At 36.9% G+C, this 246,041-nt stretch overlaps 6 protein-coding genes across 12 annotated transcripts; 4 read left to right on the top strand and 2 right to left on the bottom strand.

Annotated features, from left to right (window-relative positions):
• Nucleotides 1-41,449: 41,449 nt before the first annotated feature.
• On the bottom strand, nucleotides 41,450-161,875 carry SNX29 (sorting nexin 29). Of its 5 annotated transcripts, none has more exons than XM_086759799.1 (21): nucleotides 161,806-161,871; nucleotides 156,357-156,421; nucleotides 155,451-155,503; nucleotides 151,820-151,944; nucleotides 147,441-147,621; nucleotides 146,141-146,211; nucleotides 145,036-145,284; nucleotides 142,683-143,052; nucleotides 141,880-141,998; nucleotides 138,040-138,118; nucleotides 137,447-137,529; nucleotides 133,254-133,317; nucleotides 131,810-131,938; nucleotides 122,973-123,055; nucleotides 118,657-118,763; nucleotides 107,555-107,671; nucleotides 106,466-106,521; nucleotides 105,436-105,517; nucleotides 92,086-92,226; nucleotides 75,285-75,424; nucleotides 41,450-46,304 (listed from the first exon to the last, which is right to left on the bottom strand). In XM_086759799.1, the coding sequence occupies exons 1-21, from the start codon at nucleotides 161,810-161,812 to the stop codon at nucleotides 46,175-46,177; spliced, it is 2,451 nt and encodes an 816-aa protein (XP_086615925.1). In that variant the 5' UTR covers nucleotides 161,813-161,871; the 3' UTR covers nucleotides 41,450-46,174. The 5 variants fall into 5 exon arrangements, 4 of the variants coding, with proteins under 4 accessions (XP_086615925.1, XP_086615922.1, XP_086615924.1 ...); XM_086759796.1 differs by lacking the exon at nucleotides 41,450-46,304 and adding an exon at nucleotides 69,578-70,211 and having other exon boundaries at nucleotides 161,806-161,875; XR_015260206.1 differs by lacking the exon at nucleotides 41,450-46,304 and adding an exon at nucleotides 77,372-77,488 and having other exon boundaries at nucleotides 75,349-75,424; nucleotides 161,806-161,875.
• A 1,250-nt stretch (nucleotides 161,876-163,125) lies between these two features.
• TNFRSF17 (TNF receptor superfamily member 17) lies at nucleotides 163,126-180,777 on the bottom strand. Of its 2 annotated transcripts, XM_086759964.1 has the most exons (9): nucleotides 180,326-180,777; nucleotides 174,482-174,571; nucleotides 173,956-174,004; nucleotides 172,810-172,871; nucleotides 171,001-171,067; nucleotides 165,536-165,685; nucleotides 164,954-165,088; nucleotides 164,481-164,612; nucleotides 163,126-163,697 (listed from the first exon to the last, which is right to left on the bottom strand). In XM_086759964.1, exons 7-9 carry the CDS (start codon nucleotides 165,066-165,068, stop codon nucleotides 163,441-163,443), a joined length of 504 nt encoding a protein of 167 aa, XP_086616090.1. In that variant the 5' UTR covers nucleotides 165,069-165,088; nucleotides 165,536-165,685; nucleotides 171,001-171,067; nucleotides 172,810-172,871; nucleotides 173,956-174,004; nucleotides 174,482-174,571; nucleotides 180,326-180,777; the 3' UTR covers nucleotides 163,126-163,440. The 2 variants fall into 2 exon arrangements, with proteins under 2 accessions (XP_086616090.1, XP_086616091.1); XM_086759965.1 differs by lacking the exon at nucleotides 165,536-165,685.
• Nucleotides 180,778-181,105: 328 nt separating this feature from the next.
• Nucleotides 181,106-208,122, top strand: GSPT1 (G1 to S phase transition 1). 2 transcript variants are annotated; one of them, XM_086759564.1, is made up of 15 exons: nucleotides 181,106-181,562; nucleotides 192,719-192,766; nucleotides 193,188-193,229; nucleotides 193,982-194,209; nucleotides 195,290-195,323; nucleotides 196,853-196,930; nucleotides 199,160-199,340; nucleotides 200,228-200,382; nucleotides 201,818-201,958; nucleotides 202,686-202,779; nucleotides 203,120-203,200; nucleotides 204,423-204,596; nucleotides 205,054-205,143; nucleotides 205,463-205,631; nucleotides 206,356-208,122. In XM_086759564.1, the coding sequence occupies exons 1-15, from the start codon at nucleotides 181,259-181,261 to the stop codon at nucleotides 206,406-206,408; spliced, it is 1,872 nt and encodes a 623-aa protein (XP_086615690.1). In that variant the 5' UTR covers nucleotides 181,106-181,258; the 3' UTR covers nucleotides 206,409-208,122. The 2 variants fall into 2 exon arrangements, with proteins under 2 accessions (XP_086615690.1, XP_086615691.1); XM_086759565.1 differs by lacking the exon at nucleotides 181,106-181,562 and adding an exon at nucleotides 182,242-182,374.
• Nucleotides 208,123-214,321: 6,199 nt separating this feature from the next.
• RSL1D1 (ribosomal L1 domain containing 1) lies at nucleotides 214,322-221,287 on the top strand. Its single transcript, XM_086760178.1, has 9 exons — nucleotides 214,322-214,366; nucleotides 214,455-214,594; nucleotides 215,223-215,361; nucleotides 215,830-215,978; nucleotides 216,157-216,258; nucleotides 216,845-216,938; nucleotides 217,026-217,154; nucleotides 217,833-218,045; nucleotides 219,414-221,287. Exons 1-9 carry the CDS (start codon nucleotides 214,331-214,333, stop codon nucleotides 219,756-219,758), a joined length of 1,347 nt encoding a protein of 448 aa, XP_086616304.1. The 5' UTR covers nucleotides 214,322-214,330; the 3' UTR covers nucleotides 219,759-221,287.
• A 2,547-nt stretch (nucleotides 221,288-223,834) lies between these two features.
• Nucleotides 223,835-227,273, top strand: LOC147598844 (transmembrane protein 238-like). The gene is made up of 2 exons (XM_086760154.1): nucleotides 223,835-224,255; nucleotides 227,119-227,273. Exons 1-2 carry the CDS (start codon nucleotides 223,849-223,851, stop codon nucleotides 227,126-227,128), a joined length of 417 nt encoding a protein of 138 aa, XP_086616280.1. The 5' UTR covers nucleotides 223,835-223,848; the 3' UTR covers nucleotides 227,129-227,273.
• A 3,638-nt stretch (nucleotides 227,274-230,911) lies between these two features.
• Nucleotides 230,912-245,828, top strand: RRN3 (RNA polymerase I transcription factor RRN3). The gene is made up of 18 exons (XM_086760008.1): nucleotides 230,912-231,034; nucleotides 231,213-231,321; nucleotides 231,796-231,852; nucleotides 232,912-233,001; nucleotides 233,083-233,212; nucleotides 233,646-233,705; nucleotides 234,530-234,593; nucleotides 235,119-235,188; nucleotides 236,937-237,035; nucleotides 237,645-237,740; nucleotides 238,213-238,348; nucleotides 239,259-239,389; nucleotides 240,476-240,606; nucleotides 241,500-241,684; nucleotides 242,241-242,349; nucleotides 242,784-242,936; nucleotides 243,934-244,021; nucleotides 244,725-245,828. Exons 2-18 carry the CDS (start codon nucleotides 231,229-231,231, stop codon nucleotides 244,881-244,883), a joined length of 1,851 nt encoding a protein of 616 aa, XP_086616134.1. The 5' UTR covers nucleotides 230,912-231,034; nucleotides 231,213-231,228; the 3' UTR covers nucleotides 244,884-245,828.
• Nucleotides 245,829-246,041: the final 213 nt, after the last annotated feature.

Here is a 246,041-nt window from a genome sequence, read left to right as displayed (position 1 = left end):
TGTGAACAGGAGGCAAATTACTAAAAAAAAGGTCTTTGAGATCAATCTCAATTTGCCAGTTTCAGTGTAAGCAACAAATTTAAGAGCACGGTCCTTCCAAATTTAGGAAAAAAAAAAAGAAAAATGAAAAAAAAAAAAAAAAAGGTCATTAACCCTTGAGTACACTCTGTTTGCATGCTCCTTGCCTTTAGTTCATTTCGGTCCAGCATCTAAGCTTGCAAGTTATAATAAAGGCAATATTTTGATAGGACTATAGTATTCAACTTCTGGAGATAGATAGATTACAGACAGAAAATAAATGCTTGAAGTCTTGTTAAACATTCATCACATTTTATATTGGGACTGGGCAGTGGCAGAAGTCTCTCCATCCTGCCATCCCTGTTTGCAGCCTGAACATCCTGTGTCCATGCTGCGTCAACGACCGATTTCTTACCTCAGCACAGCAACTTGTTTGCTAGGGTCTGGTTTTATCCAGACATTATCCTCAAGTAGTTCGGATTCTTCTGCTCCAAGAACAAATAATTAGAGACACAGCTAACATAAGCAAATATACAAAGCATTAAAACTAAACATTTCACCGCTTAAAAATGCAGCGTTCCTCAGTCTCTGTATGTCGGTGTACAAGCCACTGAAGGCCAACACGTAATTGTTTCAGCTAACGTTAATGCTGTGAATAAGCTGCTGTCCTTAATGCTCTCATTAAGCCTTTGCAACTAGACTTCGAACACAGCAATACCCTTTAAAGCACAGGAAACATTTACACATACATTAGTTATCAGGAAGCTGGCCTGCCAAGCAAACTCTAACATTACCTACTGCATCATGATACACAGCCGCCAAGAAGACATGTCAGCGTGCATTAGGGAATTGTAAAGAGGGAATTTGCACTTCAGTAACATTATATAGTCACTAGGAATGTCTTTCTCTCCCTAGTCTATGCTGATATATGCGGTGTGACACCACTGGCAGGTAAGGAAACATGAGGCCAGGTGGTTTAGGCTGCCAGTGCACCAGTCAGTTGCCACAAACCACTACCAAAGGAACAGCCAGCAGAGGGGCAAATGTCTACTCAAGCTACCTAAAAGAGAGGTAATATAAGAAATCTGTTTATGGCCAGGCATAAGGCCCAAGGTGTGCATCTGCTGCTACAGCTCCATTCACCATCCACCATGTTTAAGTTTATTCCAATGGCAGCTTGAAAGGGCAGTGGATGCTGGCAGCTCCACACAACTAACAACAGCCCTACGACAAGGACAGCTTGAACAATGAGAGATTTGTAGGGCATTTCTGGAAAAGGTTTTTAGATTTTCTGTTTTATTAGGGAGTAAGGACTCATGAGTTGTTTGCGCCCATTCTAATCCCATTCTCCCCAAAGTAAAGGGGTTTTACTAATTGTTTGTTACTCAGTCATCTGAAGATCAGGCATTTCAAAGCTGATAAATGCAGGCACTGTGCTACTGGACACATTTTCCTTGGGAGATCTCCTCTGTAAAAAAATTGGAAAAATACAACATATAATAGAGAAAAAGCACTAGGCAAGGATGTTAAATTAGCCTCCACTCTAAATGAAATCCAACTCTGATGCAGCAGCTACAGAAGAGGGATAAAGAAAAAAAACACAACACCACACCCATAGAACTAAGGCAATAGAGACAAACCAAAAGCTTTTCAAGCAATACAAAATACATACTCAACAGTTTGCTTTTCTTAAGAAGAAAGCAAACAAAAAAAAAAAACCCACAACTTAGAGAGCCATTGCTTTTTTTTTTTTTTAATTAACATTTTCATTTGTTTCTCTAGCAGTAATTTCCTCCATTAGCACTTTGTCAAATGCAGGTAGTTTAGTGCATTTCTACTAATAAACAGCTTTTTTCCCTCTAGGAGACCCATTAAAGCCTCATCCTATTTAAAATTATAGTGCTGTTATGTAACTTTTGAGTGGCCAGCAATTGAAACACCCAGCTTCTAAATCTATCGCTATCTTACTCAAACATTGTTTAGAAAGGTATTGTGTTGTTAAAAAAAAAACCACAATGTGGCCTTTTAAATGAACTGGTAATGGCATTATTTCTGTATACTCAACTCTGTCTCTCCTGTTTCCATACGAAAAAGGCACAGAAGTGTAGGAAGGTGTCTCATACTGCGCTAAAGAACCGAGCTCAGCAGGCCTACAGATGGCAACTGGCCTGCTCAGACATTTTCTAAATAATGTGTCAACAGCAAAAAAGCAAGGAAACCAATGACCTGTACTTGGATCCAGGTGAGACAAAGGTGATATTGCCACAGAAAAGCACGGTTCTTCCAGCACACTGCAAGCACTGAAGCCAACAGGGTGCTAACAGGACACAGAGCACAAAGACAATGAATCTTCTGTCTGTCTCTTTTTTTTTTTTTTTTACAAAGCCTGAACTGAACTTACACTTAGCTTTCTATTAATCCCAACTCTTGGGCTGTCATAACCAATGAGGAGGAGATGGAGTCACCTCACTTTACTTCAGCTTTGTAAAAGCTGGTGTTCCAGTCTGGTCAACTAGTCCTTCCTAAACATGGAGCTAAGCAACTCCAGAAGGTAATTCCTCCTATCCTGCAACTGACGTGTAAGCTAGCTGGCCTGAACTCCACCTGAGGATGTCTCTGCTGACTACTGCGATAATCTAGGTGATTAAGTGAATCACCTTTACTTAAGGTTAGCCTAACCATGGAGGAGGCAATGTCCACCTCTGTCCCTACTCCCCTACTCTGCAAAGGTGGAACACTATGGTGGGGCCTCTTCCGTTGGGCACCGGAGGAGGTTGCACCTGACTTTTCCAAATCACCAAAAATCCTTTTATTGCAAGAAGGCTACCTACTGTAAACATAGGGACTAGCCATGCTCTGGGTGTCCAGAAAAAAAACATTTAATAAAAACCCAAAACAACTGGTTGCATGCCAATGTGCAGCTGCTTAGGATTTGTGAAGGTCTGTGGGACAATCTGTAATTTAGGCTTATGCAGCTATAACCTACTTGAGTTCAAACCTTACCCATTTTATTTGTCGGTAACATTTACTTTAATCTCCTCCTCTGCTCATTGCTCCCAATACTAACCATAGCTTGTATTACCATTCTCAGCACCTGCTACCTTTCAGGAAACATCTACTTTTGCCAAGACAACAACATAAACTCATCTTAAAAAAAGAGTCAATATACCAGAAAAGGTAAAATAAACCAAAATAAGACAAAACTTAAGCTCACAACAAGTTATAATCTCTCTAAACAATGTGGCTGTCAAAGTTGCTTAGATGATTGGGGGGAGGGGGGATGTGGAATCATGGGAATCTTAAACTGTTCTAAAGAAGGTCATGTTCCTTGGCATCCAACATCCCTGGGCTATCCCAGGTCTGCTAAATGCAAAAGAGTGCTCTAAACTTGAGCTTTGAGACCAGCTATGCTCACTCCAAAGAGGCCGAAGTGTCCTTTGGCAGCAGGGCTGCTGCTTACAGAAATTCACCTCAGAAATTGCCTAATATGAACATGCTAAGATAGGCGTTTTACTTCAAAAATATTGGTTAACATTCTTACTCATATTTTTTCACATTTAGTATTTTAATTTCTCATTCTGAGAAACACCCTAAATACACAGCAACACAAAGGTCTTCTCAGCCATTCAGCCCTGCACTGTCACGACAGAAGATGCTGTTATGTGCAAAGACAACGCTTCAAGCTGAAAGGCAGTCACAGCTCTGGTTCTATGCAGCGTGATAATCTAATAAGCATCCAAACACTGACAATGGAGCCTGGGATCTTTTATATCTTTGGAGTCTAAACAATGTCAGCACTACTACTTCATCTGGGATGTCTTTGGGATGAAAGCACTTCCTCCCTCCTTTTCCCAGATCATCAATCAGCAACAGCTCCATGCGTAAGAAGTGTGCAGCAGGAGTAGCACAGCATGCACTAAACCCATTCCAGGCAGCAGAACTTTAATCCAGGCACTAATTAAAGATGGTAACGCCCCAGGTTCCTCACTTATGAGCACTCTCTGATTTGGGTTTACCAAGATACGTACTCTCACAACTCTAATTCCACTCAAGTACAGTTCATTCAGGTTAACCAACATCTTCTGCCCTCCATTGGTCTAGCAATTCATTTACACCACCCTTGCACAGAGAAACAGAGATGGGACAGGAAGACTTCCCTTCTATAGCCACTCCCTTTGCCGCTCTCTCCTTCACTTTTCCAAGCTGCAGAAAGGAGTCACCATTCCCACAGGGTCTCATTCTCTCACCACAGCATGAGCTGGACAGGAGCTGATAAAACCATCATACATAGACACTGTCTGTTTCTCACTCTGTTTTCTTGGCGACCTTCTCCCTTCAAGCTCTCCCACACCTGTGGCCTCATCTCACGGTTATACATTAAATCTAAGATAGGATGGGTGCCAGTAGCGCTAGGGAGATGTCAACAGGTCAAGGCCTGAGCTTTCACCCCATGATGTCACCTTCCATCCAGCAGGATGTGACCTGGAAGACATGTCAAAGAACATGAAGACACGGGGAAGAAATGAAACAGAATTGGGAAGCAACCTGTTACATGCTACTGGCTACCCTCCTCAGCTGGAAGTTGGCACCATCCCCTCCCTGAGACTCTGTAGGTGCATGGGGTGCTCCTGCAGGCTGTTTGACTAGCTCTCTGCTGGCAAGTGGCCCAGTCTGGTCTGTGGCATTTGTCAAATGTGGATACTCGCAGCAACTCAACATCAAGAAGTGTTCACTGTTAACAACAAAGCAAATGCCGGTTAGTATTATGCATTACATATACCACACAGGCAGGCTCCCCAATTACCCTGATGTTCACCGTGCTCAAAGCAGGGCAGAGTATCTCTTTACAGTTCCACAGATCCCACCATACCCTTTACAGTGTGCACATACTTCAGAAAAAGGCAGGCTGATCCAAAACGTTCCTGCTTTGACTCACAAGGTAACAGCTACGCCCTTCTACAAAACTCTACCCAACCTATGTAATTGTCAGAGCAATCTGAGATGTAATAGAGAGAGGTCATGTAGCACATGGGCTTTCACACCAGGACTGTCATCTCCCCATCCCCTGCTCTGCCTTGCTTTACTAAAACACATGTTTAGGAATATGACGACTGTAAGATTAATCATTCTAATTTATTTCATTTTAGCACAGTCCCATATAGAAGGTGAAGTGTTCATTATCAAAAATAATTTCCAGCAATAACTGGGATTGCTGAAAGCATTCAGTGCATTTCAGCATATTTTGTTCAGACTGCAAATTTCTACATTCTTCTTCAAAGTATTTTACAATACAATACTATCAAAAAAAGGGGTAAGGAAGAGGATCCGTCCTTCATGAAAAATACTATTTTTATGAGAACACTGCCTCAATGCAGTAATGATTGGAGTTTCCATCACTTTTTCAAGAAAGCAAGGAAAAAGGGGCGGGGGGAAGAATGGAGAATGCTGTCTGTTACTGTGACCCAATTTGAGAGCTGAAACAGACCAATTATTGTTTAAAGAACAGCATTCTTCCTTTTCACTGTGTAGCAATACAACCCAGACAATAAATGCATATTTAAAATTCAATTGGTTTAAAAACAGAAATGCTGCCAATCTTCCCAATCAAAGGACTTTTTTTTTATTCCCTTCATTTGGTACACTGCCACAATGGGATAACGGAGAAGTATTTCCTAAAGTGTATTTCTGAGCCCTGCTTTTAATAGAATTTTGTTTACGGTGAGTAAATACAGGAGGCAATATTTCATATGTGGGTCAGTCAAAATTAATTCTAAATATTACAGCCTGCACTTTTTATATAAACTAGTTTGCATTAAAATCAGTCTTCAAGACAAACTAACGATATGACAAAAATAGAGAAACATGGATACTTATCAAAGGGATGAGTCTAAACAGATCAAAAGAGTGATGGGACCATGTTGAAATTCACTTTGCAATAAGCTTTTTAGTGAAAGGACTTTCAGAAATTTATTTGTCTCACTGCTTCTCTTATCTGTGCATTAGGCTATATATAAGTTCGCTATTTTTTTCTAGAAAAGCAGCTCATAGTGTTAGATTATTTCTAAGCCCCCTATTATCACTGCCGATATCTAATGCCTCTCCTTATCCTCCTAAGAAATAATGCAATCCTAATTTATTTCTCATTATAGACGCATTGTGCCACTAATCAGCTAAAGGTATTTCACTTGAAGCTTCTGAAGTTTATTTTTAAGTCTTCAACATTTTAATTGCTTTGCTTTACCCTTGGGTTCCTAGAAATTAAATATAAACACAAAACTTCCTGTGCAAGTAAAATATAACCCATGAAGTTTCCATACTCTTAGACAACATTATAGCACTGCAAATTTAAGCATTTACATTTATTGCTTACTATTTCCACCAGATTCTTCCTCACTCCTCTCCTCTTTCTTTAAAGCAGCAAAGTAAATAATTCTTCCCCTTGTTGACTATTAGTTGCAACTGCTACACTTCAGGACGTTAACCTACTTCCTAGCTTTTGAGCATTTCTACTTCTCTCTGTCCTCCAACAATGCACCCTCTGGGGAGAACATCCAGTTGCCCAGGCCGTAAGGGCCACAGAGATGCCCTGCCTAGGGCACCCTGCCCAGCCAAGGTCTCCAGGCCTTCAAACAGGTATGTGCTATCACGCACAGATGGGACCTAACTCATTGCAAAGAAGGGTATTAAATTATTGAAGGTCATTTTTAGCTTTCTTACACATATTAATCAGTAAAAAGTCTTGCTGTTATTTTATGTTTTGCAAATGTAGGAAAGGCATTTGTCATAGAATTAAATTATGCAACCCTTATCTGAGGTCTCTGAAGACCTACTATCCCCAAATGACCTTGCTGCTGATCAGACGTCTCAGCTGTAAGGAACACTGGCACTGCAGACTCCAGGATCTGTGATCCAGGTGCACGAATTCAATGTTTTCCACAACGTCAGAAGGCAAAAGCCACTTAACTTCGGGACAGTGACTGCAGTCAAGGTCTCAGAAAGCTCAGAGTTACAGGAAGACATGCTGATTAGCATTCCCAGTTTTAATTAAATCTGGTGTAGATACTGCCCTTGGGGACTGAAACATAGTGAAGATATTGTTCTGAAACTAGGGCAGAGCCTGACAGAGCCTTAGCAGAAAAACTGTAGTTGGCTGTAAACCAGAAAACATAGTCAAGACAGACTCACAGATCTGACTGAGGTTCAGACTCCAGGTCTACAAAAAAAAAAAAAAAAAGCCTGCAGTTAACCATGGCTCCAGTGTGAAACACAGAGGTTGACCTCATTTTTTTTAAGTAAAGTTACTAGCCAATATTGGAATTAGTTGGCTCCTTTAGCTGGAGCAATTGATTGTTCAAGTCAAGTATTTATTTGCTCTAAAACTGTCTATTTACAATGGAAAGATCCCCATTTCTCCTGGGGAGACAATCCTTTGCATTCCTACTAATGACTTCTCTCATTCTCTTCTGGCTGTCTTCCCTTCCTGATGAGCCTGACGTACACATTCTGTACTGATTACGTACAGAGTAATTCTAACTGGTCTTCCTGCACAGATCACCGACGGCTTCTTACCATTTCAACTACCACTACACAAAGGATATTTAATTATTCCTCCCATTAACCCCGAATGAGTAACATCTTAAGTAAGGGTAATGAGATGGAGATCAAACTGATGCTTGATGGTAGCATGCAAAGTTTTTCAGCGTAACATTAAAAATGGCATGTCATAGTTCACTGGCAGAAGTAGTGTTAGCGTTACACATTCATGATGTACTTCTATCACACCACAGACTAACTGGTGAATATTACTGCTTATTACAAAATAATATGCATATTTAAAGGGAATGATTTGGCAAATATGATCAATTTTTAATTTTAATGAATCTTTAATGTATTCTAAGAAAAATAAATCTCTTTTTACCCTGAAACCTACAGAAGACAGCTAGAACCGTATCTCAGTGAGGAAAAACACAGTTCCGGAAGTGTCCTTGAGTATACAAACCCTTAATGTAATACTTAATCAATTATAAGGTTTATTTCTTACCTTCTGAACTTACAGCCTTACGGGCTGAGAGAAGAGTCTACAATTTTCTTTTAAAGCTCTTTATATACATCTAACAAGCAGAAGATGAATTGCTGCAATTTACTTTCATCTCATGTACCTGTTTCTGGGGTCTATCAAGACACTGGCTTATAACTTTCTTCTCAGATGTTTATCTCCTTTTCCTGTTTATATCAATGCTAATGGCAACCTGTAGAACTATCCCATTGCAGGCAGTTTCTGTATCAGTACAGTGAGGATTGCATTTGTAGAAATTACTCTGAACGTTTAGGCAAAATACTTGTAAATGCTATTAGTAAAACAAAAAACAACCAAAAAAATCCAATACTTAGGGCTTTTTAAAAATTATTATTTTGACTGCATGGATGAATGCCATTTACATCTTTATTATTCTGCACTGAGCAGTCAGCCCATCTATGGCTTTACACATGAGCTGTCTTCTCTGTAGGAAAATACTGGCGGTATTACACACATTACAAAGCCAGAGGAAAATCTTCGCCTAAACAAATCATAAGCACTTGTTTTCTTAAAAAAAATACACGTCAGTGTTTGCCAGGTAAGGGGGGAAAAAAGGCTTCATTGTGAAGTCTCTCAGTTAGCAAGAACAGTCAAGGTAAAAGGAAAAAAAAAATCTGAAATCTGCATTCTTTAACAATAAAAATACAGAGCACATCTATCAGTACCATTTATTTCTCAACTGGGGAACTCTGACAACCTTTTCTTCAATGTTTATGCTCATCTCTGACTCATTACTTTAATGCTACCAGAAAATGAAATTATGTGCAGTATTTTCACTGCAGGAACTTTACAGGGATGCCAACATCCAATTTCCTACACTATGAGCACTGAAGCATTGCAGAGGACACAAGATAACCTTAGTTTCCAGGAGGCTCTCGTGAATTCAGACACTGATGGTGTCAATTAGATTCAATAAAATTATTTTAAATTAACACCTATGCCCAGAAACAGACAGGGGAATTGTCCAGCCAGGTCTCCACGTTCAGAAGCTTAATACACAAGAAAGAAGCAGAAAGGATAGACTGGTAGATTTTTTTTCACAGACTGAACTTTCCTTGACTGATCTCTCCCTGAAAACTGGTACCATGACAGCAAGTAATGTACTATTGAGCATTCAAGTGCACTGCACCTTTTTATCACCTCAGCCCTGAGTAGCTAATATTTCAGCGATGAGTACTGAACGAGACATGTGACTAACACACTTTAATGCACTTAGAAGTCTTGATAAAAAGAACCATTTATCAAAGAAAGCTTTTTAGTAAAAAACCAACCTTATGAGTTTGCATAGTCTTACAACCTTTGCAAATTGGAACCAAATTTCACTCAAATTAAGACTCTAAAAGCCTTCAGAAACATTATTCAGAAACATTTTGATGTGCTGGAATTGTTAGCCACTTTCTAAGTGGCATCAAAGGAGGAGGAAATTAAAATCTTAGTAATCCTCTGAAACATCCTAATTTGATTACCTGAACTGGTATCAAACTGTTTGGAAGTGCTGTATTCAGAAATGTCAGGCTGTCATCATCCCTGCTCCTGGACATTACATTTCACTAAGCACAGTGTAAAAGCAGTAAAGGTACTGCGAAAATTTAATACCTAATATTAAATACCTAATATTAAATACATCGACCAAAACATGTGGAAGTTATTTTCTTTCCTTACCCTACTTGTAAATTAGGACATTACTGCTCTAAATTAAGGCCAATCAAATGCTATGTGAATATTTTATTGAACACATTTGATAATATGCTTTGAACAGATTGCTGAATAAATTATTTGCATTGCCTTGCATACAGAGTAATACTACGTCACTTCATTCTCCAGATAATCATATTGTGAATTTTCTGGTGTCAACTAATTCATTCGAGCATTTTCACCTAGAATCGGTCTAAACCCATGACTGCTTCCTTTACCCCATAGTTATGTCACTAGGTACCACTACCGCCCCAAATCTTCCAAGATACGTTGTCTGGCTGACAAGCAGCTAAGGTACTCACTTTTCTTAGCAGCAGGAGCCATTCAACACCAAAAACGTTCTTGTTCTAAGCTGAAAGTAGTGTGTCCAGGGCTTGGAAGTTTGTTCCTCAGTCTTTGTATACTTCTTCTGAAGTTTTCACCTACAGCACTATTCAGTGACAGTTGTGAAAATAAGGAACGGCCACCTCAAAACCCAGAACTAGAGTAAGACAGCAAGGCGATCTTATGTGAGCTACAGAACAGTGATCAAAGGATAACAACTTTATCCTTCATAAAGGAGATATATATGCTTTTATAGCCTTTCCTATATATCCTTTATATGCTTCCTGTATACTTTTCTAAATGATATCGACATTTTTTTTATATATTTATGTATAAATGTCTGACTAGTAATTAAAATGTTGTGCTTACTCTAAGGGAATTCGTGCAAGAGGAAACTAGTCAACGTCTTGAATCTTCTAAAGTTCTGATGTGTTTCTTATTAAGGGTCACTGAAAACTGAATCTACATAAGGTTAGATACAAACACATATATTTGAAATTTATACTTGATTACAAAAGGTCTTTGAATGCTGAACAAGTTTGGAAGTTCCTAACTAGCTGTCAGTGATCTTATAACATGTCATATTCAGTAAATGCATAATTACAATTCCCCCTCATCTTTACGCACAAATTACACTGTGTGTTAACAGAGAGAAACTCCCGGTGAGGTATGCTTCAGATTGTAGAGATGAACTCAACAGCATCCAGTTTCCACTGGATGATATTGTTTAAAGAAAATTGAGAGCAAGGCGGCAAAATATTGCTTTGAGATATCGAACACACTACAGATCACCGTACCTTCTTCTGCTTAAGCTAGAGCAGATGATCAGTTTGGTTCACAGGCTTACAATCCTTCTCCTGAAAGACAAAGAAGTCCCTGCCTTTCCAGAGTGCTCCACAGCTGGTGAGTTGCTAAGGCACGGTGATCATCTGGCTGGATTGTTCAGCGTGAGACTGATCGCTGCTCCTCTTTACCACTGCCACGCAACACAGAGCACTCTCTGTCCTAGGAGTAATGGAGATTTCTTTTGAAAATGTATACATGTGGAGGAAGAACACATGAGAAAAAGTCCTTTTCATACTTATGTTCAACACATGCATTTTTTTTTAACATCCCAGTGTCTGCTTTAAGACAGAGATCCTCTTCAGCATTGCCATCTAGCACAGCATACACCAGAGGCATCTCTACCAGCTATCACACTTTGAATGATCTTCACAGAACAGCCCAGCTGAAAGCCTCCAAACCGGTATTGATTAAACTTGTCAATGAGCTACAAATTGTAAAAATCTTTATGAAGCTCTTTTCAATAGTTGTCTCAAGAAAAGTACGTCTGATAATTCACCTCCAGCAGATAGCAATTTTCAGTAAACATTTCCTTTTCCTTCCATTCCAGGTGGTATAATACAACTAAAGAAATCTGGATGATTGAGTGAGTTGCAGAACAGAAGTATTTGTTCAAAAGACTGAAACCCACAGTCAAAACAAGGCACAGATTTTAAAAGCAACAGGAAGCACGAATATTTCTCTGTGGCAGAGTACATCCCAATCATATAGAGGAATTGTACCCGCTTTGTTCCTATTTAAGGAAACATATTTTTCACCACAATTGTGGATGTAAGAATTTGCAGCATGACACATTTATTTTTATGCCAAAAGCCAATGTACCCTCAGTCTCTCTGCAATTCCATCCAGCTGAAGAGAGAAAAGAAGGCAGCACACCTCTGGAGGACAGTGGTTTATATATGGTTTCAGAAAGGACAGCAGAACAATTTGGCTGGTTCAGAACATTTGCACAAAATTTTTTCAAGTTCTCTGTCTGTCAGAGTATTTATCAAACATACAAGCATACCACCCTCACTTTTAGTCCTCTACATTGGTTACCTAGCGGAAGATTTTGGGAAGACCAATGGAAGAAGATGGTTTCCTATCTTAGGAAAAATGAGATTTGTCAAATATTTTTACAACAATTTTTTAAATTCCCATTACAAACACTTGATTTTTTTTTCATTCTGTTCCAGTAAATAACTGACCAGGGTTTCAGTGAGCTGAGCACCAGCTATCCCTACTAGTTCTGTGATTCTATCGCATTTAAGTGCTTCAGTCAAAGCAGGACTCTTTGGGAAAAAGTCTCATCAAACAATTATGATGTTATGCAAGACGAAAAACCGAGCTATTGAACTACATATCCTCACCTGAAAAGCTACTGCAGGCTCAATGCTCTACTTTAATACCAGGAGAGCTGCACAGTGTCAGAAGAATGCCTTGGTCATTAACTACAACAACCACATTGTGCTACAGAGCAAAGGAACCGGAGTGAAAGTGATTAACTGCAGGTTATTTTGTCTGCTGATTACAGCTTACTTAAGTCCTACAATATAGTGTCTGCAATTCTTTGAGATTGATTATTTTTACACTGCAAGGAGAGAGATGAAAAATGGATCTGCGTATGAAAGGTGGCATGTCTGAAAGCAAGTGCTGGCATAGAGACTTCAATGTTTCAGAAACGTCGACACATTTCTGCTTTCAAATGCCCATCTTCAGACACCGTGGTTTGCATTTTGAACAGAGACTGATCTGCAGCATCACTGAGTTCACTGAGAATTACACGGCAAGAACTCAGAGAAAAGTAATTTTGGCAGCCATCCATTAGGATGAATCTAATCACTGCTCTCCAAATAGCTTTCTCCTTTGTACGTACGAGAACTGTCAGTAAGTAGTGCTATCAGAACCGAATATGGAAAAAAGCAGCAGCCTGCAAAATGACACAATAATCTGGAACTTCACTTCTAATACAATTTAAAGACTGCTTATGATCACAACTAAACTACAATATTCCTGGGAATTTTTACTACCTTGGATCCTGGAAAAATGAGGCTAAAATAATATTGCAAGGCCCTGTTTTGGTATTATGTCACTGATTTGAGCTATTTTTAATTTTAAATAATGACAATTTCTCTTGGCTTCTTGGACACTAAAATCAAACTGGGTTACTTCCTTTGTCATAACAATTACATGAAGCGTAGATTAAGGAGGCCAAATTAACTTGCTTCAGACACACTAACAGATTTGTTAGATTCTACCTGGATATGCTAGATCATCATCTGACTAATTCTGATTCTACAATGTTCCTCATTGACTGTGAAACCTCTTTCATGACAATCAATGAACACTTTTTTCTTTTGTAAAATACGAATGAGATGCATGTTAGAGTCAGCTCAAGTTTTCACACCAACAGTGGTTGGAAATACAGTAAGCAAGAGCATAATACATGTTAAACTTTCTGTGCAACACATTAAATCCTCGTATCCTGTGGAGACATAATCACATTAGAGCTCTAAGCACATGTAATACTTCTATTTATTGAAGCGTTGGAGAAAAAGTAACCTCCGTTCACTGACATAATTTCATATTCATATACCAACTAGAGAACTATGTCACACGGGTACTGTCCTTCGCACTGCTATTCAATGAAATATTAACATGCATACAAGTCTCAAGTAAGTAAAGAGTTGCCAGTCACTTCATTTTACTGAATTTCATTAGAAACAAACCAAAACCCCATCCTAAAACTTTCAGGCTCCAAGATGCACACTCCTGTCTTAGATAAATGATGATAAAACTTTCATTCCAGACTCCCACACTCTGTGCCAACTCCTTCAGTAAGCAAGGAGCTGTAAGGGACACCAACTACCAAGGGAAGGTTTTACCAAAACCCATCAGCAGGCTGAGCAGAAGAGCCTAGGGTCGTGACTTTCTACGGGTTTGGAGTACGGGATGATGAAGGAGATGAATGTCAATAATATGCTTTGTTAAACAGATACTAACCTGGGAAGGCCCTGAAAAGGCCAAACTAACAAATGAATGAAAGCCAGCAGAACCTACTGCAATTGTTGGGAACTTTATGAAGGAGTGTGGCCTTTGTGTATCCTCTCTGGACCTCCATGAGCTGTTCTGATAGGTTAATGAGTTTTGATATGCTAACGTGCAAGTACAGAAGTATTCCAGATGCAACACAACATTCCCTAATATTCCTACAATATTCCTACTTGTGCATATTGTCTGCAAGGATATGAGAAACATATTGTTTCATACATACAAACACGCTTTGTTGATACATCAAGCACCAAAACAGAGAAAATTTTGCTTTGAAAGGGACCTCTGGAGGTCATCCCTCCAAACCCTGCTAAAGCACGTAGATAAGCTGGAATAAGCGCATAACCTCTTCTTCAATTGACACTCAGCATAAAATATTTAGGAAAAATAAAATCTTATCTTATTATGTTTCTTTGTAATAATTCAATTAAAATCACAGCTTTTTTTTTTTTAAGTCTCTGATCCCTACATTGACTGAAAACAACCTAAAATAGCCTACAAAGACAACCTGTCTGCAGTGCATTAGCTCATATTCCTCAAAAGAAGAGGAAAAAAACCACCAAGAACATTATTTAAAATGTTGATCACAATTTGACTCATTTTTACATGTTTGGGTCTGGCAATATCAAGTAATTTGCCTTCAAACACTCTGGCACACCATGTCAAATGTAATAGAAGCAGGAAGGATATTCTCCTGCTCCGTAATTTTCTAGTTCAATAAACACTTCTCACCTGCTGGATTTGCTGTCAAGGCATATCATACGCTTATTCTCTTTAGATACTACTAATTGTAGTATCCCACTTATTTCTGAATTCCAGCATGACGGATAAACACTCCATAGCTGTTTTACTCAAGTCTCAACTTCAGAGATGCTTTCAAGATGCTCTGATAAGACTAACAGGTTTCCCTTGGAAAATAAGCATGAATCAAATATTGGCTAAGATTTATCTGCCTAATCAAATTCAGTATCCCGAGATCTTCACGGAGAGGAACACATTCCTGGTTGTGGCAGGTACAGCCATGTGGAACCATGTGGCTAGGAAGCTTCCAAGATCATGTGGCTCTTGTAAAGTGGGCTCTCCAGCCAAGGAGAACCAACATGACTACAGATCAGACCCAACTTAGGGTATAAATGAGCCCCCTGGGAAATCCCTTTGAGCCAGTCTTGCTCGGAGCAGTGGGTTTGTAGTTGGAGACTCTCCCCTTGGATCAGAACGCCACTGAAGGAAATTCCGCAGTGTTGAGTGTCTTTCCTTATAGGTGACGGGTTGCACATCTTCAGTCACGATTCTAAGCTTAGATTTGACTACTTATTGTGCCAGACTGACATCCTGAACCTAGAAGTAAGCTGTGTCCAGTGAAGTGTTCACAATATAACATTCCTGTTCAATTTGTCCCTTATATTCTGATACCATTAAAAATTGGCTTTTGGAATACACTGCTGTCTCTTACACTTCTGCGACACTACTTTATAATGCAGTGCTATCCATACATTTAAAAAGTTTCTTTTGTTGTGTCAACTCAGCCTATTTCTAATGCAGCACTTGTGCTACATCTGTTCTTAGAAGCTGTGTGCTCAGAAATCAAAGACCTTGAGATATTTATTCAAATGAAGTATAATTAATATAGGAGTACTACCTCAACAAAAATTCGTTGCTGTGCAAATGTACAGAGTTAAAAAATACAAAAGCTGTAGCACTGACAGCATAACCGACTTGATGTACAAGTATGAACAGACATAAAGTTCCAAAATGTATATAAAAACTTTTTTACTGAGCTGTAACACAAGTACATGATTTCACAGTACTACATTTCAAAAGCCTGAATTTATCATCCCATTAAAGATAAAACGTGTCCAATAGAATATCTGAGATCGTTACTTTTAGATCTGAATTTCACCCTTTCCTATCTTTTCCATTTTACTCTGTTTCATTAACAACGATCCTAAAGTCAATGCTGTCTTTTTAAAACCGGGAATTCAAACAGAGCAAACTAGAAACCTTCAGAGTAATCTCAATATAGATCCTTCTTGTCTTACCTCCGCTATCCTCATTAAACTCTTGTAACAATCAATAAGCCACTTACCATTATAAGGTAATATATTCCTTAATGCTCTCCCAGCTAAATTCTGGCCTCAGGTGGTAAACAAAGAGCTACGGTCCATATATTCATTCATACCGTTCACCAATGGTTCCTAGTGCCCGACTGCACGCGCTGGCAATACCAAGGCAGGCTCTGCACAGCACGCCATGGATCTCACTCTGCATTGGCAGAGGCCCCTCTGTATCTGTTAAGAGCTATGTTTGTTTTCTGGTATTTATTAGTCATGGTGAATGCTGAGTATTTCACATAACAAAAGCATATTTATATTTCATGTAGAATAAATATATTTCTCCAAGTTAAAAACTTCTGGTAAACAACAGGGAAATGTCCTGGATTTTCTCAGAACATTGCCTATTTCACAATTTCATTACTTTAGACTTTTTTTTCCCCAGTTATAAGTGAGAATTTATTTTGGGGAATTTACATAGTGATATTCAGCACTAACCAAAAACTTATCTGTCTGGAGAGTGCACACACATACAGACACATGAAGGCTCCTGTAAATAACAGCATTGTTTTCAAGTGCCTCAGACTGGGACGGTGGTCCTGAAGATGACTATGAAGATCACATCAGGTATGTATGTATGCTTTGGAGCTAGTAGTGCTCCTAAGTACCAGTAACTATCAACTGTAGCATCGGGCAAGGACTTCACTGCTCCCTTCTCGTAAGACAGCGATGGCACTACAGGTGATACAAGCTCTGAAGCAGGTGTCCGTCAGACTGCAGTATGAATATGCCGATAACACTAGAGTGGTGTTTCTCTCAACACACAAGTCATGAAAAAAAGTTGCTGTTACTTTTCTCACACCACATGGATAACACAACAATCTAATGTGTAGCAATGAGGACAGGGAGATGTCCTCTTAGTGCTGGCCTTTGAAAATTACATCACTACAAACGGGTGACCAAAGCATCCATGTTCTTTGGTAGGCCTCTCCCAGCAGCATAAATATCAATACTGGGAATTACTGAAATCTGTAGCAAATCTATCACTGCAGTTCTTGCTCCATTTCAACTCACATCATAAAAATCCCAGTTATGATATATTTATTACTTTTTCCTCTTCTCTCTGCCCTGGACTTCACTAGATTTCATTTCAAGCCTTGCCACTGGCAACGCAACTTCAGTGCTGCTACAAAATTATTACAAGTCAAGGACTTCTGTCTGTTTAAAAGGCTCTTACCACTTTCTCAAGATCACAAGCTGCAGGGGACAGGGGACAACTGTCAGGATTAGGTTTAATAATTTACAGTACACCAGATTCTGATGACTATATATTTATGTTAAATCTGATTTCAGCTGCACTAGAGTGCTGTCACTGTACTTTATCTGTCTTCATGCTTTCTGGACATAGAAAGCACTTTTTTTAAAGATTGTATTGGGTTGACACCGACTTCCGCCCCCCCCCCCCCCCCGATACTTCTCTTTCAACACAGAAATACTTTACATCTGGAATACATATGCATCACAAGTTTGCAAGGTCATCTTAGCAAATAATAGGTTGGAGGAAGGACAGTCTATACACATTTTCTGGACTTTTTGTTGACTGTTTCTCTGTTTCATCCATTTACTTTGGATACTGTTTTCTAATACAAAAAGCACCGAGTAGAAATGGAGGCAAAAACTGTAACTTGTGTTACGGCAGGAGCTATCAAATCTCAAGGGAATTATCTGAGGATGCTTCCCTGGAAGAAGCCATTTGAAAATGCAACATTTGGGAAGGCATCAAACCAGCAATTGTCACAGCAACAAGATTCCACATCAGGCAGCAGCCAGAAAACATCCTTTGTCATTTATAACGTGAGTTTATTCACAGTCCTGATCTTCATTGGCATAATACAATAAATATGGAAATTTAGTAGCTGTTAATGACAGCAGTTATTTTGCACATTTTCTTTAAAACCCAATGGAAAAGAGTTACTGCTATATATGTATCTGTTGTTTAGCAGGCACATAAGACCTACCACATTACAAATACTCTGATTTTCCTGAACTACTTCATCTGGTTATGAATTTGTTTCTTATAAGTGAGTACCAGATCAGTGTCAGGGGATTCTTAACATAAGCACAGCAACAGCAGCAAAAATCAGGATCTACTTCTCTTTCTGCAGGACTCCCTGAGGAACTGTATCTGATGACTCAGACACTTTACTCCTTATTTATAGTGTTTGTATGCACGGAGCTGTGGGAAATGATAAAAGCTGGTACCTGGGGGTAAGGAAGAAGAAAATAGAAAGATAACTGATCAAAGCAATTGTTTCTGGCTGCCTGATCATAAAAGGGACAAAAACAAAATAAATAAGTTCTAGGTCACTTGCAGTAACACTTATCAAGAGTGACTGGCTGAATGTTCATCACATGGTAAAGCGGTTTTCCCAAACAACAGGCACTAACTAGACTGCATCACCTTCCACACACAGGCTCCTAGGTCAAAAACCCGTTCAGTCCATCTGCAGCAGTCAAAACTTGTCATCAAATTAACAGATGCAGGTGGTCCCTTTCCACCTCAAAAGAGAAAAACGTTACTGTGAAGTCCGCAGGTAATGCAAAGACCAGCACGGAACGATTCTCTCCCTACTCTCACACAGAGGCAGAGCTCACTTAGCTGTTATAGGCATGCTCTGCTGTACGTCAAAGATGCTCTCCAGAAAAATATAACAGAGATTCAAGGAATAGTGAAGCCATTTTCCCCATAAGGACTCATGTAACAGAGGGAGACTGCATGCAGATGCTGAAGAAAAACACAAGGACAGTACAGCATAGGAGTCTCCCATTTAAATCCTAACACAACTGGCAGGAGAAATGAGATCTCAGTGGCACAAACGGAAAACAAAGACTGCAGGGTTGCTACTGCATAGTCACCCAACAAGATCCTCCGTGCATTTTTACTACTATTGAGGCTATAATCAGCCACAGAACTCCCAAGGAACGGACAGAGAAATGACGAACAGCAGAGCGTTACTGTCTCTCTTCCGCGCTGCAGGCTTCATTATCCCCAGGTGGTGGATCTATGCAACCACATTAATTTAGCATACTCACCAGTATGAGGTGTACTGAAGTTGCATTAAAAAAAAAAAAAAAAAAAAAAAAAAAAAAAAACTATCTTGTAGGAATATTTTCCCAGTACACTTCACCACAAAAATGTTACAAGATGCAAAGTCTGAACGGTCTGTCACAAGCAGTAAGCCATTTGGAAAGTGTAAGACATGAAACACAATCCTCACAGGATAACCAGACCTACTCAGATTTCTGTACAGCTAACAAGCCCTGGGGAAATGCCTATCAAAAAGTAATTACTGTAAGATTTTTTTTTTTAACTGAAAGGAAGTTCTTTGAGGGAGACACCTGATTTTTGTTACTTCATCTTAAAATAAATTTGTAAGAGAACACGAAGTTTCTTGACGATGAGATCTTTTTTTTAAACCAGTAAAACCCAAGTAAGACTTACATAAACTCGCAATGCATTTAAACAATATGGAAATAATGTTAAGAACACATCAAGTCTCCTTGACCCTACACCATTCTGAGAACAACAGGAACTGCAAGACAGTCTGCCTTGTAGTATTAAACATACCAACATTTTTTTCTTACTAATGGGTCTGTGAAATGCATGAAAACATTTTGCAGTATAACTGCTACACAGATGAATAAGCATATCTGATCTGATATCTTAGTAGACTACAGTACAAAGCAAGACAGCCCATTTTTGTCACAAGGGAAGCTTATGACAAAAGGGAGGCTTATTTCTTTTAATCCCTAGTATGCAATCTCTAGAAACACTACTCAGCTGACTACAATTTTGAATTAATATCTATAATGATAAATAGCTGTTTCAATAAAATGTTTTACAGCAAACTGTAAATCCATTTTCCATTTTTCTTAAATGTCTTAATACTAATTATGACATAGCTGCAATATCTGCATTCCTTTTGGGGCTACATACTTACTGTTTATATGCAAATACGAAATAAAAGATTAGAGGAGTCACAAAGCTTACTCTTAATTTGAACCCAGCATGTATCATAAAAAGTAAGGCAGCTAGAAAGGCAAAGAATATGAGGTAATACACATTTACATTCTACAATACATTCAAACAGACAAGAAGGGGATTAAATGTACATTTGGGAAATACGGGTATTTTATTTTCTTCCTTTTTTTCCTTCCATCTCCCCAGAAGCCAGAGTTTGCATCACATATTCTCCCTTTACAATGTTTGCCATTACCAGTTTAATATTTAGTTTGCTATTTACTGTTGAAAAATAAGCAAACAGAGCTATTGACAAGCCTGCTATCCTGTACAGTTCATAGTTTGTAAAACCTAACATTTGGAAGTGTGCACACCTGGTAAAAAAAAAAAAAAAAAAAAAAAAAGAACCCTATAAAGACCTGTACTTCTTTTATAATAAATTTGTGAATATTTCTGTTCAGTAGCTTTACGATCAAGTAATCTATCTAAACAAGGCGTCCATTATCAACAGTGTCAGTATCAGCTATCAGAAATCAGTATTAGCTATTCCATAACTGCTTGGAAAAAAATTCCTAACTGTAAAAAAAGACCACAGTGAGAAAGCACTGCAGAAACGGTACATCAAAGTTCTACAGAAGAGACAGCAAAGAGGAAGGAGAATCAAATCTCCACTACAACTAACCACAGCAAGAATGAGAAGTCTGAGAAATGTGGCATCCAAAGGCTAACAACAGACCTAACTGTGAAATCCCACTCACACTGACTCCAAACACATGGAAGGTAAACCCCACAGGAGGATGAAAGTCTAGAGACTTATTCAATAAGAATAATCTCAGTAATTGTAAAAGCTGAAGAACCTGGAAAAAAAACCATCAAGTTTAATTGCAGTTCCTAGTTTCCATGGTCTATTTACACCTTTTTTTTTCTGACAGCAACAGAGATGGGACAGCAAGTCTGCTTCTGTTTATGGCCTATCTTTTTAAAATTCATCCTACGTAACTTTTGAACCAATTTGAAAACTCACTCTGAAGGTATGAAATCATGCAAACCTGTGGTCCAGGCAGTGATCCTTGACTCAAAAACTTGGGAAACATCTATCAAGAAGCTACGATGCCTGCCCTGAATGTTTTACAGTATTGCTCTCCTTCCTTCCCGCTGCAGCCAAAAGATCAAGTTGAGTCCTCTCATGAGGAAAAGAAAACGGCGCGCCATTTTCAAACACTACAGAAACCTCCCCAAGCTTCCAGAGAAACAGAAAAGTGGATTTTCTATGTATAAAAAGTGTGGAAATAAGAGGTGGAGCTGTGTCTTCTACAGAGGAGTCATTCCAGTGTCTCTAATTTAGCGGTACAGAAGGAAAACCAGAGGGAAAAATTACCCTTTTCACGATGTTTATAGGAAGGGCACAACCGTTATCTTTACACAGGAGAATGAGGAAGAAAACAAACATACGTTTCTGGGTTATTGTGGAGGAGGAGAGAGGACACAGCACTTCAGAGGTAGCAGTGATGTACCAAAATTGCCCATGATAAATATGCACAGAATGCAATGATTAATGCTTGAATCTCTGAACTTCCCTATAAACAAACTTCAAGAAACATGCACCAATCTACCTTCCTTCTTCTATTTTCACCTTTGTATCTTTTACTTTCATCAAACTCACTCATTACCGAAGAGCTTGGCACAGGTTCCTGGTTCTGCTAACAAAAGCCGTACACACGCACATTCAACACAAGCCAGCTCGGAGACTGTTTCTCCCAAGTCCTCACAGCTCTGCGAAAGTCAGGAATGCAAACACCTACACTTCACAAGAGGCACAGCTATAATGATGCAAAACACTCACAACCAATGTATACAAGTACATCCCATCAACACTCAAAGAGAAAATATGGCCTGTGACTGCCTCTGCTCCCTGAATCATAACAGAGGAATTATCCTCCCACATCTGTACACATCTGCACACATCTGCAATATTTAGTTCCGTGTGAGGGTTATCTCCCTATCCGACTTTTCAGCATGCTTATCACACTTTTTTCTTCACTAAAACAGCCATACTTGTCTTGCTGGTTTGCAGTATGCCACTCACTAGTTCACACAGCAATGGGGGATTCTTGTTTGTTTTGGTGTGGTGCTTTTTTTAAATCACCACTATTAACAGACACCAGGAACCTGAACCACACAGGATCATCTTGCTCCACAGCTACTATGCTGCAGATCACCAGAAAATAACAAGATATGAAAAGATGTTCTAGGCCATTTTACTGCAGACACCGGAGAGTTCTGCTCTCTGACATGTTTGAGAATTAAGTAACTCCTCACAGTCTGAACAGAAATTATTTTTCATTCCCTTCACATTCAGAGGAATTCTGTATTCCATTTTTAAAGACAGAAGCTGTCCCGAACCCTCCACAATGAAAGGAGGTCAGGGTCAAACTTCTCCCAGTATTTCTCCTATAGAAATTTACAGATCAAGCATACTTTTACCTGTATCTGATGCATATTTCACTTGTCCCAATAAAGAAACAGGTGTACAAAACTGACAACAGCGGGCAAATTTGCTTCCAGGGCTGTGTAAAAAATGATGTGCTTACATAGTTACAGAGTTTCCTATTACCAGATAGCACTTTCCTTGTGTATGATTAGGAAGCTAGAGACTTGGTTTATTTGTAGCCTTTCCACTTATAACTTCCAACAAGTGACGGTGTCATCAGTCCACTGAGTCACAGACATCGTAAATAAAGCAGGCTTCACATGACAGGTTGTCATTCCTTTAGGAAATTCTGCTTTGTCAACATCTTCCACAATACATTACAATATGTGATGTAAACCTTGAATAAAAATACACTATCACAGTTTAGGAATAACAATATGCTCTATTTTTGAGATCTTAATGACAACAGGGTTTAGTGGTTAAAGTGAAGGATTAGGAAATGGTATTCATAAATTCTCTTCCTCGCCCTGCCAATGACTTCCTCGTTATCCACAGTGTTAGGGGGCCTTTTTTGTAATGCTGATCCATATCATATTAATGCAACTGAAACATAAAGAGCATATGTCATATCAGGAAAGTTATTCATATCTGTTTGTCTTTCTCTGTTCTATCAAAAGTTGAGAACAATTGTATTTACCAGCTTGATAGGGTGCTACACAATTAAATGAAACCACATGACAGGCAGTCTGCAAGCAGGTAAGATATAATAGGCTAAAGAATTACGAAGAGCTGTTACCTAAACTTGTATTAAAAATAACTGAATTTAATTCTGTCCCATACCACAAATCAAGTACTTTCTGTGGGCTAGAAACTTCAGATATGTGGTTGAAAACTTAATTTTAGATTAATTTGGCAGGTGAGTGCTGCTGATGTAAACTACCAAGGGAGAAATTAATACACTCGAAGACAAAAGAGCATCCAGTCTATAACATGGGATAGATAGAAAGGACAAAGGTTTCTAGCTTAATTTTGAAGACCTAAGAGGTTTGGATGGTTTCCAAGCTTTTTGAGGGTTCCCATCAATAGCACAAATACATATTTAGAAATGAGCAGTGACTCTAAGTTTCAAAAATTAATTATGACATTAATTCAAGTATTTTGCAATGGACTTTTGTGAAGAGAAGTGAACTCTTTCCAAGCGAGCTAATGACACTGACTGTGAAAGCAGAGGACTCACCACAACTCAGGTACAAAGGGTAACTTCGTTGATCTTCCCGAGGTGGTGAAAATCGCAGGTTTGCTCCAGAACTTTCTGCCTCACTAATTCTCACATTAAAAGTCCCAGAATTTCTCTTCCGTGAGTAACTATATTACTTCCCTCAGTGACAAGTGTTGCAGATTGAGTAAATACTAGCCAAAAAAAATCATTTAAATTTTGACACCTCCTCTCTATTAATTCACGAGTTCCTTCCTCGTTTAGTTTGCAAAGGAAGAACAAAGGAAGCAAGGCAACCGTAAGGGAAGTGCTGTAAAGGGCTGAGCAGTGAAGAGCCTCCTGGCATTCCCCGTTGAACAGACAGGCGTCAAACATCTGGCGCATTTTTCGGAAGCCAAACAGCTGTCCACCCTGGCCAGCAGCCGCTCACTGGGGACAGGACATGCCACGCACTGATCAGCACCGCTTCACTGCTTCCCAAAATGTGTTTTCACATGTATGGCTCAGTACCCCACAGTGGGGTCACCCTAGGGCAACACAAGTTTTGGGGCTAAAAGCTCTTTTTACAAAAAAAAAAAAAAAAAAAAAAAAAGAAAAAAATCACCTCAATGTCCTGCGGGCTGAGGTCAGGCAGGGAGGGCAGCGCCGGCAGCAGCCACGGGCGAAGGCGCCGCTGAGGCGCACAGAGCAGCGCTGGGCCCTCGGCGAGGCCCACAGACGGTTCGAGAAGCCGCCGGGCCGACCCCCCGGGTCTCGGGTGCAGCTGGCGGGCACCGGGTGCTGGGAACAGCCGTTTGTGAGAGAAACCCGGGCACCCCGGGACCGGCATCCCGGGACCGCACCCGGGACCGTTTGTGAGAGAAACCTGGGCACCGCTGGGATGACACCAGGCCAGCTGGGAGGGAAATGCGGACACCCCCCATCTGCGAGGAGGGAAGCCTCGGAATCTGCTTTAAGCCCCCTTTTCCGAAGGTACTTACACAGCAGACGCCCCAGCCCCTTAGCAGGCCTCCTGCTCCCCCCGGCCGGCACTTCCGGCCCTGCCGCCATTTGCAGTTAAAGCGGCCGCGCCGGCGTGGGCCGGGCGGGGGCTCAGCGCGGAAAATGGTGGCTGTGAACTGCTGCGGGGTGGGGCAGGTACTCAACGACGAGAAAACGAAAAGAAAGAAAAAAAAAAAAAATCCTCAAGTTTTCATTTAGAGAAGGTTGCTAGAGAAGGGCACCCCATGGGAAGAAAGTATGGGAAGGCTTCAGATTGATGAATAAGGAAAAGTTTCCACAGAAACCCTGATCGGCAGCCAGCTGTGGTGGCTGGGAGCTGAGGTGACCTTTCCGAGGAGAAAATCCCTCTGCTGCGAAGAAGGTGGCAGATGCTTTGTGCGGAGAGGAAAGATTGTCAATAAAGCCTGAAACTTTGATTTCAGCTGGAAAAGAGAGCGGGTGAAGGGCACATGAGTCTCCTTCAGACACCTGAGGGAGGGCTCGGCTGCCAGGGAGCAGGGCTGGAAGGAGCTCACCCATCTGTGCAGGCCTCCGACCTCCACGAGCCAAATGCCACCTGCATCCAGGCAGAAATGCACCAGAGCATCCAAAATGACTGCACGAACCACAGGACTGACAGATCTGTGTTGCTGTTGCAGTATTCAGATTTCAGCCCTGCGTAATACCTATCTCCAATGGGGCTGGGGTGGTTGACAGGTATCCAGGAGGAGATGAAATTCGAGAGGATGACAGAAAACAGAAAATGTGTCAGGGAAACTGGCATTACTGATCACCTCTTATCATAATGGCCTTTCCTCCTGCGCCACGGAGATAACGCACGCGCCTGCTCTTCAGAGAGAACACCACTCACTGTGTCTGTAATATTACATAGGTAACTTCCTTGACTACAGTCAAAAGATTTTTCAGGTACTGATATCCTTGATCCAAAATACCTGTCAAAGAAGATGACAAGAAAAATGTTACCATGAGTAACACTTTTAACACTGTCCTGTTGCAAATTGGAGGGGGAAAAGAACCACAAACACTATGTTTTTTTCTTGTTTGACCAGACAGCTAACAAAGTTCATCCTTTAATGCTGACTCCTGGACACTGCAGATATCCAGGATGGTGAGATAATTTGCAGATCTATTTTTGTTCATGAACTTTCAATTTGCCTTTCACAGGCAAAACCAATAATTGATTGCAACAAAACCCGAGGGCATGTGATATAAAAGGATATGATTTGTCACAGTTGTCTGACATTCCAGATTGATCTGCAGAAAGCTGCATAAAATTAAAAACCAAGCAAATATATACATTTTAATCATGTTTTGACAGTACGTCATCTCACCAACCTGTTAAAACTGGGAAGGTACAATACTGTGTGCTGGCTCTCAATATTGTCTTACAAGTGTCGTGCACAGATTTACACCTACAGTAAATATGTCAGTGTTATACTCTCATCAGTGTTTGTTTACCTGTGGACATGACGATGGTTTGGGAAAAAAATCAACCACTCATAAAAATGCAAAATTTGTATGCAAGGTGTGGTGACTGGCTCAGGTTATCTACAATGCTGCAGGGTTTTTTGCTTGTCAAATCATACCTGTTTGTCTAAATTATGCAACATTTAAAAAACTTTATGCTATTTGGGAATTCTCAGAAGAGATTCTAATTCTCAGAATTTGCCCCTTGCGAAGTTGCGCTGTCTGTGTGAACCTTGACTGCTTGTTAACAGCAATATTCATAGACTGTTATTTTGTTGTTGTTTCCAAGACAACCACTCCAGGTTCCCCTCAGAGCTCTTGCTTTTGTGTTCCTCGATTAAGATGTCCATTGCTGCCTCTGGCTGATGTTATTTATGGGAATAGTATTAATTTTCATAGGTGCGCTATTGATTAACTTTTTATTTTCTCAAACAATATTAATTCCAGTATTTTATAAAGGATGATAGGGTTACATGAATTTTAACTTTGCTAAATTATAGCTTAAGCTCCCTAGTGTGGAAGTTATTCAAGGTTTTTTGCTCAAAGCAATTTTTGGTTTACACAACAGACTGATTGAATTCTACAGTTCAGTTTTTCTCAATTTTTATGCAGACCAGCTATAACTGTAACATGCTCCTCCTGTCCTGTGCACTCCTCGAGCTCTCTTTTGAATCATTCAGCTATGGCATTTTCTGAGTTTGTAACTCAAGTTGTAACTCAAATATAAATGGCAGGGATGTGGGTCCTCCACTGTGGCTGCTGCTGCTGCTACTTCCAGTCCCTTGCAGAAGTTTTCCTGACATTACAAAGGCCATCAAATCTACCATCTTGTCTTGCCTTGGTCTTAGCCTTGCCTTAGTATTAGTCTTGTGTTGGTCTTTGGGTAGATGATTAAATTTCAGCTGTGGCAAAATTTCACTCTACTCAGTGTAAAATCAAATTAGAGGTGAGGAAAACAGATGTAGAGCTGCACTAACCTGGGTCTAGGGGAACCTGGCTCATCAGCTCCTCGTTTGCTGCCTGCAACAGATACATTTCTTCACCAGCCAGATAGTCCCATACTGAAATGACTCAGAAATTTGGAAGAGGAACTATGCTTGGAAGAAGCATGCAAGTGTTATCTTAAAGTTCAAGTGGAGTTTAAGTACCATTCTCCATAGGAAGAAAAACTTGAGAATGTGCTTAATGGGCTACAAACTCAGGGCCTCAAGGGGAGCTAAGATCTGTCCAGCAAGTGTAGTATCTCTGTATCTTTGCCTACCAAAATTACATTCCTTTGTCTTTCTGAGCACTTACTATATTAAAATATTAATATACACATTATGTTGCTTTACTAAAAATTAATTATAGATTTAGTCTTTATTGTCATGAAGCTAGAGTTCTTAATATGATTACAAAATCTTACATATTGGACAATATAGATCTGATTTGTCTTTCATAATACATTAAAAACTAAACACTAAAGCTATACTTTTTCTAGTATATCAGTATTTTGTATTTTTACATGGACTTTTATTTTTGTGAGATGTTTGAACCTTACAGAATTTATACAGCTATTGAAAGCATCTATTTTACTTGCTGAAAACTTATCTCAGAATTAAGTAGGGCATTTTGCTTAATATGAAAAGCAAAAAATACGGTTTCATTAAGATGAAAATGCAAGAATCTTAAGCAGAAACCATTATATGTGCTTTTCACCAACACCATAAGAAATTAATAATGGAGCTCATTTTTATAAATCGCCATCAACAACTAGTACTGTGTTAATTGCATTTATAAGGTGACTTGGGGAATACAAAAAATGGATGAAACATGAGTGGAACTTTCTGATTTTATTTTTATAAAGTTCTTGGGGGAAAGCATCCATTTCTCATGCTGAAAGAAAGTCCATTTTGCTTCATGCAGTTTATGGAATGCTTTTGAGTATAACTCATTATCTGAATAATATTGAATTCACCACCTGAATAAGGTTTTTGGATTGGTTTAATGTATCTTAAATTAGAATGATTACTTCTTTAAGAATAGTGGGAGACAATGAAGTCCCACAGTTTTACTGCTTGAATGTAATTCTGCAGCATAAGGCCTTTTGCAAATATTGGACTAAATATACAACAGGTTTTCTGTTAGTATACTGCTTTAATATTTTTTTACAATACCCTTTACTGATGCCTTGTTTTCTTGTGTGGCTCTTTTTGAGGGAGCATTATACACAATCAGACAGCTTTATATGTTTCAGAATTGCTTCTTACACCTTTCTTTCACACTAAAAAGCTCTGTAGTACATTACACCACTTTACAAATGTAAAAGGATGTAGGTAACCACTCAAAGTGAGGTGTGCTTAACCTCGAAATATGAGTTGGTTCCTAAAACTCCTTGGAAATACGTTGGAAATCCTTTTCACCAACTGCCTACTAGAGGAGAAAAATGTTTGCAGATATTTCACCAGTGAAAGCCTCAGTGCCTCTTTTTTTTCAGGCACAACTTAGTTACAGAGAACAATAGTGAAAGATGTTTGCTTTTATTTCCTTCCTTCTACTAATCAACTATTATGAGCTCCCTGATCTGCAAGCAAGGGGAACATCACATAGGAAACAACTGTGGCTCTCCATAGACTCCCCTCTTGCCATTTCCAATTAAATGTTCCTGGAATGTTCAAGCTTACTCTCAATTGTATTTCCATTTTAATTAGGTCAAAACTAAAGCTCTTCTCTCCATCCGAACCAGAAAATTTGCAGTTTCCTTGAGAATAAGAGAAGGAAAACTGGCATATAGGTTCACAATGAACATACTCTTGGAGAGGTGGGGTTTGAGTGACCTTATTTTATTAACTTTGGGCTCTGTGTCATCTGTTCTTTGACTTACCCATCCAATGTCCTTTCCCTCTTCCCTCCAAAACAGTGCCTCCCCAACTGCCTATGTCCAGTTGTAATATCTCTCCTACTCACTCTCCATGTGTAAGCACATTTTTGCTTTCTTGCACTAGCACAAAAAGATAGCACCACACAAACACTTGTTTGATACCAGCCTTCCTCTCAAAGGATACAATAACAACAACCTTTTCTGTTTCCTTCCAGAACAGATATCCTTGAGATGACTTGCCAACTGCTAGACAGCAAGTATGCTCTACTACTCAGCCAATGAGCAGGCCAGACAAATTGCCTTCCAAGCTGTGTAATGCAAGTCTGAAATAGAGGAAAATATGAATAAGGTAAGCACAAACCAGACACCAGAGAGAAAAGAGCATCAGACAGTAGCCAGTTCCAAAATGATCCATTGGCACCTATGTTTGCCACACATAGAGAAACATGTCTAGAACACATGTGGAAATATGAAAATAAATTTTGACTCTGGGAAAGCTTTTGACATCAGAATAAAGGTAATCAATTGCATGAGGTTTGTTTTGTTTTTTGTTTTTTCTTTAATTGAAAATCCTTGTAAAGCTCTAATGTATAGGCAAATGGAAGATAGGAGACAAAGAGAACTCAGAGAGCAAGAGTCACAGCAGCCAAAAAGTCACCTTGGGCTATGCCTTAGACAAAGCTATTCTGGCTTTTTTTCCTGTGAGGTAGCCTGTGGGGAGGAGCTGTAGGCTCAGCCCATGGATAGCCCTTCCTGTGTACTTGTCATCAGAATGTGGCACATCTGGAGAAACCAAGTGCTGTGAATCCTTCTCATTGTCGTTCCATATATAGTGCAGTTAATCTATGGTGGCATTGATCTTAAAATACTGTACTGTACTGTACTCCATTACAGCCTCCGCTAACCCACCTTAATGGGAAAATGATCACTGTTTATCCCTTGTTTATATCTAATAGAACATAATAACGTTAACTGTTAAAAGGATTACCATTTGTTATAACGTCAAACTCAACACCATTTACTTTACTAAAATCTAACAACAGATGTACAGCCACGAAGAAGTGATTTTTTTTCTCTGTTCTCTAGTGCATTGGCAAAACATTGTAATTTAGATTAATTTAAAACTGCATCCTCCAGCGCAATGCAAAGAACTCCATAAATGCTAAGTGCCATTATTGTTATCAATGTAAATCAAAATGTGCAGTTCTGAGTAACAGAAGCTACAATGCCCAGTACATAATGTTATTACCAGCTAAGATCTTATATTAACCATGTTGGAAGAGATGCTTTTCTACAGTGTGAAATCTTTTGGTCAAGGAAAATCTTTGTATTTAGCAAATGCGTCTCATATAGATGATGCTTTGTGAGTAATGTGTAATGATAGAGGCAAAGGACAGAAAGAGTCATTCCAACAATTGCTAGAAGTTGAAGAGCCCTAAATTTTTAAAACAAATTGTACTGTAATCTAATACATGTAAGAGAGAGACTTATTTTTTTAAAAACACAAGCAGGTGTGAAAAATTTCTTTAAAAAGAGAGACTTGCCTCCTACCATCCATTTCCATCATAGGTATTTATAGGAAACTGTAAACCAGTTCTATCACCCCCAAATGTTTTAGCAAAGGCAGGTAAGGCACGTGAGAGATATTATACATGTAAACACGTAGCCTCAAGTAACTTCTTCTTTAACACTTCTTCAGGAGGAGGAGAAGAATGAAAGAGTCTATAGAATTCATGCCTTCCATTTCTACATGAGGGAACTGATGGCAGATTTGATTCAGAGGGAAAACGTGCTAGTTATCCTTAGCACTGGAAACAAAAGAGCTGTGACAGGATGTCCCTGAGCTGTACTGCTTTAGGGATCAAATTCAGATCTCTTGACTGGTATTGTACTGGGCCATGTAGGGACACTTGATTATATCACTGACTCCCCTTGTAACCTGGGACAATTCATACCCAAACTCCCCAAATATAGAAAGAATCAATAACATTTATTTTCTTTCATCTAGAACATTTAATTTATAAACTCTCTATTCTTACATGTATGATTTTGCATTAGCAGTAAGGATAGATTTTTTTTGTGTATGTGTGTCTATATATATATATATATACAGACACACACACATCCAGTCACACAAATTGTTTCAGTTTTCCAGTTTCAATATTGTTTCAGATATTCAGTTCTTTGATATGGATGTAGAAGATATGTCTATATGAAAGGGAACCTTCTTGTCAGTTGAATATAATACTGACAATGGGTCAGTACTGGATTTGGATGTCATTTGGTATGTGTGTGTTACCTGATTTGTACTTTTCCTTTCTATTCTAGTTTATACTTTGCTTAAAATAAACAACATTAATGTTCACTAAAGAGTGTTTTTATGTATCTGCACTAAGGAGGCATCTAAATCTCATGGAAGTAAAAGGAAAGCCTCACAGACTTCACAGCATCTCTGACCTTTCCTTCACATCTGCTCTCCTCTTCCCACGCATGCATGTACACAGAGTCAAAAGATTTACAAAGCAGGAAAACAAATGGAGTCATACAAGTCATTCGTACTGGGTCACATCCCTGCTTTGACAAGGTACAATTTAACCTCAGACTGAACCTGATTTTCGTAGACCATGGGGAACAGTTATGTAACAATGAACAGCTGAATAGAAAAGGATTTTACAAATAGATTTTACAAATCAAAGCAAAGGTAAATTATTAACAGTTATTTTTTAAAATTACTTTTCACACTACCTTATCTTGAACTACACACTATAAAACTACAACCTTAGCATTACCATTTATGCATTAGTTCTCATCTTGAGCAGGTAACTGATATTTTATTGATGATCCTTATACTCTAAATAATTTAAAAAGAATGAGTCTTGAGGAAAAGCTTCAGCCTTAAGAATATATCTCTGTAGTATGGCTTTATACTGCTTTAGAATTGGATCCGTATGTGGTCAGCCCTCGCACAGCCAGAGGATTCTCATGTTTGACACTTCTCTGTGGGACACTGTTGCTATTTCTTTTTCTGAATGTTTCGATTACGGATTTTTCCAGCTGTCCCTGTGACAGCTATAGTCAAATGTACTGCACAGTTTTTTACCTCTCTGAGTAAGAAACTTCTGTATGCCAATTGTAGGATGCTATACATTGAAGACAATTTAAAAAACTAAAAATGTTAGATGTGCTCCCTCCTCCTCTTTCACCCTTCTCTTCCCTTATTCAAATGCTTAAAATTCACTCACATTCCAGTGCAGTTACATATAAATGGTAAATTACATTCCTGTTTAGCAATATGTGCAATAAGATGATAATTCATAATGCAAAATCCAATACCAACTTAATGTGGTGGTAATAGAAAACTGCTTTTATCCCTTTCATTAGGTAGACATGCTATATGCCTTTACAGTGTTACATGTGATACAATTTTGCAGTAACAGATTAATACAAATTCAATAGAGAAGGGTAATCAGAAAGGAGAAAGACTGTTACAGTCTACACAGTACTGAAAACTCCTCCCTATAGGAGAAATCCAATGGCAGGAGGGATCTGATGTGAAATTCAGAGTCAATAAAGAGCACAGAGAAGTTCAATAATCATTCTTGTCTATAACAGTGTTGGATGTTACGCAGCCTGCGGACTTTTTTCCCTCTAATTTGACTCTCTTACTCATCTTATTCTATTTCAGTACATTAAGAGATGACTCATAGAAAATCAGAATCCAGGCACAACAGAGATACTGTATAACGAGTCATTTGTTTTATACTGGGAATGTTGGCAAACTTATGTGTACAGAAGCTGACTGCTCTCCTTAGTACTCAGTTAAGCTTTTGACTGCTGGATAATCTCTTTTTACCTTAATCAATTGCACACTGACATTAGATTTTAAAATAGGCTGGTTGTCTTATGGTAATAATGCTGTACAGCTGACTCAAGAACAATGGTTAAGGCTAAAATTGCAATTAAAGATACATGCTTATTGCCCGATTTACTTGTGTTTCTTAAGAACTATCTGTTACTTGTTTAAGGAATGTTTTCAGACAGATTAAATTAAAAACACCATTTCTGTCTAAGGCCAGGCTTGTTCAGAAAAAGTAACAATTGCATTTCGGTTCTGAAGCCCGTATCTGAGTTTAAGTACCAGATTTAAGCTTGAACTAGGAGAAGCATTAAATAAAAAAATAAAAGTAAAGTTGAGAGAGCTCAGCTATCACCTGGCAGACATCTCCTAACCTCTGTAAAGTGACCACAAAGTTGAAATTGGTTTTAATTTCTTTTGCTGCTGTTTGTCTGGTACTGCTCCTATGTAACGGTGGCATTTGTGAGCAGTAACCAAAAATGTATATTAAACGAGAATCTGGAGACACAGTGCAATCTACTGTATGGTAAAAGGTAAGATTACTCTTGCTTCTGCTATCCAGCATGATAGATATTAATAAGATATGATATTAGCATTTATATGAGCTTCATAGCATACAGTAAGAGAAAATTCTTCCACATGGCATTACCCTTGAACTTAGCGGACTAATTTACATAAATTCTAAAGCTAGCCTCTCTCAGTGTATGTCGTGACGTACAAGAGATCTTTGTGAAAGACAGCAGATGGGGTAATGTTTTGTTTTAAACTGTTTCACATTCTCTCTCTCAATCCTCTCATATCTTATGTCAAATAAATTTTCAAAGTGCAATCCTGAACCTCTTGCAGCCCCAGAACTTATTAAAGACTGAAGGACTAGACTCTTTGAATGTTGTAAGTGGATCAAAAGTTCAAAAGCAGTCTCTCTGGACTTTGTAATGCATGAATTCACTCTGGTTTGTTCTGTACTTTTCTATTCTATTCTACTAAGCAAGTTCTTGTATTTGCTTTATCAATGTAGTATCTGAGTACATTTCTGAATTCTGTTCTATTCTTGTCCTGTACCCTCAAAAGTAATTATCTGTGCTGTAGCATTTTGTTTGGGGAGGGATTGTTTTATCTTAGAAAGAGGTGTTTGTACTTTGAGATTCTACACTTAGATCAGAAACCATTGAGATTTGTGCATCCACAGTCTGGGACTGGACTCCAAGAATTACAAGTCTCTGTTCTCAGAATTACAGGGAGGAGTGCTTAGGATCATAACCTTTGCTTTCAAGCTTGTGCCCCACACATTGATCTGATTTAGATCTGATTTTTAGCACTTTTAGAATTGACTTCAACATTGCAGGTAACGTGTTCTCATCCCCGTCATCTTATTTTCCTAAGATCAAGAACAAATCCCTTATCTCTGTCATCAAAGCACCCCGTGGTGGGTTTACAAATACATCCAACTTCATACATTACCAAATACTTTTTCATGAGTAGAGACTCCTTTTTTTGAAATTGTTATCAAAACAATTTGAGCCTGAATGCAGGCTGAAGGTTTCACAACGAGTCCTTCTGTGAGCACCTCAGAGTAGCAGTAAGAGAGCTGCCTCCACCCTACTGATCATATTATTACACATCTTGACGCCTCCAACAGCACTGCCTTCTCTCTTGGTGTGGCCTGCCCCGTTAGACACAGACTGAAAGTGGGTCAAGGACACATGGAAGAATTTTACAAGTCCAATCCACGTTTGAGTGAAAGAAACAGTACTACTGCATAAAGAAGTCATTTGACAGAGTAAGTGAACAGTCAATATATCAATAAATAAATAAAGTGCCTAAGTGTGTAGCTTTAGCATAAACAGGCCATGAGCAGAGGGTGAGTTTCTAATTAAGAGAGAATTGCTATGGTAACCAAAGGTGGTCACACATAATTGGGTGTGAAACCACATGAGGCTTCATGACAGAGGTGTCTGCATATATTATCCAGCACATTTTCTGTTTCTTAAATAGAATTACATTGTCAGGTCAGACAATATTTTCCGTATTTAATGTCCCTCCTTTTTGAGCAACCAAAAATGCATCTCTGTGGGCTTCAGTGACAATTTCAGCTCTTCAGCACCCTTCTTACAGCCAAGGCAGCAGAAGTCTAGATGCAACTCCCTCATGAGCTAACAACAACAAGAGAGAATTATGTTTACAATGTATGTATATGAAACTCAGGAAGGTGTCTCTGCTCTTTAAGTGGTAATCAGAACAGTCTATGTGCAAAGGCAAACTTGAAGCGAGGATTCTCAGCCGTAACTTACTCTTGATCATGGGTCAAGTACAGACAGAGGTATTTGACTACGTTTCCTAACCAAATTCAATGGCACAGAAGTAAGATAATTCCCTGTGTCGGCAAAGCAGCAATCAGGGACGAAGGTAACACTGTCCCTCAAAATGGGACTGTGCACACTCTCTAGCTCCTCGATATCATAGACTTGATACTATAGTGTCGTAGTTAAAACAGTCATTGTTTAAAGTTGGTGTTTTGTTATCACGATTAGTGGGAGAGAGAAAAGTGATAATCTTGGGGACGGAATTATTCTGTGCAACCAAGACCAGTCTGGTAAGAGCAGAGGGGAGGCTTAAAACTCACACTGCATCAGCACAGTGACATCTGCAGCAGCAACCAATTGTGATTAAACAAATTTACTTAAATTTGTTAAAATTATTTACCAACTTAAGCACCTCCTACTAGAGAGTTTTGAGCATTATCTTAACTAATTAGATTATGCATTATTTATGTAACAAATCGTGTATTATCTGTGTAACGAATCCTAATGAAGATTAAAGGAAAATCTCATTACTTCAAATTGTTGTTCTGGAACAAGATTTCTAAGATTTCTGTTAAAAACCTTTCTTGAACACGTGGATATAAATGAAAGGTCAGACCTTTGACTTACAAATCCCCATTTCTCTGTACCAGCTGCACTTAAAGGGCACAGGGCTACTTCAGCGAATCGTATATTCCTCTAGTCTGGAGGAACTCTCAGGACAGGACAGATTCAGAAATGGGTAGGATAAATAGATCCGCTCCTGCAGACTCCCACTACTACTGCAACTGAGGGAAGCTTTGAGACTCGATTCTGTTAAGAACTTCTTCAGGATCTTAAATTGCCCTTTTTCAGTTTACTTTATATTGGTGGTGATTCTCAAGGTGTATAATCTCTGACAGTTTCTCTGTATCCAAGGAATCAATTAACAAGTTCTGACTTAACACATTTTTGTGTTCCTGTTGTCTACAAAACAAGAACGTATCTGTTCTGCATCTTTAAATGAGGTGGTGGGCTATTGTTAGTCTCTGCATATCTGAAAAGGCTGCTCATCCACTCTGAAAGTGCAGTCTGTATACACAGTAGGGCATTAAGGCAGTCAGGAAAAGCCTATCTGACTGAAAAAATAGTCAAAGGTAAAGTCAAAACTCTCACTCAGCACTGTGCTGACAGTCTGGCTGTGTTCTGCTGTTTCTGCACATCCAGATTTCCCATTAATTACATCTCAGCAGGAGTTCTGCATAAAGCGATGTGGTCAAAGAAATTTTCAGTCACTAAGGGAAAGCAGAGTATCATCTACCTCTGTCACGCAGGGAGGAGAACCTTGCCCATGCTGATTAAGTACAGCAGTTGACAACAGATGCTATTTGTTAATTATTGACATATCCAAAGGGTCCTATGGCTTGACAGAGGAACAGATACATTATCATCTTTGTTGTATTTCATCATGGAACATACGGTGGCAGTTTGATGAGTACAAATTTTAATATTTTTAAAAATGTGTTTCTACATTGAATTCCTCACTCTTTTTTTTCTGTTGCTTCTTGATGCGTCAGAATGTGTGCTTTCTTTTGTTTTCCTTTTTTTCCTAGTATCCAATTACCCTTTATTTTCTGATACAGTAGAACTAGTCAGAAGTACTGATGTATCTTGTTTGCCAATTCACACTTTTTTTTTTAGTCTTAAAAAATACCAACCAGATGGTTTCCAAAAATGCCAGTTATATCTAATATATTGTTTGAAATTAAAGTATCACCGCAAAATGCCTCTCATCTTATTAACTGCTTGAAGCTATACGTACCACTTCAGATGCACAAAGAACTGTGTGTTCCACCACTGCATTAAACAAAAGCCTACTGAAAGTTTGAGCTGCTTCAGGATAAATCTGAGTGAATAGCTAAATTGTATGCTGCAAAGTATTAATGTGTATCTAAAGCTCAGATCTGAAAAGCAGATCCATCAAACCATTCAGCAGCTTAAATAGCACAGTATAAAGGTCATACCGATTTTTTTTTATTTGGTCTTACAGTTAAGAAATAGACTTGCTTGTGTACATCAATGGAGACAAGACAAATATTTCTCATGACAAATGTCTGAGGTGTTATCTGCTTTGGCCTGTAGCTGGAAAGTTACTTTACTATATTAAATGATATTTCATTTCCTACTTCTCTATAAGCCTACATTCCCACTTTGGAAGGCACCTGGGGATCTCCATTGCTGAAAATTCATTTTCTTACAACATACAAAATTTGCAATGTTAATAATTATAATTTAGTTTCTTACCAGAAATTGAGATGTAGAAACTGTCACTGAACTTGATACACATGCAAACAACTTAATTCATGGATTAAGTACTTCAAAAAAATAGGGAATCAAGTGAGGAAAAAGGGAAAAAAAAAGTCAGGTATTTAAAAATTAGTATTAACCTGATTTTTTTTTCTTGCTATATAAGCTTAACTTGTAAATATTTTTCACAGAGTGAAGCGATGTAATATGAAAGTGAGATCTATTTTACAATAACAATAATTTCTAAAGAAAGGCCTTGTATTTGACAGCTCTGACAGCTGCTAGTTGGAATCGTTATAAAGAGGCTTATGTCATGCAAAGTTGATGACTTAGAATTCAGACACTGAGTAAAGCAAACCATTGATGTACCTCAGCTGTTTCTCAACAACATGTAGCACCAGGAATAAACTTAATTATGAAAATATTCTTAATAGGAAAATGAACTAGTTAGAGCTGAAGCAGTATGTAAGGATGAATCTGCCAGACACATGAATTTTAGGAAACTGAGGGAGGGCCGGTCTTTGTGATCCAACAGACTCCAAAAATATCACAAGCTCAACACAAGAAGGTGTAAAGAGCAGAAGTCCAAGTGTATTCTAAAAAGAGAGTATATAAAGCTTCACATACAATGAACAAGCACAAACTGCTGCATGCCTGGCATTTGGAACAAAACACAAAAAGTGCAGATGCTCACCCTATTCTGTAAGGTGCACTGCATGCGCAAAGCCAGGGCAGGGCACAACAGTTTGCTCAGAAGAAAGCTCTACAGGATGGACATCTAATGGTGCAATTAATTAACGGCCTAAATGACTGAAACAGTTGTAAGCTGCGTGTGGGTAGGGATGCTCATTTAAAAATGAAGACATACTTATTTAGCAGTGACACATACTGTGTATTGGATGAGGTATGTGCACTTGCTGAGCAACCTTAAAATATTGGGAAATTTTAAAATGTTGACAATACATACACACACACTATAGTCTGCACAGTGGTTTTCTAGAACAAAATCAAGCATGACTTACAATATGTCAAAATATCAGTTATCTATTATTTTAATTCTGGGAATGTTAAGTTTACTTACAGTTTTTAAAAGGTCATTCAGAAAGACTGAAGTGCAGTAGCAAAAATCTTATTTTAAATATGATCTTAAAAATATCTTTGCTGTTTCTTCTGGCTTTGTTTGTACAAAGTTTTCTCCTTATTCCTTAAAATTTCTGGGGGAAAAACAAAACAAAACAAACCAGTAAATCCTGCACAGGTTTTTTCCTGAAAAGAGAAAAACTATAAACTCCGTAGGCCCACGTAGAAATGACAAGCCACTACAACTCCCCAAATGCAGCCTGAATCTTCTCCTGTATTCATAGAAAAATCAGTAGTCCCTTCAAATTATCTTGTTCTTCCTAGGATTTTGCAAGTAGTAACTAAGCAGCAGCATCTCAGTATCTGGACAAGGCAGTGCAATATGGTTAAATTCAGCCAGCCACTGGTTTTACCACATGCTTTTAAGGGTTCTTGCACAAACTCTTTTCTTTCCAGCCTTCTCCGGCCCAGGTTTTTTAATCTAGTTGTCTTTCCCCTAATGATCAGATTTTACTCTTCCCACAGAAGTTCAAAGGCTCAGACGTGCTGGTGGACCAGGAAATAAAGCTCAAGTGGCCAATAAACACCCATTCAGAACAGACGCTTGTTCTGCAGTGTTGAAACTCGGTACATGTGGTGCAGTGAGATCTTGGGCTTCATACAGGCCAAAGACAAGCCCCCATCAGTAACCTGGGACTATTTGTCGTCTAGTACCTCAAGCAGACAGAAATGGGAAAAAAACTATGGCTTGAAACTATTAATTAAAACTTTGTAAGCACAATTTTGCTTAAGATCTTAAATAACTGAGATATGAAAAGCTTATGCTCTGTAACTATTAGTTGCTCTTATCAGTATTGGAATTGTTCAAAAAGTCTCATCCCCATTTGCTTAGAAACAACAAAATAATATGGATTGTCCAGACAAAATAAAAGTTCTGTCTTCTAACTCCTATAAGGATACCTAACCTACCACAGGATTTAAAAGAGGTGGATACCTAAATGTCAATATGAATTTTACAGTAAGTGCCTTTCTGTACAAACCTTTGTTTTTTTTTTTTTTAACATGAGCAGTTCAACTAATTAGATCCTTGTATAATGGTAGTGGCTTGAAAATTTTTAATTGAATTAATCATCAGACTGTTCTGTGAGTACAAGGAATCTACTAACACTATTTTTTAAATTACAGCTTTGTTTGGTGGAAATTGATTAAATGTATACCATGCTTCCAATTTAAAACTTTCCTTTTCAATGAAGCATCCAAATCTAGCAGCTTGTTTTCACTTGATATGGAAGCATCCAGTAATGAACTGGATATGAAAGTGTCAGTCTGAATATCCAAATGTGTCATATTTTGGTAAAAGGAAATCAAACGTACATTATGTGGCCTCTGAATGTAAGAAAGCCAAACACCACAAAATAATATAAGCATGGTAAATCAATCCTTGCAAAAAACCCTCACTTACCATTCAAGATTTTTTTAGTGTCTTTTCCTATAAGATTCTGTCTTGCAGCATGGAGTGTGGCTCGTTGTACACGGGCACAAACAACAGAGATAAGGCACCCCCTGCTCTGCTCCAGCAATGAATAGAAAGGAAGGGGAAAGTTATCCTCATAACTTTTTCCTAGTGAACACAGTGGTCATAAAAGTCACCACTCTTGAAGGGGTTACCAGCTTGTACACATATCACAGACCTTCAGACAGACTTTAAAACAGCTTTGGAATTCTTGCTTTCTAAAAAAGGCAATAAAATCAGAGGGAGAGTGAAATTTCCAGAGCAAATCAGCATCACAGACATGAAAAAAGTACAGATCTCAGTCTCCTCCTCTCTTTCATCCTCATTGAAACACCAGTTATAGTGAAATTAAATATATGCCAATTAATTCCCAATAGACGCCATATAACTTCGGTGCAGCAATGTAATAGCAACATGCAAGATGAAAAATTACATGGCATTGTTTTCCTTCTTGTTTGTATGAGTGCTTTATCAAATATGTGGTGATTATAAACTGAAATGTCCAAGATTTCTTTGAATAAATACCACTTCTCATACAATGAAATAATAAGACTTTAACAAATTAAAGTGTGATACCTACCATACATCATTCGACAATCACATTGAAAAAATGAACATTAATCACAGAAACAACTACAAAACAGCTGAAAAGAACAAACAAGGTGCAAGTATGCTCTATTTCAAACAAGAAAAGATGTTATATTTATTTTCTTCTTGGTAAAGTGGCATATTTAAACCAGATTACAACAAAATTACCACAGGATATTTAAAAAAAAATTACAAGAAAGTATTTAGAAAATTATATATATACACATTTGCTTTAAAATTCTATAATGTAAACATTAGCGTAACAAGTTAAAATAATATTATAAACAGTTTATTAATACTTATGTGAATACTGTACATATATATGCTTCAGAATTAATACTGTCTTTCCTACAGTTTAACAGGAACAATTAAAGCCCCTCCTCCCCCCGGATCAAAAGGGAAATCCAGCTTCTTCAGTTGCCAACAGTCTTGGTCCCACATACAAGATACTTAGTTATTGATCTCAGTGTTAAGTAAGAAAGAAAGTGCAGCCTTTCAGAATTAGATTTTCAATGACATTTACATTTCTATAATTTTTAGCATCTTAAATGATTAATACTCAACTCAAAACAACCACTACCACAGTTTAACTTCTGTTATAGCATGGACATAATTTCTGAAATCTCGTTAAAGAAACTGATTCCCCCTACGTGGAAGTGCAATACATTTGTTTTGATACAACAACATTTTTTTCTTTTTTAAAGTCCAGATATTTGCAGCAATTTGTAAATCTGGAAAATTCACTCCTCTCTAAACATTCACTGCTGTTTTCCAGTATAAAGTCACACCATTATTAACCAAAATCTAGGCCATTATTATTAACCAGAAGTATGCTCTAATTATTTTTTTAAGACATTTTATAAATAATCTAAGTTATCTGTAATTGGACCATAAAAGCACAGTCAGTGCAGAATAAGAAATAAATGAAATGTACAGTGTCAGACCACTGCATAGAAACAGTGGTTTATCTTCCACTCAATATGTGAAATACAAAGCAGGTTAACTGATATTTTAAACATATTCTATATTTCATATATATAATTTCATAAATTAAAGTGATTCTTTCAATACATAATACTAAGAAACTACTGAAATGACTAAATAATCATCAAATTAATGTTCCATGTGATACAGGGTGCTGACTGAGATATCCTAGCCTACAGAAAATGGAGAGAAATTCTTTACTTTCTTGAGTTGTTTAACCACTTTTCCAGAAGCGACTCAAGCTCCAATACAGAAGTATTACTATTGTTTCCAAGGAGAAAATTGTGTTCTCAGGTTAAACATGTTTATTTTTGTATATACTAGAGTTCCAGCTGGAAGAGCACAGTGTTCTTATCTGGATTTGCAAGGGCATATAGGAGGAGAGTTTGGTGAAACAGTATTTTTCTTTCTTTTAAATAGCTGTCCACAGGTTTCTTATCGTAATTTCAAGCAGGTAACAGTATTTCTATCCACAGGTATATATTACCTGTCCTCAGAATTACAAGATGTTAGATGAAAAATGTTTTGGGGTGGGGGGTTTGAACCTCTGAAATGGCATGAAACTTACAGGAGAACTGAGATCCCTGTGTGCTTTGAAGCAAAAAGAATGACATCCATATCTGAAAGTACTAATAACTGATTCCGTTAACAAAGTACCATATTCTTAAATCATTAATATGTCCTGACGGACAGTATCATTAGTTCACTTGTGGTTCACCAAGTCTCATTTATCATTAGCTTGCTGCTCTGAGTCAGTCAGCCCCATTTGTTAGTAGGTTCTTATTAAGTAATTTGACAGCTACCATGCAGATATTGTTCTGTACAATAAAACATTACTTTGTAATAAAAAAAACCCGCACCTTAGCAATAGGTCACCATTTTGAGCCAGTGAACTTTAATACCACTGTGCCATTTCTCTAAATACTCATATTAATCCAATCACAACGGCTTATGACTTGCAGTGGATTTTGTAAGATAGTATAATTTGATTACAACTACCACATCAACAATATATCTGATGAAAAAAACTGGCTTGTAAGTTATTAAATTAATCTTCCTAACTGTGTGTGACTTAATGGACGTATCAATTTAAGCCTGTATAACTATGTCAATATCCTGCCTCATATAAACCTTAGAAATTTTTTATTTTTATTATTGAGAAACTTGATTTAATGCGAAAGCCAAGTCAATACAATGCATTCTCTATAATGAATGACAAAATCTCTAAATAAATGAGATACTGAAAAACCATAGTCGGTATGTAATGAATACTGATAGACAATCACATCTGCAAAAGATGGAAGAGTCCTGGAAGTGTTTCTTAGGAAATTGTTCATTTTGCATGTGATTGGAGAAGAGCATTAAAATAAAAGCAGTGCCACCCATTTTTACCATTTATTTTGAATAGTCACTAAAGGTTCCAGATGAGCAGCCCTAGAAACCTAATGCATCTGAAGATAAAACAGGAATGAAATGGAAATGATATTAGAAATTTCTCTACACTGCCTCACATGAGGCCGTAGCCCGAGGTTTGCAGGAACAACTCCAGGGACCAGCCTGTCCCCCGTCCTCTATTCTGTGATTACAGTGCTGTTCAAATGAGCCAAGAGGAACTGGATGAACCCATCAACTCATTGTGCACCAGCCACTGATCACATATAAGGGTTTAAGAGCTATCAGTCAGTACCAGAGGAATTTTGATTTGTACAAAAATTCTAACTACATGCATGGAATTAAGTGACACAGGATAAATTGATAAATTCATTCAATTGATAAAAACATTGTTATGCTTACAGGTATTTTATAAGAACAATGTAACTATTTGGGATTCTTCATACCAGCTGGTCAACCTTCTTCAACAGTCTTTGTTGATTCTGGTAAATAAACAAAAGCAGTGGGATTTGTGACAGATATGTACAATTCTCTCAAAGACAGGACATTTTAAAATGTCTTGAGGTGCTAAAAATGTGGGCATTCATATCACTAGGTATCTACTGGCAGTCATGCAGGTACCTCACTGCTCTTCAAAACAACCAGGTGTATAAAGTGGGAAAGCTATCTTGTGCAGAAAGGCTTTCATTTAATTATTTTCTCAGATTTTAGAGAATTCACAGATGAACTTTTAAATGGATTAGTAATGCACCCATTATGGTATCTTGTATCACAAACTGAACATTGTTTGCAGACTGTAATCTCAGAAGCTGACACACAAATCAGCTAAAGTTAACAAAGAACAATTTGTACACTGTAAACAAGTTTAGTATTTTTATGTGATCTACATACGTACATTAAAAATTACAAGAAGCAAGATAATCAGGAATTAAATAATTTTAAGAGTCAAATGTAGAAACAAAAAAAAATCCCTTCTAAACAACGAAAAAATATTCACATTTAGCCTGCATTAAATGAGATTTCTTACCATTTGCAACCTTCCGAATAAGGACTTCAATTGGTGAATTATTTCCTGAAAATGAACAGCTTCATGTCACAGGTACATCACAAAGTTTTCCACACAGTGTTTTCTTTCAGACTGACTTGCAATTCAGTGTTAATACATGTGTGTCATATTTCTACTAACCAAGCCTCCACTTTCTGAAAAATGAATTTAGAATTGTTTCAAAGTAAGACCATCATTATAGCTACTTTTCTTTCCAACAAAGACAAACTAAACTATCAGCAGTGCATCAGACTGAAGAGTTTGGGGACGCATTAAGTGACAAGCTACTCACTTTCCTTTCTTCTCCTGCTGCAGTTTACACAAAACACCAACAGTAATTAATCTTTTAATATAAACAAATCAGCTCACTCCCAGGCTTGCCTTTTGGATTTTCTATTTATCTATCTATTTTGTAAATGAGATCTCTTACTGACTGAAAAATATTATTTCATTTCTGTGACATGCTTTTATTTCATCCATTGAAATGTCTGACCCAAAGAGTGAATTCCACTCTTCTCTGCCACATTTTGCTATTCAGTGCAATCCATAAGCTACGTATTTCAGTGGTAGGAATCCAGCACTTGGGGCTCTTACTGAGGCACCAGCCCACTGATGCTACTCACTGTGTGTAAGAAACCCCTGCTCACTCGAGACGTGCCACATAAAATGACTGGACCACTTACCTGACTAAACAATACACAAGGGTCACAGGTTTGCAGAACAGAAGTTCCAGTTTGCTAGAACTTTGGTAAAGTACTGAGGTAAAAAAATCTGTCATTAATCGTCAGCTTGTTTTTTCTGCAGGGTAATATTAGATTTCAGTATCTACTGACGTGAGAATTTAATATAATGAATGGGTAATAAAATGACAAGATACATCAATTTAAGTAACATTATCCAAAAAAAAACTTCTGAGAAGAAAGATGTTCTTACACAAAGGAAAACCAGAATACAATTAATAGAAAATTTGAATGTACACTGCTTAAACTTAATGAAGAGAAGAAGCTCGCTAACATCTAATTAACTGCCTACGGCAGTGCAGCTAATGGATACTGAACTGGATTCCAGTTAATCCATGTCAAGACTTCCATCACTTGTAATAATTCTTGTAAATTTTTTTAGTTACTCTTACAGTAGTACCATTACAAATTACTTTTCAATAAGAGGTGATGGGTAACAGGCACTTTCATTACAGGCAATTTTTAAGTATCACCATGTGAAGAGTTTTACAAAATCAGAGTAAGAATTCCACACTGCCCTGTTAGTGATGGACTGTTCTGTAACATCAGCAACAAATTAATAACAAAATATAACCCACGACTTGAAAACACTATTTTGTACCATGCTAATTTTGGGTATCCTTGTGGTGGTTTGCAGAAATAAATAATATTGCACCCAGCCTTGCAGCAAGACTGAAATTTCACTAAAAAATTATTACAGTCTCTGATTTTAAAGAATTAATTCCCACAAATGAAAACTATTGAGAATATCTAACTAGAAATGTACAAAAGCTAATTTTTCACCTGTAACATTTCTCCCTTGTCATCTACTTTGTCAAGTTTTTTAAAAACCTTTGTGTGTGTCAGAGGTTTACAATTAAAAAACCCCAGTCTTTCTATTTACAAAAGGTAATAAATTAGTGAGGTTCTTTTAAGCACATCCATCTGACATGTTAAGTAGTGATAATCATAACTGTTCTTCTAAGGAAAAAAAAAAAAGTCTTGACATGACACCCATGTCTCTCTGGAACAGAAAAATGTACATGTAGAAAGGGAGACAACAGAATACAAACAAGGAATTCATAGTAACAGAAGAACAAAGGAGAGTTTGTGCAATGCAGCTTTACAAAACAAAGAAAATGCCTATCAGTTTGCTGAGCCCTGGTGAAGAGCCCTCGTATTCTTTTGAGAAAGTGATTACTGCCTTCCAAAGTAGTTAATCAGGATATGACCCTTAGTAATGAATGTCTCTTTTCAGGATTTAAGTTGATGCAGCTGTGGTCTCTTCAGGAGCTTAAATTATAAATATAGGCTAGGAAGGAATCGCGTAACAACTTAAAGTACGTGGTGCCAGTATTCACAATTATGAAGAAGGGTCAAAGATCACCACTCTGAGGTTCCAGGCTTCGTGGCTCTCTTTGATGGCTGCGAGATAGTTTGGGGAAGCGTGTAGTCACTCTTGAGCGATTGCTTTTGCTTACTGGTTCTCCAGAAGGTGGAATATCACTAGGAAGACAAGAAATAATGACAGAAGTAGCTAGTTTATGTTATACGTAAATTATTCTGTAGTTATTCCAGACATGAAAAAAGCAGATGTTATGAGAGCCTGGCACATGACTGCAAAGTACAGCACACATCTTCAGCTACACAGAACTGCATTCTTTCTACTGGTATCTCTAGTGTGTATTACAAAAATGGGCTCTTTCAAAAATGAGAACTAGTAGAACTTTCAATACTTTATGGAAGATTACAAATTACAGGATAAAAGCATATCTCTATGAGTTGCAGTTCAGAAATGGTGGGAAAAGCATTTTGAAGTGATAAAAGTACACGCAAAATAGACAAGAGCTTGGATGATGCTCTACTTAACAATCCTCTAGTTATGGATGGATGTATCATTACATGATGAAGTACATTAGTAATACATCCCTGTTGGGAATTCTTCAGTCTCTTCTGACCCACAACACACTATAGTCTTACACGAATGAGCCTTTTGGAAAAGACTCTGAGAAGTACATTAAGTTCAACAACAAACAGTAACAGAAAATTCCAGCTTACCTAGGTGATATTCAGAGGCTATAGACTCCTCGGAAAACTACAGTATAAAGGGATAGCATTGTACTTTTGCCATTCTTTTAGAGAACTCCACATGGTTTTTAATTATACTGCTTACATACAGATCAATAAATAAAACTAAATTTTGCATTTTGCAACTCAGCTAGGCAATAAAAATCACACAACATACAAAGCCAAGCTTATTTTTATAAGTTAAAAAAAAATCCCTTATAATACCTATCTTCAGAGTGTGTTAACAAGTCCATAAGGGAGGAATTGCTCATCTGCAGTTCTTGCCAGATTAAACAAATACAGACATATTTTAAAACAATCACTGAATTTACTCCATGTAGCTCTCTTTTTCCTGCAGAGTGACCTTTTTCACAGGTCAGACACCCTGCAAAAGCCATGGGCACACATGGGCTCCACTCCAGCATTTTGAGCACCCACATGGGAGAGATCTCAGTAAAGCAAAAGCCTTTAACAAGTCCTGGGACTCGGTGGAAAGTTCACTTGCAGGAAGCAGAGCACGTCTGCAAAATAAGGCAGCTGTATCACTGGTAGCCATTAGCTTTGTAACTACAATGCACACATTGGCTGTTACTCACTAGAATAATAATAAAAAACCAGTTTAGAAAAAATGTGTTCAATTCAGATGGTAAATATTGACAGAAAATAAAAATATGTTTTTTAATGGCAGTGTATTTCACTTGTCTAAATTTTTGAGCAGAACAGTCTAAAATAACCTTAGTTAAAATAATAAAGGATTTTTCTAAATTAAGATTCACCGCATTCCTATTATTTAGTTTTCCTAGGTAACTAGGAAGTCATTCTCATGAAAAAAATTGCATAAAATGCCTGTGGTATACATCCTCCTCTTCTTTAATAACAAGATTAACAAGTTAGATATTTAATTCCTTATTTTTCTTGTCACTAAAATAAAAACTCTAAAAATTAATTTAGCATATGTTATTAATTCTTGGGAGCCAAGGATAATTGGACTTCCAACCATGGTCCTGTGATTTCTTATTTTGAAACTCAGTAATTCTATCTAAGTTGCTGTAGAGAATTCTGATCATGTGAATCCAATTTCAGCTGTGCTCATTAGCATGGATTTCTTTTAGTAACATGAATATTATTATTCATTTTTATACTATTTATAAAATTGCAGCAGAGTTGATACTGTAATGCCTGTAAAGTAGAGCATGGGACACTGGCTTCAGAGGGTTGAGATTTTGTGTTAAAATACATATTTTTCATAACGTAAACATAAAAGCATCTAAATATCAAAAATACAATGGAATAAAATGAAATTTTCACCTCATTGGACTTTTCTCAATCTAAAATAGGTTAATTTACAAGCATGATGGCCAGTGCTGATAGTACTTTAGCTTTATCAGGCAGATAGACAGCTACTTTACAGATACATGGTAGCTTATGTTGCAGAAGAAAGCAGTGTTATGTGCAATTACTCTAATTTGGTGATTGCTTTATTGAAATTACATTTTAATACACAAGCTCCTCCTGCTGGCATGTCCACAAAATGACATTAGTGTCAGCCCAATGGGAAGTCACTTTTCCCTTCTGGAGAAAAAAATGCCATTCAAAGAAAAATGTGCAAAAGGTGCAAAATTAATTCCTCTAAAATGAAGAGATATAAATTAGTATCAGTCTGCCCTGATAGGCACGGCTGAGGTAACAAGATCATCTTAGGATAATTACATGAAGACCCATGTCTGTGAATGAAGGACAAAAATTCCAAGTAATTCTGCTAATTTAAATGATGCTACTCCAGAACAGGATATATGTAATAACCAAATTAGAGATAATTTGTTTTAAATCTCTTAGCTAATTTTTATAATGACAATCCAAGTTCTAAGATAAATTATTATGTTATGTACGTTTACAGAAACCTATTTATATCTAAGGAATTAGATCTTCATGCATCCAGCACAAAAAATAGAAAACTGGAGCTGAAATTGAATTGATCAACTTCCATAGAAACAGATGTTATGTGGTGAAAAAAGTTTGGAGTATTAAAAAAAGCCCAGGTATTTTAAAGTACATATGTTAATCCCCTTTCCATCCTCCCTCCTCCAAAACCTGATGAGAAAACTTGCCATCTCAGTTGTCTGTTTCAGCTCTAGCTTTTTACTCTACAATTAAAATGCTGACTTTCAAATAACACTCAGAAAGCTTAACTACTTAATTTGTGAAAAATTTACCAACTACCCCAAAATGCATAGTAATCAAGTGGGAGGAAAAGATTAACGTCCCATCTCTTCTGTCTCCTGTTACTAGATTTAATAATTTAATTCTGGCCTTGAGGCCAAATGATATAGAGTCTCTGGCACTAAACAAGACACCTTCTAAACCTACTGACATTTCAACAGGTCGGATATTCCTTAACCTCTTGGGCAGAGGTATGAAGACCTTAAAATGATCCCGTCAGTATTTCTGGCAAATGCACATGAAGGTGAAATTGAGACACTTGTTCTGAATCTATTTTTGCCAGGCTTTGGGACTGAGGAGGAAGGAATAAGCATACCTACATGCAATGTTTGCAAATCCTCTCATTGGTCTCACTCAGCAAAAACAGTCTCTAGTCTAGTTTTCTGGGGTTGAGTTAGGGTTCACCTACAGTTGATAGTTTTACTCAGATTAAAATACAAATTTAAAATATGTAAATCTAAACCAAGGAGTAGCTATTCTAGATTAACTCTTCCAAAACAGCTACCCCAAGTCCCCGTGGTAAGCGCTTACTCTTTAAGTCTATATCTGTCTTAGTTACACCTGTTCAGTTTTAATATAACATTCCATTACCTTCTGAGCCACTGAAGTCTTAAGAGGGTTTAATTTTCTAGGCTGAGTCTGGCAGGCAGCCGGGTGCTTGCCAGGCATTGCCCTGCTCAGCAGTGAAATGTCCAAGTATTAAAGGCTCAAATTCTTGTCTACATTCTCACCTTGTCCCATTCTGAAGAAAAAAGCAACCTGCTGAGGCAATCAATTCCTCTTCCCACCACGTCATTGCTTAGCTTTTAAACATTCCAGATTGATCTGCCCAGGGTTTGTTTGGATACCAGTTCAGTTTCATTGATTTTGCCTTGGTGTCAAGTTCTGCCTGAAGTGCATCTATAGAAAAGAGCTTAAAATAACTGGTCTTTTAATCTGCTTCAGTTTATTCATACCTTTCAGTTATTGCTCCCTGTGTATCAAAATGTAAACTGCATTTTGTGTGTTTTTCTTATATTATTATTATTTTCTTACATATTTAGCATATGGAACTGCAGTATTCTCTTAGCTGATGGGAACATTTACATGAAGAAATGTATTTCCTATCTTCTATCTACTCTTCAGGATAAAATTAGAGAGAGAAGTTTCTTATAAAAACTATATAACATGTCTGCAATTGGAAATACTTTTGTACCAGCCAGAGACTGGGGAACAGAAGTAATAAGCACAGCTTGGGAGTGCAGCAAAGCTCAGGATCGGGTATTTCATCTCTCTCTCTCTCCTGTAAATACATCTCTGGAGACATTCATGATTCTAGTTTGGCTTGAATTGCATTAAACATACCTCATGAAAAAAGGTATTAGCTGGCAGATAGCTTTCCATCTAGAAATCCCAACATTCTACTCTGTTGGGGGTTGGTGGAATTTATGTAAGCCGTATAATCTACCACTTCTCAGTGATAGGTAATTTAATGAACAAAGGGCTCAGAAGCAGAACATGTTGCAAGGTTGCTTACATAATAACAAAACGCAGGATTTGCTTTCAGAAGAACAGTGTTCAGTGAATACCTGGATTTATTTTTTCCTGCTAGTACTGTAATTATCATCTTTATGGAAAGCAGAGAAAGATCTAGGATGTATTTTCATTGAAATTATTGAGGTAACTAAAAACAGAAGACGTGCATCAGGATTCACAATGCATCATATATGTGAAAATAAAAGGAGTAAAACTCTTGTTTGACAAGTAGCAATTTCACTGTGCTGAGACAGCCGTGCATTACAGTGACTAGCCAGGCACTTCCGCCTCCATATTCACAAGTTGTTTGCACGCAAAAATGACATAGAATGGAGACACCTTTAATTACCAAATTAGCTTTTAAACAGCCCATAATCAATACGATTGGCATTGGAAGTAACAACAGAAAGAATTTACAGACACCAGTGTATGAGAAGTCAGTAAAAGGAGTTATAGATCAACACTTGTGAGCTACTCATCTCTAGTTTACATAGAACAAAAAATGCAAAAAGGCAACCACCTTTCATGCTAAGCAGTGCAAAAAAGATTTACCATCTCCTCTAGTTTGCCTAATTTTGCTAGTATCACAGAGAAGAAAAATCTGAACGCTTAAAACATTTCTGTTCAAACCTGTTCATCCCTATCATTTACCTGACACTGAGCTCACTAATGTACTTAGTCAGACTAATTTAAATTAAAAACTTGGTGTATATTTCTGCCTTACTTCACCATGTCTGACTTTAACCTTCCACACCACGTAATTCAGTTTCATGAGTAACGCAGCACAGTTATCAGTCTCCTATTCTGGAAATGTGCCACCTACATTTCCAGTTGCTCAGGGAGCAAACAGCTGTTGGTGCTTTAGTTCTGAGCTGGGGGTACTGGCCCTGCTCTAGCTGCTCGGCTGCTGTTTCCCTGTTGAGAGGCTTTGTCCTCTCCATGCTCCTTGACTCTTCTTTGCTCCAAATTCAGCCAGGCAAGAATATTTGCCCACAAGCCCTAGCATTTACACTTTTCAACATAGTTTAAATAGCATCCATGGGAATAAGGGAACTTAGCTGTCTTTGCTTTGAGTTTTGCAAGTAAACTGTCCGTCATAAAAAAAAACAACCTGCAGAAGCAATTACCATTATTATTTTATTTTTAAGAACAAATTCCTTCTTTTAAAATTACCATAAAAGCAAATGGAATGATAAAGAAAAGTTGTGATCAAAACATGTTTTGATCTTCCAAGCAAGTGCTTGAGTTTTAATTGCTCCATCAAGTTAAGAGGTATCAGCTGCTTCTCTCAAGTATCTTCATTTCTCATGAAGATTACAGAATGATATTAACATGCGCAACAAGGCAGAAGAGAGCTGACACGACCCTTGTCAGTGACAGTTCCAGATCTGAACGGATGTCATGTTAACAATAATGGCTATGAATGTGAAAAATAAACAAACTTAACTGCTCCTAGAATCCTACAGAATCGTAACTCTCTTCTGGAAAATATCAATAACAGGAACAGTGCTTTATAGCAATCACTCTTTCCGGTTTTTGTTTTTATTTTGTAAATACTAAAGACACCTTACTGCAGTCCGACTATAAGCTCAATACTGATAGTAATCCAAGACTTAAAAACTCAAAACCAGAGGTCTTAATTTCAACCTTTGGGAGCTTTTAAATTGTTCTCAATTTTAGCTTATTATTTGTAGTTTCCCTAAGCTAAAAGAAAATTCGCACAGAGTTGGATAGCACATAGAAACTAGTGCACCTGCACCTGGAAACAGAGAAAGAGCTGAGACTTGGCATAGTGGAATTAAACCTGTACTGTCTAAATAAACAAAAGTAATCAAGATGGCAAAATATGTAAATAAAGTACAGAACTGAGTACTGTCAACAGAGTAACGGGAAATGCTGACTTTGTTCTTGGTAATAAAGACAAGGAGTAATGTTTACATTTAATCCAACACAGAAAGGAAAGCTAATCACAGAAGGTATGTCATTGCCCACTAACTGGCTAAAGGAGCCAGCCTGGGATGCAACATACTTGATGGATTAGACAGAAACTAAACAAGTATCAGGCAGGCCAGCAAAAAGAACACCACGGTAATCGGCAACCCAAATCACATTTTCTGTTTAGTCAGATTTCAATTATTTTCCCTGTAAGAAAGAAAATGGCAATGATAAATATAGGCTCATTCTTTTCTTAACTACACCTCCAAATTAGGCTAACAGGAAGCAAAATTTGCTGTTGACTCCAGTGGCAGTTAAATGCACAGTACACTGCTAGCCACGAGCTCCTGAAAATTGGGGTCAATTCTTCTCATCAGATTCAGAATCTTTAAAAAGTATATAATCTTGGTTCCTCTCTAATGCAGATGCAACTTTGCCAATGAGCTAAAAAAACCCAAAAAACAATTAAAACAATTTGCAATGAGCTTGCGCCTTGCTAGAATATTAAAGAAAAATCAATTTAAGACAATGGTGATCAGCTGTGACTCTCATATTGCTGGCAGCCCTGTAAGTGCAACTCCAGCACTGGAGCTGCATGCCTGGCAACTGGGCAGTAGCTGAATATTCTCAGTTCTCGGTTACATAGAGAACCCTGTAAATGGCTGCTGCTACCCCAAGTATCTGCTTCTGTAGCCCAGCTGAGTTTTATCCCATAAGGAAGTTACGGGATCAAAAGAAAGGCACTTTCATCTTTTACCTATGAACTCCTCAGGAAGCTGGAAGTCCCCCTCTCCTTGTCTGAGTTTTGTGGCTTTTGGCCACATGAAGATTTTGCTGTTAGGAAGACGAGGCAACCTTGATATAGGACATTTTATGACCCTGAATAAATTTTGAACTAAATGGTAACTGAAAAAGCTGCCGAGGTACCTCTGATTTAGAAGTAGATCAATGAAGCATCTGTATGTAGATGTCAATAGTACACATGAATGTATACAGTACCAGAAGGCAATAAGATGATGCAGAATTTTATCTTTGTTAGGGTAGTTTTGCTTTGCAAGCAGCAGGAGAAAAGCCTTAGAAGACGCCATATACAGCATGTACCTACAGTTCCTCCTTGCAGTATTACATTTGCCTGAAAAGCAAAAGCCTATGCTGAAGCAATATGAAGACCATTTATGCCTGACATACGTGCAAAGGTGACGTACATCAACTTGACTGCAGCAACAACAGCTCTACAGTTAGACATGAAGCATTTTTAATCTTACACCTACAGCTGCCCTGTGCTTAGAAAAAGCTAGGCACTGGATTTTGTTGGACTCTTCAGGATTTAGATGCATTTGATTCAGCTGTAGCACTAACAGTAAAAATATGATAAAATATTCAGTGCAAAACAGCCCCATTTTATTTCCCTTTGGTCATACCTAGCTATTCTCAATAGCTACTGCTTTGGGATTTCTCTCTTTTAATATGTAGGAGTCTTCTACTGAAAGACTTTTAAAGGATCCAGAGATTCAGAGCTGTTCAGGATATTTATGATTTACCCAGAAACTGTATTAAGACTAATAAATTAAATCTCTTATAAAGAATTAATTTATGAGTTCTTAAAGGTTAGAACAAAATCTCAGAAACAAGGTTTCAGAGCTAAAATAGACAGAGAATAGTAAGAAACAGGCTCTTTGGCTCATTTGCAGTTGCGAAATTAAGCAATTTTATGCAAGCTGTTTACAAGACACAGATTTCTAACACTTTCTACAACGAACAGCAATCCCTGCAGACCCACATATTAATGGTTCTCCTTCTTACTAGATACCATGTGTTTTACTAAACTCTTAACATCAAGTGTAACTGGGTTACACTTTTAAAACCTTAATCTAAAAATAAACCTCCATACTGCTTTTGGTAAAATCAAACTCTGGGGGACTATGTAAATAACACGTGAAGGTTTGAAGAAAAATTACTCTGGTCTGCTCTTGGAGATAGTGATATCAGCCATCCCAGTACAAATCCTTTCTGTAATTTCTATTTAAAATTGGGTTATTTTAGCAAGACTAAAGTGAAGAAGCCTATTTCACTATAAAGCAGATCTGCATTAGGAAATCTGCAGCTATTCTGACTACATCATCAAAGACAAGAATAGCCTGATGTTATACTTAGACTGATGTTGTAAATAAGCAAAGTACTCCAGTCATGTTGCCCCTAGGTTAGGGCCATACTGAAACAGTAAGTGGAACAAGCGTGGAGAGGGTATCTGTGCAATCTCTGCATGCTGCAGATGAACCAGAACTGTGTGATGAAGCTACCTCGATTATTTCTGCATAGTCCTCAACAGTTGAGGTAATTTTGCATTTCTGAACTGACATTTCACCTGATTTATACCTACAGAGAATGTATTTGGAGACCTCTGAAGTAGTTTAAACACTATTCCTAAAAAACTAGCAACAGTCACTTTCCTTACTCATTTGTTAATGACATGAAGTGATACAGCAGGGAGTATGCATGCATACCATTAATTTTTGTTATTAATAGATGAGTGCCTATAATTACACCAAGTTATTCTAGAATCCTTCAGCTAACTGCTCATGGATTCTGCTATCACCACAGAAATGCCAAACATATTAAAAATACACCAGAAAAATAGCATCTGAAATACAACAGAATTGAATGGACTATGTTTATAGCTGGCAGATTAACAAAACCAAGGAACAAAGCTTCTGTAGGATGTTTGGAATTTCAGTGATGGCCCGTAGCTAATTTATGCTGTTTTCACATGAGAAACTGATGGCTGCTGAAATATTTTTCAATACAAGTTCAAATGAGGAAAAGAAATAACCCAGCTCCTTTTGAAAAACTGTGCAGTTAGGCATAAACAAAGTTGTTATGGTCTGGATTAAAGCCAAGTACACGCACAAGTACAAAGATACCTTCCTTATGAAGATTATTTGCTTCATGTATTTGAATGGATGCATCCATTTATCCATTACTGTCAGTGCTGCACAGGAAGCAGTATGAACAAGCACTGAAAGATCATATAAGATGAATAAACAGATTTTTCTAAATCACATTTTCATGAGTATTCCTTACTGTTCCATATGCTAAGAGAAAGGAACAAATCTTCTCATCTCTCAGCAAAGCCTCTTTCACTCCTCAAAATCTTTTCCACTTTGGAAAAGTAATTAAACTTAATCTTTGGTTTTATTCCCAGTGAAATAAGCATTACAGAATAGTTCTTCTTGCAATACTCCAAACCTAACAATTACAGGAGGATAAAAATGCTCAAGTCGTGTTTTTTCATTAACAAATTCTTTTTTTTTTTTTTTTTAAATCTGCCATTCTAGTAAGTATGTACAATTTACATATGGGAAAATATTTACATGCACATGTTCTGATTTAAGGAACAGTGTATTGTCAATACTTATTCCTTCTTCCCTGCCCTCCCCCCCCCCCCCCCCCCCCCCGCAACAGATTTCTCAAGGGCAATTGAACTGAGACACTGACATTTCAGGAGATCTGTAGTAAACATCATAAACTCACGTTTGAGAGCTTAGCTTGCAGTATTTCTAACAATGGATAACATAAATACACTACGCCAAAACTGTTTGCAAATGCCATCCTCTGACAAAAAGGTTTGCAAATTTCAGAGAGAATAACCCAATATGAAAAGGGCCCCTTTCCTGGATCTAGAGTGATTACTTCTGCACAAAGGCTTCATCTGCACACTACAGAACACAACCAGTGCTTGACTGATGCTTGCTGTGCCACGCTGTGACTCTCGCATCAGTAGGAAATGAAAGCATGTAGTGTCTTACAGGAATCGTTCGTTGTTTTTCTGCATCAGATATGTTAAAAAAAATATCACTTTCAATTCACGAGTATCAGAAAGACAATTTGGTGATAAGACAATGGGTGTTCAGGAACAGAAGAGAGAACACAGGTCCATTGCCCTGACCAAAAGGAGCTACAGCTAAACTGTTAGGTCATGTTACTCAGACCCCGGTTCCTAAACAATAAATCCACTAAATCATGCTCTCACTGGACAGCGCTGCCTTTGTATATCAAATACACCCTTACTGGTCTGTGATTTCTTCCATTCTTCCATTTTACAAGGTCTTGGAATAAAAGTGATTTTTCAGATGGTCTGTGCTGTTGGCAAGTGTCTTAATCAAGCTTCCCTTTTAACAGAATTCAAGCTGAAAATGGCAAGTCAGAAACTCTCTCTTGAACATGCAGTCTGAATTTAAGCCACTGTTGTTTGTACCTGGAGTTACCAGTTACAAACTGTGTCTATCAATTTTATGACTGTATATAATATTTTTCTAAGTAGAGATTTGAACTTCTTATGGATGTCCAGGCTGAGTTTTGTCTAGGTCATGTCACCCAGGCCAGGCTAGTGTACTTGTAAGTGATATGTTTTTCCATGCAGACTGGTTAAAGTAAGACAGAAGCCCTTAAGTTCCTTTCAACATATCAAAGAAAGTTAGGAGTAGAAATAACCACACTCTTTCTTAGAATAGTATGGTTTCAAAAACCTCTTAAAGTGCCACAGTTGCATGGTTTGCAACTTCCAAATATATTATGAATACAATAAAATATATTATAAATAAGAGATTATTTGGTTTGTTTTTTTTCAGTTCCATTAATCAGTTTCTATTCATTCTGTGAACATATATTTAAATAAATATTTTCCTTCTCAGTTGTATATTTCAAATTCTAATTAAAAAAAAAAATCACTAAAAGTTATTTGGGGTATGAGAACTTGTAAATAAAGAAAATACACAATCTTATCTACTCAAAGCCCTCATGCTACACTACCTACCTGAAATCTGCTTTCAGGTATGGAGAATGTAATCTTTAAAATTTCTCTTCCTGTAAATGTCATGAGCTTTTCCAGTACTCTGCCATTCCAAAAAAGATACCAGATTTTTGAGCATTTGAGCTGTTTCTGTACATGGTGGAATAACACTTCATCAAAAGGGATCTGCTCTAAGGCACTGTTTTGAAGATCAAGAATGGTTACTAAGGGTTATGGATCCCAGAGCTCTCATATCCATCTGCATTTACACATAGATTGCTCTGACTGACCAGATGGCTTCTTACAAAACAACTTGTTTATATGAATAGTTTCCAAAACACTTTCTGGTGGTAGAGTTATTTTCTGTAAAGAGACCTGCAGATGGTTCCCTTCCCCTACCTATAAAGTTCTCCAAAATAAAGCTCCTGAACTAGCTATTACGCAATCTTCAGCTACATATGCTGATATTTGACTGTGAATATCTAAAGCTGGCAATTTTCTTAAAATAATCTCCATAAAGAGAAACGTAACAAGCAATTATAGATCAGCTAGTTTAAGTGCAGCTGTAGAATAAATATTACAAACTATTTTGCAGGATTTAGTAGGCCAAAAAATAAGCTTTGAAAGCTACAGCTTCATTACAGGGAATTCATGTAGATTTGGGCAAGGGTGGTCTAGTTTAACTTCTGTTCTTTGACAATATTACTGCCATGGCAAACAAGGGTAATTAAGTGGGTATCAATGCTTTAGGTTTATAATTGTCATGAAGTCTGATATCAGATTCTACTAACCAGGAGGTAATGTAACTTAGTGGGCAGGAAACTGGCTCAAGAAGGGCAAATTTTGTGAAAATAACATTATTCATATGTATCAGAGGTATCTGTAGGGTGTACAGGTGACACATGAAACAGTGAAGTACCTGAACAACCATGCAATAAATTGTTCTTATCATCCACATTTACTATTATGTATTCATTCGAGTAACTGTCACTATAGAGAAAATCTAGTGTATTCTCACCTGCTGAATAGTTAGAAAAATTATACCAAGGAAAAAAGTTACCTTCAAATCAAATAAAAACATTCAGTTTGACTTAATTGGGCCAGTCTGGTGCTCACTGATGACTTGGATGCTACATAAAAATACATACTAGGATGTAACATAATATGCTATATGTTTGTGGACCTTTACATTGAAAATTCTGTGCGCATTTTAAAACATTATATTAATATTTAAGACTTTGATTGCAAAGGGACAGAACAATACAGCTTTGGTAGTTTAAAGCATGAGAGCTCTCACACGTTGGAAGCTAGGCACCACTGTACAGTAGGGACAGCAAAAACATTTAGGCTTCCGCACTTGCTTACAATCCCAGTGTTTTAGCACATTCTCAACTGTTGACTATTTGAGTTGCAAACTCCTCTGTGCTCTCCTCCTCTGGGAAAGTCAGCTCCAGCAGAATAATGGGGCAAATTGTTAGGGACAGAGAGGATAACTAGCAAATAAAGCGCCCATGCACGTCTAGTCTCATTTACTAGAGAATTTAGGAAAATACATAGAAAATAAAACCATTTTAAATTAAATTAGGTATACTATTGGAACATTTTTTTTTTAAAAAGAATCCTACTCAAGTAATCATACCAGAAACTGGTTTATATTGTAAAAAGAAATAACTAGACAATTACAAACAAGATTATTAGACTTCGCTTCCTTTACAAATCATGTATACTTATTAATGAGCACAACAAAATCTGAAACTCTGATAATTGCTGTTATTTGTAAGGAAGGAAGGAAATCCCCTGTAAGATCTCTTAGCTGTTCAAGTAGAAATACAATCTACGTGCTTACAAGAAAAGTTTTTATCAATCCTGTACAGATGTCAATCTCTTTCAAATGTAAAAATTTCAAGTGCCATTATTTTACAACTGTTAGTAATCAGATGCAGACTAGGAGGTTAATGGAAAGCAGTCATCTACATAGTTATGTACTTTACTATTTTCATGCTTCTGTTTTGCAACTCTTGATTATCATTTTAAATGAAAACTAAAACATGCCTTTGTTTTATCCAAGATTGAAATATAACACTATGGCGTTTATCTGGACACAAACAGAATACAAATAGCATATTAACCCACTGCAGAGGCTGCTGAACTGAGAATACACCCATCTCAAGCTCTCACTGAGACTTAACTTAACAAAGAGAGACTGGTAAATTGAGCTGACAGGCAGATTTTGAGGCTCTGGGCAAGCCTGGCTGAGCTACGCAACATGCATAGACTGAGCAGGGCACACAACTAGAAGGTTAACAGAATGCCACAGTGAATCAGAGAAACAAATAACGTCAGAATCAACCATGATATCGCATCTGGAAGAGCTGCTGGTTAGGTTGCCCAGGCAAGTGTTTCAGTCTCCTATATTTTTCCATAGAGTTCATACCTTAGGCCTAGGGAATGAGCACAGAAGCCTAATACAGATGATATCACAAAGGTCTGTATTTTAAATAATATTTAAATGGCTATCTAGATCTAATTTTGTGAAGATGCACATATGTCCCACACATGCACATTTCATAATTTTATATATCCATTTACAGTATACTGATACCAATAAACAGAGACAAAATAATGTTAGAACTGTACAAGGAAAGTGTTTCTTACAGAGGAAAATTGATATGGATTCTAAGGTTTCAGGATGAGTAGTGTGTATATATACCGCTGCATGGGAAAAAAAAAAAATCAATATATAAATTACCTTAGAATCTACTGAATGCTTACATGAGCAAAAAAATATTTAAAAGTATGCAGAGGATGAAGTTACAGAAGAAGACATTTGCTTGTGCATTTTCCAAGTTTCTAGTACTATTAAAAAAAAAAAAAAAAAGTAATTTTACATCTAGACATCCTGAATTATGCTGAAAGATTCCTCAGAAGCCTAAAATATGAATGGTAAATGAAAGTTAAATGTAACTTAAGCCATGTTAGCTGCAATTGGTGAATATCATTTGGCCTGCCCATAACAAGGCCAATATTCTGAAAAAAACAAGGATCATCCTTATAAAATTGTCAACTTAAAAACCTGTCATTCCTTATTTAAAAGGAAGTTAAATTATTTGCTATTGAAGAAAAATGGCACTTCGCAAAAATATATTCAGGGTATAAGAAGGAGAGAATGGGAGTTTATAGGTCTGAGGATTAAAGGAAGAAAGATAAAGTTTTGTCCCAGTACCCAGAGAACAGATTCACGGAATGACCACGAAGCTGGTCACACTTGCAAAGCAGAAGAATCTCTTCCTGCCAGTCATTTACTTTGCTCTGTACATGGGGCAACAACTGAATGCAGAATATTCATTGCACCAGACCTTCTCAAACCAAGATCCCAGGTGGAGTTGAATTTTTATACCCAACAAGAATCTTTTAAAATACCAGAATCGCCTATATATGTTGGGTTTTTTTCAAGTCTTATTTTCAAAGGAAAGACAAAATACCTTCTGTATAGTGTTTAAGTAAAAATCCTATGCCTGTGGTGAACCTCTTCTTTTGTTGCTATTAAAGCTACCATTGCCATTTCAGTAAATTAAAGCAAATTCCAATTACTTCTAATGAAATGGCTTCTTTTCTGTGTGCACAAAATCTAGTAAAGGAAAATAAATCCTATAAGAGTGTGTTTTGGTGTTTCCTTCTTTTCATTCTTTCCCATCATCTTCCTTTTTTCACCTCATTTTCACATACATTCGCTTCATTCAGTCCAAACTGTCTCAGTCTCCTGCTTCTGTTACTTTTTTAGCACTCCTCTACTCTTACTCTATTCATTTATCCTCCTATTTCCCATGTTCTCTAGTTTTTTTTTTTCCTTTATTAATTCACATCAACAGCCACAACAGTTTATTACCCAGTCCCTTCCCACCTACTATTTACTTTCTTCTCTTTACGCCTAATTCTTCTCTCAACAGACTCCTGTGCTGAGTTGATTCTATGTAGCTGAGTAAAATTTTTGTTGCCCAGAAGTCATTCTCACAGCTCCCCATCTAAACCAATTCTCTCCTGCAGAACAACCTACACATCAAGTTCTCTCTTTCAAATCAATTCACCTATTTCATGTTTCAGTGTGCCCTCATTTCGCATTTTCTTTATTACAAAATAGACTTCAACTCCCTGTTGACTCTCAGGTTTTCAGCCACCCAGACCTCAATCAGAGCGTGACACTGGACTGCCTGAGCTTTGTGAGGAAATCCTACTGAGTCTTTGACACCTCCTTATTCTACTGTTCTACCTTCCAAGATATATTTTGGGAAAACTACCAGCTTAAGGCATTTTTTAGTACATTTCTCCAGGCTGAAAACTTCATTTGAAAGTTCTTATTGGACAAGTCACTTCAGTTAAAAGAACTACTTCAGTGAGCAACCACCTACTGTTGCAACCTGGACTTCTCCGTTTTTATGCACTGTTGTTAAATCAATTTAAACTAGAACCTAGACACTGTGCTGTGCACCCTAACATATTACAATAATGGCACCTTCTTGGGTTAAATTCTATTCCCATATGACATTGATTAAATATATTAACCAGTGCCGATAGACAGTAAAAAGAGGGTAACGTGACTATATTGGTATAAAACCACAATGCTTACAGGAAACACATGAATTCTCTATTTGAATAGCAGGTAAAGCTACCACATGGCTAGCTTGAGGAGAACAACTTGATTCTTTTATTCACTTATGAAAATAATGTCACATTACAAAGAAAAGGTTTCAAGATGGCTGTCAACATTGCTGAAAGGAAAAAAAAAAAAAAAAAAAGGTAAACTGATTGTTTGATACCTTAATCCATAGTAAAATCATAGCATCACAGAATGGTTTGGGTTGGAAGGGACCTTCAAAGGCCATCCAGTCCAACCCCCCTGCAAGGAGCAGGGACATCTCCAACCAGACCAGGTTGTTCAGAGCCCCGGCCAACCTGGCCTGGAATGTTTCTGGGGACGGGGCATCCACCGCCTCTCTGGGCAACCTGGGCCAGTGCTGCACCACCCTCATTGTAAATGCTTTCACATTATCAATAATGACAATGGTACTTTGAAGTACTGCACACTTAATTATATTAGCATTTCTAGTATTCCACTTTTCATAGCTAGGATGCAAAAATTTGTTCCAGATTCAAAACTGGCATAAGGAGCCTTAAAGAGTGTTGAATCTATTGTTTGTGAATTAGGTATGGACAAAATAGAAGTAGGAAATTTCTTGTGTGTTTACAATTAGAAATAGCTTATGATTTAGCTAACTGAACTACGACACTAACCAAATCCACTTGCCAGTTAGGGGAATATGCAATAAGTATACCGAGAGGAATGATGTGGTTTTCTTCATAGGCAATAGAAAACAAGTTTACTCACATTTAGACCCAAAGCTAAAGAACTTTGTAAATGGTTTTATATATATTCTCTCAGTGCAATGGCTGTATATGTGAAAACTTACTAGTTACCTCTTTCTACTAAAATAACAAGTGATCTCCACATTTATTTTGAATATATCTCTTGCTCTACAAATTGACTTCATATCTGTGTAAGATATATTTGGGCATGGAGGGTAGTTATATCTTACATTCTACAATTTATAGTCTTAAGCAGCATTATTCTCTGTGTTACCAGACTAATGTTTGCTGTAAAAATCCCAGCAGGGAAAATGAACAGTTAATTGAGTTTTTTACAACTAGACTTCAAAGGAGTGAGGCTCCTTTGTCACTGCTGCCATTAAAACTGAGGAAAATAAAAACCAACCTGACCTTCAAGGAAGGACTAAACTTTCCAACCACAGGAAGCAGAAAGAAATCTCATTCTCAAAAAAAGATACAAGGCACAGAAGCACAAGGAAGGTAATGGCTAGTCTTACAAGTTACAGTCACTTGTAGAAATGAGACACAAACAACTCCTTGCCTATTCTGCAACATTTTTTCTATCTGTGACTACTCATTGCTGTATATCAAGAACTGGTGCTCGAATGCATCTTCCAACTATCTTGTTTTTATTGAAGATAATTTACAATCTCAGCTGGTTTGATTTAATTTTGAAACACCTTAAAGATTTTACTTTATTGGTGTATGTTAACCTGTATTTTTGAGTACTTAGCATTGCAACTTGTTGTTATATTCCTATCTCATTGACAGAAATGTGAATTTAAAATAATAATTGAGAACTGTAAGACAGAAAAACTGGGATTGCAAAGATAAAAATTATATTTTCTGATTTTATTTTATTTATTTTATTTACTGGCTCTGGAGCCCATTCTTTGCTACCAATTTCAGAAACACCTGCTGCAGTACAGAAATGCCTGAATATATAGAGAGTTCACTTTTTAACAGGGAAGTGCATGTGACTTGCTTGTTACCAAGGAAACAGAATCACTGCTGTAATGACACAAACCTTCAACTGGCTCTGGGTTCTTTTATGAGAAAAATCTTAACCTCTTCTTGCACTGCTACAAGTTAAGCATGTTAGGGACATAAACGGCACAGTTCAGAAAACCTGTCTCTTGCTAAAGACTTCCTGAGTTTATTATCAAGCAATAAAAGAGCAAGGTGAAAAGGAAAAAGCAAATGCTCTTGAGAACAACTCCTCTCAGAATGATCTTTCATTACTAGCCTGTTGTTAACTGGGAGGGAAAATGATAGAAAGTGATGATACAATTCCTGAGGCCCAATCAAAAAAACATTGAAAAGTATCTTGATCCAACTAATTCGTTAGTTAAACTGACCACCATCCCATCTCCAACTAAGTTGCCTAAACTAAGAAAAACGGTTAGGCAAAATAATTGCCTTGTATAAACTGGGAACCAGGTGTAATCAAGAGTAATAAAAGAGACTCAAAGTGACATTAAACTATTTCTGCATTTTATAAAGGTGTTAAATGAAAAAATATTGAGTAAATTGAGGATTTCATATTTTCATGGTAGGCAACTTGGCATTTTCACTAATTCTTAGAGTCATTTTTATTATTTGCAAAGGACAGATGGAAATAGGCCCATTGGAAAATGCACAGCACAGTTAAAAGCTCATTTTGTACAGCGCTGAAGTTTGCTGTAACAGTGAACATGGCCTTGTTCAACATAATTTCCATTTGCTTCAGAGCTTTGTAAGTTGTGTGTTTATAAAGGAAATCGATACATACCGACTAGCTACCAACTGCCACATGCAAGTGCTTTTAGACTGTTATTGTCTTGCTTTAAAATTTTTGCCCGATTCTTTTAAACCATGCAATTTCTACATATATAAAAGAAATACTGTACCACATCCTCTCCCTAATTTGTTTCAACAATTTTAGACACAAAATATCAGTATTGCCTGTTTTAACATTCTTATTTTCTCAGGCAGCAATAAACAAGAGTTTATACTGAGGCAACTGTAAAAGATCACAAGCCCTCAAATGCTTCCAATAGTGACTGGAGAGTATTCAATTCCAGTGCAGTATACACTAAATTATTCTTCTGCTAAGTACTGTAAAGGTCACTTTGAATACAAAGAAGTATGACAAAAATCTACTAGATGGAAATATTCTCAAAAATACCTATTTGTGAGGCCTGTTGAACAGTTCATAGCAATTAACTTTGCAGAGCAAGTCTCACTGTCTTTACTGAGACGGTAATGGGTGTAGGAGTCAAACTATTTGAAAGTGAAGTTGATTTTTTTTTTTTTTTAATGGCAAGACTCAATAATGAGGCAATAAATGCAATACATAAAACTCCTCAGTATTATGGAGCTGCTGTATGACATACCAGTTTTATTAAGTATCACACCAAGGCAAAGAAATAACAAACACCTTTTCACTGAGGTGTCTTAGTCCTGGAACAATACAACACTGAGGTGTTTCATCAGGGTGAGTTTAGAAGGATGTATTTCTGTAATACTTTCACTATTACCCATGATCTGCAGGAGAAAATGTTTTCAATTGTCCTTATACTGAAACACTTCTGGGTCAGTACTGCATTAAAAGTGAAAGACTGAGAAAATGCAAGGAAGAGCAAGAAAGTGTGAGCAAAAGCAAGAAAACAGGCAGGCAGGAGTCAGAGACATACACATAAACAGATTATTTCATCTGAATAAAACCTATTTACATTGAGCACTGCTGGCAGATTTCTCTTAATAAGACCAAGTGCTGTAAAAATAAATATAACCTGTAGAAATGCAGCAGAGAGGAATAAAGAACTAAGAAAACTGTACAGTTTCTAGTACTTTTTACTTTAACAATTGAGAAAAAGATCAACAACTACAACAATTTTTTAAAATATCAAAATATATGGACTCCAAATTTTCACTTTGCTTAAATTTTGATCTGAAATGTAAAGGATTACAACATTTGTATGTAAAGCAGATCTCATTGCTAATTTTATGTGCCTTTTGTAATTCATTAGGAACTACACATAATATTCTTCCTGATTAAAAGTTGTCATTTAAGCTCTAGTGAGTAGTTACTTGACTGCTAACTTCTGTAAAACCAGTAACAGCAGAACCAAGTTGACATCAGCAGCTATCTTGAGTGCTGGTGGGTATTTGGAATATATCTCCATCCACAGCAACTGTCTGAAGACTATGAAGGCTGCTAATAGTATTGTATGATAACTATCCTAAATTAGGACATAATGGACTGAAAACACTTTGGCTGAAACGTGTACATATTAACTCAGAAGGGTTATCAGAAGCAAATCACACATTGAAAAAACATGGATGGGGAAGATGTAAATTCATGAAATAGATAGAGAATGGCACACTGTAGGCAGAGCAGAGGAGGAGGGGGGAACACAGGGAACGTGAAAACAAATTTGGATATCATTGCTCTGATTATAAATCAGATTAAGGAGCTTTTCTCTCTACAGTGCTTTTAATGGCATCTCTGTACTGCAGACTGCCCCTTGGGATCAAAAGGGAGAAGAGTAAATAAAATTTCTTGCTAGTACAGATACATTATTCTTCCCAGCATAGGCGGCATCTCCCATAAGTATTTCAAAGGAGTGTTTTTCCATACACACACTCTTAACTGACGTAAGTGTGCTGGAAGAATTCTCAAAGACAAACTAAGATTTGGTCAGTTATGTACTCAAGTTAAAACAGAGCTTCCTTAACTCTCCTGCAATGCCTTTGACATAGAATAAATCATAGAATAAAACTATGCTATAGTTTGCATTATGGAGGCAATCATCTTCCATAGATAATTGTCTTTCCCTAGCTCAATTTACAGATTTAGAATTTTTTACTGGTAATAAAGTAAGAAATAATTTTGCAAACCTTAGGTCTGAACAAACTAGGAGGATACAGGGCAGCTCTTTACCACATAGAAAGGAGTCGCAGAGTTACAACAAATGCCATCAGACATACCTGCCACACTTTTCCAATGACTATTCAAGTTTTTAGTGTCTTGTACTTTAAAGCTAGGATCCAAGTTTTAATTATTTCACAAATAACCTGTCAAATCCTAGATAGATCACTTGTAAAATAAAAACCTGCAACCATAACATCATCATCAATTGCCTGGATAAAACTAGCTTTATAAAGACAAATGCTCCTAGTAAGCCTCAAGTACCACTATTTCTCCGTATTTCCTTGCTATATTCAACCAATCTTTGTTTTAACATTAAGCATCTTGTGTCTCCCTCTCCTTGCTTATTCTTCCACACTTCATGTCTGTTTCTACTCCTCTTGATATTTTTTTCCTTCCTCATTTTCCTCTAACATTAATAACCCTCTCAACTAATCAGAGTAAGGAAAGGAAAATTTAATACATTTCTAGAATGCCACGTAATACATGTCTTCAATGTTGATATGTGCCAAAAACAAAATAAAAGACAATGTGACATCATAATACAATTCTTACAGAACGAAAATAGATGAAAGAATGAATTCTCATATACTTTGACCAAACAATTTTTGCCCCGCTACTTCACATTTCATTTAGATCAAAACACGTATGATGCTTTTTTATGTCAGGCCTCGTAGGTTATGAGAAACTAAAAACAAAACTGTCAGTTACAAAGTGAGAAATGCAGAAACCAAGAATAACAGTGAGACAACTTATGTTTGTTAAGAACAATCCACTCCAATTCAAGTAATTTAATTTTATCATCATCAATCATTCCAGAGAAGACTAGTACATTTTTGCAATGGAACTTCCTGTATTATCCGAACATGCTCATCAAATTTTACATATCGAAGGTATTTTTACTTCAACAATCATCAGTGCTTGGCAACACAGTTCTATTGAAAGATAAATATTGTGTAATGTCTCTACATAGTTTTATAAGTAGATCAATCAATTAACATAGCAATAAATTAGTTTCATTAGCATGTTTCAGGCATTAGGAGATGCTTTACTAATTAAAAGCCAGATATTTAAGCAAATGCTGTTCCCAGTTTGTTCATGTAAATTATATTCCTCTTTATCACAGTGCTTAGTTACTGTTATAGAACATAACTGAGACCTGTTAAAGAGATACTGAAGTCATTCAGTGCCAAGTTGATAACAGATGCAATCAGGTAAAAATCTGGCCACTAACCACAATACTTGAGGATGCATTAGCTGAATACTGTCATATATTCTATTAGAAGTTACAGATATGTACATGAATAGCTTTAAGAAGTATGCCATCACCAACTCATTCTTTGAGAAATTAACCTATTCAAAATTGCATTTAAGACTTCCTTACTTTGCATCGATAGTTTTGCAGTATTTCAGGGATTGCTTGTTTGCTTGCTTTTACTCTTACTGTTTATCTTACTGTTTTTATCTGACAGTGCACAGAATAATACAGCAGAATACTGGCATCACATACACTGCAAACTGAATGGAGAGGATAATTTTGCTGTCTCATTTTCAGCTGGCCCAAGAACTTCCAGGCTGCAACTGCAGACCCAGCATGAGTTATAGAATATGCAAAAAAAAAAAATTCAGTATAAAACCCATGTTACTAATACTAAACACCACATATCCGATATGCATAACTGATGCAATGCCTAACTAACTAAGTATATAACCATACCCTAACTAGAGGGATATCAAAGGAATCATTTCAATGAGTATTCAGTACTCGCGTATAAATAGTAATATCAATATCTGAAAATATTCCAAGCTAACTTGGAATATTAGTAAAATAAAACTTTCATTGCTGAGTTGATACAGATGGATGTATGTGTACAGGCTTTTACTTATTTATGTTATATAGAGAGAGTGTGGAATTAAAATAGGAAGGATTCCCATTCATTCAACGCATAAATTCTGTATTAACTATCATTTCCTGTATTTGTTTACACGCTAGAGAAGCATACTCTACAGTTATTTTGCTTTTTCATAGAATCATCTTTTGTAGCTTTTCGTCCAGAAAGGCTAGTTAAATAGGAGCTGTAGTGCTGCTACAAATACAGTACTCTCAGTCCAGCTAAGCAAGTCCTAAAGGGAGGAAATAATTACAGTATTTTACAAACCTCTCTGTAGCTATCAAACTGATTTGTTATAAGTCATTAAATTAGGCAGACAACATTAGAACATAACATGAGCAGAATAAGATTACAAACACAATTTCACCTTATTTGAGATCGAGATTTAAAGTCCTGCAGAGAAATTCATAAAACTAAAATTCCTTTAAAATTTTTATTTTACTTCATTAAAACCTCATCTCAATACTGTCACTGGCCAAGAACACAGTAAAAGCACCGTTTTAAAGAGTTTTTCTCCTCTACCTTTAAACATATATAAATTATTGTCTATATATTCAAATATCTTATTTAAAATAATATTCCACAAATATTTCTGTGAAGAGGCTTTAGTTTATTCTTTATTCTAAAACAGTGCCTATATGTGCTGCAAACTATCCCTTGTTGAGAGATGAAGCTATTGAACGAAATACAACCGATAGACTAGTTTGTAGCTAACTTTAAGTCTGAGCAAATGTTTTTATCCCTCTAAAATATTTTGAAAGTAACTTAGGAATGGGTTAATTGTCAATGTCTTCAAAATGAACTCAGATACAACATCCATAGGAACCTCACAGTAATTTTCTTTCAAGATATATTTCATTTATGCCTGAAAGCAACATTTTAATACTAGCAATGGTACTGTATAGAAATCAACATTATTTTTATCTCTCATACCTTTAATGTACACATTTAAATGTTCTCAATGACATACTGACAATTGCAACTGAAATAGAGATAAGAAAAACCCCCAAATCCAAACCAAACCAAACTTCTTCAACTCCCCAAGAACAAACATCTATTCTACCATATTATTTTAACTTTGTGGTCTGCAAGACCAAAAGAAGATACTTGGCTTTACATACTGTTTAGTGCCAAATAAATCCTAGAGGAATATTTCCAGGGCAACTTTTTTTTTTTATATTATTTTTGGAGTGGCTGATTGGTTGATATTGAAATTTCCCTGTCAGTTGGTACCTGTGTCTCTCTACTGCACTTCTCATAACTTTACCTTCCAGGAGGGAGAAAGCATTTACAAATGCGAAAGAGAGGTAGAAATAGTTAATTTTTTTACTACCATTTTACTCGGTGACTCAAAGACAATGGGCACAAAACACCTAAGAACACAACTTTTGCTATCAAACATGTTGCCAGTGATGAAATCCAGTGAAATTAAGATAATATATTTTTTCATTCAATTTTTTTACAATCCTCTAATCATCACGGAGATCTGATGACTCCTCTGGTGTTCAAATACATTCTGCAGACAAGTTTCTCAGAATCTGCTCTAGCCTCTTTTCTGGTGATTTACTGAGCAGAATCTCTGCTTCCTTTCAATCGTATGTTTGAGCAGTTACCACAAGAGAACAAATGTCCAGCTCTGCAGCTCAGCAGAACATATTATTAATAGTTATCTAGAAACTGTTGGAACATGTAGCTGTGGCCTAGAAAATGAGATAAAAAAATACTCAGCACAGTAATCTGTGAAAATATGCACACAATTCTGTTTATACAATTCTTGCATATATTTTAATCCAAACATTTGCATTGCCAAAGCAAAAGAGTCAATAAAGTGGCAGTATTCTTATTTGAGCAGCATTGCATTCTGGAGTGGTGTATACGTTTTAGTAGTTTCACACTGTTCAGGCTTTTTTTTTGTTCACATATAATATCTGTTTGACCAGTTGTATATTTAGCTAACACTACGGGCATTGTTTATGTAAAACATAACTCAAATTAAAATTGCAGGTTGAGATTTTGGGGAGTCATAGACTGATAAACTGTTTGAGGTTGGGAAGCACCTCTAGAGATCAATCCCCCTGCACAAGGTTGGCCAGGACTGTGTCCTGTCAAGTCTTTAATATCTCCAAAGAGGGAGTGTCAACAACTTCTGGGGAACCTGTTGAAGTGTTCAATCACCCTTACAGTTAAAAAAAGGTTTTTATTTTTCTTCTATTTCAGTTTGTGCCCATTATGAGGATGATGGGAAGATTATCTTCTAAAAATTGAGGATATTCAATACAGAAACCACAGAGATAAAAAAATGGACATCACAACATTTTAGTGTTTCTTTTCACAACTTTTTACAGCTTCCAGCTTTTTACCTACTTGAAATCATATAACCTATCATGATGATTTATGTTCAAAGACTCAGTTACATGGTCCAAAGAATTGTGATGCTTGTTGCCAAAGATACATCCTGTTCTTATATATGTATTTACCAAGAGCTAATGTGTGCGGGGGTTTTTTGATAGATTGATAAAAATGTGATTAAAACACAAGTGTGCTTGTTATAACAAGTTTTATTTATCTGTAATGTACCAATCATGAGTGTAAATAAATGTTAATTCAAGTATTAACAGACAGGCCTTCCCCAGCTAGCAGACGTAGCAATCTAATTCAGCAGTGCCAATTCTTGATTTAGGTTTTGCTCTGCATGGACTGAAAAATTTAACTTGTGATGGCAATTTTACTATTACAAAGAATTTGCTATTCAGCATGTAAACAGACAAATTAGCAGAGTCAGGATCTCTTTTTTACATTAAGACATTAAAGTGGACTATAAAGGAAACTATTTGACCAAACCTGTGACTGAGCTAATGCAGCATTAAAATTGAATTGAAATTAAAAATTATAAAGACTGACAACAGAAAGAATACGTTGATGAGAGTTCACAGCATAGGGAATCAAAACAAATTACATTCCATGATTAACCACTAACATTTGATACAACAATGAAGAGAAATGCTAGCAAACTGATTCATATTATTTTACTGCAAACTTTTAGCTGTATCTGAGTTTCAAAACAGAATTAATTTCTTTCTTTATAACAGTTGCAGGCTATTTCATACAGATCAACTAAAATGCTTTGCCTCATTAGATCTGTGCCTGATTGTATGAAATCACTGCACTTGGAAGGGAGAAATTCCCAAAGGAACAACATCACAACAAAAATTTTAGACAACATTCCTTACAGCATTTATTATAAACAGTGGATTCAGTCTTAGGGACATTAATCTTGTTTTCAGTTCATCATAAATGTACTCTAGGATCGAAATCAGATCTTAAAAGTGATTAATTAAAACCGACCCTGTAATTTCTGTCTATAGGATCCCTACTCAGACATAACCTTTATGGGATTTTTCATTTTCGCACTGAAGTGTGGTCATTTAATTTTGCAGTGAGAAGAAACTCTGTAACACTAGATAATTTTTTTTAAGTTTTATATTTCTTTGCTTTCTAATACAGGCCTAAGGCGCTAGAGACTTTTTACGCTTATCAAGACTGTAATTTTTTTCTCCTAGACTGAAGTATCACTACTATCTACAGCACAGTCCTATGACTAATATCTCAGTGTTTTGCAACTGCTAACTATTTCATTGATAAATATGTAATCAGCATCTATACACACGTTTGTGCTATAAAGGACAAATTAAATATATCAAAACTATTGTATGTCTTTACAGTGTTTTATCTTAAAATATTACTAAACCAAAATATTATTAAATCTAACAGAATATAAGAATTGCATTTAGAGTACAAAGGTTACAACTGAATAATGTAATAAACACTTCCTACGGTCCAGTATGTTCGAGATCTGCTGTTGACAAAGCTCAAAATCCTCTAAGGACGGACAATACTGGAGGAAGCTGGTAATATGAAGTGGGATTGAAATGCATTTTCTTCTAGATGCTTTTTCTTACTCACCAGCAGCGCCAGGTCATGACTCTAGACACTGAGAATTCAAATGATAGCCTAGAAATGATGATACTTTCTAAAAATTTCTTCCTTCTATCATTGTCTGAAAGTTCTTTAATTTAATACTGCTGCTCTAGCTGCAGAGGAAGAGTCTGATACCTCAGTAGAAAAACGCATTAAAACCCACTTTGTCTGCTGTAGATGAGGTATACAGTTATTTTGCTCAACAGTTAAGCTTTTCCAGAATCCCACTAATATTTCCATTAAGAACTGTCTACTCTAACTAAGAAACTATGCCAATACATCTGTTTTTGAGAAAAAGCTCCAAGGAAATAATTCACAGATACACATGGGAACAGAACCTTTTAGCCATAATGTCCAGATATGAAAGAATATTCTTGAATCCACTGTAGTCCATTGCTTCATGCAATGTGTTGAGAATTATGAAACAGACAAATGCAAAAAATTCCTCTAAAACTAAATTTTTTTGCAACCTATCTTATAGCTGTACCCAAAAAAGGTTAGCATCAATGCAGTGCATCATATTGGTGTTTACAAATTGTTGACAAATGGTTTTGGCAAATTTCCATGAGCAAATCTCCTTGAACAAATTCCTTTGCTTAGATATAATTGCTTTATTTTGTATTAAAATGCTTAACATACTAAATTGTACCCATATTGACAAAATAGATTACTTAAATATGCTGCCTTCTCAATGAAACTTTGCTCTTTCTGTGAAATTAATTGTATTTATCTCACTCAGTTCTCAAAGTAGAATGAAAAGATACTGTAATAAAATATTTATGTAACAACAGTGTATTAAGACGAAAAAACCACCTGAAAAGTAATGTCATTGCTTTTACATGCGTACTGTATTATTTCATACTTATAATCTCACAGTACGGTCATTGGTGAATTGTACAATTAATGATATATTTTTAAAAAATATGTGAAATCCTAATAATTGAAATTAAACAACAATTCAAAACCAAAACAAATTTTGTTAAAGCATGTAAATAATCCATCACAGTTCAAATACTGAACTGCTACTATGAGTATGTTTTCCATTGATTAAGGCCGAAGCTTCAAATTAATATTTCTAACTACAGTATCCACAGCATTTCCTAATCTAATAGCTTCTGGTTGAAACTGTTGCCCACTTTTGTCATAGTTTAATATTAGTTGTGTTGCTATCTTTATGACTGCTTGTACTGTTGAGGTAATGATAATTACTACAGCAACTAAATGTACACCTGAAACCATAATCATCATTTATTAAAATATCTTAGACCCCACAAAACTTGAATATTAATTTCTTTCATAAGCAAACTAGTTGAGGAGCAAAAACTAGCTAGCCTCAACTTAGAGATGTTATTCTGCATTACCGCTTGTCTGTGTGTAACTCAGGATGATAAATTATAACGCGCCAATGAAAAATGGGACCTTAAACAGCACACTGTTGGGAATGCTGCTCTACGTTTAAAGCAGCAAGTTATGAAGTTGACAAGAAATTATCAGTTCACTACTTCACATAGCTATACGTAACCATCTTAAAATAAAATATAATTGGACAGAAGAGAAAATTTAGTTGAAAATTCAATTGGAAATGTATTTTGTATTTGCCCTACTTTTTAAAAAACAAAATAAAGTACAACATGAAGGACAAGTCTCTTGAGATGCTTGTTCCAAGAAACATCATTTTGCCATTTATAACACCACCACCAAGACGTCTCATCAAATTGATTTTTGCTTCTTCAAATCCAGAAAAAACTGAAAAAACACAAATGCCACAAAATACATCTTGGCATACTTCCATTTATCTATTACATCTTCCAATACATACAGCTTTCTTGAAATAAAGTTTCAACTTGAAAAGGCCATGCAAACAGTACAGCTAAGTACGTATGCTTCTGCTGAAACACGCTAATTTTAAATTGGTTTTGATTCTGCAAATTGATCTATCTATAGCTTCCCAGACATGGATGCACAATCCCTGTGCAGAGCCTTGAGGACAGCAAATTTAATATGATGACTTACTATGAATGCGTGTTCAATCTATACATAACCTCTAAAGGTGTAGTTCTGAAAAATCATTCTACTGAAAAATTATTAGCGAAAGAAATAAGTTAACATCACTTTAGAAAAAAAAAAATCATTAATATTATTTCTTAAATAGCTCTAAGTATCATTTACAAAAAATGTAAAGAACAATGTTTACAGCAAAATGGAAATATTTTAACAGATTATATCTCTTCTATGATTCCATATCAAAGGGTTTGTTTTGAAATTCTTAACAGATGACTGTGTTAAACTATTTCTGGACATATTCAATACTGACATTAATTAAATCAGAACATGGGTAAACAGATTGCAAGATTCAACTAGGAAGAATTTAACAGCTTGACTCTTTAATTTGATTAGTAAGTACCCTAATAGTGTTCCACCCTTATAATCCAAAATAACTTTAAAAACAAAAATACTAACCTCACACAAACAAAAGCAAAACCAAAACTGAAAAAATAAAAGAAACTGAAAACACCTAATGTTTGAAGAGTATGTATGGATGCAGATTTTGAGGTCACTTAGATATTTTTGAAAGCTTTACACAGTTATTTTTGTTCAGTTACCATCTAATTAAACAAGAATTACTATATATGTCATATATTCCTTTAAATATAACAAAACCACTTATTTTGAACATGAACCTTCTATTTAAAAAACTACTGTTTTAAAGATTTTTGAGATGTTGGCATTATATTTTAAATTAAATTGTGATTAAAAAAGCTTAATATTTTCTTGACTACTTGACAGATACTTACACAAAAAAGGGCATCAGCTGAATAAGAGTCTCTTTTTTGGGATTGGCTGTGAATTCTGGCACAATTTGAATAACTTTGTTCATTACGTTCCTTAGGTAATTTTGTAGCTGCTTGCGTCGCTCTTCTACAAACTTTGCATCCTAAAAACAGACGGGAAAAATATAAATGGAACAAATAATATGTTTTTCAATTCTATAATGTAACTGAACAGTCCTAATATGCATAAAAGTTGATCTTTTGATGATCTATGTTTATTACATCTATAGAAATATGTTGGCAATATGTAAAAAACCCTTGACTCTGTCCTTCTTGGAGATAAAGGAAAATCATGCAACCTAATCAAAACCTGTTTCACAAAAATATCCACTGACAGGATGCTGAATTCTCTCCTTGGCAGAATGTCTCTTCTATGGACCAGAACTCTTTTCCTAATAGTAGATCTCCATAAAATACTGCAGTCTTAGAAAGGCAGTGCATAATAGTGGCATAGAGGCAGTGGCATAACAATTTCTGCAATTCCTTTGAGATTCAGAATTAGCAGTCTTCAGAGGAGGAAATACAAATTTATTCCCACAATTTCTTCACAATTCATACTTTTCAGATGTTGGGTGCAGAAACTCCAGAATGGATTCATATTTCTCCATTTTTTTATTATTATGTTAATAAATTATCGTTTTGTAATGGAGTTTTCATATAATAGATTGCTTTTTTAAAAATTGTATCACAACTCTCATAAAGCTGTTTACTGAAGTTGCTATAGGGTTTTAGGTCTCAGGATTTTATACTACATTAGCCCTAATAAATAAAGTATTTCTATAAACTCCACATTCTGCTGATGGACTTACAAATTAAAAGTCTAAGAATCAGCACAATGTTATACATCCTATAACCTACATCTAGCTTAAACTTCTTCCTCTGAAGGATTGCAATTACAGCAAACTATAATATAAAGTGTACACATTTCACACTAACACAAGACTATAACAGGTTTAAAATGAAATCAGGTGCTGGCTCGTTTGTGCTACAGCCAGTACACTATATCTCAGAAATGCAGGCATTCTGATCACCTGGTTTAATTGTTAGAGTACATTCTTTTGGTGCTAAGCCAAAACTATTATTAGACAATGACAGTTCTCAAAGGAAGATTATTATCTATAAGATATGTCTGTCCAACCTGTATTATTTATCTAAGTAAGAAAAGTCGTTGAAACAGATTCTTGTTCCTCGGACAAAAAAAAAAAAAAAGACAAAAATTATTCCTTCGTTAAGTAAAACACACTAATTCATCATCAAAACAAGGGATGTTCCTTCAAATTGAAGAGGACTGCTGTAGAGTTCCTAGAACCTTTATTGACATTTTGTTCTGTTCTTATCTCTTATTAGGAGAAGTTACCAGGAAGAGCAATATTTTTAGGAGACACAAGAACATGAGAAAAGATTCTGAATGACACTTCTCAAAGTAGGAAATTAAATTAGTAGAATTAAATTTAAAAAAAAAAAATCAACCAATTTTAAGGTACACTTGCAAATATTGGCAACTAACTCTGTATACTAAAAATAGCCTCATTTTTTATAATTTAAGGAAGTATTTTCTGCTCGCCTTTTATTTGCATGTGATTACTTAATAACATGTATTTGTAATTACTGTGACATTTATGATTGCTGAAGACATTCATACTTAAAGGATTCAAAAACTTTTGCAGTGCTTCTGTTGTTTAATGCAGTTCTTAAAATTCCAAAAATATACGTTCATTTTTTTGTTTTCTAAATATGAACTTACACAGATGTCCAGCTCTGTTTCACATTCCAGTTTTATATTAATACATGTAATAATCAAAAACAGTGTGAAAATTAAAAAACCTATGTATTATATGGTTTGCTATTTTTTTTTTATCAGTCACATCATGTGTTTTTCAGCAACATACACACACTACACAAACAAATTGTGTAGCAAGTAGTTCTAGTGTTAATTGATTTACTGATAAATGAAGAAAAGAAGCCTGAAAACTTCTGGAAGCTGACACTTTATTTAAAAAAAAAGCTGCATTGTTGACACTTCATGCAATCCACTCTGCAGAGTCACTCACCCAGTACTCCACAACTGAGTACAGTTACTACTCAAACGGAACAGAGCAACAGCTTGCTCCGTGCCCCGCTGCACTGACGAAGTCTGGACAAATGTGTGGAACAGAAGTCTATACAAGCTGTTGGGAAATGTTAAAGCAAAAATTTTAATATGTGGCAACACATAATATTAGGAAAAAAATGGAATATTAATAATAAATAAAAGTGTAGTGCAATACTAATTAACTAATTGACTAACACAAATTTAATTATTTTTCTTCTTTTCACTACAATTTTTGTTCCTATTGGACTCTTTGACTAACTCAAGGAACAGTCTTCTCTTCCCATCTTTGCACTCAAAGGATTCAAAGTATCACATCGTCACCTTGGTAGGGACGCTAATTTACTACCTCCAGCTGTGTGACGCAGAAGACAAGAAAGTGTGGCACACAGGAGATCTCGGAGAAGAAGTTGTTTGTGGAACAGCTGAAAGTTTTAACCACATGAGTAGTGGTGACGTCTCACACGTGAGATCATTTCAGTTACGGAGGAATACTGTCCTCTGGTCTTATTCAGCTGCCTGTAATGGGGGAAGGAGGAGTAGTTCTTTGCTCTACAAGCCAGCTCCCAGCGCAGACACAGCCTCCGATCAGAGCCATTCCAAAGAACTGGCCTCACCCCCACTACGCTTTCTTGATTCTACTTGCATAACTTCTATCAATCATTTTTTCAAGTCCCAAAGAAAATATCAATTTTTAAATTATCACATTCATTAGCACTTTTTCAGTTCTTAAGGTTTTTGGTCACAAATCCTCGAAAACAGTATTTTCAGTGATATAATTTCAATTATGTTAAAATTTGCTCTGAAGCAGGAGCTGCATTCTTTTAGCATAATTTCTGTACTGCATGTGTATTTAAACAAACACATCTTTCACAGGCAGGACCACTTTGTTACAAACACAAGAGCAAAATGCTGAATGTAGGTACTTTCTATCCCTTACGTTTATTGTAAAGAATCTATAGATAACACCACAAAGGAGTTTCTAATTTATCTGCCAGAACATGCTTAGGGAATGCATTTTTGCTGTTTACAGTTGATGAAATTAGTGCTTGTATTATAGCTATTTTTCTGCCATTTACTCAAGCGAAATACAGAAAATCTCAGAAATTATACTCAGCCTGAAAACAGGTGAAAATGCCCTTATAATCTGACATAAATTCGATCTCTAAACCAAACACTGAGCAATCTACCATGAAATTCTGTACCGTGTACTAAGGCCCATTGTGCTTACCAGAAGTAATGTAAATCAAGGTCAAAATGATTCAGCTGTAGTCTGTACTTTATCATTAAACATGCATTTTGCAACAGCGGGTCGGCTACTCTGAGGAATTATTTTACCACACAGTTGTTACTGCCAAGTTGTTGCAGTAATAAAGGTTTTGTCACAAAACAGTAAATAGAATAATTGGTAATGGAAAAACACCGTTGGTTCAAAGCCTGCCCAATTTTTTCAGTCTTACATTATAAAAAAGTAACAAGTACTTTCTTTTCATTGGACTCAATTATCTACAACTGGAATCTAATTAGTATTTTACAATCCAACTCCTAAACGGTATTTTTATTTACAAGCAAAAATATGGGAAAGATTTTTATTGGGATTTGTATCAGTGAAAAAACCCCATACTTTTAGTACATTTCTTTGGTGGTTGTATGAGACTGTATCTGTCAATCCAAATTTCCACTTGCTTTGGACAAAACCCAGGAAGTTCTTTCAAATCTGGCTATAACAATAAATTTGGAATAATTGTGGCACGGAATTTTTTTTCCCAGAAGCACATACCAAAAATGGCACTAAATGCAGCATTAAACATATTGAAATTATTACACTTGAAATTACTACGGAAAAAACCCAGGCTGCTCTATTAAGTTTTTCTCCATTTTTTTTATACAGAACATTTAAAATTCTTCCCTAACAATTTGGGAGCACATGTTTTCAAGCATTTTCCTGAGTCAGGCCCTAGATACTGTTTCTACACATTTTTCCTGAAGATATTTGAACAATCTCACTAACTTTAAAACCAAAAGGCAAGGCTAACTGGCCCTTTAAGTTCTTCTGACTGGGTCTACTGGTAGATTGAATGATCCCACCTAACTTGAAGAAATTTAACTTTTAACTAGTACTTCTAAAACATCTCCTATTGTATTTATGACAAACCTAATCCCTGATCCCATGGCACTATAGGGGGCAAAAGAGTATTTAAAAAAGGCAGGAGCTCTGCTTTCAAGACTTGAGCTATCTTTTCAATTCAAAAGATAAACTCTTTAGAGCCATATATCCTCCATGTGAGAGCTACTATTGCTCTTTGTAATGATGCTGAAATTACCTTACTGTACTTGAGAAACAGCTCCAATTTGACCAAAGAGAAAGCCTCACATATTCAGCACCACCTAATTAACAATCCATGAAAGCGTTCTGTGCATAGACAAGGAACTATTAACTGCAGGAATACATTGCCTATAACTGCAATCCATTGTCCTTCCTAATGGATTCCTAATTAGAGTACTATATAGAGAGGGACTCAGTTACATAAATATAGACACATTCTGATATACATCTGTAGGGCATTTATCACCAATTTATGCAGAGTAAACATATTGTACACAAATTGTTAATTGAGACTTAACATATCAGCATTCATTTCCAATTTGTATGCATATTTTCTGAAAAATAGAGCCACTACTGTTTCTGCACAAACTACCGTCAAAGTTATTTCCTAACTCACAGTTCAAGAACATATACTTTTGATTAAGAGTCCCCAAAATTTCAGTTAACAAGCAAAATGCTTCATATTGCAGAGGCGTCAAAACACATCTGGGAAAATATTTTTAATCTGAAATTATTGTCTCCCAAAATATTTTATGAAATTCTTTTTGACTGAGAATTTGCCAAGCTTCTGCCCACAGCAAAATGCTAATATTAAATTACAAATCTCTAAAAATGAGAACATATAATGGAAATCTTACAGACTCTCAAGAGATACTAGAAGTTATGTTAAGGTATAAAACTAAAAAGCAGAGTCTGACATACCATATTTTATGTTATGCTGTTTTGCAGTTCTTCATTACAAGCTAAGTTCATTCCAACGTGCAGCTTAAATTGTTTCACACAGCTGCTGATCTTTCATATACACTCTTAGTATGTAACAGATGGCAAAACACTGATATTCTTCATTATTAATGGGACAGCTCACTTAAGATGTTTTAAATATTTTTCATGAGCTGCTGGAAATGGTATGATTGCCATGGTTACCTGCCATGATTTAGGGACAGATAAAACGCTTTCCTATTCTGGGTTTGGTGTTGTTGCAATCAACATAAAATGCGCTGCTTCTCATGTCCTAATCATTATTTATCATTTAACTAACCGCCTATTGTTAGCACTGGGAAGAAAAAAATAACAAAACCAAACAACAAAACAGCTCAGGGCTCAATCCAACTTAATTAAAATAAAAGGAAATATGACTTTAGGACTTTAATGAGAGCTGTATGAGCCTCTGATACCACACAATGCATCTCATCCTAAATAAAGCTGCCAATAGTGCTATTCAAAGATGAACCTAAAAATACAGAAATAAACTCAGGTTATTCTAGTGCAGCCCAATATTTTTCACAATCTTGGTCAACCAGTCTTAGCAAAATTATCATATCAGTTTTTATCTGCTTACAAGACATCAAATCGTTAATCTCAAAATGAAGTTGGAAATCAGAAGCTGAAACAGGAGCTAATTAAACATTGTCATTCTCAATGTTTTGTGGTAAAAAACAGTTAGATAGCAAGTATTAATTTTTACAGGCTAATTGACACCTTTGTAAAGGTCACAAGAAAACATGACTTGCATACACTTGTCCTTCAGTAACTACTGCATCATGAAACAATTTTATGGAGGTACAGTTTCCAATACTAAATACTACCATATTACACAAAAATAATCTCAAAATGATTGAAACTACATGAGCTTAAAATTTCCATCCTAGTGGTATTGCCAGTTTCTTTATGGCAGAATCAAGCTAGCATTATACAACAAAACAAGGATATACAATACATGAAATTGCCATTTTTTCCCATCCCACTGGGAGATTTTTTTTGTACAGTTATTGTTCAGTGGAACAAATGGGAATTTAAGAGGATGAGATAAAAGAAGAAATAATCAAAGAACTGTCAGTTTTGAAAAGAAATTGATCTTTCTTTAAACAGAGATTTGCTACATAATTGTTATTATTACTCTGTGTTTCTCTACTATAAATAGCTGATGCATTCCCATCTCCAACTATGGGTTCCTTTCAATGTTACTAGAAAGTAAGTAATGTGTTTAGATAAAGTTATTTGAAAAAGGCGTTCCTGCAGAGCCATCCAGCAGCACACATGCTAGGGATGAGCTATGGTCCTGTCAATGCCCTCAGTCTAGCACAAATTTATATGGACAATTGCAACATTTTCATTAGCATTTCTAATTTTCTGAGACTTGAGGCATCTCTTGCTGTACTATACACCATTCTAGGAGTCTATGCAGAGCTGCTCAGCAAAGCCTACCTGTTCAGTAAGGAAATGGTTGCTTGGCAGCTGTGCCAGCCTTCTCAGGTCACCAGAAGAGCTGCAAGCTCAGTCTATGCCTTGCAAATATGGTTCTTATTCAAATGTTAATTTTCAAAAAAAAGTCTTACCTTTTATTGAGTAACAGGGTAATTTATCTATTACAGCATTATAGCTACTAAGGTTTATAGTCATACTAAGGTTTTGTCTGTGCCTTCTCAGAATATAGTGTTGCTGTATAGCATCCTTCAAGCAAGTCCAGAGCACAATCGTGTTAACAGATACAAAAAAGTGCGTAGTCCCCAGGCCCTATCAAAACAAGAGACAATCCCATTTTGATAAATTCTTCCCCTGTGTAATAAATCTCACTGAAACTATGTCTTGAGCCTCTCTAAATTGGCTCAGGCATTTACAGAATCCAGGAATCAAGTATGTTTCTTAAGATTATAGAATCACAGAATGGTTTGGGTGGGAAGGGACCTTTAAAGCCCATCCAGTCCAACCCCCCTGCAAGGAGCAGGGACATCTCCAACCAGATCAGGTTGCTCAGAGCCCCGTCCAACCTGGCCTTGAATGTTTCCAGGGATGGGGCATCCACCACCTCTCTGAGCAACCTGTTCCATTGTTCTCCAACCCTCAGTGTAAAAAATTTCTTCCTTATATCTAGTCTAAATCTACCTCCTCCTAGTTTAAAACTATTACCCCTTGTCCTATATCTGGCATTTTCAAGCTAGTGATATCATCCATGCAAAAGGCTGAACATTCTCAAAACCCTCTTTGAGAAAAAGTGTTAAAAATGAATAGATATATCAACAGAAAAAAGAAAGCTTAAGAATAAAAATAAAACTGATCTCTTTTTAGTGTTGTTTTTAATGCCACTGTTAGAAAAAGAACTCAATTGGTAATGTTATGCTAACAAATCCAGATCTAAATATTTTGTTATTTAAAGACATAAATGCCAACCATGTGTCAATTTGTCAGCTGGTCAGGAATCAACTGTTCATTAAATAGCATCTATAGAAAACTGCAGCCTATAGCAAGCGTCCTAGGGCTTATCTTTTACTCAGCTATTGAAGAGGGCAATTCTCTTTCTGTTTTCTTCTCAAACCAAGTATTATCAGTCTACTCTTTATTTTTATTCTTGAGATTCTGGAAACTACAACAGTTCATGAAATTGAGATCCATTTTTTCACTACCCTATATTACAATAATAACTATCAACACTATTAGTTAAAATGTGTCTCAGTTCAGTGCTTTCCCCCAACACTGCAGTCTTCTTTCTTAATTTCTTTTATCAGGTTTGAAAATGCCCTGAAGACCAATAAAGACAGACTCAAAATTAAAAAAAAAAAAAACCAAAAAAAACCCTAAAACGCTTTAGAAACATGGTGCATACAATGCTTACAGTGTACAAGCTTACATACACAAGCTTACAGTGATGCCTTCCCTTTAAAATAAAATAATAAATGAATTAAAAAAAAAAATTTAAAACTGGAAAGAGCCAAACCCACAAAGAAGTAAACTGTAAACCATAAATTCTCTTCTACCTTCTCAGCAAGTGAAAGAATTTGCTTTAAAAATTCCCCACAAAGTCCAGTAACAATTGTTTCTCTACCACATTTCAGTATTTTCCCTTCTCAGTAAAAACCTTCAAGCAAAACTTATGCCACTTCTCTCTTGTTGGATGGTTCCAGCAAGTCAGGAGCGGGGATACTAAGAGAATATGGATGGGTACAGCCCAGATACCATCTCTTGGCCAACTTCTCCCCTCATAGGTCTGGCTAAGATTACAGCAGTCTTGCTCAGTCTGCTGCTAGCCAGCAACATCTAAGACATCTAAAGGAGATCTGCAAGGCGGCTGCTAGCTTCTGGCTACTGTCTACACCTGTGGGCTAACAGTATCCAAATATGTTTATTTGAAATGTTTTAACTCTAGCAAGTAAAAGTATGATTTGGAAAAAAAATAATGAGAATAACTCATTAATACAGCAGTTTATCATCCCATCTGCCAAACAGTAGCAGGACACAAGATGATCTTGGAACTTTACTCCACTCAAAAGACTAGATGCTACCTTAATAGCAATTTTATTTAGATACACTCTGATAGAATGATTTTGTTTTCTAAAACAAAAATTGAATGAATGAGCAATATTGATATCAAGTGCCTGTTATTTGTAGTGCCTTCATGTAAAGATATTTTACATGGTACAACAAGGAAAACCAGGTTTTTCATGCAGGAAGTATCTCCAACATTTCACACAATCTGAAGTATTCAATATTTTGTTTTCTCCACTTTTTAAAAAATTAACACTGAATATTTTTAGTACCAGTAATTGCCCAAAAAGCTGTAGAGCGTAGAGCAAGTAAGATTAGATTTTCCTGATATTTACCAAATAATACATTGGGGTGAGGGTGGGGAGAATAATAAAATCAAGCATATTGATAGGTACAGAAAGACAGAAAAATGTGGATAACATTTCAAATTCAGAGAAAGGAGGTTTTAATTTTATTTCTGTGATCAGATGTCCCTGCTAAGGTCTCTCTGAAAGGAAATTTATAAATGCAAGTAACTTGCTAATTTAGCTTCACCGTCACAATAACAAAACAAATTTAGAAAATTATTTTTATATTTTCATTTTATACGAGGAGGCTACTAGAATACCTAAATGACAAAAGAGTTATAAAACTGCAATATTTTTATCTAGCAGTTGTCCAAGCAGCATGTAAATTACATTACTTTCTTCCCTAACCCCCCCCACCCTCCATAATGTCATGATGTAAAGCAACACAATCTGAACTGTTTCTATGGGCTCTATCTTCAATAATTTGTTAGAATAAATCGCTTCTCTTAACTATAGGATTACAAGACAGCAAAAAATAACAACAGCTCTTGACAGGACAATTTTGTTTTGTAGACCCTAAATAGTCTGTGTTTGTTCTCCCTAAACTTCAACAGCAATTAATAGCAAATTTTTGTAACTTGAAAAGAAAAATACTCAATTCCCTATTTTCATTAAATGTTACACTTAAGCACCGAATGAACACATTAAATTCAGTGAGACATTCTGAAAGAGATGGAGAAGTATGAATTGGCAAACTGCTTACCTTTTAAATTAAACCAGCAACAATGAAATACACTACTCTGCACTGTGCTAGCTTTAACCTTCATGCTGAGTTTCAGGTAACCCAGACATTTCCAACCGCAGAACTTGAAGATGAAGTGTTTGCCATAAAGTATTTGTCATATAAAAGCCAACCATTTCTTACTGACTCATTTCTCTTCTCTTAGATAGTGATATGACCAAAAAATGGAAATGAAGAACTGAATGCTCTTTTCTAAGAGCTGTATACATAAAACATCAACTGCAGTCTTTTTCAGTAGAAAATCAAAGAATTTGGATTCAAAATCTGAAATACTCTGTAGTCCCCCTTAGAGTGCAGGTGACAGTGTCAGAAAAGAGGTATGCTGGTATGCTGTGACTAGAAATTTTAATAATTATGCCAAGTGTGAAATTATTTTTATTTCTATCTGTATGATACTTCAATTAAGTTACCTATTTGAAAACTAGACTGTATTAAAGTAATCTCAATTGCTATTTAAAGCTTATACTTCTTTGAGAAATCAACTTTCCAGTTACGAAGTAACACGGCGAACTTACAGGACAAAGTTTCTTTTATGGCTTTAGAATGCTGTAAAAACAGTGTATAGAATTAATGCATATGGCTATACATACAAGATTAATTTGAGTTCCTCTCCCTATTTGAACACAATACAAATGGATCCCTTTCTTTTCTTTTTAACTACACTACAGCTCAAGCACGCCTGTCAAATTTATATTACCTACAGTTTTTCCTAAAACTTACAAGGCAAAGTAGTACATGAAAATAACTCGATATACTAGTTAAGTGCACTAAGAGGGCTGAAAATTAAAATCTAGTCACTTTGAAAATCAAGAATAATATAGAATTTAAGCATCTATATTACATCATCCAAAAATCAAATTAAGTAAGTGTTAATAGAAGTAATCCTTAACTTCAAATTTTAATATATAACTTAAGGATTTATATTTCCAAAGCTTTTCTCCTTTAATAAATGTATTCCAATTCTCAAACATTAGAGAGTCATATTTTTCTACTAATTCTACTTGAAGACACCGGATATCAAGGCTTAGTACGAAGAAATATTATTTAGCCCACTGCCCGAAAGGCAGTAGCTAGAAGTTTTGCTTTCTTCTTTGCTTTCTAACTCACAGCTCCCTACGACAGTATGACTTTGACAAAGTAATCTGATGAAGGATAGATTCTATGAGCTACTAAACCCCATAAAGTACAAAAGCACATATATCTGTACTTCTGATTTCAATGCAAGTTAAACACATGCTTAAATTTGTTTATGTCCTGAAGTGCTTTGCTGAATCAAGATAATTACGTACACAGAATAATCTACAATTTACCTTAGTCACTGATAGGTGAGGGACACATTTACTTTATTGAATTAACATTTGGGCGTGAAATAAGCTATGGCTAAAGAAACAGCTCACAGACTTCAGCTGCATGGGCTGAAAATTATAAATGATGTTGCTCTCAACATTTTCTCCTAGACAGAGAACTTATTTTAGATTTCTGTATTGTTCCTCCTATGCAGTTGAGGAGTCATGGCAAAGTCACTCTCTTCTAATCTCAGAGAAGTGCTGTGTAGTCTTTCCATATGGGGTATCCTGTGTTTTAAAGGAAAGCAAAGGATATCAAGCAGTCAAGTCAGCACTCAGTGGAAAGCTACCTTATTCAATTTCTACATACTTAGACAATCACTGAACTCACATCTTCAGTGGAAGCAAAGAACCATTTCTATTTTGATACGTCCTCTATTGGGACAATACCCTTGCAAGAGGATACTTAATTAGATGTTTACTCAGTTTCTGAAATCCATTCTTTAAGTGCTATAATCTGCCCAAAGCAGAATTAGCAACTGAGATTTTAGGACATTGCAATATTTTAAAATTAGAACAGTAGGTCCAGTAAATACTTGCATGTTATTACTTAACCGTTAGACTAAAAGCAATAATTTAAGAAGTGAAACACCAACATAACACCAACAACGGTTCAGAAGGTAAATGTAAAGGTTCATCTTAAATTAAAATATTAAGCTGTATTTCTGTGCAAGAGCATACAGGGATCCCTTTGCAGTCAATCGTTATGATCGTATGAAGCTACTCTTCATGCGCTTCACATAACACACCACACTGCAGACCTAGAAGCTCCTGACAGGAAGGTAATATTCACAGAGACTTAAACAGTGATAATGGAAATATGAATTCAAAAGATCCAAAGTAGCTGAAGGCTAGCTAAAAGGCACAAAAGTATTTCATGTAAAAACCCCATAGTTTGCAATTATAAGTCTTGGTATATAGACCTACATATAAAATAAATAGCAAACCACAAAACAGGCTGATAAATGGAGGGCATGTTTTAAAATTACAAAAACAGTTCAAGTGTTAAAAATACTGTTCAAATTTGTAAGTTTTAAATAAAATGATTGGCAGTTTAAAAAAGAATTACAAAAATATACAAGTATATGACATTTCTCTTATACACACAACAAAAGAGAACAAATACATTTATTGTTTTAATTCAAACAAAACATCGACAAACTGAAGGCAGAACACTCATACTTGCAAGGACTAGTTACAAGGATTTTGACAACTATTTGCTACCAGCACTGAAATATCATTAGTAGAAAATTTACAGCACAGGGACTAGTCTATATGAAACTTAACACATGAAATCTTGCAAGCATTATTGTTATATTTTCCTTCAAGAATTACACTATCTGTTCTGACTTCAAAGCAACATTTATAAATCAAAGTATTCTTTTCATTGCTTTTAACATCCTATATACAAATGTTTAAACTGACACACTGAAAAGAAGGTTATCAACCTGAAATGCAAATATACATTCTTCTTTGTAATTGAAAAAATGTTACTTGTCCACAGCAGTATTCTTTCCTCTTCTCTCTTGATTTTCTACTAATTGGTTTTCTGTATATTAAATTTATGTTTCTTCAAGCATTAAAGCTAGTTTCTAATCCTACATATATAATTCGTTGAAAGATCACAAACATGAACTGCTAAGATAAATTGTCCCAACTTAAGGCAAACTAGTGAAAGACAGAAATACATTAAAAACATAATAATTAGAAGCAATATAAATATTAGATTCTTAGCCTATTGTTTTACAATTTAAAAAATATTTCCAGATTTCACTGTTACTTGATGATAATATATATGTAATAATAATACATACTTGAGTTTCTCACTTTTAAAAATCCTCATTCAGCTGAAATTCTGCTTTCTTTGTGCATTTTCCCTGTGTCAAACTGCAACTTTGTGTTTGAACCTGATTTTCCTGATTTCTATTGCAGTAAGCAGGAAAATTATGCATGAAAATTAATAATTCTCCATAGTTTTTTCTACATTAGTCAAGTTCCCTCCTCAGAGCTCCAATATTTTGAATAGCAAAACAGTGGATAGTATTTTAGAATCACAGAATTGTTTAGATTGGGAAACACCTTTAAGATCATCAAGTCTAACCATTAATCTAGCACTACCAAGTTCACCACTAAACTATGTCCCTAAACACCACATCTACACATCTTTTAAATGCCTCCAGGGATGGTGACTCAACCACTCCCCTGGGTGCACTGTTCCAGTGCTTGCCAACCCTTTCAGTAAATAAATTTTTCCTAACATCCAATCTAAACTTCCCCTGGTGCAACTTGAGGCCACTTCCTCTTAGTCCTATTGCTTGTTACCGGGGAGAAGAGAGGAACACTAACCTCACTACAATCTCCTTTCGGGTGGTCATAGAGAACAGTAAGGTCTCCCCTCTGTCTCCCTTTCTCCAAGCTGAACAACTCCAGTTCCCTCAGCCACTCCTCATAAGACTTCTACCTTTCACCAGCTTCGGTGCCCTTCTTTGGATGTGCTCCGGCACCTCAATGTCTCTTGCAGCAAGGCTGTCGGCCAACACCTCTAGGTCCTTTTCCGCCATGCAGCTTTCCAGCCACTCTTCCTTAAGCCTGCAGTGTTGCATGGTTGTGACCCAAGTGCAGGACCCAGCACTTGGCCTTGCTGAACCTCATACAACTGGCCTCAGTCCATTGATCCAGCCTGTCCAGCTCCCTCTGCAGAGCCTTCCTACCCTCAAGCAGACTCCCGCCTAACTTGGTATCATCTGCAGACTTATTGAGGGTGCACTCACTCCCCTCATCCAGATCATTGACAAAGATATTAAACAGAACTGGTCCCAGCACTGAGCCCTGGGTAACACTACTTGTGACTGGTCGTCAAGTAGATCTAACTCCATTCACCACAACTCTTTAGGTGACTTTGCAGTAGTGGTTCTAGGTCATTCTGTAGAACATGGTGGCCTCTTGTGGTCTTGGAAGTTCCCTCAGTCTGAGACATATAACTGAACACCAACTTTAGTGCTGGTATCAAAGGAGGAATTCTCTTTCAACACCACTAACATTTAGAATAAGCTTATGACGTTCATTAGCCTCACAGTACTTAACGGTGTCTTGAAGATATGCAATGAATAACATCATTCAGGTAAAGACCTGAAGGATATAAAAGAACACACCACCATTTTCCAAAAGCTGTAAAATAGTCATTTTTAGGCATTCACACATGGAGGACTATGTTTTATCAATATATTATTTGGGCATCTAGTAACACTGAGGATTTGTAAAGGATACTAAAACCACAGATTGACGTAAACTGAATAGAGATGCTTTTGTTAGCCGAATTTAGCTACTGAAACTGCTTTTTAGGCACTGATTTAAGATTGTCTTGATTAGAAATGGGAAGACAGCTGCAATTGTATTAAAATCAGTGTAACTAATATCAGAGAGAAAAAAAAAATTATATTGAAATATAGCAGTATATCTAAAAGGGAACATGCTTTGGTAGCTACTAAAGTTCAAAAAGCAGTATTGAAAGAAGTAGTATTGACAACATCTCTTCTAATGCTTCTTACCAAATATTTCCATGTGTAGCATCCTGCACAAATCCCTCATCCTAAACTGAAAGTTCTACAGGATTCCAAGACAGATATTTCCACATGAATTCATTAATTTTACATTGAATTTGTAAATCTTCCAATTACTTCAGCTTGCTTTGTCATGGAAAGGAGAGCCATCTCAAGGACATTAACCCATCTCAGTCAGTCACACAGTGCAACGTGTTCCAAGGGGCTACTATTTCTGCTCGATCGACATGGTAATTGTTCCTGAAGCATGATCCACTATACTGCATAAAACCGTGTAATATTCCTAAACGCAATACATACTACGACATGGTACAGAAAATAGCACCATTAAAAGGACAAAAACTTGCCTACACAATGTGCTGTGAAAATAAGCTCTTGTGTGATAAACTGAGTTAAGCTTTTGCAAAGCTGATGTGAAAGCGCCACATTGCGAATTGCAAGCTATTTACAGCAGGTAGCCAGAAGTGTAATCACTAATCCATTCCAATTACATAACTGGCTTATATTTCATCATAGGAGTCTTTCAGGAGTGCAATGGATGGCACCCATTTCTTACTGTAAAGAACAGATACTGTTTCTGAGATCAGATATGACAGAAAGTGATTGTGGGCTTATGCATGATTAAGGTAGAATTTTGGCCCAAAGCTAAAGCACTGAAGGAATAAGCGACGCAAATTTTTTAATGAGTTACTTAACTGATAATTTTGTATGCATCAATTGTGCAACTGAAGTTGTAATTCAATTAACATTTAAAGTCATTAAGGATGAAAGACTATGCAAAAAAGCTTAAAAGAAGGCTTTTGTAATTTCATGGAGTGCCTGATACTCCATCACTTCAAAAAAGGAGAAATACTTATGTAACAAAGAAGAAAATACATTGTTCTGTTACAAAACTGTCCACTAAAAATGAGATTAAAAAAGCACAATCTTCTAACATATGAAAAAAGCAGAAAAGCTCTCATAAGTACTTTCTTTTACTAGGTTAGTAGGCAATGAACAACTACATTAACTCTGGATTTTATGCCAAACAAACAGACCTACAGATTTTATTAGTAAGTGCCGTAAATATTTATATCACCACCACTTATTCCAGATTATGTGCATTACTACTCATTTCACAACACATGTGCCGAGCTTACCTTCTCATTTTTATGGAACACTTGGGAAATCATTTGAAGTCAGATCAGAGTTCCTATCTTTAAACACTCACAGTCCACATTCATTGACATCTGAATGCCATTAACGAATTTATAAATATTAAATTTCTCTATTTGTTTTTTAATTTTTCTATTACTTCATACAAATTAGCAATGATGATTTTTCGATCATACATGAAGCTGCCACACATAATTACATTTATTATGGCATTTTAGTGATACAGGTATTAATGAGGTCTTAGGCCAAATAAAGATTCATTAAGATCTTTGAGTATTTTAGTCATTATGCAAGCTTTCTTTTGATGACTACACTGACCACAAGGTTGGTGCTACTTAGATAGAACACTGTGATAGTAAAGGTGAAAATCCCATATAAAAGCTAACAAATTTAATTAACATTAGGAAGGTTGATTTAAGCACACAGTGGTTTAGTATAGACGGTTTTAGTAATAAGCATGATTTAAATCTAAAATATTTTACTTGTGATAGTTAACTAACTTTTTCAGATCATTCCTACACTGTAAAGAAAAATTATTTTGATTACTTCCCTTCTCAGTCCTTACTGGATTTGTGATTTATATTGCAATGTGTATTTAAGCTCTCGAACATTTTAAAGTTTTGGTGATTAAGGATTTAACTACGTGATAATATATATATTTACTACATACATACTATGATATGTACTGTATTTATTGCAAAATCACTATATGATAGGAAAACACATAAATCCTCCTTTTAAATGGGAGACATAAGACACAATGACACAGATTACAGGAATTAAGTGAATCTCCAGCTGATGAGGGCAAGGTCTGTATAAAAATAGCAGAGACTGTCTAGCAGGTGTAAAAGATATTTGGTATTCACCTCTTTTTTTGTGTGTGTGGATAGGAAAGGTTTTTTCCCCAACTGTTACTGATAGTATGAGTTCTTTTAAGTACCTTGTTTCCAATGGCCTTTTTAGGTGGAAAGTTAAAAGTCCTCACTTGCTGGTATTTATTCTGTAATTTATGATGCAAGCTTCTGAACTCCGCATATCTTCGATAAACATTCCATTCATCATCCTTTATCCTAATATAAACCTGCAAAATACAGATATGGAAGGAAATAATTTAAAGACAAACCATTGAATTAATACATCTCCTTTACCTTTACTCTTCAAAGCTTCACAGCTTAACACCTTCACATTCACGATGCAATGACAGCAGAAGTTCCAGGATCACTTATCCATAGATACATCTCTGAGCTGTTTCTGCTGTACATATCATTAATCTTATTTTATCCCTTCTCTCTTACTCTCTTTTTCTCTCTTTTTATTATATTAATCAAAACATAGCTTGCTCATTTTAACTTGACTCTGGGGCAACAACGGTAGCAATTTTTGTTACCATGGTTTTCCAGCATATTCTACTAGTCAGTGACCAAAGGAAAAAATAATTTAATACCGCTATAAAATTGGTTTCTCTGTACTCACAGTTTTTCAACTTTGTAAATTAGCTTTGTAGCATCAGAATTGCAAAATATCATTTTATCGAAAGTATGAAACTTAATTTACTTTCTAAAAAAATACATTGAAAACTAAACTAGAAATTTTATTGTTTGGAAAATAAACACAGTTCATTCTTTCTGCTTGTATAGGACATTAAGTATAATTTAACACAGCTGTAGTTTTTGTGATTCTGTTTTTGTTTGCCACTCAATTATTTCACAAGCATATTACCAATTACATGCTAAATATCCACGTTCTCTAGGAAAATTTCATGCAGACGTGAAATATACTTACAGAAAACTGAGATTTCATTCATTACTAGGGAATAATGTTTAATTTACAGAAATGAACCCACAATTTAAAAGCATGTTGAAATAGCACAAGTCAGAAACTATAAACCAAGCATCAAAACTCAAGATCCAGAGTGACTTTTTCCTTAGGTACTTCTCTAGAATCTGTAGCTCATTCATTCACACATGTATGTTAATCTCTGGAAGCGTTCAAGGCCAGGTTGGATGGGGCTTTAAGTGGCCTAGTCTACTGGAATGTGTCCCTGCCCATGGTAAGGGGGATGGAACTGGATGATCTTTAAGGTCCCTTCCAGCCCAAACCATTCTACGATTAATAATCTCAGTATTTTGCATCACAAATTACACTGCAATAGTACTGATAACAGTGCACTGTCTTCCTTCTCCAACAATAACCAGTAATTTAATAAGTTGTAAGGCAAGTATCAGGAGAACACTCAGGTAAAAAAAAGCAACACCAACAACAATCACACGAAGAATGGGCAGTAACAACTGTATTTTTGTGAATACAAAAAAAAAAAAAAAAAAAAAAAGAAATTTGTATTTTGATGTGTCCAGTTCCAACACTGAGTTGTAGCTTTTCCTGATGACTGAAACATTAACATGGTCCTTCTCCTCTACATTTGCCAAATTAGAAATTTGAATTAGAAAAAATAAGATTTTACTAAGGACTTGTGCTTGTTTTGGCTGAGGTAGAATTAATTTTCTTCAAAGTATCTAGTATAGGGCTATGCTTTGGATTTATGATGGAAACAGTTTTGATAACACAGGGATGTTTTAGTTACTGCTGAGCAGTGTTTATACAGGGTTGAGGCCTTTTCTGCTTCTCACCCCACCCCAGCGAGTAGGCTGGAGATGTATAAGAAGCTAGGAGGGCACACAGCCAGGATAGCTGACCTCAGCTGACCAAAGGGATATTCCATACCATATGATGTCACGCTCAGCATATAAAGCGGGGGAAAGAAGGAACGGGAGACATTTGGCGTTATGGCATTTTGTCTTCCCAAGTAACTGCTATGCATGATGGAGCCCTGCTTTCCTGAAGATGGCTGAACGTCTGTCTGCCGATGGGAAGTAATGGATGAATTAGTTGTTTTGCTTTGCTTACATGCACAGCTTTTGCTTTAACTATTAAACTATCTTTATCTCAACCCATGAGTTTTCATGCTGTTACCATTCTGATTCTCTCCCTCATCCCACCAGGAGTGAGCGAGCGGTTGTGTGGTGCTTAGTTGCCAGCTGGGGTTAAACTACAACAGGACTCATGTTATTTCAGAGATCCAGTGACGTCAAGTGAATGTCTTGTACAAAAGCAGCTTATGCAGCCTTCCTTTAGTTTGGTCTTTAAGGTATTCTCTTATCACCTAGTTTTTCAAATTTATAGGAGGCTTCAGTCTTGCAACAAAATACAATATACCATGCAGATACCACGCAACTTCTGTCAAGTCATAATATTTCACTGTATAAAATATTCCTATATTCGACTCTATTGAATGACAAGCATTTTTTGTTACTATTGTACTTCACCATGTTTCATGACAAAAAAAAAAAACGAATATTGTAATTCCAAAATTAGCACATCTAAGAATACAAGAGATTCAGAGTATTGTGTGAATTACAAATGCATATGTAAACAAAAATTCAAATAATTTTGGTAACAAGAATTCAGATAGTGTAATGATGGAACCAGTATAGTAAGCCTGCAAAAAGTATCCAGATTTCTTTTTCATTTTGAAAATAAAGCCATGATAAAGATAATTAAGTACCTACAAGACCATCTGTTTTAACAATTCAATGCACCTCTGAAGAAAAATGAAGGGAAAGAGGAAATGCAAGTATTTTGCATAATTTCAATAAAATTAATTTAATGTAGTAAAAACTATATTAAATACTCATAATTCACCCAGCTCTAACCTCTCTCCCTGCTTATTCTCGCTTCAACCAGCATATTGTTTGAAATGTTGTATACACTCCCAAGATTCATGTTTCAGCTTCCCTACAGAGGGCAGGGATGACAAAAAAAAAAAAAGCTTAAATTATTTTTTAGCCAAGTTATTTAATACAGAAATCCTAATTTAACTATGTAGTTATCTTTGCACATGTCATTTGGTGATTCATGTGGTTCAATATTACCTGCTAAGCTGTAACCCATAGTTAACTAATTAAGGAATCCAGTACACAGTAACTGAAATTTTTAAGGATTGCAAAAACAGAGATTAATTTCTTAGATAAAGTTGTTAAAGAAGTTGTTCTTCTGTGCACACAGATATTGATTTCTTGTAGAGAGTAAGGAATGAAAATGTAACATTTGGAGCCCTGTGCCATACTGAATTTATTGACAATCATATAATAGGGTATGAAAAGCATATGAAAGTTCATGATGTAGTACACATTTTAAGCTTTATTATCTCAACAGGGAATCATATTCACAAGCCAAGGTATTTTCAAGATTCTTAATGCAAATTCAGTTGGGAAATCAAACAAAGTAAATTCTAAATATAAAACTTCTTGGATAAACTTATTCTAGTCTAATCATGTAAGGCATATAGCTATCCTAATTTAAATCAAATACAGATCATACAACTTAAGCACAGGAATAACAAGGAACAACTACCTTTGTATACAAAATTTTGAAATAATACCAAATCAAGCAACTTGAGACACATGGTTTGAAATTGTCTTATAAGTCATTAGGACTATTCCCATCACCTTCAATGTATCCACAATTTCATTCATGGTCTTTTAATAGGCAATCAGGGAAATCTATAGCTGACAAATACACTTTTGTCTGTTTGTCCCGAATTATCATGCTGCACCCTAGAGCAACACTACTTTCTACTACTGAAAATACCTTAACATATGACATATAATTACAGAACAGTATTTTAAGATGATATTTTATAAAGTTAAAAGGACTACTCTTAGGCTCACTCTCTGATCAATTTAAAAATAAATTCCAAATCACTACATTTCCTTTCAAATGTCCATATTGTCCTGAAATCATCCACTTTCTAACCTAATTAAGTAATTTTAAAGGTAATTAAAATTTACAGACCAAATCAAGATCACTGATAGAATGCTTATTTGATTGTCGACGAAAGATTATTAGTACTTTTGTACAGTAATGCTAACATAATCTAAGAAAAATGACTAAGTAGTCTTTCTGTGGAAAGAAGAAAATTCATTCATTTTAACCAGAGGTGCAGACATGTTCTGGGATGAGCTTCTATAATTACTGCTTGTTCAGTTTCTCAAATACTGGTTTATGATGATAATAAAGTTTTTAAAATTCTTAAAACCAGCTAAACTTTAATGAACATCTTAATTATTCAGGAACACTAAAGATTTTGATCAAAATTTACAATTTAAGAAATAACTGTTTTCAGGGATTGGAACTACCTTTCTTCCTATTTCAGAGTGTGCTCTTCTGAGAGGAGTAATGTATTTCAATCCATTTATGAAGCTTTTTTCAAAATTACCTCTGCACTCAAAGCATATAGAAGTAAAAGGTATGAATCCAAAGGGGAAATACACAGCAGAAAAGGAAGAACCAGTTACATTTCTTGACTTTACTTCAGGACAATGAGATTCTTTTTAGAATACAAATTCAAGCTGAATTCTCCAAAGTTACCTTCAAAGTGTGAGAAATGAATACCAATGCAAGTTATATTTTGACACAGCTGCAGGACTGCATTTATGGTTAAATTCCCTCTTTGAAAATGATCCAGTTTAAGAATTTCTGCATAATGAAAAACAAATGGAACAATGAAACTTTTCAGCTGTGATATGAGCAGCTTTTTGTGTGCTTTTCTACGCGCAGAGACATAACAGGAATTAAAGTGAACAAGCTTTTATCTCAATAAGACCATTTTATCTACCTGCACAAAGACTATAAATACTGTAATATATTTTGTTAAGTCTTCAGCTTTTTGATATTTAGTTCACAGAAATGTACAATACAGTGTCAAATACATGAGAGAATGCACATCAACGCATGAACCTTAAAACCAGCGAATATTATTGTACTAAACAGAAAAATGTCATGCATTTGAGGCCTATCCACTCAATCACATACATGCAGAATTATGTTCACTGTGCTTCTGTAGTCACAGTTCTGTTTCCATTCACCAAAACAGCACTGAAGTGACTGGATACTAAAGAACAAAAGCAGTGTGCCTATGCTTTTGCTGGATGGAATCACTATTTTTTTTTAATACAAATCAAATTAGCACAGAATATGTCACTTAATAACCTAATTAGCACCTTTTGACAGTGAAATACTACATACAGTAACCAAAAAATAATTAACACCATTTCACAAACATGCACTTTGAACTGATGCAGTCACTGCAATGCGTGACAACCACTGCAGTGAAAGAAGCTTCTGCAGAAGAGAATATAGGTAAAATGACAGAACTGCCGGCTTTTTCTCTAAAGAGGATATCTTGGGTGCTCTGGCCAGGGAAAGGAGTATATCTCACCAATAAGTTTGTACCTAACTACTATTTATTCTAGATACTTAATAGATACAAATTATTTTCTTCTTTCTGTAGTAGGTATAAAATCATTTGAAAATTTAAATTGTACTTTTCTCTCTTTTTTTTTGCATCCAGAGTAGCATTTTCTATTAGCACATCAATGTATTAAGTTGTATTATGGTTTCCTTTAGAAAAATAAATAATTATAAAAGTCTCCAAGGACTGATCTCGTCTTTGTATACTCCCTCCATCCCAGCTATTCAAAAGCTTTTCTCCTTTACCTATTCTTACCCTTCTCTGACACATCCTCAGGTCCCATTATGGAAAAACTGGGATACTCACCTTCGGCTTATGCACCCTCAAACCAATTCTTTTCAGAATACCATGAGCCATATCTTTCTCTCAAATTCTCCCAATCATTCTAGGCCATTTTGCCCTGAGCTGCTCTGAAATGGAATATGATTAGAAGTCTATTTCTCTCTAGTTTTTGCCTGCTTAGTGCTACAGCTGCTAAAGTAATCCAATTCCTCATATATCAGGGAAATTAAATTCAACTTTGGGTTTAATTCTTGCAATTTGTTGCCTACTTTTCAACTTCTTTAACTGTCGATCTATTGTCTTCCATTGTTAAGACTTCTACCTTTGATTAAATACTAAGGCTACACTGGCTCGTGTATAAATTAAAGGTCAACAGTCACATCAGGCAGATCCCGGACTGTGTTTTCACTGTTTCATCTCTCACCCAAAGAACTTGCTGGGCACTCTCCCTCTCAAAAACTCTTGAGTATCAGTCACTGTTCTCTTCCATCTCTTTTACGCTATATTTCTGTGAAAATTCTTCCCTTTGTTTAAGCAGAAGCATTCAGGTACTGTGAACAGCCTCTCCATATGAAAGTATACTGCTCTTCCTTCAGAGAGCAAGTGGAGAGGAAGAACAGAACATAGTTTAAAGTAATAGAAAAATAAATATTATGAGAAAATATATCAGTCAATATTAAACAGTAAGACTGAAGAGAGTCAAAGAAATAAAGAAGTTGTAAGAAAATAATGTTTATTGACTATATTCTTGGGGGGGGTCCTATTTATAGCCAAATAGCAACAGTCTTGTCTGATTATCATGTTTATCTTTAATCTTATTTGGTGTAGTCTAAATTGTTTACTGCTCTGCGGACAAGACAGATTTGCAAGTAGCCATTTAAATATTGATATCATGTTAAGAATCACAAAATCTCGGTTTCATTATCTTAAGGGTCAGCGATTGGTAATTATAGCAACAAAAGGCATGACTAATGGCATTCCCTCTATACTTCACAGAGAAGCGGATCCATACGTATGCAGAAAACAACAAGATACTCTACAGTTGAGAAATCTGACAAAATAATATTGCAATAACCATCTTGCTTCACAGGCACTAAAGAAACTGCAACTAACTATCACCATCTAGAGGTAAAATGTAAATGTATTTTTTTTTAAAATTCTAACCTGGATTCTGTCTGTATCCCTGTGAATATACTAGTCAAGAAATTATTTTCTAATGACTGAACAATATCTGCTTCACCAAAAAGATTCACAAAAAAGATGGGCATCAAACTTCACAGATCTCAAATAGCAGTCATGAGAAAGCAACTAGTTAAGTAAAAAAGACAAGATGTTTAAAAGAGAAGAGTAGACTGTTGCCAGCATGATCCTGATTTTACAAAGTTGCCTAATATTTAAATTGTCTGTTTAAAGGACTAGGCTTTCCTAACTGTTACTTTGTACAAAATATATTAGCTTCTTTACATATGGCTAGGTCCTTTAATATTTATAACTTATCAGTTTACCACTTACTAATGGCCACCACAAACTTTGTACGAGAATAAACCTCTGAAGCTTCTTTTGCACTCACAGTGGAGAACTGCAATTGGTCTAATGTTCTTACTAGAAGATATTCCTGGGAGGAAGCACATGGCAAATAAGAAAGTGACTGGTGACAGCCAACATGGCTTCACTAAGGGCAAATCATGCCTGACCAATGTGGTGGTGGTCCACAACGGGGTTACAGCGTCAGTGGACAAGGGATGACTGACTGATGTCATCTGCCTGAACTCGTGCAAAGCATTTGACACTGTCCCACATGACATCCTTATCTCTGAACTGGATACTGATTTCAACAGTTCAGAAAATTATTTGGTGAATTATGAAATGTATTTTATTCAGTTCCCTTTAATATGAACAAAAGGTACAGTGACATTTATCCAGAAAAGTCGCCTCTCTCTCATAACATTGCTATCCAGGGATTTCCTGAGAAAGAATTCACATCTTTGTGTTTGGATTGATTCTTTTTCAGTTTAGTTAGCTCAATTATTTTCTAGACCCATGTAAACTTTCAGTATTCACAAGCTCTGTGGCAAGATGTCTTGCACCCCAAATACATGTTGCGAAGAAAAATAGTCTGTTAATTTTTAAGGCAGTATTAGATAGTGCTAAGCTGTGAGCACTGAGTAATCTGCTGCTCACAACTGACACTTGAACTCAGTCATTCAAATTGAGCATAAAATTTGGCTGTCTCTAGACCTTGTTTTTAAATTCTTAAAATTCATAACCAGTAAATGCTGCCAGTTAAAACACCAATGCAAGTGCAGTGTAACTCTGCAAATACAAAAGTCTGATTAAAATTTCCACATCTAAAAGGATTCATTATAAAATGTTGCTTGATTTCAAGGTCTACAACCTTATTTCTGAGCTTGTCCAGAGTTGGTAATCCTTAGCAGAAAATAAAGAAACTGTTTGATGGTTGAAACTATGCGACAAGTACGCTGGAGCTGGAACCTTTTCCTTCTTTATTCACTGAAAAGTAATATCTGTGGTTTTTTAAGGATAAAAATAAATAAATTTAAAAGCAAGCACTATAACAAAACTCCTGCTAGATTCTATTTTTATCTTGTCCCAGTCAGGCTCTCCTGATATGCAAATTAACATGTCATTCATTTATACTCCCTGTTTAAGAAGTGCAAACACAAAATTGGCATTGATTTTGAAAAGGCACAGTTACCCAGATTTATTTCTCTTAATTCTTATATTTTTAAGAAGCATTTGTAAGTCCAGTAAAAAAGATGACAGATACTGCGGAACTGATAGGTTCATACTTCTCCAAACTATTTGAGGTGCTCTGCAATTCTTTACACTCTCTTTTTGGTCATTTCCAAGGCACATGACAGGTATGCAGTAGTTTCTTCTCTGTTAGAAAATATGCACTTACAAGCAAAAAGGGACAAAAGAGGCACAACAATTCTAAAGTGCATCAACAATAAATGTGACATAGCAAGTCTCCACTGGCACACTGTCTTCCTTTCTCCATCAAGTGAAATGCTCCAGAGACACATAATTTGAAATCAGCAAAGGATAACAAGGTTGCTCATAACAGGAGAGGACAGGACAATTTATTTCTAATAATAGAAAATGCAGAAGAAATGAAGCCATTTTAGAAATACTTTTATACGAACTGCATTTCGAAATACAATGGTCAAGGTCCCCGTCCTTTTGTAACATTTTCATTTGGCAGCAACATCTTACCTTAATAGTATTATCCATATGATAATTTTCAGGCAGGCTAAGCATCTTAAGGCTAACTTCCACTTAGCTTTAAGTACTCTTGTAAGTATTTAGCATATCTAAAAATGTTGTTTACCCAAACCCAAAGTTTCAAACTTTGCCTGTTCCAATTGGCTCACTTTAGCTTTGTCCAAAGTTCAATTGGCATCTTTTTCTCAGAATTAACCAGCACAAACAAAAGTCAGTATTTACATCTCAAGTTATGATTACTCATGTACTCGTGGAGAATGATGAACTCCAAAAGATGTTGGTAATGATCTCAATAATAATAACATCTTTCAATATTGCTACTTTCCTTTACGTTGATGTACTACAAGCAATTTCTCATGTGGCCTATACAAAGAGTTATACAGAAATAAGTGATAAAACAGCAAAAATAATGTTTATTATGAATAAGAGGACTCTCAGAAATGAGCTCAGTAATTTATCCTAATTGTCACTCTCAGTCCTTGTCTATTCATTACATACTGGTAGCCTGGTAAATATGCTCTTCCACAATTTCAACATTGAATCAAATTCCCTGTACTCAGGAGCACGTGTTCTGTCAGGGATTTAAGAAGATAAACGCATAGTGCTGTTATTGAGGCTATTCTGAAATTTTATAAATCAGTGCTTTCCTGGTAGCTATAAAATGCAGAATATATATTCAGCAAGCACATGACTACATATTTGATCAGAGACGTGACAATGTCTATATGTCTATTTAGGAAAGTTTCTTTTTTTTTTTTTTTTTTTTTTTTAATGTGCACAATGGCAGAAAGCAAAGTTATTTCCTAGACAGATACTCTTCCCAGTCATACTCCTCTTACTGAGATAAAAAATTGGCAGGAATGCCATTAATGTATTCTTCCATAAGGAAAGATCTCAGCAGGTACCAAGATCAAAGTTTAGTAAGAATCATAGAAGTCTGAGGTCACTTCTACAAGTAATTCTTGCTCACTTTTTTTTAATACTAAAAGACAAGGTTGAGCAAATACACAACTGTTCACCAGAGGAATTCTATTATGTTCTGTGCTGTTCTGTAACGAAAGAGAAACTAGTCTGACCAGACATTCCATGTCTATTCTAGATAGATGCTTCTAACTTTTCACATTACGTATGTCCCGTAAATTACTACTGTGAATAGATAATGAATATTCAGAACTTGTACATTTTTCAAATACATATATCAGTAAACAGAATTTGGCAGACTATGGATGCCCAACATTACAAGTATATATTATAGACATAAAGAACTTAATAAAATTCTCAAAATGGACTTTCTGTAAATCCAGAATTTTCAGTCTTTGAGAACCTTGCAAGATATTTTGCTGCCTTTTTTTCTTCGCTTAGCCTTCAATCACAAGTTCTTTGTTTTCCATTGAAAACTCTGTACCAGTAGAACATAATTTCTAAAATTCCATGCCAATCATAAACAGAAATAAGGTGCAAAAAGTACAATTAAAAAACCCTACATTTTATTCAAGTCAGTGTAGTTAGGTCCTTAACCAAAGCAACTTGAGAGCAACATCCAACCCTCTGCTTCAGCAGATTTTGGATAAAGACCAGAACCTCTTATAAATTGGGATAATTAGTTTACCTCAATATTTTTCCTACTGAAAAAAAAAAGCGTAGAACATCTATAGTATATATGAATTTTGCATACTTTCCAGGCTTTCATGATGCCATTTGTATAGTTATGTACAGTCAAACTGCATGAAAAGGATTGAGCTCTTTAACAACTAAGTTTGATATCAAAGTTACAAGTAAAATTTAAAATAAATTAAATTCTTCAAAGAAATAATGTTTTTAAATCCAATTCTAACACACCTTAATGAAAAATACGTTATTACTTTTTAAAAAAGATAGAATTGGCATATTAGATAGCAACCTTATAAATAAATAGTTTCTGTTTCATGTCTTAGGTGTAACAACACTAACAAAACTCAAAATACAAAATAGTAAAATAATAGAAATTGCAATTTCTTTCTTGCAATTCAATGAAACAGAATGCAACTGAAAAAGTAAACAATAAAATTAAAAGTGTTGATAAAAACGCAACTGTTTGCAATACACGCAAATTGACCCTTTCATGATTCCATGATCCCTTCTGAAACAGATATGTGCTTTTCTTTCATTTCTTTTTATGTTTTCTGGCCATTTAACCACTCAGCACCTCCAAACTGGCAGCATTTTTTAAAAAAACAATATGGCCTCCTTATGCAGTAATAATGTTACTATTGAACTTAAGAATCATTAACAGTGTACGAAGACTGTTTTCCTCCCATTCCTTCATCTATCACAGCATCTCCTTTTACTTAAGAGCTGCCTATAGCTAAATTCTCTGCTCATCCACAGGCAGCTGCAACAATTGCTTTGCTTCTCTTCTCACTGACCAACCAAATGAGGAGGAAAACCTGTGTGAGCAACAGACCATGAGTACACACAGCTGAGAAAGCCATAGTTTAAGTTTACTTCTTATTCACAACTCACATAAAAAATATTTTAGAGTGCTTTTCTTTGCAGTAAGTCTCCCACTGCAACAATTCATGCCTATGATTTGATAATTAGAAATTATGTTAACTTTTCACGTAAGTAGGAAAGAAACATGGAAGTCTATTCATTGCATCCACATAAGCTCTCCTGAGTATCAGGAAAAGATAAGATCACCTCTTGGGTCATATTGCCCCCTCCTGTATTTCACATAACAGCAGCTACCAGTAACATTAAAAAGACACAAAATTAATGCTGTACAGACAGTACTGTTACATGTCATTTCTCACCATCATTAACAAGTGTACCAAGCCTAACAGTCAGAAATGTACTTAAAAATGAAAGGGATATTCACTGGGTGCCTTCATATCAATCTGTAATGCAGATATAACTAAAAAAAAAGTCAGAGAATGTAGACATTCAAGTGTCATATTGTTGCAAATACAAAAGGCATCATCATTCAAATACCAAATATTTTTCTGGAATTGTCTTCGTTTGTAGTTATCTCCCAGAAACCAAAAATTTCTATGCAAATTCAGGAGGGAAAAAAAAAAAAAAAAAACCCACAAAGAAGAAAATTCTGGGGTACATCACACTCCAGCTTTTGCCTGATCAACAGTCTAGATGTAAGAATGCTTGAGGAAAGACTGAACTTCGAGGTGGAAAGGAAATGGTGTACGGTGACAGAAAAAAGAGAAACCTAAGAAATGACAAAGCAGGACAAAAAGGATAAAAGAGAGCAACCTTGGAAACAAGCAGGGGAAACTAGAGCTCCTCTAGTGGTCACAGGACTGCAACATCGTTAGAGTAACAGACATGTAGTGACATGGGATACTGATGCTTCTAAGAATTTCTGCATTAGCACACTGATGTCTGGATTTGAGAATGTGTAGCTGGTGACAGCAGAGTGGAAGCATATGTGAGATGCAGAACGACAAAAATGATCACACTTGTCAACAAGTCAAGTTTCCACAAACACTTGTGCACCTGAATTTGATTGATTATCAATGCTTTTGAACAAATTACTAACTGCTCAGCATTGTTTAGCTTTTCTTTCCATTAGGTAAAGACTTATTTTTCATTGTCTTTTACTACCTGAACGGTGGGTGTTTTCCTGTATTTTACAATTATCTGCTAACACTTCATAAATGATTAAAATTATAAAAAAAAAAAAAACAAAAACAAACCACATAATTCAGAATGAGAGGAAGGTTAAAAAGCTTCAGAATTTTTTTTTCAGAACTAAGTACACGTGCCTGAAACAAATGTGGAAAAACTTTGCAGCTGCTAATAATCCACAAAGAAATACAAATAGCGTGGGACAGCTTATTAAAGAGTGTTTAAAGTTTGCCCTGCCATTCTATTCCTGGAGGGTAAAATTGTTCTGAAACTGACAATCCAGGAATGAAGGAACCGTTACAGGATTTCAATGCTTCAACTACAGGCAGGCTAGAGCGCAACCCCCTAAATTCAGACCTGGCTGAAGCAGAACACACTATGAACGCATCCAATGACACATAGTGAAGGCTTGTTGCACCATTCAAAATGCTTCTGATTGAGCTGCTACAGTAAGCCACATCTGTCTGTCTGGCCACATCTGTCTGACATTTCTGGTCATTGATATCCCCGAAAATTGAAATAGAATATATTCATGCACATTGAATATTAATATTGATTAATACTGAATTGTTGTACTCCCTGGCCAATGCAGTCATCTAATTAGTATGCTTTTAAAGTATTAAACTATCAAAAGCCAACCCTCAAAATATGCTATTTGGATAATCAACACAATCCTACAGATTGTGATATATCCTACAGATATATGAAGTTACTGCTGCTGTTCATTAACTTATCTCTAATGAAATAGACTGAGGTCTTTAAAATTATTAAAATGTGCCATTTTAGTTCAAAAACTTTTACACAGAATCTATCTTAAGATGTATCACTTACCTGATAAACATGGAATGCGTTAGCAGCTTTGCCACGCAGAAAGACTGAGGGAATCCAAACATTAATAAGAGCACGATTTGATCTGAGGAAGAAAAAGAAAGACTTAAAATAGGGAATCATATTTATGTATAAGAATTGCAAAGCAACTACCTCCACTGATTTAGATAATGATCAAAGTGATCAACAAAGCAACTTAACATTTCAAATGGACTATCAGAAATTGTAGTTCTGCCTGAACCTTTTATATCTGCTGTATCTGAAAGTGTTCCCTAAAATTAACATAACTGAAAAAGAGCACTGAAACAATTCACTCTGCAGGGTTTTTTGGGGTTTGGGGTTTTTTTTTTACAGCGTGCATTTGACAAGATTTTATTATACACATGAAATAAAACTATTCATTTCAAACAACTCAATTTTTCGGTCCACAAAACTCAGCAAACAATTGAGTTCATTAAATAACAGACGAGCACTGCACAATTATGGCAAAGCCATTTCCATCCACTATTTTTAATTCATCTCCAAATTTCTCTGACTCAAAGAAAGCAGCTACGTTTTCACTCCCTTATCCATAAAAAGCTACATTCATTAGTCTGACTAATAAAGGCAAAACTCCAAATCACAACACTCTAGAATTATATGGGATGACCAGCAGGGTTGTTGATGGGATTTTCTGTAGTACTATTTGTATGCGTTGATTAGGAGTTATTCTGTAAAAATGAGAAAGTCATTATGAATAGCATCTAGCATCTATCAACCCAAAGCAACAGAAAACCGTGACTTCTTGGTACTTTGTTAGAATACCAATACCTAGTGCACTGAAAGAGTGCTCCAAGAGAATCTTCATAAATCTAAACTCCTTGATTCAACATTATTAAAATAGGCATGGACTGTGCAGCTCTCCATACTTTTTAACAATACAATACCACAGGTGAGAATTCAGTTATTGGAAATAATATAGGAAAAGCAAATTGCTTATTCTTCTTTCCCATAAAGACAGTATGAAAAGAAAAATGTGTATAATGAAACTTACATTTCAAAATCTGACAAACTCTGATCTTCAGATGTTTGACTTAAATCTCCAGGGACCTATATTTACAAAACAGAAATAATTCCCACACACTGGTTATAATGCTTTCTATTAAGAAAGCATAATATTATAAGGAAATTACAATTCAACATTCAATTTTTTAAATGCCAATAAAAACTATTACTGAGGAATAATAAACGAAAAATAAAAAGCTGTGCAACATGATTATGAACATATCACCCTTGCGAGTTCTTCATGTTACAATTTGCTATAGTTTTGCAAAGAAACAAATCAGGGTTTGTAAAAGCATGTAGTTTTGAAAGGTATAGAAAACCCAGGAATTACCATCATTATTAGGCCTTTATAAGCAAAGTATGCTAAAAAAAAGTACATCATATGTATAAACAATTTATGGGGAGAGATGAAGCATATAAATCCTAGCGATCATGTTCTTTTACAACCAACATGAAGAGAAAGACACATGATAATTTTTTTAGCTGTGCTCTTACAAACCATTATATAGTTTTGTACAAGTAAGAAAGTACAGCTATAATACGCATTTGTCATCTCTTAAGACAATAATGTGATTGCTTCTATCTAAAATGCTGAAAATTATAGGTGAAATCCTGCTTCACTAATGCACACAGAACTGTCATCGGCCACTTTACATAAATGTTATAATAAAATAGATATGAATGCTTCCAGTGCAAACAAAAAAGGAGCAATGCCACGTAATTATATGAGCAAAAACCATAGCAAAATATGCCTCCCTCAGAAGGTGGACAACTATTAGGAACATTCTTGACTCCTTCTGTTTCCTCCCTGTTCATTTTCAAATTTCAATTCCATTTTTTGCTTAACACAAAAAGCCAAAGTGAAACAAGAGTTGGTAGAAAACAATTTTATTGTCTAACTGTATCTATTTTACACTCAGTTAGCTATCAAAAATACAAGTAACATGTTCTTCATGGATGTGTTATTATTTGTTATTTGTTATTACTTGTAAGCTAATACATATTTTATTTCATCACAAGTAATGGTTGTGAGCTTATTCCAGAGTGGTATTCTACAGTGTAATAAACAAACACTTACTGGCCCTCTCAAATCGATCAGCTCTTGTCTCATCTGAGATACAAGAGCTTCTTTAGCCATCAGAGCACGGTGCAGCCTCTCATTGAATTCAATCAGTTCCCCATGCATTTCAGCTACCTGAAAAACAAAGTCAAGAGATAATTGTGTTCTAAACCAAAAAAAAAGCCACACTACGTAATTTCTTACATGTATATCAATTTTCATTTAAATTTTTTATTCTACCATACTCTCCAAGTAGTGCATCTCATTGCTAATACATTCGTTTGAACTGACATTAAGAAGAGACAATGTTATAATAATTTTGACTCATGCCTTGAAATGTAGGATTTGATACTGACTTCAACAGGACAAAATAACACTCTACAGCCAATTTTATTCCCATCAGAGGATATCCTATAGCAATTGATTCTAATAAAACACTTATTAGCTTTTGTTGTCAGTTTTAATCTTTAATGAACACAGCACTTAACAGTTACAAACGAATCACAATACTTTGAGCTGGGAATAATGCAAAACGCACAAACTCCATTAAACTTTGTCAATAACTCATGAGTAATATATTCTGGACTCTTACTTGGGGTTTTAATAGAATTAGAACTAGGCAAATCTGTGAGGGGTCAAAGGAGCATAAATACCACAGCTATGCTGTGGCACAAGTTGTTGTACATCAGTAAATAGCGTGGCCTCAAGCACGGTCTCTTTGAACACAAAGTCTAACTATGTCTGTGCTCTCCATTTTTGAGTCAAAGTGTCAAGAAAGCACTAATTGATGCAGGATGTTTACGAAAGCGAACAGAGCTGGATGAATGACAAGGATGAAAAGTAGAACAATTTACAGAGCAAAATATGTTTAAGTTGATTCCTGCCAAGAGACGCAAGAAACAATAAAACTCACACTAAAGTTAAAGATAATATTGAGGTCTTGAATTTTTCTCAGACAGAAGGTAGCTGTAACATGTTATCATCAAAAGAACATGATAGGGAAACTAGCAGAAACAGGAAGCAAGGCTAAAAGAAACTTAAAATGTGTGTTCAGCAGGATTTTTAGCTACTCCTTGTCAGAACCATTACACTATAAAATTGAATGAAAGTTTCAATTATGATGGATGACCCATCAGTACACAACATACTTGGCAAGGGAGTTGTCCTGAACTGATAATGTCACTTGTAGCCTTAGAGCAAAGAAATTTGAGCCAAAAAGGGTTTGTAGAATTATTTTCAAGGGAAAAGACTGACTCTTCAGGAAACCCCACTGTTAGAAGTTTCCAAGTAAGTCCTCCCTATATGACTCCTGTATTAAAGAAATGGAATACTGATGAAGATCACTGTCAGAGGTGGAGCACCAGATGAGCAGTCCCAGAGCAGAGCAAGAAACGCTACAATTTTAACAGCAGTCAGATTAAAACAAGCAGTAGTGACTGGCTGTCCCTTCTAGTGGGCACGGCAGGCTACCACAACAGTATTGTTAAACATGTTTTTGAGGTTACGGCAACTCTTGGAACATCTCCTCATACAGCCATCCAAAGCTAGGAGAATAGTAGAGGCAATGGGGTAACGTGAAAGCACAGCTCAGTATGATGAATATCAATCCACTACTTTCAACAATAGCACAGGGACTTGGACTACTGTCAAGTCTCTTAAGAGTTTATAGATTCCCTTTTGGAGGCAGTTCACTACTATCTATGAATTTAATTTTTTCCTTTTCTTCAATTATAACTCTGCCTTCTCCCACTTCCCCAGGGAAGTTCCCCAAGATAAAGCAGTTGAATTAAATTTGTTTAATTTGGTGCTTGCTTTCAATTTAGTGCTTTGTTCCAGACAACCTGTATCCTTCACATAACAAACAGAAAAAAACAGCTTCAATTTCAAAAGCTAGGAGCTGGCATCATTGATTAAAAAGAAAAAATAAAAATAATTATAGCTGAGTTGAACTTCAAGTATTCTTTTCCAATTTCTTTTTATTTTAGAGGGAGTCCTTCAAATCTAGTAACTCATCAGCATGACATATATGCAAAAGAGCTAAACTAAGCCCAGATATGATTTGTCTAGACTGATCTCTCCTCTTAATTCTGAATTTACAAACTATGCTGAAATGCTCAGCAAACTACAAGCTAAAAGCCAGTAACAGTAACTGAACTAACAACAAACTTTCCTTGTAGAGGGACCATCAGGAAGTAAAAAAGAAGATTTCAGAGTTATTTAAACTCAAATAAGCAAACATTTTTGTTTCCCAAATTATGTAAGCAGTTTTAGATTAATATCGATGCTTTATCTTATACATTACAATACAAAAAACTTGCAACAAGTCTGAGTTACCATTTAGTTTCACTCTTCACTTTCCGACATGTAAAAGTTTAATGTGGTATTAATATAGTTTCAAGAATCAAAAGCTTTTTAAAAAATTATTTATGGTGCACTAAAGCAGCTTTAATCTACTGCTTTTGGTTTTGTTCTTGTCAAGCATTTCTGTTGCACTTAATCCCATTAGAAAAATAACTTCCCAGCCTCATAAGTAGACTCTTTTCTGGCTCCTCCTGATAAAAAATCAGAACATTAGGACTTGCAATGTTATCAATTAATGACACTATGCGTTAATATCTCAATTGTTCATTCAACATCAGCCTTGATAAAAAAGGTTCTTTAACTTCAAACACTTGTTAGCAATTAATAGGCTCATTTTGCAAAAGAAAGAGATATCTAAATCCATATGGACTTCTGTGTTGTGACTAATGAAGTAGGTGCCACTTAGCAAGCAGTTTCAGTGCATAAATTACAAACACTTATTCACCAAACAAAACTGCCAACTTTACTAGATAAGGTAATGATATAATGTCATGGAAATATTATTAACTCTGGATAAATTATTTTCCATTAGCTTAATCACTCATTCCAATTCAAAGTGAGTGGTGTAATATTTAAGAATATAATTCAGATTAATATTAGCAGGTTACTGTTAATTACAGAGAGCCTGGGTGTGTAGGCAGAACTTCATTGTATTTCACATACAGAAAGATGCAGCATGCTACTAGTTGCAAATGCACAGAGAAAAAACATAGTACTGATAGTTGGCTGATGTGATATCAAAAGCAATATAAAAACTCATTAATGGATGCAAAAATGAATTTGAAATCATGTTTGATTTTTCAGTGCCAGTCTATCAGAAGAACAAAATCTACACTATCTGATGTAATACCTGACCGTTTTCTCTCCCTCTGATTTTGACGTCCTTGAAATAACTTTCTACTTGTAGACTCAATTAATATGTAAATTCAACAGCTCTCTCAAAACACTAAGTAATATAAAAATTTATAAGTGTCCCTAGCAAAGCTGAATAATAAAAAGAAAATTTAACAGCAAATAAAACAGCATATCACTTATTACGTATTATCAAAAGAACAAATTGGCAGGTATGTTACTTGTGAAAATCACATTTATTAGTAATTAAGTTACTTCAACATTTTTTCTTTTACAAGAAAAATCTTCTACCATCACAGCAAACCAAAAGAAGCGATGAGATATACTTCTGAATAACAATATTAATTTAGGTTCCTCTAATTTTCCCTGCACCAAGGTCTGCTAAAAGCAACAGAGGTCTCCTTTTAATTATATCCTTTCAGTTACATTTTATGTCATCACATCTTCCTTTATTCATTCCACACTGAAGCTTAAGCAATAATTTTCCCTACTGGGACTTCAATCATCTTCATAGTTGTTTTTGTCCATGACAATATTTTTAAAGCAGAAAATTAAAGTACAAATGAGCTAAGTTTCCCTTGGCCAGATGATCATTCAGATTTGGTCCTGGTCATATCAGAAAGTATGTTTAAAGAACCCAAATCCTTATCACGAAGGGGAAGTGAGGCTAACATAAAATATTTAAGACTCCACACTAACAAAACTCTAACGACCTGTTGTCAAAATAAAACCTAAGTCTACTCCTGCTGCCTGATAGCACTGCAGTTATATTGTCCAGCATGACCAAATTTAAGAGCAGTCTCCAGACAAGTGACAAAGGTAAATACCTCTTAATGTTCCACAGCAGAGGACAAAGCTGTTAACTTAAAACATGCTAGGAATGTTTCACTAAGTGTATGAATAACACCATCTGTCTTAAAAGGACATGCTTTTAGAGTAGAGAAAAGGACTTTTAAGAACTTGCAACAAGAAAAAATTAGTACTTTTTTAAAGAGTGTTTTAGTGGAACTCAGATTTTTTAAATCTGTGTTGCAGCTAAAATTCGTAAAAGTTTTCGCACAAGCCACATCTGAATTAATGAATTGTTGTCAGGTATAGGCATGTTTTTGCCCAGTTGTCTCAAAATGAAAAAAAAAATGTTATTTCCCAAGAATCTCTAGACAGAACTGGAAGTTGCTTCCTTTTGCTTTCAGTGGAAGGTGTTTTTTCCATGAGAAGATGCTGTTTTTCAAAAATCAACATCCTTCTACATTTTTCGCCAATAGAAATAAAGCCAAAGGTCTCCCAGAAAAAACAGATAGGCTACTAAATATTAATAATTTCATTTTTTTGTACAAGTGAAAAACAGGAAAACTCAAAATAGCACACAGCCCAGACAAATGTATTGATACAGCCTTAAAATGCTTAGTTATTTCCTTCTTTTTCAAAACTTCCCTTTTGTATTGTTGACATTTCCATCTGTAAGCAAGTTATTTGGTTCAAGGCACACTGAAAGATCCATTTAGGAACAGGATTGGGTTTGAGTTGTTTTGGTTTGGTTTGGGTTTTTTTGTGGCATAGGTTTTTTTTTTTGTTTGAGGTTTTGTTTGTTTGTTTTTTTCACTATAGCTCCATAAGGCAAGCACAAGTCACAATTCATCAAAATCAACAAGAAAAAAATAAACGGTAGCTTTCAACTCAAAATACATGGGTAACTGCACATTAGCTGAACTGCATATTAATGCTTGCAATATTTGTCAATTGTGTACAGTACTATCAGTGGTAGCAAGATTAATGCTGACATTCAGAAGAGCACTAACACATTGAACAGGAAAAACTGGCAAGGTTTCTGGCAAGACCTGTGCCTGGCCAGGGAAAATGAAAGTAACCAGTAAATGTAAAATCAGATACACAGGATAATGAGTTTAATAAGTGTTAATAAAAGGGACTAGCGTTAACAAAAAAGATAAAAATTACCATGTCTCTAGCTGCTGCATGCTTCCACATACATCCTCATAGCAAAAGCCAAAGCTCAAGAAGAAAGATTTCAACAACGAAGATCTAAAGAAAGCTCTAAACATCACCGTTATTATCTTTCCCTAGATCCTTTTAACTTCTCACTTCTCACCTACAGGAAGGTTTCACCTCATCTACTGTGCGGAGATAGCTATTCTTAATTGCAACTCATTATCCCTTTATTAGGATTATCTTCATGAGCTAACACTAAAGACTCCAAATGTACAACCAGCACTCTTAAGGATAATCTGACACACGCAATGAAGTACGGAGACACAGTTACTATCAGGAGATCACTTTTCATAACCATTCCGTAGCCCACCTCCAATAGAACAAGACTTGGAACTAAATTGATATTCATTATTGGATACTAAAAATCATGGACTAAAAAAAAAAAAAAGTAATTTCACATGCCACAAAATATTATCTGGTATAAATCACAAGATTTAGATTAAAAAGAAAAAAAAAAGAAAAAGAAAAAGAAATGCTGACAGACTAATTTTTACCTAGCAGGCTTTACACTAGACCAGGTATTGACTGTCGTCCCGTAACTTGCACAGATCCAACAAAAATACAGACTGGCACAAGTTTTGTATTTTAGCTACACAAATGTAGTTGTGGTTCCATACCTAATGCAAACCAATTGGTGAGCTCAGCTGACTTGACTGTGTACAGATTTGGTATTTATCAGTGCCCAGAACCAGAAAAGCAGAACAGAAATATTTCTTTACTTGCTCATCATAGTTTTTTCATTGTTATTCCCCATAGGCCATGTTTGGATTGCAACAATAAAAAGACTTCTCACACCAGCAGTCCCTCCTGGGAGAGGACTGCTTGAAGTCACATCAATCTATGGTTTTACTATTCCACAGATACTAATTTGCTGCCATTTAAGTCCTTGCTAGTAACCATCTGTTGCTAGGTTGCTAACCTTCCTTTTTTCCTTTAAATCATGATAGATTAACATAGTTAGGTAACATTCTCAGCAGTTGTTGCCATCCTTTAGACGCACCTTAGTGTTTACTGTGTCCAGGGTTTTACAATACGGAAATCTTCAGCAGTGATCATAAAACACTGCTGCTTTTCATGTTCATTCATGTTCACACTATGTGCAGGACTGCCAATCAGATGAGGAAACTAATGAAAATACCTCAAAATGATCTGAATGAAAATACCACAAAAGTATTTTTTAAGCCAAACCAGGTTCTTAAACCAATTTGCACCACACACATAGAAACTACTGTTCCATTACAACTGTGGATGTAGATGCCCTGTGATGTAGAAGCAGGATTCAAGCCATAGATTGGCTGCCTAAATCGTTATTGCTGCCAAAGGTGCAACATAAACCATAGCATGTGTTTAACCTGAAGAACTTTTTCTATGTTTTCCGCAAGTATGTGATTTGATATAACAAAAGATACTACCTCTTCCTGAACTTCACACAATGAACTCCTGAAAGTCACACAGCTCTTTTCACATGATTCTATAATATTTCCTTACTCCATTACGGGGGGGGGGGGGAGGCGGGGAACAAAAAAACCACACCATCAAAAGGTCTAATGTTTAAAAGGATTTTAAAAAGCCACGTACCCAACTATAGTGATACATGCCATAATTTGCTCTTTTTATATAATTGCTGGCTCAAAAAAAAAAAACCCTCAATACAGCTTAAAGTCACTTGAACACTTTGAAATGAAAATGAGGAGATTGAAGTTAAAAATCTAGAAGGCAGTTTGAGTACAAATAATCAGTAGCATGCTTCTGAGGTCTTCAGATGCAACTGGCCAGCAAATTACTTGTTCAACAAGAGAGAACAGAAGGCATGAAAATTCAAAAAGTGAAACTCTCCAGAATGGTGAAAGCTTGCCTTAATATCCAAAATCACCTTTTGTAGATGTTGTTTCAAATGCTTGAAACAATTAAACTTTTCAGAAGAGCTGGATAATTTCTCAGGAATTTAAAAAACATTAAACTTAAACTTCTTGACAGATGTCAGATCTCATGAATATCTACTATTCAGAAATAAACTCTCAACTCTAATCTACTGAGTGTACTTATTTGAACAAAGGGATTCACATCTTGAGTTCACGTGATCAGCGCATTCACCTTCCATGTTAGAAAAAGTTTCCCAGCCTCACATACCAAATGCTCAGAGATCAAATTATCCAGCAAAAAAAAAAAAAAAGTACCACACAAAAAATTAAGATTATGAGCTTTAGAAGAGGTAGGAGAGTATTTTCAAGTTCATTAAAAGGTAAATTAAAGGTAAAAAAGGTTTCTACGGAACTTTAAAAACCGAGCAATTTCTAGTTAATTTATGTAGAAAAATTCCAACTCCTAGAAATGTTTCCTGTACAGGCTTCTACAAGAAAAGCCTTAGAGAGCTAGAAATGGGTTTGGTTTAATTGTTTGGTTTGTCTCCAAGATTCCTGTAAGAATAAGCGTTTCTGCAGAACAATAAGGGATTAATATATTGTGATACAAGTTTCGGTACATCAAAAGCCTGTTATTCTAGCAGAGAACTTAGTATCCTCATTCCCTTGTCTGGCAGGAATAGTCTATGCCAGGAAACTGAAAATTCAATGTCATTTATTGAGTCTTTACCAGACCACTCTCATAATACAACTTAGTATATCATAAGCATAACCTACAATTTAACTTTGATGAAATCCAGTTTAAAGTCCACCACTAAAATTACTCTTAAATAGAGTACAAAGTTATCAAAGGCTGAAACTGCAAAGAAAGCTGAAGTAATGTTCTCTCCAGTTATATATGTTTACTAGTTCATACTGGTCTCTAGGCACAAAGAGAAAGAACAGACCAATTGGAAACAATGTCTTACCAATAAAAATCTAACTGCAGGTCTTTTAAAGAGGTACAAACACCTCAATTGTTTTAGGTTTTTTTGTTTGTTCTGCTTCATTTTAAATCCTTAGCCATATCAGGTCCGACATGTCAGCAAGTCTTTAGCAACTTTATTTTAAGCTTAGTTGCAATGCAGACTATGAAGAATTTGTTGCTCCCTCAGTGTGTAACACAGGAAATCTCCTGGTGTTGTTACTCTGACAAACCCTACATAAGCAGGGCAAAGCAAATGAAACACATTTTTTCTTTACATACAGCAAGCATGCTCACAATGCATAGCAATGGCCCAAAACAACTTACGATGATTTTAAACACACTTTATTCATGGCTTGAGAGTTGTATAAACTGACCTACTTTCTCTTCTAAAACAAAATAGCATTCCACTCCCAAAGCATATGACATTGGAAAACATATGGGAATTGCTAGAGGTATCCCAAGACCTATCAATATCCCAACAAGCTTCAAATTGGGGGTTAGAAGAAATTGTGGTAACTAGATAGGTGTTTCACTACTATTTCTAAGGAAATACACCATTATAAAAAGATATGCAGAAATTTTACAAAACTTTCTCTAACACTGTTTTAAGCATAATATTCAGGAAAAAGTCTCTAAGTTTCTTCACTCCTTCAGAATTTGTAGTTGCAACTTTCCTTTATCCACTTGGTTAAATTGATCACAATTAAATTTGATAAATACAAACTTTTTAACAAATATGTTAAGAAACTGAAAAGTTCTTAAATATCCTTTTATGAACAAAATAATTTCCAATGGAAAAAACAGGGAAAAAAAAAATCTCTAATTATTCAGCAGAACCATTCTCCTTACTCTCTTGACAGCTAGTCATTTGTCTGTGGGAAGACTTCAATATCCTGATCAGCTACCAAGAAATTCAAGGTGTGTTGGGTTTGTGTAGTGTCGGGGGCTACAGTGGTGGCTTCTTGCAAGAAGCTGCTGGAAGTCTCCCCACTTTGTCCAGTGGACCTGGCTGGCTCCAGAGCTGACCCACCACTGGCAACGGCCAAGCCAACTGGCAGTGGTTATAATACCTCTAGGATAACATATTTAAGAGGGAGAAAATAAAACAGAAGTGTGGGCAGAGAAGGGGAGATGTGGGCCTTGTGGGCCTCACTCTCTGGCCTCCCACTGGGCAAGGGTCTGGGCCCAGCTGCAAGAAGTGAAGAGAGCCTGAAAGGCATCTGCCCAAACTGTTTGTGAAGAATTTCTTGTGAGAGGAACAGCTGCAGATGCCAAGGTCAGTGAAGAAGGAGGACAACAAGTAATGTCGCTCCTGGTAAGATTCCGCTGCAGCCCATGGTGAGGCAGGCTGTCCCCCTACAGCCCATCAAGGCCTACGGAGGAGCAGAGATCCGCTCGCAGCCCGTCGAGGACCCCACGCTGGGGCAGGCAGATGCCTGAAGGAGGCTGTGGCCCATAGAGGGCCCCCATTGGGGCAGCCATCTCCTGACAGAGTGCACCCCGTGGAAAAGGACCCCGCACTGGAGCAGTTCATGAAGGACTGTGGCCTGTGGGAGGGACCCCACGCTGGAGCAGGGGAGGAATGTGAGGAGGTCTTCCCTTGAGGAGGAAGAGGCAGCAGAAACAAGGTGTGATGAACTGACCACAGCCCCCATTCCCCTCTGTGCCGCTCCGGGGGTTGAAGGAGGTAGAGATAATTTGAAATGAAGATAAGCCCAGGAAAAGTGAGGGGTGGGGGGAAGTTGTTTTTGTTCTCTCTCATTACCCTGTTCTTTTAAATTATGTGTTTATAATATATTTATTATATAATATCGTATATTTATTATTAATAAATTGAAATAGTTTTCCCAAAGTTGAATCTGTTTCACCCATAACGGTAACTTGTATGATCTCTCCCTGTCCCAAGCAGGGCTAAACTATGACACAAGGAAATATTTGTCCTCAGTTGAAATAGTCTCTTAGGCACAAAATAACAGTTACTAAAAATGTTCAGTCTGAACATATTTCAGACCCAATTCTAGCTGAATGAACTGCCAGAACAGCATTCAAAAGTATTTTCTATCTTAGTCCTCAGTTTGGAACACAACGCAGGCTAACCTTTGAAAATAAGACTTCACATCTTTCATTTGCAGAGAGAAAAAGGAGTAATGACTTTTGGCAAATACATCAGGATTGTTACAGGAGTTACATCCTGTTCTGAGTATGTGAAGATACTGTTACAGACTGGTGAGTGAGATCCAGATGCAGACTTCCTCTTCTGGATGTGACTCGCAACAAGGTTTTTGAGTGGCTACATCTACTGCTCTGTCATCAGGGCTACTGCTAATGGTATCTTCCACACATTCAGAAGTGTTAGCAACAAATGCCTGAACATGCAGAAAAAAAAACTTAGTTCTACTAAGGAAGATGCTTTTAAAGCTGAAAGATATTTTACTTGTGTTCTTAATTAAGATACTATTTTGATAGGTACAGAACAGAGGAAAGGAGTCAGAAGAACCCAACCAAAGGGATGCACGAGGGAGAGAATTCGTTTCACGTGGTCCTATGAGAAAAGGATAACCAAGTATGAATGTTTTAGAAGAACTGTATTAATCTCTTTGATGTATGACCTGCATTTGCAGTCATCTTCATGTTAATCAGTTAATATGAGTATCCAATTTCAGAGTATTTTGGGCAAGAGAAAGACATGGGGAATTGTTTTACTTTTTATAAAAATGTTCATTTAATATTTAATAGGAGATATGGATATTAGATATTAAATTTCATTACTTTTGTCTGGAAAATAATTTGTATTTAAATTTAGGATGAAACTCTAATCTTTCCTTTTTTTTTTCTTTAATTAATTTTACATTAGTCTTAAAAGTGAATCTTCCATTAGGAACTTTTTCTAACACGGTCATATCAACAGAACTAGCAGCTTCCATCTTCCATTTCTATAGTGCAGTATTCAACAAGCTACATGGTAAAGCAATACAAAAATGAAACACAGTTTGGCAGTTAGAAACTATTTGCAGCTTCAAATGTTATGCTGCAATCATGATTCCGTAAAATTTGTGCAGTACAGATTTTACCTCAATCAATTTTCTTTCATAAGAGCTGGCCAGTTCCTCATTGTTTTCTACTTGCTTTTGCTCTTGAATAGTAAATTCACCATCACTGCTCCAAATGTTTGGGAGAACTAAAAGAAAGAGATACCTCACATTAAAATGTTAAGTTACATAAATATCTAAGACAATATGTTTAGAAGAAATAGCTCTAAAAGAAACAGTTATTAAAAGTATCAAAATAGGATGTAATACTAAACAGTATTACAAGCACTAAAATACAAACGCTGCAGGGAACTTTCTTGTGAGTAATGATTAGACAGGTACTCTCAACAGAAAAAAAATGCAAACTAAAAGCATTTGGCTGTTCTGTGACTACAGCTATCTAATATATGTAGGTAGTAACTGCAACTCTTACACAAAGCCTTTGAAAATCAAGCCTACGCTTCTCTTTTAAGACTTTTTCCTATTACGCTTCCAAAATATAATTTCATATTACTTGCACAGATTACTTACATATTATAGAAATCACAGAAAATAAGATTGAGAACGGACATTCCATACTTCATCTAGTATTTCATGGTTTCGCATGAAGCGGAATCAGTTGTAGTTATTTCTTTCCTGACAGTTAATTGTCTAATCTATTCCTAGAAACCTCCAATAATGGAGATTTTATGCTTCCCTGCACAATCTATTTAAATTCAAGTATTTTTCTCAGAAAGGTTCTCTTGATAGCTAATCAAACTTCCTTCACCTGCCATTTAAGCCCATTACTACTTTTCTTATCTGCAGTGAATGAAAACTACAGTTTATTCTATTCCTGTTCCTAGCTATCATTTATGTATTTGATAATCACTTTAAGGCCTATTCTAAGTAAGTCTTCTCTTCTCCAAGTTACACAAAGTCCAATTCAACTTCTCCTCACAGAGCATTAATTATTTTTTTTAAAAAAGTTAGCACATATAAAGTAAACAAGCCCTAATGAAAGAGAGGTTTAACAAATGCTTTCACCATGTTTCAAAATCTAAACTATATATACAACCACTATAAGATAAAAGACACCATAATTCATCTGACTAAATACTCTTGGGCCTGGGAGTCTACTTCTGCTCCAAGGATGAATATTTACATTCAGAAGTTTATTATTATTTTAAGTTAATTTTGAATGCTATTTTAATAGCTATTTCTTGCAAATCTTGCTTCAAGTTCTTCAGCCAGAAACTTTAAAGATCAGCATTTTCATATACATAATATGATTGTATCTAAGCAGGTTTGAAAAATGGTACACATCCAACTCCTGCTGATGGCTGAGAAATCAGGATCATTTATTAAATATTTAAACATCAATATCAAACTGCTCAGTGTACAGCAGTGATCACTCATGCTGAAAGCTGGTATGACAGTCTGAACTTGACACAGTTCTGACTCTTGGGTAATTTATTTGTAATGACATTTGTTGAGTGGGTTTTTTGGTTTTTTTTAAGTCATCGCAAGGCAAAGTAGTATGCTGAGTTTCATTTGCTATTTTAGGAAACTATTTAGAAGCCATACTCAATAGCATCTGATCTGATTATTGTAGCAAACATGTAGATTCTTCTCTATTTATAACCATAAAAATAACAGCAGAATCATAGAATCATGGGAAGCTCAATTTATTTTGACTCTTTCAAAACAGTTTCACAGAAAGTCTAAACACAGTGTTCTAAAAATCTATAATACATTTAAGACTTTTGTTTTGATACCATTTGGAAGAAGATTAATCATCGCTGAAATTACTCATTATGATAACATAGGGCAGCAGTGAAATTAGTTGTATGCAACCATTTATGCCTCCCTAATGAAGACAATTTCCTAACATTACAGCAAAAGAGGACAGCTGGGAGTTTTCCAAGTTCAAACAGATCAGAATTCCATGTCCCTGTCTACATGTAAGGCTAGTCAGAAGTCTAGAACCTTTACCTAGGAGAGTGTAAATTAATAAGAAACCAACAAGAATTTTAACTTAAAATGACAAAAGTAGAGAAAACAGTACTTTCATCGTCCTATTTTCGTCACAAAATTGTCACAAATTCAGAACAGAGCAATAAAACAGGTCTTGTAAATATACTCTGTAATCCTTTTAAGCATGTAAGCTAATTAAGAACAAAATGACTGAAGACAAGTTGTTACGGTCACTCTAAGTTATATCACAATTAGAATTCAATAATTTGCCTTAAATTACACAATGTTACATCTACTGAAAAGTACAAATAGCTCTTTTGAATAATGCAAATATTCTTAATTATGAAGGCTCACATCTGAAAAATATGAATGCCTATGATGAGATACTGCAAGTTATGTATAGAAACCATGGGTACAACAGTTTCTATAAATGGGTAAACGAAAATACTTCTTTTTGTTTCACTCTCCTTTTTTAAAGCATATCTAAACATATTAGTTCTCAGCGATTATTTACATGCTTAAGTACTTTTCTGAGTCAGAGGCCTCGGTACTACTAAAATTTTCACATAAATCTCCAATGGCAGCTAAGAAAAAAATAAATTTGTTTTTATAAAAATACAATGTGTGAATTACAGTAGAAGAAAACTTATTACAAATAGTGCATGTAGCTGAAATTTATTCTGGTCACTAATGACAAATACTACAGAAAAATATTGTGGATTGATTAAATATCCTTTGAGCATAAAGCATACATGTATTCATTTTTAGAAATGTTGGTACCGTTCCATTCCCCTTTTTCATCTATAAAATCTGACCATCCTACTCAGTTTCTATTCTTACCACTCACTAATTTGCATAATTTTAACATGGCAGAATATAGCTAGCCTAGGAATATTTTTTTTCTTTTGCTATAATTACACTCATCATGGAAACTGTCAGCATCTAATGAAGGATAATTTCTGCTATTATAAGAAGCTTAACCAATGGTTTTTGTGAATAATTCCTAAAATGAATCACTACACTCCAGCAAAGTCGGAAGTAAAAATATGTGTTCTCACTAACAAGAATACTTTTAAGGATGAATGAAGTTTTTAAACTACAGATAAGTATAGTGACTAGGCCTTAAGAGCAGAATGTAGTATTCATTCATGCAGCCATTTATATGACCACAATATTGAAAACTAAAAAAAAAAAAAAAAACAACAAAAAAACCACCTTAAAATAAATAAAATAAATAAATAAAAAAAAAGCAAAACACCTTCTGTAGTCAGTGGAAATACAGGTCCCAGCAGAAGATGATTCAAGGCTCCAGTTCACCCTATCATGGACACTTCTATCACCACTGATGAGCAACACGTAACACTGCTGATAACTCATTATCTTTCAGATATCAAATTTGCTCATTAGAGTCAGAGAAACTTAGCAAAAAAAGTGAAATGTCTGGTCTTAATACAAAGTTTATTTCAAACAGTCTGCAAATACTTATCTCCAAAACAATACTAACAGTATAATCTAGGTATATAAAATTTTCTATCCTCAAAATAATTATTGTTATGTTCCAATATCACATTAATTCAGAGATTATTTTTAAATTAAATTTTCATCTAAAAGGTTTTTCTGGAAAGTTTCTTATGGAAAAAAAATAAGACCACCTCATCTACCAGAAAACGCTCTGTAAAAATAAGTACAAAAGTCTACATCAATATTTTTCTCAGAAGGAAGATATTAAATTTGCTATTTTCACTACTAGGAGACATTACTCTACCATGATTGGAAGAGATTAAGAGGGCTTATAATTATCTCTTGCTAACCCCACTTTCATGGAAATGATTTCCTTTCAAAGACTCAGCAAGGAAAGCAAAGACTTCTTGACTGTTTCTGCTCAGCAGTAATTGATAGTATGCCATCACATAACATACTTTTTGTTTGGTATCAATCTGCATTACAAAACTGTTCACACAACTGCAAATAGTTCAGTCAGAGATGCACCAGGGACAGATCTCAAAGAAACAGGATGCTGATATTTTCCAACAGGCGGCGCTGATGTCACACTGGGCAGCAAGTGGAAGCATGAACCATGTCCCCAGTCACACACGAGTTGTTTTGTGTGGATGAAGGGTTGGTTATGGACCAGGGCTTGCACAGGACTGGGTGGCTGGTTATCTACAGAGATCCATTCCAGGATCAATCAGAGTCAAAAATAAAAATGCAGATTACAGTAAACCAGAGACATGGCTGTTCACTGTCTGTTCTTTCATTGTCAGTTTTTATACAGGTCCAGGAGTCACTTCCATCATTTGGTTACTATACCTACGCCTCCAATAAACTCTGTCTCAATGGCTGCATACAGAAAAACAAACCCTGTGCATAGATTTCTTCGCCCCCTCTGATTTTATCCTTACCTTCTACTGTTTGACCTTCTCTTCTGAGCATCTGGACAGCTCCTACATACTTCTTAAGTTGCACTTTTAGCACCTCATTTTCTCTGTTGATAAAAAGAACAGAATAAATAAATATTATTGTTTTCTCAAATAGAAGAAAACCCCTTTCAATGGAAACAAGCATACTATCAGTTATAATACATCATAATATGAGTAAATAATATATCAACATACATAATATCAGTAAATAATACATCAGCAGCAAAGTACTAGGAAAATTAGTTTTCCAGGGCCACATAAACACATCAGTAAAACAGATTATCTCATAATAAAAAACTTCTCATTAATTGTTTAATTTAGATTTTCTATACTATGCTACATTGAGGGCAGAAAAATTATACAGTCTGTCTACTTAACGGTCAATTTAAAAAAATAAGAATGGGATACTAGACAAGGAAATTCTGGCCAGTATAAAATTAGATAATAATTTTACTAATTGTCTAAGTATTTGATGTCAAGCAAATACGAATTCAACTTTAGAAACAGACTTTATCTTTGTAAGAAAATGTCAGCACTTCAGCAGCAATATTGAAGGTAAAGGTTTTCCACATACCATTCCTAAATTAAAACCATAGGAGAAGAAATTAAGTTAAACCCTTCAACTGTTATATTTCAGTGCCTGTGCCTGTCTCATTTTTCTTTGGAGAGTACAAGTATTCAAATGAGGTACTATCATACCTCCACCTAACAAGAATAAGCACCTTAATTTATACTGGGAGGGGGAATAAAGGATTCTAATCAACTGAATTTTAACAAAGTGGACAAATCACATGTCTGAAAATTCAATTATCTGTTTAAGTCCATCAGTTGACTAAGTACGACAGAAATGTTTATACAGGGGAAACATAACTAAAATGTGTTGCAAGAGAATGAATTCAGAAAACTCTTACTCTTCTTACCGAAAATATCAGGGTAGAAATACCTAAGTGCCAAAGGTGCATAACATCACACACAAGAAGCTTGCAACTAATTAGAGGGAACAGAGAACGTAGGCACATCAAAATCATGACAGTATATAGTATATCATGATACAGTATAGAAGAACTTCAAAAATACTTAAATTCACTTAAGGTTTTTGATACAAGACTGAAATTCAAAGCAGGATACTATGGTCCAGTCACAGTCTTCTAATATGCCTCTTTATTATCTTACTACTTCTCATTCTTTGACGTCTCTTTCTCATTACTACTATTTAGCTAGATTGCAAAGAATCATAGAATCATAGAGTGGTTAGGGTTGGAAGGGACCTTCAAAGCCCATCCAGTCCAACCCCCCTGCAAGGAGCAGGGACATCTCCAACCAGATCAGGTTGCTCAGAGCCCCGGCCAACCTGGCCTTGAATGTTTCCGGGGATGGGGCATCCACCGCCTCTCTGGGAAATCTGTGCCAGTGTTCCACCACCCTCAGCATAAAAATTTTTTTCCTGATGTCCAGTCTGAATCTACCTCCCTCTATTTTAAAACCATTACACCTCGTCCTATCACAACAGGCCCTACTGAAGAGTTTTTCCCTATCTTTCCTGTAGGCCTCCTTGAGGTACCATACTGATATACATTAATTTATCAGAGCATGTTTAAACAAAAAAAAAAAAAAAGTTAGCAAGCACTCACTAAAAAGTCTTTAATGACTTAATGAGCATTATATTAGATATTCATAACCAGTATTTTGTAGGAAGAGAAACTCCTGTATAGGAGTTAAGGGTCAGATTTGCAGAAATTCTTGTCCAGCTGACTCAACAGTGCTACTTATTTTTAAGGATGTTAAATACTTCTATGTGAAGATCCCAGCTTTACTTGTACAACTTTTCCAAACTTTACCCTCTAACTTGAAGCAAAACCGTTAGCCTGTTATAAGAACAGTGACAAACACAATGCTTTCAGCATCTTTTGAAGTGCTCCAAACAATTCCACATTCTGTACTGAAGAATAAGGGCCAAGACTGTTAAGTGTAAGTTGAAGGGGACGGGGGAACAGGGGGGAGGGAGGGAGGCAGGGTATGAGACTGAAATACATGAGAAAACAGAGACAGAGAACTATGCCACTAAAAGCACACTCCTCTCCAAAACCTTAATTATAACAAATTTCCCTGCCTAAAACCTTCTGCCATGTTAGGTCAAGAGGATCAACAATATCCAACAAGGTTGGATATTAGGAAACACTTCTTTACTGAAAGAGTGTTCAGGTACTGGAACAGGCTGCCCAAGGAAGTGGTGGAGTCACCATCCCTGGACATGTTCAAAGAACGTGTAGATGTGGCACTCTAGGACATGGTTAGAGATAAAATCCCTAAAATTGTAAGTATTCCTGTTGTCAGACATACTTGAAAAGTCACCAGAAACCACTGTATGTATTCATAATTCTGTGGGGAAAAAAAAAAAAAATACATCTTAAGATTCCTACCAAACTCCTGTGCTGAAACAAAAGTCAGAAAAAGGAAAAACATTAAGAGTGTGCAAATGGTCAGGGCTTGTGTATAGAGCAGTACTTGACTGGCATGACTACTGTATGGTATCCTTTCCTCCAAAGCTATGAAATAAAACATTAACAGTAAAGGATTTACTTTTCAATGGCAATATTTAGTGACATTGATCATACTAATACAGAAACAAAATACTGTTTCACTGAAAATAAATTTTATTTAAAATATTCATGAATGGTGCACAGCCACAGAACACCTTAGCAACAACAAACTTGCTTATTCTTTATCTTTTTTGGACAATTATCTGCAGTGACAAGGAATTATCAATTACATAATAAATGCAAGCTGTCAAATACCTCCAATTCCTTGCCTAACTTTGAAGCAAAAATAATTACACCACTTCTCAAATTTATTACTTAAAAATTAGCATTTAAGGAAATCCTGCCTAAAAGAAAATCAAAACTACTCTAAAAATGATATTTTATTTTTTTTTTAGCAGCGTAAAACAAGTTCACATTTGGGGAAGCACATACCTTTTATGTATCTAATGAATGAAAAGAGAGCATGCAATATTACTGATAAATGCATATCCTCACTAACAAGTTAATTCATGCCAGGAAAAGTAGCAACTGCTCCCTAAGGACACTCACATCGAGAGGATGAATGTAACAGGATAACAAGCAGCATGTTCGCACATCAAAGGGAGGACAGCATGGAAGAGACAAGCTATTCATCTGGAACACAGCAGTGGATCAGCCTCCCTGCTGTGACGTCTGCTGTATTTTTGGAGAAAGCCCAAAGCCCCACAGGTGAAGTCTCCTCCCCCTTCCTGGTGCTATAGCATCCCTTTTAAAAACTATCATTATAGGGGACAAGGGGAGTTGAAGGAGATTGGTTATTTTCCAGTAATGTCCACAAAGCTTCTGTGACAGAGAATTACACTTACTGAAGCACGTATACGTACACTGAGCACAGTTAAGGTCTACTATGCGAGTCAAATTAGATGCAGCTTATGTTCACCAAGATAAGATTTCTGGCTGTTAATACAAATGAATACCAGTAAAAGTGTTTTATAAAAGCTGACTTGCAAAAATTTTATTAAAAGGTTAAAGAACAATATACCTTTAAGTTATTATTTTTGCTGCAGGGGAAGAGGCCTTATCAGACTTATTTTCCCATACCTTAACAGATAAAAAACTCCCAAAATCAAAAACTACCCAACTGCTTCTTGAAAAAGATACAAAAATTCCTCTAGAGCTTCCGTAAAATGAGCATAATAAGAAAAGAATTTGAAAAAGAGTAGTTTCTCATGTATTACAACTGAAGAATACTGTCATTAAGTTTCTGGCACAAACATCAGATACTAACAAGTGCTTTCTGTGGAGCTTACTCCTAAAACATGTCTTATTTGTAATTCAGGCTTACAAAAAAAAAAAAAAATTAACTCATGTCTGTGTCTTGATAAAAACCTCAGTGTTTTAGAAAACATTATAAAGGCACCAAATTTTCCAATAATTTAAAAAATTGCATGAATATTGGGAATGAATTGAAATAAACAGTGCACTGCAAGAATATGTAGAATCTATATACAGATGTTGGGCTAGATGACTTCCAGAGATGCTTTTCAACCTGAGTTATCCTACAATCCTACTATTAGGAGTGCAAGACCACAATTACTTCTAATCATATATACCCTAAATGAAGTAAGAAAAACAAGAACTATTACTCATAGAAGTGGAAGCTGAACTATATACAATATAACAAGGTTACAGTACAAAATGAATCTCTGAAAAAAACTAATGAGGAATGATGTGATAAATTTAACTGCTTGTCACGAAAGACAAATGCCATATGGATGGTAAACTGAAAACTATTGTCATGATAGCTTCACAACATAGAATGTGTTCAAATTAAATTATGAAAGGGCTCTATTTTACCATTGATATCACATCTGAAAAAGGAAAAAATGGCTTTGTGGATAAGAAATATAAGAAAGTTGTTTGTCTTACAAAATAACGTTTCTCACTCTTTTTACAAAATCTTTTTGTAACTTGTGACGTGTCACCAACTACCTAAGCAAGGGAAGAAAAAAAAAAAAAAAAAAAAAATCATCGAATATAGGAATATTCAAATTAGTTTTGACAAGCAGAGACAAACTGCTTAAGGTAACTGATGCAATCAATTCACGATGCGCAACACATCATTTCACCCATCACTGAAGCACTAAGGCTCTGAATGAAGTGTTGTAAAACAGATTAAGATAAAATGCCAAATCCAAAAGCAACATGGCTTAAATAATACACACACTAGATAAGAGAAGGCAAATTAGGTTACAGACTGTACAATAAACAGAAGGTACATAAAAGTGTAAAATAAAGTACAGTCAAATTCTCATCCCCTGTTTCCCTACACAGTACATTATAATCTTGTTTCTATCTGCTTTTCTTGCTGCAAAGCCTGCCCTTTGTAAAATGCTTTCCTCCAACATTTCTGAATATAGTCTAAGAATATGCAATCAGAGATTATCCAATTTCACAGTCAACTTCAATAAATTTCTTTGCCTTGCAAAGGGATGTAATAGTATTCCATACAGGAATAAAAAAAAAATCTCAATTAAAAACCTTTAGCATTGCCAAGAAGCCACTGGCACAATATGTCCATGCAATTTGAGAAAGGCTCATTGACAAGCTGGGAGGGAGTGGGAGGAGGGGGGAGAAAAAGAAACAGAAAGAAAAAAAAAAAAAAGCCAGCTTACAAAATCATACTAGCATCTATTTAGCCTATTCTATTGGAAAGTTAGGAAATAGGTTGAATGTTGAGACTGATTATTTTGAAACAATATCCTAATTGTTATAAAAGAGCTATTCAAATACTTCACATGGAGGAATGAAATTACCACAACTTGAAATTAAACTGACCTAAGAATTTTTCCATTTTTCAGAGAGAACTTAGGAAACTCTGGAAAATTTCTCTAGGTAGGCCAGCATTTCATCCAGGAGACCAGAAACTCTTCAGAGAGTCTAGGAGATCCACTGAATAAATCAATTTTGCAGATATCCAGAAGTAATCATTTCAACACTGACTGATGTGTCACTGAAATTTGTGTTCTCAAAGCCTTCAGGAAGACATGTACGTCAAATTCTTCGCAAGAGCTTTGGGGACACACATAACTTATCAGCACTAATAATCTGAACCCTATTTGTTTATCAAAATACAATTGTTACTGAATTATTTTCTTTGCCTTAAGATGTTCAGCATATTACAGTTGAGGAAATTTTTCTACTCTAGTCACATGATCAATTCTTTTTAAGGTAAACATTACTACAGCATATCTGAAATCTAGTTTACTCTCACTCACCTAGTGTATTATGCAGGACTTACAAAGCATTTCCAAAATTTTTGTTATTTCAAATTCTTCAAATGATTCAGTTTCTCCAAATTTCTTGTTTAAAACATTATTAATTTTTAAAAAATTATTACCCTTGCTATTGCAGCAGCATCACCTATAGCGTACAAAGTGAATCAACAAAAGAATTTAGAAGAAAAAAATTTATATTCCAAAATAACTATATAAGTTCCTTATGTGCTAGAAAATGAGTTGCAACGAATCATTGAAGTAATGCATCCAAGTGCCACAACAACTGGTTGTACCTAAGCAGCTTCCAACACTGTCTTTATCACATGACAAGGTAAACAGACGTTCTGAAGAACAATCAACACAAGATACCCAGTCTCTGTAGTAATAAGAGAAATCAAATAAATTTGTTTAAAATAACAAGTTAGCCTAAGTGAGCATCTCTTTAGATCTTGTTATAAAAGCTCCTTATCTATTCTTTAAAAAGGTATGTGCATGACAAGTATCTGATTCACCCTTATGTCACTGCAAATTCTAAAACTGTGGGGGAAGTGAGTCAAAGAAATATGAATATACAATTCCTATAACCTGAAACGTGAATATTAAATTATGAAGTATTTGCATTGTCTCAATTGCCCTACATCACATGAATGTCAAACCCACTTATGCATATCTCTCCCTCCCTCAAAGTGAGTAGTTTGATGTGTCATCAAAAGCAGAATTAGTAATTTTGTAAATACTTTTTTTTTTTAATAAAGCTTTATCATTTTCAGATACTAGTTCTCCTATACAATAAAAAGCTTATAGGAATCTCAGCTGTGATAATTCACAGTTGACACTAAGCTCTCTGCCCGCACATGCAGAAAACAAACACTTCTCTCTGTGATAAGGCACAGATTACTAAACTTATTTAACATTTGGGATAGGTTTGTTGTTTTCTGTACATGCGAAACATCCCCAAGATCTTCGGCCTCAGGAGTTACTCTAGAGCTTTTTTAGAATTGTAAGAAGAAAATTACACTATTATAGCAGCATTTACCTTCCAGAGTCTTGCTTAAGCTAAACCACATTTAGACAAGTGGAGGGTTACAATTTTTTTATTTCAGCATAGCTGTGGGACAAAGTTAAACTGGAGGCAAGTCACTACTGGGCCCAACATTGTTTAACACCTTCATTAATGACCTGGATGCTGGGACAGAGTGTACCCTCAGCAAGTCCACAGACGATACAAAACTGGGAAGCAGCTGATACACCAGATTGTTGTGCTGCCATTCAGAGGGACCTGGGCAAGCTGGAGAATTAGACTTGGACAAATCCCTTGAAGTTCAACAAGGGGAAATGCAAAGTACTGCATCTGAGAAGGAATACATGCTGCGAGCTGTGAAGCAGCTCTATGCAGAAGGATCTGGGAGTTCTGGTGGACAACACGCTGACCACGAGCCAGCAATGCACCTTTTGAGGCAAAGAAAGCCATATCTTGCATCGCATTAGGAAGAGCATTGCCAATGGGCCACTGCCAACAACATTGCCCAGAGAGACTGTGGAATCCTCACCTGTGGAGACACTCAAAACCTGACTGGAAATGGTCCTGAGCAACCTGTTCAGTCAGCCTTTCTAGAGCTAGGGGGAAGCAGATGCACCAGTTCAGAAACTGGTACTGTTGATACTGTTTGGCAAAAATCGTTGCTTGTGATACAGTGGTTGATAAAGTGGTCAGTCATGAAAACCCAACAACAGGACAAGAAAACAACATCAGCCCAAGGAAAACAAAATCATGCTTAAATAATCAGATAGAAGGAAGACAGATTGGATGGAAACATCACTGAAGAGGATGGATAATCCATTCTTTACTGCTTACATACGTGAGGGTACATAGGGAAGGGTATCCGTGTTAGCAACAGCTGACAATGACATTTTATATAACTGAAAGCAATAAAGACACAAATATTCCTACTCAATTTAACTGACAGAAGGACCACTCAGCACAATTTCTACTGACTGAAGTAAGAACTTGCTTAAAGGAAAGGGGTCCCCATACTAATCTCAATGTGGAACTACATAAGACATCTACCAGAGGAAATACTATGGAGTAATGTTAAAATGAAATAGTCTCCAAAACAAGTCCTCACTGGCTCTAGGTCTGACAGCTGGAACCTCAAAAATCTAGCTTGTCTATTTTTGAAAAAAAATTATATTTTACACATGCACCAAAGCAGTCATTTCTACTACTAGAATGAGCATTTCATTATTCTAGGAGAGCAACATCAGTCTGTTCACAATAAACATTGATACTGTCTTTCTTATATTTAAAAGCTGTATTAGATTTCAGGTTCGTAAAACACTGTTTGCAGACAGTGCTACGCACTTTAACAACATTAAGAATATCATATGTCCAATAGAAGGGAAAAAAAACCCAGGACGTTCATACAGTGTTTTGTTCCAGATTGGGCAGACAGCTATAGCAAGAATCTCCCAAATATCAAGTAAAATAAAAATTAATTTAAAGGGAGGAAAAAAAAAGGAAAAAAAGAAAAAAAAAAAAAAAAAAAGGAGGGAGGTTAGAACCAGAGAAAACAGATATAGGAAGAGATAAAAGTCATCTTACATTTATCTTACACATAGATGTATTCCTTTGTATGTAGCCTCATTACCTAACAGCCACTATTTTCATGGCTTATATTTCTTCATATGAGTCTAATTACTTTTAAAAATTAATCTTGATGTTGTCATAAGTTCAGCTCACTAATATTCTTTCCTCTGGAGCTGTAATGGTGACTTTACTCATATTTTAAACTTTCACTTACTGTTAACACTTAACAAAACAAAAATCACAAACCCACTAAATTTGTCACAAAATCTTCCAAAGGTTTTTTTTGTTCATCTAAAGTCCATGAGATTTTTAGACCTAAATCACTTATGTTCTTCTGAAAAATAAACTCCTTGAATATTAATTTTTTCTTGTACAGAGAATTTCTTTCCTTGTTCCACTGGTGTTAATTTCTGTGACACTTTCAGGGCTTCTTACCGTGCCAAGGCTTGGACTTTCGTGGCATGTCGCTCTTCCTGTTCTGCCGCTTTCCTTCTCCAGTTGTCCATTTCCTGCCTCAGCGCTGCGGAATGCTCCATCTCTCCATCAAGCAGATTTCTCAGAGATCTGGAAGAAGGCAGCAGTCTCTGTTAGAACACTGCAAACACTACCTAGCAATTACAGTATTCTCTACGAATCACAGAGTAGGTTGCCTGAATGATACCATTAATGTCATCCTACAATTACATTATTCAGTGTAATAAATTCACCTGATTATACAAAGATATGAAAAGCTACAAGGAAAAAGAACGAAATCAAAACAGTTGTAAGTGCTTACTATTAATTTGTATTACAACCTCATCAACATAGCAAAGCACAACCAAAGCACAACCTATTATCGTATCTACTGTACCACCATACAGAAAGAATTTATTATACAAAACAGTTTATAATCTGATTCCAGTACTTCAGTGCAAGTCTATACATCTTGGGAATAATCTGTAAGCAACATATTTACTAGCAAGAGCAGGAGACAGGTAGGGGTCTTGTCTCTACTGAGAGCACTGCCATAGACGTCTGTAAAACTTTTGATGAGATAGCAAAGGTCAGCATGGTGCATAAAGGTAAAACACAAAGCATCCTGAACCTTCTGCAAAAAAAAATGCAAAGCTAAATGGGGCAATAACTTGCAATTATGGGAGTGGGGAGGCTAAGAGGCAGGAAAATGAGATCAATTGGTAGTCTCAACATTAAAAAAACCCCACACAAAATTAAAAATACCTATAGAAAAATGTAAATTACCAAATAGCCCTACTACAGCAAAACAACAGTATGTCTTCAATACAGTTGTATTTTCATTCATCTAATGATCTGTTCCTATAGACTAAATAAATACAAAGTAGGTTTGATAGCATTTTAAATAAGCAACTTATCATTTTTACATTTACATCAGCATTTTGCCCCAAGTGACGATAAATACACTCACAAATGACAGTCACTTTCAGCATAACATTGTTAACCATCCTACATCGCTTCTGTACCGGAAGGGGAAAAAAGGAAGTTTTCTGAATATTTGTATAAGGATAAACTTTTACTGATTTGGAAAGTTACCTGAAGAGATCTTCAGAATCTTTTGGCTATAATTTTTGGTTTTGGGAAAAAAAAAAAAAAAAAAAAAAGCAAAAAAAAAAAGCAACTGCCAAAAGCTCCCAAGAGACAAAGTTATATATTATTTGAATTCACTTGCAAACATTACTCTTCAGTATCAACAGTTGAATATTGAAGTATTAAGCTTATATTTCACAGAAAAATAATATATACAAAAAGATTACACAAGGATAATGTATAACTTTAGACAAAGGACAGCTTGTATTAGAAAACAGGTTTGTTTTTTTTTTTAAAATTTTAGTATAGTGCCTCTTGACTAGAAAAAGAAAACTACCTATTCTGTTCTTCCAGTTCATCCTTTCTGTTCATCATGGCCACAATAGCTTGACGAAGTTCATCTACAGAGAAGGGAAAAAAAAGATTAATTTCTGTGTGTATTTTTGCTCATTTCGTATCTAAAAGTCATGTACACAGTGGCACTGATTCAGCAACATGCTTAAGATGATGCCAACGCCATTTGCTATTCAGCAAAGAACACAAAAATGCTCTTAATGTCATCACTAGTTTGAGCAATCTTTCAAAAACTGTATTATTTAACACACTATCAGAAGTATTGATCAAATCAAACTAGTTTGCATCTGGCTTTAATACAAGTGTTTACAAGTTTCCTTGTGATTGCAGCTGTTTTGTTTTACAGAGATGTATGGGACAATGCACCTTTTCACGGCATGCATATTAATGAGATACACTGTTACTTGTTTAACTTCTACACATTGCTTGTTTTCCTTGCTATAAATTCTGACACAGGAAATACTACTATTACAGTGAGACCAGAGTAGAGATAATGTCATTGCTTCTTCATCATAGCATTTCTTCTTGAGCTCAAACTTAAAGACCATCTTAAAGATGATGGGATTTCTGAATCTTGTGATTTCCTATAAAAACCTTTTTATTTCGTTGTTATAGTTCAGTCCCACGTGGGACCAAGCTACACAGTCTCTTGCTCACTCCCCTCACCTTCCGAGAAAATAGGGAGAGATAATGTAACAAAAAGGTCACGCTTTAAGAAACACCTGTCAATTTCCCAGCAATCTCCAGAAAAGTCATAAGTTTCACAACTCTTCTGCTGTTTAGCCAAAGATTGGGTAAGTATGATTCGCAATCACCTGTCACAAAGAATGAGCCGTAAGTGAAATAATCTCTTAGTGTACACAAGGTCACACAGCACTCCTCTGCAACCCTGCAGATAGAATATCAGGGTGGGCTGGGAGCCACCTATAGGAATGATTTTTTTATTTTCCTGAGTGCAGATACTTTCAGAGACAAACAGAATTTCCAGCAGACTGGTTACATCTTAAATCAGAAGCCTGAACTTTAAAGACATGTTCCTTAAGCCGCCTGCATTAACATTGGCTATTAAGGCTTTATTTAGTGCTCAAAAATCTTGTAAATATTATCCTGTCACGTCACTATTAATAGCACAAATTTTAGTGGAAAACAAGTTAGACAATACAGTGTTGGCCTTCTACTGCATAGAAGGGTCCTGACAAAAAAAAAAGTCGGTAAGATAAATTTCAGCTTTCTTCTCAGTGATGAAAATTATACACCCTCTTTCTATAGCTGTGCTTTCCGAGAAGTCACAATAATTCAGTACCTGTCAGTGACTGGTGGCAATCAAGTGCCAGTGAACAGGTCAGAAGCTATTTAGAGGACAGAGAAAGTACAAAAACATAGTCCTTATTCACTCACACAGTCAGAATAAAAATATAATATCTAGGTTTGATTGTTCAGTAAAATTATTCAGTGATTATGAAAAACCAGGGTCCTTCTCAAGAATATATGAAAAAATATGGAATACTGTACAATGCTACAACCTTTGCTAACCGTTGTGGTCAAGCCCAACTTTAAAAACTGAGGAAAATTATAGTGGAAAAACTAAATTCCCAATTATTTCCTAAACATAGCCCTATAATCAAAGAACTTTGTAAAGAAGGACACAAGTAGCATCATTCTATAATGAAAGTCTTGGAACTTCCTTTTTCTCCAATACAAAAACAAAATGGAGACACTTGTGCTGGTAGGACAGATTTTTCTGGTATAAACCAATACTAAAAATATAATCTTCCAGTGAAATAATTGGAGCAGACAAAGTTCTTTGTGATTCAAATATGATAACATAAACACAATTTTTTAAAAACTGGACAATGACATAATGGAATAGATGCATAAACATAAAACTTCTAACTTAATTCTTTACAAAATTGGTTATAAGACATGACAATCTGTAAAGTAGGGCAAGTTTTCAAATTATGTCTAACAGAAGCCGTGAAATTCTAACGCTATGGATTAGGATTTATCTTGAGTCATATTAGTATTCTTTTTTGAGATCTATCTGCTGCTCAGTAAACGTATATTTTACAAATGCATGGGACATAATTAAGGAAAATTGGTCAAAATGGCAGAAATTTTAAATTGCAGCTTCTCATAACATAATTTTCTAGCCTGCATATCAAAAGAACTGAGAAAAGGTTAGTAGTTTACTAGTAAATTCAAAAGGATGTAGGAAAAGAATAGATTAAAAAAAAAAATAAATTCATTTCAGGCTTTGTCTTCATAAGTAAGAAGCACAAAAATCCAGTCACTGGAGACCTCACAGCTTTTTTCACTGCACTATTGCATTCCATTTTTCTTGTCTGATATGTTAGAATGAGTTGCTATGCAACCAAGCTATAAGCCTCACCATTTAATAATTCTTCTGCTAATTGCAATAGAGAAAAAGAGCCTCAGCGTCTGGCTTTGTCATCGCACTGAGTTCTTCCTGTGCAGAGAATCTACACCCATTAACAGCAAACTTGAAAAAAGTATTTTTATTGAATGTATCTGGGATGAGCTATTACAAAGTTATTCACTTATACGTATAGTCAGTTGAATTTTAATTGTAATCAGATTATTTACTAAGGGTTCAATGGGCTTTATAGATTGTTTTGATATGCTCCTGCCCTTCCTTCCACCAAAACCTTCTCTGAAATTGGAACCTAATGATAGTATGTACGCTTCTGTCAATCCTGTGGTTCATTTAATTTACAAATTGCTAAGTATCAAGAACTGAAAATCTCAAGATTTACTTTCTATTTTATAGCTGTTTTAACTACACATAGGAACTAACCGAGCAACTGAAGGAGACCAATTGCGGCCCCTGCTGGCACCTAATACACCTATGAAACAAAATGAACAGAGTGCAATAAAATCTGAAAGTTTTCCATTAAAATTCTATTACTGAAAAATAAAATAAAAATGTAAAAACAAAAGAATACAGCAGTAATAACACAAGCAGAGAATATTCAGTGACCAAAGTATCACAGTAACTATCAACAGTAACTCCATCTACACCTTCAATTATGTCACTTGTAAGTCTCAAAGTAGTTTCCCACTTCATGAAGTACTTTGTAAGAAAGGATTTTTCAGCTTTGTAAAGCTCAGTCAGCAGACCCATGCCAGAGCCTGAATTGCACTCAGTGAAACGTATGGTCTACCTCGTTTAACATACTTTGACACAGATATCATTTGAACTTGACATTAGAACATGAGATTAGAATATCTTAAGTGAAATATCAAAATATATACGAAATAATAATTTTGATTATTTCATAAATCAATTTCAGAAAAGAATCTTGGCTGCATCACATCTAACTTCACAGATGTCAGAATTTAAAATTTCTACATATTTAAATTTATAAAAAGAAACAGACAAACACATACCCTAGAGCTTTAGGAACAAAGCTGTATCCACCAGTTACAAAACTTTCCATACAGTGAGGAAAACAAAAGCCATACTGGCTTACATGTTTAGACAGCTAGTCAGTTTAAGAACCAAGTCTTTGTTCTACAAGTTTATATGAAGAAAAAACATTAAAGATGTGGAAACAAACTGCCTGTACTTCTACTAACCTCCCTTTGCAGTAAAAACTATTTTATCCTGTCCAGTTCAACTCTTAACACCACTGAAAATATGACCATCCTCCACCTTAATCTTAACTAAAGTTTTTGCTTATGAAAGCCCATATTCATGTTTGCAGTAGATTTCTATATCAAAACCACAGGCTGAGTGTGCACAGAAAGAGTTACAGGTTTGTTTGGTTTTTTTTCTGACTAGGCATTAATGAAAGCAGGCAAAGTAATTAAGACCACATCAGAACCAACCACTATTCAGAGCTCACAGAGATTTAAAGATGTTAATCAAGTTATATCATTATTGTTCATTTAACTACTCAAGCCACATCTAGTATAAGGATGCCATTAACTTCTCTGTGGAAACAGAAATTAATGTCATACCAGTTGCAATGAACCATAACCTGGGATCTGCCAATTCAAAATCATTTTTGAGCAGTCATTTCTAATGTAGCATATCAGAAATGAAGCACTGTATGCCTCTCTAAACAGATCTTACTGAAATAAAAATAGAAATGCAGAGTTATAGGACTTTCAAAGTTAATTCCATCAATCTAGATACATCAAGGAAGTACTTACTAATTGTCATGGATTCTGGCACTGTGGCTGAAGGCAACATGTTGCTTAAAGTATTCACTTGAGCTGGAGGACTGATTTCCGCTCTAGTCATTAAAGTACAATATCATCAGTAAATGAAGACAAAATCCTGAACTCAAAACTTAAGAAAAAAGCATTACAGAAACCAGAATTGTCATTATAGTCACACATATTCAATCAGCTCCTGTTTAATTATCCTTTAATGTATCTGTTGTGAGTCTGATTTAAGAATACACACAAAAAGATCCAAATCAACGGGCCATGGAGAATACAGTAAAAAAAAAAAAAAAAAAAAAGACCAACATAAAACCTATTTTCAAAACTAGAAGTCTAAGTCTGCCAGTTATTTGACATGACTACATGTCTTCTTCAAGGTAATTAGGAAAAGTTCAATATATGAAACTATGCAAAAAGGGAAGCACAGGCTTTTGCATTTGTCTTTCCAGACATTTGCAAAAGTACCCTGATGTACAGTTTGTTTTTCACTGAGTAGTTACACATTAGGTAACAATAATAAGTTGGCAGCTACAGGGTGAAGTTTTTTTTTTATTTTAAGAAAAACATATGTGACATACCTGTAAGGAAGATCAGATCTTCTTGGAACCAGTTCTACCGCATGAACATGTTCATGTCCCTCTCCATTCTCCAAGTTATCTAAAATAGAATGCACAAGCATTAGCTTTCTTCAGTTAACATTACTTAAAAACAAAACAAAACAAACAAAACCAGAAGGAAGGTAGTTAAATCTTTAACTGGAAATACTCATCTTTACTAAAGCTTTTAAACACTTTAAATTCTTTTTCCAAGGTTGGCTTCTGCATATTCACCCTGAATGTCAGCAAGACTGTAAAGTCCCTCAGGAACACAGCCATCAGTTTAGAAAAAAATTAGTATTGCACAATTCCTAAGTTATAATTTAGGTGTAGGTTTTATATTAGTAACAACGTTGCAAAGCTATGAAGAGACTTCTTAATGAAGTTATTTTTGCAAGCCCCCGGAGTTTAACCACCACGGCATCCAAAACTCATTACAAATCTGTAACTTGCAGGAAAATAATTCGTGGCTAGTCCCCAGTACGTGAAACCTTGAAAAGACACTGGTCCTTTACGCATTCTCAACAGACCACCTGGCTTTTCTCTGGCTCCTTATGCCTATGTACCAAACATCAGGAATGGGACAGATTAGATTTGTTTAAAAAGCATGGATAATATGCATCTGACCACAGATCCACAACTGTCAGGATCAAAATATACACATCACTGGGCCTGTCATTAAGGTAGTTCAGACAGAAAGAAACAAAAATCATGTTTTATTTATATTTTCTGCATCTCACTATGTCAGGGTTACAAAGTTACCATAAAAACAATCCTAAAATCATGAGCTAAAACAGCACAGAACTTAAAAAGCAGGAATTCTAGGAAAAAAAATTAATGGGAACTGCAGTTATGTCAGAATGATTATGGAGGACAAACTTAATTTTTTAAGCTGTAGAGTTTACTGAAGCTCAGTTCCTAAAACACATACCCCATTTTTTTTCCAAGTAACTGGATTTTGGCTCAGGCTCTCTCATCTCTAGGTACATGGAGATATGATATACCCTGACACATCCCTGAAGCACTGCAACAGACTAAAACTGAAAACAGTGATATTGACATACAACACTATAGATTATGCTGTGATCTATCTCAAATATACGCCTTGTTATTTATCTGTGTTAAGACCTATAAACCAAAATATCAGGTTAAACTATATATTTTACAAGAGCTCATTAAGTATGTTCTAGCAAAAATGCTGTCACAATAATAATGAACTTGCCTGTTACTGTGCTGAACTGCCCTCAGAAAAAGCTAACCCATGCTCCCTCTGACATCGCTCATCTAGCTAAAGTGTAACTTCTAAAGTCAAGCAAATAGTTGTTCAATCTCATCAAATTGTTACTGTGGCTGGGGAGAGGGTGACCATACCCATGTGTATCACACTCTCCCTAACTGGTTGACATTTGGCTTGCAATGATGGGCCTTTTAGCAAAGGCTGTCTGCACACTCTGTCAGTTCAGGACCACTCAGAAGGGCCCAGTGACAGCATAAAAAGTTGAAATCAGGAAATCAGACAGCAGAATCTGTGTTGCACTTTCCTATAACTTTTTCCTTCTTCCATGAAGATTCCTTTCACCAGTCCCATGTCGTATCATTCTGGCTTGTGTGCTGTACTCACAAAGAGGGGCAGGAGAAGAACTGAAAATATCTGTACACTGTGCCACAAAGTATCTGAATGTGTGTGTTGTTGGTCACCTCTAGTAGTCTGAGCATCATTCTCAAAACAGTTCCAGAGATGAAGTAAGATGAAACAAGGGTCTTTGGTATCTCCTTAATAAAAGTAAGCCCCTGTTACACTTGTCCTTTCTGGTCGTCTGTCTCCACTACTAAGTCTTGGCTTGGTCTCCTGACTTTCCATTTCAGCTACCAACCCCTATCTCTAGCTGCTGGTGCCTTGTGATGTCTGACTGGCTACTAACTCCCACAGCTCAACTACGAGCTCACAATCCATGTCCCGCCTCCATAAACAGGAATGCTTACTTGTATTCCAGATTTCAATCTGTTGCAGTCAGCAAACAATTATAAATCTACAGACTTTTTCTAAGTTTCTGCATAAAATTTAAGAGTACACTATTACACAAACTACATAATGTTTTCTAAATCCATTCCTTCATCAATTGAAACATGTGTGGGAGCACAAGAAAATAAAATGAAAATGCACTTTACATTTTTTAACCACTGGCATTTCTTAAGAGGCACATGTCTTAAAATACAGCAGAGGGCAGTACAGCATTATTTTACATTTCACATCATTTTTATCACCAAACTTACAGAACTGAATTACACTTTTTCATAGGCCTTCGATTAACGGTCCATTTAAGCTCGTGGCACATATAATGTGTATGCAAAAAATACGAAATGTTTTCAACTAAAACATTATTTGAATGACACTGAGAAGTTTTCAATTGGTCACAGAAATGAGAATACATATGCAAAGTTTTATAAAAGCCATGTTTTATAAAGAGCTAGCAAAATATTAACTTGGAGGGAGAGAGATGTTGGGTGGTGCCGAGGAGCAGGGCTGGGGAGTGGTGGAAGATTTTGTTTGGTTTTGCTACCAATACAGATATTGGAAAAGCACCAGGTAATCTTTTCCATACCTCTGACCACTTTTATCACTTGCTTCAAGGTCTTCTCCAAATGGTCCACATCATTCCTTAAGTGCAGTACCCCAAACTGCATACAATACTGCAGCTGAGGCCATATCAGAGCATAAATTTACAAACTATGGTTTCATTTATGCATGTCTGTATGAAGTGTGCTTTTACTGCAGAAGCACGGCACTGCTAATTCACTATCAGCTGGTGACCCACTATAGTGGGTCTCCTGCAGAAAACGACTTGAGGTTACTGGTGGATGAAAAATTAGATAGGAGCTGGCAATTGGCGCTCACAGCTCAGAAAGTCAATCTTACCCTGGGCTGCATAAAACCAAGCATGGCAAGCAGGTTGAGGGAGGTGATTCTCCCGCTCTGTTTCGCTTTTGTGAGACCCCACCTTGAGTACTGTATCCAGCTCTGGGGTCCACAGTACAAGAAAAGCATGGACTTCTTGGAGCAAGACATTTTACCACGGCCTGCAGTGACAGTATAAGGGGTAATGGTTTTAAACTGAATGAGAATGTATTTAGATTCAATATAAGAAAGAATTTTTTTTTTTTTTTTATTATGATGGTGGTGAGACACTGGAACAGGTTGTCCAGAGCAGTTGTGGGTGCCTCATCTTTGCAAGTATTCAAGTTCAGGTTGGTCAGGGCTTCGAGCAATCTCATCTAATGAAAGATGGCCCTGCCCATGGCAGGGGGGTTGGATTAGATTATCTTTGAAGATCTCTTCCAACCCAAACTATTCTATGATTTCCATATCCTTTTGCAAATAAGTATTTCCTAGCCATTCATTCCTCATCCTGCATATAAACAGATAACAGCTTCTATTGAACTGCATCCAATATTTGATACATTCTCCAATCTGTCAAGATTAATTTGAATTTAAATTCTTAAACACACTTGCAGCTTCTTCCAGCTTCATGAGATCTAGAAAACAAATTCAACCATTCTAAACATTAATAAAACACCACACGAGACTACAGCTTAATCCCAAAAAGGCTCTAGTTTATTTTAGCATTCATAAATCCTCCTCAACTAAATTTCTAATCAAATAGAGAACTCTGATTCAGATCTAGAATACATTTTAATTTAATCTGCCATCCCAGTTGTGCAGTATCTCCAATGCTCTTACAATCCCATTATTTCTTACCACTGTCCCATGTTACAAATTCTGTTATAAAGTCTGCTGCAATTCAGTAAAATTAAAATATCTACCTGTTTGGGAGTAAGAGCCAATGGCACTGACAGGAAATAGAACATCTGAGTCATCATTCAGGACCTGCAGAGGAGTCCAACTGCATATCTGAGAATTGCGTGTGCCTGTTTCATGAGGCCTAGATTTAAAACAAACAAAACAACCTATTTATGCAGTCAATATTAGTGTTCACAATGCTTATATTTCTTTCAGAGATATCACTGCAAGAAAAATCTTTATTTCAATCTGCCTGCCTTTCTTGGTTCAGACATACATAAATATATTAAAGATCAGATCATTCCGAAACAGATGAGACAAGGAGTGCTTGCTTCTTTTTCTCCAAAGGGATTTCTGTGTCAGAAATAAAGAGGGCATATTAGTATCTCAAATTACTCTCTCTCTCAGTTTTGTCTTGTTTAACTATCTAATCTGATGATAACAGTTTTATTCTGTCTAAAAAAATATAGTTTTACTGTGAAAACAGAGCTGATATGATACTAAGAATAAGGAAATTTAAAATAGGCCAGAATTATAGCCTGGCTATATTATGCAACAATTTCAACAACTGAGAACTTCAAGGAGAACAAGTTTGAAATCTCAAAATTTTGTTTTTCAGTGGAACTTAGAAGCAAAATACCATCAGCACAATGGCCCAAATGGTTTAAGTAATGGAAAAGGGGAAAAAGAAAAAGGGGACGAGCGGAGAAAAGGAAAAAAGAGAGAGAGAAAAAAAATCTGTAGTTCAGTTAGTTACACAAATTTGCCAGTACCCATGAAGGAAGAGAAAAAAAAAATTACCACTGGCTTCTGCTACATTACTTACTTTTCAGAAGCTTCAGTTTCAGCTTCTGTGCCTTTATTTCCTAACGTTTTTCCATATAGCTCATCCTTATCTGCATCTTCATCATCAATGCTCTTCACATCTAGTTTCTGGTATTCATACTCTCCATTCATGAATACCGAATTGCTCTTCCACGAATGGTTACTTTCATTCCCGTTCAAATTTTTTTCGAGAGTGCTTTCAGATGACGGTAATCCAAAAACTGAAGATCTCTCTATACTCTCCTCTGAACTTTCTCCTGTAATCAGAGTCTTTGTGGCATCCCCCAAATTTTGCTCATCTTCCTCTTCATCAAATGAGATAATATTTGTCACTCTCTTCTTCTTTTTTCTATCTTTTTTATATTTCAAATCTGGTAGCAACATAAAGGTTTACACAGTTTAGAAAAGAGAAACAGTGTAATACATTTGTTTCTTTTCTTATAAGAACTCATGTCCTAATCTTTACTTTATATGCCTTACATAATTCATATTTTAGCAGATATTTGGGAGGCATATTCATAACAGTATTCAGCTGGAACAGGAAAAAAAAAGTTCAAACTTACAAAATGAAATTTAAAATAAAAAGTTAGACTTCCTGTCACTTTCTCCCATGGAATATGGCTAGTGTATATTGCATAGTATGTCTACGCAACAGAAAAAAATATTAGTCGCTTCTGGAGAGAAAAAATTACAAAGAACAAATTTGCAACAAAATCCGTAACTTGCAATCAAATAGTTATTTTTGTCTATATTCTGGAAATTGAGCAGTTTTCAGAAAAAGAAATTAAACTTGCTCCCTCCCTCAGCTAATGAGCTCTTGGTCTGGAAATACACTGAAATCCTCTCTGATTACATCACATCTATGCAGGGACAGCACTTATTTTTAAATTATTACCTATTCTCACTGATTCCAAGGTGCACATGTGGCTAAATGATCTTGCAAAGTTGAAGCACTCTAAGAAATATCAAATTTACTCACTAAGACAACTCATATTGGGACTAAATTGTTTTGTTTAATTCAGGTCCAGCTGTTATATATCCACAAAACACATTAACATACTTTCAAGAGTAAGAGGATGTTAAAACCTGCTCTGGATGCAAACAAAATTCGAGCAAAGAACATAGACTTTAATGAAAACATCTGACTTGCTCTAACGTTCAACATACAACGGCATTTGAACAAACCCAATTTCTTTCAAGTGGCATTTTATTGTAAGCTGTACATTACATGTACTGCATACAGATATTGTACACATAATGTACATTATGTTGTAGAGTCCTGTGCAGCACATGGTCAATTATTCTGTTATTTCACCTCGCAAGCCTATTCTATACTAACAAAGTTATCTCAAGTCAAGTATCACCTTCTATTTTAATCTCATTTAATGTCCTGAACAACAAAAGCTTTACCAGAAGTCGGTTTTGAAAACCGTGTTTTGAGACAAAATCTATTTTAAATGCCAGTAAAAAACAGATTTTATCTCAAGTTCTATTCCTACCAGATAGCATTCACATGTTCTTTTTTCTTTTTTCTCATAATCAAAACAGTTTAAAGCCTAAATTCAAATCTTGTTTCTTAACTGAAAAAGACATAAATCCCAGAATCTTCCTGCAGCTTTGTACCTTTACAAAGAAAAACATTCTTTTAGCTCAGCTTCTGGAAATAAGGATGATAAAATACTCGTTTGCCATTTTTCAAACTGAAAACGCATAATGAATATCACATTTTGCTTTATTACTTTCAAATTATACAGGATTAAGACTTTGGGTCTTTGTTAGTAACTAACATCCTACAAACTGGTTGCAACACTAACATATTTAAAGGTAAAAAGAGCATATGAGTAAATTTTCATTTGTGGTACCTACTTCACATACCTACTTCATATAGGAATTCAGGCTGTAAACATGGGCACTGCTTGCAGAAGATTACAAGCTAAGATTTTTATCTGATATATAACAACAGATATGGCAGTGTATTTCTGACTGATAAAGCGTCAAAAGAAAAGATATTAAAAATGAAAAAACCTTACATCAGAAACTGCAAGGCATAATCTTTTGAACAAGAAATTGAAATTCAGGTGACAAGCAAAGCACTTCACCAGTAACATAGTTTAGCTTCCCTCTCACAGTGATATAAAAAAAAGCTAAAATACATATTTATCATCCAGTATTCACACCAGTATTTTTAAAGAATTTAATACGTTTTCACACTCAACTAGTTTGTATGTGTAGTGCACTTATTTTTAAAGTTTTTGTTCCATAACAGCACATTAAATTTAATTGGAAAAGTTATTTAAACACACTTGAATATTTTATAATTTTCTGAATGACACCAACATCGCAAAAATGCTTACCAGCATTTACATTCCTTGAGAGAACAGGAAGTGGGTCAGTGTCTTGATCAGGTTTTATTAGAATTGAGACAGCAGATGATGCAGTTATCTCTCTAAGAAGGCTGCTAACACCCTGAGTGGATTCTTTCAGTAATGAGGTTACATTTTGCGTCGACTCCTTTAACAAATCAGACACAGTGGGTGTGCATTTGCTCTGTCCATTTAAATCCTTATTATCAATGTTGATTGCAAAAAGAATGGAGTTCAGACCTTCAGATAAAAGAAAAGGGGTTGGGGAGGAAAGATCAAAAACCCACTTTATACTTCTTTTAAAAATTATGAAGATAGAACCTAATGATTAACAAAGCTATGACATATAAAACATTTCCCCCCCCCCAAAATTTCCCACAGTTCTCCATGCATGAATCCTTATTCTTTTATGTACTATTCATTCTTTTTTAGATGATATTCAAGCTGACGCAATTAGTTCTGAATTAATCTTGATGGCTGTTCAGCTGCGTATTAAATCAGTAGCAAGTACTATGAAGTCATTTATTTACAACTTGTTATTTAAACCCACTTCACTGCAACTTTAATATTTGTTGGTTCTTATATTCTATTAACAAAAACTCTTGTGAATCCTATCCTGCAGAAGGAAGCATGCAACCATGTATCTGAGAAAAGGAGTGTACAAAGCAGTAATACATCACTTCTGCGGTCAAACTCCAGACAAGTAAATTATCTGTTATCATTCCTTACTCTTACTATCCTTCCATGTATTCACCTACAATTTGGGTCTTACTATAAAAGTCTATCATTGGTCTTTCCTAGTCAGGAATAACCCATTTTGTTTTCTCAAGATTGCACTAGTTTAAAAAAAGTTAGCTTTGACAAAGAGCTAGAAAATTTATGTGAACGAGTTTTGAACTGTAGGAAGGCCAGATCCAATGTTTTAACAGTTCATCAATTTACAGCATAAAGTGGCATAATACCTTGACCACTCACCCTGAACGTGCATCTGACACATTCTCCACACAAGCAGAGAGTATGCTAGAGAAGCTCCATGCAACCAGGAATGGATATAACATCCCAAAATGAAATAGTAGCATTTAAGAGAAAGTCTTACCAGCTGCCATCGTAGGGATCATACTAGAACGTTCTTCATCCATCATAAAAGACCAGTCTTCGTAGAAGACACTATGATTTGACAGGAAAAAAAAAAAGAAAGAAAAACAGATAGCAAGAAAACCTTCAACGTATATTAAACAATTTTGACAGATTAATTTAGAAGTTTCCAAAAAAGATAAGACTTGGGGATGTAAACCAATTCTGTAAGTCCCATTTGAATTTGGATAACATTTAAATCTTAAATATTCTGAAATAAGTCTTTTTAGAAATAATATTTCACATACAACGCAGAGTGTGCTGATAATCCTGATATTGTGGAAGAATTGCTACAAGCATGAGAGTAATTAGTGACATAGCAATCCAACTCACTAACTTCTTCACAATAGTTTTCAGATTATTTTTTTCCTTTGTTGTTTCATTTGTCTTTATCTGACTTCACATCAAAACATGTCTAGCAAGAAAGCTACAGAGGACTGGAAAAGATGAAATATGAAAAGGAGGTATTAACGAGCTCAGTTCTGGCAATAATCTTATCCAGTACATCCATTAATTGATGCAAATGAAAAGAATGTTTTTCTGCTGAATCCACTGGACTTGATCAAAGTCAACAGTTATGGGTAACAAACAAAAATATCCTAAATTTTAAAAAAGAAAAGGAGTTGAACATGTATGAGGAAAAAGGTAAGACTCAGTTAAGCGTGAACTTCAGCGCATTTTGCACATACAAAGTACCTTAGGATTTCACAATGCATAGTAAGTTATTCTCAGTAACTCTGTAACAAGAAGGTTCACAAACTGGTACAGAACTACTTCCAAGTGATCTGCAGTAGCAGCTAAGTATTGCTTGCCTGCTGGAGCTTTTCAGCTACAGGATGAGCATCTTCAAAAGGCAACGGGCAATTACTATTGGTGAATTGATAAGATCAAGGCTGCACTTATGTACTATTTCAATGGAACGAGAGGAGCACTTCAAAATAAGCTGTTAAGGCCTCAGTGAGTAAATAGGGAAGGGAGTTAGGAAAAAGAATGGAAATGACCATGAGGATAGAAGCACAGTGCTAGAATGAAGCCAGTTTCAGGTCACATGTTGATATAGGCACAAGCCACTATTTTAATGTCTGATGAAAGTTCAAAAATTAACAAAACGAATGTATACGGTTAAGGTGGCTTCACTAGCATAGCAAGCAATATGGTGTATTACTAAAGTTGTGGTTTTTGGTTGGTTAGTCATTTTTTTTAATCTCAGTACTTCATTTGTCAATATATTTCCTGCATTACAAAGATATCAAACACAGTACCTGAGTCGATTCTTATCTCCAAGCAGCATATGAACATATCTTTCCAGGGAATGTTCATTTAATGCACAGCGCAACCAAGCCCGGCCTCTACCAATATCTGTAGTGATTGTCTTCAAAGAGTAGAAGCGCTGCAGTTCATGTTTATTCAGAACTTCTTTCACATAGTACCAAAAAACTGGCTCTGGAATTTAAAAAAAAAAAAAAAAAAAGAAAAAAAAACCCACCACACCAAAAAACACTAAGCTCGTATCTGAATGCATTTATATGCAATTTTATAGAACAAGCAGGTAACAGCGTATAACTTTCAACAAAGGTCAATCATTTACCATCTCCATATAACGCTCCAGTTAAATAGGTTAATTATTTCTACAGAACTTGGGCTATTCAAGCACTTAGAACTTTTCACTTCATTGAACAAGCCAAACACACACATTAAAGGATTCTATCTTACATTTTTAAATACAATTCACATTTAAAAGCACATTTAAGGTAGTATTTAATCCATAGGACAGGTTAACATGTTCAGCTAGGAATATATTATGCAAAGGAAAAAAATTATTTAGGACTTTATCTTACTGCTGATTGTGAAATGTTAGAAGTTAGGTCTAAAGGAATGGACAGTTCCAAAATTTGCAGACATGCAAATGACAAATTCATGTTATTTTAAAAACCAAAACTGTTACATTCAAAAGGCAACAATTTACAACACATCAGTCTCTCAAGGAAAACATGCAGGTACTCCTTTTGACAGTTTAATGAATGTCTTTCCTCAACATTTTTTTTTTTTTTAATTAACAAAAATGGGAAAATAACTGTATTGTACAAGTGAACAGTGCACTATCACCTCAAATACTATGCTGGCTTTTGATGGTAATCTCAAAATAGGCAGCATAAAGCAGATGTTTAAATACAGGTAAAAATTTCCTCAAAGACACAGAAAAAAAATCTTATGAGAGAAAACAAATTCATCCTGCCACTCCTTGCTTATAACTTTTCTAAATCTTTTTTTTTATGTAATAACAATTTTAAGAAAAGGTCAACCGTGACGCTTCTCTCTCTATATGCTAATTAAAGAGCATGCAGTCAGATTTTGAAGAGCTTTTCACTACAGCTTATGACTTCTTTTGGTGAAATACGCTCATTTGAGGGTATGGAGTTTTTTTTATTAATCTCTGCTGAAAGCCAAATTCAGCATTAGACTAGCAAAGTTTATAATATAACTTTAGACACCTAAATACATAACAAGCAGGTTAGACTCATTAACTAAAAACTTTGCCAAACAGGTCTGACAGCTATGCAAGAATAACCTAGAGCTCCTCTAACTTAGATAAATGTGCAAAACACAGGAACTATTGAATTGACAACATAGGACGCAAAACTAAAGGTATACTTTGCTGAACTAGGACCTCACAAGCACACTAAAATGCAAAGAATAAGGAGGTCCACTGGACTTATGAGAGTATTCAAATATTGTATGTCCTACCCCTTTGGCTTCAGTTTATTTGATCTGCATTTCAAAAATAAAACACATGTATATGTAAAAAAAAGCATTCCTTAAAATGTCAGATTTGTATCAAGGATAGTGATTTAATGATTTCGCTGGTTTTTGTAACCAATCAAATTCATTTTTCCGATTTGCTAAAGCTCAAAACAATACTAAAGCAGGAAGTGAAAATAATACAACAATAGAGAAAATAAGCAGATGTGCCCTTGTGCTGAGAGCGGAACTTAGTGTTTCTTGGCATTCTGATTATTTACAGGTATCACGGACTTTAAAAAGCTTCAAAATTTGGATTAACATCCATTTTTAAATCAAAATGTATCCAATGGAAATAAAGTAAGAGCATTCCATACTCTAAGTCCCCCCATGACACTTGATAAAAACACTAATGTAAGTGGCATTTTCAATTAGCTAAGTTCTCTTCTTTGAGAGTAGCCTTAAATGAAAATCCAAGTCCTAACTGTTGATATTATTTTTCATAGCAAAATACTGGAGTTTTTACTTAAAGTGTTTATTTTCATTTAAGAAAAAAAAATTAGAACACTGAAGCTCTTAGATTCAAAATGATGCTACATTGCTTACACCCATTTGAAAGTATACTTTGTCATGAAGTATCTGTAAATTTAAAATAAAAACCATTGCTGAAAAATTTTATTTTTCAATTGTCAAAGTCTGAATGTATAGCCTAAACAGTAGTATTCCACTATGTTAAAGAAAAATATGACACCCGTGATAATGTTAAAACACAATATAAATCATACCAGACTCATTTGCCTGAAAGTGGTAAAAACACAGAAGCACTTTGCAACTGCGTTCAGAAAAAAAACACAACACACTAATTCACAATGAGAAATGCAGTGGAACTCGGCAATTTTCATTTAAAAAAAAAAAAAAAAAAAAAAAAAAAAAAAAAAAAAAGAAGGCTCTCTTCATAGTCACTGTACAGCATTCAATTTGCTGCAAAGTAGCCAGATTTTTGTTCTTGAACTTCCATATATTGCTTAAGTGGCTTAAGGAGTAAAGGTGATATTTTCTTCCTTCTTTCATTTCCCAACCATAGATAATTTTCCCAACTTTTTCCTCTTCCTTCACACCATCTCACTGACAAGCCCCTAAATAAGACACACATGAACATATAGCTAAATTGTTACTAAGTTCCCAAGTATCAGAGATGCACCTTTGTACATCTGACCACTAAAAGACAGGACCAAAAATTTCATACACCCTTGACATTACTAACAGAAAAGAGAGAAATCTTAAGAATTATATGTAATGTCTTTAAATTTAAAAACACACTATTTGCACAGATCAGAGAGAGCGTAACAGGGGAGAACATTCTCTGCATCAAAGCATAAGATTCTCAATTGCAAGCTGAGGAGATAAAAAGCAGATAACCACATCACTACCCATTAAAGAGATGGAAACCACCCAGAGACTGAAAGAGACCACAGAGTACTTAATCCCCAATTATGAATACACAGAAGGGAGGAAAAAAGCCTACAGAAGAGACGAAAAATCTTGATTGTGTAAACAGCTGAATTTTTCTTGATCATTAGGAGTCTGCAAAATATCAAGTCTTGCCCATTACTAAGCAAAAGAGGCAAACATCGGAAACTCAACAACTTCTCTAAAAGAATAGCTATTTCAGCTCCCTGAAAAAGCTAAGTCTGGAGGCTCTAAACCATTAACAGGAAAGTCAGCACACAAGAACCAACACTTCATTCTATTATCCATAGGAAACAAGTCCTTTGTTACAGCAATTAAAAAACACCATTATATCAAACTACACATTTTGTGTTAGTGTAATATCCATTATATGCAGTTGTCTGGTGTAACTGGAAGTTATGGCTGGAGAACAAAATGTATTAATCATTCCAGTACTACCGAATAAAACAAAACCAAAACTTCACTATGTGATAGGATGAGCGCTAATGGTTTTAAAAGAGAAAAAAGCAAATTCAGACCTGATATAAGGAAAAATTTTTTTACAATGAGGGTGGTGGAACACTGTCCCAGGTTGTCCAGAGAGGTGGTGGATGCCCCATTTCTGGAAACATTCAAGGCCAGGTTGGACGGGGCTCTGAACAACCAGACCTGGTTGGAGATGTCCCTGCTCCTTGCAGGAGGGTTGGACTGGATGGGCTTTAAACGTCCCTTTCAACCCTAACTGTTCTATGATTCTATGTTACACTTGATAAGAGTTTCAAAAGCCAAAGAAACTTCATATTATGCACACTCTGTTTAAGAAAAGAGACGCTGTATGTTAAGATTCACAACAAAACTGATGAAGATTAACACCTTCATATACCTCGGATAAAAAAAAAAACAAGGGAAACTTCAAGGTGAAGAGAATGCAACAAAAAGAAAGGAATCCTTCTTTAAATGTGGAAAAAAGTAATAAAAAATAACACAACAAATAATAAAATAATAACATAACAAATAATTAATGCAAGTTTTGTTTTTAAAATTACATCAATTCTTAGAAGTTAAACATATCTGATGCTATTACAATATGGCAGTTGAAGAACAGAGTAAGACAAGGTTCAGAATGAAAATGTTGTAGGAAGAACTTAACAGAACAATTACGCAGTTTATCCCTACCAGAATTCAAAATAAATTTGTCAATGATACTATTCCTCATGGGACTGTAAGAAGTTCAGATTTCCAGACACTAACATTTCTAGAGAAACTTGGTATGAAAGTTAACCTAGATTAAGAAAGCTATAACCATTTTCACTGCTTAATGAGAGTCCAAGTATTAAGTTTGCTACCAAAAGTCTGCAGTTTGGTGCATTGCTTAAAATTTCCACTAGAAATTATATCACTTGCTTGCATTTATCAACGGTTTAAAAGAGAACAGTTACAATTAATGAATTACCTGTTTCAGTTTTACTGGAGAAACCTGCTGCCTGCTTGATCGCTGCTGCTGTTAATGCTAGTCCTCGGCTCCTCCTCAGACCATGCTGTAACACAGCTTCAAACTGAGCACACAAACAAGTGACCCTGAAACAATTTTTTTTAAATAAACCATGTGAAGAGAACAATCAACTATGTTTCTGCTGAGCAGGTTTATTCCAAATCTCTGAACAGAGAATGTAATGGTGAACCATTATCTTATATGTAGTGAAATACCCCTCGTATGCACTAATCTCATTATTTGCAAACAGTGTAATCTACTTATACCCACAGTCTCATCATGACTATCCAAAGCTAGGGCACAAAATACATTCAGAAAAATTGGCAATTAATTTCAGAAATCATCCTCACCTGCTATAATGGTCATTAGTCATGTTATTTCAGCTTCAGATACCCACTTTTCATGTAATGCAATTACATTTTCATAAGTATACTTATGAAAGTATACTTATGCACATGCAATTAATGATTTTCTGAAAATATGCTGTAACTTCTTATACAATTAACAGACAATTTTGTTAATTTGCATTAGTACATTATAATTCAAGCCCTGGAAAACAATTAAACATACATTTTAATGTCCTCCAGAAATCCTAGGCATAGGAAAATAAGAAAGATTTCCTAAATTTCCTGATTTTTTTTTGTTTTAACATAACCTGGTTTATAAATCAATTTTCACACAGGTAGAAACACTGTAAAACCAGCAAAGTTTTAAAATTCCATCTGCCAAAGAAAGGAATATTATTGTAACCTACAGGGAATAGTAAGGCTTAAGGTATAGCAGATATGAATGCAATCTCTTTGCTTGAAATCTTATTTTTGCCTTTAAATAAACAATACTTAAAATGTAAGCTTTGAGAAAGTTACCTGGCTACCAAAGCTGATTACTAAAGGGAAAGACAGATACTTTAATTAAGTTCAAGCAAATAAATAAAAACAGTTGACAAAGTGGCTCAGGACTCTGTCCCAGCATTCCAGAAGTACAGAGTTGTATTCAGGGTCACAAAAAAGCACAAGATCTCAGGAGGAGCACTGACAGAAAAAGAGGTATACTTACCATAACTGCCCTGGATAGAAGAGCTTTTAACACATAATGCTTTCTAGTACATCTATGTTAGGAAAACTTTATTAATAAAGCAGAACACAATTTAAACAATAATCAAGGTGATTGTGGAGCAGTTGTGATTAATTAACAGCTAAAAAGACTACCGTTGTTAAAAACGGAAACTCCAGCAGATATATGACCCGCCCCGAGGAGGGGGAAATCCAAAACACCAAACAACTTTACTTTTTCAATTCAGAAAAAGCAGAACAGAAACTAGGTTCTGTGAAAGAGCTTATATTATTAAAAATCCACGTGCACTGAGAACCAAAGCAAAAAAACTGCAGCATTTTACAGGAAAACTTAGCCACTCGTAAAACATAATAAAATCTTAAAAAAAAGCCCCAGGTATTCTACAATGCCCAATATACGTAGTGTATTTACTAGACAGCATCACAAGGGTATGCTGAATAAACAAATACAGAAAAACACGGGGAAGTGTAGTGTACATAGACATTGTAGAACTCTGAACAACTCTAATCTCAAAGACAAAAAAATCCACTGGGAGAACAATACTTGGAGAATGATGGATTTTACTGGATTTTTATCTAAATTCTCAGACTCTCCTCATGTTCAGAATTATCTTAAAATATTTAGCATAGTTACAACCTCAAACACCATGGAATTTAGGGGGAAAAAAAAAATCTATTAATATAATTTCCACTGCCTTTTTAATCCTGAAACTGCCAAGTTTAATCCATTATTCAGCATGTCTATTGAATTCTAATGAAAATATTTATAAGTAAAATTTGGCCAGCATTATATCTTTGGAATTCTAACTCTCACTGTTTATCAGAAGACAAATATTAAAGATCATAATTCAAATTATTAAACAATAGCAGCAAAGCAGTTGTTCAAGCAAACTAAGCAACAAAGCAGAAGTTTTAGATTCAGAGAATTTGCTCTACATAGGATGTACTTCCTTCTAGCCAAGTTTACACAAACTACTACAAATGCAAATGTTATTAATACATTGTCTCACATAAACTAAACAGTAAAGATGAAATAACTATCTCTATCTTCTGTACCAACAGCCATGACACAGACTGCTAGGTGCTTCAGCCCCACCAGCCCTTTATCCCACCTGCACCTTCTTGCCTTCTCCCTTGCACCAGCTTCTGTCCAACAAACCCCGTACTGAACTGTTTCCACTATGCTAGTTCAGTAGAACACTATTTCTCTAAGTCTGTTTCCCCAAAACACTGTAGGCTGAAACAGCCAAGGGCAGGAGAGGATGACAGTAGTAGCCAAGTGTCACCACAGGGTTAAGCTGTCACAGAGTAGCACTAGCCTGGAGCTTCACACACAGGTAATGTGCAGCAAATGCATTACAAGCTGCTCCTAAAAGATGAGTTTGCCCTCTCATCCCTTGTCACTTCTTTCTCTTCTTCTGCACTTCCCATTGCTTCTACCTGCATGAACTTCCCCTCCTTGCGGAAACTCTAGCGTTCACCAGATGTTTTATTGCTTAGCTCACTAAAATGGCAGAAAGTTTTCCTTTTGCATTATTTATTCTTTTCTAAATTAATTCAGAGGGGACTGGATGATCACAAGGCATTGCTTAAAAAGGTGGTGGAAGGGAGTAGTACTGAAGTCAGGGACCTTGAGGAGATACATGAACCCTCCCCACCCCTTTGGTAACAATCAGTTGTTATGTTGGCTTTCTAGAACTCATGAAACCACACTTTAGACATGTTCTTAAAGACTGAGTTGGGAAAGGATTTGAGAGAATTTTATGTACCATTTATAGATGGTCAACAGATAATTAACTTCTTCCTGGAAGGCAGAGTCAAACTTCAAGGACATAAGAAAAAGGACAGTGAACAACTAACCGCATTTAATCCTGGTGTTTTATTTACCCAAGATTCCTCAATACTGAGAAAGACTTAATAAGACACCAAAATCACTGCAATTTCTGTCCACTAGTCATCTTCTTAAGAGTCTTAGAAACCAATATGCCAAATCTAACAACGAATGCAACTAATAGGAATTAAATGAAATTTCTTGACTCACATTAACAAAAAGGGATAACTCATACAGAAAAAAAAAAAAAAGAAAAAAAGAAAACCAGGTTTAAAACATGTCAGGAATAACAAAAAATAAGAATTAAGATTTTCTTAATGACTATGTGTTAAACACACTTGACACTTAAGTGTCAAACTTCACGAAACACATGTGTATTGGTAATAAATACGCATTAACTTTAAAAGAGGTTTAAGGGAAGATAAGTTCTCTCATGTTGACCTCAGAATTCAATGCTTCGTCATGAACTCTGCAGCCACTTAAAACACTCGTAACTTCATACAGTAGAGCACTCTTTCTTAAGCTCTCAAATTTGTAACAAGATGAAAAATTCTGAGTTTCATGTCAGTGTTTGTGTAAACAAAAGGAATCGGGGTTTTTCTGAGCATGTCAAGTATTTTGTGTCATATGGTTTATGTCATTATGATACATAATCTAAGCATGTTAAAAGTTTCTCAGACTATTTTACCTGCTATCAGAGTCTGAAGCAATTTCTTTTCTTCCTCCAAATCGTATTTGACACTGCAATAAACAGATTTTAAATTTTTTTTGTTACACTAACAAACTCAATATTCTGAAGTATTTCCACATAAGAAACAAAGCCATAACAAAAAGGAAGCAGTACAAAATAAAGCATTGGCAAATACAGCCTGCAATCAAAAAAAGTGCTCTACAGCATCATGTTCCACTAACGGGCTACTCTTCCAGTTTAAATATATTCTTACTCTCCAGAATAACACACTTGCAGGTCTTTCAAAAAATTTGAGTAAAAATTACTACTTTTGGGTTTTAAACATAAAAAAACCCCAAAACACTGCTCCTATTCAGCTCAGTGCTACAAATACAAAAGAATCATTCCTTATAAAACATATTACTGGTCTACTGTTGAGAAGTTCTTTTGCCTCCCAAGCTCTCCTAAATTGAATCCAGTCTATAAGATTTCACTTGCTGAACTTCATGTTGATGCAAGATATGTACATACATGCATAAATTCCTTCTTTAGCTGTATTTTAACCATTCACTAAAATCGTAGTGTCAAGAAAAAAATCTGCTGTGGTAAAATATTAACCAATGTAGCCTTTGCTGTACATTACAATTTAGTTCAGTCATATAAGTACTACAAATACATATAACATGTTTTATATATCTATTTATAATATATATAAATATTACAACCATAATCTGTCAAGAACAAGAATTTTAAACAAATACTGCATAATAATTGTTTGCTAGCAGACTCAAAAACTCAGTAGTACTGTGTGAAAGAGAAGACTTCTTTGTCTGGCAAAGAGAAGAAAAAGGGGCAAAGACAGTTGCTGCTAGTACTGACAACTCAGAGTAAGTATGGCATTGAAATACGTATTGGATTTCTCACCTGTTTAACTGCATCCAGTAGCCGTTCTAGAAGAAACTGTCTTTTGGTGTCATTGTTCTGTGAACCTGAAAATCAACAAAACTGTATCATTTGAAAATAAGTAGGTTTTTAAGAAAAACACATTTAGGCCAACACCTGGGCCCTGAAAACCTTCTTCCCATGCCAATTACTCCATTAAATTTATTAATGTATTTTCTCTAAGTAAAACCATGCAGTGTAAGTCTGCGTTTTGAGGTTTCAAGTAGCCTTTCTCTAATATGCAGGAACACTCTTTGAAATATCATTTAGAGTCTTATGTTAGTAAGATTTTGGTTTCATGATATAAGGTATACTGCAGCAATACCAAATACAGTATAATTGTGCACAATCAGCAGAGCTTGCCCCTAGCTTCTTAGCACAACCACCTGTGGGGCCAAATTCAAGCCTGGAATTGACCTAGTTTAGGATTTTTTAATTCTGTTGTTGTTTTTGTGGTTGGCTGGATTAGGTGTATGATGGAGCTCACACTATGACTCCATAAATGTTCTTACTGGGACAACTACCAGAGTAGCATATCATCAAAACACAAGAAACTAATGGAAAATGAGAAAGAGACAGTAGGAATATCCTCTTACTGTCAAACAATGTTACCGTAGAGTTTTAAGTCAGGTGAACAGAGAGTAATTGTTACAATATATCCCTTAAATTTTAACTAGCAACATAGTTTTTCCTGATTAACACCTATAAAATTTAGCTTGTAACTACAAAAGCAACTATGCGAGACAATCTTTAACTTCTCAATCACTTCAATAACAAATAGCATAATACTTTGCTTGTCAGAATATGCTTTATAAACTCCTATGAATGTGTGTAAGATTTATTTTTTATTTAACCTACATAATATCTATAACTTCTTTATTCCAAACTTAAGTTCAAAATATCCTTCAAAAACCTCTGTGACTTCTCTGGAATTAAAGTAATTCTATTCTTCTTTTCCTCTCAAAGAACACATAAATGATATATGCGTAGACTGAAAGCCAATTATCAAAACTTTGCATGAGCAAGTTCCTCCAGATACTGAAAAATCAAACACCACACAATAACCTTTCTAGTAAACAGAGATGACATCAAAGGTATGTGTCTCTTCCTCTTGCTGTCCAACATTGCAAGGTCCCAATCACAGAATTTCTTCTCGTCACAACCTCATTCAAAGTAGTTTGCTCCTAAACCAGCAGGAGGGGACAGAATTTGTCCTACTGAAATTATTCTGCCTTTGTTTAATCTTAAAAATGGGATTAGGAGAAGAAAAAGCCCACAGTAATACAAAATGCCAGAATAAAGAAAACAATAGGAAAAACGTGCAAATGTAGCTGCTAGCTAACTAAGCTTCACAATGTTTATTTACCTGACTACAGTGGATTTTCAAGAAGCTATACTTCTGATTTTGAACTCCAACTCAAACTGTGCAGACATATGATGTATGAGGTTTGGTTCTGTTAGTCAAATATTCTGATGTGTACAAGCTCAGGTGAACATGCAAACAATGTTCAATGCTAGCAAAGGATGCTAGAAACAAACCTCACACCAAGTAGGTTTTAACTTCCAAACAACTATGCCAGTTACGCCATCGTGAAGACAAAGTTGATTTCATATAATTCCTACTACTCCACTTCGTGCTCCTTCAGCAATTACAATTTTATTAAATTATATTCAGTATTTGTAACATGCATGCATTATCAAAAACGGAGACAAATGCCTATGCATCTAAATGCCTTACAATGAATCACACAACGGTAAAAGAAAGAACACAATTAAATCTCAACTTTTAGTACAACCTCTCATGCACAGTGACACTGAATATACACAAACCTGCAGATTTTCTCCACTGTTTCAAAACTCATTACTTCTATGCTATCCACACACCTGTGAGAATAGGCACAATGCAGCATTTCTCTTTATATTAACAGTCTGAGACTACTTCAGAACAAACACACTTACTTAATAATTTCACAACCTGAGAAAGATCTATCAAATGAAAATACCAAGTATGTTGGTTAAGTTTATCTTCCAAATGCAACACATGCTGTTTTTTAAATTCACATCTCTCTGGCATCTTTGTATCTATTTGGTAACACAGAAATGGTTTGCAACTAGATACCAGACTGTGAACAACATTAAAAAAAATGCACAAACACAGGAAACCTACAGATGATCACTATGCTAATTGATGTTCTAAAAGACTAAAGCACATTATATCAATCTTAAATTTACACAGACTGAGTGCAGCGTAATGTGTATTTTTTCTTTATTTTACTTGTAAATTTGTACTAATAACAATTACAACTACACATGATTACAACTAATAATTTCCACAAGCAGTTCAGATCACCTTCACCATTAACAGGGCTATGAGGCCATGTAATGTCTACACTGAGCGCTGGCCAAGGTTTCTCTACCAGCTCTAAGGATTTTGCTTTTGTACAGTCTTCATTTTCTAAACTAAGTTCTGGGTTTTTTTTTTTAAATACCATATTTTCAGACAAGAACACCAATTAAGTGTGATCAACTCTAGTTGATTCAAAGACTAACAGTGTATTACAAACTGGCCAAAATATCCTTCTACTGATTCAGAATAGTGGTAAAAAATGCAGTAACACACAGACAAATACAAAACATAGAACAGATAAAAACAGCATTACTCTGAAAAAAGGCTAAATTTAGACTACTGCAATAAAAAAGGAAGTTCATCTTCAGATGAGTCTGAAGATAATTCTGAAAACATAAGGATAAGGTTGCACAAACTAAGACACTTAAAGAAACTCTTCCCATCAACATCCACTTCGTCAAAAAGGGTTCCAAATAGGCTCAGGTACTGCACACCTGCCTCTGTGACCCATTTTTTGTTGTTCACAGTCATTCCTTCCTTTTTAAAACTTCTCTCCACACCCTGACAGAAATATCCACACCTACAGCAGAAGAAAATGGACTATGTAAGTAAAGGAAAACAGGATTTTCATCCAACGGTTTATAGGAACAGCTCTCCTCAGCACCACGTGTAGCACGCAGGTTACAAAAAAATAAATCTCAGATTACTCTTACATATCCTTTAAGTCTTGTATGTAAAATTTCAGCATGTAATTCCTTTTCCTTGCTCTAGTACAGGTTCTGAAGGTGTAGGTTTAAGATAAAACAAACACAGGCCTAATTTAAATACTATCTTGTACTGCATTATTATGGTTCTACTGCCTCATCCTGAATTAGCTGCATTTTTACATGTTTTTTGAAACTGTCATTAAACAAGTAACAACATCCCTAGTACATAAATCTAGTATCCTTGTGTTATTTCCCTTTAAAGTTCAGCCTACTCAACACTATCCAATAAAATATGAGTATGTAATTAGTAAGTAGCATTAGTAATGTTAAAGTAATGCTCAAATCAACAAGAAGTTAGCTTCACATCACTAGAAATATACTGTAGCTAAAAAACAAAATAGGTTAAAAGTAATTATAGCCATTAGGGAAAGAGGTTCCTCTAGCTATATTTTAGAAACAGCCCTTTTACTTTTAAGGACTAAAATTGGTCATGGGAATAAGCGTAGACAGTGCTGATACAGCCTCTAAAAAAGGATATGGTTAAATTTTATGATGTTAACATCAGCTGTCTCCTTTATCTGAAATAAGCACGCTAATGATACACATTTCTCTGACCTGATCTGTTCCACTTACATTACTCTGGAAAAATACTGCACAGTATTGTAATGTTTGGCAAAGTGCAAAATTAGTGCTCTTTTCGTTATCTTGCTGTGAAATTGAAATTGTTGAAAAAGCCACATAGGTCTTGGCAAGGGGTACACGTGGGTAGGTTAGCCATGCAATTGAACTACTAGCCTTAATGTCACCTTAGGCACTATTCTAAGTAATTAAATGTTTTCTCTCCTCATAAATCTATATCTTTTCATCGTTCAAAAAAAAAAATCTAAGATATTAAAAATAACTACCTGATGAGGCTTTGTCACAAAAGGTGCCACCTTGCCTCTTGCATTCAAACAGAGCTCCCAAAAATAAGTCTCCTAGGAAGATTAGGCTCCGATTTGCACAAGGCTAGTCCCAGCCTGAATTCATCATTGAAGGGCTGAGGTTTTCCATGTGAAAATTATGACTCTTGAAAACTTCAGAATTAGGATCTGAAACATTTGAGGAACTTCATTCTTCCACGGTTTGAAAGATTTGACTGTTACTTACATTTTTTACAATGACAAATAACAGTTTCCCCCACAACAATCCTTATTTTCCCCTCATATCTGCTTCCATAAAAATATTTTGCTTTCTTCTTACCACAAAGGTGAGAACAAAACAGAGGAAAAAAAAATTGAAGAGTTTTCATTTTTTGTTTCATTTTTTGAAGTGACTGCTATCCATAAACCACCTATCATTTAGTTAGTCCAGTTAACTTTTCAATTTTCTTCTTGCTACCCTTGGCAACATATTTCACCATGTATTAAATCAGGGTGGGAGAAAAACATATGAACTAATTTTCAGGTGCAAAGTATTGTCTGCAACTTCCATTACTGAAGCACAACCATGAAAGCATTTACTACAGCACCTCCCTTCTTAAGGGAGTTTGAAAACATACTAAGTTTGTATTTACAGGAAAAATCTATTAAAATTTCTTTGTCCATCTTACCAAATAACTCTTCACACTGGCTCGTTCGAGTCTGTATGCATCCTCCAGTCCTAAAGTTTAGGAGTCCCAATTCCCATGCAAAGCTTTAAAATATTTGCCCCCACAAACACCTCAAAAACCTCAGGATTTAGCATACCCACACACACCAGTTCACTGTAACACAGAAACCATAGATGACCACATCCACATCTCAGTCAGGACTGAGACAGAGAACCAGCATCGATACCTTCCAAATACTTTAAGGAACCACTTTTTCCACTAGTCATGCTTCTCACCGCTCTCACCAACTGCACGTTAGTTAAGTTGTAATTTTTATCGTTGTTTTCTCTTGGTCATTTATTTTCTTGGGAATATTTCCTGTGATTTTACATAGTTGAGGCAATGGAGATGCCAGAGACCAGCATCACTTGTGCTGAGAAGCAGCGTCACGCTCAAGGGCAGGCTTTAGGATTTAAAACAAAGTAAAACACCACTTCTGGGGAGCTCTGGGAGCCAAAATAAGGAGCGGGGTGGGCTGAGCCTCGCATCGCACTGCGGGGCCAGAAAGGCCAGTCTCCTGTCCCCCACCACGCCACAGCCTCCAGCCCCACCGGGGAGAAGCAAAGGGGGAGAAAAGGGCCTTGACCCGCGGGGGACAGGGCCACGCCCGACCCTGCAGGCAGCGGAGCGGCGGGGACCCCCGGGCAAGCTCTGCTCGCGCCAGCCCCCGCCGCGCCCCACAGACCCGGCAGCCCCACCGAGCACGCCCTGGCAGCGGAGAGGGCCCCGCTCGAGCCCTCCACTCACCACTCATGGTGGCCGCTGGGCTCGCACCCTCCGTCCGCCGGACGCGCTTCCCTCCTCCCGCACAACCCAAAGCCGGGCGGGCCGGCCACCACACGCACTCCGCCCCGGAACTCCGCCCCGCCGCCCCGGAAGGTAAACAGCGCTCCGCGGCGGAGCGGCAGCCACGGTGTGCGGCGGAGAGCCGCCCCGCGCCCGCAGCCTCGCCGAGCGGAGCCTCGCGGTGCTGCCTTCCCGCCTTCCCTCGCAGCCGCCGAGCGCGGGCTCCTGCCGGGCGCGCGGCAGCAGGCGCCGCGTGCAGCTCCTGGGAAAAAGGCGCGAAGCTGTTCGCCTCCTTCCGAGGGGCAGCAACCCTGCGGGGCGGGGCGGGGCGGGAGCGGGAGCGGGAGCGGGAGCGAGTCCTGATTGCTGTAGGCTCGGCTTCAGGCGTCGTCTTGCTGTTTTGCGCTTGCACTGTGTATCAATACCGTGCTGGGTGTTTGCCACGTACTACTTCATACTGTGTGGAGCAACAGAGTATAACCTTCTTTTTTAAGAGTTCCTAGATAAAGTAATAACAAATTTAGTGGTTCTATAGGCCTGTTTCAGAGTCTTTGTCTGTGGCCAGACCTACACAGCTAACTCATAACTGGCCCAGACTTTGTGGTCTGGTCAGGCTCCTGAAGATGCCATAATGCTGATCATTCATAGATTTTGTGCAATAATTCACTAGTCTTAAAACATTTAAATTTATAATTCATGCAATAATCTGAAATAGGTATCTACAAATATAGAGATTGTTGTCTCTTCTGCTGTTGTTGTCCTTGGTGATTTCCAGGAATAAAACTGGCCTAATGCTAGGAACATAACATTTATACTTGGGAGGCAAGGTGATGAGTATATTGCTAATTTTAGGCCACACAGTAGCCTAGCAGTCCTTGTATATGTAACAAGGGTAAGGAGAAAAAAAAAAAAAAAAAAAAAAAAAAAAAGTAGTAAAATAGAAAGAAATCTTTATAGAATAAAGTCTGAAAAATGCTTAGCACTTAAAGGAAAGTCTGCACCAGGAAATATGTTGGGATTACAGGTATGGTGCTCTGCAGCATCACAGCCTCCCTTAGTGTGACCGACAGATACTGTCATCTGAAGCAAGGAGCACTCCGTACTCCACAGTAAAGGTATTCAGCCTTAGAACATTCCTATTTCAAGCATCATAGGAGCTATTTGAAATTTATTCTTTACAAGACCGGGGATGTAATGTAGGTCTTCATTTCTGCCTCTTGGAATTTTCTTTGTGTACCATCAAGCAATTTTTGGCACAGGATCAGAGTTTAACATAAAATACATATTTGCAAACTTGTTTATTGATGGGTTTGTATATATCTGGCATAAGTAGATAGCAATCTCTAAAGGCAGAAAAAGCTATCCTTCTGAAATTAAAAATTCCAATAACTAGCTTAGAACCTGAGAATAATGTAGAAATACTTGACCAAAGAGATACCAGAATTAGAAATAATATGATAATATTAATGAAAGTTCAGTGGAAGATCTCTAAGGACGATGTACTAGCCTTCTCCACTGACTGCAAGTATTACGATTAATAGCTATACTGGAATAACTCATTTATTATTATGCAGTAAAAATATACTTCTCTCATAATCACCCAACACCCAGAATATAGTTGCAATAATCAAAAGATTTAGTGGTAACTAGAACAGTAGCTCCTTCTTCTGTAGCTGGTAATGGAAATGAAGTTTCACACCCAGTCTGAGGTTTTACCAAGCCACAGTCACTGCAAGTGCATTCTTCCACTGAATACATTAATGTTTCACTTGGAAGTGAGTGTCTAATTCCTTCTGCGGTCACTCTGCTTTCAGTATTAGGCTTCAGAATATTATTCAGCTCTATAGAAGGGTCTGTAAATATACAGAAGTTAATTTAGTACATACACCATGCTATACCAGACATACAGTTATTAAATCCAAATTTCATTATGTTCCAACTATGTTCCTAACCTTAGTGAAAGTTTTAAGATACAGTGAAAGTTTTAAGATGCAGCTATATATGATAATCTGTTGTTCTGTGACAATATACCCCCTGTACTTCAGGATAAGTGTTTAAGTGATCTAACACATATTTTCTAATCAGTTATTATTTATTGTCTGAACATTCCAGAAATACTAGTATTTTTTAAACCTAAAAAAAACTTAATTTTTTTCACCTTCCCAAGATATACCACTTATGCTTCTTACAGGCTAGACTATTAAGTAAAATTATTTAATGTCTTATACGATAGAAAGCTAGTATTGAATGTGTATCCTCTACCTGGGTAGAATTCCTTTTGCATTCAGTGAGAAGACGACGAAACCCTTATAAAAATCTTTTGCTATTGGGGGTTCATAAATGATTTCTCAAATACCAGCAAGTAAGCCAGGTATAAATATGCAACAAAACAATCTTTCCGTGATCCAGAAAAAACAAAGAAAGATTACTGCTTGTAAAACAAGTTATCATCTGGATATTTTATTCCTTAATAACTTTAATAACTTCACTGAAACTAATTGAGGAATACAAAACAGTCCAACAAAGACAGTCATCAGAATCTGGAATATAAATTATATGCAAAATTTATACATTGGAAGAGTAGCTAAAATGTGCAATTATCTAATATTATTTGATAAAGAATCTTATTTATTCACCTGTGTTTTTCAGGTTTTCTTTTAGTTGCTTTAGGTGCTTCCATTTAAACAAGACCATTAAGGTGAACAGGGTGAGCATTAGAATTACTCCTAAGCACAAATAAATCCAAAGAACTCCACTTGAATCAGTACCTTATGAAATAAAAGAGATGCATTAAATTAATTGTAAACAATAACCAATGGACAGTAAACATGTCCAACACATAAAACTTCTTCTACATCAAAGGAGCAATTTCTATTTCTATTGAGTGACAGTTAAAGAAAAGCTTGAGAGCTTTAAAAATTTACTCTTCTTAACACACATACTCATATAGGACACACTGCATACGTCTTTAATATTCTTTAGCCCATATATTATTCTGATAAACTCCAGGTTTTAGATTTCTTTAAGTTTTTAATGTTTACAATTCTATGTAAAATACAACATGACAGTGCCCAGCATAGCCACAAAGTATTGCAGAAATATTACTTACTCTTATCACAGTAGTTTTCACATGAAGGCGGTGGTGTACTAGAACATCGAAGATGACAAGGCTTACAAGAGAGCAGCAAATTATCAAAGTATTCATTTTTGGGGCAGTGTGCCATCAGGGTCAGTAATTATGGAACTGGAAAGACACAGAAATTGTAAGAGTGAGGATCATCTACAAAGGGCTTTTCAGTTCTCAGTTTTAGCTAATCAAAGAACAGCTAGCAATAACAGTTAGACTTCGATCAGAGCTCCACTAGGTAGTATCATGTTGAATAAAAAGGATTTAACTCTGAGGCCCCCAAGGAATTACTGTTCCTTTTTTGGCAATTCACAATTGTAGAAAAGCTGAACAGCTGCACTAAGATAATTTTCAATGTAAATCTTGTCTGAAACAGAAAATCGTTATTTATAGAAGATGTTTCTTGAACAGGTGCTAAACATTACAATCTGTAGAAAAGCAAGATGATCTCCAAACAGGAGTTCATAATAGTTGTTCTTGCCTTCAGAATTTTGTGGGTTTTTTCATGGAGATGTGCTGCCGTAATTACGTTTTCCTGTAATATGCAAACTATGCAATGCTTACTTTTTATGCTTTTTGTCCCAGTCCAAGGAGCATAAGATTAAAAAAATAGAGGCAGGAGGCATAACAGTAAGAAGATACGATGAATTCAGTTTCTAGGTTTGCCAGTGACTCATTCTGCAACTTAAGGCAACTTCCTTTGTAGTTGTTTCTCTGGATGGACGATAATAGTTAGAACACATAGATGCTGAAATAGTTACTTTTTGTAAATGGAATGGTTTTCTGATTTTAAATGAGATACTGTTAAAGTACAAGTTCAACAATTACTTCATAATTGTGTTGTACAAAATGCATCTACAACCTTCAGTTATAACAGAAAGACAGCATCTAGAGATTCAGTCATTGGGATATTGCTCCTCAGTTCCAAATTAGCCTCATTTATCTAGTCTGTTACATTTTGGTCAGGTTTTTGCTTGGTTCATTTTTGGGATATTAGCTGTTTGTCTGTTTATAACCATAGTTATATGAGAAATTTAGTAAGATTACATTCTAATTGTGAATAAAGAGCTATAAGACAATTTTACAATTTTGAATCAAAACATTATCTGCAATTTTTCCCTTATTTTTCCATAATGCAGAACTGTCACTGTAGTAAAACTGTGGTACCCAGCATGGAAAAATAGGTGGGTCATAGATTTCATCCTTGTGGTAGAGTGTATATGGCACCTCCTTCCCAGCCGGTGATGGGGCACACTGCGCATGCAAAAGTTTGTCTGTGTATATTGCAGTGAGTGTAACATTTCTGAAAATGAATTTGGTCTTCTCCCAGGCAAAAAAAAAAAAAGCTTCAATAACAGACTGCCACACAGCTTACTTGTATCTTGACTTTTTACTATAATAGAATTTATTTTAAATACAAAGTTAACCAGTATTATTTAGCAAGTTGTAATAACTGCCTCTGTCCAGTATCACTGACACAGATAGATTAGAATTACAGGCTTATTTATAGTTAAATTTCTCTTTAACATGATTAAGTTAATTGCCTTTTTAACTACAGAAAAATATTGTATGAGGAATTGTGATTTCCTATCACATTATTATGTATGAGACTTATTCTCCCACAAAATGCACCATGTGGGAATACACGAACTGTTTTTAGTGGAACAGTCTAACAAAGCAATCTGTATTATAGTCTCTTGCAGATGGAACTGCTTATTGTGGCTTCTGCATTTGTTTCTATAGAGGCCAGGTGCACAGCTGTAAGCTTGCGATATTTTCTCCCTATTCAAGATTAGTGGATAAACAGGAATTGACAAAATCTGATTCAGGCATGATGGAAGAAAATATGGATGCAGACCATGATTGATGCCAAGAATTTCACCAAGAAGTCAATCCTGGTGCTGAACTCATAAAACTGGTTCTGACTTGCTTCATACATTCACACTCTAGGGGAAGAGTGTGAATAGAGTCTCATTCCTATTTCTAATGAAGCATGATTTGGTAGCTTATGCATAAAGTGATTGGACATTGTGCTTTTAGGATGCTGTTTAACCTTTCCAATCATGGAGAGGACAATCACATTCTCAACTGTGATCTGAATAAGGCAGATATTTCTGAAAGTATCTTCACAGTATCCACAGGTACAATAAGTGAATTTCAGGACAGACAAGCTGAGTCCAATCCTTTAATCTTTTATCAATGCAATTCCATTGACTTCAGTGAAATGCTCTATAATGTTACTTAAATAGAATATTTTCCTGTGTCACAACTTCCCATTGTTCTTGCATTTTTATATTCATATCTATAACTTGTACTAAGACCCTGTATCATTTTAGAAAGGAACCAGCTGACTAATTCTGTAATTGTTTTCTGCAGCTGGTTCCAACCCTACACATCTGCAGGATAGGTACAGTCTTCACTGTAGTAAAATTCCTTATGAAATCGATAGCTCTCAAATTCCAAAACTTTCAAACTATATCACAGCTGCTGAATGCTTCTAACATTATTTTAGTAGTCTAGGGAAATCCCGTGTGCACTGTAACAGATGAATGAACCAGTTCCTTAATCAATTTCACACCTTCTTTTTTTTTACAGTTGTACTAGGAGTGTAGGGGAGGCCTGTCTGTTTCAGCTGCTTTTATTACAGTTATCTTGCCTCCTTTTCTGTACAATAATTACAGTGGTTTTTTTTCTTTTCACTGAATTGTGTAGGTATATTTATTTCAAACACTAGCTTTCTTCAACAGAGGAGTTTCACTAAATACGCAGGTTTATAGCATTTTGGTATTAATTCACAGCTTCACAAAGAAGAGAAAGAAGTTCTGATTGACAGTGGTGAGTATTTTTGCTGGGAGATAGCAAAATGCAGTTGTTAAATAGTGTGTAGGAGTCCCAAGTAGGCAACACAGATAATACTAAGCTTAAAGAATGATAATTTATAAACTCCTCAAAGTTCAGTGTTGTCCATTAAGAAAGAAACCTTGAAATGCTTGCTAGCGATAGGTTCTGTTAAACAGAACACCTTTACATACTGCTTCAGGTCATCTTCAGATTTTTATTTTTTAAATGGAAGAAGGATTCTATTGAGATGTTGTCGTAGTTCAGCCCCGATCAGGGCCAGACTACGCAGTCTCTCTCTCACTCCCCCCACCCTCCGAGAGAACAGGGAGAGAAAATATAAGGAAAAAACGGCTCGAGGTTTGAGATAAGGACAGGGAGAAATCCTTAAAGTTACCGTCACGGGCAAAACAGACTCGACTTGGGGAAAACTATTCATTTATTACTACAAACAGCAGGATAATGAGACAGAGAACAAGATAACCTCCCTCCACCCCTCCCTCTTCCCAAGCTTAACATTATCTCTACTACCTTCCCACCCCGAGCGGCACAGCAGGGAGAGGGAATGGGGGTTGCGGTCAGTTCATCACGTTGTTTCACACCGCTGCTTCATGGTCGGGGGAAGAACTCCTCACATTCCTCCCCTGCTCCATTGTGGGGTCCCTCCCACGGGCCACAGTCCTTCGTGGAACTGCTCCGGTGTGGGTCATCTCTTCCACGGAATACAGTCCCTCTAGAACAGCTGTCCCAGCGGGCCCTCCACGGGCCACAGCCGCCTTCAGGCATCCACCTCCCCCGGTGTGGGGTCCTTCACGGGCTCCAAGTGGATCTCTGCTCCTCCGTGGACCTCCATGGGCTGCAGGGGGACAACCTGCTCCACCATGGTTGTCACCACAGGCTGCAGGGGAATCTTGGCCAGGAGCCGCATTACTCCTCCCCCTCACTTCTGAACTGACCTTGGCGTCTGCAGCCATTCCTCACAACAGGCTGGTAGATGTCTCTCAGGATCTTTTTACATCTTATTAATTTCTCATCTCCTCTCCACTTCTTGCAGCCGGGCCAGACCAAGTCGGGCCCAGTCGGCTGCCTGGCGAGAGGCCAGAGGGTGAGGCCTGCAAGGCCCATGAGGCCTGTGCCTCCCCCTCTGCACCTCTGCCCCTGCTCAGCTTCTTCACATCTTCTCTTCTCTCTCTTTTTTTTTTTTCCTGTTTTCCCCTTCGTAAATACGTTATCACAGAGGCGTTATCACAGAACATTCTGCTACCAATCGGCTCGGCCTTGGCCAGCAGCGGGTCCGCCCTAGGCCCGGCCGAGTCCACTGAACAAAGGGGAGCAACTTCCAGCAGTTTCCTACAGAAGCTGCCACCTTAGGCCCCCCCTCACTGACAAAACCACAACAGTGGTCACAGAAGTCTGTGACTTCTCCCATATGCACTCATGTTCTGTATCACTGACCAAAGAGTAAAAAACAATGCTTAGCACTTCAGAAGTCCATGCATGTAGTTCCTTTACTGTTAAAAAAAAAAAAAAAAAAAAAAAAAAAAAGGCCTAAACCAAAAATGCACACATACGTACAAGATATCTTCAAAAGATACTGCCTGAAGGAGTAGCTTTCTTTGGAAAATGTAAATCTACCCTTGCATACCTGCAAAATGTACTGAAGTCGTCAACACAACAACCATTTAAATTAATGCTCAACAGTAAGAATGCTTTCTCTGGTGCAGTTGATGCAGACATGATTTCATCCCTGAAATTTGCAAATTTAACTCCTGAAATGTAAAGTGACACCCTTAAAGAACCTTCTGGAAAGATGAGCAATTTTATATCTCAGTTTCTTCTGAGGTTCAAAAGAAAGTCTGAAATCAAACCTCAGGCTTCTGTGTCCTACTGAAGCAAAGAAAAATACATCATTGATAATTTACAGGTAAGATACATTCCAAAAGATACTATTATGCAACAGATGTGATGAATCTTTTCTAGAAAACCAGCTGGCTCTCAAAACACCGCTCAAGAATTTTTCAAGTAACTGTCTTAAATAACGTACATAAGTCCAAGGTAGCCTGTACTGGTCCGAATCTGTTTAGGATGGCCTGATGAAACAAAGAGTTACAAGTTCATGATGTGGACCTATGTTTTCCTTTCCATATCATAGCATCTTCCTGGATGATCTAGGGGGCGGGGAAGGAAATACCATTTCAGTAAAGTGTAAGATACACATTCTGTTTCTAAGTTTGACACTTGTGATTAATTCAACATTGCTTTTCTCAAGCAGATTAAGAAGCTAACATTTCTGGAAAAGTAACTGAAGAGTGTTCAGTAAAAATTATGAACCCATAGCTGCTGCTTTGACTGAGGGTGTCACTGGTAATACAAAGTACTGGAAGCAAGTAGATGATGGTAACTTTGTGTAGTTTTATGTCCTCCAGGCAATGCACATTCTTCCCCTTCCCATAACCCTCTGCACGTGTTTTGACAGCAACACTGACAGTAGTTTGGAAGAAATTCTATAGACTAGACAATAATAATTTAAAAATAAATAAACAGATTCTCAAGGCATACTGTAAACTCAGTGCTGTTATGTGGAACATTTTCAAGGTGATCTATTGATGCTACACAAGTAGCTTCACCTTGAGGCAGAGATGCTTCCCAGTAGGTGTAACCCAAATGTAGGACTTGTGGGAAAAATATTAAAGAAAGAACTGCAAGACTTGACATTACTTTGTGAGATAATTAATAATGAAAGGAACTACAAGATACAGCTCCTAGCATAGGTAGCACTATTAGTCTTCACAACTACTTTACTTTTTGCTATTAAGTTCTTTCCTCTGTTTTCCTAGTCCAGAAGTACATCTGTTTTTACTTATTGGCAATGACTTTTCTTGTGTATGCAAAATACCTCTCTCTTCAAAACAGCATGCTGTCATTGTGCTTTAATACATCTGCTCTATGATATGCAGAAGTGTTAATATTGTGATTCCTAAAATACTCTGTCACTCAAATGTAATAAGATATATTCCAAATTAGACTTTTTTTGTCTAATAAGTAAGACTGGTCTTACTTATTAGGTCACCAAAGATGTGGTTAGATTATATACAGCTAAGCTGATTAAATGTCTTGGTGTTAGTGAAAAGGATAGTCCTACTCTTCACCCTACAGTATTCTGAAGCACAAGGAAGGGCTCTAGGGCTTACCTGACCACATGGCAAGCAGCTTTAATTTGTTCATCCAGTCAGTTCATGGAGTTTTACTCCCTAGGGCCTGGAAAAAAGACCAGAAACAGAACAACTAGATGACCTTTGAAGGTCCCTTCCAACCCTAACCATTCTATGATTCTATGGTTCTCCTACAGTGATATTTACTTTTAGGGAATAATAAATATACAGCTTATTTACTGGTGAAGTTACAAGTCAGTTTTTTTCAGTTATGTGATTTACAGGGCTTGCACATAGAGTTACATGGTCATACTAATAAATGCTTTCTCCTTGTCACTTGATTTTGCTCCAAAAGGATGATAGAAATTAGTAGAGTTGTACAAAATAAGAAAGGATTTATCAAATATAATAATCAGTCATTTACCTGTAAATCCACAAAGTGTTGCCAGGGAGGTATTTCTGCAGTTACATTACTGTAACTTGAGTTCAAAAACTCCCTAAGATACCCTCTAAGAATAATATAATTCAGACAAGTTTACCTGGCCTGCTGGAGTTGACATCATTATGGAGAATAACATGAAATAAATTTAAGAATAAAAGTGCCAACTGCAGAAAAAAAAACAGAAAAGGAAAACAATTCTCAGATTTGCTCCTAAAACATTTCAGTCTGACTCAAGAGGGACATCCAGGGACAATTTATAAAGCCCAGTATGAAATATACTTCTTTGCTCTCCTAATGTGATTATCAACCACTGGTAACTCCTCTCTGAACTTCAAATCTACATCCAGAGGCAGTAAAACATCTAGTTGTTTAGAATAATAATTTTAGCATATTGTCAATTCTGCTGGGGTATCAAACTACTGAACAGGATTTCAAGAAATCAAATAGTTTTTACTGGTGAAGGGAGCACAGGTAAGTAAGTAACAGCACAGACCAGGAGGTAGTATTTTGGAGCAGCGCAGAGACTCTGGATTTACACCTTTCTGTCATACAAGCAGAAGACAGAGTTACATGCTGCTTTGGCTGAATACATGCATACCAAGCACTGAGCATCCAGACAGAGCATTTCCTGCCATGAACCCAAGTTTGGCTGTTGGTTTCCTTAAACATCTGGAGAACCCTAAGCCTTCCAAAAATTCTTGTCAGTGCCCATTTTAAACATGTTAAATTGGTATTACTTATGTGACAGAACTCAGTCACCTGGAAAAGGTAAGGAGAATTTTATTTTTCACTATATAATTTGAAAAAAAGCTATTGTGAATTTCAACACTGAAATAATAAAATGAAAACTCTGAACGGAAAACCAAAGAAAGTAATACTATTATGTCAATAATTAAACAAAGATTAAAATTCATCTCTCAGAACAGTAGCTTAAGGTCTATTTACCACACATAACTTCAACAACAAAGCTTTGTTCTGACACAGCTTTGGAGTTTTTCTATTCATGCTTGTGCCAGCTTTTTTGCCTGACTGTACTTCAGAAATTCTGCTGGCATAATTACATAGCACTTACCAAGAGGAAGGGGGTTGTCTGCTAGGACTGTTACATTCCCTTCACAAACAACATTAGCTGGGCTGACAAAGGAATTTTTCTGGCTGTATAGTTGCTCCTACATTGGTCATTTTGTGCTGGCACAGCTCTTCTGTGTAGCACATGTAGGTTTTTTCCACTCACTAAGGCAAGTGACCTACACTGTCAAGTCTTACAGTTCGGGCGTAGTCTGAGTCCTCTCCAATTCTCTAAAGCTATTTACAGAAAAAAATCCAAAGAAAAAAGTCCCTTATAAATCATCTCCTCACAACAATTCTAAAAATCTGTGAGATCAACGTACATTAAAAAAACCCACCGCTTTTTCTTCCCAAAAGTTACTGCACTTCAAGGAACAGCAGTAGTACAGACAGTTATATCCTAAAAAAAAAAAAGTTCAAACTTTATGAGATGGTTATTTTCAGAAATCCATATTTTGTTAAGTATGCTTTAACTGTATGGCTGGGAGGAAATAAGTTGTTCTAGGAATGGGGTACACACTGCTAATAAAAGGAAGGTGTTATTAAAGGATTCATTGTGTCCATTAACTTTTACAAGCTGCACAGAACAATGCTTTTTTTAGGCACAATATTGTTTAATGTCATTTGAGCACAGTGCAAAATCAAGAACAATGTGGATTTTGCCTGTTTGGTTCAGCACATTTTAATTAGACCACTGCTTTGAAAAGAGTGATGTTGCTGTTGCTACATGTGGTATTTAAAAAAAAAAAAGATTAAAGAACAAAAAAAACTGAAGAGAAAACTGTTCCTTAAAAATAATATTTAAAATAACAGTAACATAAACATTGTCAACTAGATCTCAAACAACTTCTGTATCCCTTACTACATTCAAAGTTTACTTAGGTAGGGACCAAGTTACAGAAAAGGTTAAGTACACAGCACAGAAAAGCAGTGGTAATAGACTATAAACCCTTTCGAGAAAGAAGATACCTTTTCATTTTTCTGACATTTCACATGTGCCAGCATAGTTATGTAACTACTAAAGACAATGCATAAAACAATAATTGTTGGATTAAGTACTTGTTAGAATGCCAGCGACATTTTTATGTTGGTGCAATAGTTTTTACAGAATGTAAACTTCATTTTTTCTTCATTTCTTAATGTAAGCACTTACATTTTGCGTTATCTCCCACATACTACTATTTCAGTGACTTTGCAGATGGACAAAATGAACTAAAATTAATCAGTGGTATAATGCCAACAGGAGTAATGGAGTTACAACAAAAATACATGTGCATGGGGATGTCCCTGCTCCTTGCAGGGGGTTGGACTAGATGACCTCTGAAGGTCCCTTCCAACCCAAACCGTTCTCTGATTCTATGAACACCTGTGAACAAAGTGCTTGGCATACACTAAAGTCTAACAAGAATTTTTCTTCTGATAATTTTAAGCAAATTCTCTAGCCATTCAGTGTTTGTGGAGATGTTCAGGTAACACACAATTACCTTATTTGATGTTCCCATGTATGGCACCACAGTGCCAATATGTGCACTCCTGCAAGACAAGAGGGAAATTGTAATTGATTTAGCCATCTCTATTCCAGAATAATTTCCCACACAAATTGCCTCCTCTGGAATAAAAATATTGGCACAGAATAATTCTGGAGTAATTAGTCCTATTTAGAAACAAGCTCACTATGTCATTCTCACAATTTCATACTGAAGTAATTATTTTCTGCAATGTTAACACGTTAACTAGCTATAAAAAAACAGCTTTAAAAATCCCATGACATTGTTATTCTTTCTTCATAACAATAATCCCATTTTGCTTTAGTCATTACCAAAACTAAAATCTGAAGAAATCTCTAATGGACAAAATGCTCCCTCAACTGGAATTCTGGAGAATTAAGAAGGGGAAAAGAAAGCACATGAAAATCCCACATGGAACTAGTTTTTTATTCCCACCTCCCTGGAGACAAACAGACAGCATGTAAAACTTTCCATATTAAATGCACGTTTATAAAATTCTTACCACATGGATAAGGCAAGAGATCTGGCCTAGACATGCTATGGAACCCAACGGTGGACACGGCCACTCTGAGCTTCTCACGTCAGGGCATCACTGCAATAAGAAAGGGTGTGAATAAACAGCATGTTACATACCCTGCATCAACACCCTGTATTGATATTTTCACTGCTAAGTTCAACATTTTCATTATCTCACTGAAACATTCTTTATTAACAAAGTCTAGAAAAACTATATGAGGTACAGCTGAATTCTGTTTGATAGTGGGGACTCGCTTTGTGCGTCTGTATTAGACTGTAAGCCCCACTTTAAACTCTAGCCACTTTTTCTTCATTTTTTAACCTCTATATCAAGGTACAAGACTGACAATTTCTGTCCAAAATTGCAAATTCTCTCTGTTGCTTGTCTCCTGCTAGAACAATACTAGCTTCCAGCCAGCAGAAGAACATCTCCTAAGGCTCTGGCACTTAAAAGTTAACACTGTTGCTCAGTCAGCTCACCATCCCAGCCTGTGAGATTCTCAAATTTGTCTCAGGGAGCAAAAATATCCTCTGTTTCCGTTTATCACTTCCAGGGAATCTACGCATCTTAGGCTTCTAATATTCTCCACGTCCAACAGATTTACAGGAGAAAAAAATTTACTCTAACGAAGCAGAAGGTTAATTTTCTAATCAAAATGTTGCTAATCATGAAAGCATAAGAACAGTTGAACAGAGCTCTGGATTGTACTTAACAGGGTTTATTTTCAGCTAGTTCAGTATCTTAACTGACATAGTTCCACCAATCCTACACCTGGCTTTCAGATCTCTAAAACCACACAGTCTCTGCCTTTCTTCACAACAGATTCCCTCCTGTCTCTACTCAGTCACTGTATGCATCATTAAAGTGATCTCATTCTTCCCTTCCTCAGATGCACATTCTTTGCTCAGCACGTTCCTTCCACATTGAGCAATCCTTCTGCTATTTATTTAAACTGTCATAAGGTTTATAAACTATGTATAGATTCTTCACAGTGTGCACACCTAAACCCCCATCTTTGTTTATTTTGAGCTTTGATAGCAAAAAACCCCACACATAACAAATAGTTTTGACAGCAAAACTACTTACCTAAACCACTCTTCCCCTGCTGTTTATCAGCCTGGAGGCTCACGGTATCAAAACCACAGAACAAATTCTGTCTAAGGAGTAAACTGCAATGACTGTGCATTCAAAGAGAGGTACCTTCAACAAGGAACTAACTAGCACCCAACTTACAGATTTTTCAATGGGTTAACTAAGCAATAGATCACACAGTTAAGAACCCTGAGCCTCCAAGTAAAGTAATCTGAAAAAAATGGGATGGCACTTTTGAAAAAGATGACCTTTCAGTCTTTATTTTGAGATACACAAGCAAGACAAAGAAAGGTTGCATATACATACAAAAGTGAGAGACACCTGACTACCTTGGAAAATAATGATCTGAACATATGAAGTATTTGAGAGGTAAGTAGATACCCAAGGAATTATAAATGGTATCTTGGTGTATGGATCCATGTATTTCTTTTGCTGTCTAACATAAAACCAATTAACTTTATGCCCTTTTTGAAGCCTGCAGTATGTGCTTTAGCTGCTCCAAAAGAAAGGCTTTAACTCTAGATTGGAGACATCAGAAAGCAGAATCCAGCTCAGAAGTACTCAACAGTGACCCAGAATGAAATGTGTAAGAGTCAGTTGCTAAATTCCTTTGAGGATGCCCCTTTGCAAGCTTGGAGTAATTCTGCACCTGGACTGTGGAAGACAGCTTATGCTGTGCTGCTACATTTGGAAAACCAAATAAGACTTTTATTTGAATCTCTTCCAATCTAATAGCTTAAAATACATTAATGTAAGACAACACAAATATAGCAATGATGTGAGTGTCCAGCAGAGGGAGAGTAACAGGTCAGAAACAACAGTTGTTAAATAGCAGAGTTAGAACAAACAAATCCGTGAAAAGATGTTTCCAGGTCAAGATATCTTAGTTTGGATTATACATGGTCTTGCGCAAATACAAAAGCCTCTTTATAATTCACTTACGCTTCCAGGAACGCCAGCAAAGCTTAGGATAGCCTTGGCTCTTGAAAAAGCCATCGTGCTGAAACATAGTGTGTTTTTTGTTCTGTAATTCTCAGCTAGATCTCCACAGACTACCTGGAAAGAGAATTTGCCAGCATTTAAGAACATAAATTTATAATCTCCTGGCACCTAATCAAACTTAAACTAGTTCAGTATTTTCAGTTCTGTGTCAGTCCTCAATAATATTATGAAAAGTACTTAGAAAAATTCTTACACAGCGTTCCTTCAAGAGAGGTATATCTCTTGTACTTAGGTGCAGCCTTAATTCATGCTTTCCACAAAAACTTCCTCGATTCATTTAACTCCACATGCTTCTTATAAGCAATGCTAAACTTAACTTCAGATTGTTCCTTCACATAAGCCTCAGATAAAGAGCTATGCTTCTAGAATGGCACTTTTCATAGCTGAGCACGGTTTCATATATTCTTCTTTTAATAATCTACCTTGTAACTCTTGTCTTTTCTTCCTCCTAGGTAAATAACTTGTTCTTTGGCTTTGTTTTTAAAGACTCATTCTGACTTCAAAGCAATTCTAAATATCAGGCCACTCATTTAAGTGCATAACTAATGTACATATTTGAATACCTTTAAATTTCAGGGCATGGCTCACAGTGCGTCAGCTGAATTTCAGCTTGCTGCCACACCAGAAAGGGAAGTCTTATTCTTTTCCTGCTCCTCCCAGTCTCAGTCAAATGCTTTCTTTCCCATTTTGCAGCAGCTCAGGAACTTACCTGATCTCAAGGTAAACTAAGTCAATTCACTCATAACCTAGCACCCTAAAAGCACTCTCCTTCCCCCTCAGACTGCTACTATGTTATGGAGTTTAATAAGCTTACCTGTTTTTGGTGAGCTTTTAACTGCTTGAAGCTGTTAACCTTTTTGAAGCCTTCTACTGAAACACAGCTTTCTTCTCTGCTTCAGTTCATATAATTAGAACATTGGTATTTCACAGGTGTATCTGCTAGGGTGTAAAGTGTTTGTGAGAACCTTGGATGAAAGCTACTACTGAAATGCAGAGTACAATTCCTAATATAATGAGGACCTCCATTTCACTGCTATAGAATTGACTTACCACAGGCTGTCAAGCTAGTGGTGAAGCTACCTTGAGATAGTTTATTACGTGACTACTTTGCTCCCACTAAAAAAGAAATCCTGTTCCCCATTCTTACTTTATACCAGCTCTGGCATTTGTCAAAAACCTCTTAAGACTTGATTCATCTCCATAAACCAGGAGGAAAAAGGAAGTGGATTGTTCTGTAGCTAAATTTAATGAGATAGACTGACTCAGCGAAGGGTCTAACAAGCTAAAGGCAGCGCAAGGACAGGTAGAACTGCGATGGTGAGGGAGACAGTTTCTCTGCACCCCAGGCCCCACCTGTTAACCTTGAGGTGGTCCAGCCTCTTATTTTCTAAGCAGTGCTTTGATAATTTAAGTCAGTCAGGATGTGATAGTGGATTTATATGGGTGGTTCTCAATAAGAAAAGCTTTTTAGTATTTATTAAATAAAGAGCTAGTATATTTACTCTAAACAAAGAGATTTAAACAAGAAAAGCTTTTATAATGCTTGAAAATCTCAAGAGAACATGACCATTTACATTCCAGTAGATGTTTTGCCAGTAAAATTATCATGATTCCACTTAGGTTTGGTTTTGAATACCAGCTGTTCCTAAGTGGAAAAACAAACGACTGGCCCTGTTAAAAATTTAGTGTTTGAGTTTACACAATTCCTGTGTGCGACACAGCCTGCAAAACAGGTTTGTACGCTCTGAAGGATATCTGGCATCCTCTGAAGTTCTGTGGACTAATTGTTTATATCCTAGCAAGTAGCTAGGGAATAAGTACCCACCAAGGAAGGAAGGAATGTTGGATAACAAAAGTAATTGTTTTCCCCTGAAATCAGTGGTAATACACATTTCTATACCTCTGATCAAAAACATACTTAGCCGTATTTCCTGTCCCCCTGCCTCAAAAAAAAAAAAACCAACAAAACAAAACAAAACACAACTCACTAATTTAGGAGCTGGCAAAAGGAAGCTCCATTTCAAAAAACTTAAAGAAGCCTTTTTAAGGAATGCCAAAGTGTATGTAAGAACTGCTGCCTACATGTTCTATGTGCTGGTAATCTTAAAGTAAGTCTTAATTGTCCTGAAAATATAGTACTTGCCTCCAGTTAAGCCTTTCCTGACTTGTAGGCTGTGTCAAGGCTCAAACAGAAAACAAGCTTGCAATACAGCATTGCAGTCATTATAAACCTGAGCTATTAAATGCTCATAATGACGGTTAAAAGTGTACAATACCAAGCCACTCTGTCAGCAGAATTCATGCAGCTTGGTTTCCACTGGATTTTTGTCTATTATTCAACAGTAGTGACCCATGCGCTGCTTTGTTCCAAATGGCGTTACCTTGTTTCTATATAAAATTAAATGTATCAGATACCTACTGGTTAATAAATGTCACCTAACAAGCAAAGGTCAATATTTAAAAACAAACAAACAACAAAAACAACAACAACAAAAAACAAACCACCAAATAAACCTTTAGTAAGTGGGGAATGCTATATTGAGGTGTTCCTTATTATACTAGCTACTTAGGAAACATATTTCTCATATCTGTGGCTTTACTTCTAACTGATTCTCCCAGATAAAAAAGGATCATATCCTATTCCTGCTGCTATCTCAGCCCTCAGTGAGACTGCATATGACTTTTTTTTTTTTAAACAGAAACATGATTGCCATGCACAGCTGATAAACTTACTTGTAGTTTAACAAAATTCTAAATACTATAACAGTAACACAGGTGCGAATCTTCTTAATTATACTCAACTTCCACCAATAGAAGCTCTAGCAATGTGTGTCTGAAAACTGGAAAAGAACTCTGCACCAGAGAATAACCAGTGAGTGGCTTTCATAAGGTCTTTAAAACTCATTTGTTAGGCTCTGGTGAAGGTAAGTTCTTGGTGCTTGAAGGAAATACTTCCACCTAGTATTCCATCTTTCATTATGAACTACATTTTTTTTTCTTTCAAAATGATTTTTTTTGTGGAATTTTTTTTAAACTTTTGTAAGTTGCACTAGTGTTTCCTCTGAATATGATCAGTTGGAAGCACATTTTTCCATTAACACGTGTACGTTACCTGACATGTAGAATTTTTTGCTTGTTAAGGGCACACATGCTGCTGCTGGTGTGCAGCCAGAAACCATCTGGTTCTTGTGTCAGGATTATGTTACATAAATGCCACTTCAGGAGTTTGTGTAGCTTTCCAACCAAAACTGCACCGGACTTTGTACTGAATGGAGATCTTCACGTTTTAGTTCTAAGCCCATTTGCTTTCAAAACAACCCCATAACCTGCCCTACAGTGTTCTAATATAAACAATGCTGCAGGTGACTCAGTCCTCACATGTGAGCACTCCAAAAAACTCCCTTCTCCCCAGCACTTGCTTTGCCTAGTTATAAAGGCATATGCTGAACTTCCCAAGATAAAATGCAGCTACAGCCACGTGCAGCCTATGAACCAAAATCTACGTGTTTCCCCTTTGTTCCTCCCTGTCTCCTCCAAACATACTTAACTTTTCTTTTTTTCTTTAGAAAGTTCTAATAGTCTTACCAGTCAAGGGCCTCAGTACTTGACAAGTCCTACTGAATTTAGCTTAACTGGATTTTCTTTTGTATTATAATAACCAAGTTAAAGTGTGCTGCAGAATTGCCAAAATTGTAACTTTTAATGCATCCTGTCAAGTTAAAGCTGGACACGTACCAAAACGTTCACTCTCCCCTCACGTGACAGCACGTGTGCCCACAGATCTTTGTTTGGGAGGTTCACTGACCCAACACAGGTGCAGTCACCGTATTGTTACTCTGCACCTATGCTTTCTAGGAGTAGGTAGATGCAATTTTGCGTAGATAAAAGCTAAAACGAGCACATCTTCCCCTTTCTCCGGAGGCCGAGTCCTTGAGGGAGGCAGAAAATCCAGGGAGGCGACACCCCACGCCAGGCCCGCTCCGGCGATAAAGGGCGCAGGCTGCCCCCGGGACAGGCTCATCTCCGCCGGCAGCCGCCCGTCCCCGTCTGAAACGACCCTCGTGTGGGATGAGAGAACGGGGAGCTGCCCTCCGGCGACGCTGCCCCCTCGCAGCCCTTGCGAACTGCACTTCCCAGGAACCTGCGGGGCAAGGCACAAGCGTCGCCTGAGGGAAGGCCGGCGCCTGGCCTGGTGGGACGGGTAGTTCTTGTCCCGCCTGAGGCGTTCGCGCCAACTACATGTCCCGTCTCCCCCCCCGAAACTGGAGGCGGAGACGGCAGAAGCGAAAGGCGAGAGCAAAGGCTGACAGGAATTGTAGTTTCTCAATACGCAGAAAACGCAGGCAACTACATTTCCCGTCTCTGCCGGGGAGGCGGGCCAAGATGGGCTCGCGCAAGGCATGATGGGCATCGTAGTTCTCGCGCCCTGCCTCGGCCGTACTGTGGGACAGCGCCCCGGGGAGCTAAAACTACTAAGATGGCGACAGGGGAGGCTGCGGGGAGGGAGTACGAGAGCTCCGGGAGGCCATACTGCGCTCGCGTCGGGGCGGTGGAGTACACGCGGAATCGCCGGAGCGAGTGCTGAGTCGGTGCCGCCGCCGGCTTCCCCCTTACCCCGGACGCTGGGAGACGCTTCGGGGCCGCAGAGGCTTGTGGGGCAGCCACAAAATGGAGGCGAACGGGAGCGGCAGCGGGAGCAGCAGCGACTCGGCTCCCGACTGCTGGGATCAGGCGGACATCGAGCCGGGCAGCGGCGCTGGCCCGGCGTCCGCCCCGCCGGCCGCGGAGGCCGAGGCCCAGCAGGAGCTGCTCGGGGCGGCCTTCAGCCGGCAGCTGAACGTCAACGCCAAGCCCTTCGTGCCCAACGTCCACGCCGCCGAGTTCGTGCCGTCCTTCCTGAGGGGGGGCCCGGCGCCCGGCCTGCCGCCACCCTCGCCCCCGCCCGGCCTGCCGCCGCCGCCGCCGCCCCACGGTGACTGCCGCGCCGGGACGGGGCTGCGCCGGCGGGTGGGCGCTGAGGGCGGAGGGATGGGGGCCATGTTGGAAGGGCGCGGGGCCGTGCCGTGAGGGGACCGGGGCGAGGGCTGTTGGGCCTCCGCGGAGGAGGAGGAGAAGGGCCGCGCTGGGCCGAAGAGCGGCGCGGAGGGCCTCCGGTGGGCGGGCGAGGGAGCCGGCCCGGGTTGGGCTGGGAGACGGCCGGCAACCCGGGGAGCGGGTGGGTCAGGCTGACGGGGTGCGGGCGGGGCGCCTGGGTGGCAGCGCTGGGGCGGGAGAGCGACCTGGGCTGGGGCCCCTTGGCCAGGGGCGAGGGCAGGCGCGGATGGGGCTACCGGCGAGGGGAGCCTTGCGCAGGAGAGGGGTTTGGGGAAGGGGCATCTGGGCAGAGGAGCCATGGGGCTTTGTAGAGGAGCTGGTTGTGGCGTCTGAAGCAGCCCTTAGTGTCCCTGGGGGCCTTGGGAGGGGGTCTGCAGGCCGCTGGGGTACAGCTGGGCTGGCGGGGACTCTGCGGGAGGCTAAGCCGGGGTACTGGTATTGTGGTCGAGGAGCAGCAGCAACTGGTGAGGTCTGGCTGTACGTGGATCCCGTGTACGTTTCCCTGATACCTTTGCTCGTAAAGGGTCGCCCGTGATGAGAGGAAACCACGTAGTTCTCTTCTTTCTAAAGCACTGGAGAAATTGTCGAAGATCTTGGTGGTGGTAAACGTAGTGTTGCTGGGGAGAACAGCACTGCTTCAGCCACCAGTGGTTCAGATGTATCGTAAATGTCTTTCTGAAAATACATCAGGTAGTTATTTTTTTTATACTATAATGCCGATAGGTAGGGAAGGGAGGTTTGTCCAGCTGGCTTCAGTCAGTGGAATAACTTGAAACTTACCCTGTTTTTAATTTCAAAGGATCTTTGTGTACACAAACAATGTTTATACAGATTTACTTTGTGTACAGGAAATTAAAGGAGAGCTACTTTTTAATTTCTAGCTCCAAACTGAAGGTCCTTCCAAGCATCAGACATGCTAGTTAACTTTGTGGTAGTATGTTAATGTCACTCCTGCAGCTAAGGAGTTTGAGACTTGATTGAGTATGATGATTTAACACCTTCCTATTTTTTTTTTCCTATAATCTTCTGTAACCCTGTTGGTACAATGTGAAACAAGATAGTATTTCAGATATTGATTCTAGTAATTTAATTTCACTAAAGCTACTACTTGTAACATGTTTGCCACGATTTCCTGTTGGTTGTGGCTTATTTATTGTATTCTGATTTAATATATTAATTAGTCTTGCTCTCCCTAGTATATAAATTTATCAGATATTAACAGCTAAAATCTGTAACTTCACTGTATGAAGCTTTAAAATTTTCATAACAGAATAGTAATCCATTTTTTGTGTCAGAGCAAATGTTAGATGGTGTGTTCCTTACAACTATTCAGCACTTCTGATTTTCGTCAGGAATTGTAGCTCGTGTGTTATGTGGGCAGGCAATGTATAAGAAGCCATAGGGAGACTCTTGGATTCCATTTAGAGTAAATCTGTATGTTAAGACTCATAGGTGGAAAGGTGGAGTAGATAGCTTGAGACTGTGCTGAACATGTGATGCACCTTTTGAATAATCTTAAAAATTCATTCTAGTGTGTTTTTCAGCCATTGCAACCTGAATCTAAGTCTCTTTTAACTGTGCAATCAGTACTGTGACTGAAAACTTTCTTGCAGTTTTGAATGCTATTAGAATAACTTTGGTTTTTGTTTTTTTTTTTTTTCTCCTTGGCTACTTCCATAAGATTTCTTCTAAGGCTTCCTATATATATATTTATTTTTTTTTTTTGGTAGGATTTAAACTGCATTTCCTCAACTACTCATTATATGTATTTCTTCATGCTCTCCTTTTCTGTACTCTGTTGTTATTTCTGAGGCCTGTGATGCTGTTGTCTTTCCAGAGACTACAGGTGACTGCTGAAAGCTTCCTGGTCATCTGGAGTGATCAGGATAGCTTTTCTTTCTATCTTAGTTGCCGAGTACATTTCCTACGTAATGCTATAATCTACCTGGTTTGAATTCACCTTGCTTCTATATCTTCTTTAAGGTCTAGAATTTTAAGTTTCTATAAGTAACCTGGATGTCCCTAAGATTAGACAGACAAAAATCTGCAGTTAAAAAAAAAACCCAAAAACACAAACCACCAAAACACCGGTTTCTTTCTTAAGTGGGATACTACACTTGTTACGTACTTTTCCAGGTCTGATGTACTCTGTTACAGAAAGTAACAGTCTTGTCCTTGTAGATGTTCATATAAGGTGACGACTTCTTTCCTGGCTAGAAGAACTAGATGGAGCTTGCTCTGGAAATAAGTCGGAACAACATGTGATTAGATAATGTTGCTGAATAGGTTACTTTTCAGCAATCGAGTTTGCTTTTGCTCCCATAGGGAATTAGATGTTCTGTGGCACTCATTCTTCATTTCATTGTGAGATTTAAAAAAAAAATACTCTGTTTATGTTCTGTATTGAGATCTGTACAAATACTGGTTTGTACTGGAAATAATCTAAATTAATCTTGATTCTTAGGAAGAATCTAAAAGGCTGAGTGTCAGTTTGAGGACTTAAGTAGCCTGAAGTTAAGTTCTAGTAACACTTCTTGTAACTTTCTCTTAATGAGGTTTTGTTAGAGTCATAATTTCTTAGTAATTCAAAGGATGTTGTAGGTCGTGATAAATGTGTACTAGCAGCATGGCATATAGAAAAATTCCACAGAACTGACTTCATTGTGTGGCTGTACTGTGTAATAGTGTTTCCTTTTATGCACACTAACTTCATGTTTTTAGTAATTTATATAAAATTCCTGTCACTTTTATGTTTCGAGCACTGAAATAATGCTCACAGAAGCCATTCAGTGAACAAGATGTGAACTTTCTAAAATTGGGAAACTCCTGTGACCTGCATTCCAAGTAGTTTACTTTAAAACTTCATTTTTATGTGTGCTTTCTTTTGTTTGCAAATTTTATGTTAGGGAGACTATCTAACTGATGCTTACCACTAATCCAATTTTTGCTTGCAGATAGTTTCAAAATTAATTTGGATTTAAATTATTTGATTATATGCAAAAAGTATGTTATTTAAATTTTAAAACCTAAGGAACAGATTAAAAGCAATATGTTCTCAATGTTGTAGTTGCAAGGACTTGCTTTTATCAAATCATGTCCAAGTCAAACTCACTTGTGTAAAATCTCTCATTATTGGATTCTATTGGAAATGTGAAACAGAAAATCGAGAAGTCTCTATCTGCAATAGACATCGATGTACCACAGTTCCTTCTAATGAGCACGTCAAGTATGTAATGGACAGGTTGTGCTTCTAGGGAAACTTATTGTAGATTGTAGTTGCTGGACTAGCAAATTCAACCAAATTAAGGCAAGGTGTGATAGTCAATAAAATGACAGTAGATTGTGTTAAGGCCTCTAAACATTCTTCATTGCAACTGCACCTTGCAGCTTCACTGCTCTGTAGCAGTGCTCTATGGCTTATTTTTGTACTATGGTTTATTAATTTTGTAATTTTATTTGGCTGACTCCTACTTTATATATCAAAGCATAGTTCAAAAGTGTAAGGAAATAGGTAACCACTCACCCCACACACCCCCAGATTAATAAGATTTCTGTTATCTAAGTTTTGTTTGGATCTTGAGATATGAGAAGTGGAAAAATTTCTGAAAATGCAATGTCAACCTGCATTCTGGTCATTAAACTTTTGTCATAGTTCTTGAATATTCACAGATTTCTTGGTAAAATTTATCAGAGCTTCCTTGTATGGACTTTATTTTATATCAGTTTTTCTTATTTTTAAAAAGTAATTTTTGAGTATTCACTGTTGATTTTGCTTGGAGCAGGAGACTGAGCTGGGGGTACCTTCCAACCTGAATTGTTCAGTGATTTGAAGTATGCAGCGGTTGTGGTAAGAAAAAAAAGTCATTAGTATGAAAGTAACAAGAACAAAAAGTGTGTGACAATAACAGCTAGTGTAAGGAAAGACAGTAGCACTAATACCACCAAAAGGATAAATACTGCTTCATTTAATAGCTCTCTTGACCACTTCAAGTAAATTTCTGAACTTATTTGTTAATGACTACAGTTTAGACAACATACACCTACAGTCTTGAGCCCAGCAAACATTTGTCTTAAGATTCAGTGCACTTTAGATTGCTTCACTCCTTAAATATTCTTACTTGCCTGCAGTAGTCACTTTTTAAAGTTACATTCAGGCAGTTGGACATCCTCAGCCTTCAAATGCTGTAAATAAATGGATATAGCATCTATCTTTTCTGCTCTTCTTTTCCTTGACCTTGTAGCTAGCTGGGACATCCGTACATTTCCCCCCTGCTCCTCCCACAGAAACAAAAGGAGGAGTTTAAATATCTTCTGCTTTACTTCTGAAGCCTGTAATTTCCAGAGTTCCAGAGAAAGATATAAGTTCCAGAGGAAGATGAGTTATCTGTGTCATCATTTTCCCAAAAACTGGTCATCTCTTGGTTTACACCATTCTCTGTAGACTCTCTTTAAGACTTCAACAATTCAATCTTCAAAAGACTTTGTATATGAACTTGTTGAGTCTTGTTTGTCTAAAACTAGTAGTCTACCCTTCAAGAAGCTGTTGTATTAAAGGACTGCATGGCTTACTCATATCAACATTTGAATAGCCATGTGCTGATGATTTCCTCCCGAGTAGGGTGTTGGTAATGCTAATGTTAATACTTCGTAACTGTAAACTTGAACTGCTTACGTGACAGCAAATCAGTGTCATATTGTGAATGCCAGTAAATGGTATAAATTCTTAATATCAGAAAACCTCTTGATTTGAGTCATCACTTGACTATTTAGAGCAGTGCTCTTCTATATCAGCCTCTCTAGACAGATGAGCTGCACAACCTCTTTTAAAACGGTCAGTGCAGAGAAAGGCTGTATGTCTTTGCACTGACTTGCCAGACGATCTGATATAATATACCTGTGTGATGCAGTCAAGGTGCCAATGTATTACACAGATGTCCTTTGTCTACATCTGAACTGTCCCCAGGAAGGTAGCCAGGATTGTGTTGCTCCTGTTAGAATAATTCATCACGCTTGTGGCCTTTGCATGACTCCAATAAAAGACAGACTGCTGGGAGCCGGCTGTGGACGAGATGAACTGTCCTGGAGTCTGCTGACCATGTGTTTACCACTCTGGTTTGGACTACTGATTTAATGTATTTAAAGCATGGTGTTATCTTAAAACTTGATTGCTCTATCAAAATGAACACAAAAATAATTTGGGATAGTTCTTGGAGTCTATTAGCAATCTGGTTTTACAGTTCCACTTTCAGAATTTTGAGATGTCTCTCCTGTTTTGTGACGAGACATACGCAAGCAAGAGAAACAGCTGATTGTATGAAGCTCAGATAGAAAGATGTTTTGTTTTAGTTTTTTATTATGAAGGAATAAAGCAGTCAAAATTTAATCAGTTAAAGTTATGACTGTGTTTTGAAGAGGTCTGTATGAAAAAGACACTGAATTTCAGTACAGAAGTTAGTTTAGGCCAGGTGATGCAATATTACAAATGTGTTCTGTAGAACAGGATGAGAATGTAATGTGTAATGAGAAATTCTCATGTAGTGAGAATTTATGTGTACATTTTAATTTCATATGTAAATGTTAAGATTCTGAGCTTAGCCTGTTAAAAAAAAAAAAAACAAACCATGAAGTGCTTAGGTTTGCTTTTGGTTTGGTTTTTTTTAATTTCCATTGCTACTGGGTTATGAGAGATTTTTGCAAGAGAGTGGAATCTTTAACTGTTCTAATACAGAGCTTGATTTCTTGACCATGTATCTCAAAAATCAAATTATCAACTGGACACAAGTACTTGGCCTTAAGAAAAAGAGGGTTTCATTATATTCCTTGAAAATCCCCATAAGCTTTCTTAGACTTAGTTGTGAAGAAGCATGTCAGTTTTAGATAAGATAAACTTAAGGTGTGTCCTCGCTGGGGAAGGAAGAAGGTGGACCTTTTACCAGAGCTAGCGTAGTATAATCCTATGTATACAAAGCAAGTGCTAATTTTTCTGTGAATTTTACAAAGTCATGTTAAAACTATTAAAGCTGCTCTTAATTTGGTGCATTTTAAAAACTGGGCATACATCTGTCTGTCCACTGGTGAAGCTAGAGCATAGGCTATGAAGCAGGGCAGAGATAAGAAGAAAATAATTTTGAGTTTAAGTTAACTTCAAAAACAACTGCCTTACTTACAGAGAGCTCCTAAAAACCCTTTCTTTCCATACGTTTTAAAATGTTGACTATGAAATACTTTGCTTAGCTCTATCACTTATTTATGCTTAAAGTAATTTTTCGGGGGTTATTTAACTAAGAATCTCTTGGGGTTTTTTATGCTGATTCTCATGCTCTGTGTGTTTGACTTGGACCTTTATTTTTTACTCTGGTGTGATTTCCTTTATACTTCAGTTAAAAAAAAGTGGGAAGGGGCAAACATCTGTTATGTAATTCATGAAAACTGTTGAGACTATACGACTATTATGTAAATATGTACTGAACTGAGGTGTTCAAATCACACATACAAAAAGGTGATAGGAATCCTAGTACAGGTGTCCTGTGTTTCTTCACTCTTGAACCTTCCAGGAATTCCTGTGAAGGAACTTGACGCCTGGAGGAGCAACAACAAACTCACTAAATAGACCATATAAGTTTTGGAGATAAGACACTTCTTTCAGACTGAATTTGCTTTTTTTTTTTTCCTTTACATTTATTTATTTTTTTTTTTCCCCCTCTCCTCAACCTCTTTCTATGCTCTGTTGTGCAGACAGTTTCATTAACCCCATGGTCTACCTCAGTTGTCAGGTACCAGTACTGTCTAGGTCCTTACCACTCATACAACATTACAACCCTCTCATCAGTTCTGTGGAGGCATTTGCATTGTGGCTCAGGTAACTGCTTCTGAGGAGTTACCAGTTAACCACTGAACAGTATCTGCTTGTATGGAGGCACCTCTCAGCTTTTTCTGTGCATCTAGTAAATACTGCATTTTACGTAGACGTTGTCATTACTGCTTAGCACTTGAGTTTGATTTTAATACTGTATTTTAACTGCAGTTCTTCTAATATTGATTCACAGTTTACCAGTTGTACCTGTTGTATATATGAAAATCTTGTTTCATTCTAATATAAATTGAATTATAAAACAATTTTCTATTGTTTCTGTACAAGCATTCTAAACTGTTAACGCTGCAAAGTTTTTGACTTATACTGTTTTAAAACAATATTTTCAGAGGTTGAGTGCTAACTTTTAATTTGTTCTACCTGTGCAGCTTTGGTTATTGTACAACAAAAATGCATGCAAGTACAAAACTTGATGTAATATGCAACAAACTCATCAGCTGTAGTAGCATGCTCTGTCAATGAAATAGGCAGAGTGGATTCTTGCAATATTTCTTTAGGACGTTAGCTGTATTTTAGAGACCAATCACCATGTTTTAAAAGCTGTGCAGTTTTATGCTATTTGGAGCATGCATACTCTTGGAGTGAATTCTGTATTTAAAAAAAAAAAAATCTTATTCAGACAAGACTCTGAATTACATAATGTCCTTGTCTGATGATCTACCAGTAGATAAACGCAGCACGTGTATCCATTTTTGCCTTTAATGTTGACAACAAAGATATTCCAAAAAATGTCCTGGGGCTCTGATGTTCAAAAGGACTAAAGTTAAACCACTCACCTTGTGTAATACAGTGAATAAGATTGCAGCAACAGTTCTTGACTTACGGTTTGAGGACAGATGGAGTATGGAGGATGCTATGTAAAATCTAATTGTTAGCACTTGTAAATCCAAGAACTTTAAGCATTACTTAAAGATTTGGCATAATTTAAGACACGTTCTGACCTTAAAAACAGATTTCCTACAAACTATGCTTTTAATCCCTCTCATATGACAGGATTCCTAGCTGAATGATTACCACAGATGAGGATCTTGAATTTTCAAGCATAATTTAAATGCTTCACAGATTTTTCTAATTTGTATTTAATTTGCTGTATGTGATGTTTTCATAGTAATAGTAAATTGTTAGCCATAAATGTTGTTAGTTACTTTCCTGACTTCCAGAAAACACAAAATCAAAAATCTTATGTATCTACTTCAATGTTTTGGAGAGATCAGGATAAGTTACAAGGACTACTTGGAACCTTTCTCCGTTTTCCTCATCTTTAAAGGTATTTTGTTACAATGGCTGTCTTTATCTCATGAGCAAAAATAAGCAAGGTTACTTCAGTTCACTGGATTTGTCCAAACATTTTGCCACAGGGACAGTGCAGAGTTTGGACTACTTCCCATATCCTAATCCAGTATTCAGCCCTAGGTAGTAAGCCTATCTCAACTAGATTCAGAGTTGTCATCTCCTTTTTATGTGATCCAAAGATTCCTTAGGTGTTTTGGAACTGAAACTTAAAAGTCAAGTGTTTTACCTTGAGTTATTGAGATTGCATTTCTGTCCTCTCTGCCATTGTAGTAGTAGTGCTCTTCCACCCAGCTGATAACATTGCTTCAGAGTGCTGATCCACCCAAAAGCTGGTAGGTTCTTTGCTGGTTCAGTTTTTGGTCAGACTATCTTCGTTTGTGGAGCTTCAGTAGTTCATGTGCACTAGGGCTGACATGAGAGAAGAGATAACAAAGAGCAAAATATGGCAACCCAATGGTCTTGGAAGCAGTAGCGCTGTATCTTTCTTTTCAGGTGATTATCTTAAAGACATACTTCAGGCAAACTGTTCACTTCCAACCAGAGCAAATGATAAATCTGACTCTTTAAAGTCAGACTTTTCTCTTGTATATTTGTTTGCAATGTGCCAGTGCCTGAAATACCCCGACATAACCTGAAATTGTTTATCAGAAGAAATCAATTACTGAGGCATTTACTTTTGACATTTAGGCTGTTCTTTTGGAAATTAAGATTATTTTTTACTTGGTTTCTTTACAATTAACTTTTTTAGAGAGAAGATGGTGTTCCTTTTCTGCCTTGAAGAAACAGTGTATGTTTCATATAATTCAGTGTCCTCTTTCAAAGCATGTCTACCACTTGTGTACCCAAGTGACCGGAATTTATTAAGTGGCTGTGGTTGTAACTAAATCTGTTGCCCCCTGATTGTGTGGCATTTGTACTGTCTAGGATCCACACTCAAACTGTCATGTTGATTCTCTTGTGTGCTAGGCTCAGAAAATTTAACAGGTGGACCTTTTTAATTTAACAATTTCTGTTATTTGTGAAGAACCTTCTTTTTCCTATCTGTGTGCCTGCTGTATTATAGACTAGAAAGTAAAAACTGAGTTTATTATGAATGCTGTTGACTGACAATGTATTTCTAAGGAATTAAATAACTCTTCAACTACTTGTAGAGCTCCTGTTTCCAGGCAAGTGCATAAATACTGTCATTTAATACATTTTTAGTTATGGACAAACTTCAGGAGTGAAATCAAAAGATTGTTCAAATGATCTTGTAATGAAAATATTTATGCATCTCAACCACAGTATGTGTGAAATAGCCAACAATCTGATTTGTTACACAATGAAGGCTTTAGGTTCATACATAGATTCTGTGCCACCTGCTTACCACACTCATAAATGGATTTGAATCTTTTCCAGCTCTCAAATGGGAGTAATGTGTCATTTCTTACAAGGAATCTCAAGATATTCTATTCTTGAGCTTTTACTTACTGTATTAAGTCATTCTCTTAATGTTTTCTTCCAGTGGTTTTGGGACCCCGGAGTGCAGACCATACACGATATAATACAAGAGTGTAGGGAACCTTGCTCAGAACAGTTTCTTCTTCTGTGTTTCTGTGCCACCTCCACTGTTTGCTGCTGGTCACTGGGTGTTGTGCTGTGACCCACATTCACCCTGCCTGCAAGCTTTGTCCTCTGGCCCTCTTCCAGCTTTTGCAGCACTGCTCCAGTTTATAGAAGTCTGCAGCAAATACGCAAACAGTGCGAAAGCAAAGAGGCTTAGAGTCAGGTCCTTCTCTGTATGTTTTTGTTCTTTTGAGGGGATTTGTTTCATCTTTAGGTCCCATCATGCATATAGAGCAAGTAATGCTGTAAGATCTGTGTTTTTATAATGAGATTGAAGGAGAGCTGGAGTACAGCTAAATGGAGAGTATGAATTTGGTATGTGACTGAAAAAAAATAAGATGATGAACTTGTTTCAAAGAATTACAAAGTTGAATTTATACAAAGAGAAACTAAATAGGTTAAGGTTTTAGGGATAATTATAGAAGGCCTCCTGATCATGTGGAATCATGTCCCAAAACATCAAGTGGTATAATTGTTAATTGGAACATATCACTTTTTAGTAGGTTTAATAATTAGTTATACCTCACCATATAGCTTAGTGGCATAGTTTAGTGCATGAGAAGGTTGAGTGATCTATCAAAAAAACATACCTATGGCTTTGATATGCATGTGACTGGTGAGATTGCCCTCCGAGTAATGTGACTGTATTATGGTGTTTAAGAGAACTGGTAAACTTACCAGACATATGAATGAGTTTATCGTCTCTTGACCCTAATAACTACAGAAGATCTTAAGAATTCATTCTTAACAGCTTGTCTCAATATTCTACTCAATGCTTATATGAAATTGAGGCGCAGTAGCATTGTAGGTATGCCTATAAGCTGAAGTTGGCAGAACGTTTCTGTGGAGTTGTAACGCCACACTTTCATTGTTTCTTTGGATACAATGAAACTGATCTGACATTTTTAAATACCAGTTAGGTACAAATACTTAAAATAGCCAGCGCACCTGAAAAGGATGGCCAGGTAAAATACCATGTATAGAAAAATTGGTTCCTTTAAAACTTGCTTTAAGTGTGTCTTTCCATGTGGGGGAAAAAATTGAACTGTTTTTAGAACTGATGTATTATTTTCACAACTTTTAGGCAGGGCTCTTTAGAAATATTTGTGCTTGGAGGCTATATTTAGTAGTGTTTTCCAGGGAGGGGGAGGTGTTTTTTCTTAAATACACTTCTTGCAATAAAGTTGGGAGATAGTCTTTTACACCTGAGTGTGGAAATTGGTCACATCAGTGTATTTTAAAAGTTAAACTTTTTTTCTCTGCAGGCGCACCTACAGACACTTCTCCGGAGGAGCAGACCACCTCTTGTGAAGGTAATTGTTTTTGTATTCTGACAGTATGCAACACAGCCCCATTAAACATTATTTAAACAAATTATTGCAAAGAATCTCTTTTTTTAAAAAATCTTGACTAACCTTTTCCAACATTCTGTCTATCCTCATACTACTATTGTAAGGCCATGTGGTTATTTGTGGTTATTTACAGTTTTATAGCCAGTCAAGCAAGGCACAAAAAGACCAAGTGGTTTATTGAAGGTCATAAAGCTTGCATGAAGTAGAATTTTTAAAATTGAATCTGTATATTAAATAGCATTGGCAAGTGCCCAAACTTCTGAACTATCATTTTATTAATTTATTCTCTGTTTTTCTTTGTTCTTGGTACTGTCATGGTAAATGTGTCCTTAATTATTCCTTTTTCCTTCCTTTTTTTTTTTTTTTTTTTCCTCCCCCCTAGGTTCAAATGCTGCTGTTAACATGGAAATTTCAGAATCTGTTGGTAAGATGAGAATTGTTTCATTTCACTATGATATGGCTATAAAATACTACTGTAGTGCTTTTGCTGAATCATTGCAAACAAAATTGAAAAATACCTTATTGAGCCTTTGCATTTTTGGTCCTTACTAATTTTCATTGTGTCTCTATACTTAGATTAGGAAAGATGTAATTGAACACTAGTATGAATTGATATGTGCAACTGGATTACTTGGATACTGAAAAAGCATCAGTGCTTTATTAAAAAATAATTTCGTATTACAAAATAGTCCCATTAATATGTATAAAACAGTGATTAACAAAAAAGGTGTTCAGTAGTATGAGCAATCAAAGCATGGAAATTTTATCCTTCTCCTTGTATTTATATAGCTTTTGAGAGAACTTGCATCATTATCCCTCCCCTTTTCTTTCTAAACATAAGGTAGTGTGTGTCTCTCTGTGGATTCAGACTGGCATGATGGCCTGAGTGGATCTTCAGATTTGTTTTTTTCCCTTGTAAAATTGTTGCCGTGTTAAAACAGAAGCCTTTTAATCCCTGTGAATCAGTTTTCTGATGTCACCATACAAGCTAATTTGAAAGCTCACAGTAACAATCATTTCGGAAACAAGCAGCAGTTGCCCATTTTTATATAGGAAGACATGAACAGACTGGATAGTTGAAATCTTTTGACTGCATCTTGAGGGCAGGCACTTTTTTCCAGTCATTGCTTTTAATTTCGTTACCTGTTTGAATATATCTAACTGGTTAATTTTTAGTGGAAAATGGAGAGACGGAAATGTCCCCAGAGGAGTCATGGGACCACAAAGAAGAAACAAGTGAAGCAGAGCTAGGAGGTGGTCCTGCAGGGGATGCAGGACCTTCTGAAGAAAGTGCTCAGGAAATGATGGAAGAGGAGGAGGAAATACCAAAACCGAAATCTGTTGTAGCACCGCCAGGTGCTCCTAAAAAAGAACACGTAAATGTAGTATTCATTGGGCACGTAGGTAAGTTGTAAGTGAATGTGAGGTAATTGGATCTTTGTGTTGTGTATTATCTAGAGCTTGGAGGATTAGAAATTAATCCTGCTCTTTGTAGGGATATATGTATTCGCCATGTCTTGAGGTTAATAGGAGCATTGATTCTAATGAAGCTGCTCTGTAAAAATTAAAAAATTAAAAAACTTAAAGGTCTTTCAGGGGTAGAGTGCCTAGGGTAGGCATGTGTCTAGGGTGCTTGTGTTCTCCTGGACACAAAAGTGTCTGTGTTCATGATTTCACAAGCACCTGGTCTGTTGAGTGCTTAAGTGACATATTTGTTGTTTTGATCCAAAGAAAAAATCACAAAGCAATGCTTCTTTTCAGCTTGTTTTAAATAATTTTGAAGGGTTCTTATTAATTGTTATTAAATTTAAAAATATTAAATATATTAAAAACTGTAGAGCTATAAACATTAGATGAACATAATTCAGAGTTAAAAGAAGCATTTATAGCAAAATGTCCCAACTGAACAGTTTCAGCAAGCTTCAGAAAAGCCTTAAGTGGTGAAAAAGTACACAAGTATTGAATCATGACTTTTACAGTCAATTCTGTATTTTCATTTGTTTAGTCTTTTATCACCTTAAAAGTACTGTAACTTAGTCCTCAGGTAAATTTGGAATGGAGTCACACAAAGTGAAGAGGCAGTGGGGAGAGGTACATCCCAATACTGAGGAGCAGCCTGCAGAAGTTAGGGATGAGGGAGAAAAGAAGCAGGGAAAGGGATTTTGCAAGAGCTTCCTCACGCTCTTAACCCACACTTTTGCTGGATCACTGCTTGCTGAGGGGTTTTTTTTTTGTTACAGATAATGCTAAGTTTATATGTATGAAATCAGAATTTTCAAAATTCAGTGTAATTGAATTGGCAATTAATTATTCTGGAAACAAGAGAAGCTGAGAGAGGCTTCAAAAAACTTAGACTGCAACTAAAAACGTATCTTTGGAAATAAATTAGATGGCCTTGTTCATAATTTTCTTCTTTTTCTAGGATTTTCTTTTAAATTGTGAATGACTGTCGGGTTTTTTGTTTGTTTGTTTGTTTGTTTTTAGATGCTGGCAAGTCAACAATTGGAGGACAAATAATGTAAGGAAACTCCTAAATAAAAATTTTAGATTTGCTATTCTTTCTTGTGAATAAATACATTATGTAAAATGAGTAATATTTTCTTTATGGCTTTGATCACCATAGATTAATATTTTTATAATAAAATGTTACTCTCGCTGTCAATTTAGTTGCTTATCATCTTTGGAATTTCTTAATTCCAGCAGGTCTAATCTTATCGCTATAGGAGTTTCACTTACTTAATAGAAGCAACTGCAAAAGTATACATTATTAAATTAAAAAAACTGAATCCCTTTCTTAGAATGTGATTGCTTTTCTTCATCATTTTAAAATGCTATTTAAAACTGCTTTATACCCTTTGTTAACTTTGTCCTTTTTGTGAAGATTAAAAAAATTGAATATCCTTATTTCCTGGTGCTAACATTGTCAGGCATAATTTGATTTCAAAATGTGAAATGATAATAGTTAACCTTTTAAATCTATTTTAGAAACAGTATCTAGAGACTGCAATTTTTTTACGAGACAAAACTGGATAAATGCAGCTAGATCTTACGCTTTGATAAAAAAAAACCAAAACAACAACAATAAAAAAAAAAAAAAACAAGAAATGGAAAGTAGTACATGAAGAAATAAATGCTGTCCTGCTGATGCCAAGTATTTCTATGATTTTAAAATAATATTCTCAGCAAAAGTAGGAGGTCTTTGTCTTGGCATTTTCATCTTGTTTTGTTTTGACTAAACTGGAATGTTGGAATTGTCATGCTACATTTAACTTTGTAGTGCATACTAGAGCATATTAGCATTTTTATTATCTGATGTGTCCAAGTAGTCTCCTTGTACAAGGAGATGCCGATTCTTAACACTCCTAACAAGGTGTTATGTTCCTACAGCTTTTTGTGATCTTTAATTTTTGCAGAATATTGCTTTGTTGTAAGGGGGAAAAAAAAATTGGGTTCTTGTACCAACTTTGTCATTAACCCTTTATTTACTGTTATAATTAATTTTCCTTATAAATCAAGTAGATTACTGTTACTAGAAGATCAGTTAGAAATATCTGAGGGAAAAATATGAAAGCTTTATTATAATAAAACTATACACTACTCACCTCTTAATAATGGAAAGATGTCTCTTAAAATACCAGATTCCTTGTTCTACCTAAAAAGAACGAAACAAAAAAAATATTTTTCTTTACATTTCAGAAATGTGGAGAGTTTTGTGAAAAATTCTCCTATCACAATTTCTACTTAACTTTGAAATATTGGATTAGTTTCAGAAACAGACTTAACAGATGTAGTTCCTTTTCAGAACTTGCCTTTACAGAGCGTTTTACAATTAGGCTTAAAATAAGACTTTTCCTCATACTTCAGTTAAAGTGGTACTGGTGTACTCTTACAGATCAGATAATGGTGTGGCTTTTTGTGGAGAAAAAATTCCACTGCTGCTTGCATCAGATTGTTCTATTTTTTCAAAATAATCTGTAGGGATTGTGTAAGTATTTAACTATGTTTCTGCTCATGTAAAAGTGCTCTTTTTTTTTTCCCCTCCCTTAGGTATTTGACAGGAATGGTTGACAAAAGAACACTTGAAAAATATGAGAGAGAAGCTAAAGAAAAAAACAGAGAAACATGGTATGAACCTAGTGAAGATAATAGTGTACTTTTCTCTTTGCACTGTGATGAAAATAGGAACCTGTTTTTTGAGTCTCTGTCCCTCTAGCACTGGTGCACTGAAATTTTTTGATCTGTGCTTTACGTTCCAGTGCTTTGGTAAACCTGGCTGTCTGGTAAAAAGGAATACAAGGCAGACACTTTTCTCAGGCAGCTCTTGGGGTCGTTCTATCAGTATGTCTTTCACCTACAAACAGCAGAGATATCTCTAGGGGACAGAGATCAAAGCTGTCAGTTTGGCAAACACTAAGAGAGAGTGAGTGAAAAGTTTTGGCTGTAACATTTATTCATATAAAAATGAGATATAAGACAGAGACTGCAGTTCTCATGTTTCTTCCAGGCAAAAAGGATGCTGCTGTCATGTGTGGATTGGGGGGCGGGGGGCTGCTCTTGTTTTGGGTTCTGTTATTGTTGGTTTTGACTGGATTTTGGTTTTGTGTGTGTATATGTAGCACATATAGCAGCCTGCTTTCTCCTTCAAATAACTCCTGGAAAATTGATTTTCCTTTTAGAAGCTTTCAGTTTGTGGTTGTGGTGGAGGAAAATAGGGATTCAAAGGGCTCTAGAAAAGAAGCAGCTAAAGACTTCCTTAGAGGTAGAACAGCAATGGAGCACTCAAGGAGTGGGCATTCATCTGAACTAATTGTATTATGTGTGAGAGAGGGGGTTAGAAAGGGTGACATACGTTTTTTTTATCAAGCAAGTATAATCCCCCTGTTGGGAGTTGTCCATGGTAATAAATATTTTGGGACCTTCCTCAAAAACCCTGGGCAGCTTGGAAAACAGATTTCTTCCCTCTCCCCTTTTAGCAAGTGAATTGCAGGGAAGTACCTCCTTGAATGCTATTTTTATTCTTTAAAATACGTCATGATATACACAGAAAGCATGACGTACCTCTGTGTCATTATCAAAGGTCTTGTTAGCTCACTTCATATGTTGATAGCCTTGAAACTTGAGCAGTTTTACTTTGTGATTCTGAAAATTCTGTACTGTAGTGCAGAGTTGAAATTTCAATCAGAAATGCATTTTCCCCCTAAGAAACCCTATATGCAAAAAGGAATTCCCATTCAGCTACCGTGCATAAATTCCTACTTGGCTCTTGTTAGCTGAGTAAAACCTGACCTTTGGCTTGGCAGAAATGAATCTTCCAGAAACACAGGACATGGTGAAGATTACAACACATAGGAGCATGTATACTGGTACAAAAGCCATCTAGCATGCTATCTAGACCTCAATCAGTGATAGTTACTGCCTGGGGAAGACTGTGATTGTATAGCTGTCATTCCCAATGTTTAGTCCTTTCTCAGGAACCTCTTGAGCTGGAAAGGATGTCTTTGTGTGCAGGAGTCCCTGACTCTCCCTCCCTGACCACTGGTCAACTGAGCAGTGTCTCTTCAGACATTATGCAGTCAATACAACAGAAAAGCTCAAGATCCTTAAAAGCTGCTGTTAATGGTGAAAAATATTAGTATGTTAAGCCAGTTCAATTTAGTTATTACTACTTTTTTCCTTAGTGAGAGTATTGGTTTTTTTCCTCTCCTTTCTATTTATCAATTTTCACAAAACCAGAAGGACTATCTTTTTTTGACATTTCAGTTCATTGTCCAACATGAATCTGACTCATTTGTTAATGGCCAGTGGGATAAAATATAATTAGAAGGGGACAACAGTTGATATGATAAAAGTATCCATTTAGGGTAAATAAAGGTGCTGTCTATTTCATAGCCAACTTCTGTTTAATATGTGCAAATAATTGAGAACTAATAATAATAGTTCTCATAATATGAATATGTGCAAATCGGAACTAATTGTTTAGCTAATTATGCTGAGAAAGGGGAATTGTTTTGTACTTGATCCAGAGGTGTTTTTCAAACTGAGGCAAGGCTTAAAAGTATTTGAGATCATACCTGCAGAACTTAGTAATTGAAAATTGTTTTTTACAATTGTATCCTTCTAGGTATGTGAGAAAGCTAGTACTGGGCACTACAGTTCACTATATATACACAAAGCATTTAATAAAAAGTCACTATTAGTCTTGGAAATGCTTAAGTTCAGTAATGCTGAGGTAGTTAGAATAGTTCAGCAGGGAAAAAAAGGACATTTTATGATGAACAAATCCTTATACATAAATTTAGTAAAAATTAATACCAAAATATAATATTGGGGTGTCATTTGGTTTTTTTTGTTTAGGTACCTTTCATGGGCCTTAGACACAAACCAAGAAGAACGAGACAAAGGTAAAACAGTAGAAGTGGGTCGTGCCTATTTTGAAACTGAGAAGAAACACTTCACTATTCTGGATGCTCCTGGACATAAGAGCTTTGTTCCAAATATGATTGGTGGGGCTTCTCAAGCTGATCTTGCTGTGCTGGTAAGGACAAATCAGATTATTTTACTTTGGCTATTCTGTGGAATTAAGCTTTTTTTTTTTTTTTTTTTGTTTGCTTGTTTACTCGTTTGCTTAGTTACAGTGAGCAAAATTGTCAAATCTTAAGTCTACCAAGCTGGCTGGGTTTTGGTGTAACTTAACAGCTTCATAAAATGGTCCATTGTGTCGGGTGATTTTTCTATATGTCAGTGCAGAAACTAATGGGTAATATTGATGATATACCAGTGCATTTTGAAAGCTTTTACCAGTTTTGACTACCCAAAGTTATTTTTGAATAAGGCAGTTGGAGCCCCACTTGGGACTAAGCCCTATGCAGTCGCTCACTCACCCTCCCCTCCTCCTCTCCGACCATGCCCTCCCCCCGCCCCAAGGGGATTGAGGAGAGATAACATAACAAAAGGCTCCAGATAAGGACAGGGAGAGATCATTCAATAGACTTGGGGTAACTAATTGAATCTATTAGCAATAAAACTGAAGTAGGATAATGAGAGATAAAACCAGATTGTAAGAACATCTTTCCCTTACCCCTCCCCTTCTCCAGGGCTCAACTTCATTCCTGATTGTCGCCACTTCCTCCCACTCCCGAGCTGCAGGGAATGGGGGCTGTGATCATTTTCCCCTTCTTAAATATGTTATCCCAGAGGCATTTTCGCCATTGCCAATTGGCTCAGCCCTGGCCAGCAGTGGGTCCACCCTGGAGCCAGCCAGGTGCACTGGACAAAGGGGAAACTTCCAGGAGCTTCTTGCAGAAGCCACTGCTGTAGGGCCACCCCACCGCTACACAAAACCAGCGCAACAGTAGTACCCATTGTCAATAGTTCTGTTGGGAGAATTGTAGAACTTTTAATAAAATGTATATTTTTAATTAGGTTATTTCTGCAAGAAAAGGAGAGTTTGAAACTGGATTTGAGAAAGGTGGACAAACAAGAGAACATGCCATGTTAGCAAAAACAGCAGGTGTAAAACATTTAATAGTTCTTATTAATAAAATGGATGATCCAACTGTAAACTGGAGTAATGAAAGGTGAGTTTAATATTAAAATGACATAAAATAATTTCTAAGTAAGGTAATTTTTTGCATCTCACTTTTACTGAAAGAATGGTAGACTACTGGACTAAAGACAGAGGTTATCAAAATTGCAGGAAAAACAGAAGCATAGTGGCTAGGACAGTGCCTCTCAACTAAGCTTGAAGTTCTATGCTACTTTAAAACATTAACTTTCAACTGTTCGGATCCGTGCAGCCGTATCTAACAAATCCATGCACTCTGACATAGTTTAGTTGCTGACTTGGAAATGTCCTACTGAGTAAGGAAGCGACTCTGTTTTCAGTAGTTTAATTTGCCAGATTCTTGAGTGCTTGGCCATGTTTCAGCTAAACTCCTAGCTTAGATTTGGTGAGAACAGCGTTATCCTGTTCACCTTGTGTCCACTCTGTATTATTTGGAGTTGTTCTTTTATGATAAACTGAATTGATTAAGCAAATAATATGTTCAAGTGGTTTGTGATTACAGTCTGAGAAGACAGGAGGGAGGAAATATTGCAATGATTCAGGCCAGGTAAAAATAACTATAAAGCCAATATGTAATAGTTAAATAAGTAGTAAAAAGGATTAAGTTATTCTTTTTTGCCTTAATGCTCAAATGTTATTAAAGGGTTTTAATTTTCCTAAGTGTCAAAATTCTTTCTGTCATCTTCTGTGACAGAAGATGTGGCTTATGTCACATCTTTCTTCTCACCTTCTTAAGCTGGATGCTAAAAAGTGTAACTTACTCCTTCCCTATAGATACTTGTGTCATGATGGGATACAGTTTTCTTCTACAGTTTAGTAGGAAAAATTGTCAGAGAACTTGCTGTGCTGTCAAGAATCCTGAAAGTTTTTATGGAAAGCTATGAGGGACTACGCAACCTTACAGCATGAGCCTAGTTTAGTAAGAGAGTAAGGCATGCCCAATTGTGCTGGTTTGGTCCTGCCCCAACCTTCTGACGCTGAAACTGACTGAGGGGAGGAAGTGTAATAGAAGTAAATAGAGTTAAGCCGTAGGACATTATGTAGGAGATTGGAGGAAACCAAGCCATCTCTAAAGAGCAGCATGACCTGCAGCATGACCTCAGTGGCTACTTGCTCTGTCCTACTGTCTTGGCCTGGACCTCTTGCTTAAATGCAGATATAGCATATGCTGCTTCTTACTTCCCCCAGTAATTGAGATATATGGAGAACACTGATGCTTTGTGGGGACAAAGGAGGGGGAATAGACAACACCAAGCTGTGCTGGAAGATTGGGGAGAAGATGCAAATAGGCCACTAAGCTTTCTTAGGTTTGCTTGCTGCTCACAGAATAACTTAACTGATGAAAATTAAATGTTTGTGGGGTTTGTTGTTTGGGTTTTTTTTAAGTACAATATTATGTCATGCTGGAATAACTGAAACTTACCTCGATCTGCTTGTCATCTTAATAGATATGAGGAATGTAAAGAGAAACTGGTGCCATTTTTGAAGAAAGTTGGCTTCAATCCCAAAAAGGATATTCATTTCATGCCCTGCTCAGGACTGACTGGAGCAAACCTTAAAGAACAGTCAGAATTCTGTCCTTGGTATATGTATGTATCTTAAACTGAACAATTGGATATTTGCTATATTTCAATAAAAGTAAATGCTACAGTGAAGCTAGGAAGCAGTATAGCATGGTATATTGTAGCTTTATTCTAAAGTGCTTGAGGAAGTACAGTCAGGGCAACAAGAACACAGCTCTGCAATGAGGCAAATAAAAGCATTTGCTAACTGCAGAAGGTTAAAGTTAGCAGACTGTGTAATAGTATTAGCAGTATTCTCTGGCTCTGTTAGTTTGAGTGCCATACTAGCCCTTGAATTTTCCAGTGATGCTGCAGTTTACATGTTACTAGAATGAGTAATTGTTTGATGTGAACAGTTTGCTTGAAGCTTTATTATAATTAGTGACAAGCAATGTCTCTCACTGAATGTCATGTTTTCCAATATTGTTCATGGTAGTTAAAACATATCAATGAAAATCATGTTTGGACCTAGCTTATGGTTTTATATTTCCAAAACATATTACACATCTAGCAAAATTCTCAAAGGAATAATTTTTGTAAAATATGCCTGTAACGTAACTTAAAAACTACGTGCACTTCCTGGATATTAACATGTCAGCTAGGGTAAAGTGGACACTAATCATGGGATGTTATGATAGATTTAACTATCTTAGAAATGAAAAGAATTCCTTTTGTTGGACTGCATTTATCCATTCTATCCATTTAAATTAAAAAATGCTCACAAAATTGAAACAACTGCCTTTTGCTCTTCTAGTGGATTACCATTTATTCCATACCTGGATAACTTGCCAAACTTCAACCGTTCAGTTGATGGACCAATCAGGCTTCCAATTGTGGATAAATATAAGGTACAAATTAAAATAATATGATTAAAAGCATAAATGGATTGTTTTCAGAAAGCAGTAAATGGACTATTTACTGTATTCTTAGAGGGTATCTTTGTTTTTCTTTGATATGTCTACACTTCCAACTGTAAAATAGAAGCAGGGACGGGAAGTAAATAATTTTGGCATTATATGAGACTCTTAAAAGCTGTAATCTTTTGAGAATAGTTTCCAAAACATTAAATATAGCAGTGCTGAATAACTTCATGGAGTTAAGTAATCATACTTAGAGTTAAATCATAAATAGAACAGACTCTTTAGAAAAATGTTTTCAATTTTTATGTAATAATTTCTTTTTGTAAAGGATATGGGCACTGTGGTCCTTGGGAAGCTGGAGTCAGGCTCTATTTGCAAAGGACAACAGCTTGTGATGATGCCAAACAAGGTATGTGGTAAGGTTTAGATACTAAAAAATGTTACTACTCTAAAAAAAGAGCTTGATTCTTAAAGATATTCATTACTTTAAATCAGAAAATTTTCTGTTGGTCAGTTGAACACAACTAAGCTTTCCTTTTTCACATGGGTGATGTTTCCAGGTGTGTGTGTGTGTGTATAGTTTACTTCCTTAGCATTTTGTTCTTATATATTCATGTTACCTTGATTTAAGCTGACACTAGTTGTGTAGGCTGAAGTAGTTTGCTAGAAAATGTCTCAATACTCAAGTGAACAGCTTATTGAAAGTTGGTATTTCCTGATCAAAATGTGTTAATGAGATAGACTTCCATGTCACCTTTCTCAAGAGCTGCTGAAAGTTGAAACTAAACTTAAGACAGTTGAGATGATGCTTTTCCGTTTTTCAGGTAATTTAACAGACAGTGGCTTTTTATAAAACTGCTTGACAGTTCTATAAGTCTGACATCTCGCATCTGACACCCATGTTATTCTGGGAGCTGATTAGGAGAAATTAATAAACTGTAAATGGCTTTAACTAAACGGTTACAGAATTTGTATTACTTTGGCAGCTCATGAGGATTGAACTAAAACTCAGACCTTTTTCTTAAACTAACCCTTTTTTAACTTCTCTGCCTGATATTTATTTGCTGTGGTATTTAGTACTGTGTAAAGATCAGAAGATAGGTGACAACATATAGAAACATTAGGAGGTACATTTTGGTGTTTGCTTGGAGAGCGTTCATTAATATACACTTGGTATTTTTATCATCTTCTCCAGGAAATCTTGTAGGAGTTTGGGATTCTAGGATTTCCTGGATTGCATTAATATTCAGACTGTTAATATTTTGAATATAATGTGTCTATACAACAATGTGGCTTTTGCATTCTTCTTACATAATATGCATTCATTGTATCTCTCATCTCTTTATAAGTTTTAAACTCATTTCACTTTGAGAAATAGTGGATATTTTTGAAATTTGCTTTCTACTGAATATATACTATGGAATTATATTTAAATATATTTGATGAAATATGATATTTTAAATATTAGTAACTCATCATTCAAATATTTTAAATGTTCTGAAGCTTGCAGAACCGGATGTAATAAATTTAAACTGTAATTGAATTATTTATTGAAATCCTATAGTATTAAAATGATTTTGTACCAGACTAAAATATTCACAATGGAAAACTGTATTTTTGCTTTCTTTAAGCACAATGTGGAAGTTCTTGGAATCCTTTCTGATGATGTTGAAACTGATTCAGTAGCCCCAGGTGAAAATCTGAAGATCAGACTGAAGGGAATTGAAGAGGAAGAAATCCTTCCAGGATTTATTCTCTGTGATCCTAACAACCTGTGTCATTCTGGACGCACGTTTGATGCCCAGGTAGAATAACTAGCATTTAATTGCTGTATAGATGGGTAAAAAGGATTAAAATATTTTGCTTGTGTTTCACCAAATCTAAATGTCAGTAGTTCGAAGTTTCAGTTCAGGTTTCTTATTCACTATCATATCTCTATATTGACAATAACATATATACCTGACACTCTGACATTGTTAATTTGAGTTTTTAAAATATCATTTGTTTTGAATGTAACTTCTCAATGAAGTTTTAGACATCTGTAATCGTGAAAGCAAGATCTTGTTGAGCCAATTCTTCAATTTTATACTTTTTCGTATTATAAACAGCTGAATCACTTCCAAATTTTAATTTTTTTTCACAATAACTTTTTATATGTGTAACGTTCAACTATACATTTTAATATAGTTCTGTATTTGGTTATTCTCTGCTCTTCTATAATTGAAATTAGGAAAAATGCACCTATTTTTAATTGTTTTACAGATAGTGATAATTGAGCACAAATCCATTATCTGCCCAGGTTATAATGCTGTGCTGCACATCCACACCTGTATTGAAGAAGTTGAGATAACAGTAAGTGTTCTGTTAAGATGTGAATATAGACAATCCACTTGTTGGGGTAAGGAGTTTTGTCATGATACATGCCTGTAGAGCAACTAATGCAACAAAGCTCCAGCCTTGAATGGAATCTTTGCCCAGTACTGTAACACAACCAAAAATGGCTGTAACTGTTAGCATAAGCCTTCTGAAAAGTGTGGTAAGTAAATCTTAGAAGATGGGGGTTTTATTTATTTCTAAGTATTTTTTTTCTTACACCACTTCTGTTTTGCTCGTAAAGAGAAAATAACCCGTATTTTAATAATCACAGCTATTAATTTTTTTTCTTCCACAGGCCTTAATCTGCTTGGTAGACAAAAAAACAGGAGAAAAAAGTAAGACACGACCTCGTTTTGTGAAACAAGATCAAGTATGCATTGCCCGTTTAAGGACAGCAGGAACTATCTGCCTTGAGACATTCAAAGATTTCCCTCAGATGGGTCGTTTTACCTTAAGAGATGAGGGTAAGACTGCTTGATCAACAATTATTAACTGCTGAAAAAATGCAGTTATTTGAAATACGAGGTAACGCATGGCAAGGAGGTATTAAAATGCTGGTATCTATTGGAAATCACTGTCTGGGTAAGAATGGAAAAGTAAGTCTAATCCAATTGTTGTTATTGTGTAGAGTACTTGTAACAAAAAGTGTGTTTTATTTTAGAGCAAAATTGTACAGAAATGTGCACTGTGAAACAAAAGTTTGAATTTAAAAAAATTACCAGCATTATTTTCTTGGTGCATCCTGGAATATCCACCTACAATAGGAATAACATAGTTTCTCTATTTAAAGTTAGAAAGATAAGGGGGGTTGTATGTTGGACTTGAACTCTTGCTCACCCTGGTAAAACTCATAGATTTGTGGGGCATATTTAAAATAAATTATCTTTAAAACGAGTAAACAGATCTGGTAGAATGATTCTGCCTTGCCCTCTCCTTAGATGAATATAGAGCAGGCTTTCCACAATCCACATTGTGTGTTTACTGTGAGAATAGCGGTTTTACTATTTTAAATATTTTTATTGTGCTTTTAAAATAGACTGGTGCTCTCGTTCTACAGTACAACAATTTATTCTGTTATTTCTAATACTCTGGGAAGTCTGTATTTTTGGGGAAAGTTTTCATGTTCTTAGAGACTTACACATTATTTTCACAATATATGTAACTCTGCTATTTGTCTCCTTGGTTTAGGCAAGACCATTGCAATTGGAAAAGTTCTGAAACTGGTTCCAGAGAAGGACTAAGCATTTTTCTCAATGACCCCCGCACAATACTGTGAGGAAAACCGACTCTGCGAAAGCCTACTTCACACCGCCTTCTTATTTTCTGCCCATTGATAAACTTCTCCCCATATTTTGCAAAGACAAATTTCACAGCAAAGGTCCACATTATGTCAGCTTTCTCATATTGAGAGCTCTGCTATGCCACTGTTGAATTTTCCCAAAAAAGAAATTTTTTTTTCTCCCAAATTCTGCTTCCTTGGAAAGATTCGGCAATAGCTTTGTAAGTGATGTGGACATAATTGCCTATAATTATGAAAATCTAAAGGATTTTTAATGTTTAATTTCCCCCAGCATATATATAAAGACCTCTTTTTTTTTTTTTTTTTTTCCAGGCAGATCATTCAGAGTGTGCGAGTGTGTGTGCACATGTTACAAATATGACTACCATGTTAATAAACTATTCAATTTGAAATCTTTTTCGGTATTTGAATTGCTTTTGAATAATGTTTTTTATCCGGATGTAACGCAGTTGCATTAGCTTTTTAACTTTCCAGTAACCTAGGTATTTGGTTACTTGGACTTTTCTAAACTCCTCAGCCTCCCGACACACACAATTTTAAATGAGGCAATTGGGTACTCAGCCAAGTTTGTATTAAAATAATTACGTTTGCCCCTTCCCTTTGTTGAATGCATTCTTAAAATTGAAAAACATTCATGCAAATGTGGCACCTTCATTAGCTTTACATTTGTTAATATCTTCAGCAAATTTAGGTTGACTTAACATCATTACTGGACACAGTAAGTCAATTTTGAAGGCTAGAACTACATATTGTGTCTTTATAAAAATTCAACATTATTAAATTCCTAACAGCAGAAAATGCTAACAACCAGTAAATCAGTGAAACTTGCAAAAATAAGAGAATTTGTGGCAATAGTGCCTATTAGTATTTATAAGAGCTGCATTTTGTGGGAGAACTGGGCCAATTAAAAAGTGCCAGTTACATAAGTTACTCAGTTCACTCTGTCTTTAATTTAGATGGCTGGATAATCCTTGCTGTTTTAAAGATCAGCCTGAACTGAGAGAGAGAGAAAGACTATTTAAATCCCTAAGAGTTTGCACATACTGAAATATGGGAGGGTCAGAATCAAGCACAGTCTGTAAATTTTTGCATATCAAAAAGCAATGTAGGCTTTTGAGGACCAGTGAAGTTTTTCTTGAGAAATTAAAGCAGAACTGGTTCAAAATAAAGCTTACTCAGTACAACTTGAAGGAGCTGCATAATAAAACCGTATTTAGCTGCACTTTGAAAGTGGACTGTCTACAATTGCTATCCTGATTCTAACAATTAGGATGAAGGCTAACATTATTTTTTTTTCATGTCCCAGAGTATTAGTAGTAAGTATTAAAAGGTATCTTCAGAGCTTCTTCAGAATGTCTTAAACTAAACATTTTCAGTTGTACAATTGTGGTGAGCCCATCTCCTCCCCCAAAAATTTACAGTCTTGTGACTGTATCTGAATTCACAGATAACTCAAAACTGAAATAGATTTACCTTTTTGGGGTTTTTTTTTTTTTTTGGTTTTGTTTGTTTCTTTGTAACTGTGGAACTCCCATTCATTTCACTTACAGCTACATTGTATGGACAGAAGAAGTTATTGTCCTTCAGTTTCATATAACTACACTTGTAGCTACCGTAATGCATGGAATTTAAATAAATTTTATTATGTCTGCAAATCTCTGGGCTTTTATTTTTTTGGTAAATCAGAGTTTAAAAGCAACCTTTTTTTTTTTCCTACCAAGCGAACATAACTCACAGTTCCTTGGATCTTAAACTAGTGAAGAAATTAAAAGCCAAGGAAACTTATTGCCTTGTTCGTATACTGGATTGACTTAAGATTGCCACATATCTGACTGCTTTCTGCAAGTAAGCTCATGGATTTGAAATTTCCAAAGACCATTAGTGGAGAATACTTAAAATTAGTTTCCTAAATTGTTAAAACTTTTAAAACTTTTTTTAAACCATTGACATTAATCTCAAGAGTACATGATGCTCCAGTAGAGTTTTTCCACTTCTGAGCAACCTTAATGAGGGATTGTAAAACTTCAGTATTTTGAGGCTGGACTAAGTATTTATTATTAAGCTGAAATATTATCTGGTGGGTTGAAATACCAGTAGGTAGAAAGTCTGAGCATTTCCATTACTCGTCCCATCTAGTGCATTTGATTACTGCTTCCATAAATCCAGTTAACATCACCTTGTCTGTAAAGGGAGGCTAAATTATTTCAAGTTCATTAACAGAATCTACATTGTACAGTTAAAGATCTTGCTAACCTGTAGAAGATTTTTATTTGGGTATAAAATATTTACTGTCTGTAAAGTAAATATTTCATCTCAGTACTGAGATGAAAATGTAAGGCATAAATCTACACAAATGGGCTGCATTTTGGGTAGAAGAGCTGAAAGTACATTTGAATAGTCCTCAGATTACATCTCAACTTTTTCATTTCATCTCCATTCTCCATTTTATAGTCCCATTTATACTGCTATCAAGTACAGCTAAATCTAGATGAAAGAAGAAAAAAGATGATGTGGCTTTGTTTGAAATAAATACTATTTGCTGATACACTGATGTAATAAAACTTTTTTAAATGGCCATTTTGAAAACTTCCATTTGTGAAAACATGTGGTATGCTGCTTTGAAGATGAAAAAAATAAAGGAGCTGTGCAACCAGAACAGTTGAAAGGAAGGAGGGGGGGCAGGGAAAAAAAGGGAAATAGAAGTTGGATTGAAGCTATAGCAACCCTAGGAGCACTACCAGTATAACTGTGCTAACATAGGATACTGGCAGAGTATTCATGGGTCTTGGGCTGAATGTAACTCATACCAGCAAAACAGTGAGCATGTTTCTGCAGAAAGGAAGGATTTGGGGGTTTTTGCCCCCCTAGTATAACGGCATTTACAGCAATCTGTATGTGCAATGTGGTACTGATGAGGATCACACATATTCTCCCTGACTGTTAGCCAAAGTTTGTAGCATGGATATGGCTTAAGTGTATAGCCATGATGTAACTTATAAAAACATAAATTATAATTCTATAAATTAAGACCTTGTATGTTCTTGAACTGAAAGCCTTGGTATACATAACAATAATTAAATGTAAAAAAAAAAAAATCTGAATGTGCAGCAGTACTAATTATTTCGCGACAGGAAAATAATTACTTGTTTCTGCAAGTTAAAAGAAGTAAAGCACAGCAAATGGAGGAATTGGAACACCAATCTGTTGAGCAATGTTGCCATCAACTACCTACTCGAACCCATTCTAGCTACCTTGGTCATCTTTGCAGACAATCGGGAACCGATGCACAAACGTGATGGCACTGGTTTCCCGAGACACGTACTTGGTAGTAATTTGTATTATTGAATAACAAGCTATTGATGATGGTGTAATAGTGGTGTAAGAAAAATGGCTGCTTTAAAGAGGTTTATCCACGGGGATATTTGCTTGTCATGAATTTTATGTCCCTCTACAGATTTTTTTCAGTGGCATAAATTCTCAGCAAAAATTGCTCAATGAAGAACCTCTGGTTTAGACTACTTATGGCACCAGTCCATATATTAAAAACTATGTTAATTGTTTACTACTGTTAACTATGTTAAGTGTTTACTACTGGATATTACCTAAGAAAAAAGATTGTTTCAATGTCCCAAGTCCTTGATTCTGTATTACTCTGGCTTTTTGGTTCTGAAGCAGACTGTTTAAATGATTATGTTAAAGCAGATGAAATGTACTCCAGACAAGACTGTTTTCTTCCTGAACTGATACTTAAAGGCTCTTACTTATTCTGCTGTTTTTGTATACCCTTAGAGGATTTGGTAAAGAAAAATATACCAACAAAACTGGAGTTACTTCTGAAGATTTTATATTGTGAACCTGTTTCTTTCCTTCTGTTAATTTTAATGCACTATAAACTGGACAAAATATTCTTTTCCTCTGAAGAAATGCTAGAAAGGAGTCTAGTCTTAATATAAAATGGAAATTTATGCTAACAAACCCAAAATCTGTTGTGTGTATATATAACTTTTAATAATACGTATCCTTTCATTGGTTTTCCTTCCCAAAAATTCTCAACTTCCAACGTAAATTGTGTTTTTCTACATCTCCCCTCAGTTACATATACCTAAAAAAATCCACATATTTCCGAGTAAGAGTAATAAAAGACACGATGGACTAACTGTTGGATGAAGAAAAGGTGCTTGCAGCTGTGTCCCTGTCATCTGTTCAGCCTGTGGAACTGATGATAGGCAAAGGATTATAACAAGAAAACTTTACAGCTTGTGTCACAAAGACAGGTGCCTCTGTTCTTCTGAGAAAGTAGTCTTTGAATAAGTGAATAACTTGCACTGTAAGCATCCGTCTGTCTGACAGTTAATTAGATTATAGCTAGAGGCTTACGCTAGGATTGCAAAGGAACACAATCTAAAGAAAACTAGTGCTTGAACTCCAGATCTAGCAGGGAGATTCTCTTGTGAGATCTCTTTTGTAAGGGACTTCTTACTCCTGGTTTAATTTCTGCGTATTCTTTGTGCTAGTTTTGTTGCAAGAAGTAAACTTGCAGAGACCTATGATTTTGACATCTGCCATCAGCTGATCTGGAGGAACACAAGCCTGGTACTGGAACTTTTGGGATGCACACTAAGGGAATAATCTTAAACCTCAAAGACCTGTTTACAGCAGAAACACTTGTACATCCCTTTTCCTAGGAGAAAGTATAAAATTAAGGATATACAGAAACATCCTCTTAAATAAGTAAGGAGGTAGAATGGCTTGCAATTATGCTATTTTAAATCTTAGCATTTAAATAAGTGTGACAAATGGCTGAAGGAAAACTACATACTTTCATAATAAAAAAAAAAGTTAAATTAAGGGCTACAGCAGAACATGTTTAGTGTGTAGCAATAACATTGATGAAAGTAACAAACCTAATTTCCCTTGTAAGTATAACTATTAATTTGTGAACTTGCTACATTAAAAATGCATACTTTATATTCATTGCATGCTGTATTAAACTGAAATATTTCTTATCCAGAGATTAACTTATTTTTCCAAGACAGCTCTGTTAGCCATGTGAAACACCTTTCAAGAGAAAATGATCATACTAAGTGAGTTAAACTACATCTAGTAAAATTTAGTCATGTCAGACTTAAAATGTGGCAGAAAAATGTTCTCACATGAGAGGTTATGTGAAAAATTTGAATGTGAGTCATTAATAATAGTCCCTTTAGTTCCATCCTATTAATGCTATGCTGACCCAGTACAGTCAGACTTCAAACATAATGTTCAATAATGTCCGACAAGACTAGCCTGGCTTATTTTTAGAGAGATGTCCCAGTCATCTGACGACTTCTGGTTTGTTTTAACATGTCACACTAATATGTTGATGTTTTATTAAAACACGGCTGCTCTAAAATATGCAAAGCCTATGCAGAGATAGGAGCAAGGCTAAAACAATTATCAGATTATAAAACACCACAGCTAGTATCCTATGCATAAGTCCTACCAGTGCTGAAAATATTTTAACGAGTCTGCCTTATATGGCTGCTGCTGCATGCTCCTAGCCTTTCAGGAATTTCTCTAATCAATACTTCATACGACTACCTGGCTACAAAGGATAGCTTTTCTTTTTCTCAGCCGGTTTCATTTATTTTCTTTATTTGTACAAATCACACAACAGAAAATTAAAACTTCCATTTTCCAGGATTTTTTTTCACTCTTTAATACCTGTATATGACCATGTAGTTGTTTCCTAAGTCTGGAGAAGTCTTGAAGCCATCAACTATTCCACTGTTGCTCTGTGAACACTACCGGCAGAATGAAAACATAAATGACGACATAAAGCACCTTGTCAGCAGACTAGGGTATTTTAATTTCCTTCTTTTTGTACTGGCACATGGACAGAGCAACAAATTTTGTGGACAGCCATGTGATGAGAATGAATAAAGCCATAACTAGAAAGGCAAAGAGCAGGAAAAAAATCTAGAGGAGAAGAGTGAATGACTAAGACTCCTAATTTCATGTGTATTTAACCCCTGGCTGTGCATAGCTGCATTATCCAGGTCGCAGCTTACCTGTGTGATGAATGCAGACAGCCAAAAGCTGTCAGGGTGCACACAGCACTGCGAGAATGAGGCCAGAGTAGCTCCAGGCTGGACTTGATCTCAAAATAATGCATTTACCCAGCATGGAACTGGGTGGAATAAGCACGCCACAATGAACCTACACATAGCTCAGTCAGTGCATTTCTAAACTGAAACAGAGATGCAGCATTTCTGCCTTTACTACTCACACATAAGGAAGACATGGTTTGGCACGTGATAATCAGTGGTAGCCTCAACGGTAGTGACCCGGATACGGTGGAGTTCAAGAGACTGAGAGGTGTGTGAGGAAGGTGAGTAGCAGAGTACAGCCCCTGGACTTCAGGTAAAAGACTTCGGTTTACTCAGAGAACCAGTAGACAGGAGCCTATGGGAGGCAGCTCTGAAGGGCAAAGGAGCTCAGGAAAGCTGGCAACAGGTCTTTAAGAACAACCTCCTCCAACCACAGGTACAGTCCCTCCTGATCCCCAGGAGAACAAGTAGATCTATCAGGAGTCTGGCTTGGCTGAACAGGCAACTTATGACAGCACTCCAGTGCAAAAAGACAGTAATACAGGAGGTAAAATCAGGGATAGGCTGCAAAGAAGGAATCTAGAAACATTGTTCAGGCATTAATGTCTTAGAAGGATAAAAGCTCAGCTACAGCTGAAATGGGCCAGGACGTCAAGGGCAAAAAGAAAACCTTCTACTGCCACGGCAGTAGCAAAAGGCCAAACAAGGACGTGTGGGATGGTTTTGGGTCCAGTCTGGCTGCATTCAAGGATTCCGAGAGCTGGCTGAAGTCAGAGCAAGACTCTGTCATCTTTGAAAGGAAACTGAGGGAGGGTCCCAATGACTGGAGAAAAGCTAATGTTCCTCCACCTCTTTGTTTCCTCAGAAAACGCCAAGAGGAGGATTTGGGAGCCAGAGACCAGTCATGCTTACTTGGTCCCCGGGATAATAATGGAACAAGCCCTCTTGGAATACATTTTTGGGCATATGAAGGAGGTCCTGGGGAACAATCAGCATGGACTGACCAACTGCAAATCATCCTGACCAATCTGATTACTTTCTGTGACAAAAATGACTACATTTGCAGATGAGATAAAAGGGATTGGATGGCATTCACCTCAACTTCAGCACAGCTTCCAACAGCATTCTTGTATCGTAAACATTATGGGCTGGGTGGGTGGCCAACTAGATGGCTAACATCCGAGGCTCTGAGGGCAGGAATAAGGCTCTACCTGAAGGCCAGGAACAGACGGAGTACTGCTGGGATTTATCCTGGGGGATGTTCTGTTTGGTATCTTTATCAGTGACCTGAAGCATGGTCACACCAAGTGTGCAGATGGGGACCAATCAACACACTTGGGCAGGGCTCACGTCCAGAGGGACCCAGACAGGCTGGAGAGGTGAGGCAACACAAACCTGTCGATACTCGACACAGGGAAATGCAAATCTCCCTTGGGAAGGAGCAGCCCCTTGTCACAGCACGGGCTGGGGAGCAGCTCTGCTGGAACGGACCCGGGGGACAGCAAGCCAAGCACGGGCCACCCGAACACGCTTCCGCAGGCAAGGGCGGCCACCAGCACCCCGGGCTGGACCAACGCAGCACCACCAACGGTCACCCCCACGGCGACCACAAGCCTCAACCCGCGGCCAGGCCTCCGCGCACGGCGCCGGCGCCTCACGGCCAAGAGGCGGGGCGGGGCGGAAAGGGGAGCCCCGCCCCCCGGACTTGCGCCGCCGTGTCCCGGAAGGCGGCGTGTGCGCAGGCGCGGCGGCTGCACGTGGCGGCGGCGGAGGCATGGCGCAGGGGCCGGAGTATCTGGAGCGCGCCCAGGTACCGCGGGGCGGCGGGCCGAGAGCGCGGGCGGCCCGGCCCGGGGTGAGGTGTAACCGCGGCTGCTGCCGCTGCCGTGCCGTTGCAGGTGAAGAAGGCGGTGGAGGCTCTCCTGGCTTTCGCCAGAAGCAAGGCCAAGGGCAACGCGCTGCTCCTCAACGAGAGCGAGAACGTCCACCTTGTGCTGACGGTCTGGAAGGTCCCGCGGGTGGCACAGGTCATCAAAATGTAAGAACTTCACCCTCGGCCGTGTGGTTACAGGGGCTGCTCGTGTCCTTTCCCCTGGGAAAGAGCGCTTTGCCGATTCGGAGCGTAGGGGATTTGAGGGCCGCCGCGCTGCCCCGGCAGTTGCCGTGCCGTGAGCCAGGCCTGTGGGGCCGGACCCCTGCGCTGCCCCGGCAGTTACCGTGCCGTGAGCCAGGCCTGTGGGGCCGGACCCCTGCGCTGCCCCGGCAGTTGCCGTGCCGTGAGCCAGGCCTGTGGGGCCGGACCCCTGCGCTGCCCCGCTGTGACCGGGGGCTCGGCTGCGCCCGCTCTGCGCACGCGGAGAACAGTGGGTTTGCTGGCTGGCAGTTACAAGCTGCGTGCTTTTCAGTCCAGAAGCTCAGGAAAATAAATCGGTCTCTTCTTTGTCCTAACCCACCACCAAGTCATTGCAAAGACCCCTTCTTCGCTCTTGTCATAACCAAAACCGAATATGAATTATAAGTTTTCTTTTAAACTGCAGCTACGCTGTATTGAGAAAGTTTACAGCTATTTATTTGGGCCTAGTAGATCTATCTGTGTAGACCTAGTTCTGGAAAACACTTACTTCTGCTCTTAGACATTCCCTGTTTACATCATACTCTTGTTGTAGACCACTGCCCCATGGCATTCGACCAGAAACAGCTGAGATTTGCCTGTTCACAAAGGACGAACCAAATTTATCAGCAGAACAGACTGAAAATCTCTACAGGAAACTTTTAATCCAGAACGGGATCAGAAGTATTAGCCAGGTAAGACATACATGATGGTATGGTACAGTACTGTCATTCCTTTCCTTTTGTACCAACGAAAAGGGAGAGTAGTTTTTGTTTTCTGCTGTTTAATATTCTAATCTCAATGGTTCTGAGTTAATGACCTCTTGTAATATTTTTCTGACTATTCAAACTGTAGTTTTTCTAAACGTCAAAATTTACCCCGTATAATTTCTTCAATTTGAAACAGTATATTTAGCAATCAGATATAATTGCTAGGTAAATGTGCAATATTTAGTTTGAGTAAGCAACTGCAGAAACGCACAATGTAAAAGAATATTTGAGTTCTTTGCAGCTGGTTTGGATTGTTTATGCTACTAGCAATAACACTAGAAAGTGTTTCTGTTGTATTTAACCCTGATTTAGATGTTCCTATGTACTTAAGTTCTGTTTGTTGATTTCGCTGTGTTTTCAGCAATGGGGACTAAACTGTTACTTGTATTGCAGATCATCTCATACAAAACTCTCAAAAAAGAATATAAACTATTTGAAGCAAAGCGTCGCCTCCTGAACAGATTCAGTCTCTTTCTGTCTGATGACCGAATTAGAAGGCTCTTGCCCTCGCATCTAGGAAAACACTTTTATGAAAGGAAAAAGTAGGTCTTTATATTATGTATATCCATTTTGCCTTTTTTTTTTTTTTTTTTTTTTTTAAATATTAAATTCTTCTTAGTAAAGTTCTGGTTGGTCATTTGGTGGGGGTGGCTTGGTTTTGTTTTGGTTGGTTTGTGGTTTTTAATTTTTTTTAATTCATTTCCCCTTTTTCATTTTTAGGGTACCTTTATCTGTAAACCTGAAAGCCAAAAATCTTGCTAAGGAACTACAAAAGCATATCCAGGGGACTACGCTCCCAGTTACCAACAAAGGGTGCTGTTAGTAAGTATGAGCAGATTAATACTTCACTTGAAGGCTGGCTGTACCTTAACTGTAGGAATTTTAAGTTAGTTGGTTTTGTTCTATTAATATGTGAATAAAAGAGGTTAAGGATCACCATTCTAGATATGGGCCATTTTGAACCTTAACCCCTATAAAGAAATCAGTAGTTTTACTTACTAAAAAGTTTTACTTTTTGTCTCTTTTTCCTTATACCTAAGGAATTTTTAGGTAACTGTTGCTGTCCAACAGCATGTACAATCTTAGAAAAATATTACTGTTAAATTAGATAAACACTACTTCCAAAATACTCTATTCTTGTAAGACTTTTTTCATTTATTGTGCATCTAAAAGGATCTAAATTGGTAAATACAGGGCAGAAGTTGCATATCCCAGTAGGGAAGGATTAATAAGGGTAGATGTATTTTGACTGTTACTACAAAAGACTTTGCAATAGCCAGCCATCCTTTATGGAAGCTAAGATAATTGCAGATAAGTGGGGGTTTTTTTGCATTTCTGGGTATGCCTAAGAGCGAGTAACTCAAAGTATGTTTTATTTGCTTGCATATAAATATTGCTCTTTTTTCAGTACATCACATATAGGTCACACCGGAATGAAAGCTGATGAGATAGTAGATAATGTCATGGCAGCAGCTAAGGTGATTGCTACGAAGTTACCAAAGGTACTGCTGATTGACTGCATTAAAGTCAAGTTGGTTCATAATTCAGCCTTGCTATTTTTACATAATATACTGGTTTTGTTGTTGCAGAATTGGAAAAATGTAAAAATTCTTCACCTCAAAACTCTTAAATCAGTTGCACTTCCGATTTTTACTGCAAATATCTCCAACTTGGATGAGCTTGACAGACAGCCATCTCTCAAAAAAAAGGAAGTAAAGGTAAAAAAAAAATATTCAAACTTTCCATAAAACCAAATTGGAACAACTATTTCTTGGGTTTCCTTTATGCATTATAATGCCTGATGTGTTGGGTTTTAACATTTTAGCAGTTCATTCCAGGCATTTATGGCTCCAAATGGGTTAGGCACTCCTGATTCTGAGCAACCTGAGCTAGTCGGGGATGTCCCTGCTCCGTGCAGGGGGGTTGGACTAGATGACCTTTGAAGGTCCCTTCCAACGCAAACCATTCTATGATTCTATTACTCTGAGCGCTTCAGACATTCAGTAATACTAACGAAATTGTAGAAACTCCCTGATAGGTTGTAAAGCAAACTGGAAATAAGTTAAGTGTTTCTAGTCCTAAACTGTAGGGTTTAGAACATTATTATCTTCTTTTGCCTAAAATAAATTTGGAGCATGTATATTCAACTTAACTTGTGACATTGACTTGTGTAATTGTGACATTATCATCATTATTTATGAGCTATTTATACTAAACTTCTGAAAGTAATTCATTTTTTCATATTTTAAATATGGTGGAGCAGCCCAGGTCTGTTAAACAATAACATTTCAGTTAATGTTGCTAGACCATCTTATTTTTAACCATATTAAAACAATTATTATACATTTAGAAATGTTATGGGGATTTGTCTGAAATACCCTTCTAATTAATTCTAGAAAGGAAAGAACAAGAAACCAAAGAAGGCAGCTAAAAAACTAAACTCAAGTCAAGTCAGTTTGACAACTGAAATTAATGCTGCTGCTGCTGCTACCAAGGAGCCTGCGGTGAAAGAAAAAATAGAAGTTGTCCAAGAAGCAGGTGATCATGATGATGATGATGAAATTCCACAACTGGTGCCTTTGCTAACAGCCAGCTTACCTGAGCTGAAGGTAATTGTTTAATAATATTAAGAAACTCACATTTCAGTTAAAAGTAAATATTTTACTGTTTAAATTGTTCATTGCTCCTTAGGGAACTGTGTGTGTTAACACACTTCAAGTGAATGGGATTTTTCCTGCATATATCATGAAAGCAAGAGTTGAGTGTATGGGGCAGGGAGATACCTTGGGGAGGTGGTTTGTTTCAGGGTATTTTGGTTTTGAGGGCTTTTTTTCTTATTTTATAGTTAACTCCTCTTACAGACAAAGGAAGCCAGTGGTTGCTGTCCTTTGATGTATTGTTCTGAATAGCAGCAGTTTTGTCTAGGTTGAATAACAAGCCTAAAGTCAGAATAAAGGGTAAATGATTGAGAAACTGCTTAATCAAGAAAATAACAATTTTTAAAATTCGAAACTTTAATATTAAATTTTAATGTATCATCTTCTGCCTGGAGTGCAAAACTTGAGCAAGAACATACAACATTCTCTAGATAGTAATACGCAACGTTAGCAATCGCATAATACAAATTGAGGGCTAGCAGCTTGTGTGAAATACTGTACGGACTTACTGTTGTCAGTATTGAAGATTATGTGGATCATGTCATTAACATCTCTGCAAAACAACCAAACTGATAATATTTACACTTAACAAATACGTAGGAAAGGTATTTGGATGAATGAAACAATAATAGTTATAAATTCAGCTTAGTTATGCTGCAATCCTGAATGCAGTCTATCCTTAAACTCTAACAATGCACCTCTTCAGGGGTGCCCAAACTAAAACTACAATCATGTGCAGGCCCACCAAAGAATTTCATACAGCTTGCTTCAAGCTGCCCTCCTGCAACAGGACCTACACTAGCTCATGTGAGGTCACTGCCAGAGCCCTGTTTCCAGACACAGGGGATAGATACAGCTAGACTTGGTTTGTATGAATTGTTCTGATAACAGCAGCCTTCTTTCATGAGAGTCGTTTGGGAACATGCGATGAACTCTAGGGACTGCTACACCTAGGGCACAGATAAGAGTGCAGTCAGTTTGTGTGTGTACAGCTGGACATCAAGTAGTGGTGATCTCTGTTCAGTCTGTTAAGCCTGCATTTTAAAGCTGGCCAAGAGGATCCTTGCATCTGTTAAATCTTTACTTTCTTACTATTTTGTTATTTTTTCATTATTTTCACAATTTAGTTTTGTGTTTAATCCTCTGCTTCCAGACTGAAATGTATACAGATTATTTGGGCTAGGGCACAGTTCAGTCGATAGAAAGCATTAGTCATTTAGAAGCATTAGTCAATTAGTTTTCATTGATCCTTCGTCTTGGAAAAACAGTAAAGATGTTTCTTAGGTGGAAGAGTAATTTTTTTGTTTGTCTTAAATACAGAAAATGGAACCAAGTCCAGAAAAAGGTGACAACCTGGGCAAGAAAACTAAAACACCTCTTGGTAAGAGAAAGAAACAATCTCTAGCTCTGGAGGCTCCAAAAACAAAACATAAAGTTACAGAAGAGCGTGCAGACTTGCAAACATCACCAAAACAGAAGAAAGACAAGAAGCTCAGCATGCCAAAGGAAGCAATAAAAGAAAAAGATATTAAAATGACTCCCAAAAAGCCTGAAGCAAAGTCTTTTGCAACACCCAAAGCTGGCAAATCAATACAGTCAGCCAAGAAGTCTTCAAAAGCACGAAAGCAAACACCCAAGAAGGTCCGCAGGCCACAGTCAGCATGAATGTTGTCTGTATTTTATATAATCATTCAGTGGTGTCTTTTTAGTAAACAAACATATTGATGGAAGTAAAATACCTTCTTAAGAAATCCTGATCCCAAGAGCTTTTTTCCCCTGAGACCTGTAATGATTCATTTGTGTTTCCTTCTAACTGAGGAGCTGGAACAAACAAACTCACGATCTTCATTGGCTGTTTCTTACCTTTTATTTTTTCCTGGCCCAAACTAAAAGCATTCAAATTGTTTAAGTGTCAGAGGGCAGGAAGAGGACTATTCCAGACAAAAAGCAGAGAACTACTGCATAAGTGACATCTTCCTGAAGCATAGATTAGTACTGGAACAGACAAGGGCTGAAGCATACCAAGAGCAGCAATCTATTTAACATGTGATTTAAAATGTGAAATAGCTGCTACCATTTCTTCTTAGGTTGTCCAATATAATGAAAACAGGTTGACATCTATCAATCTTATTCCAGATATTTAGTTTAGAAGCCTGATAACAAGCCAAACAATGTATTTTTAGCTATTTTTACCTAGGGTATTTGTGTGCTTAAAAAAAAAAGGCACAGACAATTTTACTTTTATCTTCATATGCTTTGACCATTTATACTTGATGACATAAAGCGAAATCTCCTTACCTTCACTTTTGAGTCTTATTTCTGGTACTGGAACAATTGAGGGGGTCCCTGCATGCTCGCCACAATATTGCTGTTTCTTCCATCTGAAAACCACCAAAGGCTGTATGAATTCTAGGTCTGAAGAAGCTAAGTGAACCAGTCCCATAAAGGCACGAAAAGTAAACACTGCAAAACTGAAAGTGTATATATTTGGAATTTTACATAATAGCAAATTGTTGCTCTCTGTATGGTTACTGCACATCCTTCTCAGAGTGAGAATACAAGGCAGATGCTTCTTAATTTGTAGATGTGCAGAAAATTATGAAATTTATATCATAACTTCTGTGTGAGTAATTGATAGTGTGCCATACTAGCTTATGGGTGCTGGAGAAATGCATCCACAAGTACTGCCTTGAAATTCTGCAGCATCTTGAACCAATCTATATTGGGACTCCAGTAGTTAGCCGTGCCTTTTCTTCAATGGCAGCACGGGAATTCATCAAGCTAAGTGAGATATGTAAAGCATCTGACTGATACAGCTACAAACTAACCCATTGGGGAAAAAATTTGTATATAATACATATTTATAGCGGAATTTGTTCCTTTTATGTTGCAGAGTATCCAGGATTCTGACAGTTAAATAAGATGTGACAATACTGACATGATTTTTATTCTTCCTATGAGCAATGTACTCTTTTATTAAAAAAGAAAAGTAGAATTCAGAAAGTCAGTGGGTAATAATTTGACGTAGCTATCACAGGTCTTCACTTGGAGACATTTGCAGTAGTCACCCTTGCTCAGAAGCAGTTAAGTTACCATTGTTACAGGGAGTTACATTTCTCAACTTCTCAAAAGACTCTATGTTTGTTCAGAGTTGAATTATGGGATTAAATTTGTTTTGTTTAATCAGGAAACTATTTCTTAGTAATGTTTTTCTTGCTTGTTTAAGAGATCTGGGAGGACTTGTCATTTCTAATCAAGAAAGAAGGAAATATGAAAAAGTAACATTCATTCCAAATAAGTGAAAACTGCCTATTGCTGATGTGTTACAGAATCAAATCAGGTGTAAAATAATTGCTTTTAATTAACTAATTTCAACTGGAAAGCTGTAAGGACCAAACCACCACTTCACATCCTTCCTATAAATGCTCATGTAACAAAGATAACTGGATTTGCAAGCTGGCAGAAGCAGCTAAGGTGGAGAACACCTCCCCAATCGCTGAGCTGGTTTAGCTCTGCAAGGCATATTGGTATTAAGTTCAGTCTTACGTAAACAGCTAGCGTGCAGTAGTCACGTCTGAGCCTTTGTAAGGACGTTTCTGGAAAAGACCACTAAGAGACTAAAACAAATCTGGTCTGTTTATGTATAAATTCTTATAGACAAAGCATTTTTATTGCTGTAGTATTTGTTCTGACTGACATTAGAAATAAAAGGTTTTAATAGACATCTGAATTATTATTTAAGGTACTACATCTTTGAAGTTACAATCTTTATTTTCTTTAAAAATTGAAGGTGGAAAGAAAGAGGAAATGAACCATAAAAGCCATTTATGGTATGGCTAGTAAAATGATCAGTCTTAAATAAAGGTGTATTACCGCAAGTTCTGTCAGGACCCCCATAAGTCTGAATTTTAAAAGGGGACTATGGTTAAACTTTTACCCAACACTTTTAATAGTACTATTTGTCCTCAGCTAAGGTTTGGGGTTTTTTAAATAGAAAAATAGGTCTGTTAACTTTTTTTCTATTAAGAGTGTAGAATAATAATATTTTAAAATATGGAACGGTCAAGACACGTCTAAAGCTCTTGAAGAGCTTCAAGAAACAAACAGTGCTTTCTCTAGGCGGCTCCTGTATCCTTGCATTAAGTGCTTTGAGGAGACTGGGTAATAGCCAATATTTTTTTTTTTTCATGTGAGCTTAAACTTCTTTAGAAGTACTGGAAGCAGAGTGGCCACATGGAGGCTAGAAGGGAAGAACTCAATGGTTGAAAATGATTGGGAAGAACAGCAGTATAGGCTTTTTAGTACCTTAATTCTTCTCAAGATAAAAGTGTCATTAGGTGTCAAAGATATTTTATTGTTGAAGTACTTAGAATGATTTTAACTTCATAAGAGGATTTCAGCTTGTGATTTCCTAAGGACACATCTTTTATGGAATAATGTCAGTGACACCATCACTGATTAAGAAGTGGCTTCACGTAGTCTTGACTCTCAGTGTTCAGCAGGAGCAATGATAAGTGAACCATAGTGGTACGATAGGAATTGAGAGTCTGTAGTCTCACTGTAGGAAGCCAATCGCATTCATTGTCATTGGAGGAATAGTCTTCCTCAGCGGCATCCTTCTTGGCACACTGTGCTTCCACAAATGCGGAAGCTGTATATGCTCTCAGGCCTGTCAGAATTTACATTGGCTTGATATTTCCAGTTACTGGAACAGTGTAGCTTACCCATTGTTAAACAAAACGGTCAGATACAAGGGCCTTGGGAGAGTATGTGCGAGAGAGACCACAGCCAAATATAGTTCTTATGCTTGAGGACTTGGGCGTGTTGAGAGGTACCAGCTCATTAACTGACACAAGAGTGAACCGAAATACGTATCTCCCCTTTTACATAACTGTTCTGCTTGCTGGATTTTTCATCTTGCATTCGTAACTAGTTTCCGGCCTGTTAACTTGAAGTTGCAACCTAACTACTCCTTTTAAGCCAGCCTCCTCAAGCACCTAAAGTAGTCTGTATGCCTTTCCAGATGCACGTTGTCCCTGCTGCCCAATAGCTGCCTCGTCCTCCAAGTGTGGAGGCCTACCACACGTACAACTCATCTCTGACCGCCTTTCTTGAAGTGCCTCCCTTCCGGGGTGCCCGAGCCCTGGCAAAGCAAGGCAAAGACCTTGCCCCCTTCACAGGGTGACACTGCCTCAACGGGAAACAGTTAAACGTGTCCAGCTGCGTCTGCCTGACACTCACCTGCACCGGGAAACGGCAGCCAAGGAGGGATGCCTCAACTCCAAAACAGTGGCAGTCGCTACAGACCGACCTCCACCCAGACCAAATGGAGCAACGCCGGGCAGAGCAGCCGGCTGCGCTAGCCGCCTCAACGCGTCGGGGGCAGGAGAAAGGAGCCTGGCCGCGGCCGCCGGACACCGCTGGTGGGGCGAGGCCAGCTGGTGGGCCGAGGCCAGCTGTTGGAGCCGGGCCGCCAGCCACGCCTGGAGCGGCTCCGAAGAGCGGGGCAGTGCCCGCGCCGGCCCTGAAGGCGGCCGCCTTCCCGCCCGGCCGCCTTCCCGCCTTCCGCCTCAGCGGCCGCTGGGCGTGGCGGGAGCCCCTCCGCAAGGGGGCGTGGCCCCGCGCGCAGGTGCGACGGAGGGGCGTGGCCCAGACACCTCCCCCCTTCAGGTGCGGCACCGCCCTCCCGCCGCGCCCCGCCTTCCCCTCGGGTGCGGGCGACCGGAGGCGGCGGTGGCGCTGCCGCTCCCCCGCGATGGCGGCCCCCGGCGGGCTGGGCCGCTGCGTGGCCGCCTTCTGGCTGGCGCTGGCCTTCGACGCGCTGGGCCTGGCGGTGCTGCTGGCCGGCGTGTTCGCCGACGTGTTCTTCTCCGACCTGCTCATCTACGCGGGCGGCATCGGCATCTTCCTCAGCCTCATCTGGTGGGTGTTCTGGTACGCGGGCAACCTGGAGGTGCCGCTCGAGGAGCTGCGTGACGACGTGGGGCTGGCGCCGGCCAAGGGTCGCGGGGACAGCCTGCTGCGGGGGCTGGTGCGCGGCCTCAGCCGCCGCTTCTCCTCCGCCTTCGCTCCCCCGCCGCGCTCCCGCGCTCCCGCCACCGCCGCCGACCTGGAGCTGCAGCGCGCCCGGGGCCCGCGGGGCCGCGCCGCCGAGTCCAGCAGGTGAGAGGCGGTGGGGCAGTCTCGGGGGGGTCACCGGGCTCCGGCGAAAGGGGCCGGTGGTAGGAAAGCTGGGGGCGGGGGGGAACCATAGTTTTGTCTAGAAGCTGAGAAAACTCTCTTACCTGAGACTCAGTTAAAAACTTGTTATGTTAAACCACTTGCTGGCAGCTGACGTGTTTTTGAAAAGAAGTTGTGGGGGATTTTTCTCACCTCTGGCGATGATAGAAATGGAGTGAGAGAGGTGGCCCAAATCTGATAAAGTGAGGAAGATACTTCCTGTAGACGTCTAAGAATGGAAAAGGCCGGCTGGAGTAAAGCATGTGCGTGATGGGGTTGGTGTGCGGGGAGTGCGCTGCCAGGCCTGACGGATTGCGAGCGCAGGAGCTGGGTGGTCCCAAACCGGTCCTGACAGTAACTTTGAATGCCACCCGAAGTAAGCGTGAGGCTGTGAAATAGCCATTAACCACCACCCACGGGAGCTCTTGTGAGGGGAGCTCCCTCTTCAGCGACATGAGATGCTTCTTTCTTGGAGAAGAACAACAAAAAAAGTGAAATGCTGACTTGTGTTTAACTTCAGGGCAGAGTTGTAGCTAGTAGTTGGAAATTCATAAATGCCATCAATAGTTACACTACTTGTCTTGAACCTCAGTCGTCAGAAAAAGATGCATTAATATCCAGCGTGCAAAGAAAGTGTCCAGGTCCAACTTCAAAGTATGGTTGAAGATCATCAAGCCTTTCAAAATATCCCTAGTGTGTTCATTAGTATGGCATGTTTATTGATGAAGAAAAGCATGTCTTGAAAATGGCGGGGGGAGGAAGGGGGAAGAAAGTCAAGCTTTCACTTCACTACGTGAAATACTTTTCTGAAGGAAGTGTAAAACTGATTTTGCACTAAGTGTCTGAACTCTTCAAGGATTCTGAACTTGTTGCAGTTCTGAGTCACTGTGTACAAGGTCAGCTTTTTCTGCTGCTCCTTGAAACTGAATCTTGAAGCTACTGTTGGTTTACAGAAAAGTTCATGTGGAAATCATCTTACTTCATGAAAGCCACAGAATTTTCTTGAGAGGAAGTTCTAACAGTAGGGAGATAGATAACTATTGCTTAATAGAAAACTTGTAGCAGGCGGAAAAGAACAACAGCAGCACAACTTTAAAAGACTTGCTACTGCCATTTAGTTTATTATTAACTAGTTAGAAAACAGGCCATTGAAACAGGCCTCTTTTTAGACTTCTTTTTTTTTTTCTTTTCTGAAATGGGTTTAGAATTGACAGATAGAGATCCATATTTGCAGGGAAGAAACTGCTTTTGTAAATGACTATACCTAACCTTTCCAATTGAAAGATTGTGGCAATTGTAGGTATTGAGTTCAGCAGATAATATGCTGTCTCTGTAGATGGTCCTACTTTCAATATGCATATATAGGTGTGTGTTTTGCTGTAATGATCTTCTAGTAGTGAGTGTTATCCATTATTTTTAAATATTTCAAATATTTTTTTAATTAAAAACAGTGTAGAGTTTATTATTTTCTATAGGGGCAGTTATATAGAGTGCTTCATTACGAGTTCTCTCAAGTAAACAGCAGCTTCTAATGCGACAGTAAACAAACTTTGGTACAATTGCATTAGTAATTGTAATTCAGAAGGAATCAAAACAGAATTAGTGTCTAAGAGTTATGTTACACATTGTAACATAAATTCTATTATTTTAACTTTCAAGGTAAAATAAAGGATGACAAACAGTTGCACTTCCAAAGGTAATTCAGGGTTCCTTTTTGCAGTAAATTAATCTAAAGTACTTTACACCTTCTCGTAAACAACTGTCTGGATCAGATCATCCCTTGCTGATAGACCAAATCCTCTCCCCACCTGGAGATATTTATGAACTTAACCAAACGGGTTAAACATGTTTGGGCAGATATTGTCAAGAAAGAGGAGGGGAAGAAACACCACCACACGCACACACACCCACCCCCAAAATCCACCCCAAAACCCAAACAACAAAAAAACCAACAACCTCCCCCACCATTAGAAAAACTTCCTGAGCCATTAACTTCAGATTTCTCTTAGCATTAAAAAAAAAAAAAGTTAAAAGTGCAAGTGTTTGGAAAATTAACTGTTGCCTTAATAAGGAAGTTTGTTCATTACAGAAACTACTTATGCATTTTTGTCATTTTGATAATTTTCTGGTTCTTGTTATTAATAACTTTTTAAAGTTATTAATAGAATACTGTATGCTGTTCCCATTTCCTATCTTAAAAATTATATAGTAGAAGTGAACAGGAAGGGTGAGAATTCTCAAGTTATGGAATGATTCTGTTAAAGATATGGAATGATTCTATTACAAGTAGATTAGCATCCTTGAGCCTGAAAAGAGATGCAGAGTATAAAATATTCTAGAGGTGTATACAGTCAAGTGGTATGGAAAAAGCACATAGGGAATGCCTCTCTCCAGACAAAGCAGGAACCAACGAGTTATCGCGTGCTGTGTAACTGAAGTGTGGGATTATTTGACATGGGACAGTGTGACAGATTAAAATGTACAGATTGAAAAAGCCAGAGGAAAAAACCAGAAGCGATGCGAAGATAATATATTTGGCTCAGGAAGACCTGGGACAGTAAGTGGCAGTTGAGATAATATCCCGAGGAGAAATTACTTGCATGCTGTATTCTTATGCCTTTATTGAGACAGCCACACTTGGTCAATGTTGGACATGGACTGTTGACTTGTTGGGTCCCAATCAGCTGTTAAACCTAAGGGAAACAATACTTTAAAGACTGACTTCAGGCTAACAGTTTAGAGTTTTATATGATTATTTGTTCTAAGACTATTTTGGAGTAACCTTTTCTTAATGTATTATCTTCAGGATCTGTTGAAGACACGACTATTGAAGTTACTGCCTCTATAAAAGTGGGGGAAGTGCTGCAAATTATGGAAAGAGAATTCCCTAGGATTTTTTCACTGTGGAATAACCTCTGCAACCATTGTGGACTCTGTATAAAATGGACACACAGAGCCATATCTCTGCCAAACGCACCTACTTCAGTGTTGGACTGGATATGTTTTGAAACTGGGGGGGGCGGGGAGAAACATGAAAAACTAAATTAGATCTCTTACGAAGTGAGAACTAAAAAAGAAAAAAACCTGATTCACAGAAAAATCACTGCAGCATGTAATATGGAATTTTTACATTTTTAATAACCTGGGAATGTTTAGATAAAAAAAAAGCTCTTGCACAATGAAAAGCTCTTGCACTGTTTTACCAAGGTCTGGAAGTTAAACATACTGTGAATTTTTATGATGCCAGTGCAATACTTTTGTTTGTTTGTAAGGGTGCTTTTAAAGTATCTGTTAAACTGTCCATGCAAAGTTGCAAATGTAGTAGAACTTTTTTTTTTATAGTGTAAATACACAATTTACAGTGACTCTTTTAAAGTTTTGCCATTATTTTGGAATAACTTGGAGTTTGAGATTTTATAAGTAGACTAGTATAAATAATGATGTTGGCATACCAGTACATTATTCATAGTTGTAAATTATGTGATATGATGACTCTAAGAGGCATTTTTAATGTAATGATGTTGGGAATTATTTTCCTAGTGCTGAGGGGACACCACCAAAAAAGCCCCTTGTTGATTAATAAATATTCCAATGCTATATGAAATCTATATTTATATTTAGATTCAAATTTATATTTAGATGTGACTGAGAAGTAGTACCTGGGAAAAGATTTATATAAAAGTTAATGATACCTAAATTTCTTGTGTGTAGAAATTCCTCGTGAGTTCCTCTGGTTTTGAACTGAGAGTTTGAGCCCACCATTAGCAAATATGGGTAGGTCTTAAAATTTTAATGTACAATTGTTTTTATGCCACGCCTTATCAAATACTAGATGTGGATTTAAGGAAAACGTTTACTAAGAATACTATGGCTGTACTTCCTTGAGAACTCCTGAAATGGTTTTCAATATTACCTTGCAAATTACTGGAGTAATTTCTTACTTCTCTATGTGTATTCTAATTTTAAAATGTTTTCCAAATGCTCTCATTTTTTTCAACAAGGTTAGATGAACACTAAACTTGAAGGTCTGTAATGTGTTTTCTTCTTTACTAACTGCATTTTTTAGGAGGTGTATACAATTGTTTCCTCCTTTTAGAGGAACTGCAATGTGACACCATTGTGCTGTTACAATGGTCTGATTAAAAAAAAAAAAAAAGCAAGCCAAACAAACTTCTCCCTTAAAACCTATAGATCACTATTTCAGTGTCATTTGCAATAATTTATTTTCATTTCATTGTTCTGAACAGAGAACTGCTTTTTCTGATTCCCCATAGTTTCACTTGCAAACTGAATTATGAGATGTAATGTTTAGTAAGTGCAATGATTAGTAGCAGCTATAAATTAAGCCAAAAGTTTTGTGTGCAGCCATTCACATACTTAATCTGGTGATTTTTTTTTTTTCCTGATCTCGTGTTGCAATCCTAATTACCAGAGGGCTTTGCATTCACTGTTGATTACAATGCAATTAATCTTAAATCCAATATCAATACTTAATGATTGTTGTGTAAGATGATAGCTAGGATGTTGTTGGCTGTTGCAACTTCACTCAGAAATTGCATGGGATTCAAATGTTTACAATTATGAATGGTATCTATGGCTTACAAATTAAATATAGGATCTGACAGATCAGAGAAGGAGAATGTTAATCATAGAGAAGTGCTAGAATGTTACTAGTATGGTGTGTCTGAACAATGAGATAAAAATACTTGCTGTGGAGCAACAATAACCATTGCAAGCTATGGTCCTTTCATTTTGGAAATGTAAAACAGTTAGCATTTCATGCAGTCTATTTGCCTTCTGATCAGGAAGGCTAATAATAAATAGAAACTGGCAACGGAATTATTAGCAGTCAAACATTAACAAATATTTAAGACTCTTTTAGTCTCCTGGTATCCTTATCAGTTGTAGCTTAATGCAGCACAAAGTCCATTCAAATAACTTTCATACTGTTGATTGGAAAGAAGCACTTGTCCGTGTTTAGGACTGCTGCAGAGGTTTGCATCTAAAGCTAGAATTCCTTTAGATTAAAAGAACAGTCCTATGCACTTTCTTTAAAAACATAGCCAGGTTTGGAAAGAACCAAACTCAGTTTGCAGGAGTGTTGTATACAGGAGTGCTTTGTAGTTGGTTAATCCTTAAAACTAGCTCAAAACAGCACTTTATATACCACTACATGGGAAAAAAGCCAAACCCCTAACTTGTAACTATGTGAAAGGATTAAATGCTTCTTGTCAGACTCTTTAGAGGTGAACTGTATCTGAAGAAAGTTTTAATGTGGTAGATATGGTTTATTTTCCGTAAAAAGGAACATCTTCTCCAGGGAGAAATTAAATGAAAGTTATTAGTAAATTCTACAAGAATCTGTTTGATGTGACTTTTAGGAGTGAGAGCTGCTGGGAAATAATTATTGCAGAGCAGCCTCTGTAAAGAATAAGCAAGTATGTACAGCTGGTTGAGATGGCTAAGGGCAAATAACGTTCTGTGTTGCTGTGACTAGTTTATGTGAATTGGAGAAGTAAACATTACGTATTCAACTGAATTTTTAAAAAAGAAAAACAAATGTTTTGAGCAGACTGAACATTACTGGGAAAACTACATAGAAAAAATGTATGTTTCCGTTCATACTTACCCAGGTTGATCTAAAAATTATTGAAGGCTTTTATGCATTTAATGTTTAATTTAATTCCTTTTGAATTATATGATCTCCCAGCTGCTACATCCTTTAAGCTAATCAGTTGGTGTGTATAAAAAAAAAAAACAGAAACCCATGGCCTTTGAAATAAATTCCGGCAATGGTTTTCCCAACGGTAGTATTTCTGTGTGTGTGTATATACGCACCGTGTTTTGAGAGGAAAAGCAATTACTAGTCCAGAGACAGAGAAGTCCGTACCGCATTTTATTTAAAGAAGGAGACAGCTACGAGCGTTGTGCTGTAGTGCAGCCCTGGCCTCCGCGGAGGGGATGAAAACACACAGAAATCTTGCTTAGGCTCCGACCCGTGCCTTTGCTCCCCACGGGCAAACCGCTTCGTTGGGAGCGGGCGCTGGCCCCGGTGCTCCCGAGGAAGCTGCCCGGGCCGTTTCGTTTCTCCCTCCGGGCTGCGGGGCGGGGGTTCGCCGCTGCAGCCCCGATCCGCCGGCTGCTCGGAGGGGCCGGGGTGGGGCCGGTTCTGACTCGCTCTGGGAGCCCCCCCCCGGCGTCAGCGAGAGCTTGCTTGGGCACAGACTTAAAATTGGGATCACTACGCGGTGGTTACACCTGGAATTCCGCGGCCCCAAGCCGCGTTAAGCTCCGACGCTGACGCCTTCGGCACCGGCCGCGTCTGAGCGCGGGCTGCCTGCGCCGGCGCTGCACCAGCCGTTACCCCCAGCTGTCGCTGCTCAAACCGACCGGGTGCCGCCGGTACAGCTTCCCGCCGCTCCTGCCCGGCTCCAGACCCGCTCCGCTCGCCGCGTACCGGGGAGGGAAGCGCCCGCTTCGTGCCCCGGACCGGCTCCCTCTCGGTCCGCCCGCACCACAGACAGCCCGGCCAGAGCAGCTGTCGCCCTTCCAGCCGCCCGTCTCTATGGTGCGAGGGGCGGAGCGCTTCCCATTTCCGGCGGGGCGCTTGCTCTTTCCGCCCGGGTGCGGCATGTGGCGGCGCGGGCAGGCAGCGCGCGAGGAGCGCGGCTGGCGGCGACGCCTGCCCCGCTAGCGGGGCGCGCGGCTGCCACCCCCGCAAGGCAAGGCGGGACAGCGGCGGGGCCGCGGGGTCCCGCTCCCGGCCTTTGGGGCGGGCGGAGACTCCTACCCGTCCGCCGAGGAGAGGGGGCGCGTCGGCCGGCGGAGCCCCCCGGGCGGGCCAGGGTGGGCGGGCACGGTGGGGTCGGCGGGTGCTCACGCAGCTTCGGCTTCCCTCAGACGCGGGGCCGTGACCATGCTGGGAGGGGACGAGTTCATCAGCTCCCCGCCCAGGAAGACGGTGCGGTTCGGGGGGACGCTGACGGAGATCTTGCTGAAGTACGAAAAGGTGACTGCGGTGCCGGCGCGCTGGTCCCTGGGCTGCCGTGTCTGTGCGAAGGCTCCTTTCGCATTTGAAGGCGTAGAGGGGAAAAAAAAAAAAAAAACAGAAAAAAAAAAAAAAACCTGACGGTGGCAGAGTGCTGCGGGCTTGTGCCAGGCGGCATTACTGTGCGAGCGAACAGTTTTCCCTGTGAGTCAGCCGGAGTGACGTCCCGGGGGGATGTCCGGCCTGGCTTAGGCCAGGGAGCGCGAAGCGACGGCAGCCGTGTGAGGGAGCGCGCCCGCGAGCGCGCCGGTGCCTCCGGTTGGCTTTCGGGGACAGCGCCCGCTGCTCCAGCCTTCCTCCGGCTTGCCCGCTGACCCGTGTTCTTCCTGTTGCTGCTAAACAGTATTGGGTTGTTCACATACATTGATGAAACTTGTATTTTTTTTCTGGAAAAAATATGAGTGTTACTTACTCTACTTTTCTTTCCCCTGCTAGGGTGAGACCACAGATTTTGAGTTGTTAAAGCATCAGCTGTCAGATCCAGACATAAAGGTAAAAGTCTTGGTAGTAAGGGGTCTGAGGATTTAAAATTTGGCTGTCTGAATGTAATCATCAGGCAGTGATTCTGGGGCTTACCCAGATCCTTTGCTGTAAGCATTTAGCTGCATTTAACAGCTTTTTGCTTTGTGGAAACTGCTGGATTTAAAACTCTAAATGAAAAGAAGCAGTTGTCTCTTTATACACATATATCGTATATGCAAGATCTTGAGAAATGATGTCTCATGCTTACTGACTCTTTGCTCTAGAGAACCTTTTTGCTTTGTGACAGGGTCTGTCTTTGTTCCAGATGCCGTCTTTCTAGGTCACTGATGCTTGTCTTTACAGATTACTTTTGTAGAACAAACTGTGGTTTCTGACCTTCACAGCCTTTAAGTTGCATTAATTTTTACCTTCTCCTGTTCTCACTAAAAGCTTGTTTAATTAAATAGTAAGATAAATATACATTTAGCAGTTATACCTAGAAGTATTGTTTCATGGCTCTTCTGTATAGCTGTGAGAACCCACTATGTTTGCTCTGTTTCTTTTTCCTTTTCTTTTTTTTCTCCTTCATCCTTTCCTTTTAATTAAACCACGGAGCTGTGAGCTGAGGGCATTTTGAAAAAAAAACAACTTTGTTTTTAGCAGACCTTTTGGAGCGTACCAGCAAAATCAGTGTAAAATTTTCTGTGTAGATTTGCTACTGTTTCAGTGTCTCTCGTATTTCAAGACTTGAATTTCCCTTCTGCTTAAACTAGAGCAAAAAAAAAAAAAAAAGATTGAATGCTATTTCTTTTAATATGTTCTGTGTGAGTGAGGTTTGCATGCCTTCCTCAGTCTGTAACTTAAGCCTGCGAGGCAAGCTGTTGGTTTAGGAGTTGGTGTGCATATATTTTCTTGCATTCAGTAACTTTCATTGGTGAGGACACAAATAAATTCCTTTCATGTTAACGTGAAAATAATTTCTATTTACAGTCTTAAAATCTTTGACTTTTTATTTTAAGGATTTTGTTATTTTCTAGTAATAGATACAGTTTATTGGAATAGTTACCTGTTTTTTCTCCTTATTTTAAGGATGCCCAGATCATTAATTGGCTGCATGAATTTCGAGCTTCTGTTGCATATTTGACCAAAGAGCTTGAACAACTTGTCAGCATTTTACTGGTAAATATCTGTTTGTTATATGGGAAGAGTTTAGTACTCAAAACATCTTTCTTTGACATCTTGGTCTTTGCTTACTTTCAGAAACTGCCATGGTTGAGAAGAAGCCGAGAGGTAGTGGAAGAATATCTGGGTTTTCTTGGCAATCTAGTGTCAGCACAAACTGTACATCTTAGGCCGTGCCTCCGGATGATTGTGTCACAGTTTGTCCCCCGTAAGTTACTTTTCTTTTAATCTTTGATTATCAAAACGTCTCCTAGATAACTTTTGTAAAAATATAATGCGTGACACACTTAATTATTGGGTTGGGTTTTTTTTTCAGATAGTTTTCTGTACCTAGATTTTAGAAGACACATTCTAGAGGCTAAAACAAACCCTATTTATAAAGACATCTTGGAAGGGGATGAGCTGTATGTTGTTATTACTGAAAAACAGAAGCTGCAGTGAGGATCACGTCAGATCTTAAGAACCTCCTGGTTCTGTGAATGAAAGTATTTGTGATGAGCTCCTGCTTATTTTGGAAAGTCTTGTGGATAATTTGGATGCTTTAGTCCCGATGAAGACTGTTGTCCACTGTGTTTGATGTGTTGAAACTGTTACCTGTGAGATTTGTATGGTTTTGATATAATAATCTCACTTTTTGTTAGCTCGAATAACCATCAGAGAAGATGATGTGGATATTTCAGATTCTGATGATGATGATGAAAGTGAGTATAAAGGAAGCATGGCCCTTATATGCTGCTATAGTACCTTTAGAAAAGAAGTATACAGTGCATATTGCTCCTTTTTTACAAAATTAATTTAGCTGAGTTAATGTAAAGTCTTTAATCCTAAGTCAAAGACTTTCTTATACTCAAATCAGTGGTGTGGTGGCCCACTCCTTGTTACTTTCAAAATATTCCTGTTTGTACAGTATCTGTAGGAATATGACTGAATGCATAGGAGAACATTCCTAGTCCTAAATTGTTTCAAAGCTAAATAAAAGGTAGAAGTTGTCTGGTTTCCATTTTATTTACCTCAATAAAACTAGGTAGTTTGAGGGATTCTGGAGTAATTTTTTTTTTGTGTTGTCTGCCTGTGGTAAGCTCAAAGGCAGTTGATATTTATAACAGAAATGCCACATAATTAGTGTGTTTATTGATAAGGCAAACAGCTAAATGTCTTTCAGGAATTTCATGCTTTCTTATCTTGAATGCCAGAATAAATCTCAGTTCTGATTGTGGTGACCCAACTACTCTTCTGCTGTTTACTTGTGAGACTCTTTGGATTTAAAAAAAAAAAAAAAAAGCTATGGAAGCCTCATTAGCTTTATGTTTATTTGACTCTTGTGAAAATGAGGCATAATCGAAATGCCCCAGGGGTGGAAATCGATTTCCCATTACTCCCACCTCCAAAAGAAAAAAGTATTTTGAAAAATGCAATTTCCTTGGGAATCTTTAAAATGTTTAGTTGATAAGAACTGTTTTTGCTGGTTTCTGATTTTTAGTTTTCTGTAACCAAATGCATAAGAGTACTTTTTTTATTTCTCTAGACCTTTCTGAAAACTTTAATACATGCCACAGGGCATTGCAAACTGTTGCAAGATACGTTCCTTCGTAAGTATATAATCCCATGTTTTTGTGTGTCCTTTCCTTGCAGATTTAAAGCTTGTGAACTGATTAATTGTTTTGGTGGGGTTTTTTTTGCTGTTAATTGGAAGTGTAATACTTAGTTTAATTGCATGATTTTTCCTAATACTCGCTCACTGCTGGAATTCTGTATCCAGTCATGATGAAATTTCCATAGGCATTGGCAGCTGAAAATCCTGTTAATGGAAGTAGACAAAGTCATGTTTATACCAGCATATTTGAAGTGGCTTCTAACAAGTGCACAGTGAAAGTTTGCCCCTTATTATCTTATAACCTGCATTATCTGTGATCTTTGCAAAAACAGATTTTGTACAATTACTTAACTTAAAATAAACTTACTGTGAAATAAGTTTATTCCAGTCTGTCTTTAGAGTGCTGGAGCTTCAATATCTGCTCTCATGGTAATAACCTGTAACTTTTGGGTTGGTTTTTTTTTTTTGGTTGTTATTTTGGGGTTTGTTTTTGTTTTTGTTTTGTTTTTTTAAATCGTAGGACACCACAATTTCTCATGCCAATACTCGTGGACAACTTTCCTTTCATTAATAAATCAGAAAGAACTCTGGTAAGAGCTGTGAATATTTTTGTTTATTTGTTCACTTGTTTTTTAATGTATAAATATGCTCTGTAGTGTGACAACTGATTTGGTGGTGTTGAATGCAGATTTTTGAGTGTATTGTTTAAGATTCTTGTTATGTTTTTTAATATATATCTAATACATATTCTTATATATGTGACTGTAAGTGTGTCTGTTTAGTATAAGGTTGTCCAAGCATACTTAAGTTCCTTGTGTATAAGCATTATGCTAGTCTTTAATGACATAACTGCATATCTTTTCCACAGGATTGCTTTCTTAATCAATGCACAAGATGGACCTCTTTGACGATGAATCTCAGGGTTGTATAGTAAGGAGACGGTAGGATACCTGTCTCGTTTGTTGTCAAAACTGGAAAGTATTTATCAGAAGAACAGGGAATTTGATAAGCAGACAGAAAGCAATGGATGTTATAGGTGAAATCCAAATTACCAGTAGTGCGGAGTGTTAAGTTATTTTATTACATCTTTGATATAGTGCTCGTGTGTGATGAAAAACAAGCTGGAAACTTTTGACAGGTTACGGCTCTTGTGTGATCTTTATATTTATTTGTTCCAACTTGGTATGTTGGCAGTTTATTTTATAGAAGGGCAGAGCCCTGCTCCACCAGCCAAGTTAGGCTGGAGCTGTGTTTCAAACTCATCAAGTGCTGAAAAACCACTAAAGTTCTGCGTATATCTTCCTAGTTTTTTTATTGATTGTATTTTTTGTTGGTTTTTTGGGTTTTTTTGGTTTGTTTTTTTTTTTAAATCCAAATAACTTTGGACATCAGTTTCCTGTCTATAAAATGAGGCGGATAATAGCTCTTACATGGCATTAGGATTTTTTAAATTTTATTTGTTTATTTAGCAGCTCAGGAGCAAGTAATGAAGAAATTAATAACTGTGTTTTCAGGGCAAGGTTCGAATGAACTGTAATAAAAATATGGTCCATGCATTGTTAAGTATTTCCAATTTATACATTCTCATTAAACTAGCTCTGTCCATTTTATGTACTGTACAGATGGCCTGTGGAAAAATCATATGTGTTCATGTAATTAAAGGTTGTGTTATAATGCATATTCACAAAGAGACTAGGTGGTACCTGAATGTGGCGCTTTACCTCATTTTATGTATTGACTTAGGAGTTTTGCTATGTAAAAGTTGCAATGTTGTCTTTTGTACAACTGTGTATATACATGGGTGGGCACATGCACACTCTGCACACTCCCAGAACTTGTCTGTTAGCCTGTTTGAATTATAATCAGAACAACTCTGAGGAGACTTAGAATTGTGTGGAATTTAGAATTGTTGTTGGTATATTATAGTAACCAGAAATCAAGATGTATTCAGTCTCACTTTAACAGTTCTACTAGATCTGGCTCTAGATGTGGTGAGGAATGTGCCTGTTGTTTTAATTTTCCTAGGGAAAGTTTATACATAAACTGCTATGGAACTGAACAACTTTTCTTATGGAATATTTATACTAATTTCATCTAGAGATAGTTGGAAAAATTTGCATGGAGATAGTAGATTAAGAAGTTAATGATAACATGGCTTAACAATTTAAAGTTGATGTTTAGGTTATATATTAATATATTCTAGACTGAATACAGTCTATTTAAACCTATTTCTGGCTCTTTAGGTAACAAATTAAGGAAGTTGTTTTCTGAAAATCCTTGGCAGAAATGAGACTTTCTGTTAACCTTATTACAGATACCAATTAATTTTGTGTTGTAGGAATGTTATGTTCATAACCTGCTACGAGTTACGGTGTACCTTCCAACTCTGAGGCTTCAAATTCTGGAGCTTATTATTGAAAAGCTGTTAAAGCTGGATGTAAGTTGGTTCTCTATCATCTTTTAGGGAAGCTTGGTGTTAAAATACACAGAGGAGGAAATAAAATATACTTCAGTGTTATTCTCAGTAAAGAATATATTGCAGTAGTGCTCATGATCATGAGTATAAAGCCAGCCAAATTTACACTCTATTCCGAGTCTTAAGATGTTACCACACCTGAGGGTAGCTGTGTACTGTTACACCCTGCATGGAATCTCCATGCCAGAATCAAGATCAGTGTTTCATGGTGACCAGTGATAATGTGGAGAGAATGTGCTTCTCTTTGTGTGGTTGATCTGTTTTATCATCTCGTTGAAGTAAAAGGATTTACAATCTTAAAAAAAGGCAGGAGGGGTAGCATTGTAAATGATTAAAGCTTTTTGTTTTGGCAAACATCCGCATATAACAGTCTGGAGGTAAAGTTTCAGGCAATTTGGAGTGTGTTTGTGTATTACATACATGTCACTCCCTTTTAAAATGTTTATTTAGTCAAGGACAAAATCTAGTCTAAAAATTACTTGTGTACTCATTTCTTACATAAGTAATTTTAAAACATTTAATGTTATTGTCATGATCTTGTAAAAATTAATTTCTTGTTTGCGACTGTAGGTTAGTGCTCCACAGCAAGATATTGAAGATGCTGAAGAAACTGCTAACAACTCTGATAGTGAGGAAAAAGCTACAGAGGAGGGACTTTTTGACATGGTTGGCTATCTTGTTCTATCTTTGTTTGGTTTTTGGGGTTTTTTTTTTTTTAGTAAAATTTTCACTTCTGAGGTGTCTATGAACTAAGACAGTGTAGGATTGCATTATTGCTTTGTCATGACTGCACTGCACACAGCTCTTGAAACATGAACAGCTGACAAATGATTGATGTGTTCTCTGGGTGTTGACTTTATTCATGTGAATACCTGGTGGGCATGCAGTGAATCAGTTTTGTTATGTAAAAACACAAGCAGCTATACAGAAAAAGAATTCATGGTAGTTGGCTTAGTTTACAAAAATTTGCTTACGCTAAGCTGTGTAATTAGATACTGCTTTTTTTTTTTTTTAAAAAGAAACAAACAAAACCCTTAGCACATCACTGAAAGAGAAATTTAGTTTCACTTTTCTTATAATTGCAGTCTTTATGATGTTGTGTATATAAAAGCTGCATGACTGCCATTTTACCTGCCAGGAGGAAGATGAAGAAAGAAGAGGAAACAAAGTTGTTTCTTCGCGTAATGAGAGAATGGCCCATCCACTTGCAGAGCGCCTTGATATTTTGATGACCATCCTGTTTTCCTATATTAAAGATGTTTGCCATGTGGATGGTAAGAACATTTGAACTATAACCAGATTTGTTCTTTTGCTAACAAGTAAGAAAAATATAAGAGGAGTTCTTGCTTTCTTCTGCTCCAAGATAGAGCCGTCACCCTTTAGTGGCAGAATTCCACTGTGAGCAGGCTGTAGTCTGCATTCCTGCCTCTGCCCAGTGTTGTGGGCAGAGGATGCAAAGGTACATTTACGACTTTGAACGTCTAGTCTTCAGTTGGAGATGTTTTAGTGCTTTAAATATGACACTATATGCAAACTGGTATTACAGGTACATGGGTAAACAGGGTTTTGTTTTTTATGGTGCTACAAAACTTAGGGGATTAGAAATACTTTCTGATTAACCACAGTGTTTTATGATTTGCTGTACTCTGTTGCTTTGAATATTAAAATTATGGATCCTTTCAACATCACAAGGACTGGAAATAGATTAAAACAACCAGCCATATCACTCAACTGGAATTGCTACAGCAAGGCTTGGTGTTACCGGAAAATAACTGCAAGACATGTCTTACACTGGCATTTATTAAGGATTTGAATTTTAGACTTATATATCTGAAACAGAATATTTAGAAACCATTTTGCTGTATCTTCTTCGCATAAGTCAGGTGAATTAACACATTATTGGAAAATTTTCATGTCTACCAGTTTTACGCAAGTGTGTGTGCACGCACATAGATATTCTCCATGTGCACAAACGTAAAAAGCAGTAGAACTGAAGTCCTGGAAGGTCTTACTAGAAATATCTTTTAAACGTCAGGTAAGCCTAGAAGTCAGCTTGACAGTGTTTCTTCACATGTTTCTTGCTGGTTTAGAAAGATACAAATGCTACTTTTGCAGTGTGAGGGCAGGAAGAATACCTGAAATCACTCATTTTGTTCTGGTTTTTTTGTTGTTGTTGTTGTGTAGGCAAGCTTGATATCAACAAGACAAAGGATTTGTATCGGGATCTGGTTTCTATTTTTGACAAGCTCATTTTACCAACCCATGCTTCATGTCATGTACAGTACTTCATGTTTTACATCTGTAGCTTTAAATTGGTGAGTGGGAACTGTTATTAAAATGCAATGTCTTCTGTCATTTCTGCATCCTTGTTTGGCTTTTTTAATGAAAAATAGTTGTTTTCTGCTGTAATTCTAGTCTGAAGATAGTACATCAGGATTCATTAGTATCTTTGCTTTCTTTTCCTTTTAGTATCTTTGCTTTCTTTTCCTTCTCTGTTACTCCTTTCTTCAAGTTTTTCTTTATGTGGTTGCTTTTCCCGTGTTGTTCATAAACTGCAAACAGATGGAATCTAAGCTAGTGTGAAGGAACTTATTTAACAGGCCTCTTTTAAAAGACTTAGTTGGACTTTTGAACCTGAGACACGGTGCTCCAGCAAGTTTCTTCAGCACCTCAAAACTGTCTTAAATATACTGCCTGTGTTAGCTCTTCAATTTGAAATCTGTCTGCTCTTTGGTCCCTGCCCCCCTGGCCCTGTTGCCCGTCTCTCTCAAGCAAACTATTGTTCTTTCTCTTACCATATAAAAGTAAGAACATGCGTAATTTTTGTGTAAGAGTAGCTAAAAATCCAGTTAAGCTAATGCCCTGTCTCTGACAGTGGTGCATTGTGGATGTGTGGAAAGAATATCAGAATGGGGCAAGCACGTTACAGTGCTTTACTAGAATACACTTTCAGCCTCCAGCAGCAGTTTGGTAACTTCCTGAGCCACAGTGATGTTCTTTCCTGGTAACAAGCAATATAACTATTTAAGGTGAGGAGTTGCTTTTGTTTCTTGAAATTTGGCTTCCTGCTGTTTTCACTGGTCCCTGACCCCTCCTGCTACAAGAGGCAGTGAACAGTCACTTCATGTTTACCATCTTACTGCTCTTGTTTTTAAAAACTTCTTGTGTATCTATTCCTGACTTTCTTCTAGTCTTCTGCTTCCGTGTACTTCTTACAACTAAGTATAAAAAAAAGACATAGAAAAAGTGCTCTTCCATCATGTGTAGGAATAGTTATTTACTATAGGCAGATTTTTTTATGGTTTGATTATATAAATTGTGGGAATTGAATATTAGGAATCTATTACTGAAACGGTGTCATCAGCATAACAACTCATAATTTCCATGTATCTTGTTTCCAGGGGTTGGCTGAAGCATTTTTAGACCATCTTTGGAAAAAACTGCATGATCCAAACAATCCTTCAGTGATCAGGCAAACTGCGGGGAGTTACATTGGCAGCTTCTTGGCAAGAGCTAAATTTATTCCAGTTGTGTAAGTTGTTCTGATACATGAGCAGAACCAAACAATTTGTGGTGGTTGCTGAGGTTAAGTACAGAATTCACAGAATGTGCACGCAGTGTTGGTCTTGTATTCCGAGTGTTTTACCAGTAAGCCTGTATCAGTAGTCTTGTTTGTCCTTTCTACAATGCTGTTTCAGTGTTGTCTTGAAGTTTCCAGGAAAGTTTTGCATTTACTGGATGCAGACTAATGATTGCTGGGTTTCATGACTTGCTGTTTGAGGCTTCACCTACCAAGAAATGCTGAGTGTGGGTAGGTTATGTTGACTTCAGGTGGAGTCATGAATGGCCAGTGTATCTGATGTTCAGAGGCAGGTATTTTTAATGCCCTATGTTAGGCATTTTATGTGTGCTCTGAGACAGGGGAGTCGAGTGTTCAAGTATGATTCTATGATTCTATTTTGATACAGATGGATTAAGATACTTAAGTAGATGGGTGAAAATGTCATCTTTTTTACATGTATATTCTGTATTTTTATGCTGTTCAGGGCGCACTCGGTGACTTCAATGTTGACCTTAATTTGACATTGGAATTACTTGTTGCATGTGGGAGGCATCCCTCTCTGTGTTACCTGTAGCCCAGGATTGTAATTGTTTACTGTGTGTGTCTCATGCAACATGCATTTATGGATTCATCTCTTCTGGCATCTTGTACTTTCACTAATTGGGGTTTTCGGTGCTGATACATTTGTTCATTTTATGCTCATGAGGAGCAAGGTCATAACAGAATCTCCTTTTTTACAATGAGATTTTCTTACTGTTTTGTTGTATAACCACTAACATCCTTGAATACTTGTTTAACATCTTCTCTGCACCATTTCAGGTGCTATTTTTACACTTTTTTTTTTTCCCCCCCCTGCATTATAGTACAGTAAAAGCATGCCTGGATCTTCTGGTGAACTGGATGCATAAATACATTGATAATCAGGATACAGGAGCTAATGCTTACTGTGATGTAGCTCTCCACGGGCCATTTTATTCCACATGTCAGGCTGTGTTCTATATGCTTATTTTCCGTCATAAGCAACTTTTGGATGGAAACTTAAGGAAGGGTGAGTATATGAGGTTTGAATGGTACTGGGATTCATTTGCAAGTTTTACTGTTGATGTGTTTTGTGATGGTCAGTTCAGTCACGTATCTGATGGCAAGTTTATGTTGTTTTGCTCTAATAGAATGGGATGGGTTGTACACCTGTTGGGCTACCAAGCTAAATAATATTTTTCCCCCACTGTTGAAAACAATGCCAATAACTCCTCAACACTGATTTCTGACCCCACTTACTGAGCATGTTTAAACTTCAGATATATAAAACTAGTGTGGGCTTCAATTAATAATGTGTCTTGATGACTCTGTGCTTGTGTCAGTCTTTGTAATGCGTGTCTAAGTGTAGTGTCTGTATTAGAAGGGTCTGTTATCTGTGGCAGGTTACTGTTACTTAGAGGAGCTTTTCTGCCAAATAAGCTGTGGGCTGGATCACTGCTGTAAGAGGGCGCCTTAGGATGTGCTTCTGTGGTGGTGTGCAGAGTGCAGGCTGGTCAGACTGGAAATTCTTAGAAATTAAGCTTATATAATATATAACTTATATTTGTCAATTGTTATTTTTGAAGGTCTGTCATATCTGCAGAGTTTGAATTTTGAGCGTATTGTCATGTGTCAGCTAAACCCTCTGAAGATTTGTATACCCTCTGTTGTGAACTTGTTTGCTGCCATTACCAGGTACCTACTCATTTATTTCAGTTTCAGCTTGATACAGGTATTTTTGTGTGTATCTGAAAACAGTACAGTACTTGGAACATGGGTTTTGTTAGGCACAGTATTGAGGATTATCCAAGACAACTCACATGACGCTACCTGTATTCTAGATGGGATAAGTTTATTTGTGTTCAGTTTCAATGAAATCCTGCAGTACTGTGAAATTGATTGTGTTGTGTTGGAGCCAATGTGTTTCTATTTGGAGTGAAGTTTATAGGAGTGCAGAGGAGGAGAATGAACTCCTTAACTTGTGACTGTCTTGAAAACTAGTATTAGTTGGAAAATGGAGGATAGAAGTAATGTCTGTTAAAAAATAACTTTGTATTTTAATACCATCTGAAATTCTTGCTTTCTGTGTACTAGAAATGCTTATCTTTTTCTTTATTACCTTTTTAAAGGAAATACCAGTTGGTGTTCTGCTACACAATTATTGAGAGGAACAACAGGCAGTTTATACCGGTTGTTCGGAGCGGCACTGGGGGTGACCTTGTGCAGACATGCACTAACCCACTGGACAGTTTCTTTCCCTTTGATCCCTACATACTCAAAAGGTATAGTTTGAAAATAAACAACAACTTTCTGCCTTGTACAAAATAATGAACTAAAACTGTAAGAAACTGAGTATTTCCACAGTTCACTTTCTTCCCTGATCTTTAGTAGCTTTCATGCTGCGTATTTTAACCAGAGGTTGTCAAAGGTTTGAATTTAAATTTACCCCCACTGTGACATACAGCGATGAAGGAACAGGACCCATTTTCCTAGAAGGTCTAGTTAGTACGTTTGGTGACATTTCTTTTGGCTTTCCTTGTTTTAAGCAGTCCGTAAAATATCATAATGTTAGTTTAAGACATATTTTGTTGGAGCTGTGGTGGTGGTGGTGTGTCATTTTTTTGTTGGTTTGTTTTTTTTTTTTTTTTTTAAATTAATTTTTTTGCACCTTGAGTGTATTGCTTCTTGATTGGAGACTTCAGGTTATTTGAAATATCTTGGTGTTTTAATGAACAGTGGATTATTTGCAGCTTTTCAAAATGTCTAGCACTATGATACTTGAATCACTTTTTAATGTTAGAGGGCACCATTCTAGCCTTTTTTTCCTCTTAAAAAAAAAAAAATTCTCCACAGAAGGGAGACCTTTCTTAGAAGTAAAAATTATATAATATTAAATTACATAAAAGTGTATATGGTGTATATTCAATTGTATAAATTAAATAATATATTAATACTATTACTAAAATATTAATATTAATCTTCCAAAATAGGAAGAAAAATATGCTTATTTGTGAGCATAGTGTTGCATTAAAAACACTTAGCTAGGAATTGGGAGACGTGACTTCTCAAGCAAACAACTGTAACTTATACCTATTAGCAAAATGGAGTTATTTCTTCATTGGATTAATTGGGGATTATATAGGGATTAGTTGAATAATTTGTGAAACCCTACGGAGGGCTATCAAAATGCCAGGCATTTTATGTTATATTACTAAAATGAAATACATATGACTTTTACTGAATACATTAACTCTTACTGTGTTTTAATTCCTCTTTCAGATCAAAGAAGACCATTGATCCTTTTTATCAGTTTTGGGAAGAGCTGAGTGCTGAAGATCTTGAGAATCTGAAGAAACCCATTAAGAAGGTAATCTTTTCTGATCAAAATGCAGTTCAGCTTTTGCCAAATCTCTTATCAGCTGCTTCTATTGCAGGATTACTATTTTTTTAGTAGATATGAGTACACTAAACATTTAGAGGAAACTGTGATTGAAATTAGGAAGCTTTAGGGATTGACCTGTCCTTGCTTGCACTGTCCTTGCACTGTTCCCCTCTTCTGCAGAGGAGTTAGTTTGGAAGCCCAGGACCACTGTGAATGCTTATGAACGCCCTCAGAATGTGGACGTGCTGCTGTCGCTGGGAAATCCACTTTGTAGATATGGCTTAGTACCCGTCTTTCATAATGAGAGTGCATCTAATTCTCTTACCATTCCAACTAGTTATGACTATTGTAGTACAACTCAAATCCTGAATTATGTCCTCCTAAAGCCCATATGTAGCCTGTTTACTTTCTTCCAGAATGTCTATCTTATGTCAGATTTTTGAGTCCTTTGGGTTTTTTTTTGTTCCTGTATTAATACATAAAAATACTTTATGATATTGTAGCTTTGTTAATTGGTAACTTTATAAACTTTCCTGCAGCGTTTTGATTAGCAGATTTGATTATTGCAATATTTCAGAATTTATTTTAGAAATACCCAGTTTGGTCTCAGCATTCATTACTTCTGTCAAATCTTGATAGAGACCTGGAGTATCTTTCTGCTCTCACTGATCCTTTTAAATTTATGCAGGGTACTTCTGAAGATGAAGATGATGACTTTTTGAAAGGAGAAACCCCTCAAAATGATGGTGCAGTTGGAATTGCTCCAAATTCTTACGAGTCAAATACCCGGAGCCCAGTGAGCAGCATTGGCTCCCCTCCAGACTCTTATGTGCCGTACCCTCAATGACATGGAGAATCAGAAGTGAAAAGGTTAAAAATTGTGTGCAATTTTTTGCTCTGTAAAGAGACTTTAGCTCAATTTTCCAAACTGGCAAATGTTTAAGTAACTATATTTAGAAAAATTATTGTTTCTTAATCATCAGATTTCTACAGGTATGTTATGATAAAGTAATATGTTGCTAGAAGAACTTAGAGAATAAATAGGGTGATATTTTACAAATTTCACATTGAAATGGTTTTTATGACTTAGAAATTTTTTTTTTTTATAGTTTTTCCTGACTCTAAAAACTTTGTTTACTGATGTTTCTCTACAAAGTTTTATATATCGGGGATGGAATTCTGATCTTTCTTCCTACTGATTTATACGGGGACCAGAATTCCATTGTTGGTGTTTGAACTGTACTCTGATGACTGTTTTTGAGTTGGTTTCGAAGTCATGGTGTGATCCCATGATAGGGAAGCCATGAACCGAGTCTGACAGTGATTCTTTTGCACACCTCTCTTAAGCTTTTCCTATCTGTAGAACAGTATTTGGTAAAGCCGCTTGATAGTGGAAAGTGTATTCAGATGATAAGCATTATCGTTCCTGAAATCTGTAGCTGGCACACAACTTTCCCAGCTGTGAAAGCTCAGAATTGTAAAGGTGACAATTGTTGGAAGAGTTGAAAGTGATGAAGTAGCTGAATGTATGACTTGTAGATAGTTTTGTTTGGAGTGCTTGTGAAGCACTCTGAGACAGGTATTTATTTTCAGGTTTTGAAGTTTATATGTGAATCCTGAAAAAAAAAAAAATCTTCCCTAGTAGAAAGGAATTTATGGTGTCACTGGTGTCCTTGTGTTGTGCGTGTGGCGGTGTAGAGCTTCTCTGCATAGGTTTCTTGTCATGATTGCTGGTCTTTAGATTTGAGTAAGATTATAAACAGTGGAAAAAATAAATGTTATTTGTGTAACAGTTGGAAATTTTATGCATTTGGGACTGAACTCTAATTGCCATTCTTTAGAGTCTGAATTAGGAGGCTTTCAAGATGACGTTTTTATTCAGACCCAGCGGAGATCGATGCAAACAGTGCAGTTCTTACAGCTTTGGAAAAACACATCTCTGTGTGAACTAAGGATCTCTCTGTGTAGTCTAGCGTCTCAAAGTTAGGATGTTTGTTCTGACGGA

This window comes from Chlamydotis macqueenii, chromosome 15, assembly GCF_036417535.1.
Source record: "Chlamydotis macqueenii isolate bChlMac1 chromosome 15, bChlMac1.mat, whole genome shotgun sequence".
Lineage (NCBI taxonomy): Eukaryota > Metazoa > Chordata > Aves > Otidiformes > Otididae > Chlamydotis > Chlamydotis macqueenii.
This window is presented reverse-complemented; position numbering and strand designations above follow the sequence as displayed.

Excerpts from the sequence above, each read along its gene's own strand:
- RSL1D1 (XM_086760178.1), top strand. The coding sequence starts at position 214,331 with ATGGCGCAGGGGCCGGAGTATCTGGAGCGCGCCCAG. Across the intron at positions 215,979-216,156 it reads CACTTTTATGAAAGGAAAAA|GGTACCTTTATCTGTAAACC; the intron begins GTAGGTCTTTAT and ends TTTCATTTTTAG. Across the intron at positions 216,259-216,844 it reads ACCAACAAAGGGTGCTGTTA|TACATCACATATAGGTCACA; the intron begins GTAAGTATGAGC and ends CTCTTTTTTCAG.
- LOC147598844 (XM_086760154.1), top strand. The coding sequence starts at position 223,849 with ATGGCGGCCCCCGGCGGGCTGGGCCGCTGCGTGGCCGCCTTCTGGCTG.
- RRN3 (XM_086760008.1), top strand. The coding sequence starts at position 231,229 with ATGCTGGGAGGGGACGAGTTCATCAGCTCCCCGCCCAGGAAGACGGTG. Across the intron at positions 233,706-234,529 it reads TTCTGATGATGATGATGAAA|ACCTTTCTGAAAACTTTAAT; the intron begins GTGAGTATAAAG and ends TTATTTCTCTAG. Across the intron at positions 238,349-239,258 it reads AGATGTTTGCCATGTGGATG|GCAAGCTTGATATCAACAAG; the intron begins GTAAGAACATTT and ends GTTGTTGTGTAG.
- SNX29 (XM_086759799.1), bottom strand. Across the intron at positions 146,212-147,440 it reads GGAGATAAGAATCGACTCAG|TGTCTTCTACGAAGACTGGT; the intron begins GTACTGTGTTTG and ends GTCAAATCATAG. Across the intron at positions 138,119-141,879 it reads TGGCTCTTACTCCCAAACAG|ATAACTTGGAGAATGGAGAG; the intron begins GTAGATATTTTA and ends ATTCTATTTTAG.
- GSPT1 (XM_086759564.1), top strand. The coding sequence starts at position 181,259 with ATGGAGGCGAACGGGAGCGGCAGCGGGAGCAGCAGCGACTCGGCTCCC. Across the intron at positions 203,201-204,422 it reads TTGTGATGATGCCAAACAAG|CACAATGTGGAAGTTCTTGG; the intron begins GTATGTGGTAAG and ends GCTTTCTTTAAG. Across the intron at positions 205,632-206,355 it reads TTTTACCTTAAGAGATGAGG|GCAAGACCATTGCAATTGGA; the intron begins GTAAGACTGCTT and ends TCCTTGGTTTAG.
- TNFRSF17 (XM_086759964.1), bottom strand. The coding sequence starts at position 165,068 with ATGGCACACTGCCCCAAAAATGAATACTTTGATAATTTGCTGCTCTCT. Across the intron at positions 164,613-164,953 it reads TGAAAACTACTGTGATAAGA|GTACTGATTCAAGTGGAGTT; the intron begins GTAAGTAATATT and ends TTATTTCATAAG. Across the intron at positions 163,698-164,480 it reads AGAAAACCTGAAAAACACAG|ACCCTTCTATAGAGCTGAAT; the intron begins GTGAATAAATAA and ends GTATATTTACAG.